Genomic DNA, 254,035 nt, shown 5'->3' with positions numbered 1-254,035 from the left:
AGTATCTGCCTTATTATTTTTACACCCCCCCCCCCCCATTGATGTCATCTTGTTTGGTGAAAGTGGTGCATGAGGTTTTCAATGGCACTGATGCAGCAGAGATTCTTAGGAACAGAATCACAAGTATATTTCTACTTTATTTGAAACTGTTGCCTCCTGGGACATGGGTGTCCCACTGGGCACTGCCATCTTCTGCTCTGACTTCCTCCCACCATCATGTTTGGCCCTGCGGTGGGTATTGTCTTCTCTCTTATTACCACAGCACAACAGAGACCAGACTTCGTGAATGTTTCCAAATAACAGAAGGAAAATTCCATAGGAGAATGTGTAAGAGTTGCCAGACCCAGTGGGATTCTCACCCACCAAGCTGTTTTTTCTTTGCCACCTGTTTCCAAAGATCCAGAAGTAGCTGAACCACCCACCCCCACTAGAAGCATTCTAGATACCAACACATCTTTAAAGTGTGAGCCAAATTGACATCTACCCTAAGAAAAACGAGGAAGATTTTCCTTCACCCCTGTCTGAAGCTCTCACTCCTCACTTCCTGCCGGAGCACTGACCCTTCCGCTGGGAAACTGACAGTGAAAACATTGACTCTTCAGAGGATATCCCACCTTTCTCCAGGGAAGTGTGATCTGGATTTGTGGCCCCAATAAGAAAATCGCCCAATAATCTGACATGAATATACTTCATGAAGTCTGAATTATTTGTTCTTAAGAAAATCATACATGGAGCAGCAACAGCTAAACCCAGTGAGGCTATCCCAGGCTCAGTCCTGTTCCCATTTTGCATCAAGGGTTTCAAACATCTCTCAGGATCCAATTTGAGTCATGGTCACCTCGCTATAACACTAGTCAGCCATGAAACTTAACAATGTTAAATGACTTTATGATTTCATTTATATTATGTTCCACTTAAAAATTAGCTACTGTGTTTCCCCGAAAATAAGACCTAGCTGGACCATCAGCTCTAATGCGTCTTTAGGAGCAAAAATTAAATATAAGATCCGGTCTTATTTTAATATAATACAAGACTAGGTATAATATATAATATAGGGTCTTACATAATGTAATATAAGTCTGGGTCTTATGTAAGACCGGGTCTTATATTAATTTTTGCTGCAAAAGACACATTAGAGCTGATGGTCCAGCTAGGTCTTATTTTCAGGGAAACACGGTACTTTCAAATCAGTCTTCATCCTCTATTTGTTTGTTTGTTTGTTTGTTTATTGGGGAATATTGGGGAACTGTGTTTTTTCAGGACCCATTAGCTCCAAGTCAAGTCGTCTTTTTTTTCCCACTCTAGTTGTGGAGGGCGCAGCTCACGAGCCCATGTGGGAATCGAACCGGTGACACTGCACTGAGCTCTGAGCTCTAACCAACTGAGCCCACTGGCCTCCCTCATCCTCTAAAATACCAAATTTTGAAAGTAGAAGCAGAAAGAAAGAGTCGGGAAATAATCACCTCTTTTCTTAGCGATCCTAAATTAGACATGTGACCAGCTATTTCTGAAATCCTTCAGTAATCATGATATTGGGTGTTTTTCCATCTGCAAGTCTCATAATCTTGACCAGGTTAGACTTTCATTCCATGTTTTATTTTCCTTAGACCCTCTTAGACTACTAAATCCTCAAACTAATTTACCAAATGGAAAACTTGTGCTCAGTGGTCAAGTGACTCAGAATAAGTGAAGCAGAACTGAGCAGTGAAACTTAACCTGAGTCTGGAGTTTAAAACACGGCAGGATCCAGTCTTCTTTGTAGGATACTGACTTAGAGGGTGGAAAGAGATGAAAAACAGCTGCGTGCTCATATATTTTAGTTTAAGATCACAATGACTTCATTTAGGGCAGTTGATTCCTTCATAATACTGTAAATTAGTGCTTTAACAGAATTTTTGCTATATATTAAGCAGTAGAAATTTATTTGGCCTCTTACCAATTCAATAGTCTACAAATCCTAAACTTATGGCTTATTTTCTAAATTTGCTCTTTGATAACTCTAGTAAAATTATTTGAAGCTCACTTGTCAGGATGTCCTTTAAAGAGTTTTCTTTTATCCTCTTTGCGTTTAAAACTTTTGATATGTAATTATCCATACTTCCTGTTGTTACTGAAACTGAAATAAGTGGAGCAAGGGAAATAGATGCTATGGAATGTGAAGCAGTGACTTTACCCAAAAGCACAGTTATTAGTATCAGTGAGATTATTTTTTAAAATAACAAAGAAAATAATTGGTTTCCTTTGAACTGATACCATTTTTCTCCAGACTCCACCTTATATGACAGAATGGTAGTGGTTTCCTCTCTAAAATAGTAATTAAACTTCTCACACCTAAGTATTAAAAATTAACCTCACCCAACTCCTAAATTTAGGAGTTGTCACTGTTATTTCCTCTTTCACCTCTCCCCGAGGTTAATTCCACCCAAGATTCAACCCAGGCTATTCTGTACACTCGAAGTCAGCAAATATTTTGTTAACTTTTATGTCAGTCAAAATCACACCCAGGAGGCGGGGGTGTGGTAACAGACATCAAATCTCCTAATACCTTAATTCTAAACCAGTTAGTTCACAACCTCTTTCACATGAGAAACAATGATAGAAACAATTTGACAAGTAGCAATCTGGCTTCTTGAGCCAAGAATGATTGTGGTTAAATTAAATCTTGACTGTTCCTGACATTTCTAAACTGTCTTTTAGGAATACTGGCCCTCCATTAACAAAGCAGGGAACAAAACTCATTCCCCAAGGACCTCACTCTTTATTTAATTCAACAGATTGGATGGAGAAGGGAGATGTATAATATCTTGAGGCAACACAAGTAGTGATCCCATTTTCTACCTTATACGCTGCACACAGGGAAAGGTCAGTAATTTGGCTCACCTCTTTTTACTGCTTTCGTATTCTAGTCTTGACTCAAGATAACTAAAGAGTTACTTTACTTCAATTATGTATTGTGATCCAAACAATTTCTTTCCCATTGGATAAAAGGTAGCTGTGAGCCCTCTGCTAAACATGTGAGATGGGAGAAATGTTATCATTAGTAGAGAAGTGAAAACAGACCAGACCCCTGCTCCATCACCACCAGTCAGGACTTTGGTGAAATCTCCTTTTTCTTTTCTTTTTTTTTTTTTTTAAATATTCTCACAGAGAATAAACGGATATCTTTCAGTGATGAGAGGAAGATCATACGAGGTCAGACAAGTTCACAAACTCATCCTAGAAAGGTGCTACATAAACCTCATTGCTGAATATCACTACTGTCACCTTCAAACTACTCCCCTTGGGAAGCTATGCACTGACGCCAGCGCCTAGTCCACCCTTCAGAGCAATTTGGAAACTTTTTTTCTGGAATGACCATCAGTGCTGTTGTCCTATTACCCTTGACATCCTTAGATACTATCCGTTTTTCTCCCTGGAAGTTTTCAGATACTAGCTTGGCATCAGCATGTCAGTGTCAGTCAAATTAACCCTTTGAGATCAGGTCTGGAGGTCGTGAGTGAGGGCTCTTGCTTCTCTGTAGAAGGACTCAGCCAGACCCCGAGGAATAGAACTTCCACCAGGGATGCCACTTCAGGCCATGTACTCACCTGTCCCTGCTGACCACTCTGCAGAAGAACTGAGATGAATTTCGGGGGAGTAATTTCTTTGAGTCATTTTTCAAAAGATGATAGAGCGTTCTTAAATGTTGATTTGAACTTTAAAATGTCTTCATTGTCTTGTAAATGCCGTATCTGGGATATCTATCAATGGCTGGCAGTCTGCCTTTCGTGTCACCGTGCCCGAATCATGATATGTCTAGCGCATCATTGAAGGAAATGAATTTGAAGCCCTTATTGCCACTGAATTTTTCACCTTTCCTTTGTTAGCTTGTGGAACTCTTTTTGGCAGATGAAATTGAGACTTTTAAAAAGAAAAATTGAAGCTCATGATGGAATTTAAAGTCCAATAAGTTTATTTTCCCATGATTTTAACCTGCTCAATCATTTGCCCAGTCTTTTTTCTCAAACACAAGATTGCACACGTGTGCCTGTCCACACGCACAGAGATACAGCATCCACTTTGGAGGCCTGTTGTGGACAGTGTGTCCTCAGGGCTGATGGGACTTGTTAGAATCTTGCCAGCTGGAGACGATCACACAGGAAGCTGGTTGGGACTCACACTTAAGAGAAAGTGGAGGACACACGTTTGTGCAGAAGGAGGTGTTGAATTGTAAGGCAGTCATAACAAAGTCCTGAGCCAGTCCATTGAAAACTCGAATTGGGATGGCCCTTCAGTCTTGACCTACTTGGGACAAGGCTGCCTGGCTTTTGCACCAATGTTTCCTTGTCACTGGAGGAGAATTGCCCAGGTAGAGGGCAGGGTCTTGGACACGGCAGCTCTCTGTAGGTGAGTGTAATTCCCCATCGGCTGCCCACACTCTCAGCCACTGGGGAATGGGTACCCCAAACTTGAAGCGGGGACTGGACCACACTCCTCGGTGTCCACTAGGGAATCACAGTAAAAGTATGGCCATAAAAGCTCGGCTATGGATTCTGTCCTTAGGCCTTTATTGTTTTGTTTTTGTTTTGTTCTGTTTTGGCTTTTCAAGATTATCCAGACCTTCCCCTTCTCTCCACTCTGTACTTTGATTTTCACTACTTTAAAATGTCTCCAATTTAAAGATTAAAAATCAGGCTAAAACAATACTTGCCCGAGAACTCCTAAAACATACTCTGGCTGCAAAAGAAGAATTTTCTGAATCAATTTTGGGTGCAGATATGTCTTCAAGATAGTGATTTCAATTTGTCCGGATAGATACCCAGGAATGAAATTGATAGGTCACATGGTAGTTCAATTTTCAAGTTTTTGAGGAACTGCCCTACTGTTTTCCATAATGGCTGTACCATTTTACATTCCCACTGACAATGTATAAGAGTTTCGTTTTCTCTACATCCTCTGCAACATTTGTTATCTCTTTTGAGAATAGCCATCCTAACAGCTGCGTGGTATCTCATTGTGGTTATAATTTGCATTTTCCCGATGATTAGTGATGTTGAGCACCTTTTCACGTACCTGTTGCTCATGTGAATGTCTATTCAGGTCTTTTGCCCATTTTTAAATTAGATTATTTGCTTTATTTTCTATTGAGCTGTAAAAGCCTATTTCATAGAAGCAGAATAGAATGGTCGTTGCCAGGGCTTGGGGGAAAGGGGAAATGGAGTGATGGAGGTCAAAGGGTACAAATTTCCAGTTCTAAGAATAAGTTCTGAGGATCTAAAGTAGAACATGGTGTCTGTAGTTAATAATACGGTGTTGTATACTTAAAAGTGACTGAGAGCAGATCTTAAGCCTTCTCACCACACACAAAAAGGAACTCTGTTAAATATGTGAGGTAATAGATATGTTGATGATCTTGATCTTGGAAATCATTCTACTATCTGATGTTTATCCCATCACATTATACACTTTAAATGTATACAGTTATGTTTGCGAATCACTCCTCAATAAAGTTAAAAATAATATTTAAAAAAACAATGGGAAAAAACTAGAATCTGCCTTTAAAACCATTCTGGCCACAGAGGAGAATGGACTGCGAACCAAACTTATGTGCACCTAGTATGTGCTGACTTGAGTGTCCCCTTTATGTGCACCCATTTCTAACAGCTATCCTATGTGGCAAATGCTGTTATTGTCCTAATATTATCTCCATGGGTGGCCAACTGGACTTAGCAGCAGTCGCTGCAGCGTACTCTGTGCACTTTGTTAATTTCAAACATTGAAACTGTCTGAACACACTTTTCTTAATGTGAGAATGTACACCTTGTTATGAGGCATGTACAGGGGAGTGATTTGATCACAGCAAAACCTTGAGGGCATGGAACTCTGTGTGACTTGAGATGCTTTGGATACAAACATCCTATTCAGTGGGAAATTCATAGGCCAAGAAGAAGCAACTGTAATGGGTAAGTTTCTGTGCATGGAAATGTTTTTTAAAATGTGTATTGAAGGGAGATGTACTAAAGAAGCTTCAGCGTGTTCCTTTGTCTAACGAGATTTGCTTTAAAATGGATGTGCAAAGCCAGGATACCTGGAAGCAAGTAATAGAGGGTGCAAAACCTACCCCTCATAAAGTAGATAGTAGTTGGACAAGTCCCATGATAGAAGTGGCTGCAATCAGCTGTTGGTAGTTACACAGTAAGGGAGAGAGTGTAGATGACTTCTTTTGCATCGTTCAGTTAACTGAGAAACGAGTCACAGTTAACTGAGTTCTGAGTTAACCGAGTTAACTGAGTAACTCCAAGAGTTCTGTTTGAACTATCAGTTAACACTTCATGTGTGTGGATCAGTTTGTACTGATGTACCTCCCGCTATACTTGGTAAAACTTCAAGCTTTGCTGCCTATATACAGAAAGGAGTAGCTAGTTGTATAATATACTGTCATGCACTTGGTAGGAAAGGTGTCTGCAAAAATGAAGGGTGTGCTTTATATAAAATATATATATATATACATTTATATGTATATATATACAAATGTATATACCATCAAGAGATAAAAACAAAATCTTTGCTTCTGTCATAATTTCTGTTGAGGAATTGGTAGCTGGAACATCATTCATTTCCATATAGAAATGAGGTGACTTCCCACGGCGGCACGTTTATTTTGTAATGGTGAAATGGTGAAAATTAGTAAAGTACTTCTTTCTTTTGCCTCTCTAAGAGATTAACCTTCACCGCGTTGGCCTGGTGCCCATGTAATGGAACTTGGGGGAGGCATTCCCCCCCACTGCTGTGGTAGAAATGGGAATTTATAGTAAGAAGGAATGCAAAAAACATGTTGTTCAGCTTCTGGCATTAGAAATAAGATTATACAGGGTAAAAAAAGACTACGAAGTCAGGCAATTGTCTTGAGAGGTTTTCCAAATACTCTTTTTTTTTTTTCCCAATTGCAGTTGACATTCAATATTATTTTAAATTACTTTCAGGTGTACAGCATAGTTGTTAGACATTTATATAATTTATGAAGTGATTCCCGGACTAGTCTAGTACCCACCTGGCACTATACATAGTTTTACAATATTATTGACTATATTTCCTATGCTTTGCATCCCTGTAACTATTTTGTAACTACCAATTTGTACTTCTCAATCCCTCCACCTTTTTCACCCAGACCCCTAATCCCCCTTCCATCTGGCAACCATCAGTTCTCTGTATCTATGATTCTGTTTCTGTTCTGTTTATTCATTTATTTTGTTCTTTAGATTCCACATATAAGTGAGATCATATAGCATTTGTCTGTCTCTGACTTATTTCATTTAGTATAATACCCTTTAGGTCCATCCATGTTGTCACAAATGGTAAGATTTCATTCTTTTTTATGGCCAAGTAATATTCCGTTGTATATACGTACGTCCTCTTTATTCAGTCATCTATTGATGGGCACTTACATTGTTTCCATATCTTGTCTATTGTAAATAGCACTTTAGTGAACCTAGGGGTACATACAGCTTTTCTAATTAGTGTTTGGATTTCTTTGGATAAATACCCAGAAGTGGAATTGCTGGGTCATAAGGTAGTTCTATTTTTAATTTTTTGAGGAATGTCCAAACTGTTTTCCATAGTGGCTGCACCAATTTGCAGTCCCACCCATGGGGCACAAGAGTTCTCTTTTCTCCACATCCTCACCAACACTTGTTTTTTATTTATTGATGACAGCTATACTGACAGGTGTATGGTGATAAGATGAATGTAATAACTCAAAATTATAAGAGTACGTGTTGAATATAAAATCATAAGTAGGCATTCTTATCACGAGCTATTGGATCTCAAAGGTTCAAGTGTCTGTGTCCAGTATGTTAGCTCATTGTCATTTCACCATCGCTCCAGTATTTTTCCAGTTGGCACTCCTTGTACATCCATTTTCCAAGGACAGTTTTTGCCCCTTCTTCAGTGGCAATTTGTTTATTTGAGAATGATGGAACCCACACCCCACATCTCTCTCTCTCCTTACTGTCCCTCTTGTCCAGTTACTACATCTTCTTACATTCCAGCAGGGTACCAGATCCATTTTCAAGGTCTCTACCATGAGAGGTCGCAGGTAGTGTGGAAAGTTCTTACATGTAGAGCATTTTATTAAAGTGTACATTGGTTAGAGTTGTGCAGTTAGAAAGATGGTCTGGATTCAGAGTCAGTTTTGAAGCCCCAAAGCAGTCTGTGTCTCCCAAGAAGGAAGGTAGTCGCAAACAGTCACCTTCTCAGGTCCCAAGCTGTCCACCTGGGGTGTGTGAGCTGCCTTCTTGGGATCAAAGTTGTTTGGAGTGTTCTGAGACTTCCCCAGCAGTGGTTATAGGTTACCTGCTGACTTTACGTTTTCATTCCTGTATGTCTCTGGGTGAGTCTGGCTGCCCACATGAGCATCTCAGCCACCCAGCAAGTGCTCACAGAATATTCAGTACTGGATATGTGTACTCTCTTTTCACAATTTCATCAATAAATCAGCAAGTTATTGCAACATGTTTGCAAAGGGTGTGAAGGCAAACATTTTTCAATCACTGCTTTGCTCCTGCCAGAGTCTGAGACTCTCCACTTAGACCTTCCTGGGTTTGACTAAGTTTCTGAGTCTTTGGCCAGGTAATGTATTCTGGAGTCACCTGAGCTCAGCCCCCTCAGTCAATAACCAAAGACCTACTTGAGTGCTGCCCCTCCTTATCAGCAAGCTCACGCTAATTTTATAGATGTAAAATTTTACAGATCTAAAAATATATGATTAATGTCTGATATTTAGTGAGAGACTTAGAAGAAGACATACATTAAATTATTTCTGGGTATGATTTGAGTAACAAGAGAATTGTGGATCAGGAGTAGCTTTTGTTAGGGGTACTCAGAAAAAAAAAGGGGGAAGGAACAAGGTAATAGGCATAAACAAAAAAGGCAGAGAAAGTTGGCAGGAAAGGAGAGATGTTTGCATTGAAATACTGGAAAGATAAAAGAAGATAATTGAAAGTAGCCTAGGGCCTAAGAACCAAAGTCTGAGGGAATGTGGAGTAAAGAGAGAGATACCGAAGTGCTGGGAAGATGGGAAGTAGAAGGTAGAAGTTAACAGCCCCAGAGTTACAAATCCAGAACGGTATTTGCAGCAAATGCAGGCAGCTGTCAACTGGATTCCATTTTCTCCTTCCAAACTAACAAAATGTTTATTCGTTTAGAGCAGGAATATCAGTTAAAAATTTTTGCCTTCCAGATTAAGTACAAATTGGTCGTTACAAAACAGTCATGGGGATGCAATGTACAGCATAAGGAATACAGTCAATAATAACTACCTATGGTCTCAGGTAGGTACTAGATTTATCAGGGTGATCAGTTCATTCGTTAAGTTGTATAAATGTCTAATCACTGTGTTGTATACCTGAAACTAATATTATATATACTGTATGTCAACTGTAATTGAAAAAATTTTGAATTATTTTTTTAAAAACTATTGCCTTCCTAGATTCCCTTTCAGTTAAGAGTGTGATATGACACCCATGAGATGTAGGTGAATATTCCCATGTTCTGAATATCCCTTTTCTCCGCTAATAAACGACAAAGCCTCCAGGAGAAAAGAATGTTGCTGTTCCCCTTAGCTCTTTCTCCTTCCTGCCTTGTGAGTGGTCTTGACACTATAGATGCCACAGTCACCTTGCAACCACGAGGAAGCAATTCACATGACAGGACAGAAAGAGCTGAGAGGTGGAAGGTCTGTGATCCCTGATGGAAGCCTTGAGCTGCTGCATTTTTTGTTTTGTTTTGTTTTTTGAATCAGAGTGCATGTCTAACAAATAGAGTAAGGTACATTTGGGAAGAGAGCCACCCAGATGAAAAACATACTCGTTTAGAAGAAATTAATATTATCTATAACAAAATAAAATTAATTGGACACCTCTACTGCTGAAACAGTGAGAGAAGGATAGCCAGTTAAATTTCCAATGAACAAGGAGTGATAAAATTAACTGTACATGACTCATATTTATTCAGGTAAAATCAGCAAAATAATATGAATGGCATCGCTATTTCAAGTTCAGTCTTTGTTGGTGTATTTTAGTAAACCTAAGTGTACGTACAAATTGAGTCTGCCAAGTTTTCCTGTTTTTTCTGTATAAGGTTTTAAGTTCTTCCACCTCAAAGAGTACTTCCTTGGGTGTTTTTGAAGAACCTAAGTCTGCATGGGGAAGAATTATTGTGTTATAATCCTTCAGGACTTTGAGCCCAGGGATATACACAGGCCAGCAGTCATAATCTTAGAGGCACTGATTCCATTCGCCTTGCAGCTGTTGGAGTTTGGGTGTAACCATTCAGTATTAGCTGGATATGAAACAAACACCTCCAACAATGCTCTTCACCCTGAGGGTTCCTCAAACTCTTTGTTGTCCAGACAGATCCTAATGATATACACCCAAGGTGAGTTATGGAGAATTAATTACAGACTCCTGAGAACGCAAGAATGGGATGGCAGCCCAGTTGTTCTGAATCATGCTATTTCATAGAATCAACCTACTTTAGATAAACTTAGCATTTATTTTTAAAATCTTTTTATTAAAATATAGCTAATATAGAATATTATATTAGTTTCAGGTGTACACCATAGTTATTCAGTACCCACGTGGTACTGTACATAGTTATTACCATATTATTAATTATGTTCCCCATGCTAAAGAAGTGATCACTATGATATGTCCAGCGACCATCTGACACTGTCCCATGCTGTCACAATATTATTGACGATATTCCCTATGCTGTATATTAATCCTCAAGACTTAATTTGTTTTTGTTTTTTATTTTCCAAGTGCAATTTTCATTTCATTGTTTTACTTATTTTTGTATTAGTTTCAGGTGTACAAAACAATGTAATAGTTATACATTTGGACCCCTCACAAAGTGATGACCACCCCCCCATCTACTACCCCTCTGACATCCTATATATGTTAAAATCCCTTTGACTATATTCCCTGTGCTGTACTCCACATTTAGTTATAGTTGACTTTCCATATTACTCAACTGCAGCTGCCGGTGTATGGCACAGCGGTCAGGCATCTACTCAGTCTAGGAAGTGGTCTCCCTAATAAGTCTAGTGCCCATCTGGCACCCTACATAATCTTTACAACATTACTGATTATATTCGCCAACTGTATTTCATATTCCTGTGGCTATATTGTAATTACTAATTTGTACTTTCTAATCCTTTTATCTTCTCCCCCATCCCACCCCCCTCCCATCTAGCAACCATCAATTGTTTTTTCCCCCCCTAAGACTTATTTTATACCTGGAACTTTGAACCTCTTATTCCCCTTTATTTCCCTCCCTTTTTAATTTTTCAATTATTGTTGACTCAATATTATTTTATATTAATTTCAGGTGTACAGCATAGTGGTTAGACATTAGTATAATTTAAGAAGTGATCCCCCTGACTAGTCTAGCACCCACCTGGCACTACACATAGTTATTATCATATTATTGATTATAGTCCCTATGCTTTACATGCCCATGATTATTTTGTAACTACCAGTTTGTATTTCCTAATCCCTTCACCTTTTCTCCCTGCCCTCAAACCCATGCTTCATCTATCACCCCAATAAATCTAGTACCCATCTGACACCATACATAGTTATTAAAATATTATTGACTGTATTCCTTACTTAGCATTTATTTTTGATAATGCAACGAGTATGGACATTAACAAACACATTTCCATGTGACTTCCTTTAGAAAATGTATATATATTTGTTAACACTAATATTTATAAAAAGAATATACCTCAAATTTGGACAACAAATTGAAAATTGATGTTTTTGTACATCAATTGAGGGAAAATAAAGAAAATGCATTTAAAATACATACACAATGTACAAGTGGGTAAAATAAATTTATCATAAGGAAAAACTATCAGCTCTGTTTAAACTATTTGAGGATTATATTAGTTTCTTTTTCAGAAATGTATTAGGTCAACTTAAGTACTATTTATTACAATCGAAGTACCAACACCTTTGTTACTCAGTTTGGAAAAAAGAACATGGATCAGATGTCAGTTACACCTTAACTAAAATAAGTCCTTTCCTCCCATTTTAATAGTTGAAATTTAAGAAAGAAAACAGGCCAGATTAGGAACATGACATGTTCTAAGTGACAGTGTCGTTCCAAGGAGACCTTTAGGATTTTATTCCAAGGGTTGACTCCACACTTCATTATGCAGAAAGTGTTTTTGATCACACCAGACCTTCAAATCTGAGCTCCTTTGTGGTCAGGGGGTGCTAATGACTGTCAGACAGCTTGTCACAGACACTGAATTTTTTCCTGGCATCCCTGGCTGATTTTCCTTCTATTTGGCGGCTGCTGTGGTGGTGACTGCTGTACTTCCTATCTGGGAGGCTCCATTTCCAGCAAGCCTTCTTTTACTGTCATCTCTAGGTTGTACCTCCATTCCAAGTCCCTCCAGGATTTGTAGCCCTGTGATTTTAATTTGCATTTTTTAAGTTATTTTGCTTTACATGTCTCCTTTGTCTACTTCATGACTCTATATATGATCTCCCCAGGACATCAACAAGCCTGGAGGGTCTGATTCTCTTTGACACAGAGAAGCTCACCAGAGGCCATGCCTCTGAACTTAGTGTGTGGTTCTTTGGGACAGTGTTTCTGTCCCAAGCTCTCCTGCAGACTAGCAAATGCCCTGCATTACTGAGAGGAGAAGAGAAGGAAGGGAGCGGAAAGAAGTGAGACCCAAGACAAGTCACAATACCGGTCTCCAAAGAGGGGGAGGGTGCTAGACAGGAAACCTTTGTCTCTTCAGGTGTTACCCTATGTTAGAGAAGAGAGCGCTGCACAGAGCTGGTCACCAACCAACATCAACCACTTCCTTTTACCTTGGGACAAAATTATCTTGCATGCAAACAGTAATGATGCTTATAATGATATATGACACCTAAACAACACCCTCAGGTGGTAATCCCAAGTTAGAAGTGTGACAGGGAAGTGCTTCACAAATGTCCCAGCTCAGGGTGCAACCTCAAGCTTGTACCAGGAAGTTCATGCTCAAGTTCAGAAGCTGGGGGCTTTCACTTCCACTCCTCCACCCTCCTTTGCGTGTACAGGCCTGAGTCTCAGAGAGCTGGTTATTCTGGTTTGTAAAGAGGGCAGTTGTCCACAAGAATAGTTCCAGTGGGGCTGAGAGGTGTCTTGAGCATGGTGGGTGGGCCTCACCCCTGCCGGGGCCTGTATGCGTAATACAGCCTGCCCTGCGCGGGAAGGAGGACGGACACCGCTGCCTCCGCACAGGCGCGTGTGGTGCGCACCAGTGGTGAGCGTACTGGCGGTCATGGATTGGTCGGTTTTGACAGCTGGTGCAGAGAAGAGTATATACACAAGTGAACACGGGGAGGGGCACATACAAAAGCTGAGGGCATGTAGCACACCAAGGGCTAAGCAGATGGTGTGGCTGTGCCAGGAAGTCCATCAAAATGGCAAGTGGGGAGTGGAGCCTCAGGCCTTCGGTTGTGGTTCAATCCTAAAACCTGCTCATTGTGCGTCTGTTGCAGACAATGCATAGGAGTGAGTGGGGCAGAAAGTGAAACCATGAGGATGAGTAAGAAGAGGGAGAACAGCATGGGTGAGACGGCGTGTACGGGGAATCAAGAAGGAGTGGCTGGTTGTCACACCACCGGTCCCAAGTAGGCAGAGCATGCGGATGGGAGGCTAAGGACGTGCAGATACGTAAGATGCTGACTACTTGGGTCAAGGGCGCTGTGATGATCTGTGCTGCCTTTTTACTGGCGTTTTACTCTTTGGAATGTTTATCCCCCACCCCTAACCACCCCAGAATATGAGCTCCTTGTTCACTGCTCTCTCTCCAGCTCGGGAACAACCTGGCACATAGCAGGTACACAACAAATATGTGTTGGATGCATGATTATTTAAACTGTCTGGTATTCCTCACTCTCATTATTGGAGGGATGAAGAGCCAGCCAGCCTCCAAAACCCATTCTGGATGTAGAAACACTAAGAAGCCACGCATTCCAGTAAAAACAGAGAAGCACTCTTATGTTTTGTCCCTTCTCTACCTGTCCCTGGTCCCAACACTACTTCTCCCCCCTGACCAGCCAAAGGTCTCTTCTGTCCCTGCTGATTTCTAGCACCAGCCCTCAACATGATTTCCCCCTCCCAGCCCACCCCAACCTCGTTGTACCACATGGTGGGGTGTCACCCTGCTCCTCCATGCAGGGAGCTTTTCTCAGCTCCACTAAGTTTGCTGGTAACTGGGAGTAATTCTTCCCAACACAGAGGAAGCCTAGATGGAAAGCATAGACATGGGCCAGGGATGGACGGGGCTTTCCTGGCGCACCCTTTATATCGTTTTGAATTTCATCCATGATTAAACCATGAACCAGCCTTACTGATTTAAGGCCTTGGCTTGGAGTACAACTTGAAGTATATTCAGCAAACGTTCAGAATGACAGAGTGACTTCTGCAGGAATACTCAGCTTTTTTCTCCGAGGAGATGTAGTGGCGGCACATCATCTGGCCATGTAGGATTCTTTACTGTACTTGGGCATGTCTCTTATTCAGCTCATAACTGCAACCCTTAGCTGCTGCCTCATACTTTCTTTGAAATTAGGCAGTGACAAATAAGATAACTCACTATAGATGGCTTTATCCAAAAAAAAAAAAAAAAAAAAGAATTAGCAAATATGGAGAGTCCACAGTTATGTGTGCCTGTGGTTTCCTTCGGTCCCTTAGATAAGGTGGAATTCTTTAAAAATGTGGAGAGATTTTGAAAACATCGCAATCAAGATTCTGTTCAATCACTAGTATCCACTAGACTGTAAATTTTTTGAGCTATTCCTCTCTACCCAAGCCCCAGGTCTCATCCAGAGCCTGACAGTGGCTTGGTCACAGTCCTCACCAGATTGATAGTGGCAGAGGAATGAAAGCATTCACTAAGCAGTGTGACAGGAAGAATTTGAATAAAGGATTCCTGTTTCCTCTAGTCTAATAAGAGGCAAACAGCTTCATAAATTCACGTGTCATCCTGATAGAATTTGTGAATTCTCCTGAATATTTGGAAATCTGTGATTTCATTTCTCCAACACATAGAGTATACTATGGTTTAGCATCAAATTTTTTGCAGTTCGGTACTTCTCTGCATTTTCTTTATTAACCAATGTGGAGTTCTCTCTGTGCTTTCACTATCGTATCCACGAACCCTATTAATAATAAATTTTAAAAGATATAAAGAAAGTGAAGGAAAGAAGACCCTCATGGGGCTAGAAATGGAGGGGAGGAGAGATTATTAAATATGACTAGGTGTGTTTTGATTTGCAAGTGGGCTCTCTCGCGTGTGACTGTCTCTTCTCTACTTGTATCAACTTTGTGTTGGCAGAAGGTATTCAGAGCAATACGGGAATGCAAAATCCAGAGATGAATGTACCAGAGGAAGAAAAGATACATTTGGATGTTGCTTTTTTAAACTTTTTCAGTGGGGATCTGATCTTTGCTTGGTCCCATCCCACTTTTTCTGAAGCGTGGCTGAGGACTTACCCTAATTATAAGATTCTGGACATTGAAGCTGCTGTTTATGCCTAAACAACGCCTCAGAATTTTGCTGTAATTGCATGCCTTCCTTTCTGAGTTCTTAAAAAATAGGAACATGACTTACACGTTTGGAAAAGGTTAAAAAAGTGCTTAGTGCTAAAAGAAATAAAGGAAGAGCTTAAAAACTTGCTAGTATTTCACTGTAGTTCTATGGTTTAAGATTATCTTAATTGCAGTAGTAATACCTTGAATTTATAAAATTCTATGTTTTAAGTCTTGTCCTACATACTCCCTCTCCCCACCCCGGAAATATGATGTGTGCTTGCTGGTTATCATTATACCCAATGTGAAGGTAAGAACATAGAAGGGAAGGAACTAGCGTTACGCTCTGTATTCTCTTTGTGTCCACAGTCTCTGCGGGACCTCTTCTTGCGCTGTGGATTCCGTGAACTCTGACATGTGGGTGGAAAACTGACAAAGCATTATCTTCAGACGAGCCCTCTCTGGAGCTCTCGCCCCACATATCCTCCTGAACGTTGTCCACCAATGTCCCACAAGTACCTTGAAATGAGTAGTTGAAAAGTGAACTCATCCTCTTAACTCCGATCTTTTGTCCTGGTAAATGGCCCTGGTCCCCCAACCAGTCACCCAAGCCAGAGTCCTGGCCTGTACCCTCCGCCTCCATGCTTTCTCTTTCATACCATCTTTCTGTGTTTTCCCCTGCTCTTCCTGCCACGGCTTAGTTCAGCTCTTTACAATCTCTTCCATGGACTACTGACATTATGTTCTGATTGTTCGTCCTGCTTTCAGCCCAGACTTAATCCAGTGCATGGCTGCCAGACTGAGCTCTTTAAATCACACATCTCAAATCATTAATCTCCTAATTAAAATCCTTAAACAGCCTCCCATGGACTACAGAATAATATCCAAATTATTTCATGTGGCCTGTATGATCTGGCCCTTGTCCACCTCTTTAGCTTTATAATTCATGGCTCTAATATACCCTACACTCATATGTCTGTTTCACTGAAAGAGCATGTATGCCCTGGCTGCCATCTACTACAGTCTGAAGCAACAAGAAACCTATGATTCCATTTCTATAATATTCCTGAAGTGACAAAATTACAGAAATGGAGAGTATGTTATGGGGCTAAGGAAAGGGTGGAGGCAGGAGGAAAGTGGGTGTGGCTATAAAATGGCGACAGGAAGGGCCATGCTGGTGACAGAAATGTTTCGTATCTTGGCTGCAACATCATGAATATCCTGGCTGTGATATTGTGCCAGTTTTGAAGATGTTACCATTGCAGGGGAAATGGGTAAAGGGTACATGGGATCTCTCTCTTGCTTTCTGTATTATTTCTTACAACAGCATATGAATCTACGATTACGTCAAAATAAAAGGTTTAATGAAAATATAACTGACACAAATATTATAATAAATATATGTTGGTTTGACGAAATATTTCCAGGACTATTGAAGACTAAATCTTAGCTATATCCCCTCAGACAAGGGAAGCAAAAGAAAAAATAACCATGTGGGACTACATCAAATTAAAATGTTGTTTTACAGCAAAGGAAACCATCAATAAAACAAAAAGGCATCCTACTGCGTGGGAGAAGACATTTGCCAAGGAAACATCTGATAAAGGGTTAATATCCAAAATTTACTAAAAAACAAAGAAAACTCATACAACTCAATACCAAAAAAACAAACAACCCGATTCAAAAATGGGCAGGACATGAAGAGACATTTCTCCACCGAGGACATACAGATGGCCAACACACATATGAAAAAAATGCTCAATGTCACTAATCCCTGGAGAAATGCAAATACAAGCGATGAGATACCAGCAGCACTCTTGATTAGCAATAGCAGCACTATTTATTAGGTACTTAAGAGCTACGTAGCCTTAACTTTCCCAAGCTTCAGTTTCCCTCCTACATAAAGTAGGGCACTGCTATTTTATAGCAAAACTTCCAACTGAAGCTCTGAGGCACCGTGGTAGGCCAACTGTAGGGTAGGAAAAATGATTCTCCCTTTACTCTTCCAGGTGCGTGGCTGAGACCCCCGGGTAATAAAAGACAGGTTAACAGAAGAAAAAATTAATTATGCTTAAGTTAATTCCATCAATTACATTTACATTTCAAATTTCATACTAAAATTGATGTAATGAATTAATTATTGGAGCCCTGCAAAGATACCAGACTCAAAAGGCAGCCAGAGGATTGAGGCTTATATATCATCCTGACCTAAGGAAAGGGAGAGGGGTCTGGGGCTTCCGAGGGGGGAGGGAATTTACTAGAAGGTGAGAAGAGGAAATGTCTGGTAAATAAAGGCTGCCCTGCAGATACATCTCCCAGGTGAAAAATTATCTCTGGTAATGGGTCTCTTCCCGTTGCAGACCCACTTTCTAATGTAAACTTTTTTGACAAAAGTGTAACTTCTGTTTTCAGAGCTTCTCCTGTGTTTACAGTTTCTCAAAATAATCTTATGCCAAAGAGGCATGGTTTGGGGTGCCACAGTCTGCTCCCTTTTACAAATACGTTCTGAGGATGTCAAGATATTGGCTTGAGCCACTGGGCTGCTCACCTTTGGGCAGCCTCACCTGTCTACCCCAGTGTACAGCAGCAATTACGATTTTGTATGTGGGTCATGACCTAAAAAAGGTCATATGTGAACAGCCAGTGTGGGGTCTGGAATGCAGGAGGCATTAAAAAGCATGTTACTTACTCTTTTGTAAGTAGCATCTCATATTTATTGGGCATTTAGGTACAGTGCCTTAGCTCATCTAAGCCTCACAATGATTTTTTGAGCTAAATAGTATTAGCCATGACGAAAGCTCAGAGAAGTTTATTAACTTGCCCAATATCTCATAGTCTGATTGATTAACCCAGGGGTTTTCATGCCAAAGCCCAAATTCTTAACATGGAATAATCTCATTTTACTTAAGGCAAATCTAGTATTATGGGTGAATGAGAAGCCAGTCTTTATACAGATTGGAGAGTCTGAAGGGTGCGGCTCAGGGTAGGTTAGAGACCATAAGAGCTTCATTTCTATTGTCAAATAAATACCTATGAAAAGCGCAAACACCTGTAAAAAGGAACACTTCAGATACTATGGTAGTATGAGGTTGTCACGCGGGCCGGCCTGCGGGGTCTCTAGTCCTGCTCTCCACATAAGAACGCAGGATATGGTGAGGCCAAAAGGGAACACCCACGGAACCATAGATGGGGGAGTCATACCAATATATTCTCGCTGGCGGCATCCGCCTCTCTGCAATCCACTCTTGCTAGCTCAGCCGCCATCTTCTTGCTAGCCCCCATTTTTTCTGCTAGTGTAGCCACAGCAGTTATATTAGTGGCCAACGGCTCACTGGTTACAGCTGACGGCCATCCAATCACAGTTGATGGCCGTTTACTACCTGAGCCAGCACCTTTCCACATGAGGCCGAGAGCCTGGAAACTGCATTCCTGGCTCTGTCCCCACAGAAGTAATCTTTCATATTCTTTGGGGAAGAAACTCCAGTAACCTCACCCCTGAGACCTCTATAAGACAGACAGTTGGTGCTTTTTGCAGCCTCACACAGAGGGTAACAAGCAGAGGGGGAAAGACAGAACTCAGAGGAAAGCTAGTGCGCTAGTGCTGTTTCCTAGCATGGACAGAGTTCTCGTTTGGGATGCCCTGGGACCAGGGAGATGTGAGTGAGCACTTCATAAATATTTGGTCAAAGCAGTTACCATTTCTTTCCAGTTCCTTTCAGTAACGCTCAGTGCCTCGTGCAGATTAACTGGCAGTTTTCTAAGAAATGGCAAAGAATATGCTAGCTAAGTTAATAGATAATATGCCAAAAGTGGATGGGGAGCCCTGCATAGATTTAAAGTGATAATAGCTAAATTAAATGGAGTCATCAACTTAACGATGAAGAGTTTTTTAATTACCATGCTATGTGAGCAATTTCCATAGGATTAATGGCTGCTTTGGATATAGAGTGACTAAGTCAGCAGGCTTCTGTTTTCCTTGTAGGTAGAAAACATATTGCCATGTGGATGTTTCATGAGCCATCAGTGGCTTGATTTTCAATAGATGAGTTCCTTTCCTTTGCAGTGAATTCAGTGCAATCCATTTTAAAACAACAGATGCTTATTGAGTAGCTAGTATACAAGGTCTGGCAATTAAGTTCACGAACTTGTTGCAACGATGTTGCTAACCTTTTTTTGATATCAGAGGGATTATTCATTATGAATTTGTACCAACTAGACAAATAGTTAACCAACTATTTAGAAGTACTGAAAAGCCTGCGTGAAAAAGTTAGACGACCTGAACTTTTCGCCAACCATTCATGGCTCTTGCATCATGACAATGCACCAGCTCACGTGGCACTGCCTGTGAGGGAATTTTTAGCCAGTAAACAAAGAACTGTATTGGAACACCCTCCCTATTCACCTGATCTGGCCCCCAATGACTTCTTTCTTTACCCGAAGAAAAGGAAATACTGAAAGGAAGTCATTTTGACGACATTCAGGACATCAAGTGTAATACAATGACAGCTCTGATGGCCATTCCAGAAAAAGAGTTCCCACCCTGCTTTGAAGGGTCAACTCGCGCTGGAGTCGGTGTACAGCTTCCCAAGGGGAGTACTTCGAAGGTGACTGTAGTGATATCCAGCAATGAGATGTGTAGCACTTTTTCTAGGATGAGTTTGCAACTTATTTGTCCAACCTCGTATGCAAGGCAATCTGGTAGACCTGAGAAGAGAAACAAAAGGACGTCTCAATACTTTCTCTCAAGAAGACGGTAAAGACAAACTGATATGTGTGCATACATTACAATCCTCTATGATAGACTAAGATAAGTGAGTGAGCACATCTGGTCCAGGTGGAAAAGCTTTGTCTTGCATTTGAGATGACAAAGCGAGATTCGTAAGACTGAACTAGAAGAAGGAATTTCCAAGAAAAGGGAACAATACCCATCAAGGTACCAGGCAAATAATCTTGGAGTATTTTCAGGAAAGAACAAATATTGTGGTTGACAGGAATTGAAGGGGTCCAGGTCTGGTGGAAATAGTCTGTGTTCTCCAGTCCTGTAGCCACTAGCCATCTGGGGCTACTGGTCATTTGAAAGGTGTCTAGTCCTAATAGAAATTTGCTGTAAATGTAAAATACACACCAGATTTTGAACACTTAATTAAAAAATAAAATATATTAATAGTTTTATATTGCTTATATGTTGCAATAATATTCAGATTGTAGGGCAGAAAAATAAATCTTTTTTCTCTACATACCTTAGGTTCCTTAGCTGGGCCCTGCAAGTTAGACTGACAAAAGGCAGATTCACAAGAGAAAAACAAACACGATTTTATTAATGCATGCATCGCTCCTGAACATGAGAATACTCAGTGATGAGTAACTCAAAGAGGTTGTTAGAACTCGGGCTTATAGTGCATCTTAATAAAAAACAACAACAAATTCGTGGAGAAGTAACAAGGCAAAGGGAAGGGACTGTCATGCAGGGTGTCATGCGGGGTCGCTGGTCCCACTCCCCACATAAGAACACAGGACATGGTGAGACCAAAATGGAACACCCACGGAGCCATAGGTAGGGGAGTCATACCACTATGTTCTCTCTGGTGGCTGGGTTGGAGACACAGGAAGCAGGAGCCGCACTTTCTACAACCTGCGGTCCACTTCTCTCTGGCATCCAACCTCACTTGCTAACTACAATCTGCGCTTGCCAGCCAGCCACCATCTTCTTGCTAGCCCCCATTTTTCTGCTAGCGTAGCCACAGCAGTTATATTAGTGGCCAATGGCTCACTGGTTACAGCTGACGGCCAACTAGCCCCAGCTGATGGCCATCCAATCACAGTTGATGGCCATTTACTACCTGAGCCAGCACCTTTCTATGTGAGGCCGAGAGCCTGGAAACTGCACTCCTGACTCTGTCCCCACAATATTATTAAAATTAACTCCACCTATTTCTTTTTACTTTTTGTATGTGACTACTAGAAATTTTAAGTTACTTATGTGGCTAATATTCTTCTTCTACAGGATTGTGCTGGGCCCAATTACGGCACACCTTGACTATGAGACAAAGCATTGGAAAGGCATTGGATTTGAGCCGTGTGAAGTGGATATGACACCATAGGCCAGGTAGGGGACATGCTGCCCTTGTGATGATGTTGTAATTGGGAACTAGGACCGATGGTTGGAAAAGAGCTAGAAAACAGCTGCTCTGTTTGAGTAGGTGGTTGAGGTTTTGTGCCTAATGCAAATCAATGACAAAGGCACTAATGATAGTGCTGCCGCCCGTGGAAAGTAAAAGGAGAGGCAGTAACTCTCAAGAAAAACTAGAGGTAATCCAGCTCTGGATTTGCTTTGTTTGGATTGTGCAGCGATACCCTGTTAAAGAAAACACCTCTCTCGTTGAAATTTCTGTGGGAAAAACATCGATTGCTACTACTCTGAGTCTCTCCTGCCTGTAACTTCCATTTTCCCTCTGAAATGGTAGTCTTTAACGGAATTATTGAAATCTGAAGGTCGCCTAAGAACCCAGTTATTGAGTCCTGCCTACTGTTTGAAAGTTACCCTACGTACTTCTGCACAGATAGTGTGATAGGTAGGGGTCTGTTTAAATTAGTTTTAATCTGTACCCAAGGAGATGTTTGTAAAGACCTGAAGTATTCTATCATAAGTCTACACTTGAAAGGTAGGCAGCACGTGAAAGATGACACACTCTGCAGGCTCTTCAAAAATTGCTGTCTGAATCTGCACTTAAGGGGATTTTAAGGGATAGTATAAGACTTTTACAGTGGTGAAAAGAATGATTTGTCATCTGAGGAGCCTGGCAGCCTAACACCATGGGAAAGGCTCCTAGATTTATATTTCTGTCTTGCATTCCCTCTCTTAGTGGAGAATTCTCTTTTGTCTGATCCAATTAGAAACTTAGCTGATCTCCAGTCAGGACATTTTCTCATTTTTCCTGGGAAATAGCCTCTCAGGAAAAGCGCTTGTTGGAGTTCTTAGATGAGCCGGGGGAGCTAGAATTTCACTGAACTTGCAGAGCAGGAAGTATGAGTGTTCGGGAGTCAATTTGTAATAGTTGCACATGTGTCTCGGTCTGAGATTTATCTTCATGAAAAGTTATGAAAAGACCTATAGCTCAGTGACCATACAGCCTGGTTTGCCCAGGAAAGTCTCAGTTTACCCATATGTCCAGACTTAATTATTAATAACACCACCTTTCACTCTTAAAGTGTTTGTGTTTAAATGGTAAATTATATGGTTACTTTCTGTGTGTGCGTGGTGGTTTTAAAATATGTCTACACATTGTTTGATCTTCCTTCCTTCAAGAGGTAAAACCTAATTCCCTGCCCCTTGACTTTAGGCAGGATAAGTGACTGGCTTCTAAGGAATAGAGTAAGGTGGACGTGATTCTGTGTGACTTTGGTGGAGGTCACTGACTCCTTGCTATCTTTTGCATCACTCACTCTGGGGGAAGCTAGCTGCCACACTCTGAGCACGTTGGGAACAAGGAATTTGATCCTTGAGTAGAGCAGCTTGCCTAAATTCCTACAGTCAGGTGGTGGGGGAGCCAGCTCTCAACTCTGCCTGTCTGACTCCAAACCCACACACTTAAAAGAACAAAAGTACACTTTACTGCCTTGAAAAGAATTTTTAAAAAATGATATAACAGAAATTTTGACAAAAGGCCATGAACAAACGCAGAAAGACTTTGAAAGAGATAGTAAACCTAAGGTTTTATATGCTGTTTTTAAACCATTTTGTTTTTTTAGAATGGTTCAAAAGACATGAAATATATTTCAGTAAAATCTCTCTCTCTCTCACCTTTATCCCCAGCCATCTACTGCCTCTTCCTGAAGGCAACCAACATTACTAGTTTCTTGCATATCTTTCCAGAAATATTCTATGCTTGTAGAGGACCATATATACATGTATTCTCACCACCATCATTTTTTCTTACACAAATGACAGCATAGAATAGACGCTATTTGGCACTTACTTTTTATTTTACCCTAACAATGAATTGTAGATGTCATTAGGCATCGGTACATAAAAAAATAATATTTTTATAGCTACATCATATTCCAGTAAGTTGTGTGATATAATTTATGTAATGACTACTCTTTTCATAATCATTTCAGTTATTTTTCAATCCTTTGTGATTTTAAAAAATTGCTGTAATGAATAACCTTGTTCACATGTCATTTCTAGATGCAAGTTTTTAGCACCGTAGCCCTCCCACCCCTCACTTCCCTGACTTGCTGAAGGGTCAGTCTGAGGGCATTATGGCCTAACTGTTGGCTGGCTCATAGTTAAAATTCCAGTGGATACAGAAACTAGTGGTTTCCTTGTCTGTAATTTTGGGAATGGGATGAGGGCAAAAGAGCAAAATTTTTTTACTCTATTAAATAAATTCATAGGTATCTATCTTCTAACCTACTTTATCAGAAAATAGCTGATGAAATCATTTAAGCTTGGCAGATATTCAACACATTCTCATTTGTCTGTGCATCAAGGAAATAGTGGAGATATATATACAGAGGGTGCCAAAAAATATATACATATTTTAAGACAGGGAAAAACTGTATTAACATTGTAATACTCAATATAGAGCAATAACAAAAGATGAATACAAGTCATGTGTGACTTCTGCAATTACAAGAGGTGCTCAAAGAGGTTACCATCAGCGTCCAGACACTTCCGATTACAGCGAACTACTGCTTGAGCAATGCTGACCAAAGTGTCCACTTGTATACATTTTTTTGGCACCCCTGGTATATATCTTTTCCCTCAAACGTCCCCCTTCCTCTCCATTCTCTTTCTACCTGCTCCCTTTCTCCTCCTCCTTTAGTTGCCCAATTGTCCTGACTTGAAAGCTGGGGATCCTCCCTGCTTCCTCCCTCTCTCTCGCCTCTGAGTTGTGGTGCAGTGGTCAGAGGAGCTGGAAGCAACCCTACATGCCCATTCTTGATTGCCAGGATGGTGGGCCCACGGGGATGGGAGGCTCCTCAGCAGAAGAGGCTATGCTCACACCAACTGCTCAAGGGGACAGTGCCCTCCTCCCACGCCTTCCTCCCAACATGTAACTTCCCCTGGGTCTGAGGTGTCTGTGTGGACAACTGGCGTTCCCAGGCAAGTTTTGTAAACAGCAGCTTCCCACAGTGTCTCCCCCTCACTCTACATCAGGCAGCTTTCTCACATCTGCCCTATAAATAGGAAGGATATTGATGGGGTTCAAGACACACTACCCCAAAATATGGCACCTTGGCATATTGAATATTTTTTAAAAAGCTAAAGGAATGTGGGAAAACAGCAGAAGAAGGGAGATCATTCTGACCTCCCCACCCCCTTCTCCCCTGAAACAGATCATAAAAACCTCACGGAGCGGTGCCCTCCTGAACCCTGGAGGAAAGGATCATCCTTGCTTCCAAAGACCAAGTGAGATCAAGATGAATCCTAACACACGGGCCTTGCTAAGTTCCCCCCAGTTTACTACACTTACCTCACACTCCTTAACCTATTAGAGTTCCCCACAGCTGGTCATCAAACCTACAAAACAAATACTCAGGTCTAACTGTTTCTTTGAGTCTTCGTTTCCTTATGAAGGCTCCCATGTCACATAAAACTTATATTGAATAAATTTCTGTGCTGTTCTGTTAATCTGCCCTTGTCAGTTTAATTTTCAGACCTAGCCAAGGAGCCGAAGAGGGTTGAGGAAAATCTTTTTCCTCCCCTGCAATATCAGGGGCACAGTTTTCTCCAACAGAATGTAGGCCCACATTGCATGTCCAGCAGAAGCCCTGCCCCGAGCTCCTCTCTGTGGGATGCTTGGAGAACGGAAGCCTCCTGCTCTCTCTTCCCTTGAGAACCAAGCCTGGTAATTCTTCCCTCCCCCAATAAAGCTTCTTCCTTGACCCACGCTGTCTGCCATGGTAGAATTTGTCCTGAAACCTGACGTGAGATAAATGGTGACCACCAAGAGACCATCTTGTGTGACAGGTGACCAATCAGTCCCCAAACCCTCCTGATCCTATAGTAGCTTTTTTATTGAATGAGCTCGGCTTGTAGATGCAAGCAGAGTGCAACATTTTTCCTTCTCACCTCTCCCCCTCAGATTCATTCTAGGCCAGCCCTGGAAGAAATCTCAGGCAAGTCTGTCTGTCACCTTTCTGGTCACTGCCACATAATGAAAAGTCCAGTCCAGCCCAGCCGACCCACTGTGGGGCTGGAGGGACACACTGGAAGTCACTGTTGCCTGAGTCACAGCAGCTGCCTCCACCCACCCTCCTATCACCCTACTCTCTCTCTCCCCACGGTGGGAAAAAACTCAAATAGCCCCACACCTTTCGACAAAGAGTAGCAAGTGCCCGACTGATCCCAGAGCAGCATCCTCCCGAAATCCCAGGGATAAAAGAAAGATACAAGGGTGAGAAGCTGTGCCCTGTCCTGGATAAAACCAGGCTCCTTAGATCAGATCATGTCAATGTGAGTAACTGATAAGAATACTTCAAAGGGCAGACAGCTGAATACTCATAAAGCCTTCTCCCTGTTGGTGAAAGGACAATGAATGAATGGTGAGCGCTTCCATGGTAATTTCCGAAGTGTAGAAAGTAAGGAGGAGGAAGATGGATTCCTGTGTGTGGTATATGCCCCTCGGGACACATTCAGAATGAAAGTGCCCACGTAAGACTAGGACAATCCATCCACTCTACAATGTTTTAAACACTTACCAAGGATAACAGGGACGTACCAACTGCAATCAAATCGGTTCAGCTCGTCACAGGTCATGGAAGCAGGGGTGTTCCCACCTAGGAGTTTTAGGAATTTGCTGTGGTATTTCAAGCAGAAAATCTGAGCTTCACATGAGCACATTCAACTTTGGAAAAATTACATTATTTAACCTAAAATACTTTATGCCTCTTAAGTTGCCAATAAAATAGACCTTGGAGTTACTTTAATGCTTTTCTTTCCCCCAGCAGGAACTTTGAATCCAAGCAGTAAATTAAAAGCATTCAGAGAGACACTGCTGGCTCTTTGTAGAAAGGTTTCTATTCAACTAGAGAAGTCTCCATAAGAGGCTGTTTAAACAACTTGTCAAGCATAACCCCCCCAAACTCATTTGCCAGAGTAGTTGGCACGAAGCAGGATACATAGGGGTGTACTTTAAAAAAAAGAAAATCCTGACTCTGGCTGATCAAGTTTCCTGATTCCTGATGGGAAATCTTCCTAAAATTCACTTTCTTGCAGTGTTAACATGTTCTAATTTGGTTCGATCTCTTACGATTACACACAGAGAGAGAAAAAAAAAAAATAGCACTGCTTAATAGGAACCTGGATACATTTACAATTTTTGTCTAGCTTCTAAAAAGACCCCAGAGAAAAAAGGAGTAGCATTTCTTCTGTTTGGGGATTTTCTCTAAGAACTCAGACTGGTGCGTGATTTGGTAAATAAACAAACCTTTGTATCGGTTTCATTATGGGTGGAAACCGTAGATTACAAAAACTAAAAGCATTGCAACTCAGAGACACTCCTTTCTCCCTTGCAATTTGACGTTGTACGTTATGAGTGACGAATAATGTTATTAAAATTTCCTCGCATTCTTAAGGGTATTTCAGTTATCACGGTAGGCGAAACAACCATCAAATTCCCCCATTCTGAGTACCTATCAGTTGTGAAGTAGATGTAGCAAAGGAGACATATGCTCTTTAGAAATATTAACGTCAAGAGTTAAGTGGCTTCTAAATTCAACATAGAATAAACGACTGCATGCTTCCTGCTACTCACATGGGGTTTGTTTACTCAATTATTTTCATGGGAGTCTCATAGAAAATTCACAGTACCGTCACGTGAGATTGTATATGTAGCAGGTCAGAACTCATCCTTGTGTATTTAGGTGTGTGTAGAATGCCTGTATATGTTAATGAAAATTATTCACTATAATGGAGGGAAAAGTGCCATTTCACTGTGTGTGGGCGCTTGCCCGATCAAAAAGGGACCCCCAGCTTCCTGTCCCCTACTCTATGCATCTGTCCACATGGCTAACGTTTAATATGTATATTTTTCACATCGTAGAAATTCTTAATCAGCCTGTTTTATTTAGATTGCATATATCATTATATCTGACATTCTTCTAACTACTGTGTAATCAGTAAGATTCCTATCTTTTAAAGAATTACTGCTTAAGACAAAAAATTGCCATTCAGAGAAGGATGACCTATATCCTACATAAGGTGGTGGTCATTTTATTTATAGGATTTTTAAAACAAGTACATTTTTAATAAACTAAGTTGAATAAAGACACAACTAACCACTGTGCAAGAAAAAAAATGTCCAATCCAGAGTAATAGTGAAATTCAAAAGTCCCTTTTAATTTATAACTTGCCCTTTCCTGGGTCCAGCCTCGTTCATGCTGAGAAATGTGCAACAGAGAGGACAATTTAGTTTTAGGCTATTTCTTTAGTGTTTGTTCTATCTCCTTCCCACCATTTAGATACTGTTTCGGGCCCCTCTCTGGATAGGGCACCAGAAGATTGGAGATTAGAGGAAAGGCACAAAATGTTTAACTTGAACAGTGCTGCTGTAATCATTAACCGTGTCCCTGGGGCTCAGATGATAAAAGCCAGAGCCAGCTGGCACTCCTGTGTGTTCTTTGGAGATTCCCCAGTCACTGAGGAGTCTCTCACCTGACAATTTCTGGAAGCAAGTGATACCTTTTCCAGGTGTCTGCTTGTGAGTTCCCACTCAGCTCCAGGTTCATTCAATGGTTGGAATCACTCTCCAACCCCCAGGGTCCCACCAGGTTGCCTATTTGGATGGGGGTTCCTCTTAAAATAACCCGATCCAGCTACTATTTCGTGGTCCCCAGCCCACAGGACACCCTGAGTCATTCCTCTCCTGCCATACGGTGAAAACACAGGCTGTTCCTACACAATCATCTCTCCTCCAGCTGCTGCACCAGGCGGGGCCAGCTCCCACCACAGCCTCCTGGCTTTAGCTTCCCAGGCAGGAGGCAAGCGACGGTTCCAATGACTATCAAACTTCAAGAGAACACGTTCAAGCACTACAAATGTGGTTTTCTCTAAGCTCTTCTCATTAGCTTAAAGTAAGGAGGAAACACCCCTCTCTGCAACCCTGTTTTGAGGAACACACCAATACCTCTCTGCAACGAAACCCACACAGGAGGCTCTTCAACCTCCCAATGATTCTTCACCTTCTCTTTTATAGTCTGGAGGTGAGTGATGGGCCAATGCTGACAAAACCATTTCACATTCTCTTCATGTGCTCTACATAGGCAATCCACTACTTTGCTTTGGAATGAAGGAGGGCTTGGCACTTACTGTTCTGTCCTCGAAATTAAGGGGCCTCTGCTGAAGTTTCAAGATACTTGTTACACTTTATGTTCTCAGTTCTTTGGTGGCATTGTTACCATCTATGTGTAAGGAGTTTGTAAGTGATAGAGAGAAGCAGCAGTGTATGTTTGACAAGGAGATGATGTACCTCCAGCTCAGGATATGAGTCTAAGGGGAAGAGTCAGCCCTTAAATGCAGGACCCAGATTTCTTCCATCTCTGTACTTCTCTCCATCCAGACTGCCCTGATCTGATTTGGCTTTAAACCTCATTATATCTTGCCCAGGTTGGGGCTAATCTCTCTAATTACTAATCTGAGATATCGGAAATTTATCCCTTCCTCTGCTCTCATCAAATTGTCTCTAATATATCACTGTATTCATTTCCTAGGGCCGTTGCAACAAATGACTGCAAACTTGGTGGCTTAAAACAACAGAACCTCGTTGTCTCACGGTTCTGGAGGCCAGAAGTTCAAAATCAGAGTGTCAGAGAGTTGGTTCCTTCCAGAGGCTCTGAGGAAGAAACCATCCTGTGCCTCTCTCCTCGCCTTGGCTGGCCCTGGCCATCTTTGGCATTCCTTAGCTTGTAGACATCATCCCAACTTCTGTCTCCATCTTCCAATGGCCTTCTCCTCTATGTCCGTGTCTCCCATCTCCTTTCTCTTATAAGGGCATCCGCCATTGGCCTTAGACCCACCCAAACAATCTCATCTTGAGATCCTTAACTTAATTACATCTGCAAAGACCCTATTTCCATGTACGGACACATCCGCAGGTACGGGGTGGGGACTTGAACATCTCTTTTTGTGGGGATACCATTCAGTCACTACCATCACAAAGGGCTTCTGCCACACAGCCTCCTTCTCGTCTACTCAGCACTCACTATCTGGCCTGCAAACAGAAAGGACGAGCATGCTTCTGAAGGACTCAGATACACACTGACATAAACTGTTTCTCCTTACATAGACTAAGTACATCAGAATGGGGATTGGAGAGCGTGGCGGGAGGAGGGAGCTGGTGCAGAGGCCGTCTCAGGGCGAGCGACAGCCATCAGCAAGCAGCGGCCTCAGTAAGCAGCCTGTGTAGGTTAGTACTAATCCATGCCCGGTACCCCCGCCCAGCACACAGCACTCCCCACACACACTACACACATTACACAGCACACACACACACACCACGCACATCACATACCACACACCATACTCCATACATACACACACGCACCACATGGTCACACACCACACACGCACTATACACTACACACACGCACAGTACACAGCACACACATTACACAGCACACACTTCACGTACCACACACACATTACACACTACGCACATTACACATCACATGGTCACACACCACACACATACTATACACACACAGCACATACCCTTCACATGCTCATACACATCCCACACAAACTTCTATACAGTGACGCTGGGTTGGAGGTAAGGCTCTTGGCCACACGATGTGGTGGTGACATGAAGAGAAAGCTGGCCTCCGTGACCAAGGGGAAACATGCGCCCTGTGAGCCTTGAGAACTGCCACAAAGCCACCTCCTCCCTCCTTTCCTGGTCTCCTGTTCGTTCAGTACATTGTCCTGCAGTGATCTTCCTAAAAAGGAAGGTCAGTTTAGGAAGGATCTTCCTAAACTTGACCTTAATGTCCCTCTGGTTTAAACCCTTCAGTGGTTTTGTAGAACCTTCAGAATGGAAGTCTACTCATATCCCCCCCACTGCTTAACATTTTGGTGTATTTATTTCCAGAGTTGGAAAGGTAATTCTATTTCTGTTTGTTGCTTTAGGGAGGACTGTAAAACAAAGATGATACTCTACTTGTAATTTTGCATCTGGCTTTTTTTTTTTTTTTTTTTGGTAATGTCTTAACATAACTTTTTTCATATAATGTCATAACCTAAACATTTTCCTACATTATTATAAACTCTTGGTAAACATTTAGTGGCTGTTATTTAACTTTTTGTATCTTAAATCTGCACTACTTTTTTTCCCCCCTTAACTTCCTGGTTCCTTCTAAAGGAAAAAGGATGATGAAAATAAAAAGTTCAGAGGGATAGTGATCTCCCACCATTTCCTGCTCAACCAGAAATTCAAGTACTGGAAATCTGAATCTCTCCGATTCTCTAGCTCCTCATTTGTTAAACCTATTTTTAATGTGGCTCTGAGGATTAAATGAGCTAATCCTCCGTAAATTCCTACACATTCCTACAGATGGTCGGCACTCAAATTGGGGAAATTTTCTTCCCTTCTCTTTAAGCTCTGCATTTAAGATGATAGCCAGGTCAGTCCCAGGGGAGCCGTGGGTCAGCAACTCAACAAGGGACCTCCTATGTCCACAATCTCATTTGTCAGATCAAAACCTTGCTCAGAGCTCCAAGGCTTAGCAGAGTGACAGAACCACAAGCCACTTCTCTGACTTCCAAAGTGGATTTTCCCTCTTAGCTGGTATTTAAATCTAAAATAAAAGGAATTTACCATTCATTCAGACATTCCCAGTTGAAAGCTTTATAAGGAAGTTCTTAGTAAGCATCCATTGTATTATCCCCAGAGTGACAAATTATTTTACACTTACACAAAACTTTCTTATTGGGGGTGGCAGAAAGTGGGGAACAAGTGGAGGTGGTGTGTGATATAATCCCAGACTAAATCCTTCCTCCCTTCTTTTCCCCTCCCCTCCTCTCTCCTCCCTTCCCCTCCTTTCTTTTCTCCTTCCCTCTCCTCCCCTCCCATCCTTTCCTCTCCTCTCCTCTGCTCTCCTCTCCTCCCATCTCTCTTCTCCCTCTTCTTTTCAAGGGCTGTGATAATTGGATTTCTGCTACTGTTAGGAAATTATGGAGTGATCTGTTCTGTGCCAGCTGGGGGAAAGACTGGGTCAGTGGCATCGCAGGTTGGAAGTGCTAAGGGCCACTCTTGACCAAGTTATTCTGGGCTGTTCCAGCTCCTGTGCCAGCTTCCCTTTGACACGTTTATGAGGTTGATGGAGAAGTTAAATAGCCATCAGCCTAGCTGCATATCCACGCAGGAACTGGCTTGGAATATAGAATCCAGGATAAAAATAAAAAGGCGGCTGTTGTGCCAGTATTGTGCTTCCCTGGTCCCCTTAAAGACTAATGACATGTTCCTGTTGGCCTGTGGATAATTATTACTCTTTCTGAGAGGTGCCCTGGGAATCCAGAGCATGGAGAGGAACCAACCCTGGCAGAAGGCCACAGCGAAGGGCAGAACGCTGTCTTGGAGTCACCACTCCTCTTAGGGCCTCTGATCCCTCACCTCTAAAACGACTCTCCTTGGACTCTTTTCTCTTAGCTCATGTTGTTTCAAGGAACAAATTGTTAAAGTAGCTGTTTTAAGAAGGCAAGGGTTAATATAACACTGGGGGGCACTGGAGGTAAAAGGCAAGGGCATGCAGGGCAGCTTCATTCAGGATCCATCCTGTTCATCCTGGGAGCCCCACTTCCGTGTTTGTGGTTGCTCCGGTCCCCACCCTCTCCTCCCAGCTGCCTTGGCTCCCACCCTGCATCTGTTCTGCTCCAAATAACTCCTCCTGTTTGCACATAGCTTTCGGCTGCCATGGCCCTGATTCAAGCTCGGTCGTTTTACTTTGAAGTCTATTACCAACTGGTTAGTCCTATATGTCTCTTAGAAAAACCAATTGACCCAGTGTTTGGGGGTTGAATTGTGTACCCCCAAAAGGATATATTCAAGCCTTCATTCCCAGTACCTATGGATGTGATCTTATTTGGAAACAGAGTCTTTGCAGATGTAATCAAGATAAGATGAGGTCATACTGAATTAGAGTGGCTCTAAATCCAATATGACTGGTGTCCTTAAACGAAGAGGTCAAATTTGGCCGCAGAAAAAATGATGCACAGGGAGAAAGCCATGCGACAACAGAGGCAGAGATTGGAGTGATGCACCAGCAGTCATGGAACAAACAGGATTATTGGCAACCACCAGAAACTGCAAGAGGAAGGAATCTCTTCTCTAGAGCTGTTGGGGCTTGATTTCAGACCTTTAGCCTCAGAATTGTACAGAATAAATTTCTGGGTTTTCTTTTTTTTTTTTTTTTTAGCCACTAAGTTTGTGGTAATTTGCCATGGCAGTCCTAGAAGACTAATACACTCAGCTTATCTTTGAGGGCCAAGCCAACCTATGAATGTGGCCACCTCAGGGGGACTATTCATTCACTCTTTGCCTAGTCAGCCATGGCTAAGAGGGCAATGCCATTCAGTCGTGGCCACTTAGACAGCAAAGATGTAGCCACAGCAATTTCCTGTAGAAGGAGGCATGAGTGTAGCTAGGTATTTGCTGCTGTGACCTCTCCATTACAACGTAGGTGACTTTTAAATTAATTTTCTTTTCCCACGGTGCATGCTGCCCAGGATTGCATGCCATCTCTGGCTGTATTTTAGTCCAAGGAATATTTTTGTTATGTTTTTTTGTTTTTGTTTTGCCGAGACAGTATTCTTAGTATAAATTAGTTTCCCATCTTCAATTCCTGAGGGAGGGTTTCTTCCAACAACAGGTATGTTGGTTTCTGTCCACAACTGCTCTTGTTCACAGGGGAGCCCGGTGGCAATGCACCCACGCTGGCTGGCACCGAGGCAGAATGGTCCTGGGCCAATCTTGAACGCGTGTTTACCTGGCGCAGCCAGAGGCAATTACCATTTTTAAGGAAAACTGATGATCTTACCCAGAAAATTGAATAAATCTACAGTCATGTCAAGTGAAATATAGAAAAAAAAAAAAGAAGTCACCAATGTCCATGACCTAAGGGATTGAAAACTTGATGGGCCGTGGTGACAAGAATGAGAAAGAAAGCAGTTTAAAACCAAGACCATGAATGATGAGTGTGTGCAGGATTTTCTCTTTGCTGCCCAAACAGTGTGTGCTTCCAGGGTGGAGATGGTATTTTAACACAGTAGACAGCCTAAAACTCGCGAGAAAAAAAAATAAAAAAAATTTTTGTGGAATTAAGTTTTATCTTAATGAACAAATCATTTTGATATATTAGAACTATATATTTATGATGGTGGCCCTGAATATTTGTTCAAAACACTGATTCTTAATTTAAGAACAAAATTAGAGACTGTAAGTTTCTGATAGTGTTGGCTAGGGTTTACCTTTGCTGCTAATCTTGACATAATCTGCTTGCTTGTGTGTTTTAAATAACTTGTTTTCATGAATGTAAACATACCTATTTACTGTAGAGATTTAGGATAGAAACTTGTCTTAAAACATTTTTATGCCAATGGTGTCCCAGAAATGATTCTTTGAGTCAGATCTCTGCTTAAGATCTGTCCCTGTTAGTGCATTGTTTTTTCATTCCACTGCCTGAAACTCTAGCTTTGCTCAAACCTTAGCACTGTCAGCCCCTCCAAGGAAACTGTTTACTCACCCTGCTTCCTCTATTAAGATAACTCTTTGCAAAATCTGTCAACTTAACAGGAATGTCTTACATTGCCTGTGCATGCATCTTATGAAAAACCTTCAGAAAGATCCCCATATGAAGTTGGGGGCTCCTTGACCCCCATTGTCAGCGTTGTTCCTTCTCTCTGGGAAGTAGATGGCATTAGCTGACTGATTTATTGTCTATTGTTCTTAAGCAAGGTACAAGATGAGTGTACTGCCTCTTAGAGGTAACTACATTCCTACAAAAGACAGGAGATGTCATGTCTGCAAATTTCCTGTCAGAAGTCCCTCTTTGTTCAGAAATAGTCCTTGCTTCTTTTTAATGTTTTCATTTAAAGATAGGAAAAAAATTGTCTATACAGTTTCTCATATGAGGTGAGAGATTTGTATTATTATGGCTCTGAGGAAGGTGATAAGAAGGGTTGATCATTTTTACTCCAATATATACCTCCCATGTAATGTACACCCACAGGGACATGGCTATGGCTGAAGGGCACGTGTGGCACTTGGGGTTATGAAAGTTCATTGCCAGGCCTTGGCCTTCAGCCACTTGTATTAGCCCACATCTAGGTTCCCACCCTTCAGTGTTCTGACTGTGCTTCTGCCTTTAGTCTACAGCACCTGAGGGTGGGAGGTGGTGGCAGGTGTTCTTTTCCTGTGAACCTTCCACCACTGCACCCAGGATGGTCACCTTGTACCCTCCACAGACTTGGCACCCTTTGTCATTCAATTCTAGGGATGGCTGCAACGGTCCTTTCCAAGGACTTCTGAGTCCATTTTCCCACAATGCAGATGGGTTCTTCTGCTCAAGGTCTTCCCTTGCTTTCCATTGGTGTGGTGACACCATACTCTTATGGATTGAATAATATTCCTGGAGTGAATGGGATTTCCTGTCTAGCTTTGTCCACACGTCCTTCTCCTGCCCTCCTTGTTAGTGGTGGGATATGGAAGGAAATGGTGCAGTTAACATTGAAAGAGATCATATTCTAGAAAAGCAGTGATTATAGCCTAAAGAGTTCAAGAGAAGGCATGGTTGGAAGACATATCGTTTATTCTACATTTATGCTATAAAATTCCAAGTGATAAATTTAACGTAACCAGAAACGGAGTTATCATTCACATTTTCTTATGTATTCTGGGTGAGACCTGCATTTGTAGTCATCATCAGCAAACGGTAACAAACTCTGAGAGAGCTGTTGGAAGACAGTATTCATGGGCAGCATGGTGGATGATACCATATCATGAGTAATGATGCAACAAATATCACTAAATCGGTGGTTACAGGGAACTACCAAGGCAAGAATATCTATGTTGTTTCAATGCTAACAGGTTCTGAAGAGCCATAGCATTGTAAGAAATTGGCCAGAAATGGTACATTTGACAGTAGAGAGATCTGAACAGGGAGAGATATTACAAAGGGTCTTCATGTGTGCTGATTGAATCAAACAAATACATAAATACTTCTTCTCTACCATTACTCTAAATATTCATTGATAGATGAATAATGATATCTTACATGGGTCTATGAATTTTGTAATACATTTTTTAAAAAATACATTTTTAAATCAAATTGTTTATATTGACAGGGATCCTGCAGAAAATGTTTGCCCAGGACCTTACACAGCCTATCTTTACCCTATCTTCACTCATCTTTCTTGGGAGAAAGAGGTCAAACAGCTACTCTGCAAGAGTAATTCTTTGGTCTATGACCTAAATCTCATATTATCCCTTTAGTCATTCTTCGTCATTTTTGTATGCTTCGTCTCTCCCTCTCTATCACTTCTTTTTCTCTACTAAATACACAGTCAAGTTCTTCTTTTCCTAGCATATCCTCTCTTTGACATTTCTATCCCAGAGACCCACCGCACCAGTGCACTTTCTTTTCATCATGATACTTTTTGAAAGGACAATTCACAACCTCTTCACCCACCTGCATTAATTTCTTGCAATCTAGGTTCTATACCTGTTTTGCCCCTTTTCCCCCCTTTCCCTCTTTAGGCTCTCTTCATGTGTGTTTTTTTTCCCCAATTATTCATAAGTAAGTCAGCTATGACCCCTATTATGAACTTTTGGTATGTGTTTTTACCTGCCCAAGTCATTTCTTCCCTGAGGTACTTATGGTTATTGAAGTTAAACAAACTGAAAACCATATCTACCATTAAGCCCCATCCATACCTTACTACTTGCATCTTTCCATTTTCACCAAAAAATGCTACTACGCACTTTCCTATATTAATGGTTGTTTTGGATATGTTTTCCTCCTCCCTATTCCTGAGTTCCTAAATCCACCGCCTCTGAAAGGTTGCTGATATTTGGTTTAATACTCATTTCCTCTGCAATTATATTTTAGCTAGTGTTTTCACTTATAGTCTCTTTTCTTCTTTTGCTCCTTTGTTCTCCGATATAATTGGTTATTAATATTGATCATACATGTAAACATTCCTCAATGATTTCCAGATTATTTTGGGAAGGTGAACTCAGTAAAATAAATAAATAAATAAATAAATAAATAAATAAATAAATAAATAAATAAAAATTTCTGGAATATAAGGGATGAAGATTCTATGTCTTTGAATTGTGGGTACTTAAAAAATGCCCTCAGGCATGTCAAGACTGGAGAAATATTAGTTGCATACCATTTTCTCAGTAACAATTGTCTGTGTTACCCAGGGCCACCAGTGGAGTCAGACTTACTAGCAGCTCTTTTCAAATTAAAAGCAGTCAGATAAAATCACAGCACATAGAAAAATAAAGTGTTCTCTTTTGCAAGATTAGTATTTGCATTTAAAACAAACAAACAAAAGGACTCAATGGCTAGCCCAGAGACATTGTTTATTACAAAGAATAAATGGTTAACTAGTAGAATTTCAGAGAGCAATGACAGGTCGACAGAGAAAAATGTTCTTTGGGGTGAAACTTTTGAACTCCTTAGATCACACAAATAGATGACGCTATCACGTGCCTATTCACAAAAAAGTCCCAACCAAGAATAGGAGCCCGTCAGGCAAGCCTAAGAGAGAATGTAAAAGGAGCATTTAAGCCCCACTTAGACAATCGACTCATGTCCAATTATTTTGTCATTAAATGCTTATGTATCCAACTAAACAGAAAGCTTCAAAGTCGATAGATTAGTAGATTAATTCACCCGACATCAGGAGTAAAGAGAGATTATTGGAAATGGGGCTTTCTTACTTCTTACCATCCTGCTTGGAGCCTTACTCCCTCTGAGACTGACCACTTTGTATGAAATCACATGCCAGCATATCATGCTTCCTGGGAATGTGTCTTGCTGTCACTTTCTAAGGGGACATTCTCCAGGTGAGGGTGATTGAAACACTGAGAAATCAGAGCAGAACAAGACTTGGTTGGAAATATTTTGATGAGTCAATTGTTTAATTCTTATTCTCTCCATAATTTTCTTTTCTCACTTCCTTTCTCTACCCCATCCCTGCTCGTAACAGGTTCTGTGTTCCATTATCTCCAAGGGGACGTGTAGAGGGGTGGAAAGCAGAAGTCTGTGGAAGCTTGGAGACTCCTTGGATTTCTTTTCCTGGAAGCTTTTATCAGCTGAGGAGATTAGGTCTTGAGGGGAAGGGGCAAGGCTGTGGTGGGAGAGAGACTGAGAAGTGCTGTGCTGTGTCTCGAGGAGAGCTGAGACGGATGGTCTTGGATGATCCGGTCATGGTTCTGCTTCAGGGAGGTGTAGTAAGGAGGTTATAAGGCCACTGGAACATGGCTGTGGAAGAAGTCTGGTCTCTGGGATCCAAGCTGTATCACCAGGAAGATTTCTGTGGTCTAAGAGTAGAATGGAAATGAATCTGAGAAGGACCAGGCCTGAATTTACTGCCAGGTTAGCTTCGTAGGGACTCAGAATAAACACTAAATTCATCTATTTAGAAAAGCAGAGATGAGATTTCTCACATACTTATCTTTGTGAACTGAGGTTTATATCGATGTATGGGTATAGGCCTCTCTGAATACACCCTGAAAGCTTACGGCTTGGGGCAGATAGTAGGTTTGTCACTAGAAAACATTTTGACAGAGGCAGTCAGAGAATTCCTTTCAAGGCTACTGACCAGTCAACTAAAAGTGGAGTGTCATTTTAAGGTTTTCCTACCTTCGGAGTAGGTAGTGACCCAGCTGCTGTGGCTAGAAGGATGTACGGGAGAGAGCCTTTTCTCCAGAATATACATCTATCACCTTCTGACTGCTAATAAATAGTTAGTACATTTTGTTTTTGATTTTAAGTTGTCAAGACCTAAGTTTCAAAACTACCAATCATTTAAAAGATCTTCACCATAGTGGGCAGGATTTTCTAACCTCCCATCTCATTGAGAGCAAGTTCCCTGGGAATGGGAGGAGGAGGACGCAGAAGTAGGAATTCCCATTAGGAAGGGCCACTGAGGTGGGACCTGCTATCCCTGAGGCCGATGTGAGCATAGGGGGGGTGGGAAGAGGTCAGGCCTTAACCCCACCTTTCAGAGCCGTGACTCTGTAGAGGAATTCCCTGACAGGAGTCTCCTTAAAAATGCCAAGTGGTCCACCCCCGGGAATGCCAGCCTCATCTATAGAAACTAAGGCCAGTCAGTGTTCGAGAAAGACGTGGCAGCAACCAAGAGAAAGGGACGACCTTGCCCTGGGTAGAAGCATTCCTTTCTGCATCCTCACCAGTCACCGAGCCGGGTGTGTGAGAGCAGGTCCTGCCCTCCTCCATTCCCGGCCACCACTCAGCCTATCTTGGAGGAGGAAGGAGTAGATTGACTATGATATTACATTTTATAAATTAGGATTTTCGTTGCATAGGAGATTGAGATTTTATAAACGGACATGACCAAAACATAAGAATTAGAATCATAAAGAATGGGTGGAAGTTAGGTTGAGATATTGCTAAGTTATGCTGACTTATTAATAGGTATGGATGGGGGACAAGGAAAAGGGAAGCTGATTCAACACAGTACAGTTCATGGTAGATTTGGGAAAAATAGAAGTTATGTTTTGTTTACATACCAGTGAATTGAGCTTGCTCGTTCAAAATAATTATGTGTATAAGCAGTTTAATTACTTTTTTGTCTTTAGTCTATTTTTCCATTGGGCTGTTCTCTTTATTCATTGATTAATTAAGGGCTTTTATATACTAAGGAAATTCACACTTGGTCATAGGTTGGAAAAATAACTTTTTCCCAGTTTGTTATTTGTGCTATACTTTTTTTTTTTTTTTTTTTTTTAAGATTTTATTGGGGAAGAGGAACAGGACTTTATTGGGGAACAGGATGTACTTCCAGGCCTTTTTTCCAAGTCAAGTTGTTGTCCTTTCAATCTTAATTGTGGAGGGTACCGTTCAGCTTCAAGTTGTTGTCCTTTCAGTCTTAGTTGTGGAGGGCGCAGCTCAGCTCCAGGTCCAGTTGCCAGTTGCTGGTTGCAGGGGGCGCAGCCCACCATCCCTTGCGGGACTCAAGGAATCGAATTGGCAAACTTGTGGTTGAGAGCCGGCGCTCCAACCAACTGAGCCATCCGGGAGGCAGCTCAGCTCAAGGTGCTGTGTTCAATCTTAGTTGCAGGGGGCAGAGCCCACCATCCCTTGCGGGACTCGAGGAGTTGAACAGGCAACCTTGTGGTTGAGAGCCCACTGGCCCATGTGGGAATTGAACTGGCAGCCTTCGGAGTTAGCACGGAGCTCTAACTACCTGAGCCACCGTGCTGGCCCCAGTGTGCTATACTTTTTAATGAATTTTTTTCCTGTAGTATTTTTTTTACATAATTAATTTGGTTTTATTTTCCTTTCTGGTTTCTGATGTTTGTATCTTGCTAAGGAGAGCATTCTTCACCCTCAAATAATAAATAGTTAAAAAAAAATCATTCGTGATTGCTTCTAGTACTTTCTTTTCATGTTTATAAATGCCATCTTGAGACATATGAACTAGCTTTTAAGAGAGGGCACCCCCTGTTGCTTTACCAATGATGAATCTTTTGTAATGTTTTCTTCCAGCACTTTTCCACTCATGCTTAGGTCCTGACTTGCTATGGATCACTGACCTTTCTGGAGCCTTGACCGTTAGGCTAATTGCTGTTATTTCTCACTCTGCCACCCGCACACGCTGATTCCCACTCTATATACCGTATGTACCCTTCTTACCAGCACCCTGATCTCTGTTCAAGGAGCAGCCTGGTCAGAAAGCCCACGGTATCCTTACCCCTTCTGCTAGAGGGGGTTTGATGTTAGGAACTCAGTCAGTGCCTAAAATTTGAGATCAGCAGCAACCCCAACGGATTAGAATATAACCTTCTCTCATGTTTCTTGGGCTTATTCTTGGGTTACATTTCCAATGCCGTTTGGAAGATAAAGCAACACCTTTACATTCCACTTTCCAGAATTTCCATCACCTGCTGGCTATGGATTATGTTGTTGGAAGTCAGCAGCACTTACTTCAAGATGGAAGGAATTAGCATTAACATAAATAGGACACATGATGTCTTTCATCAGAGGATTCTTATTAGGCGGTTGCCAACTTGATCCACCTGTCTGTGTGTAGGCTGAAGAATAGTGTTCTAAAGTCTCACATAAGCCTCCCTAAGAAAGACTCAAAAGCCCTATTATGAGTATTATCTCATAAAGAAGTTTGTTGTTTTTCCCTAATTTTCATTCACTAATTCACTCAACAAATCTTTGCTGAGCGCCTGTATCTTAGTTTGGGCTGCTGTAACAAATGACCACAGACTGGGTGGCTTAAACAACAAGTATTTATTTCTCATAGTTCTGGCGGCCAGTAGTGTAAGCTCAGGGTGCCAGCTTGGTTGGCCTCTGTGAGAACCTGCTTACAGGTTCACAGCCAGCCATCTTCCTGTCTCCTCGTATGGTAGAAAGAGGGTGAGAGAGCTCTCTGATGTCCCTTTTATAGGGACACTAATCTCATTCATGAAAGCTTTACCCTCATGACCTAATTATCTCTCAAAGGCCTCGCTTTCTAATACCAGTACATTGGGCATCAGGGCTTCCCCATAGGAATGTGGGGGGTCAGGAAGACACAGAGATTCAGTTCATTGCAACCTACTACACAACCAGGCACTGGGGATAAAATAGTGTTGCAAAACTAAATCCCTGTTTTTGTGGAGTATACATTCTCATGGAGCAGACAAAGAAAAAAAAAGTAAATCAACATATACCATAATATTAGGTAGTGACAGGTGCTATGGAAAGGCAGAGTAAGGCAGAGTAAGAGGATGGAGACTGATAAGGATCGGGCCAGCAGGGAAGACCTCTCTGAAGAGACAGCATTAGAGCAGAGACCTGAATCAACTGGGGGAATGAGCGATGTGGACATCTGAGGGCAAAGCATTTCAGGAATAGGGAACAGCAGGTGCAAAGGCTTTGCAGCAGGAGTATGCTTGGTGTGTGTAAGAACCAGCAAGCTGGCCAGGAGGCGAGGCAGATACCTCTACCCCAGGAGGCCTGTAAGAGGGGCCTCAAGCCGTGGGTTCTTGGCAGTGCACAGGAAGTAATTCAAGCAGGAGCCTAAACGAAAGCGAAGCAAGGATCCGTTTGTTCAAGCAAAGGAAAAGGAAAAGTGGGCGACCACATAGACAGAGCAGTCCTGCTCCTGCCAGGGTTTGAGCCTATGATGGCTGTCCTTTTAATTAGGGGCTGTATATTCAAATCTGTAGGAGGAATATTCAGGATTTTTCTGGGAAAGGGCGGAGATTTCCCAGAAGGGCTCTGTTGGCCATTTTGTGTTCTTTTATGGTCTTTCCATTTTTGTTTCTGACAGTGGTGGCAAGGGGTGTGTCTTTTAGGGGTGTGTAATGAGTTTATAATGAGGCTTAGGGTCACTGCCAGGTGAAATCCTCACCATGTTGGTTCTAGCTGGTCACACCTGGTCTTAGAAGCTCCCAGGTTATTAACCGTCCTTCCTGTCTTGGGATCTATTGACACGTTTCAAGGACAAGTTTCAAAAAGGGCTGAGATTTCCTGTTCTGCAGCTATAGCCCTGCCTTTCATCTTCCACAACAAGTCCTGCCGTTTATCTACTTCAGTTAGAGACATATGAGTGAAGGAAAGAATAGAGATATGGGGAGAGAGCTGAATGAAGATAGTATAAGCCACTGACTAGTTTTGAGTAAAAGGGCTGTGGGGGCAGAGCCCCAGAAAGTAGTTTCCAGGCTCTCGGCCTCACATAGACAGGTGCTGGCTCAGGTAGTAAATGGCCAACTGTGATTGCATGGCCATCAGCTGTGGCTAGTTGGCCGTCAGCTGTAACCAGTGAGCCATTGGCCACTAATATAACTGCTGTGGCTGTGCTAGCGGAGAGAGGAGAGAAGAGAGGGAGAGAGAATGGGGGCCAGCAAGAAGATGGTGGCTGGGCTGGCAAGTGTGGATGGCGGTTTGCGGACAGTGTGAATCCAGCCTCCAGTGAGAGTATAGTGCCGCCAGAGAGAATATAGTGGTATGACTCCCCTACCTATGGCTCCGTGGGTGTTCCTTTTTGGCCTCACCATATCCTGCGTTCTTGTATGGGGAGCGGGAGCAGAGACCCCGTATGACTCCCCGCATTACAAGGGCATAACCTGATTTATATTTTAAAAGGCTCACTGTAGCTGTATTTTGAAGAATTGACTATGGACGAGAAGGAAGGAGAGCAAGGTGTATTAGTCTGGGTACCTCAGAGAAACAGAACCAATAGAATGTATGTATTTATTTGTTTGTTAATGGTAAGGAATTGGCTCACACAGTATTAGAAGCTGCGAAGTCCCACGGTCTGAAGTTGCAAGCTGGAGACCTTAAGTCTGAGTCCAAAGCCAGGAGCAGACCAATGCCCCAGCTCGAAGACAGGCCAACAGAGTGAATTCTCCCTTGCGCAGTCTTTTTTGTACGATTCAGGCCTCCAGGGGATTGGATGAGACCCACCCATATTGGGGAGGGAAATCTGCTTTATTCAGTCTAACAGTTCAAATGTTAATCTCATTTAGAAATACCCTCACAGACACCCCCAGAAAATGTTTAACCAAATATCTGGGCATCCTGTGGCCTGGTCAAGTGGATACATAAAATTAACCATCACACAAGGGGCCCAGTAAAGAGGCGATTGCATAGACCTGGCGAGAAATGTTCTGATAATGTCTCGGACCAGGAATGTAACACTGGACTTGGTGAGAGGTGGTCAGATTGAAGGTCTGGCATTGGGAGGAGAGGAGTCCAGTGCGACACTGAGGCTTTTGGCATGAACATGTGAATGGTGGTGTTATTATGGAGAAGGAGAACAGGAGGGGAGAAACCAGTTTTGGGGACTGAATACAAAATTTGGCTTTGGGCCTGTTCATCCTGAAAAGCCTATTAAACACCGAAGTGGAGAGTTCAGGCAGACAGATGGATGAGACTAGAAGGAGAGGACACCGCTAGCGATAAACACTGGGGAGTCCTCGGCATAGAAAGAGGGTGTAAAGTCAGGGGCCGGGCAAGACCTCCAGGGAGAGGACTAGACTGCAAAGTCATCTGAGGCCTGAGCCCGGGGTGTCTCCAGTAGTAGAGGTCAAGGCCAGTGTCAGTGTCGGAGGAGGAAACCAGGATATGATTCCCTGGAAGCCGAAGGAAAAACAGGGGCTTAACAAGGAGGGAGTGATTCAGTGTTTGAAAGGCAGCCAAGAAATGAGGTAAATGAAGCCTGAAGGTTTTCCTCCCGGTTTGGCTCCTTACTTCCTGTTTCTGCCATCCGATGGGCTAGGATCGACCCCTGGAGGCATCGAGAACCCACCCTCCCAGTTAAGGGACACTGCTAGTTGCCTATGGAAGATGTTTTTCTCTTTCATACTCACAGAACCCCAATTTTATCCAGGGTAGTAACGTGTCCACCTCTTCTGAAGCTAGAAATAGTCACAGGGCACACAGGTCTAGTCCATGAAGGACAAACAGAAGCCACAGAGTGAGGATTTTTGGAAAGATCTTTAAAATGGACTAACTCAGCTGGCTTGGGTGTCTGTGTTCCTTAGTTCATCCCTTTCTTCCTGTCTGAAGGCTGGACATGATGGCTGGAAATCTGGTAGCCATCCTGGCAGCAAAAGGGCTGTGGACACCCCCTAAAGAAGGTGGGGAGGGAAGCTGGAGGAAGCCCAGATCGCTGAATGCTTGGGCTATTTGCCTATTGACTTCTTTTTTGTGGGAAAAAATATACATCTCATTTGTTTAACTGTCTTGCATGTATTTTCCGTTACTTGACAACTGAACCTAATCCTAAGTGTCACATTCATTGTGCAGCCTTCACCTTGGGTCTCCCTGCCAAAGCAGCCCCTGTCATCCTACACAGTGGAAATAATGTGGGGCCAGGGGCACAGGCCATGTTCTAGGACCATCTCTTCTAGTCATATGTAGTTGTGTGCCTTTGGTCAAATCATTTGGACTCTTTTCAAACTTCCCTTTCCTTATCTGTAAAATGGGTGTGTTAAAAGAGCCAATCCCCGCTCTTCTTTTTTGAACTTTTTTTTTTTTTCAGAATTTTTTCTTACCTCTCAGAGAGCTGTTCTGGTTATCTTGCTTGAAGTACATGTGAATGCAGCACATCTCTGGGGCCTGGATTAGATCAATGACATGGTAAAGAATCCACGGGCAATAATAACATTTAAACTCGTACAGAGATTTAGCTACCGGAATAGAAAGCATAGTGTCTTTCAGTGATTTGACCCTACGGATGCTTCTTCAGGTCAGTGGGGCTGATTTAGGAACCAGTGCAAGAGATGAGGAGAGGCGGGTGGAAAAGGAGAAATGAGAAGCCTGAGAACGGGAGGGGAAAAGGGCTACCTCTCAAAAACAATGATTTTCAAAGTGTCCTCTACAAACATTGATGCCCAAAATGCCAGAGTACCGTGTGCTGGTTCAAAGAGTGGTGCCCATCCGTCCATCCTGTTTTTCTTCCTGTTGGAAACTTTTCAAAGTAATTTGAGAGGCAGAGGAAGGCGACAGAACTGCTTAAGTCAATGTCAATGCTTTTATCTGCATAACTCAGAACACATGACAGACAGGCAGCCTTTATCTTCATAATTACCTCGAAGCGGGCTGGGCAGGATCAGGGGCTACTATCTGATCTGATCCTGCAGTTCCTACACTGAGAAAGAGGCGGCCTCCGGGAGAAGAGAGATGAAGCGAAACTCTTAAATCTGGCTGACAGCTTGGTGGGTGGGGGCTCGGGGGCCCAGTCAGTCTGATCTGCTGTTGAGCTAGTGCTGGGCGTCAGTTGGATTCCATTCAGATGTTTTTGTTCATAAACAATGATTTGATACGTCATCATCATCATCAGTTTTGTTCTTGTTGTTGGGTAGGGTAGCCTCTTGGACTTCCGGTGTCTGGCGACGGGAAGCCACCTCGTTCTGTTGCAGAGTCAGGCAGGATCTTGTGCCCTGGGACAGGGCAGCTCTAGAGAGTGCTCTGTGAAGTTATGGCAGGGAGCTGATGACAACTTTTTGTGTTACCCTGCCCAGAGCTGTTTACATTTGGAAAAAGGAGGACCCAGGAGCCAAAGTCTTAGCTGAAAGTCATGACTATGCTAATGGGAGGATTTCAGACAAAGTGGTATCAGTTACATTTCAATTAAAACACACACACAACGTGGCGTTTAGATGGACTAGATAGATATTTTCGGGTTAGAGAACACTTGCCAATTCCTTCCTATCACAGCAGCTTATAATCTGCTCCGTCTATGCACGAAGCCTGCGCTGGCTGCTGCTGCCTCTTCTGGTACCTCAATGGGCTGAGATCATAGGAAAAGGGCCTAGAGCCAACAGGAGGGAAGCGTGGGGATGGCCCCGGGGATGAAGAATAAAGTGGCAAGCGTTCAGCATCCCTTCCACAAAGCACAGACCCGGTTCCTCCTCCCACCCTAGCCCTCACCTCCTAACTAAGAATTCTTTCTTTCTTTCATTCAACTTCTACAGGTTTACTGGAGTGCCTGTGATGCACAAGACACTATGCTAGATCTGCAGTAAGCAAGGCATGCCAGGAAGCCACCTGCCCTCAGAAGAAGAAATAGAAAGTAAACAAACACTGTGAGGCAGTTGGTGAGTGTGACGGAGTCACTGGGGGAAGGTGACTAGATAGGGAAGTCGGGGAAGACCACTGGAGCTGAAACCTGGGAGATGGAGGCTGAACCAGCCAGGCAGAGAGCTGGCTGCAGGGAGGACCTTATGGTTGAGGGAACAGCAAGAACAGATGCTCTGTGGTGGGAATGAACCTTGTCTGTGCAGGGACAGAAAGGATGGCTGGAGCACATGGGAAGCGACGAGGAAGAGACACGAAAGTCTAAGGTGGGCAGGTGGGAACGTGAACCTGCTGGGCCCTGCTGAGTAGGCTGAGAACCCACTGAGTGAGGCCTGGTAGGAGAGCGCTTGGTATAATTTACGGATATGAACAAAGACCACAGTGGCCACCATGGGAGAATGTATGGCAAGTTGGGGCTGGAGGGGAGAGAGTGGAGAATGATTGTGGGGAGAACTGCAGAATTCCTCTCCCAGCTTCTTCTGTGGGGCTGAGGGGCGCATCGGTGCTTGGGGAAGCATGCGTCATTTTCATCTCCACCCAGAACTCGTTTCCCAGTTCCCAAAGGTGCTTGATTATCCTTAGTGGCCATGGTGTCTTTTCTGCTGTGGGTGTGTGGCCATATTGTTGTCCCCTTCGCAACACCAGCTGCCATCTCTGCACTCCTATTTCTCCTCACGCTGCTGCCACTTGCTGTCCAGCTGCTGCAGTCTACCTGGGGAAAGGGGGTGCTGGGGATTTTGCCTCATGATTAGAGAAACTTCACTTGGCAAGAATGTCCTAGAATCCTGGCCAGAGGGCATTTGAAGGTCATTACCAGAAGCCTCATAGAACATATCTTTCAGTGTTCTGTTGTTGGGCTCTCCTGCCTCTGTTTTTTGGATTGCCCCAACCAAGCCATCTTCTAGTTTCCTGCTAATAACCAACACGCTGCAGTTACCTCAGCAACTATCATGTTCCCCTCACTTATTTCCATCCTGCTCCTAATATGATCCAGTGTGATTCTAACCCTAGACTCTGTGGACCTGTTATCCTCGAGAATGACCATTTGTGGATGGTGTTTCTGTCTTTTGACCTTCAGCTTTTTCTGGAGACCTCTGACCTGTTTTGTCCTTCCCCATTTCTGCTACTGTGGTACTGACACGTAGCCCCATCCAGCTGTTTAACTGACCCCTGATTCCCTGTGAGAAAGACTTGGGGACTGCCTTGGATGCATCCCCTGCCCAGCTGAGTCACCCCACCCCCAGGAGTCTGACCATCAGATCTGAAGTCGCTTTTGCCTTTTCTCCCAGGAGTCTGAGTATGTCCTCAGACAACTGACCCTGATATCCTAGAATTCACAAGGCAGGCATGAACATTAGATCTAAGCTGTGACATTCATTTCACGCATGTAAAAAGAATGTGTGATGACCCATGACTTGCAAAAGCAGCCCCATTTCATCACAATCACTTTGCAAATACCACTAATAGCTTTATGCTTTCAACTTGAACACCAAGCATAACAGCTATTGAAATAGATGAGTAGATGGTACCACATCTGCAACACCAGCACAACATCTGTATCTTGAATGACAAGGTTTCTGTTCTCCCACTGGTTCTCTGGATGTCCTGGTCTCAGAAGTGCTGGAATAGACCCTGGGCTGAGAGACGGCTTCCTCAGTATCTGTCCTTCCTGTGGATACCATTGTCTGAATTATACCTGTGAGCTTCTTCCTGAAAGTGTCTAATAATAGGACTAAAAAGAAACAGATTCGGGGACAGCCTGTTGGCTCTGTTGGTTGGAGAACGGTGCTCATGGCACCAGGGTTGCCGGTTCGATTCCTTCATGGGACAGTGAGCTGCGCCCTTCACAGCTATACTGGGAACAACAACTTGGCTTGGCGCCGATGGGTCCTGGAAGAACACACTGTTCCCCCAATGTTTCCCAATCAAAATTAAAAGAAAGAAAGGAAGGAAGGAAGGAAGGAAGGAAGGAAGGAAGGAAGGAAGGAAGGAAGGAAGGAACAGATTCAGCAGAAGCAAGCATAACTGTCTTGCTCTTTACAAAGCTAGGAACCAAGCCACCAAATGGTTGATAGATCACTTCCCTGTATATAGGGACAGAAGGGAAATTATGACTCAAAGATTAGTTCTTTCCTATGGGATGCAAGAGGAAGTGGGGATTCCAAGCTTATACTTCTTGGTTTTTGTTTTTTGTTTTGTTTTGTTTTTCTGAGAAAGTTTGAAGAAAATGTAAGTTTATGCTCTTATAATAGGAGGAGATGTGAGGGAATTGCAAATAGAAAGGAACGTGGATAACATTTTTAAAAATCCAAAATCCATCAAAAAAGCACGCATGTTCTTTTGCTATGAGAGAGTGGGTCTCATAAGTGTTTCGGTGTCCTGCCTACGTATGATGTTGTTGAACAAATGTTTGAATGTGTTATGACTCATTTTATTCTCTTCTCACTTCGGTCCCTGAGGTAACTGTCCATGAATGGCAGCATGGTGCTTACAGGCCGTGTGGAAAGGGCACTGGGTGGAAGTGAGGAGACCTAGATTCTGTGTCCTGAGAGGGCAAAAGGCCTGTGCAACCTCTGAGCAAGGGGCCTCCCTGGTGGAATCCCCGGGGTCTGGGCAATGCCCTGAGCAGTGAGTGAATCAACCCAGTTAGTGCTGGAGTCACTGAAGACCAGCCCCACTCCAGAGACAAACACTGGGAATGAGTTTGTGATACACAGGGGATACACCTGGGCTGTTCCATGGTAACCCCAGGTCTCTGGCATTACAGGACATGCCCTCTTAGGGAACACACAATCTACCCTCACACAAAGCAAGCGTTTGACCCCTCACTCTAGCCTGGTGGAAGATGTGAAAGACATAGTGGGGATGCAAAGTTGACCTAAGTGGAGCCATTTTAAAATAGAGCCAGGGCAGCTGTTCCTGAGGTACTACCTTGCCGGTCTCACTCCTCAAAGCTTTGGACTGTTTGAACTGGGCCAGACCTTTGGACTGCGCCTGAGCCGCATTGTATTTCAAAGAACTGTTTGCAGAGCTAACAGGAAAGCACACCTGCTGACTACCCAACTGGGCTGCAAAGTAAAGACTTTCTTTAGACTTAGCACCACCTTGTATTAAGTTTAAAGGACACCTTAGTTTATCTGCACCTGTGGAAATTGCTTCCTTGACTTAGGAACACCAACAGAAATTCTTTCCTTTTATGCATGTAATTATTCCCCTTTCCTTTCTCATAAATGTGCCTTACCTTCACCCCCTAATAAGAATACTCTTTAGGTTTCTGTCTGAATCATTGTTTCCTATATAGCTATTCCTTTCAGTCTCAAATAAATGCTTATTGCCTCTCACTTTGACTTTCCAATTTGAGGATAACATGAGCCACGCTTGCCCGCTCTCACCAACTATGTTAATACCTACTAAGGTCTATGGGTTCACTTCTGAGATGTATCGATTTCCCTCACTAGCAAGGAGTGCAGACCCCTAGGCTAATTCTTATGGGTTCTGGAGCTACTGCTGAATTAGAAGAAATTGTATTGTGAAAATTGCAGATGACATTCAGTATTGATGTAAAGAGGAGTTGGTATTTAATAAATAACAGGCAGGGTAATTGTAAAACAGTACTTACAGCATCGTGCATAGAAATGGGTATAAATCCTAAAGAAACTTGCCCTGGCTCCCTCGTAAATTGCAATCTGCCTCCAGAGCACAGAGGACTGGGGAGGGCCTATTTGAGTCTTGAGATTGTGGGGAAGAGAGGTAGACGTTTGGTTAAGTGAAAGTTTAAAATCTGAATACACTTGGGTGGAGAACTCCTTGAACAGCTCTTCAGTTTCAACTAAGCTTTAGGAGACACTCTGTTAATAGCCCACAGTTTTGCAGGTAGCTACTACCGCCTGCCTCATATTTCTAATGTATTTTCTATATGTCCCATGCAGAAAAGAAGCTGAGTTTGTTATAGTCATAGGGCTTCCCAGAGTCAACCAAACCCACAGGCCTGACTCATAGCTGATCCACCTTTCTGGATACCTGGAACCCAGGAATGACCCAAAGCCAGAAAGCCTGGAATTACTGTTTCTTCACTATCAGATTCTGAGGTCTTAAACCACAGAATGGACAGCACCCTGAGGCTGGACCAGAACTGGACCAGTTTGGGGAGTGGACTGTGTGTGACGGACTCCTCGCAAGTCAGGTTCCCCATTTCTATGTACCCTGCGCAACAACCTGGGGCAGGTAAAGTGATAGCAACACATTAAATTTAGAAGAACTGGTTTTGAGTAGTAACTTTACTATATAACTAGCTGTGGGACTGGCCAAATTAACTAGCTGAAGTAACTAGTTAAATGACTGTGAGCAAATCATTCCACATCCAGCAACTGAGTTCTGGCACTTGTAAAACAAAGGCCTTGGACTCAGTAATGACTAGTAAATGATAAACTTCTATTAAGATTAATAAGAAACATGAACTTTATGTAAGTTAGGATATACATCTCAAGAAGAAAAGCCTCGGTCTGACTCATCTAGAACTCCCTCAGGTATTTCCCAAATGAGTCAATTAAGTCAAACAGGGAGTTATAAATAAAGACACTTAACTGGTTTAGCAATGTTCTGGGATTTTCTAAATAATGGGTAATATACACACTTCATAAAAACTTCCCCTTTTTTTAAGTTAAGGTAAAATTTCAATATTGGATGAAAATGTTTACATTGTAAGAAAGGTTCATTTGGTTAATACTGACATTCCCTAACAATGATCAATTTTATGGAATATTATTATAAGTGACTTGCTGTCTACATGTAGACTTAAACTTACTCCTTTAGTAAGTAGGCTCAGTGGGGATACAACGTCTTTTACTTCTTTCTCAGTCCCAACAACACCAAATTCAATACTCTAATATAGTCAGCATTCAATGACAATTTAATTATTGACTGAATCTAGGCTGTGTGTGTGTGTGGTGGAGGAGTTGATGGACTTTGCTCCTTGTTTGGACATGCTCCTCTGATTAAATTCCACTTTTGCCTTCCTCGCTAATCAGTCAGTAAAGTAAGCACAGTGCACATTTGAGCTCCCCCCTAAAAGATGGTCAGTGGCTGAAAACGAGATACAATGTGATCATATTAGAAGGATTTTTATGTGAGATTAAATGTCCAGGTGCTTCTCACCTTTCCCCTTAGAACTTGTTCTTACATTCCCAACATTTCAAGAACAGCACCAATACATTCATTGTCAATTCCCAATTATGTTCTCAAAAGTCACTGTTACATATTGTATTAGTTAGGTTCCTTCAGAGAAACAGAACCGATAACATGCATATACATAGAGACAAGGATTTATTTTAAGGAATTGGCTCACTGATTGTGGGGACTGGTAAACCCAAAATTGGCAGGGCAGGTAGGCTGACCAACCCAGGGAAGAGTTAATGTTGCAGCTCAAGTCTGAAGGCAGTCTGGAGGCAAATCCTTTCTTTCTCGGGAACCTCAGTCTTTTAGCTTAAGGTCTTCAACTGATTGGGTGAGGCCCACCCACGTTATGTAGTGTAATCTGCTTTACTCAAAGTCTATTGATTTAAATATTAATCACACCTAAAAAAAATCTTCACAACAACATCTAAACTAGTGTCTGACAAAACATCTGGGCATCAAAGCCAAGCCAAGTTGACACATAAAATTAACCATCACACATAGCAAAGAAAAAATGTATTTTGACCCACTGCATTTATCTTCTGAAAGTTCTCTGATTTCTTTCATTATTTAACATATTCTACACTCACAAATACTTGTTATGTTGACGGTTTTCCTAATTTTAGAAAGAAAACATTTTTTCTGGTCTTTCATTGCCTCCCCCCACTGACTCCTACTTCAAATTGTGTCCATTTCGTTCATAACTTCATCGGTGCTCAGGAGACACAGAAAAACAAGCATGGTTTCCAACTCTCAAGAAGCTCCAGTCTGAGAAGAGAATAGTGCACACACTGTTGCCAGGCTGTGGGCTTCCTTTTCTGAGTTGTACAAGGACATGGAAGAAGCAAACGATTAATAAGTACATTAGCCTATTGGTGGTGCTTGCGTGTGCTGGTCCCACTTGTTTCCTGTCTATTACACAGGTCCTCTTTGCATAGCAGTTAGAAATTTGTTTTCCCCTGGAGCTGAGGCCGAGGTCACGTGACCTAAAAAGATGGAATTCATCATCCATCCCCATTTCCCCAGCATATGCTCAGCTAAATAGATTTAGTCTTCCAGTAAAACTTGTTGCTCAGGGAGACAAAATTCCCTTGACAGTGATTTCTTTTCACTTTTGCTTGCAGCTTTACCTTTCACTTACAACTTTATGTGAATTAAGCTCCAGATTTTTTTCTTATTTATTGTGTGAAAACACACAAAACATAAAATTTACCATCTTAACCATTTTTTCAGTGTACAATTCAGTGGTCTTACATCCATTTAAATGGTTGTGCAGCCATCACCACCCTCCATCCCCATATCTCTTCTCCTCGTGTAAATCTGAAACTCTACAGCTATGAAACAATAACTCCCCAGTCTCCCCTTTCCCCAGACACTGGCAGGCACCATCATGCTTCCTGTCTTTATGATTTTTGACCACTTTAAGTACATCCTATCAGTGGAATCATATAGTATTTGTCTTTTTGTGTCTGGAATTAAGCTCCAGACTTTTAAGCAGACTTTATAGCTACATCTGTAGTTGACAGAGCTGTGTGTAGTGATGGAGTGAAGATGGCGTGGGCCTGTGTCACTGAGGCCAAGACCACACCTCCTTCCCCACAGTGGCATTGAGGTTTGACCATGCAGCTCTGGCACGGGCTTCTCAAAGCCAGACTTTTAGCTGAGCCTTTCTTCTCCAGACACTGCTGAGAAGCCACTGCCAACACGACGTGAATTCTAGGAACTGGCACGCCAGCAAACATACCTCCTGGAAGGATGAGCGGTTGACAGTGGTTCTGGCAGGAGTTCCTTCCCTGCATTAATTGACACCAGTGCTAGGGAAGGGACAGAGAGTTGGGGGACAGACAGATGGGCTCATGGACAGAGACCTGGAACTTTCTGAAATGTCCAGTTCTAGACAACAGACGGCACGTTTTGTTCTCTAGACCCTGCCAAGGGAGTCAAGAAAGGAATCATTAGCTTCACACCTTCTAGATCTGAGAGTCCTGCCCTATTCCACATCAAAAGCCTCCCACCACTTCTTTGCACATTTTTATTTTCTCCGAGGCCTAAGCCCCATTCGTTGCCTTTGGCAAGGACACAAAGGTTGAGAAATCCTGCATTCTGCTCAAAGTGTGGAGGGCTCTGGGTTTTAGGTGGTGCCAGACATGACTGTAATTGCTTTCTTAAATACTGGGGGAGGCACACAGAACCTAAATTTTCAGTTATCCTCCTCATCTGCTTAAAATTCCAGTGTACCATTAGATCCTAGAATGGTTTGGAGTGAAAACTCCAGGGGAAATGGAATTATTAAAAACCAGAGCCTGAGGCATATACGATTTAATAAAGCTACCAAACAGCCTCAGCTTCTGCAAGTAGGAAAGAAAATGGTAGTATAAGACTTATGTTCTGGCTTTTTAAAATGGTCTTCACACACTCTTTCTATATTCTGAAGTTAAATGTTTTATTGCATTTAGATGACTTCTGCACATCAACCATCAGTTTGAAATGTGACTCTAGGGCAAACGCTTTGTGCTTCTTTTCCTACATTTTGTGCTCCCAATTCCTCAGAGGAATTACATTAGCTGCAGTCTTTTAAAAAATTACTGAAATAAAGAAATTTCAGTCCCTCTTATTCTATACTAGGCAAATGAGAAATGCATGATCAATTCTATCTCTCTCCATAGGCACATCTCATGGGAATCGTAATTTGAAGGCTGCTCAGGAGCCTTGAATCAGAGCAAGGGGACTTGGGGGGATGGTGCACATGTCTGCCAGCATTCCACTGTGACAGCCTGATGCATCTGTCTACAGCAGGGCTGAATCTGGGCACCAGAAGGGGCTACAGGCTGGGCTGCCCCTACCTCCTCTGCCAGGACAGGATGGATGCCACCACATGCAGTTTTAAGATAAATGTAAAATAATTTTGTTTCGCAAACACCTTGAGAATTGTGAACCGTCTCTTGAATCGAGATAATTTTGCAAAGACACAGTGAGTAGGAATCATCACTGCTGCACAAGTACTTCATACTGGTTCATTTCCAGGATGCTGCTTGACGTGGGTGTACTAGTGTTTCCTTAGGCTGGAGGGAAACGCCACAGGGCATCATATGCATATAGGTCTAAACCACAGGAAGAAGACAACAGGAAGTGCGAAAAATTGAGATGGGAAAAAATAGAATTAGAAGTAACAAGGTGAGACGCAGGAAAGAGAAGACAAGCATTTTTTGTTTTGTTTTGCTTTTGTTTGTTTTTTAAGATGACCTGTTTTGTTGGAGGTATAAGTTGCCTCTGAAAACTAACTCAGTGACCATAGTTTCGTCAGAGCAATTTAGGCTGCATGAGTGTTTGAGCGGAGGAGGAAGCCATATATCCTAATCCTAGGTTGATCTCACAATTATGCCTGTGGCAAGTGGCAACCTTTTTGTGTAGTTTTCATCCATCATCACGAGATAACTAATACTTGCAAAGTAGAATGAAAGTAGAGACATGACTAGCCAGGGAATCCAGCCCAAACTCCTGGTTGTTTTGTTTGTTTGTTTGTTTGTTTGTTTTCTCAGCTCTGTCCTTCCTTCTCCTTTTCTCTTTGCCATTAGGTATCGACATCCATCTATTTACTTTTCTTAGTGAGATCCCAATGAGAGGCAACTCGCAAAGCAAACCAAGCAATAACCAACTAGACATACCAAAGTTGCTCAGAACATAATATGCTAGAAAATTTATCCATACATTTCTTCAGGTTTAAGCACTTTTGTCAAGGGATTAAGAAACAAATACCATTATTCAGCAGTGTGTTAGGCTAGGTGTACATGGTCTGGTGTGGTCTAAACTTGCTAGATAGATATTATTTTTCTCCTTTTATAAACAAACATTTCAGAGAGCTTAATTGTCTATATTTTTACTGTTAGTGAATAGAATGGGGATTCAAATCCATGTATCTTTGACTTGAAGCTCCTTCCATTAATTCCTAATACCAGTTCCCAATGTGGGGAGTATTCTTTGAAGAATCAATTCAGGGACTTCCTCTACATAGTAACTTCTGATAAATTTGCTCTTATGATACATGTATTACATGATTAACCGTGTAGACTTACTAGTGATGCAACTTAGGGCCTAAGATTCCTTAACCTTCCTGTGCTTACGTCTCCTCCTTTGTAACATTGGGTTAATAATGATACCCTCACAACAACAAATAAAGCAATGGGACAGAATAGAGAATCCAGAAACGTGTCACCCAGGTCTGCTCATCTAATTTATGACAAAAGGGACCCTGCAGTGCAGTAGGGAAAGGATGGCCACTTCAATAAATGGGACTCAGGTAATTAGATAGAAATATGGGGAAAAACCTTGATCTCCACTGTACATCAGACCCGAAAGTCAATTCCAGATGGATCTAAGAATTCAATATCAAATGTCAAGCAATGACATTTCTAGAATAATAATAGGAGCACATCTTCATTACTTAAAAATAAGCAACGATCGCTTAAACAGAACAGGAAGTGCTCCAAACAAGAAGAGAACTGGTAAATAGGACTGTAAGATAAGAGTAAGAACATGAAAGGCCCTCTCTCAAGAGAGGGAACAGCCGATCCCCAGAACAGATGAAGAGAATGTTGTGCAATATGGCACTGACTCAAATTCAAACTATAGAGCAACTGCAAGTCAATTTAAAAGGCAGATTGTTATGAAGATTAAATAAATAAATATAGGTTTAGAACAGGATTTGGCACAAAATATATATCCATTTCATACTAGTATATGCTAATTATCATTACTAATTGAACAAAGGTCCAGAACTCTCCTGTTTTGAATTTCTGTCCTGTAGCCAGCCTACATATCTCATATACCTACCTATGTATATGATTATATGTAGCTTTACTCTGGTTACTATGGTAACCATGGCACTAAGGCACTAGAAAGTTAAATCCGTGTACTAGAGTTCAAAATGTATGATTCAACAACATGGAAATAGCATCTGTTTTCCTAATATTTCGGTATTTATTCACTTTTACCCCCCTACTGCTATATGCTGATAGGAAAGGTGTAAAGTAAGGAGAAATGTTACAATCTAAACTCAGCATAAAGGGGGCCTCGAGTCTATTCCACCACCATCCCTTCCACAGGCAAAAACTGTCTCACAGACCTCATTCCTGGAGCACCTCCAAGCCCCAGAGAGCTTCTCACCCAGGACTCCTGAGCTCAGGGCCTTTCCCCTGAATCCTCATACTCAATCCAGTCGGAAGCTCCAGAAAGACCAGAGTTCCCTGTCTGCTTTATATTTGACCTTTCCTCAGGTGCTCTGGAAGGAAAGCCTCTGTGTCCCACAGCCACTACATTTGCTTACAGTCTTGCAGTCTTCAGAACCCACACCCCTGTTATCAGTCCCCTCCACCCAAGTCCTGCCTCAACCTAAGTGACTTCCGTTTTTATACGGAAAACCCCTTCAGAATCCTGGCCTCTTGAGTTCATGACCATTCTTTCCTCTTTGGCTTCCCATTTGCATGGGCTTGTCTTAAACGTTGTCATATCTTGAGGAACGCCTCTAAAGTAATAAATTTAGTCATTCATCTCTTTAACAACAAAATTGTCTTCTTTCCATTCTTTTTTTATCCATCCCCAATGATATTGGTTCTTTGATTTCAACAAAGTCACTAGTCACTGAATCCCTTCACTTCCCAACTATCACCACTGTTTTCAGCTAAACTATGTTCCTCCAAAATTTGTATTTTTAAGTCCTAATCCCCACTGCCCCAGAATGTGGCTGTATTTGGAGATAAGGCAAATTAAGGTAACATGAGGTTATCTGGATGGCCATGTGCAAGCCAAAGAGAGACATCTCAGAAGAAACCAAATCTGGCAACTTGATCTTGAACTTCTAGCTTTCAGAACGATGAGGAAATAATTTCTATTGGTTAAGTCACCTAGATCGTAGTATTGTTATGACAGCAAGCTAATACAATCACTTTTCATATTTGCCTCTCTCTCAGTCTGATTTGTATTTCATGAGCCATCCACCACTCTCTTTCCACATCCTGTTTCACTGTCCTTCTAGTGCATGAATTAATGAACTTAACAGTCTGTCTCATCCATTCCTGTACCGAGGTGCTGTTGGGGAAAGGGAAAAATCCACTCTACCCCCTACCAGCTGCATTCTTAAATTCTTACAGCTGGATTAATAATACAATTGACAGAAGATTAGATTAACAGGATAAAAACCAACCTGATATGTGTGCATGAGAGAATTATAATTGATGCTCAGAGAAATGATGAACCAGCCCGTGTTTTATACTTTTTTAGACAAAGAAACAATAAATTTGAAGAATTGACAGGACAAAAAAAAAAATGTTCTCACTAGAAAGGAATCTAAGCAATGTTTGGGTATTCATTAGCGAGGATTTTAAACAAAGTTTGGGCTTGGGTAGTGAATTAATAATAAAGAGGCAACAAGGTTTGTTTATATAGGCTCTTCAGCCCTGGATCTCTTAGTTCTAGTGATAGTTCTAGTGACTCAGCCCTCCTGGAATGGGGAGGGGCCGGAAGGGCACCTTTTGCATGGGAGATTTATTTCCTACACTCAAGGAGACAAGAGACGTCAATATACCCTTCTTGTACTGGCTGCTTTTGAAATAACTTTAATTCAAAGGAATGAATATGCCATTGTGGGACATTTTGGGGTGACCTGCCCTGAGTGCTGACAGCTCCTTAATGTAGTTGGAGAAAATCACAACACCTTGCTAACTCGTGGAACTTTAAAGTCATGGTCTCAAATCTCAACCAGGCTTACTATTCCTCTAGTTGTTATGTTTGTTTATTTGTTTGTTTTCCATACCCACAGATGCAAGGTGTCCACCTGTCTTCTCACTCTTGACAAATTATTTTGCCTCCTTCTCAGTGAAAAGGAACCATCAGACAACAATTCACTCAACTTCCTACCACCAAATCAACACATTGCTGTCTGCACCCACATTTTCCTCCTTCGCACATGTTGCAATGGAACTGGTATCTCTGGCTAATCTTCTACTTGTGCTGTAGATCATATGCTCTCCCTCCACTTCCGGAACTTCTTTCAATTATCTCTTCTTTCTCACATCTTCACCTTCTCCTTCTATATAACTCCTTTCCAACATCATTGAAATATAATCAAGTCTGTTCCATTAAAAATAAACAAATATAAAAACCAGACTTTATGTCATGTGGTAGATTGATTGCAGAAAAAATGGCCCCAATTCTTCACCCCTACCAGTGTGCTTTGTGAAGAGATTTTGCAATTCTTCTTATCAAGAGGTAAATTTCTTTTATTATACCTTGAATCTTGGCTGACTCTGTGATTAACTTTGGATAGTAGGATGTGGCATAATGGTGTACCAATTCATGACTAGGCCTCAAGAAATCTTGCAGACTTCTGTTGTCTCCATGTGAACTAGCATGCTGGTGATTAAGAGAAACATGGTCTACTCACCTCCATCATCCCATCTAACATAAAACCAACTTTCAAAACTGTAAGACCATCCTAGATCAGCCAGCCCTCAACTGACCCCAGATAAATGAGCACAGCCAGACCCAGATCAGAAGAACCACTCAATTCCCCCATAGTTACATGAGTGATAATAAATGCTTGTTGTTTTAAGACACTGCGTTTTAAGGTTGTTCGTACTGATAACACCTATATCCCCTCTCAGCTACCATCTCATCTTTTTCCTCTTAATTCCTACCTATTTGAAAGACCACGCTATCTATGTTTGTTGTCTTCACTTCGTCACTTACCATTCTCTCCTTTACCTTCCCATTTTCTCCTCGATCTCAGCTCTAGCCCTAACATTCACTCTTCTGGGAGTGTTTTTGCCAAAATATCCACAATCATCCTGCTGTTAAATTCAGTGGACACTTTTGATATAAATCTTCCCAAATTTCTTAGTAGCATTTATTAATAACATCATTGACTCTCCTGCTTTGGCTTTTGTGCTTTGCTCTCACACTTAGGACTCTCAGGCCTCTCCCTCTGGGGATCCTTGGCAGATTTCTCTGATTTCCAGCTCTCTAACATTATCGTCACTTGGAAAACATGTCCTAGGACTCTGCCCTTCCCACTTTATAATCCTTCCTGGGAGAGCTCATATACTCATTTTGTTTCATAAAACTGCTGTTTGTTTTATGATTTGATTTCTATTAAAAAAAAAGAAAAAAGGTACATTATTTAATGACCACATACAAATTACCATGCTATTTGGTTTACCAAATTTAACCACTTTATGGGTAGTTAAGAAGTAATATATGTTAAATACAAAAATATAAACAAATTAAAATTTTCTTGGCTTGCTGAAATTAGGTACATTTGTAATCTTGTGTATTATTTCTATTGTAGCTGTATTGATAGATATTTTCTTTCAGCTCTTTGAACATGTTGTGACAGTGTCTTCTAACTTCCATTGTTTTTGCTTAAATGTCCATTGTTCATCATATTGTTGTTCCCCTGTATGTAATGTGATATTTTTCCTTTGTTGCTTTCAAGAGTTTCTTTTCATTTTTGGCTTTCAGTAGTTTGAATGTGTTGTGGCTAGGTGTGTTTCTCTTTGTATTTATCTGCTTTGGGTTCATTAGCTTCTTGGATCTGTAAGTTAAATTTTTTTTCACCGAATTTGAGATTACCACTATGTCTTCAAATATAGAATATTTTTATCACCCATAAAGCTCCTTCATATCCCTTTGCGATCATTATCTCTTTTCTATTAAACTCCCCAACTCTGTGGTCCAGAGTTTTAAATTTTGTCCCTTTCATCCTCAGAAACCACCAAAGCTAACGTGTAAGACATTCTGAAATGACAAGTGCTGTGTGGCAAAAGCAGCTCCAGTGTTCTACAAATGTCCTTAATTTCCTGTTTCCCCTTAGATTTTAGCGTTGTTATTCTTCAATATCTCATTAGGAGTTTGATACTTTAAAGAATTTCCTTCTAATTTTTTTCAAGAATTTCATTGTTTCTAGCAGGAGAATTTGCCCAACCAAAGTAGCCCAGCCTATTACCAGGAACAAAAGTCTTTAAATAGGTTATTTTTAAAATTTTTAAATAAATACATTTACTAAACAACTTTTCCAGAAAATGCACTTTTTTTTTTTTCTAAAATGAGAATCTAAAGAATAGAAAAGTTCTTCCTGTGAAAGGCTATACAGTGATGTTTGAATTGGACAGAAAACAAAGATTTTTCCATTGTGGAAGTGGGTACTAAAGAAAACATACAGCCAAGTACCAGAAACCTACTCAAGCCTTTTAACATGTTCATGACTATTTTATATTTGATTGTTCAGAAAATTAAATGATACCACCCAGTATCTTACAGTAATTAATTTGAGAAGCTTTTTCTCAAAATAAAATCATGGGAAAATTCATTCATTTAAGAAGCACACTTAAGCTTTATGTAAAGCAAAATGACCGGAAGAAGGGCAGGATTTGTACTGGGAAAAGTGGTTTAAGAGAGAGATCCATTAATTTGAAACTAAGAATTCTAGGAAAGTATAGATAACAAATATATCATGGTGAAAAATTTTCACCTCTTTGTGCCAAAACTTCACTTCAAAATTATTTGCCAGAGCCCTTTGATACTGGAAATATAAATATTATCTATAGAGTTAAGTTTAAAAGTTTTGTTATCTTAGGATATTTAAAATTGTTTTGTTTTGTTTTTGTTTTTGTTATCAAACACATCAGATAAATGAGTTGCAAATATTTTTGGCAGAACGGAATTAAGAAACTTGTCTCTCTCCTGATTTCTATTTCTTACACCAGGTTTTTTTTCTCACAGTGATGGATGTTCATTAAAATGAATTGTAATGTCCACACTAACAAAAAAGAATGTACATGGGCTTATAACTAGCATTTTGCCACACTGGCCAGTGGAAGAAAATGACCAGTCTCTTTCTTGTCCCTGGTGTATGATTCCCCCTAATAAAATGCCCGGTGATAGTCTCCATTGGAATGACCCAAGTCCCTCTGTCAGTAAGCAAATTCTTTCTTTCCTAGGTGGGTGGACTTAATAATAGCAAGCTTCTCAAAACCCAGAACACAGCTCCTTCTTTTTCTAATGTTTATTCTAATAAATATGGATATTCTTCATATTTTACTGCTGTATTTCTAAAAATGTCCTTAGTCTCTCAGTGGCTCCAAGAAAGGTGGTAGTGCGGCATCTGACCTAAGCAGTCGCTCTCTCTTCCTGCCACTTCCTTTCTAAATTAGCATTTCTGAGACATCTGCCAGCCCAAACCATTGTAGATGTCCAAGTTCACTGACCCAGGTTACAATTAGTTATCATCTTATTTGTGCTGTTAGTAAATACCAGGAAGGCAATACTATTTGGGGGTCAAACAAAAAGGGACCATTTTTCTGGAACGGTGGAGAAGGCTTCATCAAGAAATGTAATATTTAAACTAAGTCTTATAGAATATGTAGGAGTCTGCCATGCAGAAAAGAGATATACAGCAGGCATGAAGACACAAAGGCAAAAAATATATATATATATACCCCAAACAAACCCAACTTAGTACATTTGGGATTAGTAAGCAGAATGGCTGTAGCATGAAGTGGAAAGGGAATGATGAAGCAGGATGAAAACTGGATTGTGAAAAGGATTATAAGCCCTGCTGAGAAGCTTAGACCTCATTATTTAGGCAATGGGGAGTAACGCTTTGAAAATAATCCGATTTGTATCTTACAAAGAACATTCCTGATGATTCTTTGACATATTAATTGGTACGGCAACTAATAAAACTAAGGAGAACATGTAAAGATAACGGAAGTTAGCACATAGAGGAAGGGATAGATTTGAGAGGGATTTCTGTGGTCCAGTTGGTAGGACTCAGTGACTTACGGAGTGTGAAAGGAAGGTCAGAGCTGAAGGTAGGCTTGGAAGGTCGGCTAAGGGTGAGGCCATGAACTGAGATGGGAACAATGACAACAGGAGTAAAGCTGGGGTTCAGAAGGACCTGGAGTCCTTGTTGGAACTATCCCAGCTCATTTATGGGTTAAGTATTGTACGAAGAGGATAATACCTGCACCCTCCTCTCAAACCCACCATGCCTCTCCATAAGAATAAGGGATGCTGATTTGATTGAGCACACTCAGGTCACCAAAGTAGTCACATTTACCTCTAGACAGGGGCGTAGTACCAAAATATTAAAATGCTAAGCACCTAAGGGATGTCTAGTTTCTGGAGAGTTCTCTCTCTCTTTCTCTCTCCCCTTCCTACAAGATGCTTTTAAAAATGTTTAACAGCTTTATTGAGGCATAATTGACATATAATAAACTGCATCTGTTTAAAGAACACAGTTTGATAAGGTTTGAAGTATATATATATACCCATTTGTTTTTTGCTTTCTACTTCATTAATTTTTTCTTTGGCCTTTATTTCCTTTCTTCTAGTTAATTTTCTTTTCTAGTTTCTTAAAGGTGGTTGCTTAAATCATTGATTTGAGACCTTTCTTCTTTCCTCATAGTCATTTAGGGCTACAAATTTCCCCCTAAGTACTGCATTTAGTGATAAGTAGGTTGTCACAAAGTGTGACACATTGCATATGTATTTTCATTTCATTCAAAACACTTTCTAATTCTCTCTTTGATTCCTTTTTTTGACCTATGAACCTAGAAGTGTTTTATAGAGTTTGGAAATATTTGTGATTTTTTCCAACTATAATTTTGTTATTGGCTTATTATTTAATTTCATTGTGATAAGAGAACATACTTGGGCTCGGTTCTGGTCAGGATGGTGGCGTAGGTAAGTGTGCTCGCCTCCTCCCAGGACCACATCAAAATTACAACTAAATGATGGTAGAACCTGGAAAACCACCTGAAAACTAGCTGAATGGAACTTTTACAGCTAAAGATATAAAGAAGAGGCCATGACAAAACTGTCAGTGTTATAGTCAATTCAAAAATTTAAGGTACTTTGTATTGATACCAAATCTTCAACTATAAGAACATATGCTTTGATAATTTTTCCATCTAAACTCCAAGAGTTGGCTTGAGTTAAAATTTAAAGACATAATTAAAATAAAATAACATACTTGGTATGATTTGAATTGTTTTAAAATTATGGCACGTATTTTACGGCCCAGAACATACACTCTACCCATTACTCTGTGAATCTCGAGGTTTTCCAGTCTGGCTGGTGTGATAGGCATCATTCGTAGCCCCGTGTAATCACCTGGCACTGCTATCTCTAATCCATTCAGTTGGTTCCATTCCTCGCTTTGGGTACTTTGCTTATATGCATTCATTCATCAGTGTTTAGCTGAAAACTCAAGTGGAACCCTCTGTAGATCTCCCAAGTCCTTGCTCTGTAAACATCTCTCCTTTCCAATACTCTGTCCTCATCCTAAGAATTCTAGCCACCTTTGTCTTCCTGGACTCTCAGCTCTTTTGCCTCAATCCAGGGAGTCTGCCAGGCTCTGCCTTACTTCCCCCTACATGTACATTAGACAGGAAATGCTCACAAATCAGTAGCCTGGGGCAACTGTAGGGCTCCCTTCATATTCTTTCCTGCTTATTGGAGATCACTGGTCTTCCTTTGGTTGATCTACAGTGTTTTGCAGGCTGCCATTCCCTATATTTTGTCTGGTTTTGGTTGTTTCAGGAATGAGGATAGATCTAGCTCCTGTTACTTCATCTTGGTTAGAAGCAAAACTGTCCATCTTTCTCTTTCTTCCAAGAAGCTGCAACAGTAGTCATGGCAGAGCCTTTTCCTACATGGGAAGAGACCCAGCCGTCTCCTACAGCCTCACTCCTCTCTCACGTCAGCCAGGCCAGAGGCTACAGCCTCCCATGCATAGGCAAGGCAAGCCTGAGTGTAGGAATTTGTATTCGTCAGCTTTCACAGTGGTAACAAAGAATCCCAAATCGAAGTGACTGATGAAAGGAAACATTTATTTATTTATTGCTCATATGACATAAGGGCTGAATTAGTTCCAGCTCTGCTGGGCTCAGCTAGCTTGGCTTGAGTCATTGGTCTTACTGGGGCTCAGCTCTGTATACCTTTTTATTCCAGAACCAAAGGTAGAGTCCTGCTATTTTCTTGGTGAAGGCCCAGTGGAAAAGGCACAAGCCCAAAACACACAAACATTTAAAGCCTCTGCTCAGTCATGACATACCTCACATCTGTGTGCATTCCATTGGCCAAAGCCAGACAATAGCCAAGCCCAAAGTCGGCTGTATGGGAAAGTACACCCTCCCCACAGGGAGCATGGCAAGGGTAGAGAAAGAAAGAATAATTATGAACAATTATAATCTTCTGCAGCTTTGAAGACTTGCTCTCTCCTGCGGTGTTGTCTCTACTATGTGCTCTGTTAGCACAACAGACCTTTGTCATAGTACTGAGCACGTCATAATATTTCTCAGATTAATTTCAATTTGACATTTAATTCTCATTCTCTTGTTTACTCTTTTAAGTGACTCTTTTCTGTTTCCTCCAGCAGAAAATAAGCTTCATAAATGCAGAGATGGCATCTGGCATGTAGTCGGCAGTAAATAACTGTTGTATGAATGAATAAATGAATGAATGAATGAATGAATGAACGAATGTCTTTCTCTGCTTACTTTCCCAAAGCACTAAGGAATGTGCTAGATGGCATTTGGTTAGAAACTGCTTACCTAGGATCAAAAGATGCACCATCGTCTAGCCATGCTTCCCAGAGAGCTGAGCCTGGCCCTTGACTCACGTATAGAAAATGACGTGAAGGTTTGCTTTCCTTTGCTGTTCTCTGTACATATTCTTATAGACAGAGGGAGCTGGGGTTTGGAGCAACACTCAGGCATTTCTGGGTTCTTGGCATGATTCCAAATGAATACCTTTCAGAACCACAGCCAGTTTAATGTTTGGCATACTAGGTGGCAGCAGAGAAGCAGACCACCAGGGGAATAGATCAATGTTCCTCGGGGTGTTTAGCACTTGACATTGTATCCCTGTGAGCCACAGAGCTGGGGTAGGCTCCCACAGAGTTCTAGTGCTGAATGTTTGGCCTGTTTGTTCAAGTATTTGGAGTTTGTTCTGGATTGGCTGCTCCAGATTACCCTGTTTTGAACTGCATCCGTGAGTGACCTCTAGGGATTCATGGCATATCCTTGGACACAGTAACCTCTGGAATCCACATAACCCTATCTTTGGGCATAATAACCTTTGGACCCACATAGCGCATTGTTGGCAATGGTAATCTCTGGGAAATCATACAGCATATCCTTGGGCACTCCAAATCACCCTGAACATTTATTTTCAAGTTGGTGTTCGTTCTGTCTCTTTGAGGGCAAATTTAGAGGGGGCTTCAGTGATATTGGTAAATAATCTATTTCTTCAGCTAGGGGGTAGGTACACAGGCTTTTATATGATTATTTACTTTCAAAACCTGCTTATATATAACAGACATTTTGTATGTATAAAATATTTCACAATATAAAGAAATGAAAAAGATGAGAGAAATACAAATTAAAACTCAAGTGAGATTCCATTTTCAACCATCAGCTAAGCAAAGATCAAATAATTGGCAATAATCAGTGATGGTAAGGAAATGAAAAAGCAGGCACGCTCATAAATTGGGGGAATATAAATTCGTATAATCTTTAAAGAGGGCACTTTGTCATGCCTATCAGAAGTACATTATCTTTGTCCTTCCAATTTTCCTTTAGACTATCTCCTGTAGATACATCTACACAAAGACTAATGTGTATAAGGATATTCAATGAAGTTTTGATCATAATAATACAAAATTAGAAACATTTAAGGCCCCAACAAAGATGCATGGATTAAATTGAACACCTGTGAAACTCTTAAAAAGACTCAGGTAGCTCTTTATTTACTGATAAAAAAATGAATTCCGTAATGCTAAGTGAAGAAATAAGGAAGAGAGAGAAGGACGAAGGGAGGGTAAATTCCAAAAGGAAATGAATGGTGCTCTCAACCAGGAGCAAACGATTGAGCACAGCTGAATTGAAAAACGTGTATAAGGACCTGAAGGGAGATAAACTAGAAATGAAGCAGCAATGAAGTCCTGAAGGACCTAGAATACTGTGTTACAAAGGTTGCTCTGTATCTTGGAGAAGATGGAGAGCCCCTAAAGCATTTTACAGAGGAAAACGATTGGGTCAGATCTACTATAACTCCACAGCACTAGGTGGATAAAGGTTAGAGGTGAGGGATAAGATGGAGTTGAAACCAGTTTGGAAACAATGACAGACTGAGGGTGTAGAGGAACAGGAAGCAATAAGATGGGCCAGTTGCACTGCGCAATCTGATATGAGGAGTGTGAGAAAGGAAAGAGTCTGGGCTGTTTCTCAGAGGCCAGATGAGGTCACTGGCTGACTGACTGCGTCATTCACGGAGAAGCGGAAAGCAGAGGGACTGCTGGTGTGTGGCGAAGGTGGAGAGTGACACAAAGCACATTTAGTAGACTTGGCCTTGGACTTTTAGTATCGGAAAAGCTCAAGTAACATTCTAAATTTTAAAGAGGCACAATTTTAGTCCATTTGACTGTGTTTGTCGATATTTTTCTAATAACAAAGTATGTAATGCACCACAGGGAAAGTCTACAAATTCCAATATTTATTTCTTGGAAGACTGGAGATGAGACAATTGCATAAAGGTGAGGGTTGTTGGGTTTTTGTGGGGTTGTTGTTTTTTTTCCCCATCAGGGACGTGTTCTGTTTTGTTTTGTTTTAAACAGCTGAAAGCAAGTCTGAGCAGTGATTTATTCATAATAAAATCAATTTGAGAAAAATCCCAATTTGCAGATACTGGCAGCACCGTAGCACTCATTAAGATGCAGGGGAGGAAAAAAGCCAAATAATAAATTTAAGATAACACGAATATGCTACGGAAGCAATAACTGGAGAATTCTGTTAGTGCTGAAAAATAATGTTAAGAAAGCATGAGTGTGGCATTTCAGGGCAAATTTGAAGGATGGCAAAAATAAAATTGAAGTCTCCAGTCAATTTTAGAGAGAAATCTTTGCTGTCTTTGCAATCCACAAGCCTAATTTACTATTTAGAATTCCTACTATGTAATTCTTCTGTTTCTTTTTGCTTCCAAGATAGAGGACAATTTTCCCAGGTCTTTTCTCAATGTAGCAGTCATCTGAGGTTTTCCATATTCCATAGAATAAAATATTTAGAACAAAGGACATGCGAGTTTGCTTCTCTCCCCTACTCCAGTCACTCACGTCCTGGAGGGCATGCTCTGAATTAAAGGATAGAATGGGAAATGACCATGGAGATCGGAGACACCGCTGAAGCAGCCCAAATGAAAGGTGACGTAGCGACAGTCTTAAAATCACAACACCATCATTCTGCGCCACAGGCGCCACAGGTTAGACTAGGAGTTTGTCAGGGTGGAAAGCAAGGGAGACATCAGTTTAAAGTGCAGCCGTGGAAATTGGTATTGTCTAAAGAATGGGCTGCCATGAGATAATTGTCCTACCAGAAATGTTCACTCCAAGATTGCCCAGTCACTTAGGGTATTTGTCTAAGGGATATAAGTAATAGAGGAGACAAAAGACTAGAAGATTCTAAGGAATCTTAGAGATTCTAAAAACTCTTATTTCCTTAACCCAATTAAAGCAGGGTTCAAAAATTCCTAACATTTAGAGCCTGGAGTGACTTTAAATGAGTTTATTTAAATAAATCCTTTTTTCAAAGATATTAATCTATGTAAAATGATAAATAATTAATGCTTTAAAAAATCAAACTAGTTCAACTTTTTAAAAAAAAACTAAAATGCCATAAATATATCTGTGAAATATGATTTGGAACCATTCTTGTTTTGAACTAGTTTGATTTTTTAAAGCATTAATTATTTATCATTTTACATAGATTAGTATCTTTGAAAAAAGGATTTATTTAAATAAACACACACACACTCTAAAACATGTTTTATTTTAGTGAAATTATAGTAAAAGTTATTATTAGAAGGGGGGTAAATCTTGGACACTTCAACAGCATTAATCCATCTTTGCACTGCTATTCATGAAAGACACTGAATGATAGATTTGTAGAGAAAAAGGGCATAAGTAGTTGAACACCTAAAATTCCAAGTCAAAGAGTCAAATAGTAAACCCTCTCCTCAGGTTAGCACAATTCAGAGGTCTCCTAGCTGGTTCTCAGCCAGGGTGCTCAGCAGACTCTCCTGCAGGTTTCCAGTCTCATCCCTGATCCACTCAGCAAGCATTTCTCGGGCAGTGAAGCTGAGCATCTCTTCCTGTGTTTATTGGCCATCTTCTTTGAATTGCCTACCTTTTCCTTTTTACTCCTTTGGATTTATAAGATCTCTATTAGCGATATGAAACCATTCTGTTACATGTCACATGCAAATATTTTTCTCTCATTCTCTCGTTTACTTTTTGTCATGTTTGGATAAACATCAAGATTAAAATCACCAAGCTTAATTATCATTTTATAACGTTAGTGTGGTTTTCCAACACCTGACTAGAGCATTTCTTGCAGTCAGCAAAGCTGAGGTTTCAACTAAATGAAAACGATAGAATTGATCATGTAAGATATTTTCAAGTTTCAATGGAGTTTTTTCATTGTTAAATTCTTGAACATCATTAGTACTTGATAAAATACTAAAAATGTCTTCGTGTCTTAATTTAAAATGGAAACTTATTTAGACATGCATCCTTGTTTCTAGCACATTTTGTACGTAGTTTGTTCTTTTTAATTTGAGAATGGAGAACAAAATGTCATATGTTTCCCCCATCTCTGTTGGCTTTTTAACCAGCTTAAGATGAAAACATAAATCATCATTCTCTTTTCCATAATTAATTCTCAGATTGTTCAATTCAGTTTCTTTGATTCTTTATCTAGACCAGGGGTTTCCAAACTTTTTTCAACGTTTTTTACCAAGGGTCATATGCAGTAAAATACACAAACAGCTGGGCCACTCACTCGAGGTGAAGTACGTATTGCCTCACCTAGTTTATTTAAGTAAACTAAATATATTTTTTGGAATTTGCTGCGGGCCAATTAACAATGGATCGCAGGCCGCAGTTGGCCCCGCGGGCCGAAGTTTGGACACCCCTGATCTAGACAATACTCCCTCTGACTTTTTCCTTTGTTTTGCTAATCATAGTGGGGGAAGACAAGAGGAGGTCGTTCTGAATCTCAAATAGGATGAGAGAGTACTGGTTTTTACTCACTGACATCACTTTTCTCTTATTCTCCTTTTAAAGGAGTATGATTTTTTTCTGATCTTATTCTAGTCCCCTCTTCCAAGCAGTTAATTTTTCTGTAATAAAAAGTGAGTTCTGAGTGCTGAGGTATTTTTTAATGTATTGACTTCTTAACTACATGCCAGGAACTAGGGACACAGAGATAAACAGGCCTGTCTTTGCTCGTAAGCTCAGGGAGCATGCACAGGACACAAATGCTATGGTTGAGGGCATGGTGTCCCAACAATGTCTGTTTCCTAATTCCCAGAACCTGTCAATAGTTCCTCACACATGGCAAAAGGGACTTCGTAGATGTGATTAAGGTTAAGAACCTGGAGATGGGGAGGGTAGCCTGGATTATCCAGGTGAGTGGGATCTAATCACACAAGTCCTTAAAAGCAGAGAACCTTCCCCAGCTGTAGTCAGAGAATCAGAGCAACGGCAGCATGAGAAAAATTCAGCCTGCTGTTGCTGGCGATGACGGTACAGGAAGAGGCCACAAGCCAAGGAATGTGGGCAGCGTCTAGGAGTTGGAAAGGTAAGGAAACAAATTCTTCCCTAGGTCCTCCAGAAGCAACACAACCCCACTGACACCTAGATTTTAGCCCAATGAGAGCAGCATCAGACTTCTGACCTACAGAACTGTAAGATAATAATACATTTGTGTTGTTTAAGTGGCCAAATTGTGGTAATTTGTTAGAGCAGCAAAAGGAAACCATTGCAGAGAATCTCCAAGAAGTGAAAGGCAGTTCAGACTCAGGTAGAATGGAGGCCTCAGCTGAGGGCTTTGGGCTCTCAGGGTTGAGCGTGGCTCAGCTGATAAGGAAGCACCACAAAGGAGGAGGGGAGGCCTGCAAGTTGTCCGCGCAACATTAGGATTTGCTCATCCCAGAAGGAGACAAGGATGTTTTAGACAAAGGGATGGACACCCTAGTCAACATTACAACATGTCAATTTTCTATGTGGGCAAAGTTGTGAAAAGCTTGGAAAAGGAATATAAGTACTGCTTCTGGCAAAGTAGCCGGCTAGATTCTTTGAAGGGTCTTGGTACTTTCCAACGACCATATGGTGACTAATACATGCTTTTTAATGCATTGCTGGGCTTCAAAGAATAAGAAAATATCCAAAGTCTTCCTTCCCACAACAACAACAACAAAATGTAGCAATGGCCATCGATGCAGCTCAGACCCACTTTCATGCTGAGGACAACTAAAAAAGATGAAACAAAAAACGGTCACCTAGAAATTACCAAGACTCTCACAGGATCATAAGGAATTACCAGGCACGAAGGTGAGAATCCAGAGAGGTACACCCAGCACCCAGAGTAGTTTTTTTTCCCTGGGGGAGTGTCCCACCCAAGAAAGGTGGCCGAGAGGCTAATCAACATAAACAAAGAACAAACCGTGCTAGCCACACAAGAAAAAATTGGTAAATTGGACTGCATTAAAATTGAGAACTTCTGTTCATAAAAAAAAAAAGGAAAGAGTAAAGTAAAAAGACAAGATACAAATACATTAGCAACACAAATAATGAACAAATAATTTGATTTAAGGATATATAAAGAACTCCAGAAATTCAAGGAAAAAACAAACAATCCAATAGAAAAAAAATCCCCAATTATAAACAGACATTTTACAAAGCAGTAGCAGCACAGATGGTGAATAAATATGGTAAAATGTCACCAGAGAAAGGCAAATTAAAACAAGATATCATTTTATACCCAGTATTAGCAAACTGAAGAAGTCTGATAATTCTGTGTTGATAAGACTATCTATCAAGCAGTGGAAACTCTTGTATACAACTGGTGAAAGTTTTAATGAATTAGTTCAAACTCTTTGGGAAAAAATTTGATTTGATATGATATACTATTTTTGAATGCTTATATATCCTGCAACCCAGCAATTCCATTTTTTGGGCATGTGTCCTAGCAAAACACTGGTGCATGTGCACCCAAAGCCATGCATCAAAGCATTCATAGCAAAGCTGATGGAATAGTAAGAAAAATAAACAAACAGGAACAATTTAATTGATCATAGACAAGACAATGGTTAAATACCTTATGATATATTCACACAAATATTATACAACTGTGAAAGTAAATGGATGTGTATGAATTATAATGTAATGTACCAAGTTGCAAAGAATTTCATATTATGAAACAAATTTTCTAAAGCTCAAAAAAAAACCTAAATAATAAATTACTTAGGAATACCTTTAAATGTCTTTAGGACTACATATGGTAAGACATATGGGTTAATTCTAATATTAAATGAAACTAGCAGATTGCAAAAGACTGGAGTATGACACCATTTTTATAAAGCTCTAAAATAAGCGAGACTATGTACTGTTTAGAAATACATAGAAATATATGTGGTTTTTTACATGTAAAATTACATATAAATCCGAGAGCAAAGTGAAATGGTAAACAAAATTCAGATGGGATATCCCTGACAGGAAACAGGGCTGGGATGGTAGAGGGGCACGTAGGAAGCTTCAACAGGATTGGTTATGTTTAGTTCATTCTCTGTGTGCTGTGTTCACTGGTGTTCATCTCATTATCATATCTTTTAGCTTAACAAGTATATTACATATATTCTTTTGTAATATCAAATGTTACATGATCAAAATTTAATCAAACTATACAAAATTATTTTTGCTAAGATGGCTGTTCTTCTAGCACCTCCATCACTGAAAGCTCTGTTTTTTATACCTCTGACCTTGAATGAGGATCACAGGCCTGAAAGAAGAAGAAAATGTGCTGTGAAATGATATATACAAAAGCTATCTGAGCTCAGCTCAGAACTGATGATCTTTCCAGACTGGGTGTCGCAAAACTATTATAAAATGACAGAGCCAATTCTCTATTACTCTGTTTGGTCATATTTCAATTTGGTGGCTCATCTTTCAGTGTTAGACCTATCTTCAAAATACCTTGCTCAAGGGTGGATGTGGGCTTTAAGTAGTTCTTGGCTGTCAAGTGCTTCCTCATTCTATCCCCCTAAAATTGAAAGTCACATTTACAAATTTTAAAGGAAGGGTGGGAAAAGTTCCTTCACTTAAATTACAGTTTTTTGTTTTCAATATATAGTTTACACACACAATAAATGTTTGTTAGCAGACATGTTGGAGGAGTGAGGAATGACACACTCCTGAAATTACGCCTCCTGGTACTCAATTTAAGTCATTTGAATTCAGATTGGTTTCTTACTCACTTTCAGGGCAAGTAAGGCAAAAATCCAACCTCACTCAGCATCCCAACTCCTATTCCAGTGCCTCTCCTCTCAACCATTCCATCTGGCTGTGTTTCCCCCAAGCAGGATCTTTTTTCTTATCTCACCACCTCCTATGCACATACTCCCATCATTTCTAATTCCCAAATCCAAATCCTTCCCTACCACCTCCCTTTTGCTACTGGCAGGGCTGTGAGAGGAAGTGGGGACAAAGGACAAGGGACAAGGGAGGAATGGGGGGCTGGGCTGAGAAGAAGTTTAATCTGATATAATACATAGAATAGGAATGAACAGGAATCAGAACCACAATGCAGGTCTAAGTCGATACTAAGCCTATGTATTGAGGTTGCATGGAACTGAGTCACATCCCCCGCTCTGCCAATTTTTAGTTGGGTGACAATTGACAAATTGCTACATTTCTCAGAGCCTCAGCTTCTTCGTCTGTGAAAATAGTTAATAATAGCTACATCCTAGTGTGGCTGTAAGGATTTGATTATGCTTATAAGTTGTAAATACTCAGTATACAATCCAACATGGTGCTTTATTTGTTTTGGGTGAATATGTTGAAATTATAGTTTCTTTCTTGGCTTGTTAATAGAGATACAGATTTGACTCATTACAGGTTGATTTACTTACTTATCCATGAATGCAGATTTCTTGACATTCCTTTTCACTGTGGAATCTATTTCCTGAGCCATTACAGCCACTGAACCAAAAACGGGCACAAGAATTGACCTGTTTGTCATAATACCATCGAACCACATATTCACTACAGTTTCCAGGTTTGAGGTCTTCTAAGCATCTAGGATCTAGGTTGAAAAAAAGATAATGTGTTATTATATGTTTTTCTTTTACTGAAAAGATAGAAATTAAAAGCTCTGTAAAGTTTATTCTCCATGCACACTAACACACTAACTAAAAAAATATTGTTATAAGTTAAAGAAGGGTTTCCTAACATCGGAAACATTTCCTCCACCACCTGAAATCCCACCATTAGATATGCATTCCTTTGAAAACGTAAAAGTTTCAATCTTTATGAAACCTCATTAAAAATGCCTATTTCTGTGAAAGCATAACAGTGTGAGCCTTCATTGGCTACACTCCTGTGGGGATTAGTTGACAAGAGAACAATAGGGTTTCTTAGTTTACTTTGGATTTGATTTAAAATCAAATTAACATTTAGAATGAAGATGATTCCAGCCTTCTGTACACATTCCCTTCCTGTTTGTTCATAGAAAGCACCTCTAAAATCACATGTCATTGTGCTATTCAAAAAGGAAATCCCTTTCTACTACAAAGAAAGGTTAAAAGGGGGGGGGGGGACTATTTTTATAATTTTCTTTTAGAAAGAGCAGCTCTTGAAGGATAATAAAAACATGACCTTCTATGTCAGTTTACAAATAAATTTCAGAAACTCATCCACTGTAAAAAAGCAAAGAAAAGCTACAACAGTAAAGCCCTTTGTTAAAGCCCTTTTTATTTCACGGTACTCTTTAGTGTCTTGATTTGTATTTCCTACCTGTGGAAGTGATCCCAAGGCTAGAGAAATCACAAAAAAGACCAAATAGGTACTTGGCTATCTGTTTTCTGTGTTCTGCGAGGTGGTTTATATGTTATAAGGTTCATTTCTTTCGCCATCTCCCATATTCATTTCCTCAGATTTTGGAGTGTGTCTCAATTCACATACTTTCTAAAACTAAATGAACACTCCTTAAACCAAATGGAAAGGAACAGTGCAGATTTTCACTGCCTTTGCTCTTAAAAACAATAACTAAATAATGTCTTTTTGTGTAACTTGTTTTCAAGTCAATCTATGCTTCTTCTTGGGCAAGGGTGTCTCTCTGGCATGTTCTTCAGAAACTATGTATCTACTTATTAATTTCTATAGATATTAACTCCATCGAAAATATGTTGGTGAATCTAGATTCTAGCTTTTTTCTCTTCTATAATCTAGGGATCAAAACCTCCCATGTCTATATGTATGAAGGCCACATTTAAGACAATAGGGCATGGTAGGGACTGTGGCAAACATGGGAGTGCAATGCACTCGAGAGGTGTTCACATTTAAAATAATACTACTAAACACTATAAGAACTTGAAAATTTTTTATTGACCACTTCTATTCCAGCCAGTTTTCTAATTCTGTATGTAACAAAATGAAAAGTGTCTTTTGTCCTCCCTGTGTAGGGTCAAAGCCTGTTCTCTCTGCATGAGATTTTAGAGGCCATCTTTCCTAGGCCTTCTTCACATTGTAAATGCAGTAGCTGATTGGCAGGTATCTCTTACCTTTGTGCACCCACTTTTCTGGCCTTACGTTCAAAATGGGCCTTGGAGTTCTGATTCCCAGACCCTCTGTCCCCTCCTTAGGGGGGCTGCGCAATGGCTCCTGAGTGGTGGCAGCCTCAGATGAAAGAGTGGGGGCCAGGCTGCCAGCCCAGGTAGGCTCTGGATGCTCATTCTCTTTGTCCTGGGCTCCGGAGACATTGACCTACATAAAACATTTACAATTTTTTTTTTTAATTTATTGGGGTGACAATTATTAGTAAAATTACATAGATTTCAGGTGTACAATTCTGTATTACATTATCTATAAAATCCCATTGTGCGTTCACCACCCAGAGTCAGTTCTCCTTCCATCACCATATATTTGATCCCCCTTACACTCATCTCCCACCCCCCACCCCCCTAACCCTCTGGTAATCACTAAACTATTGTCTGTGTCTATGAGTTTCTGTTTCTCATTTTTTTGTCTTGTTCTTTTGTTGTTTTTGGTTTATATACCACATATCAGTGAAATCACATGGTTCTCTGCTTTTGCTGTCTGACTTATTTCGCTCAGCATTACACTCTCAAGATCCATCCATGTTGTCACAAATGTTCCTATATCATCTTTTCTTACCGCCGAATAGTATTCCATTGTGTATATATACCACAACTTCTTTATCCATTCATCTATCGAAGGACAATTTGGTTGTTTCCATGTCTTGGCCACCGTAAACAGAGCTGCAGTGAACATTGGAGCACATGTGTCTTTATGTATAAATGTTTTCAGATTCTTTGGGTAGATACCCAGGAGAGGGATTGCTGGGTCATATGGTAATTCTATTCGTAATTTTTTGAGGAACCTCCACACTGCCTTCCATAACGGCTGCACCAGTCTGCATTCCCACCAACAGTGTGTGAGGGTTCCTTTTTCTCCACAGCCTCTCCAACACTTGTTATTATTTGTCTTGTTGATGATAGCCATTCTGACTAGGGTGAGGTGATATCTCATTGTGGTTTTGATTTGCATTTCTCTGATGATTAGTGATGTTGAGTATTTTTTCATATGTCTATTTGCCATTTGTATGTCCTCTTTGGAGAAATGTCTCTTCAGGTCCTCTGCCCATTTTTCAACTGGGTTTGTTTTTTTGTTGTTGAGTTGCACAAGTTCCTTGTATATTCTGGATATTAGCCCCTTATCGGAGGCACTGTTTGCAAAAATCTTCTCCCATTCAGTTGGTGGCCTCTTTATTTTGTCGATGGTTTCTTTGGCTGTGCAGAAGCTTTTAAGTTTCATATAGTCCTGTCCGTTTATTTTAGCTTTTACTTCCATTGCCTTTGGAGTCAAATTCATAAAATGCTTTTAAATTTACATTTTTGTTTTGAGTGATATCAAGTCAAAAAAGCTAGTTTGCTTTTGGGAACATTGAAGGAAAAGTTCAGCATTGCTGCTTCTCCCCAACTCTCTAAAATTAATTATTTCAATAAAAGCTCAGGAAATGATGCCCCTCCTCTATGTCATGCGTATCTGAATACACGTTTGGGTTTTCCCACCACTTTGTGTGAGTGTGCACACTTCCCACGGCCACGCACAGACACTTTTGTACTGGGCCTTCCAGACAAATCCACGTGCAGGGCATGGAAGTTGTGAGGTTGAGAGGAATGTATCTTCATTCTTTTCTTAGTCACTGGTGTGAGGAGAGAAAGTAACCACTCATTTCTTTAAGCATTTTTTTCACGGCCCTGTCCTCTCCATTCCCTAACACTAGAATATTTAGCAATGTATTCCAAAATATCTACCACAAACTCACCCAATTTTGAGATTGGAAAGTGGGGTGCCAGAGGACAATAATACACTAGAATAAAAACAATAGCAATCACTTTTCATCTCATCCTCTTATCCAGCCCCCAGGAAATGTCAAATGCTCCAGGACGTTTAGCTTCTACAAAGTTCTGAGAAATGTTTGCTAGCTAAGGAACAAAGAATTCAAATTTCAAAAGCAAGTACTGTGGACTCAAAGTTCATCCAAATTTATGATATGTTACGAAACCAGGAAGAAAAGGTGTTTTGCTTTTTAAAAAAATAAGAATCATGTTATTCTTGACTACAGTTGCCAGGAGCCAGGTCAATCTTTTAAGAGGCTAAAGAAGTTCTTTATTTCTTTTGTTTCCCTTGGAGCCCAGCTACATGGAGTGGATCATTCACCTCAGTCCTGGCACAATATGCTCCCTTATCCTCACAAGGCCCTCTGTTGTTTGTCTTTTTGTTTGCTTTTTATATTTATTTATTTAAATAGGCAAACCTGTGAACTAGGTAAAACTCATTTTTCATGCTTTCTTACCTGTGGTTCCTGTCATCCTATGACCAGAGCCAGCTGTCATCATGACTAGCTGCTCTCTGCCATCTAAGTTGTTCTCTCCTTTTGAGTCTGTACACACACACACACACACACACACACACACACACACACGGCAGAAGGGCTAATCAATTATATTACTTGTGTATGTATATTTTTACAATGATTAAAGTACTACCAGATAAATCAGAGCAAATATTTCCACTGGGGCTGGTCTGCTCATGAGCCCTATATAAAGGGCACTCAATTAAAACAATGAGTTTTTACTTGCCCCAACTTTTGGTACCCCTGGAGGTAAAACGGTGGGTCAGTTGGCATTTTCTCTCAGAATGATCTTGTGTCTACATATGACAATTTGAATGTGAGCTTTTGTTATAATCATAGAACTAGGGAATTTGAAGGCTAGAGAAAAGCTTTCTCGGTACTTTATTTTCTGTTGTGGCATCTAAAGCTCCAAATGACCACAGAACTTCCCCCAAATGATTAAGCTCATGGCAAAATCTGAGAAATGCCAGTTTCAGGAAAGAAATACTGTTTTGTTTGTTTGTCTGTTTGTTTTTTTGGCTTGCGCTTATTTATTTTAAGCAAAAAATAAAGGAAAAGGCAGCCTGTGGTGTAGTTTATCAAACATAAAAAAGCCAATGAATATTAGGCTTCAGATATACTGTCTGTTAGGTAAGAACATTCCTTTGAAGAACTGTTCTGGACAACGTGGTTTTCTCAAAGGAATGAACTCAGCCTTTAAATTATTACCTTGTTCAACTCTAAAGGCCTTATAAGTTATTCTTTACCTCTTATATGTTCAGGAGTGTGCATTTTCTTTCTCAATCACATCATTTGGGAATTTTGACTATGAGAGCATTACACCTCAGGTTCTTAGAACGAGTGAAATTTTTTTTCATGGATGAGAATAATTGATCGTTTGGCTCCATGAGATTTCACGTTAATCAAATGTGTAATTGTTATGGTTTGCCATTTTTATAATTTTCTTCCTTATTACAAAAGCAAACATGTTTATTGGAGAGAATTTAGAAAATCTGTCAAGCCAAAGAAGAAAACAGAAATCACAAGGGATTCATTCTATTTCCCAGAAACAATCATTGTTGATATTCAGGTGTATTTTCTCCTATGTGCATATATTATTTTCACACACAAAAAAGTGTATGTTTGGTTTTCTGTTATTTTTAATTTAATATATCATGGTTCCATATTTTACTGTGACTCTATACCAGCATTCTAAATATAGAATATACTTAACTACAATGGCCTTTTTTAAACATTTATTTGTTTTGTGTGTTTTTCTGTTAGAAACCACATGGCTGATTGCTGGGTCAAAGAACACACATATTTGAGCTTCTGAGACAAAGTCCTCTTCCAAAAAGTTTTGTGAACTTGCTCTCTCAATACTGAGTGTCTTTTCTTAAGCTATCACCATTTACTAGGTATTAGGATTGAAAAAAGAGATAATTACCAATTTGATAGGTAAAAAATTCTTCAACTGATCTACATGGCCCTGCCACCGTCTGTCTCCTCCACACTTTTCCAAGTTTGCCTTCCACTACTCCCAGCACATCCTGCTATGACCTTTCATTCCTTCTTCTTCATTCTGCCTCAGGCTGAAAGTGAATTTCTCACCAAGATCCCCATCCGCAAAACCCTTCCCAATAACCCAGTCAGTACTAATGCTCATCTTTCAGATGGAGCATGGTACCTTCTAATGCTTCTGTACTTGGCCCTTGTCATATAGAAGCTAATCTTTAATCCTATGCTCGTATATGTGTAACTATCATTTGCATCATTTCCTTTCTCCCATGTGTGAAATCACTTTCCTGATAAGAGAGATTAAACCATGCCACAATTCTCTTTACTTTCTTTTTTTCTTCCTTCCTTCTTCTTCGTCTTCTTTTATATCTTTATAGCATAGAACAGCAAATAGTAGCTACTCAACAGATTCAGAATGGATGAGAGAGAGAGAGAGAGAGAGAGAGAGAGAGAGAGAGACAGAGAGAGACAGAGAGAGACAGAGAGAGACAGAGAGACAGAGACAGAGACAGAGAGACAGAGAGAGACAGAGAGGGAGAAGGAGAGAGAGGGGACTTTGGATTATTCAATCCTCTAAGCTTTAATATTATCATTCTTAAATAATAAAAAATTAGACCTTAATATACCTTCTAGTTCTAAAAGTAGGATTTAAGCAGCCCCAAACTTTACTGGTAGAATACACTCCAAATTCATGATAGTGGTTCCCCCTGGAGAGGGGAGGAAGTGAAAGAGACTCTGAAGGAAAACAAACAAATGGAAACACTGGTTATGTCTGGGTGGTAGGCACTCAGATGTTTGTTATGTGTATTTTCTGTTCTTTTTATAAATCCTAACCCTAAAAACAAAAGCCTAACTACCAGCTCTGCACATTTCTGCTCCCACCGCACTGGCTTGCCTTGGAGGAGACAAATGGTCCCAGCTCCAAGCAGGACCTCACCACCGTAAAAAGACACAGATGCAACTAGTCAACACGTAGAGGCCGGGGCTGCTCCCTGCAGCTGGACAAGCAGATGTGTTGTCGTCAGTCCTTTTCAGTCTTAGAGTAGATCTTTAAAGGGAGGAAAGCAGGTTTCGAGCAGGCTCCCAGGAACATGAATGCATGAGCTAAAGGGGGATTACCAACCAGGAGCCACACAATTCCCACAGGTCGTTTGGTTTCTGATTTCCAGACATTTCCCGTGTACTTCATTACCCAGAATCTTCGTCTACTACCGACAAGCTCTTCAGCTCTGAGCTCCTGTCTTCTCTGGATGAATGCTCGATCACCTGCCTCAGCCCTTGTGTTCAGACTTAGCTGTTCCTAGCAGTTGTAGGTCCAGGTTTCTTCCAGTTGGCTGTGGGGAATCTGCCCTTGCCAGCTGGCTCAGCAGCTAGTGCTGTCAAGGTGCTTGCTTCTCAGGCGTCTGACCTTGGTTGACTCTTCCTAGACGACAGTACTTTTTTTGGTAGGTCTTTCAGCACTTAAGTGCATATATTGGATGCTCTTTATTTGCATTTAAGGTTCTTGAGGACTGGCAGGGACAGCTTGAGTTTGTGCTGGGACTTCCCTTGGTTACCTGTGGCTTTCCTAGAGGATGAACTGCAGGATTTTATTCTGCGTACACCCTCTCTCTCATTAATATAATGCCCTCCATTCTGGCATTGCCTGGTGAATGCTTCTCACTGTTCTAACCATGTACTTATACAAAAGGAAAAATATTCTGGTAATAATCCCTTATTTTGGAATTGAGAAAACCAAAACCTTGAGAAACAGGTGATTCACCCAATGTCAGGCAGCGATCAGATTTCATTTCTAAGACGTCATTCATTGTGAGATACACTACACATTTTGAAAGCCTCTAAAACGAGACCACAACACACTAACTAGAATCATCCCAATCTCTAAAATAGTAAAATAGGAAAAATATAAACTTTAGAGCTAAGGAAATAAAGTATTTAGCTTTAGCATTGAGACTACCAAGTTTCTTGGCTTCCAGGTCTGTGATATTTCTTCTAGATCAGTTTGCAATATGTTTGTTTTTTTTCTCTCCTCAATAGGATAGGAGCATCTTATAGTGTACATGTAATAAGTCTGTTATTAGCAATATATGATGCTTACACAGCAGCTTCACATAGCAATGCTAAGAATTAGTTGTTAAGCAGGATTTTATCAAGAAGAATTTGTTATTTTGGCTACAGTGAGAGAGTATTAATTATATTTTATAAACAAATAAATTATAATATTGACCAATATAACCATCTCTGTATATGTGGCTTCGTCAAGGCTATTTACAAATAATTAGGTCAAATTTCAGGAAATCAACTTAATTTTCCTGTCAGTAGAGGAACTAAATGAACACTAGGCTCAGCCCCAGGTCTTTTTAAAGTTTGAAAAGTCCATGTCTTTTAAAAGTATTGATTATGGTCCTTGAATAAGCTCCATCATTTAATAGTGAATATAATGTGAGTGAACGGCCTACAACATTTTACTTGAATAGGACATTACAAGAAAATATAGGTGTACAGAAATATTATTTTTCCTACTCTATTGTTATGGAGGCTTAGTACCAAATTAAAATATGTGCCATGTTATTATAGATAGGTTTTTAAGAAAATTCAGCCAAAATAGAATTATATGTAAGAGAAATAATTCAGTGATGTTATTTTTATGAGTGAAAAAATAAATAAAATTATACTGTCAATAAGTAATGGATAAACTGGAGAGGATACAGAAAAGAGAGACAGGACCAGAGTCTTGAAGCCATATTATTAATATAGATAAGTAATGAGGCCCTGATCTAAGACAGGAAAGGTATGGATGAGGAGAAAGGAGTTGATAGGAGGGATAGAGATGTTCAGACAAAGAAGACAGTACCAACAAGTGTGGAAGATAAAGCAACGATAGAGATATAGATGTGTTCCAGGTTTCTTGTCAGGTGCCTGGCTGGTTGGTGGGAATAAATCCCTAGGAAGGAAATCCGGAGGAACAGAATTGTGAACGTATTCCAGGTTGAATGCCTGGGGGGACACCCAGAATAAAATATGCATAGACCATCAAAAATGTCAATCTGGGGCCCAGGAGAAAGGACTGGATTGGGGAAGCAGATTTGAGAGTTGTTAGCTTTGGAACTCAGAGAACATGGCACAAGAGAAACAGGCTAAAAACAGATCTCAGAAAAATTAAGAGTTTAAAATCTAAGGGGTAAAGAGAGAAAGAAAAACTCCCAAACAATGGAGAAAGAATGCTCAGAAGGGTGAAAGGAGAACAAGAGAGAGAACTCTCAAAATCAAAGAAAAGCATGGCATTCTCTTACATGTGAGAGAGAAAAGAATGTGGCAATATAAGGATTTTGCAATTAGGAGGTTGCTAGTGGCTTTTGCAGCTGTTTCAGTGTCATATTGGAGGCAGTAGCCTGACTTCAGAGGGTTTGCAAGTGAACAGAAGTGAGGAAGTTGAGAGGGAGAGAGAAAGACAGTGAGGTTGTGAGTGTGAGTGTGTGTGTGTGTGTGTGAGTGAGTGAGAGAGAGAGAGAGAGAGAGAGAGAGAGAGAGAGAGAGAGAGAGCGCGCGCGCAGAGGCTGGCCTGTGGAATAATTTTATTATAAAAAGAGATAGGATAATAGAAAGAGGGACATGTGAAGTAGGAGAGGGTTAGGGAAATTTTCAGATGGGAGAGTCTGAAGCCTATTTACTGACTATAGGGCAGGAAACAGCACCCCAGTGAAATGAGGTCCTGGTCTTGGAAGAAGCAGAAGGCAATGGGCCTCAGAGAACAAGGAGGGGACTAAAAGTTGTCCCATCAAAGTTGAGGATAGAGCTCAGGGTCAGGCTTTAGGATGAAGGAACATATTCATTCCAACAACAAGTTAGAACCTGCCCAGGGCTCCATTTTTTGAAAAAAAATTGCCAGTGGAGCTCCAGTGTCAAGAACGAGTGAGATTTGTGGGGAAAGGAGAGGAAGAGATGGGGCAAACAGCAAGAGTGAAAATTGAGATGGAGATCTTTGAGCAGTTTCATGATACTGATGAGAGGGGAGACATGAGGCAAGTGGTATGGGGACCTGGGGTAGGGTCTCACTAAAAGAGAGGATTGACAAAGAGAGGGTGGGTCATGTAGCCAGGTCAGCCTGCTGTGTTAGCTTTCCATAATTTACATCGATACAGAATATACATTTCCTCTCTAGAAATGAGGAGCCTGCATCCTGAACTTAAGGCTAGCATTGGATTATATACAACATCAGGACAGGATCAGAGGGAAGAAAGAGATTCATAGCTCCCCACTTTCCTCCACCTCACCTCTCCATCGGTGCAGCAGCTACCCAGAGGGACTCCCCCCACACTAGCTTGATTATCTCCATCACTGGTCTGCTATGGAATCACTCTTCATAGGAATCCCACAGCCTCCTTTCTACAGAGCAGAAGAAATCTCTGCTGCTACTTATTTATTTGCAATCAGGGAACAATTTTTTTTGTAATACAAAGAAAAAAAAGGCTTTATGGAAGGGGTAGACAGGGCTTCTTTCATTTCTATTCTTTAAAAAAAAACTAGAATACTGTTACAAAACCTGCTCTAGTGAATAAAGATCCTGTATGTTGACATTACTTTTTTAAAATTTTCATAGGCATACAATTGACATAAAATATCCTATTTGTATTAGATTGGTGCAAAAGTAATTGTGTTTTTTGCAATTATTTGTAACCTGTTAAACCGCAATTATTTTTGCATCAACCTAATACCTAGTTTCAGGTGTACATCACAGTGATTCAATATTTATGTATATTATGAAATGATCCCCACAATAAGTCTAGTTACCATCTGTCACCATAAAAAGTTATTAAAATATTATTGACTATATTCTCTATACTGTACATTATATCCCCATGACTTATTTTATAACTGGAAGTTTGTACCTTTTATTTATTTTTTAAAATTTTGTACCTCTTAATCCCCCTCACCTATTTCACCTGCCCCCCCACCCCTCCTCTCTCTGATAACCATGACTTTATTTCCTGTACCTATTTTTCCATTTTGTTTGTGTATTTCTTTTGTTCTTTTAGATTCCATTTGTAAATGAAATCATACGATATTTGTCTTTCTCTGACTTGTTTCACTCAGCATAATACCCTCTAGGTCCACCCATGTTGTTGCAAATGACAAGATTTCGTTCTTTTTATGGCCAAGTAATATTCCATTATATATATATATGCACCACCTCTTCTTTGTCCATTCATCTATTGATGGGCATTTTGGTTGTTTCCATATCTATTGTAAAGAATGCTGCAGTGAACACAGGGGTGCATATATCTCTTTGAAGAGTGTTTTTGTTTTCTTTGGATAAATACCCAGCAGTGGAATTGCTGCATCACATGGCTGTCTAGTTTAATTGTTTTGAGGAACCTCTATACTGTTTTCCATAGTGGCTGGACCATTTTACAGTCCCACCAACACTGTATAAGGGTTCCCTTTTCTACACGTCCTCACCAACACTTGTTATTTTTTTGTCTTTTAAATAATAGTCATTCTGACAGGTTTGAAGTGATTGTCTCATTGTGGTTTCCATTTGCGTTTCCCTGATGATTAGTGAGGTTGAGCATCTTTTCATGTGCCTGTTGGCCATCTGTCTGTCTTCTTTGGAAAAATGTCTATTCAAGTCCTCTGCCCATTTTTTAATCAGGTTATTTGTTTTTGATATTAAGTTGTATACGTTCTTTATATAGTTTAGATATTAACCCCTTATCAGATATATGATTTGCAAATATCTTCTCCCATTTGATAGGTTGCCTTTTCATTGAATTGATGGTTTGCTCTGTTGTACAAAAGCTTTTTAAAAGTTTGGTGTAATCCCATTTGCTTATTTTTATTTTTGTTGCCCTTGCCTAAGGAGAATGGTCAAAAAAATACTGCAAAGACTGATGTCAAAGAGCTTACTGTCTACATTTTCTTCTAGACTTTTATGATTTCAGGTCTTATATTGAAGTCTTTAATTGATTATAAATTTATTTGTGTATATGATATGAGATAGTGATCTGGTTTCATTATTTTGCATATAGCTGTCCAGTTTTCCCTACAATCTGGGAATCAAAAGGTTCTGACAAATTCACTTCACTTACTGAAGAGAATGACTTTTTCCAATTGCATATTCTTGTGTCCTTTGTCATAGATTAATTGACCATATATATGCATGGATTTATTTGTGGACTCTCAGTTCTATTCCATTGGTCTATGTGTCTTCTTTCATGCCAGTACCATACCATTAGTTATAGTAACCAAAGTTACTATAACTTTGCAGTATAGTTTAAAATCAGGGCGTTTGAGACCTCCAGCTTTATTTTTCTTTCTTAAGATTGCTTTAGCTATTCTGAGTTTCTTGTGGTTCTGGACAAATTTCTTTGTTCTAGTTCTGTGAGAAATGTCATTGGTATTTTGATGGGCATTGCGTGGAATCTGTAGATTGCTTTGGGTAGTATGGACATTTTAATGATATTCTTCCAATCCACAAGCATGGTATATATCTTTCCATTTATTTGTGTCATTGTCAATTTCTTTCACTAATATTGACATTATCTACTAATGCATTTAGAATGATGAAAAGTGACTTTGTGCAGGATACTAATATGCTTGTTTGCTTAATGGTCCATTACTGGTTATAGCCAGTTGGTCTGAGTAAATGATGCTTAATTGATTTTATTGCCCCACTCTCATTTATATGCTGGCAATCTTAACCCACTGTCCAAACCCAGAAAGGATAAAGAAACATGAAGTGCCAACATTATTAGTCCCATAAAAAAATACGGATTTTTTATGTATACTATCTTTTTTATAACAGTGTAATCAATGCCTTTCATTGAAGAAAATCTTCAGATTTCTTTTTTAGTCCAACAGTTGGTATAGCATTCATTTGGTCCATAGGGGTTTATTGAGCATCTACTGTATGCAAGATGAGGCACAAGTTTAGGTTGTGAGTGGGACACAAGTTTAATTAGACACAGACCATGTCCTCAAGGAATGTAAATCCATCAGGAGAGTTAAGGTACACATACAAATAATTATTAACAATATAAAATGTGATAAATTCCAGAAGAAAGTATAAATTATCCTGACATTTCAGGAGAGGAACAGAGTAGAATGGATGTACATGTTTAACTTCCCAGGACTGGCTTGAAAGAGCAACAGAGCAGGGTGCCACTGAAGGGCTATGAATTTAGAGGAACATGGGAAAGTCTTCTGCTTTCTTTACTTCCCAACACACCTGTTCCCAGATGTTTAGTGTATATCAAGTTAACTCCACAATTAGATAAAATGCTTAATATGTAAGTCCTTCTTGGAGGTGGAAATCCATTAGATTTCACACAAAAGTGTAAATACCTGATATCAGATTTTTCCCTGAGAACAGATTTTGATAGAAGAAGAGGAAAGAAAGACGGCAATAGGTGTCTTAAGTGTTAGAAGAGACAGCAAAGTAAGGGAATAGAGACACAAAAGGAACTTCTGAGACCATTTATTTGTCTTGCAGTGTTGCCTGAGATAGGATTGGGAACAGTCTGAGAATCAAAAGGTTTTGACAGATTCACTTTGTTATAGATGTTAGGATCCTGTAATTATACTTTTAGATAAAGGTGGTTGTGCATGTACAGATATATACATGTTTTGGTACTTAACTTTTTTGTACTTACATCTGTGATATGTATATATGATATATATATATGACAGAGAGATAAATGCATATATGTTTCCTCAGACTAAATATCTATTAGGAACATTTGTGGTTTAAAAACTCAGTCTTGCCTTGGTGCTTCTGCAAAGAGCAAGGGTGAGAAGGTCTAAAGAAAAAAGGGACTATCCAAGAAGCTCAAGTTCACTGCAAGTTCCCACTGTCATGGTCAGAGGTACCCTAGGGAGACCTAGCTGATGCTCAGCTTCCCTCTATGCAGCTCTTGGTGTTATAAATCCTGGCTATTTTAGATGTACTTTTCGTTGTCCTCCCTTTCCAGCTACTAGTATATTTTTCATCTGTCATAATCAATTAACATCATGTGTCTCTGATCATGTTCCTGGGTCATGATACGAGGCATAGGGTCTTGCTCTTCCTCATTCTCTGTCATAATTGCCTTGGATGTCCCTCAGTCACCTCCATTTTGCCTGGTGCAAACTAAGCTTATTATTTTTTCTTCAAAAAACAAAAACAAACCAAAAAAAAAACCCCACCCTGCTTCCTATATTCTCCATTTTAGTAGATGGTGTTTCATATCACCTGATCTCTAAGCTAGAAACACAGCTGTCATCCCCCAAACCCTCCCTGTTCCTAACCTCCAATCCATCCAATCACTAAATCCTGTTCATTCTACCCCAGACATGGCTTTCCAATCCAGGCCTTCTTTTATTCCAATGCTCCTGCCTTAGTTGAGGTCTCGTTCTCTCTCACCTGGACTCTCTGTCACTCCTCATATCCCAGCCGCCTGTCCTCCTTCTCCTATTTATCTTTCCCACTGCAACCGGGGTTATTCTTCCTGTGAACCAAATATGACCATAAAACCCTTGCTGTAAAAACATCTCTGCTTTCTCCTGGCTGCCTGACCTTTCGATGAAATTCAAGCTCCTTAGCTTGACACGTGAAGCCATTGACAACTGGTCCTCCAATTATTTATCCAGCTTTAACTCTCACCATTCTGCCCCACACCCCTTGGGCTCCAGATAGCCTGAACTTGTCCTAATTTATTGAAATGCGATGCCCTTGGGAATCCCTCTATGCCCACATGTTCCTTCTGCTGGAAATACCCTTCCCTCTACTCTTGACTTGAAACACTCCTATTTTTTCTTCAAACTCAGCTCAGTGCCACCTCCTCTGCAAAGCCTTCCGTTACTCTGCCCTGAATTTAATTGCACCATCTCTTGTGCTTCATCTACAGCTCTGCTAAAGTTCTTAATACTTCTTATGCTTATTTATTCCCTGATGGACTGTGGACTCCTCCGGGGCAGGAACTGTGTCTTAAGACCTATCACCTAGTACATCAGTAAATGATCAATACATTCTACTGGAATTCACTGATTATGAGGAGAGCTCAGTTTAAGGACCACTTGCTGAGTGAAACCCGAGTCTTCTCTTGTTTAGGAAGCCGAACGTGGATTGACCAGGGGAGGGACAGAGTGATATGTGATACAAGCAGGGAAGGTCCCAGGAGCATTCCATGCTCAGGAGAAGAGAGACTGTACATTATTGTCTATAATTCACTTCAAAATGCTCAGTAAAGACCAGGGTCAGCAAACCCTTTAGGTCAAATCTGAGTCTTCATCTGTTTTTGGAAATAAGTTTTATCCAAATACAGCCATGTTCATTCATTTAAGTATTGGCTGTGGCTGCCTTTGCATTTCAAAGGCAGAGCTGAGTAATTGCAGCAGAGATCAAATGGCCTGCAAAACAAACAATTGACTATACGGTCCTTTACAGGAAGTTTGCTGACCCGATATAAGCCATATGTAATAAATGTGCGTGTTAATTTCAACCTACAATCCAGAGACATTCTGTTGCCTTAATCTAAATTACCTGTCTCACAATTGGTTAGTGTTTAATCAAACAGAAATATGTTAGAGGCCGTTGTGCCCTGTTTTGAACATATGGTATAAAACCCTAGTGAGTCCTATCTATTGTCTGTCCCCTTAGCAATCGTATCCTGGGCCGGATTCCTGAATGACCCCGGGCCCAACAACTGATCTGGAGGTTTCTTGGGGCTTTAGTTCAACTACACAGCTGAATCCCGAGGCTAGAAAATTGTTGCACTCACTCATATATTTCATATCCATGAAGCCTTCGTAAAAGGACAGGACAGGGCCTTCATTGAGCTTACAGAACAGGGTTATGACTGGTGTGTGCCTGCTTCCTAGAGGACATCCCTGTGTAGTAGACAGGAGTCGGGACCTACTTTAGTTGTAACTTGGTGGGGAAGAGACTAGAGTACTCACCGGTAATCATGGGAGGCTCTCCTGTTGTCACCTAAAAGAGCCTAATAGTTGCTCATGACCTGACTGGCTGAGATCAGTCCCAGAGCTTTCTAGGAGGACAGTCACATTTGTCTGAGCACATTCAGGAGGTAGTTCTTTCATGCACATGTGATTGGGGAGCTTGGAAACAGAGCATCCTCCTTGCACCATATGCGTGAATAGGTCCCTCCCAGTCAGTTCGCACTCTGGGCACAGGAGGTGGAAGCTAAATGAGCAAGCATGTGCCTTGGAGTATGGGAGAGTGGCAGATTAAGCATGTGTATACTTTGAAGGAACGAACCTGAGAGGTTACAAAGTGGGAGGTGGATACACAGCAGGATGAAGGAGAGCTGGAACCTGGTATGAAAGGATCTACAAAGCATGGTAAGTGGGCAATGTAAATAGTATAGTGTTTATCTGTCCTAGTGGTGGTAGCAGCGGTATACCATAAAAATATTACTTGCAACATTTCATAAATAATTAGTTATAAAATATAGAGAACTTTAAAATCTCATATTCATGCTCACAAGCCCCAGAACTATTTCTGAACTAGAAATCTGGGGACAAAGTGCTAATAGTATTTAGAGCCAAGGACCTGAAAGGACATATACCTCATCGGGTACTTGGCAGTGCAAGACAAGATGGTCTTTGATGTAAAACAGACAGAAAACACCATGGTAAGCTCACAAATTAAGCAAGGCAGTTACTTACTGACTCAGACATTTCTTCCTGAGGCTGTGGAGTGGACTGGCGGAGTTCTTCCCCCGACATCCCCAAGCCAGGCTGAAGTGGTGGTGAACCCAAGACTTGAATGAGGTAGGAATCAAAATCCTCACAATGTTTTTTAAACAATCTTTGCTTCAGGGTGTCTTTTAAAGGAGAAACAGAAAAGGGAGATAGTAGGAACAACGAGACATTACTCAAAACCTGTTTTAAAGAGATTATCTACGCTCTCCTTAAAATAAACAGACACTTTCCCATCACTTGAAGTCAACTGCTAGGTGAACGAAGTTTTAAAGCATTTATACATCATCTGTAAGAGGCCACCTAAAATAATTTTATTTTATTTAATAATATACAAGGACCCAAATAGGCAAACCAATGACTTAAATGCTTGCTTATCTAAAGCATCAGTTAACTGTGAACTACTCTGTAGAAGGGGCAAGTCTCACCCATAATACATTTACTAGGCCGTTACCTCTGGTTTTAGGGACAGCAAAAGGCCACCCAGTCCAAAACTGTATCCCTCACTGGTGGGAACAAATTACTAACTCCTTTGGTTAAGATAATAAAGCTCTTTAATTATTAAAATATAATTTGTCTTTGAAATGTATACTTCTGGTCATTCTAACAGGTTAACAGCCCAGTAAGATTGAATATCTAAGATAAACCCATTAGTCACCCAGCAGGAAATGGGACCCCAGGTTAGAAAGATCTGGAGAAAGGGGGAACTAGAAAGTGGGAAGATTCTGAGTAGGGTATGCTATCGTCAGGACCAGCTGTGCTGGTACCCAGAGTAGGTCGGGAGCAGCATGGGGTGGGGGGGGGAGGGGTCTGTGCCAGGCCATGTCAGGTCCCACTCCCAGGTGGGTGAAGAAAGAAGGATGGAGCCAAATGGAAGCCTACAAACACATTAAGCGTACATTTTACTTATTTCACAAGCTTGCCAGGTGTGGGCCCTGCCAGAATGAGTTATTGGTTTCCAAAGAATTGGAACATGTTTCATGGTAAAGCAGTCCTGGTCATACTCCAGTCATAGGTGAGTGGGTATCTCAGAAGGCCTCATTAGGAAATATCAGTTCATGTGAAAGGGTAAAGTAGCATAGGGAAACCCATCTGATTAACACTGACTGCATGACCAATATTCAAAATGCTAAGATAAACTCCTGACATCAACCTATTGACTCATTATTTGTTTTCATAAAAACAGAGAATAAAACACTATCTGTTTTTATAAGAATTGAGAAATAGAACAGGGAATAGAATAGAATCCCAGTTACTTATGTCTCTCCTCTCTTTAGATTACCGTAACTTTTCTTCAGGTATCACACACTTCTCAATTCATTTTGATTCTATGGTTATTTTCTGCCTTACTGCTGGCTCACTCCACGTCTTATTCAAGTTAGGTAACTTTCTGGACATTAATCTTAGCAATACCCCCAAATTCTCTTCTTTCTTTTCATTCATATCCTTCGACCATAGATACCCCCAGTTAAACAATTCCAACACCAGCTCAGCACTTACTACGAATGAATAAAAACAAGAGTTGTTCTCTTTAAACTGGATGATACTAAATGTTTTTACCTCCTGCAGTTTATGTGCTACGATTTAATGTCAGCATAAGCCTCATTAGCCTCCTGATTTCCATTTTTGCTCAGGGTAAGCCCGTGATGTGGAACTTGGAAGAACCACATAAATTCCTTTCCCCTGAAGCTGAGTCTTACCTTGCAGTGTCATGAAGTCATCAAATTGATAAACATGCTCACTATCTGGGTCGCTAGCAATTAGATTCATTTCTTTGTGGAACATTTCGAAGTTGGGGTCATTTTTCTTCACCACCCCGATCACAAATATTTCCACATTGGTGTCCCTGGCGTTCTTCACCACCTCTGTCAGGTTCCTCTCATCGCGGCTATCTGTCTGCCCATCAGTGATGACCAAGGCCACTTTCTTTACACCTGGCCTTGCGGCTTTAAACATGTGGTTGGCTGCATGGAGAGCTGTGGCCGTGTAGGTGCCTTCCCCCAGGTACTGCATGTTGTCCACCGCCAGCTTGAAGCTGTCCTTGCTGGAGAACTGCGCCAAATCTGCCACCTTCTCCACCTTATGGCTGTAGTTGATTATGCCTATGTGGGCTGTGGCAAGGTCCAGAGCAACCTGGTCAGTTAGAGTCTTCACAAAATTCTTGATGATCTGGAAGTTGTCTGGCCCCACACTTTCTGAGCTGTCAATCACAAACAGCAGCTCTAGTGGAGTCTCTTTGCATTTGGGCCCACAACCTAAAGGATGAAAGTTGAGATGGAAACATTGCAGGAATGAAAATCAAAACATCATTGATGGGTGTCAGATGGGTGCGGGGAGGAGAGAGACAGGCAAGGATAAATCGGAGACCTAGATGTTACCTTCCTTTTCTGCACCTGTGAACAAAGCTGAAAACTGTCTGCCTTCTGGTTTCTATACCTGACTCTTTTTCAAAAATAATTTAGTATATAAAAAACCCTACAAAAAACCAAAACACTGTGTAGTAACAAAATAAAAAACACTATGTGCCAATTTCTTAGATTAAAAACTAAAATATTTTTAAGAGTCAACATCCCCGTGTATGCCTTTCTGATTACACTCCCCTCTCTCTCCCTAAGAAATAAGCACTATCCTAAATTTGTCATTCCATCTTTTGTATTTAACCTGAATCTGGAAGCTCATGTTTCAGTCTTCAACCATATCCTTATATGAAAAGGGAGATTTGCTCATTGACATAGCCAATGGGTAAAGTAATGGAATGAAAAATTTTAATTGTGGTGGAAAGATTAGGGCTTTTCCCTGCACACAAACAGCTGCCCCTAGTTACTCTATGTCCCCAATCACCCACAATGTCAACTATGGTGGTTCTTATCAAAGAGGCCAGCAATCCATTCATACTATAAAATCATTTGTAATGAGAATGCTGGTTAATAAACAACTTTTATTTAGGGCTTATCATTCAAAGCAGTTGCCAGAGTCACCAGGCCAAAAGAATTATCAGGGTTCCATTGGTTTATCCATATCCTCATGTTGCCCCACAACCCTACCACAGAAAGTCATGTGGAAATTGGTGCCATTTTTACAGGGCTTCTAGAACTCAGAAACCATGTCTAAATTGGCCCGTCACCACACACAGTCACAGGTTTGTTCTTAAAGTCCAGAAGGCTTCTGGGTGACAAGCCAGTTCTGCGGTTCTCTGTATCGAAGAACAATGATATTCCTGTCTCTGTCCAATTTCAACACAGAAGGTTGTCTTCATTATTCCATTCATCTCTCGCCTTTTGGCTAATCTCTTTTCTTTACTTCCTCTTTCTGGTAACTCTATACTAAGTCTAATATATTTAGCCCCGAAGCATTTAGGTATAGTTGTGAAGTAAAATGACTTCCTGACTCTGTCTTCCTGCCTTTCAAGTGGAATGCACTCTAGAAACAGTGCTCAAAACTAAATTCAGAAAGACTTCTTGCTTCAGGAAAAACAGACATGATAGTCACCAGCTAGGCTATATTCAAATACCAGTTAGGCTCCTGAAGTCTTATTTCCTTTGTTGTTTTTTCTTCCCAAGCTCAGGTAAATGGCACTGAGTATAAATGAGTGCGGTGCTTAGAGAAAGTCTGGCTGCACATAGACTCTAGGCATGTATCTTCACACTTCTTACCCACCCCAGAAAGAAGATTTTCTCTTCTTAAATCAGAATTCCCACAGCTCCTCTCACTGCTTTCTTTCATTTTCCCATTGACTTTTCAAATGCACTTCTAACTTTCTTATGAGCTATATACACAGAACATAGCAGGGTTGGTACGTTAAAGTGATGTGTTGTTGTTTTTTTTCTTGATAGGCAAATCTTACCACATATTTCAACAATAAGTTTGATAATTTCTTCTTTCTGGAGGAAAAAAAGGAAAATGTATTAGTTGTATGACCACAATATTTTTTTCCTATAGTCATAAAATATCTGTCTTATTACAGTCAGCATTGCATCATTTGATTTAATTCTTTCACTACAGAAAATAAAATAAATAGCACAGAGCTTAAAAGTTGGCTATGATATATCACAACTGAAATGTGTTTGAGTTGCGAAATGTAACAGCTCAGACTTTTGAGTTCAAATTGTGGCTCCAGCATTTTGACCACATATCAGCTGTGTGACCTTGAGCATTAAGTGACCTAACAATATCTGTATCTTAGGGCTGTGGTGTGGATTAAACGAGCTAAAGCACACAGAGCTCTTAGCACAGAGTCTCGCCCCACAAAGTATAGTAGTCCCCTGCTCCCCAATCTGTGGTTTTGCCTTCCATGGTTTCAGTAACCTGTGGTCAACCGCAATTTGAAAATATCAAATGGAAAAGTCCAGAAATAAACAAGTCATAAGTTTTACAATGTGTGCCATTCTGAGTATTGAGATGAAAGCTCCTGGCATCCCATTCCATCCTGCCCGGCATGTGAATCATCCCTTTGCCCAGGATATCCACGCTGTGTATGCTCCCCAACTGTTAGTCACTTAGTAGCCTGGGTTACTTAGTCTCGGTTATCAGGTTGACTGTCATGATATCCCAGTGTTTGTGTTCAGGAAGCCCTTATTTTACTTAATAATGGCCCAACGCACAAGAGTAGTGATGCTGGCAGTTCAGACATGCCAAAGAGAAGCCATAAAGTGCTTCCTTGAATTGAAAAGTGCAGGGTCTTGACTTTTTAAAGAAAGAAAAAATTGTATGCTGACATTGCTAAGATCCATGCTAAGAGTGAATTTTCTATCTGTGAAACAAGATATTTTGAGAGAGAGAGAGAGAGCCCACATTTATATAACTTTTACTATAGTATATTATAATTGTTGTATTTTATTATTATAATACTTATTGTTCTTAATCTCTTACTTAATCTCTGCCTAATTTATAAATTCAACTATATCATAGGTATGTATATGTAGGAAAAAACATAGTATATGTAGGGTTTGGTACTATTTATGGTTTCAGTCATCCATTGGGGGTCTTGGAACATATTCCCTGCAGATAAGGGGGGGCTACTGTACTAGGTACAATGGCGTGGGCAATGCATGCATGTATTCACTTATGAGGTATGATCACAAAATACAGTGAGTGTTTAATAAAAAATGTATTACAATAAAAGACACATCGCTATTAGTTCCCCTCAAAATAACTCCCCCTCACTTTGAACACACTTATCCCATTGTTCTTGCCACTTTCTGAAGCATTTCTGGAAGTCTTCTTCTGTTAGTATCTTTACTTGTGCTGTCATGGCTGCCTTGGTGTCCTGAATCGATTCAAAACATTTACCTTTCACGGTCTTTTGACTTTGGGGGAAAGCCAGAACCTATGGTGCCAGATTTGGTGAATCAGGTGGATAAGGACACACCGTAATGGTTCTATTTGACAGAAATTGCCGTACCAGAAATGATGTGTGACATGGAGCATTGTCATGATGAAAGACGAAAGAAAGAGGACTTCCAGAACTGCTTCAGAAAGTGGCAAGAATAATGGGATAAGTGTGTTCAAAGCGAAGGGGAATATTTTGAGGGGGATTGATGGCAATGTGTCTTTTATTGTAATACATTTTTTTTATTTAAACATTCACCATATTGTTCGATCACACCTCATACGTGATGTACTCAGCAACCAAGACAAGCACCAGGGCAAAAAGTATATACTATACTGTATATTCTTGTAATATACAGTATAGTATGTATATACTGTATATTCTATATACAGTATAGTATATTCTACAGTATAGAATATACTGTAAAAAGTATATTCTATACTGTATCCCCTCCTCTTTTTCTGTACCACTCCCCAATTTCTTGAGTTTCCTAATACTCTCACTTTGGCTCTTTCATGAAGTGTGCCCATGTTCTGAATGCTCCTTCCTGGCCCCACTGCCCATCAGCTCCATCAGGAGGGCCCAAGAGGAGCTGGGTACCAGAAGTAAGTCTGCCAATGCTTTGTCCTCAGTAGTATGCTTCCAAGTAACTGGGATGAAACTATAGAAGGCAGGATTCTACATTTGCAGAAGACAGGAAGGTGACAGGGATAATTAACCGAAGATATGAAAGCAACAGAAGCCCAGAAAATCTTAACAGGAAGGAGCAGTAGACCTAATTTAAGAAAAGAAAATTTAACAGTTGCATAAGTAAAGTTTTAAAGAAAAAAATCTATAATGACAGAATTAGGGTGAAGATGATATATAGGGACTATTCAGGACATTTTAATTTAATTTTTTACTGTAAATTAAGTAGAAGCCAATAATTCTAAGAACTTTCAAAAAGAATTCTCAGTATGAAATTAATAAAATTATATAAAAAGAGAGAGTCAACAGTTTTGTTTGTTTTTTTTGTTTTTCAGGCTTAATCATGTTTTGTCACAGAGAGGCATTTAATAAATTTGGAACTAGAATGTTTCAAGAAAAGGAAAATGCATATATTTATATATTTATATTGTATATTTAGAAAGGGGAAATGCATATATTTATATATTTATGTTTAGTTATTTTTACAAGTGAATACTATATATCAAGTTTTATGGTTATCGTTTTTCACTTAATGTTGTATCAGTTAATTCCCCACATTATTTAGTATTCTGAAAAACTTGATTACTGACGTCAAATGCATGGCTATTTTAAGACTCTCTTTTGTTTACTTTATTAGTTTCAGGTGTACAAAACAACATAGTGATTAGACATTTACAATTCTTACAAAGAGATACCCCCCCAAGTCTACTACCCCTCTGACATCGTACATAGCTGTTACAGTATGATTGACTATGTTCCCTACGCTGTACTCTACATCCTATGACGATATATTATATATATATATATAATTATAGTTGGCATTCAATATTACTTTATATTAGTTTCAGGTGTATAGTGCAGTGTTTAGGCATTTATATAATCTATGAAGTGACCCCCCCAATAAGTGCAGTCCCCCTCTGACACCTTATTTTAAGACTCTTGATGCATACTGCCAAACTGCCCTGCAGAAAAGTTGTAGTAGTGACTCCTCTGCCAGCAGTATACAAGCAACCCTGTTTGATTTTAGACACACCATACTGCTTATTATTATTATATAAATCTTTGCCATTTGATAAAGAAAAACACGTCATTGTTTTAAATTGTACTTATTTGATTATTAAGGAGGCTAAATTTTATTTCATATACATGTTTCCAAGTTGTATTCACTTGTACATAGTCTTTGTATGTCCTTTGTCCATTTGACTATTAGGCTGTTTGTCTTTTATTGACTTGTAAGACTAATTTATATATCAAAGTTGCACTTTAATTCTTTTCAATGTGCTTTGATGGGAAAACCAGGTCTAAAATGCTTCATGTAGTCATATATGTATATGAATCTTTTTCTCATATTCTTTACTTTTAAGTGCCTGAAATAGTTTCATTCTTTCCACTAAAATTGCTGAATGACTACTTTGGTTATGTGTTGCCAATAGTGAAGGCATCGAATTTATACCTCGCAAAAGATTCATAGTCTAGTAAGAAAAAGACAAATAAAAACATACTTTTGTAAGTGCTGTGCTGTTGGATTGGAGCCAAGGAACCATGTTGGTCTACGTGGAACTCCAAGGGTTGGAGAGTGGGGTGGGGCTGTGGTTCAGGTACGTAGACCCTGAACAGGATGAGGTGGGGGAAGGGGGAGGAGCATTCTAGGCAGAGGACAAAGCACAATGCATTGGACTGTACTTGAGTAAACTTATGACTCAAGGTATATGGCAGAAAGAATAACAGGAAATGTGGAAGACAGATGAACTCTTTGTGTCACATTGAAGAGTGTGGACTTTTTCCTGGGTGGTGAGAAGACACATGGCCTTAAACAAAGAAGAGATCTGATCACACTTTCACTTAAGAAAGATGATCCTGGCAACCAGTAGATGGGTTTGAGGTTCCTAAATAGCTCAGGCAAAGGAAATGACACCAGAAAGCAGTGGTGGTATCAATGGATGGGAAGGACTGGCCTACAGGGACATTTCAGAGTGAAAATGAAGGGGATAGGTGAGTAATTGGAAGAAAGGCTGAGGAGGAAGATGGAATCTAGGAGGAGCCAAATGCTTACGGTGTGCTGTCTGAGACAGGGGAGAGTGCAATAAGGGCAGGGGCAGAGTGAATGAAGAACACTGGTCTAGGCTTAGGCCCGGCCTAGTGTGACGCATGGATGGGACATCCAGCTGTAGATGCCCAGGAGGCAGAGGATGTAAGGTGTGGTGCTCAGAAGAGCAGTTCAAGCTGAAGGCAGATATAAGAAATGCCAGTGAAACTGGGATGGCAGATGAGATTCCGTGTTTCTCTGAAAATAAGACCTAGCTGGAACATCAGCTCTAAGGCGTCTTTTGGAGCAATAATTAATATAAGACCCAGCCTTATTTTACTATAATATAAGACCAGGTATAATATAATAATATAATATAATAATATAATAATATAATACCAGGTATAATATAACATAATATAATATATAATACCGGGTCTTATATAATATAATACAATGTAATATAATTAATATCATATCATATATCATATAATACTGAGTGTTATATTAATTTTTGCTCCAAAAGATGCATTAGAGCTGATGGTCCGGCTAGGTCTTATTTTCGGGGAAACATGGTTGTATGGAGCAGGGCTTCTCAACCCTTTTTTTTTACCAGTGTGCCACCCCCTCCCCATTTGTTACACATATTCTTTCCTATGTTTATAATATAAAAACAATATTTTAAAAATTCTCCATACAACTTTACTATGATATTAAATTAGCCTTTTCAAACTCTACAACCCCCTGTCTTTAATGGCTGTCCCTCCCTGACAGTTTAGAGATAGGAAAGAGAAGACTGAGGGCAGACACTGGGGAATGCTAACATTTAAGGGACAGGTAGAGAAACCATCTTTTTAAAAAGCAATTTGGTGTGAATTATTAAAATATTGAACTCCATCAATGGTATTTGCCTCGTAAAAGAGAAATTTGTTAGTCTGCAACGAATCAGCAACTGATAGCTGTTTGCGAATGTAATTGATGAGGATAGAATGGGGGTGGGGAGAGGAAAGAGCCTGCCATGAACAGCATTCGTAGGGCAGCAGCCTGGAGGTGGCCTCAGACAAGCCAACTCTGGCTGTGAGGACTCTGCTACTTGCTAGCAAGTGACTTTGGGCATATTGCTCAAACTTTCTTTGCATGTCTTCATTGAAGTGCAGATAATACTACCTACCTCATGGAGCTGTCGTGTGGATTACTGTGGGGTCTTGAGTAAGACAGCCTGTGGCCACCGCCTGTCCCCTGCTTATCATACCCCATCCCTGCTAGTCCAGCACTGCACGGGGCCTTGGCCAGCATTCAGGGGCTGAGCACAGTCCTCACTTCCAAGCTCTGTCCAAGGCCCCCGGAAACAGCTGCCCAGGCCATTTCCTGGGGGGCCCCACACATACAGGCCAGTACAGTCAGCTCTCTAAAGGCATTTCGGCCAGCAACTCTGGGATCCTGTGTATCCAGAGTGTGGTACAGAGGAGGCATGTGCTCAGAATGGCTGCCCCCTAGTCCCCCACGAGGACTCTTCACCTGGGGGAAGGGGTGCAGCTGGGGAAGGACTAGAGATCCAGAGTGGGTTCCCCCAAGCATGGGCCCCCTTGCAGACATCCTGCAGTACAGATTACGGTGGTACTGACGTGAAAGAGTCTAACACGGTGCATCACATACTGGAGTCTCATTGAATGCAAATTCTCTTTTCCTTAATTCTTGGCTTCCTGAGAGTCCCTTTTTTCTAGAATCTAGAAAGCCAAGGATGACATCCCTATTTCTAAGCTCTCCGCCTCTTTGTTAAAAACCTTCAGCTTAAGACATAAAAGCCTATCTGCCCCTAAACATCATCATACATCACTTTGTCTTCTCTGGACCCACGTATCTACTTCTATCATCGCATTTGTCAAACTATAGGTGAACATCCTTTGCTTGTCTTTCTCTCTACAGAGCTGCAAGCTCCTTGAGTCCAGAGACACAGTCTCTTATTCGTTACTATCTGCACTCGCTGGTATCTATCTCACAGCCTGACCCAGAGTATGCACCCGATAAATGTTGGTGAAATGAATGAACACATGGATGGATAAAGGAAACCAGTTCCCTTCCTCATGTTGGAATACAAGGGAGGATATAAGCCTACAGGAAATGTTCCTCTGGGCATTTTACATGTACTCTCCCCTGATATTTTTGGGGAAGAATTGTTGTATTGTAACTGCTTCATACACCATAGACATCGGGGCAGGGGTGTCTGACTTGTGGTGCAAATGAACAAAGAGAAAAAGACAGAAGGGCCACACACAAAAACAGTGTTCGGTTTTGTTTGACGCATGCCCAGCTCTCATCTGTCACTTCTACTATGTGGACTCACACCACCCTAACACCCGGATTTGCCCAGCATAGAACCTAATACCAGCATCCCCAGACCATGACCCACCGAACAATCAGAAGGGAAAAAAGAGAAGGTCCCTCTTTCTTCTGCATTCCAGGAGATATAGTGCCCTCAAGTCAGAAAGGAAGAATTAGACTTTGCTATAGAAATTCTAGAGCTTTTGTACCCTGTGGAACTTTAAAGAGTTGGCTTTTGTTTGCAATGGTGTAGGGAGGAGAATAGGGGAAAGTTTGTAGATACTTCATAAATCTTTGAATAAGGGAATCAGTACATAAACGTAACCCCGATTTTGTGATTGCTGTTCTCCTCAGAGCAGTTCCTAAAAGAACTGGTTGAGGAAGAAAGAGCCCCCTTTCTGAGATGTGAAGGCTCAAGTAAAATAAAAAGTCATTTGGTCAATGTGGCTTTGTGTAACCAGCTCCCCTCCTTGTCACCATTTCTACCAGGGATCAGAGGGGAGTTGTCATGTGTCTCCACCATGAGGCTGCCCGACGTTATTTCTCCCTCACATTCCGGTTCAGTTACCTCATTACCTCGTGCATTTCAGTGTCCCCTGGGCTTGCAGCAGTGCTGTCATTTAAATAGCGCACTTCTAAAGCTAAAACACGAATGTAATAATTTTGCAAGCACAAACCCTCAGTTAGCTTCTAGGGTTGCTACTCACTGTAAGTCCTTGGTCTCCTTTTGATCCTTGTAACCCCTGCGTAGTGGAAGGAGAGCAACAGTCAGTATCGGTTGGAGCTAGTTAATGTGTAAACATTACAGGAAGACTTTAAAAATCACTCTTGCCTGTATTCCTGGAGATCCGGGCTCTCCAATTTCCCCTTTATTGCCTTTCTTTCCCACATCGCCCCGTTCTCCGTGCTCCCCCTTTATAATATAATGAAAAGATAAATTTAGAATGTGAATTTTAAAGCCAAATAAGAAAAACTCTAAAATTTGGTTTATTTTTAACTGGTATTTCTTGAAGACCTGTGGTTCTTGTTGATGCAAATGTATGATAGGAAAAAACAAAAACAAAACAAAACACAACTGGGAGCATATTATTTACATTCCCCCCACGTACCATAATCCAATTCTTGATGAACCAGAGATCTCAAAGTGAAGAGACTTTCAGATTCTATTGGATCAGCTCACTGCCTTCATGAAATTCAAATATTACATAATTTTATACCTGAGTTACCTGGTATCTTCAACATGTTATGTTGTAAGAATTTATTCCTTTATCAGCTGGTGTTTGAGAATGATGAAAATGAGAGTTTATAAAGTAAGCACGTGCGTAGTTAGGAAAGGAAAAGCAAAAGGATTCCCTTTCCAATGGATTTTTTCCTCTGAGAGTTATAAGGAGTGACAAGTATATGAGAGCTGTTCCAAAGTTCAAGTTAAGCTATTGAGATCCTAAACCCAAGCATTTCTTTAAGGTCCTGAAATACTTACCTTCTGGCCAGGGAAGCCACGGCCTGTTGTGCCCTTTGGCCCTGGAAAGCCTTGAGGTCCTTGCTCCCCCTACATACAGTATAAGAAAGGGACGTTCCTGTTAGTTTTCCAAGACAACTCAGAATATTCTTTGAATCAGATATGTACTTCCAGTTTTAAAACTGCATTATAACATTATCTAAATTTGGGGGAAATATATATATACATATATATATATATATATATATATATATATATATATACAAACACACACACATAAAATAAATAAATAAATATATATATAATTTTAAATTAAATTATTAAATAAAAACTTTAAACTAAATTATATATAATTACAAATTATATATGTATATATGTATTATATCTATCTATCTATCTATCTATCTATCTATCTATCTATCTATCTATCTAGATGGGCTCAATGCTTTTTTAGTAAAAGTTTAACCTCCGAGTGTGGAGTAGAAGTAAGGCAGTGCTTTATAGAATTTGCCTATTTTTGTGGTGTAAATATTCCCACATGGCTGATTTCAAACTATGAAGGTAAATAGCAATCAGGTCACAAATAACAAACAGCTGTTAATTAATAGTTGTGATAGTAATAGTGATTTTTATAATCTTCTAAATGTTTTGATATGTTAGATGTATTATCGTAATAATGGAAAGAAAGAGGATATAATAGCACCTCTCCCCAATTAATGCCAAAGAATTGTTTATATAATTCACCACATACTGTGAGTTCCATCCTTGACAATTTGTAGCAACACGAATCTATTTATCTAAATTGAGTACCCCCTTAATTAAAAAAATAAAAATGTTTTCATTTCAGGACTTGCTTTTAATTTCCCCCACCATATTCTAATATTATCTCCTAACCCCATACCCCTGCCCCCCAAACCACACAGGTTTCAAGTGTTTTCATAATGTTGAGCGTGAAACAGGAATAATCACTCATGAGTACACAAAGTCATAGTACTGATGCCACTTGGATCCTATACGCAACCCCTACTTAACTCTAGATCATTGTTGGCAATGTGTCTGTGGCCAAGGTTGGAAGGATCATGGGCTCCTGGGATCTGATTTGCTTACCTTCAGCATCTTTCTCAAAGGTATCCTGACCATGCCCACTAGAATCATTGGTATGCTTAATAAGAAGAACAACTAAATGAGAATCAAAGATGGGGGTGGGAGTAAAATACGCATTTTGCCACAGGCTTGCTAAGGTTTGAAAGCTACCACCCCAGAAAGTGGTGTGGGCTTTAGATGGTTACTCCTGGGAGGAGCCACAGAGGCGTACTTGGAGACCACTGTAACTTTGAGTATTGTACTCCTCAGCCCCGTCCTAGCTCGTGAGCTTTCAAGCTTTTTCAAATTAACAGAACCCTTTCTTTTTAAAAGTGTTATCATGAAATATTTCAGACACACAAAATTTATATGGAAAAAGACAAACATTCACCTATACCCCACCATTTTAAAAAAATGAAATACTGCAGATACCACTGAAACCCCAGTATAGCCAATCCCGTCCCCCAAAGGAGAGAGGAAACCTCTCTGAAGTTGATATGCATCACTCATATCCATGTTTTCATGCTTTAGCTACACATGTGTATATTCTAAAACAATGTACAATATTATTTTTAGTATTTTAAATGTCAAATAAGTGCTATTTATGCATCCAATTTGTATTTCAAATCTCAGCATTGTCTATTTGAAATCTGTGAACATATGTGTCGTTCTAGTGTGTTAATTTTCTCTGCTATACAGTATTCCATTAAATAACTAGACTACAATTTGTCTATCATCCTGGTCATAGACACTTAGGTTGTTTCCAATATTTCCCTATTGTAAATAATGCTTCAATGAATACTGTTTTACATATCTTTGCACACTTGCACACATCCCTAGGAGGAAATTCTTTCATTAAACCATATCTTATACAGAAGAGTGCAAAATAAAATGAATACAAGTGGAGATTCTCTTGCTGAAGTGAAGTGTTCAGTTTTTCTTGCACCCATCCCTAGCCCCCCACAGCAAGTTGGCTTGGCTGAACTCTTAGGCCCTTTTCATCTCTGCCATGTTGTATTTCTAAATGAACGTCAAGTATAGGGTTACAGTGTTGCCTCCTCAATTCAATCCTAGAGGACATAAAACAGGTTCCTTACTAGGGCCAGATCGCAGAGAACTCATTCACTGAGTGTCTGTTCACCATGATAACCCTTGTGCCAAGCGCAATGCCATAGCGTAGAGGACCCACAGCGAGTGTTTAGGGGGTGTTGTGCATGGATGTCCCAGGCCTATCTGAGGAGACTCACCACTCAAGAAGGAGTGCCCCCTCTCATAGTTGGTTAGAGGAGACAAGCAGGGGTACTTGGTCTTCTTTATTCAGTTTAGAGTCAAGAGAGAAGAGTCTTTTCCCACCAGGAAAGGTCTTTTGGTGGTGTTAGCAGCCCCAGAACCCTGGATAGGGATTGGTGCCAGTTAAATAAGCCAAAAACAGTAAACCCACACTCAGATTCCAAGCTGGAGATCCAAGCAGGAGAAATGAGAGGAGAAAAATCTGTTGTTTCCAAAGATTGCACTGCTAACACAGGTGTAATGAAAAGGAATAGGCGAGATGTGTGGATAACAGACAAGTCTCACGACACTTAATGAAAAACATGCTTAACGAGGTGTAGCTCTGCAGCCTCATCTTGAGTTTGAGGGATAGAAGGGACTCCCTACATGCAGACTAGGTGGCTAGTCCCCAAAGTGATGTGAAGGACAGTGGGAAGATAACCTGCCTGAGGTCTCCTATTCTCTATTCTAATTAAAGAAAATTTTAAAAAAAACAACACAAAAAGTATAAGAATGGTATCCTTTTAAGAAAAATGTATCAATAAATGACACTTTGGCAAAAACTAGACACTTGGCATAAACTAGATTTCTCAAGTTTTTGTTTGTTTTTTTGTGGAGGTGAATGAGGACATCTTCATTCAACTATGAGCCTGGTTAAAGGTAGTTCTGGGTTGTCGAGGAGATGAATGAGGCTGCTGGGTGAGGTGTCAAGAGGGTTCCTAGCCAGGTGTAAGGGAGATTAAAGGTTCATGGTAGAATACTACAAAGAAATCTGTGATTTCTTTTTCAGTCCCAACCCCAAAGGACAGAGGAGCTGGGATGGTGGTGTGATGGTGAATTATCACTGGGGATTATACATTTAGACGAAGTGGGTCTAGAGAGGACTCAATATCTTCCTGACAATTATTCAGAATAATTATTGCTTTTAAAAACCTTTCAGATTCCTATAGCAGCTAATATAGAAAATGTTCAATAGATGTTTTTGACTAAGTGCCTTTAAGAAATGACATAATTTCCTAACAAAGGTAAAAGCTACTGTGGCTTCACTGCTACTATATGCCCGAAGGCAAAACCTCAGAGTAGCCAATTATCATGATAGAATCAGCTCCATGTGCAGGAATTTATTTTTCATTATTTATAATATAGATATTTTATATATAATTGTTAACACTGTAGCTATTCCAGGCAGCTGGGTTTCCCTATAATAAAGGCTTTCTTTTTTTTCCTTTCGAACCACCAGTTTCCCTTCAAAATACTTGAAGGCTTTCTATAACTTTCAGAGCAGACTCTCTTGCTAAAAGCCTTTAGCAAGTAAGTCCGTGCCGTAGCTTGGCAGAGGTGAATGCTATCCAATCAGGTTTTTTTGCCCCCCTTACAAGTGTCAGGAAAATGATAGCCAATGATTTCAGCATGGGTCAAAAGCACCTGCAGGAAAGAACCGGTCTGTCTGAAGGTATAATTAAATCCAAATGTCAAACGCAGATTCTTAACCACTATAGCCCATTCTTGGCTCTGTTCTGTTAAAGACGTGATTGTTTTAGTTTTTCAGATGATTGCTTATTCTCTGGGAGAGAAATTTTAAGAAAAATGCACAACTACTTGAATATTTTAATAGATTTTATTTTTCCTTATTGATATGTCAGGAAACAACAGTGTTTCTTTCCAACTGTTTTCTCAGTAAGGTCAAAGTATAGATGATCAAAAAATATAAAATGGATGTCTCGCTTCTGCTTAAGATGTAGAAAACTAGTAAAGGCTGCTTTCATTCCTAAAACAACAACAAAATGCTAACTAATCTATGAAATCACAACTTTTCTCGAACACATCACGGAGCTGTGGTTGAAGGGCAACCAGCTAACTCAAAATATAAGGAAACACAGGCTCCTCCGAGGAGAGATAGGACACTGGCACGCACTTCCCTGCTGGAGACGCCAGATGTCATCCAAGCTGGTGAGAAGAATTCGGCTAACATTTTTAACAAATTGCTAAAAGCTAAGTGTCACTGGTATGAGGGGATAGAACCCCTGGGAGCTTCAGGCACAGGGGAAATTCACACCTACTCACAGGCTTTTCTCTGGGGACCTCACCAGAGCTCAAGAGAATGGAGACGGGCAAGTCCCAAAGCTCCCTAGTGATACAGGTCTTGGGGGGTGCAACAGCAGTCCCCCAGGGAAAGGCACAGAGCCCTCTATGGGACAAAAACCTTTAGGTGCTGGGGGACGTGTAGCAAACAGTGTCACTTTTAGGGCACAGATGACAACCCATGGCAGCTGGGAGAAGGAAATAGAATAAAACCTGCAGGACCGTATCCTGGGCCCAGAACTTGAGAGATGCCCCCCAGCTTGGGGAAGGTCAGGAAAGCAGTCAGCCCAGACCACTAGAGGCCTCCTGTGTGTTTGCTGGCTCTCGTAGAACTGTATATACTTAGAAAGGTGAGTTTTTCTGTATATAATCCAATCCTTTACTAAAAAAAATGAAAATTTTTCTTTTAAAAAGAAAAAGAATGAATGGCACACTTGGCAAACTGAATAAGGTCTATAGGTTAACTAGTAGTATATCAGCAGTCATATGCCATATAACATTTCAGTCAAGGGCGGACCACATACATACACTATGGTGGTCCCATAAGATTATAGTGGAGCTGAATTTCCTGTAAGAAATGGAAGGATATGTGGTTCAGGAGGAATGTTTCCTTCTCTGATGGGAGCAATACCTGTGGGGCTTGGCAACAGATTCCCTCTCACTCACAGCACCTTCATTTTGAGGGCACGGATTCCATCTCCATCAGTCAGACACTGACCTGTTTCAGTACAGAGGAGTCTGTACCCCAAGCACAACTTATTCAGAGGGCGCTACAGCCCTCCCAGGTCTAGCATGGCCTTCAGAGTACATTGCTGTAAGTCTTTCTTGAGAACATAAGCTCCCGTACAGGACACGGGCCCAGAGGAGCAGTTTTTTAACAAGAAGTGCCACTGTCGCTTTAGCAAAAGCTTTCTGTGGTTGTGTGGAGCCAGCCTGTCCCTGTACTTTGGAAATATTTTGGGGTTGTCATGATATAAAGCATAGATACGTTTTATTTCTTCCATCGATTCAATGTCAGAAAGAGCCCTCTGTGCCTGACAGGGTCAATGGAACCAAAAACAAACTTCCAAAGTCAAAATATTACATCCTCAGTTCTCACTCTCTCTAAGTTAAACACTCTCCTTATTATGAACACCACAAATTTACTTAATCTGACCACTGCTCTAACATCCCATAGCCAAAACCACATTGGCATGACCATCCCCTATGTTCCTTTATCTCATCTTGATTTCTTATTCCTACGGATCCTCGAGCTGCCTTTCACGCCCTCCTGACGGTCACTATTATGGCGATCTGTATCTTACCCAGTCAGTTTCCCCTCGATATTTCCCATCAGTCCAGCCCACATCCCTGTTCCTGGAGCAGCACTGGCAGCTTCAGTGTTCTATTTCAGACCGTCTCAGAAGGAGGCAGGGCGAGGGCTGTGGGACAGTGTTTATAAAATCTACAGTAGTGACAGTCATGTCCGAGGCCCTTACACTCACACTCCCTCACTGACTCAGCCAGAGGACCTTCCAGTCCTGCAAGCTCCATGCCTGGTAAGGGCCCTATACAGGCGCACCATTTTTAATCTCTTCTACCATATTTTGACTGGACCTTTTCTATGGTTAGATATGTTTAGTGACACAAATACTTACCATTGCATTACAGTTGCCTAGTGCTCAGTAGTAACAAGTGGTACATGCTTGGAGCCCAGGAGCAATAGGCTGGACCATAGCGCGTAGGTGAGGCGTAGGCTATACAATCTGTGTAAATGCACTCTGTGGTGACTGTACAGTGCTGAAATCGCCTAAAGATGCATTTCTCAGAACATATCTCCATCGTTAAACAACACGTGCTTGTAACAATTTTCTGCTCTTCATAATTTTACTGTGTTATGTAAGAGAATGTGCTTGTTTGTATGAAAAATACTAAAGTATTTTTACTTTGGGGGCAAAGGGATATTGTATCTGCAACTTATTCTCAGGTGTTTCAGAAAAATAATAATGGTGTGTATACACAGACACACACACAGAGTTTGATAAAGCAAATATGGTAATGTTAACATTTCAGAAATCTGGTTCAAGGGTATATGGTAATTAATTCTTTGCACTATCTTTGCAACATTTTTGTAAGGCTGAAATTATTTCAAAATAAACGTTAACACGTTGCGTACGGATCACGAGAATCTTCACGAGGGATTTAAACACTGCCGTACGCAACGTGTTAAAATTAAAATAATATATAAAATGAATGAATGAATGCATGCACCGAATGGTTGCCAAAAGATATAATCTGTCAGTGCTAGAGAAGCTGAAGCGTATGAGCATACAGGTACTTTACCTACCTAAAGACTGAAAACCCATAGGCTAAAGGAATACCAAGAGACCTAACGCAAAGCCACAGCTGTGTGTTTCTATCCTCCCAGAGACAACTTCTGCTCTTTGAATTCAGGAGGCCTACAAGGCTATGAGCAGCCTGTTGCCCCAGGATTTATACTCATACCAACTTCAGCTCAACCTTTTAAACCAGCAGGAGCATTGTCCTACTTGGACATAGCCAGTTTATAAGCCTGATATTGGTTATCTCCCACCATGCTGTGACTTTGTGCAGGGGTGATGTAAATGCTAACAGGTGACATAAATGCACAGCAAGCAAGGGAGCCCTCAGCTACCCTTTTCCCTTCCTGTTCAAGTTAATGCCTCTAACGTTTCCTCTATTATCTCACAGGTAATAATAGAGAAAATTATGTAGAACATAGAGATACTTATTTCCCATTTACAAAAGAATACTAGGAAGTCCACTATTGGGGGAATTATTATTATTTTTTAATTATTCTAGAATTTCAGTACTTGCCCATTGCCTCAGACTGAAATGTGGAAGGTAAGAGAAAAAACCCAACGATGACACCTAAATGGGATTTTTGGCCCCACCCCAGGTTCACTTTAGTGAAACACATATTTTTTCTTTAAACCCTTTTTATCTTTACGCCTTTTATTGTTTTCCTTTTACTGTTGAGCTGCTTTCTTCCTTATCACTTTCCTTTCTTGCTAAAAGAAAAAGGGCTAAAGTCAAAACTATAAAAGATATCCCCAGTATTTCCAGCTCAACCAGAAGCTTGGGTTTCTCCTCCATTAAGATTTGCTGTCCCATTTGAGAAATTGCAGAGGCCTGGTTACATACTGAAAACAAAGGAAACTTCTTGCTAATCTCCAGTGGTCGTTTAACGGGAACATTATAGGTGGAGAGCACTTGCTATAGAAGCTATGAGAATAGGAAGCATTTTACTTTTGTACCAAATTTTTTTTGCAGGATGCAATCCTGCCACCACAGTAAAAGTCTAAACCCAATCCAATCATTTTGTACTGGCCCCCAAAACATCTTAGAATAAATTAAGTTATCCTTTTTTCCTCTGCCTCTCTCCTTGTTTGACTTTCTTCCTTTCTGATGGTGATTCGAGTATTGCTAATTAGGAACCAGGGGAATTATACATTTTCAAAGTGGAGAGTAAAAGCTTATTCAGGTGGCCTTCTGCCAACTTGACAAAAGAAGCCAATATTGTAGGAAGATGTTGGTTTAGTGGATAAATGGTAGAGGTAGCAAGTCGCAGTGACCTGCCTTGAATAGTCATCCGGGATTTGGCAGGAATGCAGGGAACACCCTGTACTGAAAGGGATTTTTTCCTATGCTTCATGGGCATAACTCATACACTTTAGAAGGAAAGTGGTATTTTCCAAGTGGCCTACAGAGTACATATAATTGTACACACAGAAGGCACTTATCCAGGGATTCCTGGAACAACCGAATGTTCTGGCATTTATCTCCTCCTGAAGTTCTGATCGTAACAATCTGCAAGTTGTAACTAGCAACTACCACGTATCGTGTGCCTATGGGGGAAGGACCGAGCTAGGTCATCACAGAGCAAGACATATTCTTATTTAATCTCTATAACCTTGGGAGCAAGCATATAAATGATAAAACCAAGGCTTTTGCATTTCTTCCACATCATCTTGGATTGTATCTGATTTCACGGCAATGCTTTGAACAGTAATTCTGTCTTCCGACTGCAAAGCTGACCTCCAAAGACTTCGCTGATTTTCATTTCTCGGTTAGACTCGGCATAAAGTAGAACCCAGGGAATTTTCCTCATCTCTAACCTGAAAATCACTCAAGAGCTTCCCGTTTTTTCAAACCCTTTCCTTCGTGGAATTGAATTCTTCTAATTTGATGTCTTATTTTGATATGTTAACATTCTCTAATGGAGACTAAGATAGCCTAACATGTGTCTGATACAGCAGTTTAATCTGGGGATTAGGACATGGGCATCTTTGGGGAACACTGTTCAGCCAACCCCCAGTAGCTTTTTATCTATTCATGCGAACAGTGACATAATTGTTAGATTTTGTGTCATTTACCTTAATATACTTCCCATTTAGACAGTAGTGTGGGTACGTGCACGTGCACATTAATTTAATTGGCACTTTAGGGGTGCTGAGTTAACATTTGAAATGCCATGATTAGTGGTCCACACTTCAAAGACATGTGTTTCAACTATTACTATGTGAATTTGCTCCAGAGACATGATAGAAAAAATATACCCTTGGGGAAATAAGGTGTGTTCAAGACATGGATGGCTAAAAATGTTGTACCCTACAGGTACCTTACCCCTTGCAGGGGTATAAGAGCCAGATGAGCCCCCCAGTCGAATACTCTTGGCAGAGCACCCTAATTCTACAACTCATTCAGAATAGCTGCTTCCTATGTAATGAAGAATTACTAAAAAGTTAACTGGTCCCATCATGAGAATATTGTTATATTTGCCGCAGAGTGACCATTTTATGTGAAATGCTTATTCAAGCACTTAAACAGAGAGAATTGGGACTTGGACCAGCATTCAGTGTATGTTTTTGTGCATATTTGTTAATAAGTAGCTGAACCTAGGCTAGAATTCTGTCTGACCCATGCTTTAATAAAAACATGCCACCTAATAGCAAGGTTGCCTAGGAGGAGGCAGGTAACTCCCACCGAATTTACCCTTCAGAGGCTACTGAGAGTCATCGTACGGAATCTGACAAATTTAAGTGTCCAAATTGGCCTCGCTCAGCTCACAACAGTCATAGCCAAAAGTGCTCAGTGTGGGCATATCTGCCCTCAGTCATTCGTCCTAAGCTTTAAGTCCATTAAGTCCCCTCCATTTTTCTGTTTATATCTACTGGCAGAGGATAAACTGATTGAACAAGTAGCATGCCTGTTTGCAAATGACCTCAGCCACAGTCACGCCACTTATCTGGACTATTGGAATGCTCTGTGGACACATGCTCACTGTTAGGATTTTCTAAACCACTCACAGAATTGAGTCCCATTTTCAGATCACAACATGGTTCTTAGTACAAGTGCTAGAATTAAATACATTGACAGGTCATAGTGCAAAGCGCATCATGGCTTCAAGGGGTTTTACCAGCTGGATTCAGTCACATAAATGGACTTGTGCTGCCACTCTGCCTAAGAGCCTTCTGTAAAACCTGCCACATTTCATGAATATCTTGCATGGAACTTGAATATACTTGCACTACAAATGACAGATACAAAATGACAAGGTTGGCTTTATGGCAGTTGCCTCTGCTAGAGACCGGGAACCCGGGAACTCGGGAATGCTCCTTTTGCTGCCACCTGCACAGAGCAGTCTCCTGGTTTTCCTCCTGCGTGTTGAGTGGTTTGTTTGTTTCATTGTCAGTTTGTTTTTCAAAACTCTGATCTCCCTCCCTCCCTCCCTCCCTCCCTCCCTCCCTCCCTCCCTCCCTCCCTCCCTCCCTCCCTCCCTCCCTCCCTCCCTCTCTCTCTCTCTCTCTCTCTCTCTCTCTCTCTCTCTCTCTCTCTCTCGGTGCTGTCTGTGCCCTCAAGGTAGATGTCTGTCTTGGTCCCTTACTTTTACTTTTGTGTATGTCCAACCGTCTAATCCCCAGTCTTACACCAGTATCTAAGCTCCAGGCCTCACTGATATCTGCTTGCTAGACCTTCCACTTTTTAGCCATTTCAGAAACAAATCTATCAAATACAGAAATTCCACTCAGCCATATTTCTCTTCCTGGCTTTCCCTCTTTCACTCACCACTCAGTCTTCCAGGTGTAGGATTTTCCTTTGTGTTCTGACCTTGTCTGTGCTCCCTGAATACCCTCATTGCATTCGTGGGCAAGTCTGAGCCACCAAACACATCCAAGGAGTCTCCCCTGACCCGCCCTCCCCCAGCCAAGAGTAATACCCCATACCAACCCACGCCCATGTCTCCTAAAAGGTTTGGATGCTCACAGCCTTTCTGTCCTATGTATCTTAAACTCCCAAAGTAGAGGCACTTCATCTTATTTACCTTTCTATCTTCCCAGGTACCTATTTCAGGTTCCTGCATGTTGTACTGAGCTAGAGAGAGTGGATATGGAGGTGGGCTATCTTTTTTGGTAGAGGTTGCCTAGAGACCTTGCTCCCTAAACACTGTCTTATTTAGCCTCACAAACCCCCACAGGTACCTGGGTGCTTCTCTGGTGAATATGAGGCAAATTTTATGATACCTATTTGGGGATTGATGTGGAAAAGAGATAACAACATAGAGATGCAGGGAAAAGCGCCAGCTGCAATTTCATGATGTGGGTCAACGGAAGGTGGTGTTTATAAGAAGGTCCTCTGACCTGGAGTCTGGAGCTGAATCCAGGTCCACTTTAGTAGTAGCTACTATGGCACTGGCCTCGGGTATAGGTGAACAAAGCAGTTAAGGGGTTTACCTCATGTTAAAAAACTGCTGATTCACTGAAGGTTGCACAGGCCACTTCAGCCATTGTCAAGGGTGTGAGGACAGCGGGAGCTGGTGACCTGTGTGGTTCCAGCTTAACACGATAGGAACTATTCCTGACAATTCAAATGCCACTTTCAGAGGGGCAGAACGTCCTCATCTATGGAAACTTTTCTCTTGATTTCCCCTGCAGAACTCTTCTAGACTGTCGTCATAAGCTGTTCAATGATAACTTAAGAGTTCGCCTTGATAGACCACAGAACACCCAAATGTGGTTGGCATATCTGAGGCCAAGAAGCAGAATGCAGTAATGTGGAAAGATCCACAAAGTTTCAGTCTCCTATAAAAACACACCTTTCAAGAAATCCAGTTATTAACAATGTTAACTCTGGTTTAATTGCATTATGCTGTGTCAAACAAGGAAACACCCGAGTTGAAGTTTAGCAGTAAAAGACACAACTGTATGTATAATGAAATTATATTCACAAATTTTTATAAGCCTGGACTCATGCTCAAAGTGAAGTAGAGAACCACATCAAAGGATTAGCAACAGCAGAAAAATTCACAGGTAGGCAGATTTCAGTTCAGTGTAAAGAAGGAAAGTAAAGCCTACCAATTATAGTAATGGGATAAGCCTTTCAAAACACAATGAAATGGAAATACTAAGACAAGTATGGGAAAGTATAAGAATGTTCTCTGCAGCATGATTTAATGTAGAGAAATATATAAATTATGTTACATCCATATAATGGATTAGTATGTAGCTGTTAAAAAAATACAGTAAATCTTTATGTATTGATTTGGAAGGCCATTCGTGGTCTATTAACTGGGGAGGGGGTGAGGTTGGGGAAATTATGTATAGAATGATTTTAAAGGCTGTTTTGCTATATATGTGTATGGTTACACATGTAGTTGAAAATATGGAAGCTACACACCAAACTGCAAACAGTGACAACCTCTATAGGGTAGGACTGAAGGGGAAAGAGGAGATTTTCACAACTTTGCATGATTATAAAGTATCTGGATTTGATGCAAGTACGCATTATTTTCATTTTAAAAAGTAACAAAGCTTCTTTAATTTGTAATAAGTCATTGGAAAACAAACAAGGAAAAAATACTTCCATTCCCTGTCCAAGCAGAGCCTGGATGGCCAGGTGCCCATTAGAATGTCATAGAACAGACCCTTATGTTGAATGGGAAGGGGGTTAATAGAAGCCCCTTCTAATTCAAAAGCCCAAGGGCAGCCTCTAACAACAACTTTTTCTTTGGCATCATGAATATTCCGTTGTTCACTAGGTCTTTCCCATCAGCACACAATATACCATCTTAAATAAAAACTTCCTTCATCTCACACGTATTACTCCTTTACTCCATTTCTGTGTTCCCCTTTTCAAACATGTTGCCTATATGCTCTGTCTTCCCTTTTTGTCTCACCATTATCTTTTTTTAAAACTTTTTATTTTTAAATAATTTCAAACACAGAAAATTACAATAATAATACAAATATTTCCCATATTTGTTTCACCCAAATTCATCAATTGTTAAGACTTTTCCATATGCTTCTCTCTCTCCCTCTCTCTCTCTCTCTGTCTCTCTCTCTCTGTGTGCGTGTGTGTGTGTGTGTGTGTGTGTACACACTGCTCTTGTCAAGGTCACCAATGACTTCCATGTTGTCAAATCCGATGATCTATTTTCAGTTCTCACCCAATGAGCAATGAAAGAGCTGACCACACCCTCCTCATTGAAACGCTTCCTCTCTTGCTTCTGGGAACAACTTCCTCTTGGTTTTCTACCCCACTCGCGACCACTTCTCAGTCTCCGTTGCTATGTCCTCTTCATCATGCAACGTGCAGGAGGGCCCAGAGCGCAGTCCTTGGATCTCTCATCTTCTCTACACTCACCCCCCACCTGTTCTCTTCCACTCTCAAGACTTTAAATACTATCTCTATATTATTAAATCAGATTTATATTTCTAGTTTTGATCTCCCCTCCAAAGTCTAGATTTCTATCCCCAAATACCTACTTAATAGCTTCACTGGAGGTTTAGCTTTACATGTCCATATCTAAATTTCAGATTATGAGAACTGATTTCTTACACCTACCCATCCCCATTTTCCTATATCTCTTCCACCTCAGAAAATGGTATCCTTCCAGTTGTTCAGGCCAAAAGTCTTAGCCATCTTTAACTCCTTTATTTTACACCTCACAGCCAATCCAGACTCCAACCACCATTACCACCCTGGGCTAAACCACCACCATCTGTCACCTGTAGTTTGGCAATATCTTCCTATCGCAACTTTTTGTCTTTGTATCCTCATAGTCTATTTGCTACACGCTGCCAGAACCATCCTTTTAAACATGATTTATGTCGGGCTACCTCTCTGTGCAAAGCCCTTTAATGGCTTCTCATCTCACCTCATGATTCACTGCACCCCGGCCTTCCTGTCATTGATGTCCCTCCAGTACACTAGCCCCAGGGTCATAGCCCAAATTCCTAATTAACCACTGGCCCCAATTCCTCCTACCCACTCCCCAAACTTCTACTCCACTTTTTAACATAAAATTATGTTACATCCATGTAATGGATTACTGTATAGCTGTTAAAAATATAGTAAATCTTTATTGATTGTGAAGACCATTCATGCTCTATTAACTGGGCACAGGGAGAAGTTGGGGAAATTATGTATAGAATAATTTTACAGGCTGTTGTACTAAACAAGTGTATGTTTACGCATGTATTATAGTTGAAAGTATGGAAGATACACATCAAGGATGGAATGTAAGGGCTAGGAATGCAGAGTGAAGGAGGACAAAGAACACGGCCAATAAGGGATTGTCTCTGACAAAATAAGCAAGAGCAGGTGGTGAAGGGATTCTCCCAATGGGAGAAGTGTTGCCCTGAGTCTTTCGTTCCTTAATTCATACTTTAGAATCTACCATCAATATAGCTGGTGACTCTAGGAAACTGTTTGTTTTCCACATTGGCTGATGTTATTAGAATTTAGCTCCAGTCCATGGTTTCATCAGCAAAGTAACCAAGGTTAAACTTGAGGACATTTTGCTTCTTATCAAGGCTGGTTGCAGTAACATTAATATCTTATGCAATGAGAAGTGGTAAATTATAAATACACGTATTCTGTGGCTCAGAAGAAATGGGCTCATTTTGGTGTCTGATATATGGATTTAGTCTTATTACTTCCCAGTGCCATCACATATTCCGCTCTTTTTCTAATAGTCTCAACACAAACGCATTGCACTACTCAGATGGCATATGAGAGAATGTGTGTAGCAGATGTCTCAGATTGAAAGAAAACTGCTTTATAAAGATGCTTATAGACTCAGACTACGTAGACTTGTAGTTTTTACTGTTAGTGAAATAAATATCAAGTCAAAATATTTTTAAAAGCCAGCTTATTCTTTATAAGGTAAAGAGCTAATAGAGTCAGTCAATCCATAGGTTCCTATTTTCTTCTCCACCGTATGTTGTGATTTTTTTTTCTAAATGGATATAAGGGAATGCAGATAAAAACTCTATAGAATCCAGTCTCCAGGTACAGGTCCTTTAGCCATCACAGTCACTTCTATCCCCAATGCCTGGCACATGGTAGTTGTTAATATTTGTTAAATGAATGCTCTGGAAGATAGGCAAGATAATAAATATTGAGAATGATACAGACAGGAGTCATTCATTTTTTTATTAGCTACCTAATGTGGGCCAGGTATATGTTAGATCCACGGGATACAAAAAAAACAAAACCAAAAAAAATAAACACAGAATATCTGCTAATCTCACATAGTTCACAGATCTGCTGTTTAGATAGGAAAACAAATACAATATAAAATGAGAAGTTCTATGAGGGGGATTATTAGGCAGTGTGCCATGGAAACACAAAGGAATGCAGGTTTAATACAGGGAAGGCTTCTGGAGTAAGTGCTACCTCGTATGAGCCCTGACATACAAGAGTAAGAGTGAGCCTGTGGAAGTGGGCGGTGAAAGGGATTTCTCCAAGAAGAGGGAACAGTACATGCTAAAACACTGGGGTCAGGGCACATGGCTTTCACCAGAAACTGAAAAGCCTTCAGGAGGACGAGATCTTTGAGAGCTGAGAGGGAAGACGACTTGAGATTGGGTGCCCAGATCATATGGAGTCATGCTAATTTTTGAAGCTGATCTCTTTGGGTACATGTTAAAGACTCTTTAGATGTATGTTCTTGATATAAAAATATATAAAGGTTTTTTAAATTATAAAATAGATTTGGGGAAATTTATTCACATTTACATCATACTCTGGATGAAGGTTTAGTTTATTAAGAAGTACACTCCAGAAAGTTTTCTAATGGCCAATAGAAGGCAGACACCTCTTTTACTGGACTTTGGCAGGGAAGTCAGGTTACAACAAGTGGTACTTCTGTCATATATATATATATATGTCCTGAACCACATAATTTCACCTATAATGTCTCCATATATAATGATCATAGATTGAGGAGAAATAGGGAGGAAAGGGAAAAAGGCAAAAAAAAGAGGAAAATTCTACCTTTGTTCTCTCTAAATGCATAATGGAAACTGTATCTAGGGTTAAGATTTTTTCACTTTTGTGCCACAGTCAAGATATAAAGATAAAGAACCGTTCAGTATGGTTCAAGACTTAAGATTCAGTTGGTAGATTTGCAATCAGATTTGTATATCTGGCATCAATTTTGTCAGAATGTTTTCTACTAGCTGTTTCTGCTTTTGGACACAGGCCATTAGATAGAAATCCTTCCTAGGGAGTTAAATTTATGTGAACTAGATTATAGAACTTAGATTTTTAAATGCCATTTGTAATTTCCTGGATTCCTGAATAGCCTCCCTAGTTCAACCCTGGTCCTGCTACAGTCTATCTTCAGTCCAGCAGTCACAGTGATTCTTTTAAAAAGTAAGTGAGACTATGCCATGCTATTAGTCAAAACCCAGAAAAGAGTTCCCCACTTCACTCTGAAGAGAAGCCAGTCATGATAAGGGCCTATGGGAGCTGGTTCTTCTCCCACCTCACTGGTGTTACCTCCCTGACCTCTTCTGCAGCCACACAGGTCTTTTTGCTCTTCTTTGAAAGTACCAGGAACCTTCCACCATGACACAGCCTTTGCACAAGCTTCTCTCTCTACCTGGCTGCTGCTCTTCCCTCAGAAACCCACAAGGTTCCCTCCCTTACCTCCTTCAGGTCGCTTCTCAAATGCCATCATGAAGCCATTCCACTTAAAACTTCATCACAACCCTCCCTCCCTGTTGTCACACAGCAGCCTACCCATCTGTCCCCTCGTGCCTATCCCTAAAGAAAGAAGAGTCTGTGAGACAGATCCTTTCAGGGACTTTGCTTCACCTTTGTGCTTGCACCTTATGTCTCCCTGTTTGGCCCCAAAGGATGGCTGGTCAGCCAATGACAGGTGAGATTCCTCAAGGGAGGAACAACCTAAGATAGGCACAGTCGCATAGGGGCCATCAGGAGAACTCACAGGGTTGATAGAGGTGGGCATAGATCTGCACCTTCCCCCGTCTAAGGAGAGCTTCTGCTTCTGTGGCTATATTCCTTCCCACAACCTGCTTGGAAGTGATTCAATGATGTGATAACATCAGTTCTCCATGTAGTCTTATCAGTAAGTTTCAGTATAAAGGTTTTGTCCCTTGGAGAGGTGCATACAACAATTACTAATACATCATGGTACTTTCGGTACCGGCCTTGCTTGCAGCAAGGGTCATTGGTTTGAATCAGTTTTCTGGTATGATGTATGAGACTCACAGACCGTGGAGAAAGCAATGCTACTTCCTTGTGTGTACATCAATAAAAGCCACAGGGTGGCCTGATTCGGGGCTCTCAGCCCTTTGAGGCTGGGAGACCCTTGGCCCCTAGTGCATAAATCTCTTGCCTTCTGTTTCTGTCTTAACCCTTTGCCGCCCTTTATCGTTCTCTCACTGCCCGTGTTGCGCTGGACACGACACCTCCCCCTTACCCTACTTTCCTTTTTTGTGCCATAGCAGTTTTCATCTACAAACATACACTATAACTTTATTATATTTATTGCCAACAGAATGCAATTTCCATAAAGGCAGGAACCTGTGTCTCTTGCTCATGATACATCCCATGCACCTAGAACACAGCCTGGCATTATTTACATATGCTCCATCAATACTTACGGAATGAACTGCCAAAATAAAATTTTATACAGTTAGCCAGGATGGAATATTGGTGTCAGTATCCTTAATTTTGAGCAGAAAGAAGATCTGATTTAAAAAAAAAAAAAAATTGTACATAAACTTATTTTTCTTATAGGCAGAACAAAAACAGATTCTATTTTGAAGGGCACATTAGCATTACTCATCTCAGTCCTGGCGAAGAGTCTGTGTGCACTATTTTTTAAGTATATACATAGCAAGAAAATACAGCAAATGTTTACTTTATGAAATCACCACAGTAAGGTAATTAAAGAAGGAAGGACAGATTGAGGTCTGGGGAAGATTTATTTCTTTCTAAAACTAGCATAATAATCACAATGGGAACTATTGACTCATCAGATGTTATTTTAAAACCAACAGAAGCCAGTTGGAGAACTTTCAGAAGACTAGTATTCTAATGGATTAAAAATCTATTTTCTCCTTTGAAATTTAAAAGACACTATTTAAAGGCATAACTGCATATGCCAAAAAAACTTATAAAAGCTCACCGTCCTTACACCAATGAGTAGGAATTGATAATGAATGTGTTAGTACTACTCTTTAAATATCATCTCTAACAATAGGAACTTACAGGAAAATCTGTCCATTTCCAAGGCTTAAACTTCCTGGTAAACACTACAAAGTTGTGAAAATCTAATAACTGGATAGCACTTGGTCTCATTTATTTCTAATTTAGTCATTAACTTAAAGGGACCATGGAACAAGTAACAACATTGCATAATGATTGCCTGGTCTGGTGACAAGCAATGGTAGGTTACGTTTCCTTCCCCTTAGTTCTTTGATCTATAAGTCTTTAAAAGTAAGATCTAGATTATACAAATCAAGGATTTATCGTTTTCATACTCTGATTATCTACTGAACATATAAAAGAAACATGAGATACAATACCCTTTGGCTTATTGGTATCAAACAAGTACATTTCCTTTTGTAGCATTCATTGTGATCCTGTTGTATTGTGGCCATAGATAATTTGATCACAAAGATATACTTTCAAGAAAGCCAAATGCAGCACTTCCAGGTACACTTCTACCTGTTAGGTCAACCAAGTACCAATGTAAGTAAGGTACTTCCACTATTAAACATGAGGATTTGGGGGGGGGGGGGTATGTATATATTTAATGTATATATATAATGTATATATATGTGTGTGTATATATATATATATATATATATATATATATATATAATTTTACATGTTTAGAGTTCTCGTAATGATGAAATTCAATAAATCTTTATTGAATTAAATAATATACAAACAACTTTACCATCATCCCCTATAGAACCTCCATACATTCATTTAATTACTCATTACTTTGTTCATTCATTAAACAAATATTTATTAAGTGCCAACTATTTATCAAACACTCTGCTAGATGCTAGGAAATTAGAGATGGATAAAAGAAACAAAGTCTCTGCTCTCAAAGAGCTTCTTTTTACCAGAAGAAGATAGATAATAAACAAGTAACCAAAGCAATATTCTCATATGATGATAGTTCTATGAAAGTAATAAAACAAGACAATCTGATACAATCATTAAGGATGGGGTAGAGATGGAATGGTGTGGTTAGGTGTGGTCTCTCTAAGGAGATAACATCTGAGCTAAGATTTATATGAAGATAAGGAGCTAGCCATGTCAAATGCTAAAATAGGAGAAACAATAGTGCAAAGGTCCTACAGAAGGAAATGAACTTTCTTTTTGAAAAACAGAAAGAAAACCAATATGCCTTGATTGTACTGAAATAAAGATGCACAATAAAGTCGGGGGGGGGGGCAGCATTCAGACCACATACAGCCTTGTAGAGGTTTTTCTTTTTTCTTTTTTTCCTTTCCATTCCTTTCCTTTCTCTTTCTTTCCTTTTCTCTCCTTTTCTTTTTTTCCCTTTCTTTCTTTAATTTTTAATATATTATAGGAAGACTTTAGAGGCTTTTGAAGCATGGAAGCATATGGTCTGATATTTTTCTCTAAAAGAATACTTTATATAATGACTATATCAATTTTAAAAACTCAGAACATCTAGAAATAAAAAAATATATAACTGAAGTTAAAAATTCAATTGACTGGTTAAGCAACAAATTCAACACAGCTAAAGAAAGATTTAGCAAACTGGAAAACAGACTAGAAAAATATATGCCATAATGTAGCTCAGAAAGACAATATTGAAAATATGAATAGGAGGAAAGAATAAAAGGGTTTAACTAATTGCAGTGCCAGAAAGACAGAGAGGGTATGGGGTGGGGAAGACTGGATCAAATTGCTTCAGCTTACTTACTGAAAAGGTAAGGCACAGAATTGCACAGGAATGATTTAAAAACAAAACAAAACAAACAAACAAACAAAAACTAGTCCACAGAATCAGGAATTCCAACAATCTTAAGCAGGATAAATAAAATGAAATCTACATCTAAATACATCATAGTGAAACTGCATAACACCAAATAAAAAGAGAAAGTCTTAAAAGCCACAGAGAAAACAAATTATCACCAAAGGAAAAGTTAGACTGATAGGTAACTTCTCCAAAGCAATAATGGAGGCCAAATGACAGGAAAATCTTCCATGCACGGAGAAGAAAAACTGCACCTAGAATTCTATACTCAAAAAAATATATTTTAAGAAGGTATTAAGGAGGCATAAATATAGCTTCAGGCAAACAAAAATGGAGAGAGGTTACGTTAGTAAATCTGCACAAAAGGAAATTCTGAAGAAACCAAGTTAGGCAGAAGGAGAGTAAGTAGTTACAGTCTGAGATGAAAGACAGATTAGAGAGGAAGAGTAAATAAGAGTGTGGATAAGTCTAAATAGACAGTGAATGTATAAAAAAAAAGGCTTTAGGGATTGAAATTTAATTAAAATATAAAACAACATGAAATATAAAACAACAATATGAAATTTAATTAAAATATAATAACATTAGGGTGGGGTAAATTGAATTAAACTGAGTTATTGTAGTAACCAGAAAGTTGATATTGGTATTTCATAAGGTAAATGTGAATAATCTTAAGAGTAAATATTGAAAAAAGAGGTAAAATAATATGTAAATTCCAAACTAGTAAAGGGAAAAATGCAATGGTTAAAAAATTAATAAATCTTTAAAAGGGTAAGAAAAGATTTTTTAAAAGAAACAGAATAAATGGGACAAATTGCCCAAAATTGAATGGTAAATACATTTACAAAATCTACTAATTACAGTAAATGTAAATTACCAAATGCTCCTGGCAGAGGACAAAATTGTCAGACTAGAGTTTTAAAAATCCAAATACATGTTGTCTAAGGGAAAAGTATAAAATAAAAGGATACAAAAAGGCAGAAGTGAAAGGATGAAAGTAGATCACCAATAACATTTAACCAAAAGACAGTAGCTACATTAATTTCAGGTAATAGAAAACTTTAATGTCAAAAGCTCTACTGACCAGTGTCCTAAAAATGTCATCAGAACCAGCTTCCTGTTCTCTTTTTTTATTTCACTTTTTCATCTTTCCTCCTAAATCATCCTCTCTGTCTCACAAGTGGATAATTTTTCTGCCTGATTGTCATGCAGGGCGGCCTGCGGGGCCTCTGCTCCCGCTCCCAACATAAGAACGCAGGATGTGGCTAGGCCAAAAAGGAACACCCACAGAGCCATAGATGAGGGAGTTGTACCGCTATAGTCTCGCTAGTGGCATCTGCCTCTCGGCAATCCACCCTTGCTAGCTCAGCCACCATCTTCTTGCTAGCCCCCATTTGCTGCTAAGGTAGCCACAGCAGTTATATTAGTGGCCAATGGCTCACTGGTTACAGCTGATGGCCATCCAATCACAGTTGATGGCCATTTACTACCTGAGCCAGCACCTTTCCACGTGAGGCCGAGAGCCTGGAAACGGCACTCCGGGCTCTGTCACCACACTGCTTCTCTCCATTTCAATATTCTATGCTCTTCTCATTCACTTTGGCTCTCCTAGGGCAGAGTGCACACCAACTGGGCCTGTAATTCCCACCCTGATAATGTGAGAAGTATCTCTGAAGAACTAATGATTGAAGAATTTTTCACAGGATGCTAGAAAGATTATCTGGGCCTAGCTTTATCGTAGTTTGTCGGTTTGAGCCACCAATACCCAGAAAACTCCATATTCTTTGTTAGGGATTGTCTGAGTGACCTTGAACAGGCAACTTACCTCACTTCCCTTCACTTCTTATATTTAAAATGAGAAATCTCTGTAAGCAAAGGTACTGATAATAAAAAGCCAACATTTGTAAAGTTCTTAAGGTACTTACTTGTAAGAGCAATAAAACAGCCTAGATGACAGAGCAGTTGGCTACTCATTGACTTGTCACAGAGGTTTGCAGTACAGACGAGTACGTATGTCCTTCAATGTGCCAAACTACAAAGGACTCGATAAGGCTTTGAATGTGTGACGAGCATAGTGGTTACAGCCTCACCCAGGGGAGCTACACATGCCAGCCCAGATCCAGCTGTAATTTCGAGTCTTAACACTTGCCAATTGTTTTCAAAAGGTCACTAAGTCCAACCCCTGCCTTCTGACAGAGCTGCACTCAGGGAAAAGGAGGTGATCTTTCCTACTACTTTCTTTTAAAAAATTTAGATTATCAGGAAAAAAGACCTCACTGCATATATCGCACATCTCAAAGGGCCAACTTTTCATTTCAACATGAAAAAAAAAATTTAAGTGGCATTTCCTTTTGAAAGTCTCAAACTGATCACTTTCCTCTCTCTGACATCTACCCTGATTACTACCCTCAGGGAGGCTGCATACAGAAGCAGCGGAGTGACCGTGGATACCTAACATCTCTGTGCCTTCGTTTCCTACAGCCTACCTCCTAGGCTGGTCAGGCTTGAATAAGATAGTGCATGGAATTTAGAGAATGCATTACGGCCCTGCTTCTCTCCTCAAGCTCAGTCCTCTGCGTAGTAAAAGTACCTCTTCCCTTGATGAAAGGAGAAGGGGGAAAATATATACTAGTAAATTCATGGGACATACCATAAAGATGGCAGCAGCATCTAAGAGGAATTTATCTATGTCCTTCACTCAACTTGATTTCATATGGACAATATCTGTTACAAGAATGAGCAGGAATAAATAGATAGTATTTATGTCTTCACATATTAGGTAGATATGAGGGGGTGAGTAGTAGGCAGGAAGGGAGGGAGCCACGAAGGAAGGAAGGGGAGAGAAAAAGTCAAAACAATTTAAAACGTCAGCCTGCTTACCATCATTATAAATTACGTACTATTATAGCATGATGAGTACTTTTAGTGTATAACTGCTCAAATGAAATGTTTCATATAATTTTCTATCTTTTGGTGATAATTGAAATGTTTTTTTTTTTCTTTTTTTAAATATTCATCATCAGCACTTGGCCTGGGATACTGTATTTGTTACCAAGTGTTTAATCCTTTACACATTTCTTTTGAAATTGAGGAAACAATAGTAAACCGTGGGGGCATGAGCCATTATTTACTTTGGATAAAAAACGATTTAGGAATTCGTTTTTCCTTTTACGTTCCTGGCAGTGTGTGGAGCGTGCTAGAAGTCAGGCCGACTTCTGTGATCGTCACTAGCCGTCGCACAGACCTTGTTCATGGTTAACAAACAATACACATCAGCTGGTAATGATGAGTCAAGCCCCACGAAACTGAGAGCCTAAAGTTGCCATTCCAATTCTGATTTGGAGACGTGGCTATTAAAAAAGGGGAAATTTAATAAAGAGATTGAAAAAGGAAAATACCCTACCATATCCTCAGATTCAGCTGCAGAAATTTAAAAAACCAACCAGCAAAACAAACAAACAAACAAAAAACAAACAAACAAAAAAACACACACACACACAAAAACACACACACAAAAGAACACCCTTTTTCCTAATTGGCTGGAAGGAATGAAAGTGATTTGTCCCAGGAGGAAAATGAAAAGTGTGAACCAGTAAGAGAAAAATACAAATGGCCGTAGAGCCAGCCCCAGTTAATTAATGCACACTCTCCCTAACCTATACAACCTATATATAAAATACTGTGGACTCAGTGCTTTGACTTTGGTTTGTAACCCATATCGTTGTTTTTAATTTGGTTTTAAAAATAATAGAGTGTAAAGGTATGTGGATGCCCTCAATGTCTGAAACTAGGATTGTGGATTTTAATGACCAGAATTAACTTTTAGCCACAGCCATCCCCTGCCACATGTATTTTGGCAGGTGTAATCTCAAAACACCAAACTATTTTAAAGTGTAAACTGCCCACATGGTTCCAACAACTCCTTTCTATGTAGAGAAATCATTGTGGGAACTAGAAAACTACAATACAAGAAAAGTATTAGAAGTTAATTCAAAGATGGTCTCTGGTGTAAGCACATATACAACCTATGTCGTGCTGTTCACTATATTCCTTACTGTTTCCATTTAATTTCAAAGGTGTGTTCAGGTTGAATGCAGTGATGGTACTATTACCATGGTTGGTTTTGTTTTCTGTTTTTGATGCTATTAGTTTGTTTGTTGTCAGGAGGGGGAAGGAGAACTTTAAATTGAAAGAACAGAAAGTCATTAAAACATGTGTGTATTGTTCCCTTTGTGATACTAACAACATCACAGTCATGGTTATAAGTTAAGAAAACTAGAAAAACTTCCCATTGTCAGTACCTCTTAATCTTTCTGTAAGTGTTTGCAACTTAGTATATACCGAACCTACCCATGACTTTATAATTGGGACTTTTTCCCCTTAGGTCAATTTCATTTCAATGAGTTAATCATTTCGACTTGGCCTTTAAGGGGGCCAGTTTTCCATGCTGTAATAGGTCCACTCTAACCAAAACTCGAGTCAAACAGATTCTGAAAACACTTTCCAATGAATCAGATGACAGGTAGGAGCCAAACGGAAGGATGGCAGGCTTCGTGTGAGAGTGCCACTACCGTAAGCTGACATTCTTTCAAGTTTTAGCCTTTCTAGTGAAGGGACACCAGAAGGTGGCAAAGACACTACCTGAAGCAGTTAAAAGAGCGCTTGGAGTTTACAGAACCACAGTTACTACAACACAGCTGAAACAAACAGAAAATTTATCTATGACCTTAACCTTTAACATTGAGCCAAGAATCTTCAAGGTTCTACCCTGAATTTCTAAGCATAGCACTTTGGTGGGAGAATCCATTTTCTTTCTGTCTGTCCTATCCCAGGCCTTGCAAGCTGGGCTGACCCACTGACCACCACCCCCTTGCTGGTCTCAAATGCTAATGGCACCCCAAGTAATCCCCTAGGATTCCAGCCCTCCCTTATTCCCACTGGGGTCTTGTTTATCTCCTGACACTGGGCTCTTCATGCTAGCCCTGCCTCCCTCCTTGGCTGCCATGCCCATCTCTCCCCAGCTTTTGAACCCACAGCTCTCCCACCAGGTTGCAGGTGTCCTTTATTCACTGGCCCTGACTTTGTCATAGACAGAAATAAACATTTCCTGTTCCTTCCCTGGTCCCACTGAACCTCTAGCCACGTCTAGCTCTTTATCTGGTACTCAGCTTATCTGCTTAAGACAATTTCTAAATTATTCACTGATGCTCCTGATGCTGCTGAAATAAGTAAGAAGATATCAAGGCTCTAAGGTTTTCTTTTCAAGATAAGATAAAGCAAACGATAGGGCTGAACCCAGTGTTTGTGGGCCCAGGTAAGGCCCCACAGTATCAGCAGAGGGACTAGTCATTCTGGCAGTTGCCATGGAGACCAGTCTTGTTTCCTGTTCTCTTCCAGAACCACCAACATACCTCAGAACAATAAATAACTTTACAATTTTCATCTTTCCTAGAAATAGGTTAAATTATATGTGGTCGTAAATGTCAGCTCTTCACCAAACCTCTGGTTCCCTTCTTCCTGGCCACACAGCTAGACTAGCTTCCCATGAGATGAGTTCTCACCAATAATATGTGGTCAGAGGTGATGTGTGTCACCTCTTGGCCATGACTTTTAAGAAGCAGGTGTGCCTCTTCCACACTCTCCCTTTCTGCTTGCTGGGTATAAAAGAGGTCCAGCAGGTAGAGGAACCGTAAATGAAAGATGAGGTTCTCTGAAATTCTAGGTGGGAGAACATTACCCACGAACCAGGTACACCCACACTGGCCTTTTATGTGGACAGAAACCTCTATTGTGTTTGAGCCATTGTACATTTTGGGGTCTTTGGGTACTGAAGCCATGCCATACTAATTAATGCAACCAATATTTTATGTTTTACAGCATTGAATGTCAGATTATGCACCGTCATCTTGGAAAAAAGAAGGACTAGCAGAAAGGGAAGAGAAGCAGGAAGGAATAATAATGTGAGTAACTGCAAACATTTACTGCATACGTAACCATGTACCGAGCCTTATGTTAAATTATTATGCATACTGTCTCATTTAATTACATTTATTCCTCTGAACAACTTTAGGAAATAGTACTATTATTATCCCCATTACTCAGAAGTGGAAACTGAGGCAGAGATGTAGGGCCCAGGAAGCCATGTTTCAAATCTTCTGACTTCACAGCCCAAGTTCTAGTTGAGTACCCGCTACTGTGTTCTAGGCACTTTGTACAATTTCATCTTCACAACACCTTGTAAAATAAGCTTTACATTTTAAAGATGAGTAAGCTGAGGTTCAACAATGATAAATGATTTGTCCAAGCTTAGAAAGATTCAGGCAAAGGTCTGAGTGGCACTAAAGCTCATTCTTGTTCCATCACAGCATCGAGGTCAGAATATAGATAGAAGGGAGAGGTCAGTCCCGTGACCATGGGACTACTGCAGTCATCATTATTTGTCAGCTTTGGAGACATTGGAATTTCTGTCAGCTCGTGTTGACTTTATTCCGCCAGCATGTCATTGAGACTATTCTTTCACACTGATAATAAACTGGCTAGGCCTGAAACACTAGTGAAGCCATCCTTTGCCACAGTTCCCTCAGTCAGGACTGGAGCAGCCATGTTCAGGCCTAAACAAAGACTGAGAACCAGTGGCGTGGAAACTCCTTCTTTTTATGATTAAAGGGTTTCTGCCTAGCAGGAGTTGTAGTCCCAGTCCACAAATCTACCTCAGAATCCTAAAGTCATGCAGGGCCACCAGGAATCTTATTTTTATGAGGACCGCCTAATCCTCTGAGAAGAAATGCTACGGGAATGTCAGGGCTGATCACGATGCTGTAACAGACTTGAGCAAAGATAGAGAGAGGGAAACTGGCAGGACTCCTGTGTGGAAATGATGAATGCACAAAAGCCATTTGTGTCGGTCCCCACTCTTGGCTTTTTAACCTGAATGGCCCACCCTCTCGTTACAATCCTCCCGGCCCCTGTAGGGGCTGGCCCCTTAAGGCCTAGTTGACATCAAGGAATCCCTCAAGACCCAGCCCCACCCCTTCTCCCTCCTGCCTTGGCCTGGGGAATCACTGGCATATTTAGAGTCTAGGAGAATGGTCCGTGTTGGAGGCTTGGCTCACAGTGGGACAAGGTGGTGGCCGCATATAACCTCCTGGCTTGTGCCATGAGCCTGAAGGACCAAGGCCACTTTGGGACCAAAGAGCCACAGTCCCATAGTCATCCATACGACCAGTAGATATTTATGGTGAGAAAAGGCACAGAGGGCCCTGAAGGAGCTGGGATTCCTGCAGGGACAGCTGGGCCACCACCCATCATGGTTTCAGGGTTTCCCAGGTCCAGGGCTGCCACGGCAGCAACACAACAAATCACTGCAAAAGTTACATTTTTCATTCAGCAATTTATGTGATGTTTAGCGTTCATGAAACTAATGCACTTATACCTTCTGGATATAATTCTAACAGCTAAGCGTATACTAAATTCATTTCCTAGTAGTCATACATTATCTACAACCTCTTTCGTCCATTACCCTAGTGAACTGAGAGGTGACTCTACCACAGTCATGTTCACTTACTTTAATTCCTTGTAATCCATAGCCGGGGGCGCCAGGAGCGCCAGGCAAGCCTTTCTGCCCAATATCACCCTGGGGGAAGAAGGAGAGAAATCAGACAAATGTAAGAAGATTTAGGGAGAAACAATGTATTACAGCTCCTAGCTTTGTTCTTACTACTTCATTCTATTCAGGACCTTCATCCACATTGCCCATAAACTATATCACATTTTATAGAAAGCAGTGGTGTTCCAAAACGTTGAAGCCTCAGAATCCTTTGCAAAAAATCTCGCACTTAATCCAAATATCAATAAGAGTGAGGCCGAGCTTATTGGCGTAAGCAAAAGGGTGGCCTTGTAGCCTTGTCTGCTTGGGATCCTCTGGCTGCCCTACCACCAACCCCTCTAACCCCAGGGGCGTGTGCAGCCCCCTCACACACAATGCTCAGTCCCCTTTACTACCTTCCTCCATTTCACTGTGGCGTGCTAACTCTCCAGGGCTGCAGTTGAAGATTCAGGAGATATTGGTGTGGATTACTGTTGAATTTTTAAGGAAATATGTAAATGAAGCAAAAAGTACATCCTTTCCCAGTGTGTGTTCCTTACACCATAAGTGGACCCCATATTTCTTGAGGAAAAACTTCTGTGGTCAAATGAGATTGCAAAATATTCTACATCATGGTATGTGCCTCTCCTTAGAGATCCCTGGCTCATATTAAAATAGTAAATCCTCTAAGAAGTCCCACAATCGATTAGTTTAACTATCCCAGAAGTTCCCAAATTAACATTTGATAGAACAAGCTTTGAAGAAATGTTAGGTTAATATAAGTTACTTTATAAGTCAGACCTTTTCGTTCCTGTATGGAAAAAAAGCTTTTTTTTTTTTCTAATTGTAAGAGGAATACCTGCTCATTGCAAAAACAAAACAAACAAACAAACAAACAAACAGAAATGAAGATGACACTGCAGAAGAAAAAAATAGACGTATCTTCCCATCATCCAATGATAACAACTACTAACTTCTTGGGGGAATCTTCATCCACATAAAATGATCTATAAGGTTAAAAATTAGTCCATTGCCTAAATGGAGTTGAAGGATACACACACACACACACACACACACACACACACACACGCACACACCATGTTAGTAATTCTGAGATCCTTAGTAAAATCTTTGACTCATAAAGACTTTTCCCTTTCCTCTCTGATAACAAGGTTTTAATTCACTTCTGTGCATTTTGGGCGTGAATACGCCTACTTGAAATTTGAATTTGTGATGGGTAGCTCATCGATGCCTGTTTTCTCTATGAACATGCCTGATACTCCTGTACCTTACTTTTTGAACAAATCAAAGAAATATTTGTTGAGCAAGTGAATGAACAGTTAAATCAGGGCTTCTCAGCCTCAGCACTATTGACATTTTGCGCTGGATAATTCTTTATTATGGGAGCCTGCCGTGCGCATTGTAGGATGTTTAGCACTATGCATGGCCAGTGGCACTCCTTCCCCAGCTGGGACACCCAGAAATGATTCCAGACATTGCCAAATGTCCCCCTGCAGTGGATGGAGAGTGGAGGACAAAATCTGCCTCATTGAGAAACACTAGATTAAAAGAATAAAAAGATGAATAATCACCGAATTGGAGGTGACAAAAGGAAGAGAAATAGAAATGAGAGCACAGGGAGCCAAAGGGAGTTTCTCTTACCTTCCGTGGAGACAATAAATCGGGACCATCACCCTGAGGCCCCTGAAAGTGTACTACACACATCTGACACAAGAGGTACATTAGCTGGTGAACTGTTAAAATGCCATCTGAAGCCCCTCTGGCCAAAGTTAAGATGCACTTCTTAATGATGCCTCTAAGGAACCTAGAAATATTTTGAGCGCTGTGCAGCCACTGCCTTCGGCGACACTAGCTTTCTAATTTCTTTTGAGGAAGAGATGGCTTTATAAACTTAAACGTTCTATTTACTCAACGTTCATATGATGTGAGAAAAGAAGGCTTTTCAGCAGTAATCAAGACCAAATAAGTCAACACCAAAACGAACACCATGAAGTTCATGTCTCTGGGTTGTCACTGCTGGTCCCTGATCTTCACACACAGTGCAGACCTGTGGACTCACCTTTGGCCCCTGGGTTCCTATTCCCCGCGGCCCAGAGGGGCCTGGAGGGCCTCTGACGCCAGGCTCTCCCTGAAAAGACACAGTGAATAACAAGTGAGTGATTCAAAACCAAAAACAAAACAAAACTTTGCGTTGTATATTTCATAGACAATTTCATATTAAAAATATATAAATTTTCATATTAAAAAAAATTTAAATCCCAAATCCTTGAATTTGACTAAACTATTAATTGAGCCTTTTTCTCCTAGATCACTTTCCTAAACTTGACAAAGGGAGTGTTAGATCCCTTTGTTTTCATTTCTTATTGCCGGTTATGTACTCTGCAAGTCAACTGATAGGGTCCATTTCAAAAAAGTAATCAAGTCAAGTAACTTATATATACCGTGTTTCCCCAAAAATAAGACCTAGCCAGACCATCAGCTCTAATGCATCTTTTTGAGCAAAACTTAATATAAGACCTGGTATCATATTATATTATATTATATTTATTATTATTATATTATATATATTGTATTATATTATAGACCCAGTCTTAGAGTAAAATAAAACTGAGTCTTATATTAATTTTTGCTCCAAAAGACGCATTAGAGCTGATTGTCCAGCTAGGTCTTATTTTCAGGGAAACACATTATATATACTTTTTGCAGAACTCCCTTCACTGGAGTTTGAAAAAGTAATTACTGCCATTTTGAAAAGAGATGTGAATAAAAATTAACCATGAAAAGACAGAACCTCATTCTGAGTTAGTTGCTCTTACTATTTTGTGCAGCAAAGATTATGTTGCTTGAGTTAGGGATTGGCTGGGTGGTACTTCCGCCACTAGAGCAGTTGGAACCGCAGGGTCAATGCTATAAAGGCTTTTCAGGTTCTCCAAAGTGTGACAGTCATAATAGCCAACAATCACCAGAAAAGTGGGGGGACCTGATTAGGGTAAGTCAGGCCCTGTGGTTAGAACTATGTGAGATGTGCATGATGGGAAGAAGCAGAGCAATAAACTTCTCTTCATTAGCCACCTTCAATGTGCCCAACCCTGAACTAGGCATGTTCATATATGTCATTTGATACAATGTAGTATTTACAACCATCCAGTATTACACTGATGACTAATTTACCGAACACCTCGACCTCGGTAAATTCATCAGGTACATAGAAAATCATGCCATGGGGAAGACAGGGGGGAAGTGAGACAAAGAAAGCGATGCTCCTATCACAGTGTCTAACACACAGCAGGCACCTGGGAAATGTTAACTCCTCACCCCACCTGTCTTACTTAAGAGGAAACTACAGTTGGCCCAGCGCTGTACAACTAAGAAGCAGGGCTGGGAGGACGTGGAGAAATAGAAACTCTCATATGTTGCCGGTGCAGCCACTTTGGAAAACAGTAGGGCAGTCAGTATTTTAAAAAGCTCATAGGTAAAAATTTATCTGTTATCTAGTCATTTCACTCCTATGTATACACTTTAAAAAAGGAAAACGTAAGTCCACACGAAGACTTACATACGAATACTCTTAGCAGTCTTATTCATAATGACCCAAAACTGGAAACAACCTAAATGGCCATCCACTGGTAAATGGATAGACAAAATGTGGCACAGTCAGCAATATAGAAGAATGACCTGTGGAGACATGCTTCAATATGGATGAACCCCAAACACATTATTTTCAAGAAAGAAGCCAGATGTATGAGACCACATATTGTCTGAGTCCATTTATATGAAATGTCCAGGAAAGGTAAGTCTATAGAGACGGAAAGTAAACAGTAAATCAGTGGTCGCCTGGAATCAGGAATAGGGACTCGAGGAGGATTAGCTGTAAACAGGCAGGAAAAGGGATCTTTGTCAGGGGAAGAAAATGTTCAAAAGCAGATTTACGGCAATGGGTGTACAGCTTCATAAATTTACTAAAAAGTCATTGCCTTGTACACTTGAAATGGGTTAACACATTAAATATGCCTCAATAAAGTTAAAAGAAAAAAGAAAAACAAGAACCAGAGCCAGGTTTTGAACCCAGATCTCCCACTCCCTTTGTCCTAGATGTCGCGTTACGAGCTAAATAGGTTATAGCTTTCAACAGTACAAAAATCATGAATTATAACAAATGATGAAATTGTTTATCTAGAAAAACAGTGCATTCTATTTTTTTTTTAATTTTACTTTCTACTTACAAATCCTAAAATGCTTCTAGAGAAAACAAAGCCTTAAAAGAATGAGGAAAACTTTTTAACTATATTTTATTCCTGACGATTCTTTTCATCGCTATTTTCAGAATTACAAATTCCCCTTTTGCTTACAGGCGACTTTTATGATTTTTGTCTCCAGTCCCCATTTCTTCCTCTTACTACTTAACTGTTTTTGAGACCACAGGTACTAATTATCTCTTTAACACCTCTCTCCTTCTGACTCCCAACTTTGAGTGACTCCAAGTTTCTCCGAGCTTAAATGATCTCATGTTCACCAGCACAGAACACGAACTTGTCCTGTAACATATACATTGCTATTCTCTCTTTTTTCTGGAGTACCTCTGAAGTGCCTTTAAAGGGACTATCTGTAAGTTCACCGAGTAAGGGTCTCCAACAACACCTGACTGATTTACACACTTGCCACATTTTGAGTCCCTCCAACAAAACAGAACATAGGTAAACAGAGTTAAATAGGTTTTATCCAGAACCATTACCTATTTTGTCAAAAATAGTTGTCTCCTTAGCCTGGTCACCCTCAACCCCACCCAGATACAACAGATTCCTCTCTTGTGTTTGTTCACCTCTGCCCTTCCATGGTGAGGTTAGACACCTGATATGATATGGGGGGACTAAATGGCCTCACCTATGAAGTATTCTAGCTAAGAAAAACTGGACCTGTATCTGAACATGTGTCTAGATCTAACTACCAATTAAAAAAAGAAAAAACAAAGGATGGAGAAATATATTGACCACCACCATAAGGATACCATCAGCAAAATGCCATGTGTGGGTATCATTTGGATCCCAATTCAAACAAACCAACTGGAACACATTTATAAGACAAACTGGGAAATGTGGATGTTGGAAACTTGATGACACTAAGGAATTGTTAATATTTTTTAGATTGGCTAATGATCCTGCAGTTATATTTTTTAAAATAGCTCTTATATTAGAGAGACAACTGCTAAAGCCTTATAGGAGTGATGTCTGGGATTTGCTTCAGAATAATGCAGTTGGAGGAGGGGAATTGAGGAATGGGGTGTACAGATAAAGACTGATCACATATTGCGAATTCTTGAAGGGGTGTTGTGGGTAAACGGGAGTTTACAAGTCTTTTTTTTGTATATGCTGAATCATTTTCATAATGTTTTTAATATATTTTTTTTAAATCCATGAACAATACCCAATAAAAACCTTACCAGTGAGGGTGAGGAAAGGTTGCTGTGACATTCACCTTTAATAAGGAGAAGAATGTGAGATTTTAAAACTACAAGTTTGAGATAAGAGGAGGAGCGATTCAATAGCATTAGTAGAATTTACATGTGTTTCATGGATTCTTGGTATGTACAACATGTTATATAATTTTCTTAGTTAGGGACATGGTGAGAAGGCAGATGGAGATTTTTTTCATAAACTAGTATTTCTTTTAATTTGACACTAATTCATGATAGTTTTCTTGAGACAATTTTAGTTAAAACCTCCTCAATTAGTATTAATCACACAGACACACACACACACACACACACACACACACACACACCCTAGACGGGAAAGCAAGTGGGAAAAATAGTTGAAATAAGTTGTGAGTTTACTGTAGACCACCCTCATCAATGTTTATTATTGCAATTTATTTTCTCTCTTATCCAAGTCCTCGTAACCTTCCCCATTTAAAAATGTCAAAGGCTAAATGCAATACGATAGCTGGCCCTGTGGACACCTTATATTGACCTTTGTATATTTGAAGTTCGGCTACGGAGTTTTTATAAGGGCAGGAACCCATTTTATAAATTATAAGTATCTGGTACTGCAATGTTTACCTCAAACAAGTTGTCCATTTTTATTTATATACTTGTTGACATATAGCTATGTTGTGTCTATCAAAATATTCTTTTATATCTTTTGAGCTCTGCGAATATAATCTGATACATGCTTTTATGAATCTGATAGATTTTAAATCAAGTTTTAACATATTCTGCAGAGGTTAGAATTGGTCGGTAAGACGGTATTAGGGTTGTTTCTTGGTGTATATGTACCATACTTTTCAATAGATGGGAATATCAGGCATTTAATGAGCTGTGTGAGTCCATAGAGATAGTGTCTTTTTACTATGGTGGAATCTTAAAAATGTATTGCCTTTTGTTCCGGGAGCCATCACGTGAATGTGTGTAAGCGGGCTGTGGTCAGGACACACTTCGCCATTTGATAGCTCCGATTCTGCCACAGTGCAGTACCAGTTGTACCTAAGAAGTGTGTTTACCACGATATTTTCGGTTTTATTGCCAGTGGGTAGAGTGACATTCACGAATAAAAAGTATTACAGCAGGCACTTGCAAAACTGGATTTAACTTCCCGTGCATAATCTGAGGTTTTGGAGCCTGCAGAGGGAGCTCTTGCATCAGGAGACAAAGAACAAACCACACAGCAAATTGTGGAGTTGGCCATTTGTAGCTATAGATCCATCAATTACATAAGACCATAGCCTAAGCCCCTCCATTCTCTCAAAAAAGAATAACTATTTAGATTGCCTACAGCTTCCTCTTGGCCCTCCAAAGGGATTCTAAATGGGAGATACTTGTCTCATTTTCACAGGAAGTGGCCAAGTTTAGGACTATCTGCAGTTACTTGTACATGTGAACTTAACAAATGATTTGGTGAAGGTTTTACCTAGACTATAAACTTTCAGAGTGGTTAATTCACCCCCTTTACAATTATACATAATCTTATAATGGTCCTAGCAATCATTCATTGAGCCTTTCACTTTTTAAAAGAAAAAGGAAGGAAAAAAAAAGCAAAAACACTATCACGTTTATTCATTTTCTCCTTGGTAAATCTTTGCTTTGGTGCAGATTAGAACTATTAAAATTAATAATCAAACAAATAATAATTAAAATTTATTAAGTATGTTACATGGCAAGTACTTTTCATTCATTATCTTATCTGATCCTATTAATATCAACTTACTCAATTTTACTGATAAGGAAATTGAGACTAGAGAGGCAACATGATTTGTCAAAAACCATGCAGCCAGAAGCAGTTCCAACCAAGGTGTGACTCCAGAGTTTGTCTCTTACCTTGGCGTTGGTTGGGCTAGATGAAAGATGCTACCTTCTCCAATGGCTTTCTTTTAGCTGCCACCTAATGCAAAGACATGGCTATGTGGCTGTGAAAGTTATTTCCCTACATTGAGTCAATTATACTCTCTCAAGGAGAAGAAAGAAAATACCCTGATTATGAGATTCCTAAGAGGCCCACGCAATCTGCACAAGAACCCAGCTGTCTAACGCTTCCCTCTCCAGTTTCCCTCCGTTGTCATTCCTCAGTTTTGTGGTTTACCCCAATGTTTTAATTGGTCTCATTCCAGATGTCCTGCCTACACAGATTCTTATTCTCTCTTTCTATCTCTACTGTGATAGACTTGATTTGGCAGAGCCATGCACATTATCCCTACCACTACCAATACTTTATTATGCTAGAATTCAAAAAATGTTTTATAGGCATTCTTCCATCAATTTCTCAGAATAACCCTGTGAAGTAGGCATTGTTATCTACCCCAAATCTCAGATAAGGAGGCTAAGTCTCAGGGAGATTAAATGACTTGCTGAGATCACACAGCTAATAAGTGGCAGAGGTTTCACGCAGAGTAGTGATAAGGAAACAATCTGTTATACCTTCTATATTTAATAAGATTTAAATACAATATTTGAGAAGATAGTGTTCTTAGAGACAAACCAGCCCATTAGACTATCTCTGCCTCCCCTCCCCCACACCTATTAATGAGGCTTTAATCGCTATGTCTCCCTTTGTGTCAATCAGTCTTTGAGATGACCGTGGAAATAAGTTTCAGTTGTTCTGAAAGTGATTTCCTGCTTTTTCACTTTGGGAAAATAAAAAGCAAACTGTGAAAGCAATAGCCTTTTAAGAACTTTCCAAGGAAAGGTATGCTGAAGATTCTACTAAATGATGAAACCAAGGAATGATTGAATTTTAAAATAAGGCAGAAGTCAAAGTGATGATTAGCAGCTGCTTAATGTTTCTTTCTTTCTGGCTTTTAAATAAAATTAAGGTATAACTACAGAGGCTCCGGCTACCACAAACATAAGCGCCACTCTGGAATGAATTATGTAATGAGTATATGTAATGGTTTAGTAACTCTTGAGTACCTCACTTGTGTTGCTAGGATGTCACTGGAAGTTTTAGAGTCCTTCTAATATTGATAATGTGAATTGATTATTGACTGGCCATTGTCGTGTCACTCAGTCACTTCTCACTGACCTCCTTTAATATAAAAAGAGAGCCAGTAACAATTATCAGCACAATTATCAGGGGTATGAGAAAATAATGAAGAAGTTAGAAAACAAGCACTCAAATCACTATGACATTTCCTTTAGTGTATTTTCCCAGATTTAAATTTCAAAATATTTAAAATAAGTTCAATTCTTCAAATCCATTTCTCTTCTAGAACTTTAATACTCACCCCAAAGCAGCAGTATCTCAATGTCGGTGATAATTTTAAAAACTTGCTTTAGGATTTGGGTGGATTTGTTGTTGTTTTTTTCCTTTTCTCAAAGTAAACTCATCAAAGATGAGCAAATGATTGCCCTGTGCCAAGAATCTCATTGGAGAGAGAGAGTCTTATTTAGCTGAATTAGAAACATTGACACCGCCCCCAATGACAGGGAGAAGAGAAGGCTCTCTTGTACTGATATTCAATATAATTTTCCACTGGGGGGAAGTTCCTCCAGTCTGCATGATTAAAAACAAAAATGTGTTGATGGTAGTGTGGGTGGTGAATGTTAAGAGGATTTAGTGTGCGTCTCCAGGGCTGAAGAGAAGATATGTGTATACTCCTGGGGAGAGAAATGCAGAGCTAGGAAAACAGCAAGGATTGATAAAAGCAATACCGAAAATCATTAAGATAGACTTGGAATACAGTTTGAGAGCTCATGCATAGAACTAAATTGGGGAGTAACCTTGAAAAGTCACCTAGTCAAGTTTTCCTGGTTTGAATGTGACCTTTACTGAAATCGAAAGGTCAAATTGTCTGGCATTTAAATTTGATATGGCTCTGGCTTTAATTAGTCCTCTTTTTGAGTTGATTATCCTGCCCATAGCAATTTTGCAGTCATATTATGGGAGGTGGGTTCCTTCAACTCCAATTTGGAATCCTGGACCCTTCACTTCACTATCATTAAGTCTGCATCCCAGGTCAGCCCTCCTTGTCAGACTCTGTTCAAAATGGAGTCCCTTGTCCAGTCCGCGTCTGCCGATGGAATCTACAAATTCCTCATGCATCTCTGTGTGAATCGCTCCTCTGTTCGGCTGCTGCCTGGTGGTATGCACACATGTGAGCCGTTGCAGAGAACAGAGGGGCAATTCAGATGCTGGGAACATTTTTTAGAATAATGACACTCAGTGGAATTTCACATAGCCTTGCATTTCAATTTATGACTATGGATCACTTTTGTCAAATAAAGCATGTATTTATAATATTCAAACATTTAAAGCTTTTGAAAAATGTTTAACTCTTTGGGGTTTAAGTGTATGCCTCTCATGAATGTTTACATAATTTAAGCCTTGGCAATGGAAAAGCTAGAATGGCAAGAGAAACAACCCAACTGCATACGAAACGGTGCCGAGATAGTTAGAAGATGGACAGCACTGGAGACTGGGCATCTGTAGATCAGACCAAGTCATTCTTTCTCCTCTGTTTTATTCACGCACGTAGTATTTCATTCATTCATCCATATTCATAGTCTCCCTCTCACACAAAAACACAATATAGTATCAAAACTGTTTATATTATGAAGGGCCAAGCTATTCAACCTTTCTGGTTCTTGATTTCCTTATCTATAAAATAAGGGAGTTGTTTTAAACAAAAAGCAAGTCACAATACTCTGAAAATACTTAGATAATAATATAAAATATTTAGGTAATATACAATAGTAATAACAACAACCCGACAAGTCTTTTTTGCCCAGACCTTATTCCAACAACTTGATGGTTAAGAGGTCCCTGAACGGCCCCAAAAGCCAGGTTTGATCTCCTCTGTGCAAGGATCGGCCTAAACTCAACTGCCCCAAAGCTTTGGGGAAGGCCATGGCTTTCTCCTTGATGAACTAGCACAATGAAGGAGGCTGAGAGAGCTGAGAGAGGTGCATGGCAGGACGTACCAGCCCTTCCAGAGCTCAGGAGAGCCACTCCTTGTATTCCTCTCATGAGAGGTGAAGGACAAACTCCTACCTTCAGAGATGTCAGTGAATCAGCCCCAGTGCAACATGTACCTCCTGAGACTTTGGGGTGAAAATACAGGAACAAAGAGTTCTCTGGGCTTCTCAAAAAGACATACAATTTATATAATGATTGTCCCTAAATCACAAAGCATCCTTCTAGTCTCTAGGGGTCCAGTAAAGAATGCAGGCAGATGGGAAGAAGGAGACCACTTCACGGACGGTGTAGATGCCTGACCACTGCACTGTACACCTGAAGCTGAAGCTGAATAATATCAAGTGTCGACTATAATCAAATATATATACAGAGGGTGCCAAAAAAATGTATACACATTTTTAAAAAGGAAAAGACTGTATTAAAATTGTGATAATATATACCGACAATAAAAGACAAATACAAGTCATATTTGACTTCTGCAATTACAAGAGGTGCTCAAAGTGGTTACCATCAGTGTAATTTTAATAGTTTTTTCCCTTTCTTAAAATGTGTATAATTTTTTTTGGCACCCTCTGTACCTACTTGTATAGTCACGGGATGCGGAGTACAGCATAGGGAATAGAGTCAGTGGAACTGTGACAGGTTTATACGATGTCAGAGGGGTAGTAGATTGGGGGAGAGGGGTTATCATTTTGTGAGGGGTGTAAATGTCTATTACATTGTTTTGTACACCTGAAAATAATAACAATAATAATAATAATAATAATAATAATGATAATAATAAATGCAGGCAGCGTTAGATAGGATCTTGGAGCTTCCCTTCCCCATTAAGGGGCAGGGAGTTGGGGTCTAGAGGTCAGGGCACTGGGTGAGTACTTCCCACTTAGCAAGAAATCAAGTTGTCCTTTCTTCTTCCTGGCATGTTTCCAAAGTGGATTTTAAAACCGTATCTACTATTTCCTTGAGCATTGTAATTTTTACAAGAATTTAAAAATCTCTCAAAAGCCTTTGTCAAAATTTGGATTAAATTCAAGGTAATGTATATGGATGTACTATAACCACTGATGTCATATGGAATTCTTCCATTTGGAAAAAAGCCAGGGGGCACCACAAGGGTGCAAGATGTCAGGGACTGCTTTTTATATGGTTTGAAACATAGAAGCTTTGATTCAAATGTCTGTGTCATATGCTAAACACATGTGACCTTAACTAAATATCACCAAAACCCACCGTAAATTAATCCTCAACCTTAATGGTTTCCTTATTTCAAAACACATTTGTTTTGTAAGTTAATGCCCTAAGGCCAATATTTTAAGGTGACTACACAGAGTTTAAATGAAAAACATATCAGATATATTATATTACACACACACACACGCACATTTGCACGTTCTATCATTTCTCTGCCATTTTAAGTCAAAATGGGAGGAGAGGGATTTTGCACACATTTAAGTCTTGTGCTTTTGCTACCATTGAGAACCTTAGGTGTTTTGAGAGTTTCACCTCCACTTTACCAAACCAGAAGGACAAAGTTAAGTGGGAATTATACTTTTCCAAATATTTTCCTTTCTTTACCAGCTTCTATTTGTGTGTGTGTGTGTGTGTGTGTGTGTGTGTGTGTGTGTCTAAGTTTTCTTTAGGGAAATAAAAAAGCTACAATAGACACTTTAAGGCCTCTATAAAAGAGAGATAATTTTGAAAGTTTTTTAAAGTCTGGTACTTGCTTTTAGAATTTCCTTTATTTTCAAGTTTATGATCCAAGTTCTTTGATTCTACTACTAGCTCACATTCCTAACATCTCCATCCAGGGCTAAAGATAGCCAGGATAACACACTTTCCCAACATCCACAGCAAGAGGCAACAAAGAGACGGAAAAGGCAGCTGAGAGTAATCTTGGCAGAGAGAGGCATTATTAGCTAATGTTCTCTTCCCTCAGAAATGAGCTGGGGGCTATTGCTTCCACTCAGCCTCCTGTGGAAGCTAACAGAGATAGTATGTTTCACTTAAGATACATCTTCTAGCAACATGTTGACTGTTACCACTGCCCCCAGGGCCCCAAAAAAAGGCAGGACAAAATTTTGAAAGAACACGTTTTTCCCTTGACTTTTCCTCTTAAAGTGTATATGAAAACAAATACAAGTGACTTTTAGAGAGAAATGGTATAGAAGTCATTTCATAAATATTTTAGTCTGCATGTTAAATAATCTGACATAGTGAATATTCAAAAGAATCAAATTTTTAAATGTTCTCTTTCTGTGCCTAAGTATGTCTCTTTATTGTTGTTCACTGTAAGGCAGTCACCTAATCGTATAATTAATATAATACAGTGTTTACTTATATAAAATACAATGATCTACTCTGTTGAAATGTAAATGATCATATGTTGCCATTGGAATACAGATGCATTCCAGTATATATTTAACACATTTTATTTCCTGCTTTATTTTAAATAGGAATACACTTCTATTTCCCTAACTAAAGGAATATTTAGTATGACAAAAGATGTTTTTTTTTCACCAATGTTTCACTCAGAGCAGAAAACAACAAGATTTACACATATTGAAATTGTTTTTTCTATTTTTAAATTTTAACATTTTGAGAGATACTTTGCCTTAAAGAATAAAAGAACACTACGATACCCAAGTTCAGTATGGCTACTGACACTATGGAGGTATATTAGAGGATTGCATTTGGTCCTGAGTCAGACCACGCCAGAACCTTGGTAAAAGCACCTCAGCTACGTCTCTTCTGTACAGTTTCCTCAGCGATTCAGACACAGCCTTTCGCTGAACTCTTATGATTGCCCTGACAGAGACCAGGCAGGAATCAAGATCGCCTTCAGAGATGATATGTAGTGTCCTGGGTCTCAGATCTTTCATTCTACCTGGGAGAGGACAAAAGGGCACCTGCCCCGTTGTACAGAAGCCCTTATCGTAGTGTCATCACTCCTAAGTGACGGGGCAGAGACAAAAAAATCAAGACAAAAAGTTGACATTGAGCACTTACGACATCTCTTTCTATGACCTGGAAGCATTTGAAAAGCTGAGATATATTTCTAAGGAAAAATTCCCCCTTTTGGATAATGTTAATCACTCATTCATTTTCTTTCCTTGCATTCAGCATGTTATAGAGCCCCTACTGGGTGGCACACCTAGTTCTGGTGCCAGGAATTGAGCGGGGAACAAGACCGAGAGCCTACCTTCAGAAAAATATACACCCCTGTGGAACATGCAAGGCAGTAAACGAGCAAGATTATTCCAGAAGTAATACATGCTATGTAGGAAATACACAAGGGGCATGCGACAGTGATGGAGGGAAAGAGAGAGACGAGGACTGCTTTTGTAGGGGTGGTCAGGGAGGCGATATTTGAGGCAAGGCCTTAAAAATGGGCCATCCCGACAGAGCCACAGCCTGGACGCAGGGGTGAGCTGAAGGAGTGTGTAGTGCAGGCCAGTGTGGCTGGAGGTCGGCAGCAAGGGGGGAAGGGGCAGGAGCTGCAGTCAGTTCATGAAGGGGCCTCACAGACCATGGAATGTGGTTGGAGCTTGGTCTTGGCACAAAAGAAGCTGCCAGAGTGTTTTTTGTTTTTTTTTTCCATTTTTCTTGTTTTTGGTTTTGTTTTGTTTTGTTTTTTGAGAAAAAGAGATATGATCTGATTTATGGTTTTAAAAGACTCCTCTGCCTACAAGGTAATAGAAAGTCAGAGGTGGAAGGGGAAAGACCGGTGAAGAGGTTACTTTAACAGCCCAGGCAAGAGAGGATGGTGGTCTGCCCTGGTGGAAGCAGCAGGAGAAAGCAGTGAGAGTCGATATATACGTGTATTTTGAAGGTAGAACTGACAGGATTTACCATTGGGCTAGATATGGAGGGAGGAGAGGGAAAGGAAGGGACTAAGAATGACGCAGGGCATGGCACGAGCATGGGGTACCCACGGTAGTGCCACTTACAGGCATATGGGGCGAAAATCAAAGGTTCTGCTTTGGATGTTAGGTTAGAGATGTCTGTGAGAAATCTAAGAGGAGCTGTGTGTTATGAAATGAAATGGGTGAGACCAGGGCTTAGTGGAGAGAATACGAGTAGAAATTTGGAAGCCATCAGCATGTGGATAGTGGTTAAAGCTATGGGACTGGACTAGAGGACCTAGAAAACAGCGTGGCTACAGAAAGGAGGGCTCTATTCCAAACTCTGATCTTTGTACAGGAAGACAAAGCAGCAAGGAATGTGAGAGTTGCCACAGGGAAGTAGGAGAAAAGACATAAAGTGAATCTACATGATCAAATTAGCGCAAAGTCCCCAGGAAGTCCATAGATGAGGGTAAATCATTTTATCAATTCTTTAGATACCTCTACTGTTCTTCTTCTTTTTCTTTTTCTTTTATATAAATTTTATTGGGGAATATTGGGGGACAATGTGTTTCTCCAGGGCCCATCAGCTCCAAGTCGTTGTCCTTTAATCTAGTTGTGGAGGGCGCAGCTCAGCTCCAAGCCCAGTTGTCATTTTCAATCTTTAGTTGCAGGGGGCGCAGCCCACCATCCCATTCGGGAATTGAACCGGCAACCTTGTTGTTGAGAGCTCGTGCTCTAACCAGCTGAGCCATCTGACCACCCCTCCAGAAGCTCAGCGGCAGCTCGTTGTCTTCAATCTAGTCATGGAGGGCACAGCTCACTGGCCCATGTGGGAATCGAACCGGCAACCCTGTTGTTGAGAGCTTATGCTCTAACCAACTGAGCCATCCGGCCGCCCTAGATGCCTCTACTGTTCTATCATGCCTAATAAAAATTTTTACCTTTTCCAAATTCCCTTACCTATAGGTACATTTTTAGAAGATACTATTCACCTATTTTAAAATCTTACCTTTGCTCCCGTGTCCCCCAGTCCACGTAAACCCATTGGTCCAGGGGGTCCTGGTAATCCTCGAGGTCCCTGAGATGATGTAATAAGAGAGAGTGAGCAACCTTGTTGTTCGCAGTATTCAAGAATGAAGAAAGAGAGAGAGAGAGAGAGAGAGAGAGAGAGAGAGAGAGAGAGAGAGAGAAAGGAAGGGAGGGAGGGAGGGATGGAGGAAGGGAGGAAAGAAGGGAGGAAGGAAGGGACAAATGAAGGGAGGGAGGGAATAAGGAAAGGAAGGAGAAAGGGATGTCCACACTTACAGCCACACCAGGATAGCCATCGCCTTTCAGTCCCGGAACGCCCACTGGTCCCCGAGGGCCTTGGGCACCCTGGGTAAATTCAACAGCAGGTGATATAAGACTAAACTATGAAACACCTGGCAAAACAAGCACAATACCAACTCAATATGCCAAAGGTGAATTTGAAAAGTACAAAGGAATGATTTGAAAAAATTTAGAAGGAAATCCTACCACACATGGCAACTTGTTACCTCTTCATGTCTCATCCATTTGTGTTAGGTGGGGAGCATGGAATGCATGTAGGGAATATACCTGAACCATTACAAAGTGCTCTATAGGAAACCCCATAGGAATTAGAATATGACCTGTTGCTAATATTTTAATTTTTAAAATTACAAATTTTCAGTGCATTATAAATCAAGGATAAGCATAAAAATGAGAAAATTTTCGTAAGTATTGTGTGAGAAAAAGAGTAGAAAAGAATACATAGCAAAATTTTAAGTGTAAAGTAAGATAACTATATATTACCTATTATATTTACCATCTTCCTCAATTGGGCCCAAGTTACATGGGGAATAAATAAGCCCAAATAAAAATTAAAAACAGATTATTTTTTTAAAAAACAAGTTATAGGACAAAGGGTAGGACACAGAGTTTGTGACTCAAAGCTTGAGACCTAGGGAAAAAATGATAAATATTGCTTTACAGTGACAACCTTAGGTATCAAAAACTTTTAGTAGAAAGTACCTATATAGAGGACAGGGGTGGGTAATTAATTATTGCCTTTCAAACAACAGAATTTTCTGAGATGTGTAATCTCCAAAAATGGAAATCAAAGGAAATTTTGGCTAAAGTAAAATGGACAGAAAAAGAAAAAAATGAGGAAGACTCCTTTAGAAGATTTGTTAAATATATCTATTACACCTACACTTAAAACTTGTAATTTTTCTTTTTATACCACATCCCATTCTGTTACTATGATAACTCCTACAATGGCCCTTGTCAACACACATCGATTATTTTGGTAAAGAGCTGTTCATATTTTAAAATAGTTATGGCTTTTTACAGCAGGCGGAAACTCTACTAATAGACCTTTGTTTTCCAAGATTGGAAAAAGTAGCAGGACTCGTCCCTACTTTTCATATATGTAAGCAAACACATAAATCAAACTGCTATTAATCCAAGCCAAAATGTTGCCCAAAATCCAACTTCCCAAAACTGTTCCTAATTGCACTCCTCTGAAAGAATGATTGATTGGGATAGGGTGGGGGGAAGGCTGTTGGTGGAATCTGCAAACCCTTTAAGCAATAAGAAAGTTTAACTTGTTTTGAAAACCATGACTGTCACAACTGGTTTTTTTTTCCTATTAAATCTAAGAGATTGGTTTTATATAGTTAACCTCCTTAAGAATGATCATCTTCAGAACACATGTGGCTGCCTATAAAAACTTAATGTACTATTTATCACCACCAAAAATCCCAGATGGTCTCATAAAGTTTTATGACAGAGAGCAAACACAAGGTCTTCTGGAGAGGTCAATTTTGGTATATCTCCAACTACAGGAAACCAGTCACTCCTCAGAAGCAATTTATTATGCTATTCCAACTATGTTTAAGGCTAAACATTCCATATGGGATATGTCCCAACATAAGATGGCCATTCCACTCTATGCTTATACAAGGAGCAGGCCAACCACAAAACAAAGCAGTAACTGCTCCCTGGTTAAGGCAAAAGGAAAAGAAAATTGGAATAAAAATTCACTTTCAGTTTGTATTTATAAGTTCCAAGCCTCTAACAAATTATCAGCAGCTGTTATTGTTTATCCTCTGGTACCCACACTGGCAGGAGTGGGGTGGGGAGGGGGGCATTAAAGCATTAATAGTTTACAAACATTTTTTTCCTAGAGAACTTTGTCCTTTCTCCTGCAAAAATTTCAGTTAGCTTATTACTTCTAATGTTAATAGGAAATATCAGGGGATGGGGATAAAGATTTTTATTTCAGACTCCTCACAATATGTTTTCAGATGGAATTTTGCCACTTCGCCTTTTTTGCACTGGATTCAAGAAAATGTCCAACAGAGTGATTCGCTTGGAAGTGCGTCTCTCTTTCAAAAGAAATTAGGGCAGAAATCTTAATCTGCTATTGTGAAATGGGCTTTAGGGAGACCTGGGGGCTCCCTGAAGTAGTACACAAAACTTAATTAATGTGCCAACGCTACCATCAACATTCAACCCCCAAGATGCTGTAAAACCAATGAAGTAGGGAAGAATTACAGAAAGAGCATCTTTAGAAGCCAAGGGGTTGAAAGAATGCTTGAAGTGAAGAGGCAAATGACTTTGAATACCCTCACCAACCATGCCCAAGAAAGATGAATAGAAAACAGGCCGGACTTATAAACCCTAGCTGCATGTTTAATTGTATTTTCTTTCTATTGTAAAGAATAGTGTAAGTAGAAAGAAGTGGAACTTAAATCATGGAACTAGGAATGCAGAGATTCAGGAAGTTATCAAACAGTGTGAAAACTGTCCACTAAATGTTCATGACCAAGGCCATTAGCTGTAGTTTTAGCATTAGGAAATTTGGAATTTTCTCGTTGAGTCATATACAACTTGGGTTCCCATGAGCCTCCGGGTCTGGGGAGTCAGGAGGCCATCCTGTTCTGGTTTTCCCAGGACTTTCTCTATTTCAGCTTGAAAGTTGCACATCCTGGGAACCTCCTCTGTCCCCAATAAACCAGAAGATTGTCACTCTAGCAAGAATGACCGTTCAAGTGATTAAGAACAGTGAAGGTCAGGACCCTTTCTCAACCTTCCAAAAGAACCCCTCTGACTTATATCAGTATATGTCAGCATTGTATTTCAAAGATGGTTCTAAGGTGCATTTTTTTTTTTCTCGAATTTTGAAAATTACTGATTTTAGTACTTGAACCCTTTTATCTAGAAGAGACCATTTGATAGAACTAAAGCCAGCTTCAAAGCTACATAACAACATGCTACTAATGTAATAAGTACTGATTATGAAGCCTGAAGCCTGTTTTTATTCACAGAGATGGGCTTGTTGACATTTAGAATGTTAAATATTGCTGGGATTCTGGGTGTTGTGTGAGGAGGGAAATGTGCTTTGTTGCCATGGAAAAATAGACATGACTACTTAAAGCTGTTTTCTCCTATAATTATTTGCATTTCCATTTAAAAAAACTCTGAAAGATGGATAGCAGAACAGAGAAATTTGATTCGATAAAGCTTCCGAACATGAACTTTTGGAACAATGTTTTGCAGAAGAGAGACAATGACCATTCATATATAAATAAAAAAGGCTAGAGGCCATATAATCTCTTATATCACAGACATTACAAAAAGAGCATTTTCAAACAACTGTTTAGTCAGCAAAAATTTAACCATAGGAGTTGTCATCCCTACATTTATACAAAAATAAACGATCCTGATGGCTTGATTTTTCAAAAGGGGAAAAGCATATTCTTACACTCAACGTAGTTCATCAATGTAGACACAGCAAGTACACCCATCTCAATCATCAATTGATTATGCATTAAATTTACTTTCACTCTCTCACATACAGAAAAAAAATGAAAATAAAAAGAGCCCGAGTGAAGCATACCTTTGGTCCTCGAATAGCAATTCCAGGTTCTCCTTTAAATCCAGGTACCCCAGGTCCCCCTCTGTCTCCCTGTACATTTCAGATAATGTTCACAGTTTCAGACTAGGTTGCATGAGAAACCGTAATGACACAGGGCAAAAAAGCCATCGGCCAATTTGTAAAGGGATTAATCTATCACGCTCAGATCTTGAGGGTACAATCTTCTAATGTGTTTGAGGGGAATTTCAAATCCTAAGCAAATAAAACCTGTCAGTAAAGACTATTAAACTGTTTAGAGAAAGGCCACAGAAATAATAGGTGGCTATCTAGACTCAAATATTTAGACAATAAAAATATCTGTGAATCTTCTCAAATCTGAGTGGATTTCTTTTCTGTCAGACTTTCTGAATAAAATTCCTAGCAGATTCTTTGCAGGAAATTTTTACCTTATTAAGGTCTAGGATTTGAAAGATATCATTCAAGGTGAAAAGACAAGTTTCAGAGCAGGACCAAGAAATCAGGTTTCTAATCTTACACTTGCTGCTAGCCTTTGGGTTGCTTAATTGTTGTAATCAAGGTTGAACTAAATATCTTATGATTCTTCCAAACTAAAATTCTCATTCACTGGTATCATGAATTCCCCTCCCCCTGCCACCTCCAACACCAAAGGTCCAAGTAAAAGGAAAAAATATTCCCAAGAATGCATGCATACCTTTGGCCCAGGTGGTCCAGGAACTGATGCTCCAGGCATCCCAAAAGGGCCCATAACTCCTGGATCACCCTAAAAAAAGAGCAAAATACTCATTGCATTTCAAGCAAACCAAAAACTATATACAGACATTATACTAGGAAAAACATAGAAATGTGTTTCCAGCATTTTTAAATATTGTACCGTCTGTTTTACAGACCAACATATAAATATTTTAACATGTTTGCTAAACCACTACTAAAGTATTGATGATTAAGATTTCATGCATTTAATAAATGCATTCAATTAATTCCTGAGTCTTAGGAAAATGTTATCTCTTGTGCATCCTTTTATTAGCTAATAAAATTATGCAGTTCATGGTACTTCCCTTTTGTTGTATGACAGGAAGCTTAGAGGGAAATATGTGTTCAATTATAACAATTATCATCAGCATACACTTTTGGGCATACTTGGTAGAGAAATAATGTTTCTTTTTGTTTATAACTTTTTCCTTTGTTATTGTACTTTGTGGCCCATGGTATATCAGTCTTCCATTGGAAGCTTTCTCATATCCGTTTTTAGAAGAAAAGAGTTTGTAGTCAAAATAAATAAATTTTTGAATAGGCAAATTAAAACATCGCTCAATTTTTTTTTTTTTTGGTGTCTTAATATTCAGTCTCAGTAAAGACTCAGTCTGGAATAGCAAGTAATATCTCTGTCCTGTCTAGTTCTAGACAAATCATTCTCACATTTTAGGGAGTAATAATCAGATGAATTTGGTAAAATACAGACTCCAGGGTTTCAGTCTCAGATGTTTTAATTCAATACATCTAGGGGCTGGGCCCAGGAATATGAATTTTATGAGGCACCTCTGGTGATTCCAATATTATAGGCACTATTGCCACACTTAAAAACACTATGCAAAGTAACTGCCATTAGAAGAGGATGCACACACCCCACGACCCATTTGGATAGACGAAAACATTAGGGCTATATTATATATATTTTATCTCATCTTTTAAAATTTCAATTATTCACATAAATCTCATAACATATTAGTATGGTAGCTTATGAATAAAAATAACAATTAAAAATAAATAGACAAACCTATACTGGAGTGCGGTCAAAACTTTTTTATTAGTAGAGGTTTGTAATCAAAAAGTTTGGAAACTACTGATTTAGAACAAGTGCGAACTGTGGGCACAAATCTCACCTACCATCTGGTTTTATAGAGCCAGGGCCCAAAAATGATTTTCACGGTTTTAAATGATTGTCATGTAAGAGCCTACATAATATCCTCAATTTTGCCTCTTGGCCTGCAAAGCCTAAGATATTCACTACTTGTACCTTTCCCCAAAACCTTGCCTCCCTTTGCCTTAGAGAATGAACTGTTCTCAATAGTGCGAGGTGCCCACTGGATGTCCTGCCTCAGGGAGGAGGGACTCAGTAAATCAGACCCACTGATAAGCATCCCTGCCCTGAGCCACGCTCATCCTTACAGCTCAGGCCTCCTGCAGTGCTGAATCCCCACCCCCCACATGAAGAACAGGCTGAGCACACACCCTACTGTGGCCCAGGTCGTGCCAACATGTGCATGTGCCAATCCTTAATTGCAAACCTATCAGGCAATGGCACGTGGCATATCAGGATTCTGGCAACAAATGACCACCTGATTCAGTCCTCTGGCAAAGGAATCCACCATTAACCTGTGAATGTTTCACCAAGACCAGGGGAAGCAAAATTATGCTTTTAGACTTAACCTATTCTACTTTTTAAAAAGAGGCCAATTCCAGTACTTTGAAACTACAAAGTTATCTATATAGGGAGTACACGATTCTTTTAAAGACCTTGTATGAAGGTGTGATCGTGTATTAAGGTGTGATTGTGCTTTAAACTATAGCAATTCTTCATCCAAAAAAAAAGCTTTATTTCAAAATACAGAAGAATACGCACTTTGAATAAGAGTAGCTAAGACAAAGAATAATCACTGTTATTAGTACTAATAAATCGCATTTCTTATAAAATAGCATTTCTCATCATGTGCTCCTTGAACTATCTGTAGCAGAGGGCACTTATTTAAGAAAATCAGATTCCTGGGACCCACTCACCTACTAAAATTTGGATCTCTGGGCATGATGTCAAGAAATATGGATTTGTCACAAGCTCCCCAGGGGACACTGAGGGACACTGACGTTTAACAATCACCGCTCTGCAGCAGATATTTTGTATTATACCTGCTCTTATATTGCCAGTACCATTTTTTAAAGTTGTTCTTTAATAGTCTGGCCCTTGACTTATTTGGAAGAAGAAACTCCTTGTTTCTTCTTATAATTAGCGTCTTCCTAGAGGTCTGAACTCTCTTAGGTTTGCAATTTCTGTTTCCTGACACACCCAAATGACCTCAATATTCTCTCCTGCTAAGTCAAGTCATGTACTTAATTCCTTGCCTCACAATTTCCTCTCCTTCTTCCTCAATGCTCTGTCAATTAGGACACATATCCCCTACTTTCCATTTCATACCGTGTTTCCCCGAAAATAAGACCTAGCCGGACAATCAGCTCTAATGTGTCTTTTGGAGCAAAAATTAATATAAGACCCAGTCTTATATTATATAAGACCTGGTATATTATATTATATTATATTATATTATATTATATTATATTATATTATATTATATTATATTATATTAATTATATTATATTAAAGACCCGGTCTTATATTATAGTAAAATAAGACCAGGTCTTACATTAATTTTTGCTCCAGGAGACGCATTAGAGCTGATTGTCTGGCTAGGTCTTATTTTCGGGGAAACACAGTAGTAATTGATCTTCTTTTGCTCCCTGAAGAACTCCATGTATTGAACACTTACTATGTGCTAGGAACTGTGCTAAGTGTTTGAATACCTGTGTCAGCCTTCATAACAACCCTGTGAAATAGATACGGTTATGACTTTCTTTCTGTGATTGAAGTGACTGGCCCCAAAAGGTTCCAGGGTGGATGGAGCAGGACGAGGACACTAACCGCTCTCCTGCCTTCCCCAGCTCTGCTCCTGGTCACCACTGCATGGTCTCTCAGCCTAGGGCATTTTGTTGTGCAGCAAAACAAGATGATGGAAAACTGGTACCTCCCCTGCTCCTAACTTTATCCCACCTTCTGAATCTTTGATTGTTAGTAGAGAAGACTGACATACATGTTCTCTCTTAGAAGCGTAAATATTCCAAGGAAGATTACATGTTTCATGCAATCTCTTTATTCCAGTCTGTTATGGTCTGGAATACTATGTTTTCTGAAGCCTTTTTCATGTGGGGTTTTTGTTTCGTATGTATTGAGAAGGAAATGGAAAATCAAATTTGCAGTAGAAATCCAATATTCCATTAAAACCAGACACAATTACAGTCTCCCCAAAGCGTTCATGAGAATGTCAGAAACATACCTTTGGCCCTTCAGGCCCCGGAAATCCCCTCTGTCCTTGATTTCCTTTGCTCCCTTTCTTTCCTTCATCACCCTGACAAAATAATTATAAAAATATAATTGTAGTATTAATAAACCCTCCTCAATCTTATAGCAACCATATCGGGGCCAGATTCTTAACTAATACCAATTTTAGAGGCATGTGCCCCAAGCCCATCTTGGGTTTGTCCATGTTCTTGAGCAGACTGAATACTTCAGAATTGCTCGGTCTTCACCATTTCTTCAATATTGTTTAATTTTTTTTAAATCTAAGTTCAGTATCTTTCTTTGGGGACTTTTACTTGAATTTATAGTTCTTTTGCACCATTGGTCTATTAACAGATGGTTCCGAGGTGATCACAGTTTCAGAAAAGAGACCTATCTATGTTTTTCCATGCTGTTTCTTAGCTTTCAATGCTATTTGAGTTTTAAAGCATAAAATGAAATATTTTTCAAATCCAGCTCCATTTCTTCGTTAATGGGGTGTCCAATTCTTTCTCCCAAAGGAGACTGATATTCTGTTGTTTGAATTGGAGCATGAATTAACCTAGGGCAGAGCTAGAAACTGCCTACTGGCTGTTCTCTGGTTGGGTACACAAGTTCTCCCCCCAAAGAATTGTGTCACCTTCAATCAGAAGCCTCTGAGCATTACAAAACTATCCTTAAACTAGGACTCAACTTCAAGGCATCATATCCAGGTGTGTGCCCAGTTCAACAAAGGAATAACCCCTTGGGATTTGCAGCTGAGGCCATTTAAACATTTATGACATAAATGACTATACGATGGTTTTCAAACCTGAGCATGTATCAGAAATCACCTAGAGGGCTTGTTAGCCATAGATTGCTGGGCCCTACACCCAGTGTTTCTGATTTCATAGGTCTGCATTAGGACCCAAAAATTCATCTTGCTGACACATTCCCAGGTGATGTTGATGGTGCTGGTCCAGGGACCACTCCTTGAGAACCACTGGACTATGCCAAGGTCATTAGCAATGCGGACACTCCACTAAGAAGAGGCAACCTCATGTAGGACTGACAGAGATGTAAACAACTCCTCAAAGTCCATACTAATGGAGCGCATTGGCACAGGTAATAAAAAAGTAACAGATGAATGTCAAAATATCACTTACTGTATCATTATAATTTGCCAATAGAGACAACATCTACCCAGAACTATTTATTTTCTTCCATTAAGTACCAAATTTAACTTATTGACCTAAATCACCCGAGAAGACAACAGCAGGAACCCAACTAAATGTAATCAAGAGCCAACATTGAACCGTAGAAGGACGCTGGGCTACATGACATATTCCCATCACTCTTCTCCTAGAGCCTTCCATAACCCACAAATCTCCTCACAGCCGCAAGTCCACTGCCCTCGCTTTTCAATGCACATTCTCCTTGCTCTGTTGGTGGCATGTGACACCACCCATTGCTTTCCTCTTGAAACCCTTTCTCCTTAATTTCTCTAACATGGTAACTATTCTGCTTATCTTTGAGCTCTCCTAAATGTTCTTTCTCCAGGTACTGTATCACAAGAAATTCAAACCCCAGCTCTCTTTCTCAGAGATATCATTCATTCTTAAAGCTTCAGTTATTAACTCAAGCATCTATTTTCCAAAAGTATATTCTAGAATACATTAGTTCTCCTGAATGTTGATAGGCGAGCATTTCAGTAAGTATTTTTGCATGGTGTTAAAAAGGTATTCTCTGTCTACATTACCCCCTCCCCCACAAAAAAAAGGATCTCAGAGTGTGGTAAGTCAATAAACAAAATTTAAGTTCTACTAATATACCTAAATTTCAAATTTTTATGTTTAAGGTTAGGGACTCAATTTTAGCCAATGTTTTTTTTAAGATATCAACTACTATTAAGCTATCAAATATTATTTTAATGCAATTATAAATAAAATACTAATAAGCATACAGTTTTTATTTTTACTGTACTCATATAGAAGTCTTCAGAATCTTTATATGGGCTTTGACAACTGTACATAAAAAGTACAGGAACATCTGGCACTGTATAGGCTGTAGGTTATGTCACTAGTGGTCTTTACTGATGAATTTTGACATTCTCATCTTGACATATAAAAATGTTATTCAACTAGCATTTCTACAATCTATAAAATAAATGTATGCCAAGTTGTGAAAGAGAAATTGCCACTTACTAAGGTGATGCTTCTTATTACTATATGAAATTCCTATGTATTGGAAGAAAATTTATGCATTTTCAAGTCTCAAGGATGCATCTCAAGGCTTCTTTTCCCTTCCTATCTGTTTTTTTAAATGTCAGTCTGGCTATTTATTGAGAAACGCATGTGTTGAACTCTTCCTATAAGCTGGGTCTTATAATAGATCTTAGGAAATAAAAATGAATAATACATACTTGCAGCCTTCCAACAGCTCCCAAACTAGTATCCATACTTTTAATCCGGAAGTAAACATATTTGACATAGCAAGAATCACAATCAAATTTCTCCTAAGGTGGCTCCTTAGTATCAGGACCAGAACACAGGCAGCCTGCTTCCCCCAACATTCTGTCAGTTCCATACCTTGGAGCCAGGTTGTCCCCTTCCAGGAGGTCCTTCCGGGCCTCTTGTCCCGGGAAGCCCTGCTTCTCCCTAGAAGAAATGACACTGATGTCATAGTGGACCCCTCATAGGCAGTATGTCTAATCCTACCTGTCTCTTCTTATGGCCAGTGGACTCTCTGCTGAGACCCTCCAAATCAGACCAGACCTTCACTCTACTCTCAAAATTAATTTGGAAGTTTACCAACTTGAATACATTAATGTTAAACTCCAGTTTAGCTCAAAGCAGCTGAAATATCATGAAAAACTCCAATTTCTCAGCCAACTTCCAAAGCAATAAGCTCACTTTCCTTTGGCTCGTCCTTCACATTTGATGGTTTGTTTTAAAAAAAAAAAAAAAAAAAACAAGAAAGACCTTCAGCCTTTCCATCTGCTGTTTTTCACTACTTACATTAAAAAATGAGTATTTCAAATGTTTGGCTCAAAATGCTTCAGGAAATCTTTATAATGCCTTACTTTCTAAATGCACTTACAGACTCTCCTTTTGGGGGGGTGGGGGGGGAGGAAAGTGTTTTTCTCCGAGTTCAAATTAAAGTGCTTTCTAGGAATCCCAAAGAGACTAGGTCCCTGGAGAATGCCATGGCCAAACACCAGAGAGAAGGCAGAGTGTGAAACACTACTCAGCCTTTCAATTGATGCTCTTTCTCTCTGAAGTAAGTGAAAGGACATTTAGAGTTGTGGGACTTTTTTTTTTCCAGAGACTAAGTTTGCCCAGGATAGTTTAATTTGAGCTCCGGAAGGACCAAGATATCAGTGTGGTTCAATAGTTTTACTCCAGTAGTATGGAAAACGTAGTTACCTTCTTCCCTGCGGCGCCATCTTCTCCTGGTACTCCTGGCTGTCCTGGGAGCCCTATTGAGCCTGGCGCCCCCTGGTGGATGAGCAAAAATTTTATTTTTCAAAGTTCATGTTTATCATGCACCCTCCGTTTTGAGGTACTTACAAGTAGATACATCTTACAGTGTCTGAGATAAGCCTCTGAGCGGAGAAACCTGAATAGTAACAATGTTAACTAAACTATTTGACCTTGGCCAAGTTACTTAACCTCTCTGGGTCTTAGTTTTGCATTAGGTTGTTTGTTATGAGTTGAGCTGTGACTCCAAAAAAGATACGTTGATGTCCTAACCCTTCTTGGTACTATGAATGTGACCGTTTTTGGAAATAGGGTCTTTGCAGATATAATCAAATTAAGATGAAGTCACTAGAGTGAGCCCTAATCCAATATGACTGGTGTCCTTAAAAAGTGAGGAAACCACTATATGAAGACAGACACATAGTGACAGCAGAGGTGAAGATTAGAGTGATGTAGCTGCAAGCCAAGGGATGCCAAGGATTAGCCACCAGGACAAGCTAAGAAAAGGGAAGGATTTTTTCCCCCTACAGGTTTTAGAGGAAGCATGGCCCTGCACACACCTTGATTATCTGTTTCTAAATTCCAGAACTGTGAGACAATAAGTTCCTATTATATTAAGCCACTCAGTTTATGGTACTTTGTTGCAGCAATCCTAAGAAACTAATGTAAAAGTGACATGAAAAAAACTTGCAAACTAGCATCACTTCCAGTTTTAATTCTCAATTCTATTTGCTTTCAAGTTAATTTATGATTAAGAATACATTCTTTACTATGTTCAGAGAAAACACATGCTATCACCAAACAGTATAAAATTATCCTTATTGCACTTACTAAGAGCAAAACATATCAAAGATAATTGAAAGTTATTTCAGCTAAAGCAAACTTTGAAAAGCTACTGAAAAAAGCATAGTGAAGCTAAAAGTAAGTAGAAGGATATGATAAAGATGAGAGCAAAAAATAATAAACTTGAAAACAAAAAGTAAGAAGAGTAACAAAATTAAAAGGTAATACTTAACAAAACTAATAAATAAGCCTGTAGCAGGAATGAGTAATATTTAAAAAGGAAAGGCACAAATAAGCAGTATTAGGAATTAAAGAGGGATATACACAGAAAATATTTTGTTTAAATCATAGAAAATTCTGTAACATTTTCAAAACAATATGTTGGAACACAAGATTATTAATAAATAATCTTCAAGAAAAATATAAATGGCATAAGAAGGAATGGAAAAGCTATATAAACAAATAGCATTGAATAAATTGAATCAGTAATTGAAGGTCTCTCACTTCCTCTCCTTCCAAGATCACAGGCTTTGTTGGTTTTATAGTCAGCCTTCCCAAATTGCTAAACCTTTGAGGGACAGATATTTCCTATCTTATACAAATAGTTCTAAAAAATAAAAAAAGAAGTCTACACAATTTATTGTATGAGGCTAATAAAATCTTGATTTAAAAACATCAATACAATAAGACAAGAAAACGAGATTATAGACCAGTCTACCTGTGACAATAGATACAAATTAAAGTTCCAGTCAAAATGGAAGTATAGGGACTAGATTTAATTTCCTGCCTGACACAACTAAAAAAAACAGACAAAATATATGAAACAATGTACCTCAAGATATTAGACATCCAATAATGAAGGGAAATAATCCCTACGTGAGGGTTAGCAAATTAGATTAATTTCCCCAGTTTACTGCCTGGAGAGTTACCAGGCCGTGGTGCAGGGGGAGAATGCCCAGGGAAAGTTCAGAAATCTCTCTAATTTTAGGAGAGAAAGGTAGGAGCCTGGTGTCAAAGGTGTTCACAAACATAGGAGCCAAGGTATCAAAAAGGAACAGAATAGCACACCAGAGAAGAAGGAGTTACCTGGAGAGAGCTACGAAGATGTGATGAGCACCCCCTTGTGTTCAGGTGACTCTTGAGTGTGAAAAAACTACCCAAGCCCAGAAAAAGAACCACCTTTAAGGATTAGAGACTGACAAGAGACCAGAAATAGTGCCTCCTCCTAAAGGCAATAAGACAACCTCACAATTCTGATGGCTTAGAGTTCTAAAAAGGGTCTTGCCTCAGTCATGGGGGAAAACTAACCCTCGACTAAATGCTCCTCTTTTCCTACCTCGTAAAGCTGAAAAGCAAGACCAAAAGGTTCAAACTGTTTTCAAGCAACTTCAAACTCCAAAAACAAAGCTAAGAAATATTTATAGGAATACAAAAATATCCAGTATCCCAAAAAGATAAAATTCACAATGGTTGGCGTCTAATCAAAAATTATCAGGCATTCAAAGAAGCTGGAAAATATAGCCCTTTGTGCAGAGAAAAATCAGTCAATTGAAACTGATCCAGAAAATGACACAGGTGATAGAATTAGTAGCTAAGGACATTAAAACAATTATTATGACTGCATTCCATATGAGTTATAGTATACATGGGTGTTCCTTATATTCATGGTAGTATGTTTGAAATATTTTAGTTTTTAAAGTGAGAGATGCTGAAGATGACACATCTTATTGGTGGCAAAACTGGGATTTGAACTTAGGTTGTCTAACTGCTGAGCCTTCCTACTCTCTATCATCACCTCTCTGAAATTGGAATAGATGTGATATAATACATGTAGATAGATAAATATACACACTACACATATGTATAGACATATTTCATATTTAGCACATTGTGTGGCACATCAAAACCACTTAACACATGGCAGCAATTATTACTACATTAGTACATTTTTTATCCCCTGTAATTACATGTTTATTACATATGTAATATGTATATGTAATACATATGCTCTTCTTAGGCCCATATGTTACATTTTTTCTCATAACCAAATATGTGTAATAATGGTGACAATGACAGCAGAATAATAGTGAAGTTTAATGCTTAGCGTGGCTCACCAGACCCTATATGCCTTCAGGATGAGGTATAGGAATTGTGAAAGCTAAAGTAAGGATTCATTCATTTATTGATCAGGATTTATTTAGTACCTATCATGTTGCCCAAATTGGGGATTCAATAGTAAAGAAGAAAAAGAAGGAAACAGATCCATGCCCCAATGGAACAGCACTGTCCATAGAAATATAAAGCAAGCCACATATGTAATTATAACTTCTCTAGCAGCCATATTTATAAAGTTAAGAGAAACAAGTGCAAATAATTCTAGGAATATATTTCATTTACTCTAGTATTTCTGAAATGTTATTATTTCAATATGTTATCAATGTACAGAGTATTAGTGATATGTTTTACATTCTTTTTGTACCAAGCCTTGTAATCCAGTGTGTGTCTGACACTTGTGGCACATCCCAGTTCCTACCAGCCACATTTCGAACATTCAATAACCACATGTGGCTGGTGGCTACAATATGAGACAGTGCACTTCCAGAGAGTAAGATGAAAAGTACAGTTAACCCTTCAACAACACAGGTTTGAAATACACGGGTCCACTGACACGCAGATGATTTTCAATAAAGTCACCTCTCTGTATCCCTGGTCAACCACCACAGATTGAAACCGTATTTGATCTGCAGTGGGGAATCCGTGGATGTGGAGAGCTGACTCTATACACCATTCTGCGACTTGAGCATCCAAGAATTTGGTATCTACGGGGTTCCTGAAACCAATAGCCCCACAGATACAGAAGGATGACTGGTTTTGGGGGATTCAAGTTATATGTGGATTTTTCGACTGGGGCGGGGTCAGCACCCCTACACATCATGTTGTTCAAGGGTCAACTGTAATTAAAAAAAAACATACAAATTAAATGCAAGTTGAGAGAAGTGGTAAAAGCGAGGGAAACAAACGGCATGCTGAGATATAAAATTACTAAGTAACATATTTGTGATAACATGGATGAAACTAGAAGGTATTATTTAAAGTGAAATAAGTCAAGCACAGAAAGACAAATACCATATGATCTCACTTATATGTACAATCTAAAGAACAAAGTAAACGAACAGACTCATAGATATAGAGAACAAACTGGTGGTTGCTGGAATGGAAGGGGATTGCGGGGATAGTTGAAAAAAGGTGAAGGGATTAAAAAGTACAAATTTGTAGTCATGAAATAGCCAAGGAAATGTAAAGTACAGCATAGGGAGTATAGTCAATAATAGGGTAATAACTATGTATAGTGCCAGGTGGGTACTAGACTAATTGGGGGGATCACTGCATAAATTATATAAATGTCTAACCACTATGCTATACACCTGAAACTAATATAAAATAGTATTGAATGTCAACTGTAATTGAAAATTTTTTAAAAATCTAAAAATAAATAACATTACCGTGTAACAGAAGTAGTGTGGACCTACTTTACATTTAGGGAAGAAATTCCTTAGAAAGCCACAAAACAAAAGAAGGGAAGTAAGTTTTACTTAAATTCTGCTATAGTAGGGGCTTTGTTTTATAATATGCCAAGCAATAACGTTCTTAAAGAATCACTCTGTGCTAAAAGAGGACATCTGATGCTAATAAATAAATTAATTGAAAGAACAAATAGCATAGTCGTTAAAACAAACCAAGATTTTGATTCTTCTTAGACAATAAGAGTTATACTGAGCATGAGACCCTTTTCTGAATAAATACTCTACTTTGAGTAAAGTAACAGTTCATTGATACATGCGTCGTCTGTGTTTCATTTGAATATAAATGAAACTTTGCCTTATAGTACATAGCAGCATAGTCTACTCACCTTTGGACCTTGTACTCCAATCCCCACTGGTCCTCTAGGGCCTGTAGGTCCTATCTGACCTACTTCTCCCTAGTAAGGAAAGAGTATTTGAAGAGTATTTGACTAAGGCAGCAAAATAAAAATAATGTATTCCTGTCTTGGATCTCCTACGCTCTGTTTTATATAAAAAAAAAAAAAAAAGAGAGAGAGAAAACTGAGCTACATGTGCTCAGTTCACACATACACACACGCGCACACACACACGTATATATGAGTATATGTATATATTTTCACCAGATTTGGAATATATAATGGTCTGGCTTAAAATACAGGCTATGGAACATAATCAGAAGTAATTTTAAAGAGCCCTTCCCATAAAGGGTACCAGGAAATAATAGGCAGTTATATTCCAGAACAACTAAAATTCACACATTAGAAGTCAAGACGACTGGCGATCTACAACACAATCATAACCAGAGAGAACAACCTGAGCTTTTGATGATGTGCCCCAAAGCAAAAATCTCAAGGGCAGTGACAGTATTTATTGAGCTGCTTCTCACATGGGCATCACTAAGGAGTGTGCTTGAATGTGAGACCTCTCAGAGAATTATTTTATTTATTTAACAATGATTAGTGATTCTTTGAAGCGACATTAAGGACAGCTAATTAAAGAATAGGTGCCATGCCTCTCCCCAAGGGATAAATAATTGTTCTAATTTAGGCAATAATTTGATTCCTAAGTTCATAGGAAAGGTTTCTTTATTGGGTCATTTCTGACTCCATATCTTTAGCTAAATGTTTTAGTAGTTGGATCTACTGTGGGAATGCTGGTGAGAATGAAAATAAGCCCATCCAGAGAGGCATGTAACCACAGGTAGTCTCTACTGATATTACTGCTTGAGTTGCTAGAACAGGGTCTCCTAGGTAAAAGCAATAAAGAAAACAATAAATGGATATTGTGTACATGAAAGCTTCTGAGAGCATAAAGAATATGTATAACATTTTCTAAACCATTAGGAACATCAGTAACACTTTACATTAAGTATAGACCTCTGATTTTTCAGTTCATTTCATCTGCTGCCTTCCAAATGCACTGGCTACTGACCAGAAAATAGCAATTAGACTATAAATATATTAAACTCCTCTCTCATTGAGAAAGTTACCTTAGAACCAGGTGAGCCTAGTCCTGGGGGTCCTTGAGGACCAGGTGGACCAACAGGACCTTGGATTCCCTTTAAAATAAAAATTTTAAAAGCAATATTAGTGAGATGAAGAAGAAATAGGGATAAGAGTGGTTTCAAATCCTCTAGAGTGAGTTCATTTCCCATAATGGATTATTCATACTCAGTATTTGTTGAATGGGATGGCAGAGGCTGCTAGTTGAACCATAAAATGCATTTTCCCCTTCTCCCATGGTAAATGAAATTTCAGCTGGCCCACATGGCTGCCTGTAATGAAGACCTTGTTTCCCAGTCCCTTGCAGCCAAGTGTTGCCATGTGGACTGGATTCTGGCCAATGGAACATGAATGGAAGTGATGTACGTAATTTCCGGTTCATGCTAAAGGAAGATGTGTGCCTCCTCCTTCCCTACACCCCTTCTCCAGTGAATGAAATGAAGACATGGTGGTTATGCTGGATCATGTGGATGAAGAAAGCACCCTCAGAATGTCAGACTAACAATAATGAAGAAGCCAGAACCCTTGATGACCCCGATGAGCAAAGCCACCATACCAAGTTGGAATTTTAAATAAGAGAAATAAAATTTCATCTTGTTAACCTATTTCACATCTCAGTCACATTCAAGCACACCTATGTCCTAGCTGTACCAATTGACATATGAAGTGTGATCGAAAAATATGGTGAATGTTTAAATTAAAAAATATATATATATTACAGTAAAAGACATGTTGCCATCAATCCCCCTCAAAATATTCCCCCTCACTTTGAACACACTTCTCCCATTGTTCTTGCCATTTTCTGAAGCAGTTCTGAAAGTCCTCTTTCGTGAGTGTCTTTAGTTGCGCTGCCATGGCTGCCTCGATGTCCTGAATCATTTTGACTTTGGGGAAGAGCCAGAAGTTAAATGGTGCCAGATCTGGTGAATAAGGTGGATGAGGACACACCATAATGTTTTTATTTGACAGAAATTGCCATATACCAGAAGCGATATGTGACAATGTTGTCATGATGGAGGACGATTTATAGCACACTTTAAAACACACCTTCTCTCAATCGTAGCTCACATCCGACTGACTGCACCGAATAAGATGAAACTTGTCAGACACCGTTACTAAGGTTCCATGCACCATTTCCCGTATTGAAGACCCCTGCCTTTCTGTTGGATGGCACTCAGCAACAGCATTCACTGTATTTTGTGATCATAACAGAAAGGCTCCGAGTCAAACATGACTTCTGGTACAACAATTTCTGTCAAATAAAAACATTACAGTGTGTCCTCATCCACCTTATTCACCAGATCTGACACTTCTGACTCTTCCCCAAAGTCAAAATGACCATGAAAGGTAAACGTTTTGAATCGATTCAGGACATCAACGCAGCCATGACAGCACAACCAAAGACACTCATGGAAGAAGACTTCCAGAACTGCTTCAGAAAGTGTCAAGAATGATGGGATAAGTGTGTTTGAAGCAAGGGGGACTATTTTGAGGGGGATTAATGGCAAGGTATCTGTTGCTGTAATAAAAATTTTTTTAAACTGTTATTGTCACTTTTTTTTTTTTTAAGATTTTATTGGGGAAGGGGAACAGGACTTTATTGGGGAACATTGTGTACTTCCAGGCCTTTTTTTCTTTTTCCAAGTCAAGTTGTTGTCCTTTCAGTCTTAGTTGTGGAGGGTGCAGCTCAGCTCCAGGTCCAGTTGCCGTTTCTAGTTGCAAGAGGAACAGCCCACAATCCCTTGTGGGAGTCGAACTGGCAACCTTGTGGTTGAGAGGATGCGCTCCAACCAACTGAGCCATCTGGGAGCTCAGTGGCAGCTCAGCTCAAGATGCCGTGTTCAATCTTAGTTGCAGGGGGCGGAGCCCACCATCCCTTGCGGGAGTCGAGGAATTGAACTGGCAACCTTGTGGTTGAGAGCCCACTGGCCCATGTGGGAATCGAACCGGCAGCCTTCAGAGTTAGGAGCACGGAGCTCTAACCGCCTGAGCCACGGGGCTGGCCCTGTAATAAATTTTTTTAAATTTAAATATTCATCATATTGTTTGATCACACCCCATATATCAAGAGTTGTTAAAATGAAGGTTTGACCTCAGCTGTAAGAAGTGATAGCCAGCAGACAGCAAACTGACAAATGTTTAAACACTTGACTGTCACTCATACTGTGGGTATAAAAAGGGGGAGAAGACAGCATTTATGAAGTCTTTGAAGAAAGCAGTCTTATGAAAATTTTTCTTTGGATACAATGAGAGCAATTTAACTTGTTTCTCTCTTTACTCCATTCTAAAAAGGCAACTGCAATGAAATCACCTGGAGACTTTGATTTTTGGTTTGGAGACACAGGGACACATTTCTAACTCAGGACTGAGAATACTAAAATGCGCTGTAACAGCCAGGAGAGGGCTGGCTTGTGCATCCAGAGTTTGTCTGTGCAAAGGTCACACGAGTTTTTTCTGGGGACCAGATGTATTCCAAGTGTGAGACAGAGCAGGCCTGGAACTATTTTGAATCCTGCCCAAAAGGACCTGGGAGAGTAATGAAAGTCCAACAAAGAGAGTCAGTATACAGTAAACCCCCAGAAAAACAGAAGCTGATGAGGGGAAACAGCTGGAGGAAAAGAGTCCTTCATCCATATCCTAGGAGGGGAACACAGGGGACACTGCAGGAACCCCACAAGGAAGAGTGTCATCATCAAACATCTGCCAAGGCCAGAGGGAGGACACGAAGCCATCTGACAATAGACCGGCCAAGAAACAACTTCAGTGCCCTCTTCTCCCACCCTTGACTCAGCCTGGGAGGGATGAAAAGCACATTCCTTCCCCTGGAACACAGGCTCTCCATGCAGCTCGGACCAGCTAAATAAAGGTCAAAAAGAGTTGACCAGATAGATTTTATTGTACAACTAAAACTGTGATTTGCAACTTAGAGTGACCTTATAACTTTCTATTGACTAAGTGATAAGAAAATTCTATAGCTTGCTGGTCATTTCTTTCTTTGGTAGGAAAAATAAAAAACCTTCCCCCAATTAAAAAAATTTAAGGGGATGATGAGAGAAAAAAACTAGGATTTTGTTTTGCTTACACCCCACAAGTCCTGACTGTGCAAATAATGGTTACAGAGACATGATAATTTTATTACAAATGTTATGCCCTTTCTCTAGCTAGATGATACAACTGCTTGTTCATTTGTAAATTACAAATAGTATTGCCCTTTTTCTGGTTGACAAAGACGAAACAGTATAAACAATTTAAGGAAGCCAAGATCCAAAGTATTGAATGGTTGTAAGAAGGAGTACTTCCTTTTACAGTAGTCCATAAGTTGCATGCAATAGAACAAGGAAACAAAAAATTCAAAGAGGGGGTGGGGAGCAGCCGAATGGCTCAGTTGGTTAGAGCACGAGCTCTGAACGACAGAGTTGCCAGTTGGATTCCCACATGGGCCAGTGAGCTGCGCCCTCCACTGGGATGGTGGGCTACACTCCCTGCAACCAAAGTTTGAAAATGGCGACTAGACTTGGAGCTGAACTGCACCCTCCACAACTAGATTGAAGGATGACGACTTGGAGCTGAGGGGCCCTGGAGAGGCACACTGTTCCCCAATAAAAAAATTAAAAAAAAGAAAATTCAAAGGTATGTGCCTACACATGTATATGTGGTTATTTATATTCTATTTTATTTTACGAAAGATTTGAGGTGGCCAAGTCTCCAAGTATTTAATTAAAATCTACAGGCCACTTGATGGATATTATAAGCTTGTTGCTGGAAATGGAAACAGAAGTTCTCTCAAACAGATGAGTGGAAAAATTAATTTCTATAAGAGAAATAGGAAGGTCTAATAACAACAGGAATTCAATGGATAAACATGTTAACTAAGAACGAGAAGAAAAATGGATAACTGCATGAATTAAAGTTAACTTTAAGTAGAATTTAAATCATTTGCCTTAAAATGATAAATTATTTTCTTGTTCAGAGCAGTTTACATATAGTACATTCCATACAATCTCCAATCCAGTAAGGCTCAGCTCCATATGGACACATCTACCTTAAAAGTTTTGTTCTCTTGGAAAAGAAGAGAAGGGGATGAGAAAACAAAACAAGTTAAGGAGGTTTGGGTGTTGCTGTTGTTTTTTTACGCTATAAACAACCTCCCCTAAGAACCATCATTAAAGACAACAGGAAGCTGCAGGTGGGAGGGCCAGCGTTCCCAGGCCATCTGGAGAGACTGGCTTTCTTTGAACTTCATTGTCAGCCTTCCAGTGGTGACTCAGTACCAGCAACACACAAGACCCATGATGTGACAGTCCTGTCCAGCCACTGCCAGGAGCAGAATGTAAACCCTGCTGGAATCAGCAAAGAAACCACAAAGCTTGAGCATGCCTGGTCCCACAGTCAGACCATGAGCCCTGTGAAGTCAAAATAACCAGCTCTTAAGTATTATCGAAATATTTATTTACAAATTTATCTTGACTTCTCTTGCACCTAAATCTTCCTAATCTGTTACACTAGGACATCTACCAAGAAAAAGGAAATGGAAAGAGGAGTAACTCCAAGTTTGCTGTGGCTTGGATTAACAACAATAAAAATACTATACTGATTAATTGGAAGATGGTTAGAAATAAGCTCAGAGTTAATGTCAACAACAAGATTTGGAATTATTTCATTGTCTCCCACTATCCCAGATAAAGGAAGTGCTGTTCATTATCTAGGCAACTCATTATCTAGAATAATTCAAACTTTAATCATAAATTTTAATCAAGCTGATTTGCCGTTTTCTACACAGGAGAATGGTCAATATAAAATTAGACTTGTTGGTCACTTGATTAAAAGAGATTATGTAGGTAAAAGCATATGGTCAACAACTGTAGATAGTACTGTTATATTATCTTCATATTACTGAGATCTAACAAGATTGCCCTGTTTTTCCTAGTAGTTCTGGTCAGAAAATTTTGGAAGCAGTTTCAACCATGAGTGTCTAGACAAGCTCAGAGATTTTTTCTTTCTTCTGATTAAGAGGGGCCAAATGTTATTTATAAACTCTATTTGTGGCTTGCATCTATTCAGGAACAATGCCCCTTAAATTAAGTAGTTACCTCTGATTTGGGACTTTGTTTTAAGTTTAATACTATTTAGATTGGTACATAGCTAGGGGGTAGAAAGTACTACTCCACTGGCATTGGGAGAGAGTGGGATTTAATCTTTCACAAAAATGCAAGAGGGAAACACACACACACAGACACACCAACAGGTCAATAAATTATTGCTCCCGAGGGATACTAAAAATATAAAATATCACCCTTTAACTCTTGTCGTATTAATTAGGCTTTAATGTTAAAGTTACCAAGAAACACATAATTTATTTTTTAAGTCTTGGAAGTTCTAAAAATAAGATCTTATGAGACCATCTTATCCTTCCCTACATTCACTTTGGATGTGAATTCCACGGCAATTTGACTATCAAATACACTCATAGGTGTTTGCAGAACTGGCCTTCAATGGCCACCAGGGTTGGGCCAGATATTCTTTACCAAAGAGTAAGGGAGGAAGCATTGATTACCTGTTCCCCTTGACTCCCAACTCCAGGGATGCCCATTGGTCCTTGGGGTCCCACAGGTCCCAAATCCCCCTGTAGAGAAAATAAGCCAGAAATATAACAATAAAACAAAACCTCATTCTTTCATACTTTGCTAATCAGAAACTATACTGGATTAAAATCTATCTTTATATCATAAAAAGGTTCAACATGGAAAGTTAGCAAACTCAATTCCTTTTTAAACAATATGTAGTTCAAATTTGCCAAAATAGTGAATGATGTTTTTACTATTTAATTTAAATTAGTAAGAATTTGTATCATCTTATATTTATCCACCATTTTCTCACAAGAACCAAAAAACTCCTGAATGGTTACTATTATGACACAAACACTTCCTGATAGGATCATAACAGATATATTTAAAAGCGTAAAATTCACAGGGTACAAGAAAACCTGGATATGAGAAAGAAATGGAAGAAAACTTCCTTAAATTTTTTAAGTACCTTTCCCCTCCAAATCTTATTAAAAATATTTTGAAAATTAAGAAATTATCTAAGGTAAATGCAACAAAATGAAAGAACGTTACCTTTCCTTTCCATGAAATAAATGCAGGAATCAAAGTGAATGCTATTAGTATGGAGAACAATATCCTTCATCCATCTTTGTGTCTTTCAAGAAATCTTTTATGCTCGAGGGCATAATAAGGTCTCTTTCATAACTAATTAGTGCTACTTTGGTAGTGTGAAAGCAGCCATAGACAATACTTAAATTTACAGGTGTACATGTGTTCTAACAACATTTTATTTACAGAAACAGTCAGCCAATCCCATAGTTTGCCAATGCCTGGGTTAAATAAATATGTATTTATGAACCAAAGTGTATCATCAGATCATACTTTATATAATACTAAAAAGTATGTTGAACCTGTCACTAAGACATGCCCTAGAATATGCTTCTTAGGGTTTCACTTTGTATCAATTTTCAGTCTAAATAAACATCATGGAAGGAAAATGTAACGGAGTCAAGTTCTAATTCAGAGCTAGATTATTCTGATTCAGAACTTGATTGTTTGTCATGTGGCGTGATTCAGAACTTGATTGCTTATCATGTCGCGGTCACTGTGCTACATGCTTTTTATATTTTAACTCATTTAATCCTCACAACAACCCCCTGAAAGTAGTCACCCCCATTTTCTAGATGAGGTTAAATAACGCCCCAGTCACACAACTCTTAGATGGCGGAGGCAAAATTCAAGCCCATTATCTCTGAGTCCAGAACCCAAATCATAATCACTCACTATTCTGCAAATAGTCAATAAACACACAAGCAAGATCCTCTTTTATGCATTGTTACTGACATTTAAATATCTACATCAAAATTACTTCCTTGTTTTGTACCAGTTATATACGAGGTCTGACAATTAAGCTCTCAAACTTGTTGCAATGTTGTTGCTAATCTTTTTTGATATCAGAGGGATTATTCATTATGAATTTCTACCAACTGGACAAAAGTTAACCAAGTTTACTATTTGGAAGTGCTGAAAAGGCTGTGTGAAAAAGTTAAACGACCTGAAATTTTTGCCAACAATTAATGGCTCTTGCATCACGACAATGCACCAGCTCACACAGCACTTTCTGTGAGGGAGTTTTCCGCCAGTAAATAAATAACTGTATTGGAACACCCTCCCTACTCAGCTGAACTGGCCCCCAATGACTTCTTTCTTTACTCGAATATAAAGGAAATATTGAAAGGAAGACATTTTGATGACATGCAGGACTTCAAGTATAATACGACAACAGCCCTTATGGCCATTCCAGAAAAAGAGTTCCAATATTGCTTTGAAGGGTGGACTAGGAACTGACGTCGGTGCATAGCTTCCCAAGGGTAGTACTTTGAAGGTGACTGTAGTGATATTCAGCAATGAGGCATGTAGCACTTTTTCTAGGATGCATTCATGAACTTAATTGTCCAACCTCAACCTCGTATGTTTGAGAGCCCTTGTCATAAAGGTTTTGTTTTATCAATTTAAATACAGAAACCAAAGTCTCTGAATCTAATATTATATAATATATAAAAGAATAGAAAAGTAAGAAAGGATGAAGGAAAAAGGAAGACGGTATTGATTTGGTAAGTGAATAGCAGATGAAAGATTTGCAATTACTATGTGATAATGTCCTGATATTTCAATGTGTTTTGTTAACATGAGCTCCCGGTGTCATGTCAATAATACCTAAAATAGTTAATTTACTGAACTCATAAAACAGTGGTTCTGTTGTACTCATTTTTCACTCTTCAGTATATTACATATTTTTAGAGTATTTTGGAGCTGGAGTTACAACCATAGCTGAGCTATTTGAACCAAGAATTGTATTACGTGTAAAATGTGTATAAATCACTATTTACCACTATCTCTGCTGTTTAAATACAGATTCCCAAAAGAGACAGCTATCAGTAAATAAAAGAATAAGTCATTCAAGATTGAAACACAACACCTAAGCTAATCAGGAATATCAATTATTATTCTAATATACATAAATATAATGATATGCTTAGATGTTAACATGTAAATGACTCCAACTTGATACAAAGTCTCTTTTTTTTGCACATTTCTTATATCCCCTCCCTCTTGGGCAGCTTTCCCTTCCCACTGATCTTTAGGGCCTTATCAGCCTCCAATAGCTTCTATCACCAGCCTCACCCTCACTTCTAATACAGGTATAATCTGCAGTTATTTTAAAGAAAGCAAGTAACTAGTGAGAAAGAAGAAAGCAGTGGCAGGTAGGCTGTGGCATTGAACATAAACAATTTTACAGAACACCAGTGTTGGACATGGCCATTCTGTACGGTGAACCAAGACAAAAGCAAGGCCTCACACGGTCAAGTCTGAGCACAGACAAAACCCAAACACAGTGTTCAACCTCCTCCACGCCCCCAACTGATCATACATCCCGTATACTGGCTAAAATTAGTAAGTGCTACTTCTTTATGCAATTACAACTAAGCCCAGCTCCTTTTCCCCACCTCCTAGATAAGATTCATTAAAATAGCCAATCTTAAAATTACCCCCACTTCCTGATAGCATCCAATCCAGAGCCAATTTGTACTTTCTTAGACACTCCCTAAAATCACCTAATATTAGGTTGGTGCAAAAGTAATTGCGGTTTTTACAATTATTTTTAACATTTTAAACCTCAATTATTTTTGCACCAACCTAATACAAGCCCAAATCCTACAGAAAATCTTTCATCTTCTTGCTGAGTTGTGAGTAGTTCTGCGTGGGATGTGGTTTCCCTTGCTACAATGAGTCAATAACCCTCAATTTGTTCAACTATGGGTGGATTCCTGTTGGTCCATACTGGAGGGCATCAGTGCTAGTTTCCTGAAATGAGTTTTCTTACTTTAGTCCCATTTTAAGGTAATATTTTTGAGTGAGAGCCTAAGGCTAGATACACGTTTCTATATATTTTCAACAGCTATTTTCTTTACTAAGAAGAGGTCTCTTTTGCTTATGTTTAGCTTCAAAGCTACTTCATTATTGGAAGTCAGAACCCAAATAAATGAGACATTATTGTAAATACACATAATGGGATTTTCCAGATCATAATTCATCCTACATAATAATATACCTTGCATATAATTGAATTATAATTAACCTGTGGGATATAGTTGTCAGGTTGTATACAGTTCATAAATGTACACATAAAAAGAAAAAAAAGTTTTAAATAATTTTATTGGCATCTCTTCTAATATGTGCAAAAAAGATCTATACATAATAGATACCTACTTATCTCTCTCTCTCTCTATATATATATATCTATACATAATAATACCTATATTTTTCCTATATGAGGTACCTTGTCCCCTTTGATTGACAGGCCTTGTAATCCTTGTGGGCCAATTGGTCCTTCCGACCCTTTTTCACCCTGGAAGTATATCAGAGAGATATCAGTGCACTATAAAAATCAGGATTTTAAAACATTCGAAGCATTCAAAGCAACCAAATTCACTGTTCAATGCAAACGGGTAATTCTAACTGACTCCAAGATTTGTAACTTGCCCCCCCCCCAAAAAAAAAAGAAAGAAATTAGTCTTAAAATTCTTAAACATTAAGTTGGTGCTAAAGTAATTGTGGTTTTTGCAATTATTTTTAAGCTTTTAAACCTCAATTACCTTTGCACCAACCAAATAGGAAGAACTCTGTCCACGCAGAATACATATGCAGCATCACTAAAGTTGGAAAAGATCTCCATTCTCAATATAATCAGAAATATCTGAAAATGGGGGTTGGGGGGATTGGGGGGCTAATCAATCACATAGCACAACTAACTGAATCAGTCCTCCATTTCCTCAACATTGCTGCAACTGGATCCATCACACAGGGAAAATTTGTCTCTTATACTAGTGTATGAACGAATATTTGCTAGGATTGAACTAGTTATTAAATGTTTTATATTAGAATGTATAAACATTCATTGAAAATTTAGTTTTAAAAGAATTAATGTAAAATCTTCTTGGATATAGTCACATGACTCGTGTGAATATCTCTGGTCATAATGTAGTATCAATGAAGTTGTACCACTTTGTGCTTTTGTATGAAAAATAAGCCTATAAGCAATCAGAGATAGCCTTCCTTTCATGAATTTATTTAAATCAAGAATAAAATCAAAGGACATTTATAATATATCTAGGAAACAGGAAAATATATCTTTGTGCCTCTCTGTGTTCATGGCATATTCACTTAAGCCCGACATCATTGCAAAATAGCCCCAAGTAGCACATATAGAAAACTCCCATTGGTCCCACTGGTTGGGGAGTGTTCTGACTAATGGCTTCTTCTGATCATTCCTACAGTGTGTAATGGTATACAGCAACCCTGAAACAACACTGGCTACACTGTGTCTTTCCTTGATGCTATAGAGGGCAAAGCAGTGCCTTGGTTTATCATGAATAAGAATGTATCGTTATCATACAGTTGAGTGTATCACTAAGACATGCCCTGCAATATGCTTCATAGTGTTTCACTTATTCTTTTCTCAGTTACTTATTTACCTTAAAACAAACAAACAAACAAACAAACAAAAAACACGGATTATATAGAGAAATTATTCTGGCTATTTGAATGTTCCAGGTTGTTTGGACTACAAATAAATAGGAATTTACTATATGCTTCCTGCCAAAAAAATTCAGGAAACTATGTACTATAAAATTTTTTGGAATGTGGTACCAAATTGCTGGCCTCTGTCTTCTGACAGTGACACTTTGGTAAGTCAAGGCATTAGTAATGTCCCCTTTATTCAACATATTATTCTCATTTATTATGTCAAATTAAAATTTGTTAGTTAAAAATGGCTTCTCTTAAAATTCAGCCCAGCATTCACTCACAACTTAGTATGAATGATTGGTTTGAGCTAATTAGTTTCCCTTTAGTTGAGATTCAGGTTTCTCATAGGTCATTGAATATTGATCATGATGGAAGAGGCTGAGAATGAGAGGCAATTTTAGAGCATGAGGCCGTACTGAAAAGGTCAGACCCTAGTGACCTGACTGAATGACTGAAGTGGAAGTTCTTAGACACTTAGAAAAGAGCATACACTTCTCTGGGCAGTGCGTATGTGTATGTATGTGTGTCTGGGGGAAAAACTTCAGAAAAGAAGGACAAAGGACTCCAAGATGTATCCTTACTTTGAAATTTTGTTGATGCTGTCCAAAGTATCCTGGAAAACCATTTCCTGTGTGGGCTTTGCAAATGTGCCATAGATTGTGGGTAAATAGCCTAGACTAGGAGTCAGCAAACTACATCCCACTGGCCAAATCAAGGCCACTGCCTGTTTTTTGGTAAATACAGCTTCATTGGAACACAGCCACCCTCATTGTTTATGGATGCTTTCATGTTACAACAGCAGAGTTAAGTAGTTGCAACAGATGCCATATGGTTCACAAAGCCTGAAATATTTACTGTCTGGCCATTTACAGGAAGTTTGCCAATCCCTGGTCTAGAGGAACTCGAGCTCCAAGAATTATATGTGGGAAGCAGTAAGAAACCTTGAAATTCTCAATTGCCAGGTAAACTGTAGGCCTTTCATAACATTTCACTCCTTATGGTAATAAGGTAATTCCAGTTCCTTCCTCCCATCCGTATTTCCTTTTGTATCATACTAATGGCAATACTCTTGCAAATCGGTGTCTTAGACTGTTTCTTATCAATGTTTCACAAAACACATCTGAGTTACGCTTTGTCATAGCTACGCTCAATACTAGTGACTTAACTTCTAGGCATAAAAATGCTCTCTATCACTATGGCTTTAATGACTACAGACTAATTTAAGAGATTTTTCTAACTTCATATGCATTAATTATATAAAGTAGAAGTATTTCAAGAAGACTTATTTATAATTGCAAATTTCACTATAGTTCCATGTTAAGGGGAAATTTACATATCCCTCCATTCAATAGGGTGAAGGTAGGAAAATACTTGACTTTTGATAATTGGCTAGGACACATTGTTTAAAATCTGTAATTCATGACCCTGCGAGACAAAGCCCTTTTTCCTAGTACAGAATGTATTGTTACCTTTGGCCCTGGAAATCCTTCTCCGGGTAAGCCCCTCTCGCCTGGCGTTCCTTCAGGACCACGGAGACCCTGGTTAGGGTTGGAGGAAATGAGGAGCAGAACAGAGAGAGAAAGCAGAATGGGAGGAGGGTAGAGGGAAGGTTGGAGAGGGGAGGAGAAGAAAGGAAACAGTTATATTTCAGTTCACGTAAGCCTGGCTGTGATACAGTCCTATTTAATTTATTTGTGAGAATCCTTCTAGTAAGCTGCCTACTGCTCAGGAGGATCACCGAGCTGTGAAGAATGCTATTCCCATTGTAGTAAATACTCACTCCACTTGATTGGCATAGGATGTTATATTCTGGCGTCCTCAAACTAGAGAAACATGGAAATGAAGCGATGCCTCTAAATTAGGATTAGGAAATAAAACCTATGAAGAAAGACTTAAACTCTAGGACTGTGTGGCCTGGAGAAGGATACAGAGTGATTCAATGATTTAATTAGGAGGGGAGCCCTGTGAAGAAATCACTGGACAGTGATTTTAAAACATTAAATTCTATTTACACGTGTTTTAATTTCTCTCCTGATAAAATTGGATTGAAACTTGAAATCTTTCAAGAGCTAGTTTAAATGTAATATTGCATGTCATCTTTACTTGAAAGATGATAAAAAATAAATTCAAAAAATGAAAACTGGGCATGCAATTTAAAAAAAGAACTAGTTGAATTCACTGGAAGTTTAAGCATAACTAGAAATCTTGATCGAATCATCGATGAGAAGCACGATCTTCCCTCTCAGTGATTAAAAGTAAGAAGTCCATGTAACTATTGCTCAGACAGGCGCTAGGAAAGGTGAGAGCTTCTCACATAAAGAAAGAAAAACCACACCGTGTCAGGCTTTGAAATGGAGTGGCAGGCAATGAAAAGTAAAAGACAGCAGCAATGTTTTCACATAAACACCTGGAATTTTAAAAGGCCACAAATTGTCCTTCATGTGCTTCTTGCCCAGAAGGCCAAAAAGTGGGAAAGGAATGGACAACAAGACTCTTAGAAGCACAGACTGGAGCTTTTTCTCAAAAGGACCTAAAAAGATCTGTTAGGGCTCACTTGCCAGGTAAGTAAACCTGTAACAGAACAGGATCTACCAAGTTGCCCAGAAGCTCCAAAGCCAGCACACTGCAGACACGCTGAGTGAAGGTGGGGCACTATATGCAGTAATTCAGGGTAATTGCAGACATGCTTTCTACTCAAGCCTGGTAGCAGAGCTAGGATGGAGCACTATGCTAATCAGTGACTGACACAGTTATAGATTTGTAGGAAAAAAGCTGACAAGAAACCTTATAAGAACTGTATCTCAGTGTTTAATTTTTTTGGCTTCTCCCTAATATTATATATTTTAAAAAGCAATTTTCTTTAGTATTTATGCATAGCCAATTTAGTAAAGATTTTAATTAAAAGAAAAAGCTGACATTTACTTCAATTTAATTTGCTATGTTTATGGGAAACCTAGTTTTTAATAATCCAAGACCTTAATCAATATTAATATCCATGACAGCTTACGCTAATGTTAGAGCAATTAACCAAGGGAAAAATAAACATGAACAAGAAAACTAGGTTGCAAACTATGCACATGGTACCTAGCTAACATCACACACTCTAACAAAATAAAATATTGACAAATTATCTTCTTCTCCAATGATATGACAAATAAATAGAACACAATTTACCTTAAATGCAAAGAAGTCCATTTTCCAGCATATTTAATTTTTCTTTCATTCATTCAACAAATATTTACCAAATGCCTAATAGATGTAAGGCTCTGTGCTAGGTTCTAAGAAGAGCAGACAGACCTGCTTCCTGTCTCGTGGAGTTCATACTCTTGCATGACAATTAAAAGCAGATTTAGGTGCCATTTAGACTGAAGTTCAAGTCCCAGCTCTGCTACATAGTATTACCAGTGTGACCTTAAACAAATAATGTCATCTCTCTAAAGCTCAGCATCCTCATCAGAAGGGTGGTGACAATAATACCTACCTCACCCTCAAGTACCAATGTAAGGATTAAGTCAGATAGATCCAAAGCTCTTACATAGTAAGCACTCAATAAATATCTGCTATCCCTATCAAAATTATTCGACTTGAGTCCTGCAGTTGCTAAGAATATCCTTTTATGGAAGTTGTTAAAAGAATGTAGTCTCAGAGTGAGTGGTGTATATGAAGCAATGTGAAGAGAGGCATGCCACACAGCATAAGCACTGAAACTTCCTTCTGCCTCTGCATTTCTAGAATACATCAGCTCAGGTGAAAGTGAAAATAATCTAGGCTTTCAGGCACCATGCGTTCCAAGAAGCTGAGAACAGTTAATGCTCATGAGCAGTCACTTAGGGGCATTTAATAAAATAGAGAAAAAAGGTTTAGTTACTGTCAACTGTCAGAGTAATATTCCACACCATCAGTATATTCTCAAGTTTTCTGGCTGGGCCATCAGGATAGAAGATGATTATTAACCAGAGAAGAGAAAGAGCAGTTACGTGGGTTAGATGAACTATATTGTTAATTTATTAAGACACTGAGGATCATTTTACCAGTGGATCATTTTTTTAAAGAGAAAAATGCTTCTGTAAAAATCTCAGTGTCCTTTTCAAAGGCCATGAGAACCAATTACAATTATGACATACTCATTTGGTGTCTAATGAACACCTCTAATAAAAAAAGATATAATGAAGGAATCTAATGATCAGTTAACATAGTGAAATACTTTATTTGAGACATTAACAAGATAAAATATGGTTATCCATTATCTTACTTTCCTTAATAATCTAAATAGTGTGGGTAATCAGTAAAGTGGTTTTAATGTACATTGCAAGCATTAGAGATAAAAATACTAAATAATAGTAAAAATTGTCCATAATATTCAAACAGTGCCATGTACTTTATTTTTAACCTCAAAGTAATTACAGTTCTACTTTAGGGAGTATTTTTGACTGATACCCTGTTTCCCCGAAAATAAGAACTAGCTCTAATGTGTCTTTTGGAGCAAAAATTAATGTAAGACCAGGTATTATATTATATTGTATTGTATTATTATATTATACTATTATATTACATTACATTATATTATATTATATTATATTATATTATATTATATTATATTATATTATATTATATTATATTATATTATATTATATTATATTATATTATACTATAGTAAAGACCCAGTCTTATATTATAGTAAAATAAGACCAGGTCTTACATTAATTTTTGCTTCAAAAGGTACATTAGAGCTGATTGTCCAGTTAGGTCTTATTTTCGGGGAAACACGGTAGCTGTCTGAATAACCTTGCACAAAAAACAAAAAGATTACCCTGAGAGTCTGAACCAATTTACTTTTCATGAATCAGTCATCTATCAGACCAGCACAATACTAGTAGCAATCATAGAATTAAAGATGATAGTTTCTGTATTTGTTACTAGAATGTAGAAATAAAATTGATTTTGCATGTTGAGCTTGTTTCCTATGACCTTATAGAAGTCAGTTGTTAGTTCTAGGAGGCTTTTTATAGATTTCTTGGGGTTTTCTATGAAGCCTGTTATGCCATCTGCAAATAGGGACAGCGTTATTTCTTACTTTTGATCTCTTGTCTTTTATTTCCTTTTCTTGCCTTACTGTGCTGGCTAGGACTTCTAATACTACATTAAACAAAATTGATGAGAGCAGAATCTTGTTTTTCATCTTAGAGGGAAGTATCCAATCTTTCATCATTAAATATAATGTTAGCTGTCGGTTTGGTTTTTTGTTTGTTTTTTCGTGAAAGTTGAAGAAGTTCCCCTTTATTCCTGAGAGTTTTTTTTTTTAAATCAGGGCTTATGAGGGTTTTGAATTTTGTTGAATGCTTTTCTGATTCTTTTTAGATGATCACGTGATCTTTCTCTTTTAAGCTATTAATATGATGCATTACATTGACTGATTTTTGATTATTAAATTAAACTTGCATCCATGGAATGAATTCCGTTTGGTCATGCTACATAATTCTTTTTATGTATTGCTAAATTCTGTTTGCCAATATTGTGTTAAGAATTTTTGTGTCTATATTCATGAGGGATATTGTTCTATAGTTTTCTTCTTAGGTATGGTCACTGTCTTGTTTTTGGTATCAGGGAAAAACTAGCCTCATAAAATAAGGTGGGAAGTGCTTTCTCCTCTTCTGTTTTCTGGAAGAGATTATGTGTACTTTATTGTATCCATAATGTTTCATGTCTTTTCAAGAACATCTAAAGCAAGTGTAGAAAAATGTTAAGATTTGTCTTCCTGGGGGAAGTTTATTAAATCCTTCTCTGTGTTTTTTTAGCTATCTATCTATCTATCTATCTATCTATCTATCTATCTATCTATCTATCTAATCTATTTATCTCACCTGTATTCCCACTTATTCAGAGCATTGTGAAAAGATTCTTGTTTATTCTTGTTAAAAACTTCCCAAATTCTCTGCTCTACTCCCTGTACATGGTCATCTATCTGGGCCTATGTCTTTCTAGCTGATGTCCCTTCCATTTTCTAGGTTTCCAGCCTTTCCAGTGTCTGCAAGGGAGCATGTTTTCTTCTCTCTCAGTGGTTTACCTTTAACGGCACTATCTATAATAGTGGAAACTGGGGCTCGATCACCGATCTCTAGAAAATTAGTCTAGTGCATCTTTTCTCCATGTGGTGCTTTCTTTTGAATGAGTGTATCCAGACATTAGTGAAAAGCCTCATCCTCAAACAACGTGCTCCCATTTCACTCACAGAGCACAGCAAGGATGCACGTGTTTCTGTTATTATTTAAATATGAGGAACTATGTAAATGCAAAATCAAATTGGGAGACCACCTATATTTTTATTTATACCCCAGAGAGTCAGCTACTATTCTTTCCTAGGAGAATGATTACTGGAAAAGTTAAGAGGCTTCTTATACTACAAGAGTCATGTTTTACTCATTTCCTCCCCATATCTCTTTTGACAGATTTTTTATTTATTTATATTCTCCAATAGGAAATTTCAAAGCTACGTAAGGTAGAAACTGCAAATAACACAGGTATTATTATCTACTATCATCGACACTAGCTTTAGAGGATATTCATGGATTAGGTAATGAGCAAAGTCAGTGAATTTCTCATGGTTATAGGAAAGTAAATTACAAAATACAGACATTAGGCCTGAATCCAGGTCTCCAATCTCCTAGGAAACTTTGACACACGAGAATTCTTTTCTTCTTAGACAAGCTGATTAATATTGTAAGAAGTTACGGTAAGAGAGAGCCAGTTGTACGTATCGTGTGTGTGTGTGTGTGTGTGTGTGTGTGTGTGTGTCCTTATTTCAAGTATTACGAAAAATTACACTTGGTTCTGGTCCTTGTATATTTATTATCTTTTGTTGTCCAAAAAGATAGAAGATGGATTAATTTAACCATTTATTCTAACAAAAATGAACACATACGAACTATATTTGTTCTTTTTATTCCATCTGGAATTTCTTGCTACTTACTGGCTGGCCTGGCTCCCCAATGCCAATTGGGCCCGGAGCCCCAATTCTTCCTTCCTGGCCTCTTTCCCCCTAAGAGAAAGAAATAATCGAATGAAAGGTTGAGCTTTCAAACGAAAAAGAAACATACCACAAAATATTCTGGAGGTTTCAACAAAGATAAATAGCAAGACAGCCAACCTTTATACATTCAAAACTAAAAATAATAAAAAATTCTGGAGGAGTAGAAATGGCTTGCACTTAAGTGAACAAATCACCGTAAAGTGTTCCTCACCCCTGTTGTCTCAAGGCAATGTGGCACTTTCAGCTTTCAAAGACCCTTTTGTAATAATTGGCAGGATGGACTGAGTGTGATTCATTCTGGTTCCTGAGATGCCCACGCTGACACTGCTCGTGCTGCTCCCTGCCCTTCCACCAGCATCCTGGAATGTCACCCTTTTCTCAGGCCCACTCAGCTCCATTTCACCTCTCCTTTCAGTTCTGTTTCATACTTGATCTCCTTCAGAACTTTCTCTAATAACTACCAATACAAAATTCCCCTTCCCCGGAAGTTTCAATGTGCTTATTGTCTAAATGCCGTCCATGGTGACACTTGCTTACATTTGAAGTGCACTGGTTTGTACTGCTCTCTGTTTCAGTCCGGTATCAAAGCCTCATTGTCCCAACGACATAGGAAAGTCATTTCAAAGAAGCACTTCTGCTCTCTCACATCCTGCGGGAAGCACAGCACCCAAGACTGTTGGGTGTTCCCGTCCTTTCTAGCCTTCCTTACCAACTTTCTGTCAACATTTACTTTTCAGTGTCATGGTTCTTCTGGTTTCTGCCTCTGCAGGCTTAATTAACGGGAACCGGTGATAGCTGATGTGTTAACGTGTTTTATGTCCCAACAACATTTTGCATGTTAACATTTAAAGTCCTTGAAAACTCAACAGAACCACATGTACATTGGCAAGAGGGAGGGTATTTGGAGACAAGCAAATTTTTCATTCCAACCAAATAAAAGAGTGGATTGATTATTCTTGTGGTAACTGCCCCTGGCTGGGGCACTTCAAGCATCCAGAATATAAGTAACTTCTGCAGGCAGCCCCCTTGTGACTAGGAGGGTACAGCTGAACGGAGTTCAAATCACAGCTCCCCCCAGCCCTTACAATAAGTTCAATACTCATCAGTGGGCAAAGAGACAAGTATCTTTACCTTAATACCCTGCTGTCCAATACCAGGGACGCCCGGAGGGCCATAAGGACCAGGAGGACCTGGCTCACCCTAGAGGAAGAAGCAGTGACATGTTAGATCAACTCAGTAATACTTATTGAGCAGCAATTAGGTACACAGTTGGGGCTGTGAGGGCAACAATGAAACCTAGTACATAGTCACTGCCCTCAAGTGTTGACACACCCAACGGAAACACAACATAGACTCAGGGCGGAATTATCCACTGGGCATCGTAGCAACAGTATTTAGGGCTAATGCAAATGTTTCAATTTTAACTTTCAGAACTAAAAAATAAACAATAATAATGAATGCATAGCAATGACTCCAGTCTGGATCATAGTTGTCTTTATATCAACTGAGTTATAAAATACTATTTTAAATATATATATATATATATATATATATATATATATATATATATATTAGTTAAGGGCCTGCAGAGGGAAAATTTTTAAGATTATGAAAGTCATAAGGCAGCCCCCACTTATTCATTCAATAAATCTTTTATTAAGTGCTTTTAGCAAACAGATTTTGTTTCCTACCCAATGACTATCCTCTCCCGTTTCCTCCCCTGCTGTAGAACTCTGATTTGTTCAGGTCAATGGCAGCTTTTCTTTGCCCTCAGAGGTATAGGATGAATGCCAATTGGTCTGATTCAAGTCTAGAATCTCCTCTCCCTTTGCCACTGATTAGTGTAGGTTGGTCCTTTGGCTATGTTCTGACAAATGAGATGTGGGATTCATTGGATGCAAAGAGAGACTTTTGCATCTGCCTCCTCTTTCCTACTTGGAGCTGTGATAGCCTTCTTGTAGCCATGAGGCAACAATCCCTCAGATGAATGCCAACAGTTGAAGAGGATGATGCAGAACAAATTTAAAAGAGCCTGGTTCCTGGACAAGCTCACTGAGCTTCTGATCCCATCCAAGACTACCTACCTTCAGACATTTTTGTTTACTCAACAAAAATAGTTTATTACTGAAGTTACTATTGGTCAGGATATCTGCACTAGAAGCCAGACATATTTTCAGTTAATGCTGTCTGTTACGTGGCAGACCCATCAGAGAATTCAGGCATTAGAGAACTGAACGGAAGCATTGCACTCAAACTCCTGCATTTCACAGGTGTGCAACCCGAGTCCCAGAGAGGTGGCCTCAAAATCAGTTGAGTGTGAGAGTTTATAAAGCTTGGGCGTTTATGTGGATTGAATTTAAAAGTACCTTCTGTTCATCCCTTTGAGTATAAGTCAATCTGACAGGTAAAGCAACTTGAATTTTTTCCCTTTAAAATACAAGGTTGTACTTATTTTTCTATTACTTTTTACATGTTCTTAGCCATGGAGTTTCTCTCTATATAATAGCAGACATAAAAGTTCTCCCTACATTTGAAGCTGTTTTCTTAACCTCAAAGTTTGATGTAAGTGCTAGAGAATATTCAGTTTCCTAAAGAGTCTGAGTTTTCCCTTCAAAGAACCTTTTCCTTACAACTTCTTGTGCTCTCCACTCAAGTTCGAATCTTGTCAATTATACTGCGTAAGGGTGACTGTTTCCATTACTCAGCAAATGAACATCAAATACTTGCTATATGGAGGATAGTGAAATAAATACAGAGAAGTTTAAGACTTGATCCCTAAATTCAAAGGACTAGTCTGAGAAGGAAACATGCAATAATAATAATAGGCCCTAAATTCCCTTATATTCATTCCCTGTCCCTCTTATATGTACTTTGGTTCTCTAATGGGTCAGAAGGCTTTTAAATGTTATATATAGATATAGATATAGATATAGATATAGATATAGATATAGATATAGATATAGATATAGATATAGATATAGATATAGATATAGATATATAGTACATATTATATATTTGGAGGAAAATTTGAGTTCTTTTAAGTGGTGTAATCTCTGCCTTACTTCATACTTAACCTGGGTGTTTGATCTAAAACAAAGGGTTGGTGAGAAAGTTTTCTCTGATTATGTACAAGACATTGGTTTGGTTGTTACCTTGAAATGTATAAACCAGGAGGATCAACAGGAGAAGCCACTGTCTTCTTCTTGAGCCCATAAGCTCCCTTTAGCCTTGGTCAATTACCACCAGCAACTGAGAGATTTCTTAATATTGCTTTTTCAGGGGAATTACAGAAGGATCATTTTCCCTTACCTGAACACAGCCCTGTGGCAATGTATCTCCACATTTCACTTGCTTAAATTTATTTTTTAGGAGCCTAGTACCTCAACATAGGAACTACAGACTAGTATTGGCCTACAATTCATGTTTACTCTTTTGTTCTTCCCCCTTCCCTTTCCTATCAAGATTCCTGCAGTGGTTAAAAAAAAAAAAAAAAAAAAAGTGGTCCTGATTGTAAAATACCATCACTGGGTATGACAGAACAGAAACAGAAGACTCAGCACTCTGCTCAAAATGATTTTCTGGGAATTCGCCAAAGCAGCATAGCCCTGTTAAGACTCCAGGCTTGATTCCTTTTTCTACTGTTATTCCTGCTCCAACCCTCACCGACAAACGCAAACATACACACACATGCAGACTGAATGCCCCCCAGTTACTACTTGTTATTTGTCTACTTCACTGTCTTTAATCACCAGAGGCATGTGCAGAGGACTGGATTAAGGTAAATGGCTCCAGAAGGGCTGTTTCCATGGACCTCTGTGTGAGTGTGAAGGTGTGTGAGCATGTGTCGGGCATCACCTATATTATGTAGACCACCTTGGTCCTCTGCAGAAATGAAGGCCCTCTATGCTATGGGCTTCAAGACTGAAGGAAGCCCTTGTTTAATTAAACCGACTATTCCCAACCACTACCCTGACACTTTATATTCAGTATCTCATTTAATCTGCTAACAATCTTAGGAAATACGGTGTGTGTGTTTTTTTTCATTTAATGATGTAGGACTATAATCTCCACATTTTAATCCATTTTTTTTAGCATGTATGAAATCACAGAAAAAGCACATAGCTTTGGAGTCACTCACTCTAGTTAAATCCTAGCTCTATAAGTTACTAATGGTTTGAGCTTTTGCAAGATCCTCCCACGCAAAATGAAGATCATTCTATCTACCTCACAGGTTGTTGAGAGGATTCAAGATATTGTCTGTGAAGCATCTAAGTCATACCCAATCACAGGGTAGCTCTTTAATTTAATTGTTATTCACCAGACTTTCATTGAGCACCAACCTGATACCATGTACCCACTTACATAATCACAGACATAAATCAGATTGCACCTGCACTTTTCAGACACTGACAATCTGGCTGGAGAGAAAAAAGAACATAAAATAAAATTCAAGCCTGTGAATTAGCTATAATAAAGATACTAACAGAGCATGTAACACTCCAAAGAAGAAACATTTGATTCTGTCTTAAAGATTTGAGAAAGTTTCATATGGTCAAGGAGATGTTTGCTCTGCACAAAGAAGTTCAGGAATCACATCTAATCTGGTAGGAAAAATGAGGAACACAAGTTCAGGGGAAAGATGCGTATGAGGCATAAAATGATTTGAACTGTTCTGGGGACAGTAAGCAGTTCTGTGAGCTCAAGCAGACGGAAATGAGGTGATAATAGGGTCACTGTCTGAAGCAATGCGATCCGCTGAAAACATACAGTGAGTCAGATATGCAATTTTAAATTTAGCAGCCACATTAAGAAAACAATAATATATTTTACTGAGCCCAATCTATCCAAAGTATTACCATTTCAACACATAATCAATAGAAAATCTTATTCATGATTTTGTTTCTCATTATTTTTAATGCTATGCTTTGAAATCCTACGTGTATTTAACACAGCACATCTTAATTTGGATGAACCACAGTTCAAGTGCTCAGTAACCATATTGGACAGCCCAGGTTAAGGGTGGTTACAGAGACTGGAGGCTCAAGGTCAGAACCATGGAGAGCACCAACATTCAAATGCAGGGGGTGTGGAAGAACACAGACGTCTTGTGGGAAGTTGGGGAAGACAGTGGCCGAGAAAAAGAAATGGCAGCTGACAAAAATAATGTAAAGGAAGTTGGGAAGAAAAGAATTTTAAAAGGAGCTCATCATTTCCAAAGACAAACTCATCATCTTCCACTTGCAGACCTGATCATCTTCCAGCATTCTGTGTGTCAGGGAAGGGCACCACAATTCCTCCATGTGTCAAGCCAGAACCTAAGAGTTATTCTTGACATGTCTCACTCCCTTATCCACCATAAGCAATGCATCACCATCACCTATCAACATGCCTCCGAAATAGTTCTTCAATTCATCCACCTCTCTGATCCTCTGCTCTGCCTCCACAGTCTATGCCAAACTAAGGTCATCTCTTGCTCAGACTTCAACAAAGTCCTTAGTGCATCCATTCTACATGCATCCATTCTAGCACACTCCAATTGACTCCCCCCATCGCTGCCAGAGCAATTTTTAAATTTTAATTTTAATCTGAGTAAAAGTCTTCAAAGCCTTTCCTTCTGCTCTTAGAATAAAGACAGAGCTTCTTACAAGGCTTATGATCCCTTGCACAGGGCTTATGAGCCCCTTTCCAGGCCCATCTGCCATCAGTTGCCTCCTCACATGCCACCCTAGCAGCATTGGTCTTTGTTCAGTTCTTTGTGTTTGCCATGTTCCGTCTGCAACAGGATCTTTACACGTGCTATTCTATCCATCTGGGATGTTCTTACCTCCCTATTTTCTTAGTCAATCCTCACTCATCCTTGAGATCTTGTTTTAAGCAGTATGGTTTCAGGGAGGGCGTCTCTGGTCAGGTGAAATCCCTATTCTAAAGGCACCGATAGCACCATTTTCTTCTTTTTCTGAGCATTCGTTACAATTACAACTTTGCGTTTTGTTAATACATCTCTCCCTAGACCATGGGGAGGACGTCATGTGATTTTGCTCAGCTTTGTATTCTCAGTGTTTAGCTAGTTGATATCATTCACTCAACCATTTACTGAGTAACTAGGGAGCAGGTGCTGTGCCAGTTGCTGGAGGTGAACAAAACAGGAAACCTGGTCTGGCCTATGGGAGTAGGGAGTCTGGAAAGGCTTCTCTGGAGTTCAGCCTGGTTTACTTAGGTTTTTCAACCAATAGCAACTGTATGTAAATTGCACAGTGATATCAAGTGCTTATTACACAGTTTCTCTTACAAACTTATCTGGATACAATTAATCATCTTTTTTTTTCTTTTTTCTTTTTTCTTTCAGTTAAAGGAGTAACGAAATTCTAATCGGTGGCCTAAGGTTACACTGGATAGAAAGTTCAGCTGGAGAAAATCAACACTCCCATTTTCTGGCACTGGCCCTAACCCAAGTCAGCATCTTTCCTTTCCCTAAGATACTAAATAATGAATGGCTGTCCAAGACTTGGAAATTTTTGAGAACAGAACTTTACCACTTCTTGAATAATAAAATTTGAGCAATTTAATCTTACCTTGGGCTCTTCCTAACATTATAAGAATGTTTCAGCAACTTCTTTTTTTTATTTCCAAGATATGTGGAGCACCAACTTTAATATTTTATGTCTTGTGACAAATATTCTCATAGTTTCCACATAGAAGAAAATGATGGATAAGCATTTTGTAGGTGCAAAATGGTTCAAGGATGGCCTAGATACATTCCTAGCTGGAGTAATACATCACTCAGGGAAGTGATGACTGTATATAGTCTTGGGAGAAAAGTCAAGAAAGGCCCCTTTCTTTTGGAAAGAAGGAAAAGGGAGAATACTAATATTTATCAGATATTTGCTAAATCAAGCTATATTTTCAATCCCTAATTTCTCTTGTTTCAGACAAAGTGTTACGTAATAAGAGGTTTATTTTTAGAAAACATATCAGTCTAGACTTGGTCTATATTAATAAAAAGAGGGTTGTCGAAATCCTTAACTGCTTAATAATTATTGCCAATACATACGGCACTTACTATGTAACAGGTGCTATTCTAAATGCTTTATTAATGCTTTACATATTAACACACATAATCCTCAAAAGAACTTTAAGAAGCAGATGTTGTTATTAACCCACTACATGGATGAGGAAACTGAGGCATGGGGAAGAAAAGTAACTTGCCCAAGCCACAGAGCTAATATAACAGAGGGACCGGTTTAAATCCCAGCAGTCTGGTTTTAGAGCCAGGGCTCTAATCACCATGCAGACTTCTTCTTGGGACTTTTCAATTCTTTTTGCTTGTATTTTTTTTTTTTACTCTTAAAGTATTTCAAAAATCACCTGATTGCAAACTAAATTAATATCTTTGTTATAAGATGAAAAACACAAAAGTCAGATAGTTACAATCTACCTGTAGTTAAAGATTCATCATATGAAGACCAAGACTCTCTAAAATAAAATATACCCCAGAGGAAATATATTTTATACAAGCTGACTCACATGCCATTTCAGGAACATAAAGTTTGCTTGGATCAGAGTTGCTACTGAATTAGTGGTAAAGGTAATGTAAATTATAATTGGCACTGTGAGCTACGATCACACAATGTAATTCTACATATAAACCAGTTATTAACCAACTACACTGAGTTCAGAACCACCATTATTTTAAATCTCCAATTACAACATTTTTTGAATATACATATTCCACCTACTTATTCTTTCCAAAGAAGAAAAAACTCTATAATAATAAAGAGTTGCTGAAGAATGTAATGAAAGTTATTGCATTGTACCAGATTTTAGTAACTATTAACTCAATTTCTTTAATGCTATTAGGTTAAACCACATGAAATTGACAATATTTAACCATGTTTGACCTACAAAAATTGCAGCTCACATGGTTCGATCTAATTGGAAAGTCGTACTACATCATATATAATAAAATCTAAGGAATTGTGTGTCATTTTCTCTAAAAGAAAGGATTGGTCAACAGCCCATCAAGAGAGCTTTTAAGAATCACAGTCTGGTGGACACTGTTTGGACTCCTCCAGCACAAAATAAGTTGCTGGAAAACATTCAGGGTGAACTGTCTCCATAAATCTAAGAACAAAAACATTGACTTATGAGAGAAGATGGGGTCATGTGACAGTGTGATGTGTTTCTTATAAACTTATCTCGGAGACTGGGAGCAGGAGAAAATGAGGAGAGTTAGTGTATAAAAGTTACAATGTTTATCTTGGGGTGATGAAAAATTGGGGGGAATAGATAGTGGTGATGGTAACGCAACATTGTTAGTGTATTCAATGTAACTGAATTGTGCGCTGACAAATGGTTAAAATGATCAACACTATATTTTACGTTTTACTTTACCCTTGGAATAAGCTTAATTTTCCATGTTGAAAATTGACTGGGCACATAGGTTAGACTCAGCACCTTTGTGGGAAATGTTGGCAATATTTTGGGTTTCTTGATCCATTAAAGTTTTGACTTTGGCAGTCTCTGCACACACACCTGTACACACACTCACACACAGTATATGCCAACTGCTAAGAACCACTTGCGCCAGAGATTTGGGAATGAAAATCATCTACCTTGAAGCCATTGGCTGACATCCCATATGTTCTGGAAGCCACTTCAAGTTGTCACTGTCAGTTGTTTCAAGTGAAGTGAGTTAATAAGCTCATTTAGAGTCCTGGTGGGCAGATGTGCATGTAGGTCAGAGCCCTTTCCACAATAAGAATCGCTGGATTACTAATGATTCTTTCCCTTTAATTAGGCCCAGAACAGAAGTAGCATTTAGACTTTGACATCTCTGAAGGAAAAACATTCACATAGCTTGACAGCTTGTCTCTGATTCTTTATTAAACGGATATTTATAATTACAATTGTACAGGGATTCTTGCTGTCGCACTGCTCACTGAGCAGTCACCACCTTGTCCGAAGCTGTTAGCCTGCCAGAACGACAAGGTCCATTACTGTTTTTGGACAACTGGAAAAGCTGATGTGTTCCAGTACTCTGTACTTAAAATACTGTTTATGAAGCCAAAAATATAGTCATTCTCTTAAGAGAGCTGTGAACTTAAAAAAGGTTTTCTGTCTGATTAATTATTCTGCACTAGGAATTGCTGATGTCCATGTATGTTTCACTTGATTTACTTCCCATCGAGTCGTAAGGAATTGTATCCTATTACAAATTAGGATTTTCTTAGTGGTTGAAAGCAACATCATGGTATTAAGAAATTGTTCGGTTTTAGAGTTGTATGAGAACTGAAATAAGGAGAAAGTTTAAAATTCTTCACAGTTGTTCATATTTGTGGTATGGAACTACTTCCAAACCACAATTGAAATATTAAATATGTTTAGTAGATTGACCTACTAAAGTGACTAAGCTAACTTTGAGTAAAATCCATTATTTAAATGCTGAATAAAAGAAGAATGTATTTTTTCAACTACTAAATCTTCATTAATGATTTTTCTGTTCTAGTGAAAATACTGGCATTATAAAAAAACATGAGACTCTAAGTTGTATATAGATAGAAATGAAAAAAAAAATTAGATCCCAAGTCTCCATGCCATTCTGAGAAGAAAGTGAAAATATAAATACTATATTAGATTATTTAATGCACAAGAAGCTTTTCATGGGTTATGTCAACACTGTCCTATTTCTCTTTTTTATCCAAATAGCTCAGAAAAATGGTCAAAATTCCTGGCTACTGCACCCTTCTGTCTGCTTCCTCCCACAAGCCATTGTCATCTCCCCAATCTCTCTATTGAAACAGCCGTCTCAAAGGTTTGCAATAACCTCAAAATTGACCAACTGACTCCTTAGACTCCTGCATGTTTGACATGTCTGCAGTGTGTTACTGTTGACAGCTCATCCCAGTGAATACGTTCCACTCATTCAGTCATTCAGTCACTCATCCAGTCAGTCAACAAACAGTTATTTTTTGCTCATCTGAATGTGTGTGAATGTACATATGATCATTTTTTTTTTAATCTCTCAAATGTGAATGTGGTGCTCCTGAGCCATTGTCACTGGATCTCCTGCTTTAGATTTTTTTTTTTTAAACAGTGATGGACCGGCCCATATCTGTCCAATTCTCCAGCCAATGGCTCATATCTGACAGAAGGCTAGTAGTGTGTAAAGGCATAACATACAGAAGCTAAAAGGAAGGTTTATTAGCACACTGCCAGCTACCAAAATTAGCTGCATATGCATTCGTAGTGGCTATCTCAAAGGTTGACAGCCAGCCCTGTTTTCAAAACTGAACTCTTTTCATAGAGAATTTGGAAGGAAACAGGATGTTTCATAGGGATGTTTACTAGGCTTATGGTCTTAATTTAAGATCTGTGTATTTAGCTCTTACTTAACATTTTCATAAGAATATGAAAAATATCTACTGTGCTGGGGAACCTCAAAATATAGATGGAAAAAAATGGAAGGTGGACAGAGTTGGATAAGAGCAGTAGGGTGTCTAAGAATCATGGCAGGGGGTAGAACTCTGGCCTGGTCTCAGTACCTAATTTGCCCTCACTACTCCTCTTGAAACATGGGTTCTGTTTTATCATTAAAACTAGGTCCTTTGTTCATTTTCAAGGGATGATGGATGTTTGATTCCCTGGAGATTATTTACCCTGGCCATATCCAATTTATTAAGCTGGACCGGACCGATGCCATTTCTCTGTGGATTATCTTAACATCTCAGAAACTAAACTGCATGTAAGGTAAGACCAAGTCTCATATGTAAAAGGATGTTGCGTTTCTTACAGTTGAGTATAGCCCAAGAAGAAAACCCTTGGGGTGGGGCAGGAAACCTGCAGGAAATGTATGAACGTGCCAGAGTGAAATAATAGAGGAGGTCCGAAGAAGGGAAGCAATTCACCTATTAACATAAATTAATATGTAATATAATATCATGGTATTTTTCATTGTTTGGTGATTAACATGTGGTACTCTGCCTTGGGAAAACACTTCAGGGCTGTTTCCAGTGGCCCTAGTTCTTTAGCTTTAGCCCTAGGAGACTTCAGCGTGTCACAGGTTGTTTCCTGGTCAGGCCACAATGAACAGTCCCTTCTTCCAGGAGCACAAAGACGGTCTTGCAAAGAGCAGACTTGCATGAGACTTGAGAAGGAAATACCCTTCAGAAATAACCTCCAGAAAACATCAAGAAATGGAAAAAATTACCTAATGGGGGCTTGCACACCCAGCATTCGGTGTTTATTTGTTCAAAGCTAATTTTGGTCATTTGTTCTCTGTGATTTGAAAGGCCTGCCAATCTTGAGCCATTCTTCCTAGTGATTAGAGGGCCCGTTCTACGTCCAGATGTGATTGCAACCCGAACCACCCCTGCAGCCCTTGGAAGTTGGAGCAGGGTTCTTAGACTCAGTTTTCCTGAGAAGGAGCACAGTGCTCTCGCCTGAGTTACACTTTCAGTTCAGTCCTAGAGATAAGGCTTCTTGGGCACTTTCATGATTGTAATTCTAAATGGGGTGAGAGACTGATGGGACGTTCCCATGACGGCTGCTGCATGACTCTCGTGCGCGGGAGAGGCTGAGGGGCCCTGGCAGCCAAGGCTTCATGGTGAGGAACATCTATATTTTGTTTCTAAGGCAACAGGGCGTTCAGAGCAAAACAGGAGCTACTTTACATATGGAAAATATTAATGACAGAATGATTTGTGAAACAGGGCCAGAATCACATTTTTCCTTCATTTATCACATGCTATTTTTTCCCTTTTGTTCTTTGGCCACCTTTACTGCACACCCTTTGATGAAGAAAATCCAACCACTGGAATAATAAAACCAGATTGTAGTTCCCGAGAGAGATAGAACATTCATAAATTTAAAGACAGAGGCAGGCCCCATCTAGAAACTCAGGGAATCTTCACAAATGTTACAAGTCTAAAGGTTTGTATTTTAAAGTCTTGTAGAACATTTGCCCATTACTGATTTCTTTTTCCCCATGAGAGTCCCTTCCTTCTTTTCCTGCATCTCCAGATGAATGTTATAACCAAGTAAAAAAGCACCTCTCAACAGGCTGTTGATTCCAGCCAGAGGACACTACAAGTGGAGACAAATGTTCAAAAGAAGTGCATTTATCTCTGGTTGACTATCCAGGAAATGGAGCAATTTTCCTCAGGAGATGAATATAATATGGTGGTTAAAAGCAGGCTTGCTGGGTATGAATCCTGGCTCTGTCCCTTGCTAGCTAGCTGTGTAGACCTGGACCCATTGCTTAGACTCTCTGTGCCTCAGTAGCCTAATCTGTACCTCAAAAGGTGGTATTGTGTTAAAGGAGTATTTAGAACTGTATCTGTACATAGTAAATATATAAGAAGTAGGTGTTATCTATTATTATATAAATTTTAAAATAAATAATCCTCCCTGTGCCCATTATAAAATACAGAATTACTGGATTTTAGATTGTTTGCATACAAATTGCAATAGCATTTTTTAAAAACATTTTGTAATAAAATGATAGTGATGAAAGTCAATATCACTATACAACATAACATTTTTTTCCAGATTGAGGAAAATACTGTTTATTAAGTCTTTAAGATTTAGAGTACATTGTGGGATGCAAAATGAAATCATTCCCTGAAACCTGATTTTTAAGATAATACACTAATTAATGTATAAAATTAAAAAAATAATAATGGGGGGCCGACCCGGTGGCTCAGGTGGTTGGAGCTCCATGCTCCTAACTCTGAAGGCTGCTGGTTCGATTCCCACATGGGCCAGTGGGCTCTCAACCACAAGGTTGCCGGTTCAACTCCTCCGAATCCCGCAAGGGATGGTGGGCTTGGCCCCCTGCAACTAAGATTGAGCTTGGCATCTTGAGCTGAGCTGCCGCTGAGCTCCCAGATGGCTCAGTTGGTTGGAGGGCATCCTCTAAACCACAAGGTTGCCAGTTGGACTCCTGTGGGGGATGGTGGCCTACACCCCCTGCAACTAGCAACGGCAACTGGACCTGGAGCTGAGCTGTGCCCTCCACAACTAAGACTGAAAAGGACAACTTGAAGCTGAACAGCACCCTGCACAACTAAGATTGAAAGGACAACAACTTGTCTTGGAAAAAAGTCCTGGAAGTACACACTGTTCCCCAATAAAGTCCTGTTCCCCTTCCCCAATAAAATCTTTAAAAATAATAATAATAATAATAATAATAATAATAATAATAATAAGGACCCATGTGACATGCACCTCTGACTGACAGATCCACAGAGAAGTAGAAATTAATAATAGCCTCGAAGTAGGAGTCAAGAGACCATGAAATTGGTGACCTTAAACCAGAACTATAACTAGAAGGAAAAAGAGAGGCTCACTCCCACCTCACTCACTCCCAACAATTTCAAACATGCTCTAGACGTTGATTGACAGCTTTTCAACAGCAGGAATTTCGTGTGTTTACCTGGCAGTGAATTTTGTGATTCACATACAAGTAGTTATTTTGTTATGTATCTTTTACCACAATTAAAAAAAAATTAAGAAAGGCCCTTGGAAAATTGATGAAGCCATCAAATATTTTGTGAACAATGACTCCTTTTATGACATAAAAAGTCAAGCGTGAAATGCTCTTACGTACGTCAGAAAACTACAAACTCCCCAACGCACTTGATTGGTTATTTATTCTTTCTAAGAACCAATGCATTGTTGGAATTAAAAGCTAAATTTTGTTGAAATAAACTTATTTAAAAAGGAAAACCTAAGTAGTAATTTTCTAAGACAGAAAGCAAAGTGATCAAATGATGGCCTCTTTTTATGGACCGCCACCCACCATCTCCCAAGCACAGCAGCCCTGCTCCCAGCCCAGCACTTCCTCACATCCCCTCCGAGCTGAGGATGCTGGCTCTGCCTCTGTCTCACGCAAGCCATTGCATCCAGATTTCATTTCTCATTGTCCAAAATGAAAACTTTGGGCCAGTATGATTTCTAATATCCTCTGTGTCTCCAACAACTCCAACCCGGATCCCTGATTTTAAGCCTCTTTTTTCACAAACATGTGAAAATTATCATCTTAGGTAAACAGAGACTCCTAGAAATAAAAATGGACCGTCACCATATTATAGTTTTTTTTCCCTTGCTGCAGGATTTTACCTACAGCCAAAGCAATTCTATGAAACATTCTACTCAGTATTCAAAAGGCCCATTTCTTCCCCAGAGAGAATTAATCATAGGTAAGGACTGGAAAAGACAGTTTCCCCAGATGAAGCTTAAGCACACTCCCGCTGAGAACCTCATTCTGTTTTAATTTGCCAATTAAAAGTGGCCTGGGAAATCACACATTGTCAGTATCTCATTAAAAATACTATACTTATCACTCCCTTTCCTCTGGTAAAAGAACACTCAAGTAGCCCAACTATGCCCCACAACTTAAATTGAATAACACTTTAAAAATATTGGCTTTATCTAGAGTCTATTGGGGACAGCACCTTTTGCTGTTATTACTGCCATAAATTCTACAGACCTCTAGTCACTAACTCAGCTCCATTTACTTGGTATTTACTATATCTGTGAAATGTATTAAGCATTGAGAAGAATTAAAAAGGAACTGAAAGGCTTGTTTTCAGCAAATTAATGGTCACTCTCATTGGAAAACAAAGCCTACAAAGGATCTTCTAAAGATCCCTCTTTTAGCATCATTTGGTTCTGTTTGGCTCTTGTTCAGCCCCTCTCTGTCTTACTTGGTTATCTGTGGAATGACATTACAAGCGTGTTACTGATTATTGAGATTATACCCCTGTTTTGTTTTTGGTTTTTTTAAAGCTTGATGTCTATTGGTATGAGAGTTATAAATTCTCTTCCCTTATAAACTGTATATTGAGTTGACATGACATGTAGGAAATAGAGTCATTTGAATTGAGTTACTTGTTACTACTTATCAGTTTCTAGTGAACCATATAATAACTAAAGGGCAGAAGTAAGAAGGAAACACTGCAAAGGTTCTGATGATGGCTTATATTTAATAATGCTTCTTTGAATAATAGAATAATAAATGATAAAGCTATACCGCTGACTTCCTGCATGTACTTGAGCATGATTCTATGTATATACCTGCAGGTTACTATGTATTTACAAAGACACTTCCTCAAAGAGTCCATTGACTTCTACTTAATAAAAACACACATTACCGAAGCTCACTAGAGGAAAGGCACTTTGCCTGTCTTTAACCCAAAGATATGATTACCTTATTGCCTTGAAGTCCTTTCGGGCCTGGATCCCCTGGAGGTCCACTCATGCCCTGCTCCAAGACGAAAACCAAGAATTAGTTCTGTGTACAAAAGGCCCACCAGGAATGAATCCTTCATTAGGGTCCCTAGAGATCCTGGAGTTAGAAGTCAGACTACGTATATAACTCAGTTTAGTAGTGGTAACATGGGATTGAGAAATGGAATGAGATAAAATTCCTCGTGTCAAATACATAGCATCTAGAATAGTACTTAAGCTGAGAGCAAATATTTATTAATGAGACGTTTGTTTTCTAAACCTGTGTTTCCGACTGTATTCCTGTACTGGACCCCCGTTTTGAACGATTTCTAATAAACAGCTTTTAAAAATACATATATCTAAAGCATATATAACTGAACGTTGGAGCTTTTAGGGACTCGGCAAGTGGGCAAAGGGATTTTTTTAAAGCTCCCTAGGTGATTCTAGTCCAGACTTAGATTTGGTTTTAGCCTCCTTACCTGAAGGCCTCTGGGTCCCTTTGGTCCATATGGTCCTGGGGATCCCTGTGGAATAATATTAATGGTAAGTCACTAGAAATATCCATCGTCAAGGTGCAATGATTTTAGGTGAAAGAGGAGGTAATATGTTCTCAGTAATGATGTCTTCCCAAGTTATCCAAATACCAATGCCAGTGGATTCATGGTTAATGAAATAATTCTAATTAACAAGCCACATGGGGGTCAAACTTTCCTTTAACAAATAAACTCCATGAAAACACAATTTTACAAGTATGTTCTTGGCCTATATACTGACATTTTGATTAGAGTAAAGGATTTCTTAAGATTCCTTTGAAAGCAGTAAACTTGATGGGATACTGCTTTCTTCCAACAAGGTAATGTCAGTTAAATTAACAATTTAGTGAGTTTCCCAATGTCTAAATCACCGTTTCACCCATCTTCAAGGCACGGGACTTGGCAAAACTCTATTTGTACTCAACACTCTTCTAGTAGACAATATTTCAGCATGTTCCATGGCTAGGAAATGCTTTAAAGTCTACTTTTATGACAGTATAATATAGTCTAGTCTCTCTTTTCTCAGATTTCCACTTTTTTTCCCTGCTTTTGTTCTATTCTATATGTGTCCCTTCACACAGAGGCAACTCCTGTTAGTATATTTTCATCCAATTTTATTTCCAATAGATTTTTCTTCAAATAATTTGACCAAAGTGTATGCACAATTTTGTGTCCCACCTATTTGGTCTTCCATTGTATCAAAAATATTTTTTTATGTCATCAATGACTCTCAGTAAACTGAATAATATTCAAGAATATAAATCTATCATGATTTACTTACTCATTTGCCTATTTTGGACATTTACATTGTTTCTGATGATTACTATTTTAAATAATATTATAATGAATAACTTTGTGTATAAATGTTTGTCCAACATCTGATTCATTCTGATAGATAATTTCCTAGAAGAGAATGACTGATGCACAGACAAGCAAAAAGCACATTTAAGATTCTCTTTCATTCTCTTTTGTCTCTCACACCATGTATGTAAAGAAAACACGAAACTTTCTTCCATGAAGTTTGTTCAGATTTCCATTCTCACTACCTGAGTAGAGAGAACACATCTTCATCTTATAGAATCCCCCTCATCACGTACCGTGTTTCCCCGAAAATAAGACCTAGTCAGACAAACAGCTCTAATGCGTCTTTTGGAGCAAAAATTAATATAAAACCCAATATTATTATATATCGTATCATATCATATCATATTATACCCAGTCTTATATTACAGTAAAATAAGACCAGGTCTTATATTAAATTTTACTCCAAAAGACACATTAGAGCTGATTGTCCGGGTAGGTCTTATTTTGGGGGAAACACGGTGGTATTATATATTATTTCACTGTTTTCTAATTTGATAGGTGAAATAATGGTTTAATTTTTTAATTTCACTTATCTGATTGCTAATGTATTTGGATATTTTTTTCATTCATTAGCCATTTATATTTCCTTTTTTGTGTCTTTATGTTCTTGGTATGTTTTACTTATGAACTTGCATGAACTCTTCATGTCAAGGACGCGATATTTCACTGACTCTAGACATGCATTTTTCAGATTTTTACATCTCTGACATTGAGATACATCTCTGACAATCAATTGTATCTTTATAATTGGCAGCATTTTTTCTTTCTTTTTGGCATAGAATATAATAGGGCATTTAACAATCCTTGGCATCTAAGTCATTGAAATATGATATTAACTTTTTGTCAGCCATTTTTGTTTCAAATAGTTTTCCCAGTTATTGTTTGACTTTCATTTTTGTTCTATTCTACTTTGTCCCTTCTTCTGTATTTTCAAGTCCAAGTCCATCTCCCATTTTCAAAGATCCTCCAGGAAGAATCCATTCATTCTCACACTTTTCATTTTCCCAGAGATAATTACCAAGCCTACATTTTTTCAGATCCACCTGACTTTTAACTGCACAGTAGTTTAAAATCTTTCAGAAAATCTCAAACTATTTAAAGTGTTTAGTTACATGAGCCACTGTCATTATCTTATCCTCTTCTTTTCACCTCCTGCCTCATTTTCTCCCCTTGACTCTCTCCTATAATTAAAATAGACGTATTGAAAGAGTTTGGTATCTTAGTGGCAAGCTGTTAATAGTTCTTAACTACAAAGAAAACTATTCACTTTTACAGTGTACCTTTTTGACCTTTATTGTTATGCTTCAAATGTGCTCTCTATGTATTTCTCGCCCGTTAAGGAACTCCTCAACCTATTTAATATTATCTCCAGTTTAAATGCTTTACTCATATTTATTTTTTAATGCAAGGTAAATACCTACCCAACCGTCTGTGACTTGCTGCAGTTTCAAAATTTCAAACCCCTTTCTATGTCTAGTTCTGCCACATTATTTATAACTATTTCATTAACTTATGTCACAGAGGTCTTCACTCTACTTTGCAAACTGCTTGTTCTCAGTGTTTACATCTGGAAAACAATTTTACTTTGACCCAATTGGAACTTGAATTGAATTTGCTGGTTAAATTATTCTTTTCACCATAACATTCAATAGGCCTAGACTCAAAGTTTAGGGTGCCACAAAGCAAAGTCTTAATGGTCCATAAGAAAGGCATTTGAGGATGCTATTAACTAAAGTTAGGTATGTGTGGCTTTATTTTCTGCTTTATGTTTAAGTGATGTGAAAATTGAGCCAATGACTCTCCAAGTCCAGTAGTGAGATCAATATAATGCATCCCAGGAATTTTCTCTTAAGGAAACTCAGCCCCAAAGTATTACAACTTTATAGCATTTTAAAAACATGTCCCTTACTTTGTCACCTTTTATTCCTGGTTTACCACATTCTCCGAGTTCACCCTAAAAAATAAGTAAATAAGACAACATTTGCAGTCATTCAGTGTTATGATTTTCTTTTAAAGATCCCAGTAGAATTTTGTGACATATAAGCACTATGATGGATTACATCCAGTTTTATCCTCAAGTCTGTGGGTTGTTTGGGCATTGAACTCTGAAAAATGTTATCAATGAGTCATCCTTAACTTGACAGAGTCAAATCAGTGATGCCACCTAATAAGGCTTAACATTTTTGAGAGATGGATGAAAATGAAAAGGCAACAAGCTAAGGTTTACTGAGCATCTACCACATATTATATGCCCTTTGCATATGTGATTTAATTGAATCCACGTTACAGCCCAGTGAGATCAGTTTTACAATTCTCGTTTTATCGATGAGAAACCTTAAGCTCAGCAAGATAACTTCCCTCCAGTGAGGTCTGAACCCAGATCAACTCAGACTCAGAGTCCCTGTTGTTTCCACGACACCATGCTCCAGCCCGAGTACCAACTTGGATCAAGTAGTAGTGTGTGCCTAGAAAAGTGTAGGAGAGAGGTCCTGAGGCCATGTCATGACTTGGTAGGAAAGGGACCCATGATGCATGAGCATGGTCTACTGTCAGAGAGAGAGTGGTATTTTCCGTCATCATTCTCCACTATCCTGCCTTTCCTGGAATATTAATGAAAAAACTAACACTTAAATTATGTTTCCCAATTTATTAGTAATGTTATTTTACAGACATTATCTCAGTTAATCTGGCATTAGCTATCTAGGTAGATAGTATTAGCTCAAGTTTACAGACTGCAAATTTGTGATTCAAAAAGGTTAAGTAACTTGCTGAGATAGAATGAGAATTGGGACTTCTAAATACTAATCCATTAAATCAGACTGCTAAGACTTTTAATCATTAAACTAAAATGTAACGAAGTCAACTAGAATAACAGCTAAAGTTAGCATTTCAAAGTGCTTTCATACATATATTTATGCTGAGCCTCAAAGCAGTTCATATTTTTAAGATAAGGCAACTCAACGGGAGAGGTTAAGTGATTCACTTAAATTATATGCTAGCCTGTAACTCCTCGTCCAGTGCCCTCACTACTAGTTTCTGCGTCTGCCGCTGTTTTATTTTCTCTGCCACTGTTTTATTTTCTCTGTGCTGCTCTAACACATGCTACTTGAAGTGCCACGCCCCAACTACATAAGGAACTTACACTAAAATATACATCCGTGTCCTGCTTCCTTCATCAAGGAAGTCTCACTATGAAAATAAATGTCAGCTGAACTAAACAGCATACTTAGTGATATAGTGGATTTATATTCTGGTGCAAGTTTTATCTCATAACTAAGTAGCAACAAACAGTTCACAGATTGACAGCCAGCCTGCAGACCACACTTTGAATGGCCCTGCTCTAAGAAGGGAAATCACAATTGAAACCACCAACTATGGATGCAAGGTATATGCCAAAGTCTTTACATTATTGCTAATCCCTACCTCAGCCTTGCAAGGTATATATATCTATATCTATATCTATATCTATATCTATATCTATATCTATATCTATATCTATATCTATATCTATATCTATATCTATATCTATATCTATATCTCCATTCAGACATAAGGAAAATCAGGCTCAGGCTCAGAGAGATTAAGTAACTTGCCCATGACCACAAGCTTGAGTCTGTTAGACTCTCATGTCCATGTCCTCCATTAGCCACCCAGAGCTGAACAAGGCCCATGGTTACGGTTTGCAAGTCACTTTCCACTAACTTGACACTTTTGCCTAGGTTGCTGCATGGTGTATGGCTGGCTTCAGAGCAGGAAAGAGGGAGGTGTAATTCTTAGATGCAGCTATGCCTCTGTTCAAAAGCAATCTGTTCTCTCTCCACATTATATTGTGAGTCAAAATGACCCAGGAAAAACTGAGTTTTCACTTAGAACAAATTGAACATTTATTTCTGAATGCAAACGGAAAATGACTCTTGAAGAATCAATTAGAAAGCAATTAATTTAAAAAGGTTGGGTAGGAATAAAATGAGTCAGCCACTAAAATACACAACAGAAAAGTACCATAAATGCACTCAAAATTATTTTGGCTAGAATTCACATTCCATTTGTCCAGACAGATTTGTTAGCTATAGAGTCCTGAGGAACAGCACTTGTTTGGGGGTTGGGGGGGTGAGAGGACAGATTTCCATCAAAGAAAATATTGTACTCATGTTATTTGCTTCTGCAAAGGCATTTTCTTTTTTGGTGGGTTCATTAATCCCTGTGGCATAGTCACAATTACACAGTTCCAGAGAGCAAGTGCTTCAGAAAGCTATGAACAGATTAGCTCTGTTCCCAGACTCTGACTTCTGATGCTGCTACTCCTAGCAAAACTCTGGTTTGAATGTCAGTGGTTCAGGGTCACTTTGCTCTGTCAACCTTGTATGTTCCAAATGAGAACTCTTCTAGTGAACCTGTAATTCTCCAGAAGGTTAAATGAATCTTTTCCAAAATATATAGTAGTATATATGGAGCTTCCTGGTGTTCATAATTAGCTCATTGTATAAATCAAGATAGTGTAGGGAGGCATCCATAACTTATCTTGATTATATATAGGACAATTTTACAGTTATGGAACTTTTTATACTTTCCCATAATTGTCATTTATTCCCCGTCTCTTCCTCATAGCACCTTACCTTTACAGACCAGCAAACAGTTTACAATATATTGTCACATCCATTATTCCATTTGATTCTCCCTCCACCCTGTAAGTTAGGGAGGCCTGTATTAATCCAGTTTTATATGCGTGATGAAATAGACACTCCAAGAAGTTGAGTTGACCAGGTTCTTATGGCGGAGGGCAGAATCATGGCATTTCTCACACTCATTGTCTTCTAGGCCTAACATTTCCAGTGATTGGGGGCTATATGTGTTTGCCTGTATGAAAGTTCACCCCTAATATTTGCAGGGCCAGGGAAGAGTGCAAACAGTGGCCCACATACCATGTATCCAAATAGTTGAAAGTTATGAATCAAGTTAATGAACTAGTCATGTTCTAGCTTCCTTTCTTGATAAATATACCTTCAAAAGGAATTTGGAAAAAATCAAAGAGTTTTGGGATTCCTGAGAGGTCCACGTGGAAGTACAGCCCCGTGCCCACAGCCTAGAGCCCAGCCCTCACTTCACTTCCCACCTCCAGCTCCTTCCACAAGAGGCGCTCTGAGTGTGTTTACGTGAAGGTGCCTCAGGTAGCACAACAAAGCTCCCTCCAAGGCCCACTCCCGCCCTCACAGCTAAAGTTTGGCTTCCCTTCAGGCCTGGGAAGAAGATGGAATTGGGAAAGAGGTTTGTGTATGGCTTCAAAGCAGGCTTACACCATTTTGCAGGGACTCCCGGGGTCTTGGTTACCCAAAGCATGATCTAGACCAAAGGGGCACAGGCCTTTTGCCCTGCAAATCCTGGCTCCATGGAGTGGGGGAGGGCAGGGGCAGAAGAAACTCAGAGGACCCTGTCAAGTGCAAGCCTCTTGCCCAGGTCTGAGGCTGGTACCACTTGTAGGACAGAATGGATGACAGGGACATGTGCTGATTTCAGACAGAAAATCTGATACTAGAACTGTGGCATAGTTTTATTTATAAACCACTGAACACTCTCCAAGGTTCCTGAGCCCCTGGCCAACTCGTTGACTTCTTTTGAATCAGTCTGTTAATTTCTTTTGAAGTAGTTTGATCAGTTCCCTAATTTATAATTTGCAAATAGTCTACCAACCTCTTCCTTTTGTTTGTTTGTCAAATTTACATCCCCCTGCAATCTCCACCCAGACAGATGCACAACTGAATGAAGCCAGTTGTTCTACACTGTGTAACCAGCATAATCCTCTTCCCCCAGGGAGAGGGCTCGGTGTTCCGGTTGTATAGGAAGTGAAAACCGAAGCAGCAAACTAATTGCAGTACTTCTGCATCAGTTTGTATACAGAAACTTTTAGTCTGGGTACCTGTGCTGCACAGCTGTGAAACTGGGGTTCTCTACTCACATTTGCCGAGCTGAGGCTGGGTATGCTTACTCTCAATAATCTCAGCGCACCTTCCACCCCTTAAAACACACACCCATATGTTAGAGGGAAGAGTATATTTAGAATTTAGGGACTCTAAACTCACAAAAATAAAGGAAAATAACTTTTATTCAGTATATAAATGCAGTCATGTTTCTATTTTTCTTTCTGGAATGCTGGTCTATTTGTTATTACAAACTTACCTTCTCACCCTTGTAACCAGGAATTCCCTAATGGAAAAAAGAAAAGTAAAATATGACATTAGAAGGCATAGTTGGGGGAAGCATGTGATGTTTTTCACTTATAACATATAACAAAAACATATCTGTACAGTGTTGGAAAATAAGACCATATATGTGAACTAATTCACTGTGCTTTGAGCTTAGAGAATGTGTATTTACTAGAACCTGTTTTTCACTTTATGACATTCTATTCTCATTTCCGGGTATTTTTTTTCAAACCCACTTTCTTGCCCCTTGGCCTGAAGCTGAAGGAGAGACTATACACTGAAACTCATTGTAGAAGTGAAGACCTATCGTGTTCCTTTCAAAATTGTTGTATGGACTTTTAAATGATGCGCTATCATAGCTGAGAAGGTTTCAGAGAGACTGGTAGAGAAACTGGCTTGGAAAATGAGCTAAGATAATGGCCTTTAAGATGTACACAAATATTTATATCCATTACGATCCTCCTTTCAAATTTGGTCTAGAATATAAACATCAAGGATATGAATGGTTCCTTTATCAACCCTAATGAGCCAGTGACCTTTAAGTTACTATATTTTATCTCATGCTAAATAAGGGGCCGGTGCTTCTGTTCCTTCTGTTCCTCTTCTGCGTCACTCTGGGGAATGCTGCACAGCCCTCATCATTGTGTCGCTGCTCATAAGCACTTTAAATAATACAATACTGAATATTAAATGGACTGGGAATTTACCAACTTTAAGCAACAGCACTCTTTTTCAAATAGGATTTCATACAACTGTAGTTTTCAAGTATGAAAATAGAATTGTAAGACATGTTTTAAGTGGGCTGGAGAAAGCAGTGGAATAAACAAGCTATTCTTGCAGTGACGTGAGTCAGACTACAAAATTTTGTTCTGTATGTGACTTTTTTACAAAAGGTAAAAAGGAAAACTTCAGGGAGGAAATAACACTTCTTTCCAAATGGGTGGTCGCTGAGACATAGAAGATAAAAATAGAACTAGTCCAAGACAATATTGCTACAGTTTAACCCATTTTTTGAAACATTTATTCACATAAATGGTTTAAATTTTAGTATCATGCTTAAAATTAAGGACAACATTATAAATAGTAAAATTAGGGTTCTCTATTAAAACAAGTCATGTGAGCAGTGCTAAGGATGCTAGACTTCCAATCTCAGGAAACTTGGGGTACGATCCACCGCTTACAACACACAACATTTAAAATTCTGTCATTACTTTATGTTAAGAGTTAACATTGTATTTAGGAAGGAACCAATACAGTTTACAAGTTTATTACTTTTTATAGTATTCTGTTCTCTTTTTTTCCTGCTTTCTTTTCTGAAATCTCTGGTAAATTTATTTGGTTGCTATCAGCTCCCTACCTTCTTTCCTCCCTCCCTCCCTCCCTTGCTCCCTTCCTTCTTCCTTTCATGGCATATTAATTATTAATTTTTAAATATTCAAATTTAAAATACCCAAAACTGCACTCGTCTGTCTCTGCCAAATTTATTTCTGATTTTCCTACTTTCATTAATGGTACCAATGGTATTTCAAATCACTCAGGATCAAAAGTTTATAATCATCTTTTCTCTCCACTTGCCCCTTATATTCCTTTAACTCAACGAATTAAAATTCTCCAACAGCTTCCACTGCACTTAGTTTTAAATTTACTCTCCTTACCCTAACCAACCAAGCCCTATGGGATCCAGCCCCTGCCTACCTCTGTAGTCTCGTCTCCCACGGTTCTTCCTCCAGTTCTGACTTTCTTTCCACTTCCTGAGCCTGCCATGCTTGTTTCCACCTCAAAGCATTTGTCCCTGCTGCTCTTTCTGCCTAGAACACCCTCGTGAACTTGATTTATATTTTCATAACACTTCTCATTTACTGCGAATCGTATTCATTGGTTTGCCTATGTATTGCCTCCCCCTGCAAGAACACTTTATAAAAGAGGGACCATCTGCCTTGCTCACTCCTGGATCCCAGGGCCCAACAGTGAAAGTGCTCAATAAATATTTGTTGAATATATGAGTTAGAGTTAGTCATCACATCCTATCTTTTCTACCCTTTCATGGTTCTCACAGTGTTCTCCTTTCTATCATGTCATCAGTACAGCCCAATTCTGTTCAGTATAACGTGAGCCTCAAATGCGAGCCACGAGTGTAATTTTAAATTCCCTAACATCCATATTAGAAACCAATGATGCACACGTGAAATTAAGTTTTAATAATATATTGTATTAATCTGAATAGGTCCAAAATACTATCATTTCGACATGTAATCAATATAAAACATTATCAGTGAGATAGGTTACATCTATTTTTTTTTTTTCGGACACTAAGTCATCCAACTCTAGTGTGCTATTTCATTGCTACAGCACCCCTCAATTCAGCCTAGCCGTGTTGCAGCTGCTCGGTAAGCATATATGGCTCAAGGCTTTCATATTGGCCAGAGTGGCTCTAGCCCATGTCCGTTATCTCTCACATAGGCTATAGCAGCAAACCTTCTAAATGCTCTTTCCTTTTGCTTGTTCCCACTTCAGATCCTCTTTTAGAGCCACATCAGATTAATCTCCCAATACCCAGCCCTTGGGTCATCGGCAGCATCTAATATCTGTGGGGTGGGGGCTCTGCCCATCACCTAGCAAAGCCCAGACCTCACAGCCCACATTCAGTACCCATTATGACCTTCGGGCTGTGTCTGACGGCACTCTTCCCCAGCACCCTGTCTCACCTTTCCCCTGCAGTGCTGTCCCCAGGTTGCTGCTCATGGCACCCTGCACCTGGAGTGCCTGGTCCCTTCCGTCTTCCTGTGCTGTCCTTTCCTGTCACAATCCTACACTCTCCAGGGGCCATCCCGTACAACCTACCCTGGCAACTCTAATCTCTGAACACCCAGAATATTTTGTGCATACAGTTTTTACAATGTTCTGACACTCTGCTTCATATCATAGCTATTCTAAATATCTTCTCTCCCCTATGAGATAAACTTTTCAAAAAGGTAAATGCTTTGTCTTAGTTTCCTTTGCACCTAACAGGATGCTTTATATGTGGAAGATATCTAAGAAATGTTTCCTGAATGAATAATACAGATTTCTGAATGAATTTTCATTGAAATGATCAAACTTTGTATCAGACTTTTTCATGAAATTGACTACAAACACCAAAAGGAAAGTTTTAAAAACCTTTGGGTCTGAGTCCTGGGCTTTCATCTAAGGGGACCAACAGAGGAGAACTGTAACATGGCCTCCTTTTTATTTCCTGTCCACTTCTCTGCTATGCACTACACTACTGCAATTCCCCAGAAAAATGCAAAAGAAAAAAATTTCTGTAATTATTTCTTAGGAAATCTCAGACATATTCTAATTTTAGAGATAATAAATCAACAAGAATGATCTCTTTCTTTTGGTCTGTAGAATTGGATTTACAAAGCATCATTTAGATTATGTAATTTTATGCTTCCAGAATTTTAATTTACTCTTTACTGGGGAAAAAAAAAACCCACAAGAACTGAAATAAAATATTTTTCTTCGTTGAGCCTTTCACAAGTCTCAAATTCAGTGTCAGGGAATGTCATGTGGTTGACCACTTGTCCTGTTGAGCAGAGTATTTTCTCCTTAATTTCTACTACTAAGATCACATCTGTTTGATTGCCTAAGCCATCACAAACACATGCAGATAGAAATCATTTTTGCACTTGTACTACAGGGGTCAAAATGATACATTACAGAAACTTAGCATCTTAGATTACTTTCTTAGGAAGGCATTCCAGTTGTGTACATACCCCTGGGCCTTTTTCTCCAGGTTCCCCTTTTTGAGCATCACCCTGTGACAAACAAAAAACTCAAGTCAGATTCCACAGCCCTGATGAGGGACTGATTGCTCCATCAAATGCATTCTTCAGAATTCCCAGATTAATGAATTAACCCAATGGGGAAGGCTCTTTGGCCTTTCTCACTGGCATTTTCACCGTGCAGTCAAGGGAGAAAAACAGCAGCTCAGATAGACGTGGCCATTTGGAGTAAAGCCAGACATAGAGGGTGCAGGACCCAGGTACATTTCACAGCTTGGGCCCGTCTTGCATGGCAGGTTAACAACACGGTCGTTGTTCTCAGATATAGCGTTGTACCCACTGGGAAGCAGCCACTCTGGCTTTCCTCCAGGGGGTTTTGGAATGTTTTCCAAAATGTCCCGAAGAGTGATTGCTTGATTTCAGCAAGACTTAGGAAAATATATTATGTGGCACAAAATTGCAAGCCAAATAAATGAAATGTGAACATCAACTTATAACAGGTATTCAACAAAACAAAAAGAAGACATGATGGCATGAATTTGGCCTAACATAAAGTGAGTGAGGATAGAGGGGTGTGTGTGTGTGTGTGTGTGTGTGTGTGTGTGTGTGTGTGTGTGTGTGTGTGTTGTAAAGCCACCCAAGGATACTTTACATTCACTTTCTTTGACAAGCAGGCAACTGGCAAAAACACCTCCATGAATCTAACTTATTATGTTTTTAATTATTTCCCTAAATATATTCTCAGAAATGAACTCTTGGGTCCAAATTTTGAATTTTTGAAGTCTCTTATATAGTACCTAATTGCTTTCCAAAATGTTTATGCCAAGTTACCTTTGCAATGAAGAGCAGTTTCACCATATTGTTGTCATTAGTTATTATTATTTTAATATTGCTGTGTTAACTAATATAAAAAAGAAACGTTTTTAAAAATTTGAATTACAGAAAAAAAAAGACTAGGTGAACTATAAAGTTGCTCTTGCCCTTCCCCCCAAAAAAACAACAACCTAACAACCTAGACTCCAAAGTTTCTACAGTGTGAATAGTTAGTATTAAAAGGTACGGTCATTATCTCTATTTAAATTTCATTCATTATCTAGTGAAATTAAATATTTTTCTATTTCTTTATTTACTGGTTTTATTTCCTCTCTTGAAAACTGTTTGTGTCCTTTGACCATTTAATTATTAGAGGCTTGATATTTTCTCATCCATTTTATTAAGTCGTTACAAACTATAGAAATTAACCTAATGCCGATTATATTTGACTTGAACATTTCCCTGTATATTTTCCTCTTGTAATGATTTTTCATTATATGGAATTTTGCCTTAAATTTCCACATAGTTATATCTGCTAATCTCTGTCCTGTGACTCCTGCAGTCACACTTGAATTTGACACACACCATCCTCCCAACATCAATCTGAACACATAATTTACAAAATTAGCCTAGAATTATTTTGACAGCTACACACAGAAAAGAAGTGGGGAAATGCCTGAAGATAGTCTGGGAGTGAAAGACAACCTGTTTGGGTTATTTTTTTTCTATTAGGTTGGTGCAAAAGTAATTGCGGTTTTTGCAATTATTTTTAACTTTTTAAACTGCAATTACTTTTGCACCAACCTAATATTATTATTGTAGGTCAGTTATCCACACACTAGATCCATAAATTGCCTTTGTCAATTTAATATGGAACATGTCCTAATAATTCATGGAATATTGTGCTAATTAACTTGGGACACCATTATTTAATTACAAGTTTCTAGTTATTGGGTCCCAAAGTTTCCAAAAGGTATAGACTAAAATGGTCATAGGTTACTCAGAATTTGTAAATGCAAGCTAACACAAACCAGATGGATAATGGAGGAACATCCTGTATTCTTTGCAGAAATCATCAGATTTTTGGCATTCACATATACTACAAAGCTCTTTTTCTTTCTTAATTTTTGTTCTTTAAATAAATCTAGAAGACAATACACTGGTTTAAAGAAAAGCTGTTTGTTCATTTACCGGATTTCCTTTTGGTCCTCGCTCACCTTTGATACCTGGGTTTCCATGGGTACCCTGAAGACAAAGGGAAAAAAGATTATATTGAGCAGCCATTCTATTAATTTACTACTTCTTATAATAATTTCTGTTCAGCTTCATACCATAAAGTGAGGTAAGATTGTAAAAAAAAATGTACCTACCAAGCAGAGAGTCGAGTCTATTCTCTGCCTCACTACACACCAGGAAGGGTGCACTGTGTTGAATAGGCAGTTTCTCTAGATTTGCTCAAAAGAGAATGATGTCCTCTCTCCCTGATATCCAAGGGACAATCTCAAAAGATGGAAGAAGAGAGTTCTCCAAGTCCTGTTCCAGAAAGGTGCTCTATTTTCCTATTCTCAAACCACCAAAAAGCTCACTTTTCTGAGAACTGCTTTTGAGGGCACCCAATAAATGTTAAATAACAGAGTTCTATGGCTATCCTTATTAAAACATGGTACAATCTCCTCTAAGAGTATTGATTGACTGACCTTGTTAGAGTATCTCAGCAATTGCAAGTTTTCTTACTTTCATTCGAAAACATAATTGAATATCACGAGTAAATCTTCCACTGGTAATTCATTAGTATAATAATTATAAACTAAGACTTTATAAGAGGGGAAACTTTGCTTTGGCTAAAGTCAGCTTCTACTGGTTGCCACACTGTCATGTAATGTATCTAACTTTGTATTTTGAAGGAAAAAGACAAACACACATCCTCACTTTCTACTGCCTTGATAGGTAGAAAGATTTGGAAAAGTACATGCTTCAGACTCCAGTCTCAAAGTAAAACGTGTCACAGTCTAAGAAGTTCAGAAAACCCATTTTCCTCTCTACCTCCCAAATACAAGTATTAGTTCTTAAAATTTATCCATGCATTTTTGTGAAATATCTCCACTGGGCTTCTGAACTTTAAGATTTGGAATCACATAAATAAATGAAGTATTGAATGAGCCAATGGATGCTTTCTGATGATCTGGTGTTAGAGAAATGTCCAGCTTCTCCAGTAATTATGATGTCACTTCAAATGCCCTCCCAAAACAGACATGGCACCTACCAGATATTAGGCTAGAATGTAAAGAAACCACTCCTATTGGGATTATTTTATTAAGTATTGAATTATCAGAGTAAATCCTGCCATTTCCCTTTGGTTGCCAAGTGGTTACTTCCATGTCACGGAATTCCCTCTAATCCCCAAAGCTTTCTGACCAGAGCTTTCTCCACACAAGACCACACAGTGTTGCCCTTGGGTACATGTAAAGACACAATTACCTTCCAGAGAGATCTGTGTTACATACTTCTAGGTGAAGTGAATAAAGCTTTGCCTAAAGCACTGAGGATTTGGATGACCTCTTTCTGTATTTTCACTTCAGTACTGAGAAATTCTGGCCTCAGTTGTCACATAAGAAGTGATGCTAAAATATCCTTTGGGGAATAACATCATTTTAAACCAAGTCTGTCCGTAGTTCAGGTCAGTAAAATCCCAGGCTTATTTCTAAAGACAGAATGTATCCCTTTAGGAATAAAAGAGAGAAAGAGCATTTCCTTCTTTTTGGGGCTATTGGCATACAACTGCTTTTTGACGGCACGAAATAGCCCTGCAGTTTTCAAGTGTGAGTAGTGTGATCATTGCTAGGATTTCCTGAACTTGACCCTAAGTTCAGAAGAGAAATATACTCACAGGAAGCCCTGGATTGCCGGGATCCCCCTTCTCGCATTCACAAATCTTGCGTTCACACTGAATCAATAATGAAATACAACTTTAACACATAGTGAAAGACAACATTTCAAATCTTACTCAGTACAGTACTGAATGGAACATTCCCTTGAAGGTATTTTACCTTGCAAGTTTATAGAGATTTGCTCTCCCTACTAAATTCTTCTAGGAAAACTCAGATCTAGTGAGAGCCAGCTAATGAAGTGTTATTAAATGTTGCCATGATTAAATAAAACAGACTATATATCATCATCTAGTTTCTAAGGGGAAAATAAACATTTTCAGTGGACTCTTAGAATTTCTGCTGTTTCTCTTTTATACAATGTATCAAAGCTCAATAATACACAGATATCAAACATTCCTTTTCTCAGCAAAGGACAGCATTTGCCTTATAACATATTTCATCCATTCTCACACACACATTTTTCCTTATTTTAACACCTCTGACATCAGAGTGAGCCCAGTCAGGGTGAAGCTGCTGAGTTCTGCACATGCACTTTAAAATTTACAGAATGAAATGGAAGCAATCCCCAGAGACACTCCTGGCACACTCTTAAGAAATGCTGCATCACCAATACTGTTGATGGCACAGAGGCCAGTATTTTATGGAAAAGCAAGTACATCAAGGACTGAGACAAAAAGTGCTTCAGAAGATTTAGACTCTGCATGTGAAGAAGTTTGAGAAATAACCAATTCAGTTTGCTTATGTTTTTCTCTGATATGCATGTTCCAAAGCGATACAGGATCTAAAATTCTATTTCTAAATAAATCTAAAATGGCTCTTTACGTAAGTATAAAATGAAAATTTGTAATTGATAAGAAGGCACAGCGTCATAGTTTAATCGGCAGAGTTTTTTCTGCTCTAATGCCACATAAAATAATAGTGTATCTGACCTTGTATAAGTCAATGAAATGTTGTGCTGTACAAGTTTTGATTGGCTTCTATTATTTTATAGAATGCTATAATACTTGTAAATTTTCTGATGTTAAATAAGCAGTTTATCCAACTAAGTTCAGATGTTCCAAACTCCTTGTGCTAAGAAATACGTATTCAGTATAGGAATCTTCAGTAAGCTGGTGGTCATCTATTGTGCTAAGTAGTATCCAATCCCACCCACGTTGGCCAGCTCCTTGCCCACTTGGTTCGCTTTCCACCAACCATCGGAAAGAATGAGCTTAAAGTCAATGGGCAGGCAGCAGGGGGTGACTCTGAATTCTGCCTTTTAGCGGTGATGCTGCCTAATTGGCCAACACCAGGCACACGTCCCAAAGTGGAGGACCCCATCCCCACACCCGCCCACCACCAGTTCCTGGTGTCAGACACATCCTTAGAATAAAGGAAGTCACATCACAGCAAGCAAAAACTATGCCATTTGGTTATTAATAATTTCTAAAATCAGTGTCTGAAATCACATGACATTTTTCTAATTTTTCCAACCTGCAGTGGATATGGTGGCCTAAAAGGAGAAATCAGATGGCTAACTAGAAATAAAGTGGATCTTTTGAAAAATAGCTAAGCCTTTTTATTTAGTCATACCTTATCTTCTAATGCTGATTTGATAATGCAAGCTTTTAGAGTAATTCATAGTAATCAAGGCATGTGGTACTTACCTTTTTTTCAAATAAGATATCCTAGGAGGGAAAAAAGAATGAAACATTAACTGAATTCATGGCTCTGCTTCCAACTTCTTATTAATCTTAATTATTCCCCATGGGATATGCAGTTTCCAAGAAGAATAGCAAGTCAGCCTTTTTAACCTTGTGAAAGCAATAAAGCCAACCAGCCAAGGCATACTCTGAGCCACAAAACAATAGGAGACACTAAGGACACTAACATTAGAATTATTCTGTTGTCGAGAAACTTTATCCTATTGCATCCTATGCTTATATTTTATTTCTTTTATCAGTTCTATAATCTCCATAATTTGGCTATACGCTTGAATCAGTCATAATGAGAAATTTCTTACTTTTACTTGCAAAAACTTAGGCAGAATATATAATTGTGTATTTTCTCATCTTTTATTTTTCCATCTTTATACATATATGTATTTTGGGGGCGCATTAAAACATTAATTTTGTGGTCATAACTTCATCAATGGTAATGAGACTTAGAAGTCAACCAGGTCGATATTTTGTACTAAGGAAACTTAGGTTCAAAGAGTTATGACTTGTCCAAGGTCACACACTTGGGCTGAGCTGCCTGACCAAGTTCAGTGCTACTTCATACTTATCCACACAGAAATGAATTAGCAAGAATATTTGTCAAAACTACTTTAAATTCCTAATTTTAGAGAAATCCACAATCTGGTTTTTGTCCAATATTTAGGCCTCGCTACCCCACTGCAGTTCAGTGCATATTATTTGATAAGTGCACTGAAGCCCCTGTCTAAAGTCAAACAGTGGGGGGAAAAAGTAACCTAGGTTTACAGATAGAACTATTGCTTTCTTCAGGTAGATATTATGTGTCAACGGAATGCCTATGACTGAATCTGAAGGGGTAACTTACACAGAATAAAATGGGAAACTGACATAAAAAAGCACTAGAATATTTGTTGCAAGATATTAAAAATGAAGGATGAAATGAGGACGTTAAAGTCAGAGTTGTACCTTTATGGAGGATTCTGCATTCTTTTAGTTTTGTTTTTACTTTATTTGTACATCCATACAAGCTAACAACATAGAGGGAAGGTACAGCAAAACGTTTTAAGTGACTCAATTTAATGGGAGGGAAAATGAGGCTGGGAATTGTCATCCAGGGTTTTCATTCTGTTTCCACTATTAATTACTCGTGTTGCCTTGGGCAAGTCATATAATCCTTCCAGGTCATTCTCCACATATATAAAATGAGAAAGTTTGATCACAGAGTCTTGGGAGCTGTAAAACTCTGTTCACAGACTCTTTCTACAAAATTCAGGGTTTCACCTGTGGTCCTCTTTCCCTTTTCCTCCACCCCTTCCCACCCCGATGATTTTTATTACTAGCCAGTATAAATCTAGGCTGAAAGAAGGTGAGATACTTGTTTCTTTAAGAATTAGTAGGTCAAGTGGAGAAAGAGGAACTCAGATACGCGTACACTGACAGTCTCAGTGTAAAATGGCACTACCCTTCTCCAGAACATTTGGCTGTGCTTAGAAAGCTGAAGATGAGCATGCTTTGTCTCTAGGCTGCCCAGGATATGTTCTTGTTTCTACCTGTTATCCTGGCAACCCTTCCAGACACACCCTAGAGAAATTCTTGTACATTTCAGCATTCGTTGTTTTTAATAGTAAAAATTGGAAATAATTACAATATCCATCAATAGTGGAATGGAAATACTATTTAGCAGCTAAAGTGAGTACATTGGATATGCATATTTCAACATAGAAAATTTTCCAAAAACATTGAGTGAAAAAGCAATGTGATCTGAATTATAAAAATATTTAAAATACATGTTAGAAGTTTGGTTTCTTCTGGGAAGGAGAGAAGAAAAGGAATTTGAAAGGAGTGCAAGAGAGACAATAACATGACTAATAATACAAGTCAAATTGTAATATTTGAGAACAACTACTGAAACAAAGAAAAATGCAAAGTTTTTGTCACTTTATAATCTTTTTTATAATACATAATAGCCTTATCAATTTTAAACTCATGAATTCAGCTGCTACTGTGCCTGATGTAATTTTACACTTTTTTCGCTTTTTGAAAATTCAATTTCCGCTTTGCCGTAAATAATTCCTTTAAAATATATGCCACGAGGATTAAAACTGTAACAACACAACTAACTAATTATTTTTGGAGCTAATTTGATTTTGTGTTTGTTGGAATTTATATTTCCATGGAAATAAAAGAGGACCCCAAACTGCACAATAGATAAGACTGTTTTAAACAATGAACAAAGCTTCATCCCTAAGGGCTCTTATAGTCTATAAGCCCCAGTGACAGAAAACAGACAGCTCACAGTAAGCAGCGTGGGAAGGAGATCCTAGATTGGGACGGGGGGGGGGGGGGGGGGGGGGGCACAACAAGATCATTTCTTGGAATAGGTGGGTTTTCTGGATAATTTTGAAGAGAGGAATGCAAAGGACCAACTCATTGATGGAATGCTGTTCTATATGTCAAAGTTTATGAGGAAAAAAGGCATAAAGACTTGTGTGGGCAATGAGACAAAGGAAACAGTGAGGAGGGACATTTTCAAAGAATGGATGGAAAGCCTGTGTGGAAAGAGCTGGAGGACTTCAGAAGTAGACAGAGCTTTCGCTTGGGCTGAGAGGCAAGCTGTGTGGAGAAGAACTGGGAGAACATGGTCGAAACCAGAGGGAAGGACATGTTCAGTGAAGGTCTAGGTGGATAATGTGTTTTAAATGAAAAGGATAAATAGAGAAAGGCCTTCACTAGAGTGAAAGAAAGTGCATTTTATTAATGGAGTCAGAGTTTTATGATGGCATATATGGGAAAGGAGAAGGCTAGCATGGAATTGCTAATTTTGTGAATGACTATGATTAAGTCAATGCTATGAGGAGGGGACAGAGGAAATGTGAAGAAGGTATCAAAGTTATAACATGACAGAAAACAGAACGGGAATAAAGAACTTTCTAGGCAAGGATTACAAACTCTATGACAAAAAAATATATATATTTTCAGCTTAATATAGTAGCAAAATAGCCTTTATAAAATCTGGGTAGTGAACACACAATGTGATATATGGATGATGTTTACAGAATCGTACACCTGAAACCTATGTAACTTTACTAACCATACTCACCCCAATAATCTTTAATTAAAAAAAAAAATCTTAAACAAGAAACAGAAATGAGTTCCTAAACAGAGGAAGCCTTGAATAACTGGGAAGTGGACTATACTTAAAAAAATTGATAAAGCATAGGATTCTAACGGATATAGAAATTATCAAGTTGATTCCTTTTGGTATGTAAAGGAAAACACTAAATTGATGTTTTTCTTAGTAATTTTCAGAGAAAGAGACCAATTTGTCACAGGCTTTATTCCCATAAAGGCTTTTTAGAATATTTAATATCAAAGGTGATAAATAATTATTTTTTTTTAATCTTCACATGCTCTCTCTTTCTCTTCTAAAGGACCAAGTAATAGATCCAGGAGATTGGGTTGAATCTGTTCCTTAGGTTTCAATTCCGTTATGTAAATAATAATAGAATATATTTTTCAATTAAGAATCATCAGGTCTGTCTTGGGTGATTCAGACCTGAAATGTTTTCATGGGGTTCTTCCCTGGTACTCCTTCCTAGAGGTGCCAAGGAACGTGCAGTGATTCCTTGATTTGTCTTGGCTCCTGCAAGACCTGGTTATGGTGGACACTCATGCCCATAAATTCAACTAAAGTCTACTCTGCAATCAAAGGGAATAAAGTGCTGATACAAAACAACAACCCAGATGAATTTTAAAATCGTTATTCTGGGAATAAGAAGCCTGACACGAAAAGGGTCCACACTGTATGAGATTATTTACGTAAAATTCTGAAGTGTGTGCACTAGAGTGAGGAGTCAGATCAGTGGAAGCTCAAGGGTGAGGGGAGGATGTATTGCAAAGAGGCATGAGGACACTTTTGGGGGTACTAGAGACATTCTGGATGTTACTAGTGTTGGCAGTTTCGTGGGCAAATACACCTATCAAAACTCATGGGATTCTGTACTTGAAGTAGATGCAGTTTCATACTAGAGTTATACCTAATTACCTTATTTTTTTAAAGTCAACTACATAATTCTTTCAAAATAAAAAGCTAAAAAATTCGACTTATGATGTAATAGACATAGATTAGATGAGGAATTTTTCCAATGGTCTGATGAAAAGTCAAGTTCTGCCTTCTAGATGGTGGCAACCTGAAATATTAAACCTTGGTGTATGTTTCTTTGGAGAACCTAATAAGCCCTTTGGATTCAGGAAGTGTTTGGAAAGCAGCAACTCCTTCTAAGAAGTGGCTATTCACAGAGCTTCCATCTGAACAAACAAGCTGAAACCACAGGATGCTAAGGAAGAGCAGAGTCATTAGGACGCTTGGTCAGTTTTTGGTTTCCCCAGAAACAAACAAACAGCCTTGCTTGGAGTCTGCTGCCAAGCGCCTGTGTTCTCAGTTGGGCAGGAGCTCTGGGTGAGGGTGTGTCTAGGGAGAGAATGAACTTCCTGAGCCCCACATCTGGCCAAACAAGGGTGCTTCCTGTCCTGCATCTTCTACAGTCAGCAACAGGCAACTCCTTATCACATCCCCAGGGTACTGTCCCACACATGCTGGAACCTTCTGTTTTCAGTTCAGTGGTGAGGACTCAAATTACGGCACAGGCACCAAGCACCTGCGTGGTTCCCTTCCACGCAGAAGAGATGCTCAGAGACAGCACTCGCCAGAAGCTACCATTTCCCCTCTCAATGTGACTTTACAGGGTTAGGCACGCAGGACTCTGGGGTCTCTGCCTGGCCTTGAATTTTCAACTGTAAAATGATGATGATAGCAGTACCCACATCACAAGGTTGTTGTCAACATTAAATAATATAAAATATATAAAGTGCTCAGAACAATGCCTAATACAGAAAGCACTCAAGGCATGGTTATTTTTTAGATCAGAAAAACTCAGCGTCTCATGCTGAAAACAACTGAGCAAAAAAAAAAAAAAAGAAAAGAAAAGTAAGAGTAATGTTAGAGAGAAGGATTGAGGAAAGGGCAAAAGGGGCAAAACAATCTCTGAAATGGAGCATGAGGGTTTTTTTCAGCGCACAGAAAACAGCCATATGAAATGTTCAGTTCCGAAGGGACACATTTGTCTTGCCCTCTTCTTGAGAAACCAAAGAAAATCAATATTTTTAAGAAAATCAATTTTTTAACACTTAATAAATCAACCATCTTTTCTCCCAGGAGTTTTCTCCTTGAGAAATATTGTGAAGAGGGATTTCATTTTCATTGCTTTGCCTTGTGTTTTCCCAAGCAGCAAGGAAAGGCTCTCACACACAGCTAAGCAACCAATAAAGAAAAGCATTGACACAGTTAATTGGACCAATCAAGTGGGGCTCATTGATCTGATGTGAGAAATGGTTCGGTGACTGCGTGTTATAGGTTATTTTACATTGGGTGGCCTTGTTAATGCCCCCCAAAAAAGAGATAATTTTTTAAAAAAATTTGAAGTCTATGAACTCTGCTTGAGCATAATATAGCAATAGGTGAGACGAAGTCAAAAAATATTTCTGCACATGGGGAATGGAAAAAGACCAACTTAGCACAAATATAGCACACCACAAGTTGACCACAAATTAAATGTAAGTTAGTAGTGTTCAATGATCCTAGGATGTATAAACAGGAGTCTAAGGAGTGTTATTGGAAATTAATCCTTCCCAAATCTTTAGCATTGACTAGCAATAAAGTTAGGAATGCAATTCCAGAGAATGAACCTGGTATTTCCCCAATTTTTTATCAAGTGTAAACTATCAAGGAAGTGAATTGACTTCGTTCAGGAAGTTTCTTTCTATTTCCAAGGTAGATTTTTTTCTCTTTCATCTTTTGGACCCAGTGTCTACCCTTACAAAATTTGTAACCAAGATATCAATATTATAATGACAAATATACGTATAAAAACAACCCATTAGATACCTACCAGGCGATCCCGAATCTTATCTACAAGGTCTGGATCACTCAACAGTGGAATGGGTTCACTGGATGAATCCCCAGATATCAAATGAAGTTTGGCTTCATTGACTACAGTAGAAAGTCCAATGGTAATAAATAATATTCCTGCAGTTCTTGCATCTTCAGAAATACTTTGAACGTCTGGATTCTTTGGATGGTCAATGCCATCAGTCATCAGCAAAGCCACTTTCACACCATCTTTACGCCCTTCTCTCTTAAGTAGCCTTGTGGCATTGGAGATGGCATAATAGGAGAAAGTACCTTGCCCAATGAAATTCATAGCCTTGACCCTCCGTTTAAAAGTCTGTAGATCCTTCCAAGAAGAAAAAGGTGGATCGATTTGGACAGAGCTGCTAAACTGAAGGGCTGCCAGTTTGATGTCATATTTCAAGGAGCGAACTGGGGTCAATTGGAAAACCTTGTCACTCAAGCTATCCACAAAATCTTTCTGTTTATCAAAGAGAATAATTTTAGAACTTTCAGAGCTGTCCACGATGAAGACAATATCTATGAAGCAAGTGGAGTCTGAAATAGAACAAATTGGTTAGGCAAAATACTTGTCTCTACTACGTAGTGAAACAATTTCGCGTAAGAAAAGCCCTGAGATGACTTGCTGTGTACTATTTGTTTTTGAGAGGAGAGGGAAGTGAAAAAGAGAGGCACCTTGTAGATAGTGGGTTAAGGGGGAAAGAACTAAATCTCGTTCAAAGTCTGTAAATTCTCTTCCCCTTGTAAAATCATGCAAATCAAAAGCAATAATTAACAAAAATACCACATATTCTGAGCATCTTCCCAAAGTAAAACCTGCTTAACATGGGAGGAAGAGAGTACATCATAGTTTTAAAATTAAACAAATATTGGGCAAGGTTGTCTAGAAGTAAATAATACTCTATCTATTTCTCAGGTTTGTGGCCTATTGGTGAGGCCCCATCTTGTTTTGGTGTTTTGTGTTCTTTTTAACTTTGTGAAATTAAGGGAGAAAATATCTATACACATCATTTTGTAGAAACAGTGAGGGAGAAAGAAACGTAAAAGCAGAGAACTTAAGATTGAATCTTAGGTCTATATTTTACTGGTTAATTGCCTGTGGTCTTGAATGTGCTCCCCACCTCTCTGGGTCTCAATTTCTTTATCTATAATATGAAAGTGACACTCTGTCATGCCTATTTTATAAGGTTACTATGAAGCTTAAATGAAATAAATGTACACATGCTTCTAAAACTGATGTTTTTATAAGTGTGCTCTATAAGTATCTAAGGTATAGTATTATTATTATATAATCACATTAAAGTAGAATGTCACATATATACATATATATGTATGTTTGCTATTTACATCAAAGGCTTATTTGGAAAAGCTCGTATTACTAGTGTTTTAACAGGCTAAAACTAATCATTAAAAACAAAATCAAAACATTTTTTTTTTTTACCCTGGAGATCATTTTTCCTTGTAAGTAAATTGGGCTTTGATCCTTTCTTTCTTTGTCCATATATTGTTTGACTCATAAAAGCTGGCAAAAGCAGCAGATGAAAGATAAAATATCTGTTCCACATTATGGTAGATGGTGAAAAATCATCTGCCTGGAGCACCTTTAATAGAAAAATCAGTTATAAGTACTTTAATAAAATATAATGTTTGCTATTTTTAATTTTAAGCCAGCAGAATTCAAAACTGGCATGTGACTGGTGAAAAGAGTTTTCATTTGTTTTATAGATAAATATCCACATTGAAATTTTAAAAGTTTCTAACCCAAATAAATCATGGCACTACAACTAAACATTTATTAGTGAATGTTTCTATAAATCAAAGAATTACATCTAAGTAGTCTGAATTTCCCATTTTTTTATAGGAAGCAGGGAGTTGGGAGAACCATTTAAACATTTCAGTCCCATTCTATATTGTGATTATGGTTCAATCACAGGGTCTGCTTTGACATTTCCACATTCTTCAGGGTGAATTCTTATGATTACATGATTGTTTCATTCATTTTCATTATAACTAACTCCTGACGATCCCAATATTTTTACAGGGTTGTAGAGAACCACCACCATTTCAGTCTCACTATTTACAGGTATAACTTCAGTGAGTTCAGAGGTCAAATCAAAACTTAAGTTGCCCTTCTGTTTCCATAGAACCTCATTTCTCTTTTCTACTCCTGTTTTGGAAACTGTATCTCCACCAGAGTTCCAGGTTAGACCACAGCTGCATATGCAATGAATCAAAAGAACCTGAGAGCAAAAATCACAGATTTGCAAGCAACACTGTTCTTCTACTGTTAGCTGGAAAAAACAGAAATAGGACTTGAAATCAGGAAGCACCCCTTCTGAACAGCTCTGTGAAACTATTTTTCTGCGTAGATTAATAATTGAAAGTCTAATCCTGTATTAAAATCTTCAGCTGTCTTTATTACTCAATATGCCCAGCTATACACCAAATAACTTTTAATTTCCCACCTTTCTCTGGTAAGAAAAGACTCATATGTGGCTATCTCAGCATATCAGAGAATGGGAAGAAGAAAGCTTATTTTGAGCCAATGTTCTGCATGGTTGGGAAATGCTTTCATGCTTAAAATATATTAAATTCAGAAGTTCTGGAAAAGGAATCACATTTTCCTTCTTTGGCACCTTGCCTTCAGGGAATGGGAACTGGGAAATCATGAGCATGATTTTTCCAGGCTGTGAGTAGAAGATGGAAATATAAGCAAAAAAAGTGAAGAATGGGATGGGTGACTGAGTTCTTTCATACATGCCAGATGGAGAAACCCCAAAGAGAAGCAAAGCTGTTGGGCTAGGGATGAACCAATGGATGGCTCCATGCCATAGTCTCCTCCTCAAATAGCATCATCTAGCAGGAAATCTATTAAGCTGACTTTGTATCAGTGTGGCCAAGCATCTCTGCACCAAGTGCAATTGACCATATGTCAGCTGCTCTTCAGGTATGCTAAGATGTGAAGACAGGTAAGCGTTGGAAGGAAGGAAGGAAGGAAGGAAGGAAGGAAGGAAGGAAGGAAGGAAGGAAGGAAGGAAGGAAGGAAGGAAAGAACAAGAGTTGTGCTAAGGAAATGGATTACACAGAGGACATCCAGGTCCCTCTGGATGTAATCCCCTTGCTAACCAGTGAGATGGATACAAAAGGATGTTTGAGTTTAATTCTGAAGATTAGTGTGAAGATAAGGCTATGTAGCAAAACACAGCTGCTATTGCACTTTCAGAGAAGAGAAAAGAAATAATACCATGTCCTTGGTATTACATGTCTTTTCTCTTTTGTTGAACCTATACAATAAAGAACTTCTTAGAAGTGCTGTAAATAAGAGACTGAGAATTTAATTTCATTGAGACCAAGAGGGATTTTACAAGCTACCTGATCAAGAGGACTCTTCAGAAACCTAAAGACAGTGATAACTAGGAGCATGAGAAGAAACCCACTTTCTTCTCATTTGTAGGCCTCATTTGCTCTTTGGAAATTCTGCTTTAAATAAAGACTTATCTTTCTCCAAAACTAAGCACCTGCTCATACAGTTTTATTCGCTGGTAATCATGAATCCCTTCCTGAACCCCTGTATCTACAATGTTCACCGCCATAACTTATTCATTAGCATTCCTCACACTGTCTCATATTTTATTACTATTTGCTCTGACATGTTTTATCTAGCTCTCCCAACCAGTTTGGTACTCCTTTCTGTTTTCTGATATTAGTCAGAGGACAAACTTACAACTTTCTACTTTTCTTTCTCTAGTTTTTTAGTTTTACTGCTTTTCTGAAATCTCTTCTTTATTATTAGTTTGGCATCTGAAGAGCCCACCCATTTCTAATCACTTTTGCCATGTTTTATTTTGCCTCCATTTTAATAATTCCCACCTTTCTCTCATTTGGAAGTCACCTATAAGTAAAATAGGTTTCAGGGGGAAAATTCCATTACTTAAATGAAAGAAATATAATTGGTTAAATTTTATAAATCCAGAAACAATTACTATCTTTAACAAAATGTCTTATTTTTGCCCTTTTTTCAGCTTAAATTTTATTTTGGGCAAATATCAGGATCAATAACTCCAAGAGACTTTATATTTTATGAGTTCTCGTTCTCATAAATAAAATTATCACCAGAGTTTACCAATTTTAGTCATAGTGTGTGCATCTCATTTGTTTCTATCTGAAGATAAAATGGTGAATAAATACTTTACTCAAGTTGTCAAACTGTCCAAGTTTTAAAGTATCCTGCAATTAATACTGAATTACAAAAACTTGCACTAAATTAAGAAAAAGATGCCCCCAAAGACATAAACATCACTATAATGCTATGCTGTAGACTGTAAGTTAAAAATAAATTTTAAAATAACTTAAAAATAAATTTTAAATTTCTACATTTTAACAATTACTCATAGTTTTCTAATTCATTTAAAGTAATAACAGAGGATTAAACATTTTGATCAGCTTTCGTCACATAGCAAGTATGTAAACCATTTCGTCTCCACACTTCCTCAATGGTCCTATCCGATTCCAAGTGATTAAAACCAAGCAGTGATGTCTTACCTTATAAAGTCTGTCAGACAGGAATTAAAGAGAGGTTAAGGAAATGGCAACAGCAAGGACCATTATTGGAGAAGGAGCTGACCATTTGATATTGCTCTGCCCTGTGTGAAATAAAAATTGTCTTTGCTTTGGATCTTTTGCAATCTTTTATTCATGTTTATTAGACTAAGTTAAAGCAAGAGTGGTCAGGCATTTGGCCAGGGTGCAAGATCTGGGTGGGATGAGTAAGTGATTTAAAGGAACAGTGTCCTTCTGGAGCAATCTGTGTTTTCCAGACTGTTGTGAAAGCAGCTTGAGCAAATTTTCTACGTTTTAGGCATTTATTGATATTCTGCCTTTGTTTCTCATGCTATGTCCTTCTCTTTCTATTCCTACATCTCTTTGCCTGGAGTACGCATTCTGTTGGATACTGGTTTTAAACAGCTCTGTGAAGGCGTATAAATGACACCAAACTCAGATGCAAAACTGTTTTTTTCAAGAAAGGCAGTGGGTTGACAATTATTAAAGCTGGATCATGAGTATTTAGAAGCTCATTATTCTAGTCTTTCTACCTCAGTGATTTTTAAAAGTTTTCATACCCTATTTCCCTGAAAATAAGACTTAACAGGACAATCAGCTCTAAAGCATCTTTTGGAGAAAAAATAATGTAAGACTCGGTCTTATTTTACTATAATATAAGATTGGGTCTTACCTAACATAAGACCAGGTCTTATATTAATTTTTGCTCCAAAAGACGCATTAAAGCTGATCGTCTGCCTAGGTCTTATTTTTGGGGAAACACGGTAATATCTAGAGAAAGAATGATCTAAATTTAGTCCTTAGTACTGTCCCTAACATGAGAACCTCAGTTTCCCACTTATGAAATGAGACAATGGATTTAATTATTTATCAAAATCCTTTCAAACTGTAACATGGAGGTAGGTTGCAGGGACAGAGTCCCAGAGAGCAGTTTCCAGGCTCTCGGCCTCACATGGAACGGTGCTGGCTCAGGTAGTAGATGGTCATCAACTGTGACTAGTTGGCCATCAGCTGTTACTGGTTAGCCATTAGCCACTGATATAACTGCCGCGGCTATGCCAGCAAAGGGTGGTGTAGTGGTGGTGTAGCTGGTGGCGTGGTGGAGTGTGGATTACGGATTGCAGAGAGGCGGATTGCAGCTAGCAAGTGAGGTTGGTTGGCAGAGACAAGTGGACAACGGGTTGCGGATCGTGTGGCTCCTGCCTCCTGTGTCTCCAACCCAGCTGCCAGTGAGACTATAGTGGTATGACTCCCCTGTCTATGGCTCTGTGGGTGTTCCTTTTTGGCCTCACCATATCCTGCGTTCTTATGTGGGGAGCGGGACTAGAGACCCTGCAGGCTGCCCCGTGTAACATAGGTTTACAATGGTCAATATTCTGAGGTCTCTGTCCAGGAACAGTGGTCACTGGCGTGGTTCCATTCTCTTTTTTCCTGTTTTATACTTTGTGATCACAGCCTATATCAAGTCAGTGGTTATCAGTATAAAACATGATGCCAAGAGGCCACATGACCCCTAGACAACCAACAGGGAGTGTTCTCTGTTACTGCCTCAGAGATAGAGAATAGCAAGATGACCAGAGAAAGCAATAGAAATCTTCATGTTATAACTGTTCTAAAATCAGCTTTCTTAGGAAGACTTAGCATTTATGCATCTGTTTATTATAAGAATAGTTTCCATTTTATGAAGTCTTAACCAGGCTAGGCCCTGTGCTGCTAAGTGCTTCACACACGTTAATGGCATTAGCCCTCTGAAAGCACAACCACCGATCTATAATAAGTACTGTAAGAATTCATGTTTTGCAGATGAGGACGTAGAGGCAGAGAGGAGTCCGATCACTTGCCCCTTATCGCATTAATGCAAAAGTGCCAGAATGGGGTCTTCACTCAGGTCTTTCTGACCCCTGAGCCTCACTTAGAACATTATTGCTTCATTAAATTAAGCAGCCATGTGAATGTCCGTTTTCATTCTCTCCTCACCACAAAGCACTTCCTGAGGAACCAAGGAAGTTTTGTGGAGCTTTGGTAATAGAAAGAAGAAATAGTGGGTGTACCACAGAAGTAGCAATGGAATTTCCCAGTAAGCAACCACATGTATGTTTTATTTTATTTTTAAAGATTTTTTATTGGGGAAGGGGAACAGGACTTTATTGGGGAACAGTGTGTACTTCCGGGACTTTTCCAAGTCAAGTTGTCCTTTCAACCTTAGTTGTGGAGGGTGCAACTCAGCTCCAGGTCCAGTTGCCGTTGTTAGTTGCAGGGGGCGCAGCCCAGCATCCCTTGTGGGAGTCCAACCGGCAACCTTGTGGTTGAGAGGACGCGCTCCAACCTACTGACCCATCTGGGAGCTCAGCGGCAGCTCAGCTCAAGGTGCCGTGTTCAATCTTAGTTGCAGGGGGTGGAGCCCACCATCCCTTGCGGGAGTCAAGGAATTGAACTGGCAACCTTGTGGTTGAGAGCCCGCGCTCCAACCAACAACTGAGCCATCTGGCCACCTGGGAGCTGAGTGGCAGCTCATTGACTTCATTCTAGTTGTGAAGGGCGCAGCTCGTTGGCCCATGTAGGAATCGAACTGGCAGCCCCATTGTCCAGAGCTCCCGCTTTAACCAACTGAGCCACCCGTCCGCCCCCACATATGTATTTTAAATAGCCTGTGGATGCTAGTGACACTTTTCACTTTGTGAGATGAGTAGCATGGGATAAGGAAGTGGCATTTTTCAGAAAATCAACTCTTTTTTTTTTCCTGAGGTAGATGAACAACTTGCAGAATAATAATACCTCTTAAGAAATAAACAGGTTTAGTGGTTACCAGAGGGTAAGAGGGGGTGGGGGTGGGAGAAGAGGGTAAGGGGGATCAAATATATGGTGATGGAAGGAGAACTGACTCTGGGTGGTGAACACACAGTGGGATTTATAGATGATGTAATACAGAATTGAACACCTGAAATCTATGTAATTTTACTAACAATTGTCACCCCAATAAATTTAAAAAATAAATTAAAAAAAAAAAAAAGAAATAAACAGGTGACTCCCAGAGGGGAGAAATGGACTATAGCCCTCTTGCTTTTTAACTGTTCTGACTGAAGTTTTTGAGAGGTTGGCATTCTGCCTGCTCATCATTTCCCCTGGAATTCTCCAAGTCAAATAAGATAGCCTAAACCCAAGGTTTGCCACACCTCTGTCCCAAGTGTAGCAATTAGCACTAAGTTCATTGGGCCGATGACTTAAAACAAAATCTTGTTCTGTCCATTTATATCAGTCAATTAGCTTCACACCCAGAGAAACAATGTGCTATGGCCGAAAACCACAATCTTAATCTTAACAGATGATCTTGAATTAAGATCTTGCAATTGAGAGTACAAAGGCCAAATAAGAGATCATGGATGATAATAATGACTAGAAAAAGTCAATTTGGAGTCCATGTTCTTCTGACAGTTGGTCTGTAGCCAAAGCTTTATAGAAGAAAGATAGTACACTATGTTTACTATGATTTCTGTTGATGGACTAGCGTAAGCACTCAATAAATATTTGTTGAATGAATGATTTTTATAAATAATTTTTAGTGTTCATCAGTCACTGGAGAACCATGATAAAAATAGATTGCTCTCCAGGGCACTGCTAGACAGCAAATTTTTTTCAACTTTTTCAAAAATTTTTAATACTCTACCATACCAGAATCTATGTTGGTTTTATTTGTTTTTGTACCAGTGCCAAGATATCCCTCTCAGAAGTGATGGTATTTTGGGGACCCTAGGATTATTTAAAAGGGATCAAATTCTGGGATGACTTGTATATGTCAGAAGGATTGATCTGCATGATGTTATAGGAGCACAAAAAAAGGCTAATAACATATCACCTCAAACCTATATCACAGTTATACACCTGGACCAAGATCAAGGTGTAGTGAAATGTTTCACAATCTTCCAATTTCACCTACTTCCCACATAGTAGAAAAGAACATTGTCAACAGAGAAGGGAGAAATCAATGACCTTCTTACCCAGTTTGGAGAAATTTGTTGTTAGAGTTCCCCTTCTTTTTTCGTTTTATTTTTTCTCCTTCTTCTCCTTCTCCTTCTCCTCCTCCTTCTCCTTCTCCTCCTTCTCCTTTTAGTATAAAATCTTGATGTAGAATTTCTAACATTTGCCCCAAAGCTCTGAAGTTTCTGGGATTCATTATCACCCTTGGCTTCAAGAGTTCATAACTTGGGCAGTCTCTCATGTCATTCATCAGGAAATTAAAGGCACACTAAAATGGTATTGATTTTATTTATCAACTTAGGGAAGGATTAAAAGTATTCAAAGACAACACGGAAGTGGGAATTATCATTGGAAATAAAATGTAGGAAGTGTGGCATCGCTTAAATCTGAGCAGTGTGGTGTTAGTGCCCCTTCCCTCCCCAAATTCTGATTGAGTTGACTCTTCTGCATCCCCTTTACTTAATTGTTTGTTGTATTGTTTACTCCCTGATATATCTTGCTTCATTATTTGTCATTTGGTCTCCAGCTTGAATAATTGTGTCACATATGAAACACATAGTGCCTTAGACACAGTGACAGCGAAAATTCCCACTGTACCAATCTTAGGACTATTAAAATATGTTTTTACAATTTTTCTTCAATTTTGATGTTTTTCTCTTTCTGTTTTATTTATTCTTTACTAAGAGCAAATTATTTCATACCTAATAACAAAGTGCTTTGTTGAAAAATTTACAATTTTCGTTTCTAAGAAATATCTGAAAGTGGATAGGTCTTGCCCTATCACAGGTTTGAATGTTTGATGTTTTAAAAGTTATTCTTTTCAGTCAGTGGATAGGGCAGTCTTAACTTTTTCATGCACAGTCTAACAAAAGAGAAAGATTAGATCTATTTAAGTTTTGACAAATTCTACTTTTTTATTTTTTTTTTAAGATTTTTATTGGGGAAGGGGAACAGGACTTTATTGGGGAACAGTGTGTACTTCCAAGGACTTTTTTCCAAGTCAAGTTGTTGTCCTTTCAATCTTAGTTGTGCAGGGTGCCCTTCAGCTTCAAGTTGTTATCCTTTCAGTCTTAGATGTGGAGGGCGCAGCTGCATTCCAGGTCCAGTTGCTGTTGCTAGTTGCAGGGGCCGCAGCCCACCATCCCTTGCAAGAGTCCAACCGGCAACCTTGTGGTTAAGAGGACACGCTCCAACCAACTGAATCATCTGGGAGCTCAGCGGCAGCTCAGCTCAAGGTGCCGTGTTTAATCTTAGTTACAGGGGGCAGAGCCCACCATCCCTTGCAGGACTCGAGGAGTTGAACGGGCAACCTTGTGGTTGAGAGCCCTCTGGCCCATGTGGGAATTGAACCGTCAGCCTTCAGAGTTATGAGCGTGGAGCTCCAACTGCCTGAGCCACCGGCCCGACAAATTCTACTTTTAATGGGAGAAAATTTTCATTTCATTGATTTTACTTTCAGGTATTAGAAAGTGTTGTACTATATCTTAGTGAATTCTTTGATTCTCCACTAGATGGCATTTAAACTTTTTTGGTATTGAGGACAAATAATAGCATCAGATCTCAGAACTGGAGGGAAACTTAGAAACCACTATTATTTGATTCTTCCATTTATAGAGGGCTGATATTGTGAACCACCCAAAGGTCATATCATGGATCAGTGAGGGAATAAAGTTCAGATCTTTGGGCTTCTGTCGACCATCTTTCTTTATCCCTAACTACCTTGGGAAGTTTCTAAGCCTTTGCACCACCCAAACTAGCGCCAGAGCAGGAGAAAAAGGAAGCTAGTCTATGGCCAATAATTTATGTTTGAAAACTATGGATTTTACTTTAGTGGCAAATGGCTCAGGACCAATTATCTTTGGTCAAATTCCAGCATGCACTGTGAGTCTCACATCTCACTGTGTAAATCTTAATGCCTGGGCCATCAAAGGCAATAAGCACCACTTCTTAGAACCCTGAGTTGAAGACCTTTTTCCTCCAGGTTTGGAAAAGTTGGCCTGAGTAGCTGGGTATTGTTACACTGATTTCAGTGACCTGTGGTGCATGTTATTGGTACCTGATCAAAACATAGCCAATAATATAGGTAGCTATCATAACGAACAAGTTTTAGAACCCCAATACCCATTTGAGTTTTCTGGTCCATTTGGGATTTAATAAGAATATCCAACAAAAAAAGTTTTTAAAAAAATAACTCGATCAAATTTCTGGAATAAAAGTGTTTTAAGAACATTAAATAATATATTACCCTACATTATGTCAATGATTCACAACTCTGATTTACACAATGTTGTCCCTAGTTAAGGTAATAGAGTCATTTGTTTTTCAGTTACATCTAAATTATATAGTTTCTCCTATACAATAGTTTGTTTTTTCTTCTATCCTTTTAAATTCTGTGCTAAGGATAAATTACTCATGGACAAAATTTACAGTGAAAAAGATTTGAGGTGAATTAATATTTTTACTATTTGGGGATATGAAAAAAACTTTTAACAATATAAAACTCTACACAAATATAAGCTACCTATTATAATTATTGTTCATTATTTATATCCAGAACTATGGATTCTGAAATTACACATTATAATTTTATTTAATGTAAACAACATTTATTTAAGTATATATTTTATATTATGCTAATTGATCAAATTCAGAAATGCGGGAAGTTAACACAAATTAGTGAGGACTGAAGGTGGTTATTGAGAGACTATTGCTTGAAAAAAGATATTTGGGCACCACCTTGTGGGGCTTTGTAGAAAGACAGTGTGAGAATCATTTGTTTACAATCATTAGCAGATTAAAATCCTTAATTGCCTATGGTGCTGAACAAGTAGAATGTAAATTGCTTTCTGCAAATTTTCAGGGTAGGGGAATAATGGGATGAATCAAAGGGGTGACAAAATTACTTTCATATATGAATAAAAAAACTAAGTAACATCTGATGAAATCTGTAATGCATTCATTTAACAAACTTAACTTATGTCCTACTAAATACAGAAAGACATTGGACAGAAAACAAATAAGACCCAGGCACTTCAGCCCAGTGGAGGAGATAGGAAAGTAAAAAACAATGACAAATTTTACCAAAAAATTTTTTTAAGTAATCAAATATGAAACTCTGGTTATTGATACCATGAGGAAGTATCTGGAAGCAAATTGTACTGGTGTCTGCAACTTCCCTTGCACTGCAATGCATCGTGTAAAAATAAATATATAAAAATGGATAGAAGGATGGGCATATGGACAGATATATAATAAAACAAGTATGTTAAATACATATCAAATAAATGTTAATTGTGAAATTTAGGTGGTGGGTAGTGGGTTTGCTGCCTCATTCTATCAACTTTTCCATATGTTTGAAATTTTTCATAATGAAATATTAGGCAAAAAAGGCAATGGCAATACAGTATGATATCTATAAAAGAGACCTGCAAAGAGGGTACCCAGCCCAGACTATGACACAGAGGTTGGAAGTAAAGGCAGCAGAGGATAAGTAGGGGTTTCTTTTATGCCATGTTAAAGGGTTTAGAATTTATCTCAAAAGCAATGAGCAGCCACTAAACGATTTTAAGCAGAGGAGTGACAAGATCACATTTTCATTTTAGGAAAATCATTCTGGTGACTGTGTGAAGAATTAACTGTAGGGAAGCGAGCCTGGAGACTGAGGCATCTATTGGGAACCTTACTAAAATGCCAATGAGTCAGAAGGCTCTCAAGTCCCAGCAGTGGGAATGGAAAGAAGAAAACAATTCCGAGAAATATTTAGGAAGCAAAATCAACAAGCTTAGTACCTAGCTCGTTGGGAGGGAAACGAAGGAAAAGGATGATACCCAGTGGTTTGTTGAAAAGTATTTAACGATTGGCTGTCTGAAAACAGAAAGTATATATATATATATATATATATATGGAGGGGGGGGAATGTATATACATTTTAAGGAAAAAACTGTTATTAATTGTAATACTCAATATATACCAATAGCAAAAGATGAATACAAGTCACTTTTGACTTCTGCAATTACAAGAGGTGCTCAAAATGGTTACCATCAGCGTCCAGACACTTCTGATTATGGCGCACTACTGCTTGAGCATAGATAACGTCTCTTTTAAAATGTGTATTCATTTTTTGACACCCCCAGTATATATGCATGCATATACATATACATATACATATACATATACATATACATATACATATACATATACATATACATATATGTTTTTTATAAATGTCACTAACATAAAGGGTGTGGAGTACACAATTTACAAATAAACAAAATATATAATATTTTCTATTGTAAATTCCATATAGAAAATTGATTCTCATGGAATGCTTTCATTGATTTTCACCAAATTCTACCCTTAGCAAACCTCTGGTTCCAACTGATGAATGACCATAGTTCCAACAGGGATGTTGCTTGATATGTCCATTTTCTTTAACAAGTATGATGCCCATACTTTCATACATGTTAAGGTGATACTTCAGTTAATGTATTACTTTTGGTATCTCTTCATTCTCTTATTCACTCCTCCCCACAGGAGGAGTTAGATTTCTCCTGAATGATGGGGGTGATAGTCTAATATCCATTGGTCCATTTTTCCTGAACAGGTAGATTTAATGTGTTAAGAGTCCTATGCATGTGTAACTTCATCGTCTCCATACCTACTATTTGGGATTCAGGGGTAGGAGGTAGTGAGTGATGCCCTTTGCAGCTGGAAGACTGTTTGCTGAGAAAGCCCAAAGTATAGACGTGGGTGCAAGTACCAGGAAGCTTGTTTGGGGTTCCAGGTCCAGGTCACAATCAGCTTTATTGGTAATAATGCTGTTTTTTTTTTGTGTGTTTTTTTTAATCTCCATGTCTCTGTCTGCTGTATATATTTCTCAATCAACTCCAAACCCAGAGGAAGGATGTATAAATAATTATCACCTTTAACCCTCATCTCCCTGTGTATATATGTGAGCATGGTTAAAAGTGACTACATTTTATTTAATTGTTTATATCATCTTCATTCCCCAACCTCTACTTTGTAAAATAAATGTGAAGGAAAGAAAATTTCAGGTTAAAAGGAATGATTTTCAGAAACCTAAAATTGCAAAGAGGTGCTGTGAACACCAGTGTTCATTTCAACCACAAGAAAAACTAATGGAGTTAATGCATTGATTAGAATGAATAATCTTATCCATTTCTTTTTATTTTTTTTAAATATTTTTATTAAAATATAGCTAACTTACAATATTATATTAGTTTCAGGTGTACACCATAGCTATTCAACATTTATATACCTAAAGAAGTAACCACCATAATAGATCCAACAGCCATCTGACACCATACTATGCTATCACAATATTATTGACTATAATCCCCATGCTGTACATTACATCCCCATGACTTATTTTGTTTTATACCTAGAAATTTGGACCTCTTATTCCCCTTCACCTTGTCTCCCCTTTTAAAAATTTGTAGTTACAGTTGACATTCAGTATTATTTTACATTAATTTCAGGTGTACAGCATAGTAGTTAGACATTTATATAATTTACAAAGTGATCCCCCTGACTAGTCCAGTACCCACCCGGCACTATACATACTTATTACCATAATATTGACTATATTCCCTATGATTTACTTTACATACCTGTGACTATTTTGTAACTATCAGTTTGTATTTCTTAACCCCTTCACCTTTTTCATCCAGCTCCGCAACCTCCCTTCCCTCTGGCAACCATCAGCTTGTTCCCTGCATCTGTGAGCCTGTTTCTGTTTTGTTTGTTCATTTATTTTGTTCTTTAGATTCCGTATATAAGTGAGATCATATGGTGTTTGTCTTTCTCTGTCTGACTTATTTCACTTAGCATTAATACCTTCCAGGTTTATCCATGTTATTGTAAATGATAAGATTTCATTATTTTTTATGGCTGAGTAATATTCCATTATATATATATATGTACCATTTCCTTATCCAATCACCTACTGATGGGTACTTATGTTGTTTCCATATCTTGGCTACTGTAAATAGCACTGCAGTGAACATATGGGTTTATATATCTTTTCAAATTAATGTTTTGGATTTCTTTGGATTAAATACCCAGAAATGGAATTGCTGGGTTATAAAGTAGTTCTATTTTTAATTTTTTGAGGAACCTCCATACTGTTTTCCATAGTGGGTGCACCAATCTGCAATCCCACCAAGAGTGTAGGAGGGTACCCTTTTCTCTGAATCCTCACCAACACTTGTTGTTTGTTGATTTATCAATGATGGCCACTCTGACAGGTGTGAGGTGATATCTCATTGTGGTTTTAATCTGCATTTCTCTAACGATTAGTGACATTGAACATCTTTTCATATGTCTATTGGCCATCTGTATGTCCCCTTTGGAGAAATGTCTATTCAAGTCCTCTGCCCATTTTTAAAATTGGATTGTTAGGGGTTTTTTGGTGTTAAGTTGTGTGAGTTCTTTATACTTTTGGACTTAACCCCTTAGCAGATATATCATTGGCAAATATCTTCTCTCATTCAGTAGGTTGTCTTTCCATTTTGTTGATGATTTCCTTTGCTGTGCAAAACCTTTTTAGGTTGATGTAATTCCATTGGTTAATATGGGGAATTATTTTTACGTAAATAGAGAATAGATTAGGTCTTCATTTTGAGTTTATTCTTGTATATGGTGTAAGAAGGCGAGTTAGTTTCATCTTTTGCATGTCTCTGTCCAGTTTTCCCCAACACCATGTATTGAATAGACTGTCTTTACTCCATTATATAGTCTTGTCTCCTTTGTCATAGATTAATTGACCATATAGTCATGGGTTTATTTCTGAGCTCTCTATTCTGTTCCATAGATCAATGTGTCTATTATTATGCCAGTACCATGCTGTTTTAATTACTATAACCTTGTATTCTTCTTTGATATCAGGTATTGTGATACCTCCAACTTTGTTCTTCTTTTTCTCAAGATTGCTGTGTCTAATATTGAAATTTTGTGATTATTTGTTCTACTTCTGTGAAAAATGCCATTGGTATTTTGATAGATATTGCACTGAATCTATAGATTGCTCTGTGTAGTATGAACATTTTAATGATGTTATTCTTCCTATCCATGAACACAGTATATGATTCTATTTATTTGTATCTTCTTCAATTTCTTTCTTTAATGTCTTATACTTTTCCAAGTACAAGTCTTTTACCTCTTTGGTTAAATTTATTCCTAAGTATTTTTTTTGACGTAATTGTAAATGGGATTGTATTCTTAAATTCTCTTTCTGATAATTTGTTAATGGTGTATAGAAACACAACCAATTTCTGAATATTAATTTTGTAACCTGCTACTTTACTGAATTTATTTATCAGTGGAATATTTGGAGTTCCCTATATACAGAGTGTGCCAAAAACTGTATACACATTTTAAGAAAGGAAAAAACTGTATTAAAATTATAATATTCAATATATACTGATAACAAAAGATGAATACAAGTCACGTTTGACTTCTGAAATTGCAAGAGGTGCTCAAAGTGGTTACCATCAGCGTAATTTTAATATAGTGTTTTCCTTTCTTAAAATGTGTATATATATTTTTTGGCACCCTCTGTATAGTATCATGTCATCTGCAAATAATGACAGTTTTACTTCTTTTTTTCCAATTTGGATGCCTTTTATTTCTTTTTCTTGTCTGATTGCTGTGGCTAGGACTTCCAATACTGTGTTGAATAAAAGTGGTGAAAGTGGGCATCCTTGTCTTGTTCCTGATCTTAAGGAAAGTACTTTTAGATGTTGAGAGTATGATGTTAGCTGTGAGTTTGTCATATATGGCCTTTAATATGTTGAGGTATGTTCCCTATATCCCCACTTTGCTGAGAGTTTTTATCATAAATGGATGCTGGATTTTATCAAATGCTTTTTCTGCATCTATTGATATGATCATATGATTTTTATCCTTCATTTTGCTTATGTGGCATATCACATTGATTGGTTTGTGAACCAGCCTTGCATCCCAGAAATAAATCCCACTTGCTGTTGACATATGATCCTTTTATCACTTGATCATGATATATGATCTCTTTAATGTATTTCTGAATTTGGTTTGCTAATATTTTGTTGAGGATTTTTGCATCTGTGTTCATTAGGGATATTAGCCTGTAATTTTCTTTTCTTGTGATGTCCTTGTCTGGTTTTGGTATCAGGGTAATGCTAGCCTCAAAAAATGAGTTTGGAAGTGTTCATTTTTTGGACCCAATTACATTTAATAATCAGGGTAAAGCTTACTTGCATCCAATCATGTCAAAGTAGCTGTTGATAAATAAGCAGCCTTTATAGTCTATTAAATGGCAATCTGATTTCCCAGATAATTATATTAAAATTACCAGAAAGAAAAACTCTTAAGCAATGTGACATGTATTTAATAAATATAATTTGCAGGCATTAATATAGGGAATTATTTTTACGAAAATAGAGAATAGTTTACGTCTTCAGTCAGAGAGGTAGCACTGACATGTATTAGGGGACACAGTTCCTGATAATAGAACAGGATAATTAAAACAAAAAAGGCTTAATCTTGCTCACAGAACATAATCATTGTCTTTCTATTTAAAAGTTTCCTCTAGTTAAATTCAGTTTGGGGCTGTTTCATTTATACTCAACACACTTATTTTTGGCGTACTTATGAATAAGCAAATATGACAGATGTGTATTACCTTCGCTGGCATGTTAAAAAACAAATAAAAACTGTAATTTTTAACTTTTAAACCATTAAAAAGCAATTATAGGGTTGCTTCTCCCCCCCACCCCCATTAATAAAAAAAACTAAGCTGCTTTCTGGAGAGCAGATTATTTTTAACCCAATATATAAACATCCATTGTCACAAAATAATATCAATACATTAGATTTCTCCAAACAGTTTCGGGATTTAGCCATGCTCATACAGCATATTTATTTGTGCTAAAAATAGGATTTTTCATCTGTAGTTCTGGCTAAAGCCCCACTAGACCAGAACAGAGCAATTGGTGATGAATGCCCTCACTCCAAAATGAGATGCTACCTACCACCTATGCACTGCTGGAAAAGGGTTTGTAAGCTGAAGACCCAAATCCTCCCGAAGGATATTAAAGGCTCAGAACTGAGGAGTCTGGGAGAAATTTCTTTGGAGAAATTCATTTTCAGGGAGTTTCCCGCCTAATCCCTTAGGAGAGGTCTGGGGGTGCTGTTCTCTCCCCGGAGAGCTTGATCTGTGCAACTTGGAACAGGGATGGGGGTGGGGAACATGGTGGATTGCTGTCTGAGGCATGCCTGAAATCTCTACAAGCCAGCTAGTTGTTCTGAAGGTTGAAAGGTGAGAGGTTCGTCTGTTGGGAACAACTTATACTCCTAGAGTTTGTCAGGACAGACGATGCATGAGTGTGCCCTGTGGACTGGAGGTGAGCCACAAGAAGGGCAAGCGAGGCAGCCTAGAGCAGTCAATGAATGGGTTTTTTCTGGAGGGAATGGGACGACCTCACTAAGAAACACTGGAGGTGTTCCATTGGGAACAGGCTTGTGTGAGGGGGAATTGCATGTGACACCTGAGGGAGAAGAGAGCTTGCTGGCTTTAAGAGAACTTTGGATGAGAGATCCCCAGTGAGGGAGAGTACCCAAAGAACGCATGAGAGCCCACAGTGGAGAAAGAGATCACTTGAATAACCTTCTAAAACCAGAGCAAGGCAGTAACCAGTCAAATAGATTGTTCCTGTCCTTCCACCAGGAACAGTCAGCAATTGCTCTTCATGAGTGTGGGGAAGGCAGAGTGGCACAAAGTGGGGAAATGGAAAAGGTGGCCATGCCCCCTTTCCCACTGCTGGCTTCCAGCCTGAAGCAAGCCCCACCTGGGGAGAGGAGAGACTTCACGCTCAGAGTTTGAACTACTACGTGGGAATAGACAATTTAATTATTGGAATGAGATAGTTTTTATGACTAAACGTGGAAGAAGTAATCTGATTGACTTAAAGACTCATGACACTTGCCTGTGATTTCACTGAAGGGGCAAGGGAATCCTGCCCTCAAAGTAGATATAAAAGGACAGTGGAGGGGAAAAAAATATCTTACGAGCACCTTATAGAGTCCTGCTCTTTCAATCGATTGGTAACATTCAACAGGAGTCAAAATGAACAAAACATTTTATGCAACTAAAATTTCGAGTCTTTAATAAATTAATACAAATTGTAAAATATAATAATAAATATTCAGAAAATTTTGCCACTCTACACTAAGGTGTTAATTGCATAAACAGTGTGATGTTACACAGGGCCGAGGTCTACAGATCTGCAGGTTGCGCGTTAAACACCTCTAGGAGGGCCATTTGCATTGTGGTTATTTTACAGTCATCAGGCAGCAAAAATCATGATGAAGGAGCACTTTTCTAATATGTGGTATGACCCTGTATGTTACATGTATGATACTGTAGAGGGAATGATATTGTATATCATGAGCAGCATTCACGCATGGCATATGCATTAAACAAATGCTCAGACTATTACAATGTTTGTTGCAAACTGAAGCTCTCTGTTCAAGTTCAGACTAGCAGACTCCTTTAAATGTTTTTCAAAAGAAGATAAATACACTCAACAGTGCAATGATTATAAAACTGACTGATATATAAGTTACAAAAGAACTAAAATTTAGGAAGTAAATTTATTTCCTCATCATTTATGTCTTGATTCTAATTCTGATTCTTTTTATGCTTTTGCTTTCTTACCTCTTCCATTTCTTCCTAAGTTACAGTTATACTCACCTAAGAAAGTCAGGCTTAGTTTCTCAAGTAAGCTGCTGATGGTCCAAGATTTTGAATATTAGAATCAAGTCCATTATTCATTTGAATGTTTTATAGTCACATATTGTACAAATTGTTGATTCAGGCCAATCAGATATGCTTTGATTTTTCTGTGACCTGGTCTTTTCCTCAAAATGACACTGGTCTGAACGCATTATCTTTATAGTTAGATATACGTCTAACTTTCAGTGTTGGCTTAGGGAATATTTTTCTCATTTTACTATCAAGAGAAGCCTGCTTTTACAACAGCTTTGGGCTTGGTCTGATTTAGATAATTCTCAAATTAATTTGATCCATTGAATATACAAATTTTCTTTCTCATCAACTGTTAAAACTTACAATATTGACATCTTAACAACAGGCTGAGGTGTTTGGATGTTGGTCTGTAGGGAACACGAGCTGATAAAGGATTCTAAAAGGGTCACTTGAGATGTGCTTCAGGAAGACCAAGCTGGCCACACAGAGGAGATGGTTTAGAGTAAAAGGGTAGGAACAGGGGAACCAGAGGCTAGTTGGGAGACTACCGTCTCGGTGAGCAGTAATTAAGACCTAAACTAGGGTAATGGCTATGGGAACAGACAGAGATTAGCAGAGTGTAGCTTCATTATCTATTTCAAAAGCCCAAATGTGATTTACTCAAATCCTGTCCAATGAGGGGAAGAGACCAAGCAGTGAGATGGCTATGGTTTCATTAGGCTTAAGAGTACCAATTTGATAGTAATTTTGATGGCTGCTGCTTTAATGCTTAGTCAGTTCGTGCTGCTGTAACGAATGACCATAGACTGGGGGCCTTAGAAACAACAGAAATTTATTCCTCATAGTTTTGGAGGCTGGAAGTCTGAGATCAGGGTGCCAGCATGGTTGGGTTCTGGCGAGGGCCCTCTTCCATGATTCATAATGCCAACTTCTCATCAAGTCCTCACATGGCAGAAAAAGGTTGAGAGAGCTCTCTGGGGTCCCTTTGATAAGGGCACTACTCCCATTCTGGAGGGCTCCGCCCTCGTGACCTAATAACTTCACAAAAACCCCACCTCCTAATATTATCACACTAGGTGTTGAGATTTCAACATATGGGGGGTTGGGGCGTGTACAAATGTTTGGTCTATAACACCAAGTTACCCACAAATGAAACAAACCCTGTGAAGAAGATATGAGCAGACACAATAAAGAATTGTTAGCATCACCCATATTACAATTATCATCCTGAAACTGCCCCAATTGATAAAACACTTAGCACATGGGTTGAACCTTATTATTTCTACCTTAACTCTGTGTGTATAGGATTATGATGTGTCTATCATTATGGAATTTAGCATCGGAATCCCTCCAACTGTACTCCTTAAAATAATATCCATTGGGTTTTTTCCTCATTAAAAAAGTTCTACATTTTCAGAAAACAAAAAATGTATAATAAAGAAAATAATGATCACATTTAAACCTACCACACAGAGAAATCTGCTGTTGGCAAAATTCCCTTCCATCTTTAAAGAATAAGCTTAGAATCATGTTTATTTTATTCGGTATTATTTTACTCCTATAACAATAAACCATGAGTGTTTTCTCTATCTTTACGTATTTTTCTAAAACAAGGGTCAGCATACTAATCCAGCCTGCCACCTGTTTCTGTAAATAAAGTTTTCCTGGAAAAGAGCCACACCCTTGGCTCATGGACCGTCTGGCTGCTTTTGTAAAACAGCCGGATTGAGTAGTTGTGAAAGATGGCATAGCCTGCAAAGCTGAAAATACTTACTATCGGGTCCTTTACAAATAAAGTTTGCCAATGTCTGTTTTAAAAGATCATTTTAATGGCACTTAGAATTGGATCAACTAGCTGTTTCATTTGACAGTGCATGGGCCAGTAGTTAGATGCACAATTCTGGAGACAGATTATCTGGGTTCACATACTAGCTTCACCACCTAAGAGGTATTTAACCTCGCTGTGCCTCAGTTTTCTCATCTGTAAAATGGGAAAAATAACAGAATCAGCCTCATCAAATTGTGATGAAGCTGTGGTGGATTCCGTAGTGCATCTCCGGGGTGTCCCCCTTCAGTAATGAATGATTTATCCTTTCAGCTGTTGGCAGTGTTGCCAGCAGATGGCCCTTAGCTGTCAGCCTTCTTCGGGGACTGTCATGCCTGAGAAAACTGCCTCATTCAAAGTCAGGCTTCCTTCAAGGGATAGCTCAATAACACATCCATATCAGTGGGGTAGTATTAAGGCCTGTTCCCTCGTCGAAACTCAAGACATCTCTGAGGGACCAGTCCGGTTCTAAAGTTTCCTGTGGGTTGGCTGAGTTCTTTGTACTGAATCACAACTCAGCTTTTCCCTCTGCCCAGTGTTGCATCATTCTCCTCCCTTCCACAAATGTTGAGGCCAAGAACATTCCCTAGTAAGTATACTGTATCTTCACCTCCATCGTAGAACGTGGTTCTCAGGGCACCCAACCTGAGACAGAGTGTTAAATGAGCCTATCTTGTAAAGTATCTGGCACATAGTTTATGCTATGTAATTGTTTGTCATCAAACAAACAAATAATCCAGTGGGAGAAAGTAGAATGGAAATAAAAGAAAAAATAGAATAATATAGAATTTTCCTATATTAAAAGAATAGCTCAGAGTTTTTAAATAAATGATAGTAAGACATTCTCATTAAGGTATTTAAATATTGTTGGCTGTAGTTAGTGTGATACAACAGTTTAATTACAATTTAAATATTAAAAACGTATTAAAAATCATATCCTTGGCAGCTATGTAAGCTTATTATGACAATGTTAGATGAAACCCCAAAAATGTGTGAATAAATTCATTGATTTACAAAATTTATTTGGGAGTATGCTAGAATCCTTTTGTAAACCACCATTTTAAGATATCTCAGACCTTCTCATCCTCAAACTTTGCAAAAAAGATTACCTAATCCATGTCACATGTTTACAGTGCCAAAATTTCCTCTTGATGCCTAAGGATAAAACTTGCTCTCAGGTACAGACTGATTTTGTGCATGTGGAAGTAAAGGGAGTTGGGATTAGCCAGTCACAGACTCCACAGAACATTCCAGTAGTAACAGAATTACTGCTGAGGGCAGCAGTGTTAGGAAGGAAGTGAGCAATTCTTCAACTGCTACCCTTTACTGGTTTAAAACCACAACAAAAAATCCTGTCCTGGATCACCACAACATAAATGAAGGAGACTAAAGAGAACAACATTCTTTTAGTGACCCAAAAGTTTAAATTAAAAACAAGTCAACAAGAACACACTGAGACTGAACTGTAGCAACCATGGCATCCATTACAAAATGCATGTTTGATAAAGACAACTAGTGTAACCTCAGACCAGCCTGTTAAACTCTCTGATGCAGTTTAATCTTCCAACAAATGCAATGCATTCTCCTACTCAGTAAATATTCCTGAATACATGTTATGCAGCAGGCACTACAGGGAATCCAAAATTCCATACTAAAAGTTCACTACCCTTAAGGAAAATGCTGTCTGTCTGCCATTTTCCAGACAGCAGGAAAGGATGGCAGTTACTCTTTTAAGGGACATGATCCAGTTCTACTCACAAGGGACACAGTTTAGTGGAGACAGGGAATCAATTTCCAAGTAGAATGAGAAAAGTGCCACTTATTGCTATACGGACTTCAGAATGCAAGGGAGTGGCAGCAACAGGAGAAGAATACACTTTCACAAAAGCTTAGATAGAATAGGAAAGAGAGAAAAAGATATTAGCTGGAGGGAAGTATAGAAGAAAAATATTATCTTAGGATTCAGGTTACAAGTTTTTATTGAGCACATATTCTGTACTGTTTTTCAGGTTGTGGAGATTAATCAAAGAATAAAGCAGACAGAGCTCCTGTGTATTCATCAGGGAATAAGCTAAACCACTATGACAAACAGGTCCAAACAAATAGTAATTTTTAAGAGGATACAGTTTATTTTCTCTTGTGCAATGGTCCAGAAGTCTGCGGTTGATCCAAGGAGGTACTGCAGCTTGCTGAATCAGGTTGGGACTTAGACTAATGGGACAGTTTTGCTTTCCTTAATACATACTTCCATTTCTAGTCTATGTTTCTTTTTGCCATTTTCCAGACAGCCAGAGTGGAGAAGAAGTGGATGGCAAGCAGCTTCTCTTTTAAGAGACATGGTCCAGTTATATTCACAGCTCACTGGTCACAACTTTTTTATATAGCCCCACCTAGTTGAATACTCTAATCCTTGGAGGTGGAGGTGTAACAATGAAAACTGGTGATGTGGAGCATATATTCTAGAAAAAGAAGACAACTGTAGGTAAGTAAAGATGCAGTTTTGGTGGAGTGGTGGGCATGAAGGCCTACGTGGAGTGAAATTAGCGGAAGCTAGGAGGATGTGGGATTAGAGAGAATAAGAACAGTTCTCTCTCTAGGAGAAAAATGAGAATGACTTAAGCATATGTTGAAGGTAAAAAACCAGTAGAAATGGAGAGGTTGGCAATACATGGACGAGGAGAAAATTGATGGTGCAAGGGCCCAGAAGAGGAGGAACACATAGTGTCCTCTCCCACTATGTCAGCTAGAAGAAGGTAAGAATGAGTGTGAATGTAGATGTTGGGGGAAGAAAGAGAAAATAGTAGAGGGTTGTGGGAATTCCAACCTAATAATTTTAATTTTTTTTTTTGAAGTAAGAAGCAAAGTCATCTCCTGAACGTGATGGGAGGTGTTTTCCTCAGCTGTGTATAGCAGGAGCGGAAAAGGAAGAGACTTGTATTGATCTGAGGTTGCATGTGGGGATTTGGCGCTTGGGCCAAAATTATTGAGAAGATTGGCGAGATAGTGTTTCAAGTGATGAATTCTGTGGTATCTCCCCTCAGCAGTACAAGCATTTTCTTCAGCCTCCACTTTTCCAATGGCAGGAGTGAAAAGGAGCCTCAGACCTCCACAGGCCAAACTCTCCCTAAATTTATCCTCTTACCAAAACTATCTGCCTTGAAGATCATCAGGACTAAGCTCAACATCATCCACTTTTAAGCATGAACAGACAAGCAAAGCTTGCCAGACATCTGAAGAAAGCCTGTGTGAACTTTGTAACATCTGTGGCAGGACTACTCACTCAATTATGGGAGCCAGAAATCTAGAATCGTCTTTTTCCCTCCCTTAGTCAATCATCAAGCTCTGTTTACCCCACCTTCTAAATATTCCCAGAGCCACACACTTCTCTCCATCCTCACTCTCCACACTACTGGCAGTTTGGGTTACCAGCATCTCTCATTCAAATACTTATTCTATCCCTCCCTTCTCCTGAAAAACTGATCACACCACTCATCCAGTTAAAAACCTTCAACGACTCCACCAATGCCTTTAGGAAAAAGTCCATCTAAATTCACTGACCTGGTTTCGAAATGCCTTTCTGATAACAGCATCTTAAAGTTTTCCCACTTTCTCTGCTCACTCATCTGTACTCCACTGCTTCCCCACCGCTGTGCCCTCCCTACTGACCCTGCACTTGCTCTCTTCCTCCACCCTCGAAGGCTCTGTTCCAACGCTCTGTCCTGTTCCCTTTACCAGCTAACTCCACACGCATCCTTATTGTCTCAACCTAGAGGTCCTCAAGGCGGTGTTCCTGACCTCGAAACACTAAGGTGGGCCCTTCTGTGGAGCACGATACTAGCCTCAACGAGGCATCCCTCTAACTGCCTGCTTCCTGCCGGAACCACGTCTTTTTTGTTCACTCCAGTGTCCCCAGCATTCCAGAACGGTGCCAAGTACACAACATGCCGCTTAAGACTTCTTTGTGGAACGAGTGAACGAATAGATCGTGCACTAAACACCCTGGACTTTCTACTACACTGATGGCCCGCAATAAATTTTTAATGAAAATTTAAACTGATCAAATGAGCTAAAGCGTGTGACGTGCTTGAACACGGTAACTCGGCTCCGAGAAACCGCCCAGGTCCGCGTGCCCAGGATCCCGTCCGTGGGACCCGGGGCGGGGCCTGCGGGAATAGACCCGGGCGTTCGGGCGGGAGGCGGGGCTTACTGGGCAGTGACTCCGCCCCGGGGCGGTGCGACTCCCAGGCTCGCGAAGGGGCGGGGCTCGCGGGCGAGGAATTTCCCCTTTCGAGCCCGAGGCGCTGCCGCACATCCCCGAGGCGCGGCGGTGGGGTCGTGGACCCCCAAAAGGTGGGCCCAAGCTCCTGGCCGCGCCGCCGCGGCCGCCATCTTGCCTGCGTCCGGACTCCCGCGGCGACCGGGCCGGAAGCGGCTGTGCGGCGGCCACGCTGCCTCCTCAGGTCGGTGAGTGCGGCCCGGGCCGAGTCTCCGCTCTCCCGAAAGGAAGGCCCGAGTCGAGGGCTCAGGAGCGCTGAGGCCCCCTTGAGGGGCACGGGAAAGCCCAGTGGAAAGGCCCGGGCGGGGGCGGACCCGGGGGCCTCGTCGGAGGCACGCGCGGGGAGTCGCGTCCCACGCTGCGGGATAACCGCGGCGGGCCTCGAAGGGAGCCTCGGAGCTGCGGGCGGCCGGAGGGCCCGCGGGGACCTCCTCGGAGGCTCTGGGGCTGCGCTGTGGCCTCTCGCGGCGGATTTGTGCGGAACTGCGTCCTCGCCGTGGACTAGAGGCTCAGCCAGGTGTCTGGAGCTTGGGAGTCGTCCTCAGATTCCTAGTTTACCCGGAATAGCAACATGCCCTCTTCTGGTTGTACTCGATCGAATATTTCTTAAAGGGCCTGTCACCCGGTTAGCTGTGTTCTCTGCATGTAGGAGTAACGAAAATTCCACAAGAGGATGAATAAAGCCTGTCACGTGTGCCACGAGCACTGACTGCTAAGTTGCCTTTGCAGGTCTTCTGTATAGCTTTAAGGGAAATTTGGATTATCAGTGCATCTCCTTGAAGATGGTGATGGTGAAATTTATTGAAACCTACTGTTACTTGTCATGATAAGAAAAGTAGAAAACAACGACAAAAAAAAAAAAAAGATGTGAAAGAGTCATTGGACCTTGTATACTTAGCATTAGAGACCTTCACAGTCCACATGCTATAAGTGTAAAATACACATTTGATTTGCAAGACCTGGTACCAAAAACAAAGTCAAAAGTAAAACTCAATAATTTTTACATTGATTGAATGTTGAAAAGGGTAACATTTTTTGATGTGGCAGGTGAAATAAAACATTGTTAAATTTAATTCCATCAATTTCTAATTTTTCAATGTAGCTACTAGAAAGTTTTACATCATGTGACTCACTGACGTACAGTATATCAGTTGGACAATACTATTATAGATCTCTGGTGAGGAACACAGTCAACATGGCTTTTTTTTTTTTTTGCTCAGAAACCATTGAGCAATTGTTAAACTGAAGGTGAGGATCTCAATATAAGCTATAATTGTTGCAGGTCCTACTCCTTCCCCAATTTTTCAATGTCTCCAACATTTTAAAACATTAAATTTCAGGTATGTTTAAGGGAATCATAGTGTTATGTCTGTGTGATATGAAGAACTCATTTGATTGTCACGACTTAGCGAGATGGAGATAGCCAGCTTCTATCTCTGTATTACAGTTTTGGAGTATTAAGGGACTTATTAGGGTCTAACTAATGAGTGGCTTGAAGTCTTTTGACTCCAAGTTCAGTTTTCTTTGCTCTCCACTATATTCCTAGTGATCGATGTTCATGAGCCAGGATCCATCTATATTGTGTGTTGTACAGAAATACGTTTCTTCACAGGATGCTTATGGATGTACCTCTCTATTCAGGGCCAGCTTCATGGTCTATAACCTGTGCAGTCATACAAGGCCCATCATTTAGAAGGACTGGCACTTGGTTTAATGCTCTGCTGGTTTACTTTTTAAAAAAGGGGGGCCGTGTATTTTCATTTTTGGCCAGGCCTTGCAAATGATATAACGGATCTTTTCTCTATGTATTAATCTAGGACAGGAGTTGGAAAGTGTTGGACAAGAACCAAAACATCTGGTCTTCACTTTACTCCTGTGTGAAATGAGAAGGATTTGCTAGTCACTTTCTAACTCAGGTTCTGTGATTCTGTATGAGTTACTATAACCAGATTTTGCTGATGGTAATATCAGTATTTTATGTGCGTACTATAAGAAATGCTGATGATTCTCCATTGAGAGTCATGTAAATAGAATATAGAATAGTTTTTAAAATCACAGCAACACTTTCTGTTGTGTAAGATGGATTTTTCTATGTGGCACTAAGTTTTCTTACCGTATATCATTCATGTGAAATATATGGTTGTGGGATGGAAACTTCAATAAAAAGTGTGCTCACTTAAGCATTTATCTTTCAGTGAGATAGGAAGATGGGCCAGATCTCAGGATACCTCCAATTTATAGGTTTCCTCTATGAGGACATGAGTATGAACCCTTGACAGTATATTTTATCTTTTTGTTGTCTTAGCTACTTCCTATTACATGAGATGCCTCTCTTCCTTCTCATTCTTAAATTTTTAAGTTCTCTTTAAGATTGGATGTAACTTCAACAGTGGAATGCAGACTTTGTTAGACCAGTATATTGGTCTGCTTAGGCTGCCATAACAAAATACCATAGACCAAGTGGCTTAAACAACAGAAGTTAATTTCTCACAGTTCTGGAGGCTGGCAGTCTGAAATCAGGGTATCAGCATGGTCCAGTTCTGGTAAGAGTTCTCTTCCACTGGTCATAAAAAGGATGATTTTAGATAAAACAATCAAGCGTTTTTAATAGTTATATACTTATTTTAATGTATATTAGAAAAATATGTACTTAGCATGTCATACCTATGATTCATGGACTTTATGAGGAGGTTAAAAGTGATTTTCAGATTTTAAGAATGAGCCAATTTAAAGAAAAATATTAAATAACCGCACAGGTGGTACATGAATGACTGAAGCTTGAGAACACTATCTAAACCAGCTCTTATGTTGTATAGGTGAGAAAACAAAAGGAATCCCAAACACAAATGCCTTTCCAAGTCATGTAGCTAATATATGTCAGAGCTAAGAATAGAGCTCAACACATTTTAGTGTATAATATATTGTACCATAGGACTGCTTCATATTGTTGAAAGTTGAGGAAGAGACCTCTGTCTTACTAGTGGCATTGTACTTTAAATCTTCATTGTCCATTATGGTGGCCATATGTGGCTATTTATATTAAAATTAAATTTAAGATTTGTCTTAGCCATATTTTCATTGCTCACTGACTCACATGTGACTAGTAGCTACCATATTCGACAGTACATATGTAGAACATTTCTGTCATTGCAGAAATTTCTAGTGGATAGTACTGATCTAAACTATTGCTTAGGAACATGATTCGTAAGTCTTTAAAATTTTACCCTCTTTGAAGGGATGATACGCGTTAATTTGATCACCATACTGAAATTATTTTCACCCTAAGGTTAAATTGAAGGCACTAGTAACAGTGCAATGAAAATAATTGATCATGGGAAGTAAAGCCAGAATGGAGTTCTCAGATTCCTACCAGCTTATCTTATTGGAGGAGGTCCTTATTTTCCTCTTTTTATCAATAAATATTATATTGAATTCACAGTAGAAAGAGAAGCGATATAAATCCAGAGTATATACACATTTTAAGAGGTGTTATCTTAAAATGTGTATAAATTGTACCGCTGGTATATTGATAAAATGCAAAACAGGACCTGTATAAAGAATTTCCTGACTTTCTGAATAGTTTATTCAACCGAGAATTATATTTTGTTAACATTGTAAACTTTTTATTTTTAAACAGATATTCAATGAATGGACCTGCGTGGACACTTTAAACACATCAATAAACATGAGTGGTACCAAACCTGATATATTGTGGGCACCACACCAAGTTGATAGATTTGTTGTATGTGACTCAGAACTCAGCCTCTATCATGTGGAATCTACTGTGAATTCAGAACTCAAAGCTGGATCTTTACGTTTATCTGAAGACTCTGCCGCTACATTACTATCAATAAATTCAGATACACCCTATATGAAATGTGTTGCCTGGTATCTCAATTATGATCCTGAATGTCTCCTAGCAGTTGGACAAGCAAACGGTCGAGTTGTACTTACCAGTCTTGGTCAAGATCATAACTCAAAGTTCAAAGATTTGATTGGAAAAGAATTTGTTCCAAAACATGCACGGCAATGCAATACTCTTGCATGGAATCCATTGGATAGTAACTGGCTTGCTGCTGGTCTAGATAAACATAGAGCTGATTTTTCAGTGCTGATTTGGGACATCTGCAGCAAATATACTCCTGATATAGTCCCCATGGAGAAAGTGAGACTTTCAGCCGGTGAAACTGAAACAACATTAGTAACAAAACCACTTTATGAATTAGGACAGAATGATGCTTGTCTCTCTCTTTGTTGGCTTCCACGGGACCAGAAGCTTCTCCTTGCTGGTATGCATCGTAACCTAGCCATATTTGATCTTCGGAATACAAGCCAAAAGATGTTTGTAAATACAAAAGCTGTTCAGGGGGTAACAGTAGACCCATACTTCCATGATCGTGTTGCTTCCTTCTATGAAGGTCAGGTGGCAATCTGGGATCTTAGGAAATTTGAGAAGCCGGTTTTGACTTTGACTGAGCAACCAAAGCCGTTAACAAAAGTAGCGTGGTGTCCAACTAGGACTGGTCTACTTGCCACTTTAACAAGAGATAGTAATATTATTAGATTATATGATATGCAGCACACACCAACTCCCATTGGGGATGAAACTGAACCCACAATAATTGAAAGAAGCGTGCAACCTTGTGACAATTACATTGCTTCCTTTGCTTGGCATCCAACAAGTCAAAATCGAATGATAGTTGTAACTCCCAACCGGACAATGTCTGACTTCACTGTTTTTGAAAGGATATCTCTTGCCTGGAGCCCAATTACATCTTTAATGTGGGCTTGTGGTCGTCATTTGTATGAATGCGCAGAAGAAGAAAATGATAATTCTTTAGAAAAAGATATAGCAACCAAGATGCGCCTTCGGGCTTTATCAAGGTACGGACTTGATACAGAACAGGTGTGGAGAAACCATATTTTAGCTGGAAATGAAGATCCACAGCTCAAGTCACTTTGGTATACTCTGCACTATATCCTTTGTGTTGTGAATTTGAGATGAATCGGGTAGAAATGTTCTTGATGTTTGCTGACAGGTCAGTTTATGCTGTATTTTTTATATGCAAATACAAGTTACATAACACTAAAATTATAAAACAGAATTGTTTAAAACTGCTGAACTTGAAATACTGCTTTGCAGATTGTGTAGGAGGAAGAGAGTATCTCTACAATATTATAGAATAGAACCACCTTATTTGCACTGACGCCTATTATGAATTGGCTCCAAATAAAAAATAAGTTTAGCTTTGAAATAATTTTATTATGCATCATCACTAGTATTTCCTATGCATTTAAATACTTATGAAGCAGTATACAGAAGATATGGATCAGAAATCTCCAGGAAACAAAGGATCATTGGTTTATGCAGGAATTAAATCGATTGTAAAATCATCTTTGGGTAAGAAAATTTCATTTTCTGAAATATGTTTATAATTTTTGTACTCTTATTTTTTCCCCATTATTTAGTTATTTCAGGATAGTGTACATAGTCTTTTTTCTTTTTCTTTTTTTTTTTGCTTTCTGATTAGATATTTTAATGAATTGAGTTAAATTGAGTTAAATGCGTAATTGTTTTAGATTTTATATCCAAAATCCTTTTTGGAGTGAATCTTAGTCCTTTGAAGTGATACTAACTTTCTAAATCCATTCATTTATTTAATGTTATTTTTTTTAAAGACCTACGAGTACTTTGAGAGGTATTACATTAGATGATTTATAGGATCCTGGTTGTTTGTATCAAAGTATTTTGCGTCTATAAAAACTAAATAAAAAGATTTCTAATTGAAGGAGATCCCTTTTTATTTTGCTGCCTGCTTTCACTCAGCTATCTAATGGCAAAGTCTACATAACTATGATGTGAAGTTTGATCTTACCTAAAGGAGCCTTATTACCCGAATAGTCCTTGATGGTGGAATGAATGTGTGAATTAATGTAGGACTGAAATTGATAAACTATTCAAGAATAAAATAAAGATGACAAAAGAGCTAAACTTACTATTTTTTTCACTTCCTTTTTAAACCAGTTATTCTTATTGGAATGAGATTGTGGATTATGTTATAATCACCTTCCCAACCTAGGATTTGGTATCTAGTTTTTGATAGCAATCAAATTTGGGCCTATATCAAGCTACTGGAAAAGTAGTTCACATTACTTAGTCAAAGAGTGGTGATAGAAGTAGTGAATTCAACTTGGTTTTTAATACAACTTTCATAAATACTATACAAATAATACCAAGGACTTTCAAATTACTTTCGTTCACATGGCTGAAGATGCAGTAGACTATTTCATTTTGGTGTTCTCTCATTAGCTCTCCACCAAAAAAGTAACTTTTATTATAAATAATAAAATGAATGCGTTCAATTAGAAACTAATTTTTTGTTAATGTAAGTAAAAGGGCAGATAGACTGTATTACTCTTGTAAATAAACCTGAATGCCATGGTTCATGATTTTAGAACCACTGCTGCTGCTGCAAAGAAAAAGAATTAAACACCAAGTTTATAGAATTTTTGGTATTTTAGCTATCTAGTAGGTCAGGCCACATTGCATTCTCTATTATTCTGAGGTTAATTATTGTTTTGTTATATTTTGATGTATTTTAAGGAAAAGCCAACAAATTGCCTTGAGGAAGAGCAAGGGGAAAATGGAATATCTATGTGTTTCTGGTGCAGTAGAGACAAACTGAGTCAAAAGTAGTCTTCACCCAGACTAAAAAAGACTACTGTTGGAAAGATTTCCTCATTGCTAGACTTTCAGCTTTTGTTGGGTTTGGTTTATATACAGAGGGTGCCAAAAATATGTATACACATTTTAAGAAAGGAAAACTTTTAAAATTCTAATAATATATACCAATAACAAAAGATGAATACAAGTCACGTTTGACTTCTGCAATTACAAGCAGTGCTCAAAGTGGTTACCATCAGCGTCCAGACAGTTCTGATTATGGCAAACTACTGCTTGAGCACCATTGACCAAAGTGTCCACTCGTATGCATGTTTTTGGCACCCCAGTATTTTTGTTTCTACAACCTGAAAGCAATAAGTTGAACAAAGACTGTCAAAATGACACTTCTAGGTTTTAATCTTTTATCCTGTACCATGGGAAATCCAAGGAAAGATGTTGAAGAATAGTGACAATTTGATTTGTGTTTTAGAACTGTCACTCTGTGAGGAATGAATTGAAAAAGACCTAGACTGATAGCAGGGAGGTCAGATAGAAGCCACAGTAATCAGGCAAAATATGGTAGTGTTCTTACCAAACTTAGTGGCAGAGGAACTAGAGAAAGGTGGATAAATTAGAGATTGAGACAAAATTTAATGATTAATCGGATAAGGGGGATTGAGGAGAAGGAAAAGTGAAAGTGTACATATATTTAGCCTAGGAAACTGGATTAATACTGGCATCAGTTAATTAGATAGGAATAACATACAAGTAGGAAGAGTACATTTGAGAAGAGAAAAAGAGTTTATTTTGGAGTAAGTTGAATTTGAGACAGCTAGATGGAGATGTCTAGTGGGAAAGAAATTTCGAGTAGGTTAAAGCAGTGAAGTCATCCATTTTAAATAATTCTTCCAAAGAAGTTTGGCTACATGTAGGGGGATAAAAAGATACTAGTAATAGCAGCAGGTGAATCTGGGATCAAGGGAGGGCTTTTGTGTTGCTTTGTTTTGTTTTTAGCATGGGATTGATTGAAGCATGTTTAAATACTGATATGAGGAACCCCATAGAAAGGTTGAAGATGCAGAGAAAAAGGAATGGAGAGCAAAATTCTTAAGAATGGTGGGGAATGGGATCCAGAGCTTTAAATAGGAGGAAATACACCTTCTCTATTAGCCAGAGGGGTTGTTTATGGTTTAATGACCAGAGGCTGAGGTGTTTTCCACCTGATGACTTCTATTTTCTCAATGTAGTAGGTTTGCTTGTTGAGAAAGAGCAGGGAGGTTGTGGAGAGAAGATACGGAGAAGAAGAGAGAAAATTGTCTTGAAAAACTTGGGAAGATTGTGGGGCAATGTTGTTTTACCAGACGAAAGAATAAAGGACAATGGGGCAAGAGAATGATTCATTTGTTGGTCCTTGGGATCTAACTTGGATAAGGAGGAAAATGACAGGAGAAGACTGGTAAGTAAAAATATTAGTGGGCAAGAGATTGTGAGGTTGAAGAATATAGAAGTGAGATTTCTGGAAGGCTTTAGAGGTCATGTTAGAAAGTGGCTTTTTTGGAGGAGGAACAATTTTGCATGTGTTTATGAAAGCTGAGTGGGTAAAGTCTTGGAGGTGTTGACCACTGGAGATAAAGAAGCAAAAGAATGAAGAGGCTAGTTTATTTTATTTTGTTTTTAAATATTTTTTTATTTTTCAATTACAGTTGGCAAACTAATATATTAATTTCAGGTGTACAACACAGTGATTTATATAAGACATTTATATTAGAAATTTATGTAACTTATGAAGTGATCATCCCGGTAAATGCAGTACCCATCTGACGTCGTACATAGTTATTACAATGCTCCTGACTATATTCCCCATGCTAAACTCTACATTCCCATGATTATTTTTAACTACAAATTTGTACCTTTTAATCCCCTCCCCCGAGTCCACTCCCCAGTCCGGCAACCATCTAAATGCTCTCTGTATCTATGAGCTTATTTCTGTTTTGTTTGTTCATTTATCCTGTTCGTGAGGAGGCTAGTTTATTGAGGGGACTAAGTGTTGAAATCACCAGGATAAGGAGAATGCACACTCTTAGGGTATGTCTTGTACCGTCTTGTAGAGTAGTTTTCACACAGCTGTCAATAGGTATTATCTCTTCCTTTAAAATGGCAGAAATTTGTATAATAGATTTTGGTCAGATTTCTATCCAACATGAGGAAAATATTTTTCATACTTAAATGGTAAACTTTGATCTAGAGAACTTGGCTGTTCATAATTACTTTAAGGAGCAAAATAGTTAGGATTTAGTGTTTTTAACAAAATGTTCTTATAAACACTGGATAATTTTACTGCTTTGTTATTACATAGATGTAAAAATGCAAAAAATTAATATCTACAAATAGCATAGTGTCTTATTGCTTGGTATAGTATAAAACAAAATTTAAAAAATTTTTAAATGTTTAAGTGAACTTGTTTCTCTTGCAACCATCAGTAAGATGTTGATCCCATTATTTATTTATAGGGCAGTGTCAAATGTAGGGGATACAGTTTTGTCATTTTAGTATTTATTGCATCACATGCGTAAGTGGATTTTAAATTTTTTCAGAGATTTATTAAAATCATATTTAATAATTTATTTTTAAAAGTTCAAATACAGGTTTATTTCCTTCAGTAATAAAATAGGGTTCATATTTGATTACTGAATATTAAAAAAATTCATACATGTTAAAAATCATAATATGACTATACACTTAAAGACCCACAATAATATCGCATTGCTTATTTGATAACCCTGATTACCTGCCTAGTTATAAAGCAGGAAGAAGGTCTCTGAGCAGCTCAAATTTTCCACCTCATAGCAATGAACTCTTTGGATTTATATATATTGATCTCTGTTGTATTTCATGATACAATTTCTATAAAGTAAAAACTCTTAAGCTGAAATATTATTAAACTGTGAGGAATTATGTGAAAAATAAATTGCTGCTTTTTGTCCACCTGTTTAAAGTTTTTATTATTACCATTAATTAAATGTCAGCATTGAATCCAAAATTTATAGAGGAGATACGAAAATAAATACCTTACAGTACATCTGCAGCTTGTTCTGCCTGAAATTTAATGACTGCATTCTATCTAAACAAATTAAATTCATTATTCAGAAAAGTAATGTTTTGTTTAATTTTTAATGTGTTTCATTAACTTTGTCATTTAATTATTCAAAGTTTTCTCATAGTTCTTAAAATTTCACCTTCAGAAGCTAAAAGTGATTTTTGTCTCCACTGACTTTCCTCATGGTTGCAAATAGAGCAGCATTTGTCTTTGTTTTGCTCAGCTGGGGGGTTCTTTTAAAGAAAACTTCTTTTCAGAAGTCTCCACCTAAGTCCTTAACCTGCATTGGCAACAGTTTCCAATAGTAAGGTTAAAAATAAATAATTTTAAGTGTAATTATTTATTTTTAATTTCCAAAATTTTACAAATAACTCACCTTGAAACGTTTTCATAAAGCAATGGTATATAGTTTAAAATATGTCCTAACATGAATAATGTAGACTTTTACCACAATCAAATATCATGTAATGAAACAAGTTATTTTAAAAGTTGAATTAGATATGATGGAGAATTGGGGCTTTTGCTGTGTACTAATTTTACTTTTTCCAAGTATTTAGATTAAACGAATTTCTATAAATAATGCTTTGCATTCTATATTTATATATATATATATATATATATATATATATATATATATATACACACATACATATATATATATATAAAAGATATATTTGACTTGCAAAGACGATTTAATTTTTAACATTTTCTCATTTTTGATTGTGTTCATCTCTTTAATGCCTTGATCAGACTGAGTATATGAGCTGGAAGTCAATTTTGGACAGTATATTTGTTTTCTACAATTTGCATATATTATTGCATTATTTCCATGGGTCCAGCTTAATTGGGGCCTCTGTTTAGGGTCTCACAAGGCTAAAATGAAGGTGTTGGTCAGGCTTTGTTCCTTCCTGGAGTTTGGAGCACTCTTCCAAGCTCATATGGTTGGCAGAATTGGTTCCTTAAGGTTGTAGAACTGAGGCTTGCTGGCTGTTGGCCAGGGCCTGCCCTCAGCTCCTAGAGGCTGCTCACACTTCCTTGCCACATGGCCTTCTTACAGACCCTCTTGCAACATGGCAGTTTTTACTTCCAGTCCAGCAGGAGAATCTCTCTCGTTATCTCTAGTCTCTCTTTTTTAAAGGATTCATCTGGTTAAGTCAGGCCCACCCAGGATAATCTCTCTCTTATTAACTCAGAAACAACTGAGTAACAACCTTAAGTACATCCGCAAAATGCTTTCACTTGTACTATATTCTGTTATTTAGAAGCAAGTCACAGATTCCACTTGTACTCAAGTGGAAGGGGTTTATACAAGTGCATGGTTACCAGGGCCAGGAGTCTTGGAGCCTGTCTTACAATTCTCTACCACAGACAAGTCGAGTTATTTCTTAAAACCTGTTTTTTGTTATTGATCTAGTTATTTACAAATATGAAATTACTGTATTATATGTAATTATATAAATGTAGAATTACTGTAAATTACAAATGTCAATTAATAAAAGACATTTGTAATGTTGGACATCCTTGCTGCCAACTATCTAATTCAGTTTACTCTGAAAACTCTTTTTTGTTAAAATAACAACAGATAATTACATTAATGACCATTTCAATGATAAAACTTTCTAGAACATTTAAGAATTTGAGTTGCAATTTAATAGAGTCCTTAAGTTTTATCTTTATTTGCTTCACTTTTATTTGTCCCCAAGTGTCATCCTAAGTGAGATTATACTGCTGTTAAGAACAGCTGCCTTGATTGCAATCTAAATAATCCTACAAGAATTATTTAGATTTCTTATGAAACG

The 254,035-nt window shown here is 39.1% G+C and overlaps 2 protein-coding genes across 4 annotated transcripts in view; one reads left to right on the top strand and one right to left on the bottom strand.

Moving 5' to 3' along the window:
- Positions 1-69,162: 69,162 nt before the first annotated feature.
- COL28A1 (collagen type XXVIII alpha 1 chain) lies at positions 69,163-221,744 on the bottom strand. Its single transcript, XM_019729778.3, has 36 exons — positions 221,617-221,744; positions 218,516-218,675; positions 217,055-217,611; positions 211,077-211,097; positions 209,430-209,486; positions 207,734-207,787; positions 205,721-205,762; positions 201,940-201,966; positions 197,675-197,719; positions 194,848-194,892; positions 194,349-194,402; positions 180,272-180,340; positions 179,081-179,149; positions 173,583-173,651; positions 170,867-170,935; positions 167,037-167,105; positions 161,470-161,538; positions 160,328-160,396; positions 155,581-155,652; positions 154,744-154,812; positions 152,175-152,246; positions 148,766-148,834; positions 148,075-148,143; positions 144,477-144,545; positions 144,181-144,249; positions 130,983-131,051; positions 128,882-128,950; positions 101,607-101,675; positions 100,959-101,039; positions 100,834-100,869; positions 93,607-93,643; positions 91,463-92,017; positions 89,730-89,887; positions 75,190-75,391; positions 73,540-73,712; positions 69,163-72,410 (listed from the first exon to the last, which is right to left on the bottom strand). Exons 2-35 carry the CDS (start codon positions 218,637-218,639, stop codon positions 73,540-73,542), a joined length of 3,447 nt encoding a protein of 1,148 aa, XP_019585337.3. The 5' UTR covers positions 218,640-218,675; positions 221,617-221,744; the 3' UTR covers positions 69,163-72,410.
- A 20,719-nt stretch (positions 221,745-242,463) lies between these two features.
- Positions 242,464-254,035, top strand: part of MIOS (meiosis regulator for oocyte development) — a 29,517-nt gene continuing 17,945 nt past the window's right edge. The window contains exons 1-3 of one of the 3 annotated variants that reach the window (XM_019729775.3): positions 242,464-242,659; positions 246,113-247,451; positions 247,778-247,876. In XM_019729775.3, the coding sequence (XP_019585334.1) occupies positions 246,161-247,451; positions 247,778-247,876 (1,390 nt within the window). In that variant the 5' untranslated portion in view covers positions 242,464-242,659; positions 246,113-246,160. Of the gene's footprint in view, positions 242,664-244,606; positions 245,019-246,112; positions 247,452-247,777; positions 247,877-254,035 lie in introns of those variants that run through there. The other 2 variants (XM_074340765.2, XM_019729777.3) reach the window with 2 other exon arrangements.

Source organism: Rhinolophus sinicus, chromosome 4, assembly GCF_057876585.1.
Source record: "Rhinolophus sinicus isolate RSI-liver-muscle chromosome 4, RSI-T2T, whole genome shotgun sequence".
In the NCBI taxonomy this organism is placed as follows: Eukaryota; Metazoa; Chordata; class Mammalia; order Chiroptera; family Rhinolophidae; genus Rhinolophus; species Rhinolophus sinicus.
This window is presented reverse-complemented; position numbering and strand designations above follow the sequence as displayed.

Bases quoted from the DNA above. Each gene is read 5' to 3' on its own strand.
- COL28A1 (XM_019729778.3), bottom strand. From the start codon at position 218,639: ATGTGGAACAGATATTTTATCTTTCATCTGCTGCTTTTGCCAGCTTTT. The intron at 161,539-167,036 runs GTAATCAATGCT...TTTATTTTAAAG, and splicing joins TTGGGAGTCAAGGGGAACAG to GGAATCCAAGGTCCTGTTGG. The intron at 155,653-160,327 runs GTGAGTAGACTA...CTCATCCACCAG, and splicing joins TTGGAGTACAAGGTCCAAAG to GGGGCGCCAGGCTCAATAGG.